The sequence below is a fragment of the Salvelinus alpinus genome, chromosome 13 (assembly GCF_045679555.1).
Source record: "Salvelinus alpinus chromosome 13, SLU_Salpinus.1, whole genome shotgun sequence".
NCBI lineage: Eukaryota > Metazoa > Chordata > Actinopteri > Salmoniformes > Salmonidae > Salvelinus > Salvelinus alpinus.
The window spans coordinates 23,898,744-24,171,494 of NC_092098.1; the positions used below are offsets into that span (position 1 = coordinate 23,898,744).

The window sequence follows — 272,751 nt, forward strand, 5'->3', positions numbered from 1 at the left end:
ACTACTTAGTACTCTTTAGCTATTTTGCAACTACTTAGCATGTACGATAACCCTTCCCCTAACCTAACTCCTAACCCTACCCTTAACCCTTAACCCTAAGCCTAGCTAACATTAGCCACCTAGCTAACATACATCAAATTGGAATTCTTAACATATCATACGTATTGCAAATTCATAACATATTGTAAGAATTGCAATTCTTAACATAACATACATATTGTAATTCGTAACATATCATACGAACTGTAATTCGTAACATATCATATGAATTGTAATTCGGAACATATCATCCGAAATGGATGATGGACATCTGCAAATGAATACATACCATACCAACGTAACATATCATACTAATTTGAATGTCCTAGATTTTCATTTACCATGTTACATCTACCCCTGAGTCCATGTTGGTGTGTGTGGGTGTGATGTGAATGGACAGTATATGGCTGTATGTTGACTCTTGACTTGGAGTGCAATAGTAAACACCATCCTTTCACAAGGCCTCCACTTGACCCTTTGAACACAAAGACAGTGCACTTTTACTAATGGTAACATGAAGGATTTTCCACAGCCTGGCATTAGAGCCATACGAAGTAAACTATACGTATTTCTGAGCACCTCCAAGACATATGATATGGAATGTACTACTGGTCTAATGGTGTAGACCAGGTATTCCAAACTGGGGTATACCAAATAAAAATGTGATTCACATTTCTTTTAAATAAATAAAATAATAATTTATTCAAAAAATAAATACAAATTCTTCACATTTTCAAACAGTACATTTATATTTTCCAACGGGGCTCAAAATTTGGGTGAGGTTTTTTAATCACCTGAGTAGCCTCTTTTCTCTGCCAAAAATAAAATTAAACCATCTAGTGTTCAGCGAAATAACAACACAATGTCAGATACAGGTAGCCTAGTCAAATAATTAACATCCAATCACATTAACCGTTACTCTCTAGCGGGAAAACTCTAAATGCGCAGACATTTAGAAACAAAACGTGACAATTTAAAAAATAAGCCCAGGGAGTTTTTTGAGCGAGAACAAAGACGACTTTCAAATAGTAAGATGTATTAAAGCAACAGATACCATTAATAAGAAGGGGCTAGAAGCGTTTTATATGGTGAGCTCCCGGGTGGCTAGGAGAGGCAAGCCCCATACTATTGTGGAGGACTTCATTATTCCTGCTGCTGTGGGTATGGCTGGGACAATGCTGTGGGAAAAGGCCCAAAAAACTATACAGACAATTCCTCCATCAAACAACACTGTTTCAAGACGCATCAGTGACATGGCAGGAGATGTTTTGAAACAATTACTGCTTCGCATACAAGCCAGTGAATTATATGCGTTACAGCTGGATGAGTCAACAGACGTGGTGGGCCTGGCACAGCTCCTGGTATATGTCATTTACGTTTATTAAGGAAGACATCCTCTTCTGCAAACCACTGGAAGCCAGGACAACACGAGAGGATATTTTTTAAAGTACTGGACGGCTTTGTGACATCAAATGGATTTGGTGGTCAAGATGTGTTGGTATCTGTACTGATGGCGCAAAAGCCATGACAGGGAGACATAGTGGAGTGGTAACGCGCGTGCAAGCAGTTGCCCCCGACACCACTTGGGTACACTGCAGCATTCACCGAGAGACTCTTGCTGCCAAGGGAATGCCTGACAGCTTGAAAGACGTTTTGGACACTACAGTGAAAATTGTTAACTTTGTTAAAGCAAGGCCCCTGAAGTCTCATGTATTGTCTGCATTATGCAATGATATGGGCAGTGAACATGTAACACTTTTATAACATACAGAAGTGCGCTGGTTATCAAGGGGTAAAGTATTGACAACTTTTTTTTAAATTGAGAGACGAGCACAAAGTTTTCTTTACCGACCATAATTTTCACTTGTCTGACCGCTTGCATGATGACGAGTTTCTCACACGACTGGCCTATCTAGGTGATGTTTTTTCTCACCTGAATGATCTGAATCTAGATTTACAGGGAATCTCTGCAACTATATTCAATGTGCGGTACAAAATTGAGGCTATGATTAAGAAGTTGGAGCTCTTTTCTGTCTGCATTAACAAGGACAACACACAGGTCTTTCCATATGATTTTTTTGTGTGCAAAGGAACTCAAGCTTTTCCGACAATGTTAAATGTGATATAGCAAGCACCTGAGCCAGCTGGGTGCGCAATTACGCAGATACTTTCCCGAAACGGACGACACAAACAACTGGATTCATTATCCCTTTCATGCCCTGCCTCCAGTCCACTTACCGATATCTGAACAAGAGAGCCTGATCGAAATTGCAACAAGCAGTTCTGTGAAAATGTAATTTAATCAGAAGCCACTGCCAGATTTCTGGATAGGGCTGCGCTCAGAGTTTCTTGCCTTGGCAAATCGCGTTGTTAATTAAGACACCCTTTGCAACCACATACCTATGTAAGAGTGGATTCTCGTCCCTCACTCGCATGAAAACTAAATACAGGCACAGACCGTGTGTGGAAAATGATTTAAGACTGATACTCTCTCCAATACAACCCAACATTGCAGAGTTATGTGCATCCTTTCAAGCACACCCATCAACATTATACCAGTTTAATATGCTGCCCGAATGTATTCGCTCCCATATCAGCTAAAAATAGAATGTCATCATTTTTGCTCCTGGATAAAATCCACATGGCTAGCAGCTCTTTTTACGGTTTCAAAATATCCTAAAATTGGGTAGTTATTATTTCTAAACAAATTACCTTTTGGTGGGGATTCTAATAAGGCTACAATGTTGTTTGTTTTATTGTTTGAACCGTTGTTGGGTTTATATTTGGGTATCAACACAAAATATGCTACTTTGATGCATAGCCTATAGATCAGATCAAGGAACAGCGTTTACATTTTCATCACTTTTGTTTTCATGGATTTATAGCAACACTGGTGATTATTTTTTAGAGCAGTTTAAATTGATAGAATAGACCTAAAGAGAAAGAAGAATAAAATACATTTTTTCTGGTTCCATTTCAACCAAGCGAATTTGGTGGTAAAATACAGCCTCATTGAGAAAGGGGGCGTTCCACAGCTAAGGCATGGCGAAGCAACAACCAATGTTTACATCGCGACGCAACAACCAACGGTTGTGTGCCATGTCATCAACTGTGTCATCGACTGACAAATAGCTATAACATATGATTAGGTTAGCTGATACTTAAATACCTATCCAGGCATTGTAAGAGCTGTCAGGCATCAGCAACGTCTAAGCATAGGAATGCGCTCAAAGGGCGATATTTGTTATCAATGCAAAATAGACTGTTCTTTGATGCATAGCCTAAAGATCAGATCAATGAACCAAGCGAGTTTGGTGGTAAAATACAGATTCATTGCCTACACACACACACAACACTACCCCCACGGCTGTGCAAGGAATTCTCCATCCCCTTACAGTATTTGAGTGGAACAAAACTGTGTTGTGATCAGCATAAGCAGGACTACATCAGAAGCCGCCCGTTTTTGTGAGAATTTATTTTATATCGATATACTGCGTTACGCTCCGAATCGTTGCATTGCGTAAGATCTGCAGAGCCTCTAAGACATATGATACTATACGTCCTCTAATTCGTATGATATTATACAACCTCTATTAATGTAACCTAACGTAACGTAATATATCGTACTAAATGGAGGGAACAGATTTACGTACAAATCCTACGAATTTGTCACGACTTCCGCCGAAGTCGGCTCCTCTCCTTGTTCGGGCGGCGTTCGGCGGTCGACGTCACCGGCTTTCTAGCCATCGCCGCTCCATTTTTCATTGATCCATTTGTTTCGTCTTGTTCCCTGCACACCTGGTTTTCATTCCCCAATCACACTGTATGTATTTATTCCTCTGTTCCCCCTCATGTCTTTGTGTGAAATTGTTTGTGTTACGTGTTAATTGTTGACGAGCCAGACTGGTTTGCTTATACCGTGTTGTTCACGAAGATGTTTATTGTTAAACATATATTATTGTGACTGTTTTGCGCATTTTGCACTTTTGCCTATGGGCTGGAGGTTTTGACGCAGTTGCGTCCGTCTGTTGGTTTCTCCTGCCTCAATAAAGTGTGCGCCTTTTCACAACTCTCTGCTCTCCTGCACCTGACTTCGCTACCAGTACGCACACACCTGACAGAATTTCACAACACCCATGGAGTCAGCAGGAGCATTTACCCCGGTCAGAGTAGTCGACGAGCGCGTCCGGGAACACTCGGCAATGCTGCAACATCTCAGTGCCACGATGGATCGCGTTGTCCAGACCATGGACCGCTGGGAGAGACAGGAAGTCTCTCCAGTGCCTCGACCAGCGCAACCGGGGTTACCTCTACCCGTCCCTCCTGGATCCAGTCCCAGTGGCATGCGTCTCTCCTTTCCCCGGGAGTATGATGGGACTGCAGCACGGTGCCAGGGGTTCCTATTACAGCTGGACCTATACCTGGCCCCGTTCACCCAGCTCCCTCGGGAAGGGAGAGCGTGTCCGCCCTCGTCTCATGCCTCTCGGGGAGAGCTCCACTTTGAGGAGTTCACCCGCCGCCTCCAGGCCGTCTTCGACCATCCACCCGAAGGTAGGGAACGGCTCTTCCACTTGAGGCAGGGGACAAGGAGCGTCCAGGAGTTTGCCCTGGAATTCCGGACCTTGGCCGCCGGAGCAGGATGGAACGACAGGGCCCTTATCAACCACCACCGAGGCAGCCTGCACGAGGACGTCCGACGGGAGTTGGCCTGCAGGGATGCCACCATCACTTTTGACCAACTGGTGGATCTGTCCATCCGGTTGGATAACGTGCTGGTCACCCGCGGACGTCCACAGAGGGCTCTGTCGGTTCCATCTTCCAGCACCCCCGCTCCGGTGCCCATGGAGCTGGGAGGGGCTGCGCGTAGGGAGGCTTGAGGAGGGGCCTTCACGTGCACCATCTGTGGCCACAGAGGGCACACTGCCGGTCAGTGCCGGGTTGGTCCCTCTGGGAGTTGAGGCAGCAGGCAGGGCACTCTGGCGTCACCCCAGGTGAGTCTGCACCACTCTCATCCAGAGTCGTCTGTTGTCCAACTGTTTGTACCTGTTTGTTTTCCTGAGTTTTCCCCGCATTTCCAGCATAAGGCGCTCGTCGATTCAGGTGCGGCTGGGAATTTTATCGACAGAGCGCTCGCCCTTAGTTTAGGGATCCCCATTATTCCTGTGGTTAGACCTTTCCCGGTACACGCTCTGGATAGTTGACCATTAGGGTCCGGGCTAATCAGGGAAGCCACCATCTCCCTGGCCATGGTGACACAGGGGTGTCACGAGGAGAGAATCAGTCTCTTCCTCATTGAGTCTCCTGCGTTTCCCGTGGTACTAAACCTTCCCTGGTTAGCTCGTCATGACCCCACCATTTCATGGCAACAGAGGGCTCTCACGGGGTGGTCGCGAGAGTGTTCAGGGAGGTGTGTAGGGGTTTCCGTTGGTGCTACTACGGTGTAAAGTCCAGACCAGGTCTCCACCATGCGCATTCCCCCAGAATATGCCGATTTGGCTCTCACCTTCTGTAAAAAGAAGGCAACTCAATTACCACCCCATCGACGGGGGGATTGTGCGATAAATCTCCTGGTAGACGCTGCACTTCCCAGAAGTTACGTGTATCCCCTGTCGCAAGCGGAGACAGCGGCTATGTGAGGGTGAGGGTTTACCTGACATTGATGGGGCCCCGGCGTACTCCGTCCATTCCATCCTGGATTCGAGGCGTCAAGCGAGGGGCTTTCAGTACCTCGTGGAGTGAGAGGGTACGACCCGGAGGAGAGGTGCTGGGTTCCGGTGGCGGATGTGTTGGACCCTGAACTGCTGCGGGAGTTCCACCGTCCCCGGCCGGATCGCCCTGCGCCTCACCTTCCGGGTCGTCCCCGAGGCCGGTGTCGGCGCGCTGCTGGAGCCAGTCATGTGGGTATCCATTTTAGAGAGGACCACTAGTGGCTAAAAGAAAATCAACTTGTTGCACATTCTGTCTGTTCTCTTTCTTTCTACACAAAGTACCGAGAGAAGCGGACAGAACATGTGAACAGAATGGCCAGGCAGTTTTGTTGCTCAGCCTTTCACCACCACAGCAGCTTTAGAACACCCATAGTCCCAAGACATTAAAAATCAACACAAACTAATTGTCGCTAAAGTTAACATTTCTATGTATTTTCCAGAGATTAATGTTTAGCCAGAGCAATGGTAGTGGAATTGGTACGACCCTGGTTCTGCGTGAATTGGCCTGTAATCGACAGGGGAAAGGAGAGTTTAATGGACAGCAGTGAAAATCTCTAGAGGTTGATGTCAGCCAAGACCATAATAATGACCATCACCTTTGTGTACCCTATGGTCTAGATACTTGCTGTGAACGAAGGAGACAAAGAATTTGACTGGAGTAGTAAAGGCTTTGAGATGTACTGACCCATACTGTAAATTCACTTTTGTGAGCCACTCCCCACCCTCCAGCCCTTTGTAAATAGGGCCCAGCAGTATGTGCTGATAAATGCTGCTTTTGTTGTTTTCTGAAATCAGGCAGCTGGCCGGTGCTCCAGGGCAGTTAGGACTAACTGGTAAAATGGGTGAGATGGGGGATCAGGGGAACTGGTGAAGGAAGGTTATGGAGGTTGGTTTAGTGGAGAAATATGTAGATATAATGGGTACTTTCCAGAGAAATAGAATTACAGGTTATGCTATTTCTATGGTGCTTTCCCCCCAAAATCAAGTCAGTCAACAATCATCATAGATACAATACAGATGCTCTCATAATATTGAAGATCAAGACTCTTGACATAGAGAGCAGTCATTATTGACAGTGTCTCAGCACTAAAAGAAGTAGTTACGAAGGAGTTGCGAAACATACCATGTGATTTAGATAAAAGGACACCATTCATGTTAATTGATGTCTTTAGATACTTGTTCCAATTGCATTAACCTCTAAATACCCTAACAGAAAAACATTTCTTTCATCCATTTTAGAATAAGTCTGTAACGTTACAAAATGTGAAAAAAAGGAAGGGGTCTGAATACTTTCCGAATGCTCTGTAAGATCATTATGATCACATGAAAGCATTTGTTTTTGGAACACTTCACGTGTTCACGTAAAATTCATGTGGTTTTTCAGTAAGGGTGTTTCTATAATGGAAAAAGATTTTCATTACACAAAACTAACTTAAGCTGACAACCATGTATTGCCTCGTTTTATGATACTGCTTTTTGACACTGTTACGATTAAACTTAAAAAGTGAACATAAATCTCATGCATTGAGAACATCCATGTCTTTTTAAAGGCGTGAGTCAATGGTGTTACCAAAACAGAGTGAAGAGGAAGAAAGAGAGCAAGACGAAAAGAGAGGGAGCGAGGACGAAAGAGGCACAGAGAGCTAAGTGCTTTGGGAAAGGTTAACAGCGAGCCGTGTAATCACAGTGGACCTGAACAGAGGGCCTACAGAGAAGTCTGCACCCTGAGGAGTCAATAAACCCAGTGGGAAAACGGCTAACTAATTGACATTACTGAGCAGGGTTGAGGACACACACACAGACACACACACACACACACACACGCACGCACGCACACACACATACACACACACACAGACACACAGACACACAGTTATATAGCCCCTGTCAGTTGTTGTGTGTCTTGTGACTCACCGTATTGTTATCCTGAAGGGCCACCGTAGTTTGGCTAAGCATTGGTGTTATGCTATCTCAGTAACGTGAGCATGTTAGAGTGATAGCTAATAAACCCGAGCCGTTTATTAAGAACAAAATCTCATTCTTCCAACACAACACTGGCATTTAAGCACCATGTGTGATATATTTAGCATGACGGTATTATAATGTGATATACAGATGGAAGGGGCCTTTAATGTTAAGACTGGCACAAGCCTACTGCTCTCAGGAATCTGACACATATCATTATTGGGCTGAAACACAGACTTTCAATTTTTCCCTCACTCGTTTTGATGTTCATACGTTGCTATGTTCATCAGGCTAATACCTTCATATTGCATGATAGGGATTTTACTGTCTGGAGTAGCTAATTGGATAGGTAAGGAACCATACTCTAACTGCCACTGCCTTGGTAGGAAACCTTTACACTGCTGAACAATAAGGGTGCTTTCCAGTTCTAACAACCTTTTGGAAGACTATATATGAAGCAAGCTATTGAACCCTTTTGGTTTTATATAGCACCATTTCTTCTGACAGTGTACAGTACATAGTGCCAGGTGACGTACTGCCAGGACTTAAAGTGGGTTACCCTCATGAGCTCACTATATGACCCAGTCAGTCGCAGTCCTCTTCGATCAGGTTATATCTGGCCACTTTCTCTGGTTCCCAAATTAATGGCTGAGGTATTGAATTGAGACGTCCCCCCTCCTAACTGCAAATCAAGCGCATCACGGTAATTTAATCAACCTGCCCTCCAAATCTTTCAACCTGTGCTCTGTTTTCATAATCTTTTGTAGAGTAATAAAAATAAAGGATTTTAAGTGATTAGGGGGATATTAAATATATAAACACACACACACACATTTATTTAAGTATATCTTCCCATCCAATGTATGGGTAAGTTTGAGTAGCCAGATTCCCCGCTACTTTAATTGCTTCCATATTTATTTCAGTGGATGAGGTAATGCCATCTATTTAGTGAAGATTGAGTAGAAATGGCAGTCTGTGAAGCCATTATGTGTGATTATGAGTGTTTGCAGTAGTGATTTCTACTGAGGATCTTGTGAATTGTCTGATTAGAGACATGCACTGGGAGTAGGTGGCAATTCCTATTTTATTCCACGCTAAAAATACAAATCTCTCAATATAGATTTTTATGATTTGGTAACCAAATATGAACATCAATCATCTGATAATCCACCATAGAAAATTGTAGTACACTGAACAAAAATATAAACGCAACATGTAAAGTGTTGGTCCCATGTTTCATGAGCTGAAATAAAGGTCCCAGTAATGTTCCATACGCACAAAAAGCTTCTTTCTATCAAGTTTTGTGCACACATTTGTTTACATGCCTGTTAGTGAGCATTTCTCCTTTGCCAAGATAATCCATCCACCTGACAGGTGTGGCATATCAAAAAGCTGATTAAACATTATGATCATTACACAGGTGCACCTTGTGCTGGGGGACAATAAAAGGCCACTAAAATGTGCATTTTTGTCACACAACACAATGCCACAGATGTCTCAAGTTTTGAGGGAGAATGCAATTGGCATGCTGACTGCAGGAATGTCCACCAGAGCTGTTGCCAGATAAATTAATGTTCATTTATCTACCATAAGCCGCCTTCAACGTCATTTTAGAGAATTTGGCAGTACGTCCAACCGGCCTTACAACCGCAGACCACATGTAACCACGTCAGCCCAGGACCTCCACATCCGGCTTCTTCACCTACAGGATTGTCTGAGGGAGGAGGGGGATACTGAGGAGTATTTCTATCTGTAATAAAGCCCTTTTGTGGGGGAAAACTTATTCTGATTGGCTGGGCCTCACTCCCCAGTGGGTGGGCCTATGCCCTCCCAGACCCACCCATCGCTGCACCCTTGCTCTGTCATGTGAAATCCATAGACTAGGGCCCAATGAATGATTTCCTTATATGAACTGTAACTCAGTAAAATCTTTGAAATTGTTGCATGTTGCGTTTATATTTTTATTTAGTATATGTCTAATGAAGGTGCTGAAATCATCAATTTTCTATGACTCTGAAGTCTGTGGTAGAATGAAGTGGCCCTTAGGCACAGATCTAGGATCCGTTTACTCAGCCTACATCCTAGTGGAAATTCACAGGCCACAGGTCCACTATAACATACCTGTGTCTGATGTGACTCTGATTTACTGGGCCATATTGAAAGTGTTTGGAAATTAAACCCAAATAAAGTGGTGAAGCTAGATGCACACCAAGCAGCTAGCAGACACACTCTCATTACTTTGCTCTCTGCCCTCAAAATGGCCCAAGATTAAAATCTTGTTAGGGTTCAACCAAACACTGGCTCCTTGTCTACTGAAGGCAGATCCTTTAAGCTGCCCTAAAAGAGAGGTGCCTATGATCGCACAGCAACCCCCTCTGTCTCATTCTTTCTGAGTCTGAACACTGCAATGGATCGGCCAATGTAACGAAAATGCATTTTTTCCTCTGGTGAGAATGCCCTTAAAGAAAAACAACGAGTTCACATTTGGAAAACACATCAACTTCACATAAGATCACGTGTTCACTTGAAAACATTTGTTTTTGGAAGACTTCACACTGGTTCACATGTGCAATTCATGTGTTTTTTCCTGTAAGGTTGGGTATGTATAATGTGCAACATGATATATAATGCATGAGTATATGTCTTTATTTCGGAGGATAACAGGCCTAGATGACGAATGCGGTGCTCCGTCTTAATTTGGCCCTGTATGTTATTCTAGAGAGGGTCTGTGTTTGCTGAGGCGGGGGGGGTTACTGTGTGGTGGTGGGGGTAGAACAGAGGATACTGAAGAGAGACGGGGGAGGGGATGTTACAGGCCAGGGGGCTTAAGAGGAGATGGTGAAATGAAATCAGGGGCTTCCTTCTGAGTGTGTCTCTTTGTTTCATCCCCAGTCCTTGGCTGATTAGACTTTACCAACCCTCTCTGTTCTATGCTCCTATAATACCCAGCTACTCAGTGCCCCCAGGGAGGCATGGAAGCCATTTTGGGCTCGACCTCTCATTACAATAAGCAAATATTTCCCTAATTTTGGATCGACCTCTCATTACGACAAGCAAATATTTCCCCCCAAACGGTCATGCCCACATCAGTGTCTAATCATCCTGAGGCGCAAGAGGTCTGGATTCTGCTTGCCTTCCCTGACCCCCCATCCAGCCTCTTGTCTTCCCCCCTGCCCTGAACGTTATCTGCCCTTCTCATGCCCCGATCATGGCCTGAATGTTTCCTGCCCCTTCTAAATAGTACGTCCTAATATTTACTTCCCTTTTCAAGGCCAGGCAGAGTAGGAGCTGGCCTGGTGAAGTCAGTCTGTTGGGGGGAGCAATTGATGTTCTCATTAATTCTGCTGATGGAAACAAACATCTGTCTTTTCAAAGCCTGTGTGACTTTGATGAGGGGAAGGGAGGGAGGGGAGGAGGAGAAGGGAGACGGGGGAAGCTGTGGATTAACAGCGGCAGGCTTATTGGCCAGGTTTTTGTTTATGTTATGAAGCATGGTGCGTGATTGAGAACCCTCTGCTCTGTGCTTACAAAGAGAGAGCTGTAACGCCAATGGTGGGAGACCAACCTCAATATTATATATATACAGTGGGGAGAACAAGTATTTGATACACTGCCGATTTTGCAGGTTTTCCTACTTACAAAGCATGTAGAGGTCTGTACTTTTTATCATAGGTACACTTCAACTGTGAGAGACGGAATCTAAAACAAAAATCCAGAAAATCACATTGTATGATTTTTAAGTAATTAATTTGCATTTTATTGCATGACATAAGTATTTGATCACCTACCAACCAGTAAGAATTCCGGCTCTCACAGACCTGTTAGTTTTTCTTTAAGAAGCCCTCCTGTTCTCCACTCATTACCTGTATTAACTGCACCTGTTTGAACTCGTTACCTGTATAAAAGACACCTGTCCACACACTCAATCAAACAGACTCCAACCTCTCCACAATGGCCAAGACCAGAGAGCTGTGTAAGGACATCAGGGATAAAATTGTAGACCTGAACAAGGCTGGGATGGGCTACAGGACAATAGGCAAGCAGCTTGGTGAGAAGGCAACAACTGTTGGCGCAATTATTAGAAAATGGAAGAAGTTCAAGATGACGGTCAATCACCCTCGGTCTGGGGCTCCATGCAAGATCTCACCTCGTGGGGCATCAATGATCATGGGGAAGGTGAGGGATCAGCCCAGAACTACACGGCAGGACCTGGTCAATGACCTGAAGAGAGCTGGGACCACAGTCTCAAAGAAAACCATTAGTACCACACTACGCCGTCATGGATTAAAATCCTGCAGCACACGCAAGGTCCCCCTGCTCAAGCCAGCGCATGTCCAGGCCCGTCTGAAGTTTGCCAATGACCATTTGGATGATCCAGAGGAGGAATGGGAGAAGGTCATGTGATCTGATGAGACAAAAATAGAGCTTTTTGGTCTAAACTCCACTCGCCGTGTTTGGAGGAAGAAGAAGGATGAGTACAACCCCAAGAACACCATCCCAACCGTGAAGCATGGAGGTGGAAACATCATTCTTTGGGGATGCTTTTCTGCAAAGGGGACAGAACGACTGCACCGTATTGAGGGGAGGATGGATGGGGCCATGGATCGCGAGATCTTGGCCAACAACCTCCTTCCCTCAGTAAGAGCATTGAAGATGGGTCGTGGCTGGGTCTTCCAGCATGACAACGACCCGAAACACACAGCCAGGGCAACTAAGGAGTGGCTCCGTAAGAAGCATCTCAAGGTCCTGGAGTGGCCTAGCCAGTCTCCAGACCTGAACCCAATAGAAAATCTTTGGAGGGAGCTGAAAGTCTGTATTGCCCAGCGACAGCCCCGAAACCTGAAGGATCTGGAGAAGGTCTGTATGGAGGAGTGGGCCAAAATTCCTGCTGCAGTGTGTGCAAACCTGGTCAAGAACTACAGGAAACGTATGATCTCTGTAATTGCAAACAAAGGTTTCTGTACCAAATATTAAGTTCTGCTTTTCTGATGTATCAAATACTTATGTCATGCAATAAAATGCAAATTAATTACTTAAAAATCATACAATGTGATTTTCTGTATTTTTGTTTTAGATTCCGTCTCTCACAGTTGAAGTGTACCTATGATAAAAATTACAGACCTCTACATGCTTTGTAAGTAGGAAAACCTGCAAAATCGGCAGTGTATCAAATACTTGTTCTCCCCACTGTATATTTATTTAGCCTTTATTTAACTAGGCATGTCAATTAAGAACACATTCTTATTTACAATGACGGTCTACCAAAAGGCAAAAGGGCTCCTGCGGGGACGGGGGCCTGGGATTAAAAAATAATAATAAATACAATATAAATACAGGACAAAACACACATCACAACAAGAGACACAACACAACACTACATAAAGAGAGACCTAAGACAACAACATAGCAAGGCAGCAACACATGACAACACAGCATGGTAGCAACACAAAATCACAACAACATGGTAGCAGCACAAAACATTGTACAAACATTATTGGGCACAGAAAACAGCACAAAGGGCAAGAAGGTAGAGACAACAATACATCATACAAAGCAGCCACAACTGTCAGTAAGTGTCCATGATTGAGTCTTTGAAGGAAGAGATTGAGATAAAACTGTCCAGTTGGAGTGTCTGTTGCAGCTCGTTCCAGTCGCTAGCTGCAGCGAACTGAAAAGAGGAGCAACCCAGGATGTGTGTGCTTTGGGGACCTTTAACAGAATGTGACTGGCAGAACGGGTGTTGTATGTGCAGGATGACGGCTGCAGTAGAGGGTTTTATAAATAAGCATCAACCAATGGTTCTTGCGACGGGTATACAGAGATGACCAGTTTACAGAGTATAGAGTGCAGTGATGTGTCCTATAAGGAGCATTGGTGGCAAATCTGATGGCCGAATGGTGAAGAACATCTAGCCGCTCGAGATCACCCTTACCTGCCAATCTATAAATTATGCCTCCGTAATCCAGCATGGGTAGGATGGTCATCTGAATCAGGGTTAGTTTGGCAGCTGGGGTGAAAGAGGAGTGATTACGATAGAGGAAACCAAGTCTTGATATAACTTTAGCCTGTAGCTTTGATATGTGCTGAGAGAAGGACAGTGCACCATCTAGCCATACTCCCAAGTACTTGTATGAGGTGACTACCTCAAGCTCTAAACCCTCAGAGGGAGTAAAAACACTTGTTGGAAGAGGGGCATTCTTCTTACCAAACCACATTACCTTTGTTTTGGAGATGTTCATAACAAGGTTAAGGGCAGAGAAAGCTTGTTGGACACTAAGAAAGCTTTGTTGTAGAGCATTTAACACAAAATCCGGGGAAGGGCCAGCTGAGTATAAGACTGTATCATCTGCATACAAATGGATGAGAGAGCTTCCTACTGCCTGAGCTATACTGTTGACGTAAATTGAGAAGAGCGTGGGGCTTAGGATTGAGCCTTGGGGTACTCCCTTGGTGACAGGCAGTGGCTGAGACAGCATATTTTATGACTTTATACACAGAACTCTTTGAGAGATGTAGTTAGCAAACCAGACCAAAGACCCCTTAGAGACACCAATATTCCTTAGCCGGCCCACAAGAATGAAATGGTCTACCGTATCAAAAGCTTTGACCAAGTCAATGAAAATAGCAGCACAATATTGCTTAGAATCAAGGGCAATGGTGACATCATTGAGGAACTTTAAAGTTGCAGTGACACATCCATAACCTGAGCGGAAACCAGATTGCATACCCGGTTGAATACTATAGACATCAAGAAAGCCAGTCAGTTGATTATTGACAAGTTTTTCCAACACTTTTGATAAACAGGGCAAAACAGAAATAGGCCTATAACAGTTAGGATGAGCTTGATCTCCCCTTTAAATAAAGAACGAACTATGGGTGCCTTCCAAGCAATGGGAACCTCTCCAGAACGGAGAGACAGGTTAAAAGGTTGGAGATAGGCTTGGCGATGATGGGGCAGCAACCTTAAAGAAGAAAGGGTCTAAACCATCTGACCCAGATTGTTTTTTGGGGTCAAGTTTAAGGAGCTTCTTTAGCACCTCGGACTCAGTGACTGCCTGCATGGAGAAACGTTGTAGCGGGGCAGGGGAAAAAGATGGAGAAGCACCAGGGATAGTTGCATTAGAAGGGGTGGGAGATGGGAGGCATGGCTGAGTCAAATAGGAATCCTGACTTAATGAAGTGGTGAATAAAGAGCTGAGAGATGTGCTTCTTGTCAGTAACAACCACATCATCAACATTAGGGGACATGGGCAGCTGTGAGGAGAAGGGTTTATTCTCCAGGTCTTTAACCGTTTTCCAGAACTTCTTGGGGTTAGACCCAAAGAGAGGGAACTGCTCCTTAAAGTAACTACGTTTGGCCTTCCGGATAGCCTGAGTGCACTTATTTCTCATTTGCCTGAACGATAGCCAGTCAGCCTGAGTATGCGCGTGCCGAGCCTTTCGCCAAATGCAATTCTTGAGGTGGAGTAACTCTGCAAGATCACGGTCGAACCAGGGGCTGAACCTGTTTTCATTCTAATTTTCTTTATGGGGCGTGTGTTTGTTAACAATACCATTGAAAATAACAAAAAACAAGGTCCAAGCGTCTTCGACAGAGGGGATCAAGCTGATTCTATACCATTTTACAGAGGCCAGTTCATGAAGGAAGGCTTGCTCATTAAAGTTTTTTAGCAATAGTCTATGACAAATCAGGACAGGTTGTTTCACTGAGTAGGCATTAGGAACACAGGCTGTAAAACAGTGATACTAAGGTCATTACAGAAAACACCAGACTGATACCTATCACAATTATTTGTGAGGATAACATCGAGGAGAGTAGCCTTTTCTGGGTGTTTTGAGTCATACCTTGTGGGATTGGTGATAACCTGAGAAAGATTTAGGGAGTCCCATTGCTTTAGGACCTGATCAGGTGGTTTAAGCATGTCCCCGTTTAGGTCACTTAGCAGGACAAATTCAGACTTAGTGTAAGGGGCCAGGAGAGAGCTTAAGGCAGGTAGAGTACAGGTCGGTACTGATGGAGGATGATAGAACCCTGCAACAGTCAACAAAGAGCTATTTGAAAGTTTAATGCTTATTAAAACCAGCAAATCAAATTGTTTGGGGACAGACTTGGTGGAGACAACCAAGCACTGAAGGTGATCCTTGGTAAAGATTGCCACTCCCCCACCTTTGGAAGATCGGTCTTGCCAAAAAAGTTTATAACCAGAAAGGTTAACATCAGTATTCAAAACACTCTTCCTTAACCACGTTTCAGTTATGACCAACACATCTGGATTGGAGCTGTGAACCCACACTTTCAATTGATCCGTTTTAGGAAATAAGCTTCTAGTGTTAACGTGCAAAAAACCCAGGCTTTTACGAGAGCAGAAATCAGTGAAGCAGATATCAGAGCACAAGTCAGAATTGGGGCTAGCAACAGTAGATGGGCCAGGGTGTACATGCACATTTCCAGATTTCATCAACAGTAATACAATCAAGGCATGGCATAGTACAGGGAGAGCTCTGCAGTGCTGATGTTTGACATCTGAATGTGCATTATATGGCAACAAGATCATATTGTACAGCAATTACATCACGTAACATGAATACAAAGCCGGAGAGAGGTGGTTAGAATAGGATGGGAGGCCAAAAGTACATGTAACCAATAGAGATTCAGAGTCCTGAGTGTGGGAACAAACATAGTCTGTCCCACGGTTGGGTAAAAAAAAGTCTGTAGTCAACAAAGTATGCAGGAGTCGAGGCAAATAGCGAAATAGCAAAACGCACAATAATTTTTTAAAATATATAACGACTTGGGGCTAGCCATTGTAAGTTCAGAGTCACTCGCCCCAACAGAGTGAAAGCTCGGGAGAGAGGGGTGAGTGTGGTGGAGGTACCTGTACCAGACAGGGGGAGACAGGCCAGGGCAGACAGTGAACAGATCGCCAGGTGGAATCCAAGCAGCAGTGCAGCAGGCAATGGGAGTAGGTGTCACACCCACTTGGGAGAAGCTTTTATTTCTGGAGGCAGATTTCTTGTAGAAAATGCCAGTGAATGGTCTTTGAACAGCAGGAGGGGGCTTCAGAGGACGCTTCAAAGACTCCTGACACTTGTTGGGCCCAAAGGCCTTTTACTTCACACCTTAGTGCTAATTGAATTTGTATCTGGTCTGTCCTTGCAATCCTGGAAGCCTTAACTCAGCATTCAGTCCCCATAAAGTAAAATATATCATTGTAATGTACTTTATTTTTTATTTATTTTTGATCTAAGATGATAACACATTAAACACTTATTTCCAAAGCGGTCCTCAGTGGTAAAGCTGCATGGAGGATCCAGGTATGGTCCTGACGGGGCAGGGTGAGGGAGTTGTGTTGTGTGTATTACCACGCTCTGAGCCGCTGCTCTTTTTTCCCTTGACTGCAGTTAAGTTAGACAGATGAAGATTTAAACAGATGATTAATCAATTTAGACCAAGGACTGCTTTTCGTTCCCTCTATTTTTCTTCGCATCCCTCCGTCTTTTCTTTCCCACATTCTCATCTTTCCTCTTCTGTGGTGGAACCAGATTTTTGCAAGCTGTTGTCTCCCATTGACAATGAGTTTTGATCCTGGTGCACAGCACATTCCAACATGAACTCCTTTCCCCTTTGGAATTTACAATGATACTCACAGAATCATTAGTGTCATGTTCGATATAAGATTCATGGCTTTGCTGCATGCAGAGAGACTCAAGAAATGAACTGCATTCCCACAGGCCAGAGAAGTGTCTTGACTTGTGTACGAAGATCTGAAACAACAGCTTTATGATATGATTAATGATTACTAGAATATTACTTTTGGCATTGTTACTGATAAATAAATAACTCAGTTTTAGTGTTTTTACTTCATCACTGCCAACCTCTAAAATTATATTCAAGCAAGGACTGGTATCAAGTGCATGGTTCTCCTCTTTGGAGGACAGCTTCCATGAACCTCTCTTGGGCACGTGAGACGGTAGCGTCCCACCACTTCAACAGCCAGTGAAACTGCTGGGCGCCAAATTCAAATACAGAAATACTCATTATAAAAATTCAGAAAACAAAACATATTTTACATAGGTTTAAAGATTAACTTCTTGTGAATCCAACCACGGTGTCAGATTTAAAAAATGCTTTACGGCGAAAGCATACATTACGATTATGAGAACATAGCCCACAAGACAAATCATTACAAACAGTAGCCAGCCAAATAGAACAGTTACACAATTTAGAAATAGAGATAAAATGAATCCCTTACCTTTGATGATATTCATATGGTTGCACTCAGCAGACATTCATTTACTCATATAATGTTCCTCTTGCTCGATAAAGTCTCTTTATACCCAAAAACCTCAGTTTTGTTCGCGCGTTTTCTTCAGTAATCCACAGGCTGAAACGCAGTCAAAACAGGAAGACAAAAAAATCTAAATTGTATCCGTAAAGTTCATAGAAACATGTCAAACGATGTTTATATTCATACCTCAGGTTGTTTTTAGCCTAAATAATCGATACTATTTCAACCGGACAATAACGTCGTCAATATAAAATGTAAACAAGAAACGCACTCTCTCGGTCTTGCGCAAGCTCCGTGAAACTTTAGGGTCCACTCAGACTGCTCTTACTTCCTCATTTTTCGGAATACAAGACTGAAATACATTCTAAAGACTGTTGACATCTAGTGGAAGGCATAGAAACTGCAAGTTGATTCCTAAGTCAAGGGATACTGTAATGGAATTGAATAGAAAACTACAAACCCCCCCAAAAAACTACTTCCTGAATGGATTTTTCTCAGGTTTTCACCTGCCAAATCAGTTCTGTTAACTTATGGCTGCAGGGGCAGTATTGAGTAGCTTGGATGAAAGGTGCACAGAGGTGCCCATATTAAACGGCCTGCTCCTTAGTCCCAGTTGTTAATATATGCATATTATTATTCATATTGGATAGAAAACACTCTGAAGTTTCTAAAACTGTTTGAATTATGTCTGTGAGTATAACAGAACTCATATGGCAGGCAAAAACCTGAGAAGTTCCACTTCCTGTTTGAATTGTTTCTGAGGTGTCAGATTTTCAACCATGCTCTCAATTGAAATGACAGCGAGATATAGATGAGTTTTCACTTCCTACGGCTTCCACTAGATGTCAATAGTCAACAGAACTTTGTCTGATGACTCTAATGTGAAGGGGGGCCGAAGGAGACAGGAATGAGTAATCACTTCCACGGGCTGATCTCGCATTCACCATGCGCCTTCACATGAGTAGGACGTCCGTTCCATCGCTCTTCTGAAGTCAATTTAATTTTCCGGTTGGAACGTTATTCAAGATGTATGTTAACAACATTCTAAAGATTGATTCAATACATCGTTTGACATGTTTCTACTGACTGTTACGGAACTTTTGGACATTTCGTCACGTTATAGTGGAGGCGCTTTCTGACTTTGGAATTGTTTACCGAAGGCGCAAACCAAAGTAGCTAATTGGACATAAATAACGGACATTATCGAACAAATCAAGCATTTATTGTGGACCTGGGATTCCTAGGACTGCATTCTGATGAAGTTCATCAAAGGTAAGGAAACATTTATGTATTTTCTGGTTTCTGTTGAGTCCAACATGGCGGCTAATTTGGCTATTGTTCTGAGCTCCGTCTCATATTATTCCATGATTAGTTTTTTCCGAAAAGTTTTTTTGAAATCTGACACAGCGGTTGCATTAAGGAGAGGTATATCTATAATTCCATGTGTATAACTTGTATTATCATCTACATTTATGATGAGTATTTCTGTTGAAACGATGTGGCTATGCACTATCACTGGATGTTTTTGGAACTAGTGAATCTAACGCGCCAATGTAAACTCAGATTTTTTGTTATAAATATGAACTTTATCAAACAAAACATACATGTATTGTGTAACATGAAGTCCTATGAGTGTCATCTGATGAAGATCATCAAAGGTTAGTGATTCATTTTATCTCTATTTCTGCTTTTTGTGACTGCTATCTTTCGCTGGAAAAATGGCTGTGCTTATTGTGGTTTGGTGGTGACCTAACATAATCGTTTGTAGTGCTTTCGCTGAAAATAATATTTGAAATTGGACACTGGTGGGATTAATAACAAGAATACCTTTAAAATGATATAAGACACATGTATGTTTGAGGAATTTTAATTATGAGATTTCTGTTTTTTGAATTTGGCGCCCTGCACTTTATCTGGCTGCTGTCATATCGATCCCGGTAGCGGGATGCAGCCATAAGAAGTTTTAAACTCACAGACACTATTTTAACAGTTTTGGAAACTTTAGAGTGTTTTCTATCCAAATCTACCAGTTATATGCATATCATATCTTCTGGGCCCAAGAAACAGGCCGTTTAATTTGGGCATGCATTTCATCCAAAATTCCGAATGCTGCCCCCTACCCTAGAGAAGTCAAAACGAACACTTAGGGAAAAAATGGTGTCAGTTAACTGAGGAACGGGTCAGCAACATCAAAGGGGCAATGGTTGAGTAACGCTAAACTAGCTCGACCATAAAGCGCTCGTAAAAATATCCTTGAGACTGGAACCAAGGTTCCATGGCCCTTTGACATGAGTTTGACAGAGCAGACCCATACCACTTCAGCCTGTGATGGAAGGCCTCAGAATGTAGTCACTAACATCTCTTCAGCCTGCCATTTGGGGATTACCACTACAGCTTCGGCTTCTGCCCCCAACCCCCCCAATCACCCTCCAACCTCCCAACCACTGATACCACGCCAACCCTCCCTCCCCCATACTCCCTCCAAACCGAGCATGCTACCTCAGCCTACAACAATCCGCGCTGCATCACATGCCTCCCAGCCCCTCTGATGGTGCTGTTCTGGGTAGAGGGATTCTGGGGCCCCGTGGCTGGTGCCAACATTCCAGCCTGTCGGGCGTTTTGTTGGAGGGATTTCCTGAAGGCTTTCATGCCAGCGTGGCACTTGTGATCCACAATCACTGCTGCTCTGCCTCTGCAATCACTACCCATGACAGGTGGAAAAGACCAGGGGAATTCCAGTAAGGGACCCCGCAAACAATAGCTGTTCTAACCTGGCTTTCAGATACCACTCCACTCATCCGCTACCGTCAACGATCGGTCACTGTGAGGTGCTGCCTGTTTCTGCAACTAGGTTTGGACGTCTTCTTGGAAAACTTTTGGTTAAATTATTTATGTTGGAAACATTTTGGCCCTATCAAGTAGTAAGGGATAGCGGATAAAGATCTCAGTGATTTAGCTACAATGGTATTGAATATGTTTTTATTTTTGATTGGTATAATTACACTGTTGGAGCTAGAAACACAACCATTTCTCAGCACCTGCAAATCTGTGTACGTGACCAGTAAACTTTGATTTGAACATTCTGAGGGACAAGAACAGACTTCATTGACTAGACAGGATGCTTAAGATCAGGACTCCCGTTGGCCCTGGCTCCACAGCCAGTTCACTCTAGTCTATATAACAAATTGAGATCACAGCTATCAAGCAATTACATTAAGCAACACTTGGAGATGTCTTTGTCCATCCTGTTAGGTACGTCGGGGCCAAAGCTTTGAGATAAGTATGATCGTCTGAAATAAGGGCCTCATTAGGAAATTAGTTCATGTTTAGAACAGTCTACATCAACTCCACAATGAAGTGTAGCTGTGTGTCCAGGCCTTTAACCTGGCTGGGAATCAGACTGGGTTATCTGAGAGGACAGGGAGACAGCTCTCGTAATGACCGGCTGCTGCTCAGGTCAGGCTGATCTATGAGGGAGATGTAGTGCTGCTTCTACAAGGGACCTGTTTAAGGGAAGGCAACATAGACTGACAGAGAGAATATCCAGGATAGGATTCTATCCAAATATTGAGGACAGATTCCTGAGAAAAGACTTCAATGCCCAATCTATTTCTTTAGCAAAGTAATGTGTGATCAGAAATAATGAAACTACAGCAGAAATAGTTTCCAGATATGTTATTATCAGCCAGACAAAGTTAAGAGCTCTCTGCCAGACATCTCAAATGGTTTGCTTGTGTTATTGACCTCTATGGCATTTTGGAGGAGGAGGGTGGAATGTGCTATGTACACTCACACACTTCTCTCTATCCCCTCTCTCTCTCTATTCTGTCACCTGGTCACCTTGCATTGGATGGGTGTCAGAGCACAGATGCCAGTTAAATGGCCTTAAGAAAGCCTGATTAGCAGCAAACAAAAAACGGTCTGGAGATGATTTGGACCCTGTTGATAGAACGAGGGGGAGAATCCTGGGCTGCATTCATGCATACATTTCCAAGCCTTTTCAATGGTACCGCCTTCCATATGAGACAGCTAATGGATTTGTAGTTGCTCTGTTGTTCGTGGAATATATCCACACTCGACTCTCAGCTCGTGCTGTGTCAATGTGCATTTTGTTTTACATTTTAAGAATCAGAGATTATTCAGATTTGGTAAATGTGTGACTACGGTTCATTTTGTTTAGTAATGCCAGAGAAATCAAGACCTTCAGCCTGGAGGCAAATAAAATCAAGCCAAACTAATAGGTAAAGAAAAATGTCCTCCCTGTTAATAGTACTGTTAGCGCCAATGGTTCAATTGCTCACAGAATGTTTTCTCTCCCCAACCTCCCAGAGGAGTGCAGGCAGGTTGTTGAGCGCACTGAGAGAGACTGATGGCACATGGCTACATCAATGTGGCCGCAGTGGAGAGGGTAAAAAGCTTCAAGTTCCTAGGTGCAAACATCACAGAGGACATGAAATCTTCTCACCACACCACACCAACACCGCGGTGAAGAAGGCCCACAAACTTCTACAGATGCACCATTGAGAACATTCTGTCAGGCTGCATCCCTGCCTGGTACGGCAACTGCACCGCCCATCGACCGCTTGGCTCTCCAGAGGGTGGTGCGGTCAGCCCAACGGATCACCGGCGGCACACTGCCTGCCCTTCAGGGCATTTGCAGCATCCAGTGTCGAAGGTAGGCCAAGAAGATCATTAAGGGCCTAAGTCACCCAAGCCACGGTCTGTTCACTCTGCTACCATCTAGCAGACAGAGGTGCATCAGAGCCGGGACCGAGAGAGTGAGAGGCCATCAGACTGTTGAACAGCCATCACTAGCCGGCTACCTGCCCGGTACTCTGCCCTGCACCTTGAGAATAAAGCCCCATGTATATAAAGACATTGAAGACTGAACACTTCATATATTGTTAATATACTGTTGTTTACTCACTGTATATGTGCAGTGGGGTCGGAAATGATTGACACCCTTGATAAAGATTTGCAAAAATTACTATATAAAATAAATAATTTAAATACTGAGCTATTTGTTTGATCAAATAAATTCTGAAATTATATTATTTGATGCTAATACAATTGCTCAGAGAAATAGATTTTTAACAAGTAATATATTTATTTCTCAAAAAAGTAGGGGTCAAAATTATTGACACCCCTGTTTCAATACCTAACCTTGCAAGGATAGCGGCACTGAGCATTTCCCTAAAATTAATTATGAGTTGGAGAACACATTGGGAGGGATGAAGGACCATTCCTCCATACAGAATGCTTCCAGGTCCTTAATATCCTTCATCTGCGCATATGGACTGCCCTCTTCAATTCAAACCATAGATTTTCAATGGGTTTCAAGTCTGGAAACTGAGATGGCCATTGCAAAATGTTGATTTTTGTGGCCAATTAAGAATTAATTCAGATTTTTTCTTGGGGTTATTGTCTTGCTGGAAGATCCACTTGTGGCCAAGTATCAGCCTCCTGGCAGAGGCAACCCGGTTTCTGGCTAAAATGTCCTAGGTACTGGGTAAAGTTCATTAAGCTGTTGACCTTAACAAGGGCCCCAGGACCAATGGAAGCAAAGTAGCCACATAACATCAATGATCCACCACTATATTTTACAGTAGGTATGGGATTCTTTTCTGCTTATGCATTTTAATTTTGACACCAAACCCACCACCGGTGTGTGTGTCCAAAGAAATCTATTTTCATGTAATCTGACCAAAGCACTGTTTCTAATCCAAGTGCCAATGCCGTTTTGCCGACGGTAGGCATTTACATTCGTTTGATGACATGAAAATAGAGCTCTTTGGCTACGCACACCAGTGGAAAGAAAGGGAAGAGCATTGGGCATTTGATCCTCTGCCATCAGAGAGAGAGAGAGGGAGAGAGAGAGTAGAAAGAGTGAGTGTGAGAGAGAGATAGGAGAGAGAGAAAGCTGCAAAGGGCACATGATGGTCCTTGTCCCACATGAAAGGATCTAGTTGTTCTATTATCGTCAGCTCTTTCTGAATATCACTTTTGAAGCCCTTTTGATTTTTATATGCCGTGTTCATTTGTTTGTTTTTTGGCTCAAGTTTGCTTGTGGCTGTTATTTCTCATCTCTCCTCCGACATGCATGACGTGCTTGAATGGAGTGTTTAGATTGGAATGTATGAAGAAGAAAATACAGGAATACATCGTAAGTCTCTTACGTTTTCTATTATTGGAGTGGCACTGATCCTTTTCATAACATTATCAGGTATGTATTACTGATGGTCAGCAAGCACTGGCAGACTCCATTTGTTTTGGTTCAAAGCTTGGTCTTATTGTGAGGCAAATCGCTTCTGCAAGAACCAATTACCAGACTTATGATTGTTGTTGCTAATAAAAAGAGCAATGACTCGGAAAACACCTTTTTAAAACTGTGACTTCACAGGACGAGCCTCATCACCAAACTGCCGCATTTCCTCAAACACATGCCTGAGCAATGTCTTTCCTCCGTCAGCACATATTGCTAAGGACCATCCATGCGCAGCTCCCCTCCACCTACCAAATGCCCCCACCTCCTGCCTGCCAAACACAGCCAAGAGGAAATGTCTGACAGACATCAAATCCACAGGCATTCCTAGTCTCTCAATGAAAATACCCTAGAGGGAAGACAACTGAGCCTGGGCATTCAAAAGGTACTGTAGGGAACAAGGAAGCAATCCATGTCTTTCTTTTCAAATATATATATATATTTTTTTAACCTAGAGCAGTTGTTTCCCTTCCTCTCCATGTGATGGCCTCTGCTAGATCTTTCTCGGTTGTTCCTTTGTGCTCTCACTAACGCTCTACTGACCTTGCACTTTCCTTTTTTCCCCCAGTGCTAGGTTGGTATTGGAGCTGGACTCGCTGCACTGCCTCCTGCCTTTATGCACATAGATCATTTCCTGTGGACCTCTCGGCCCTTTGTCTGACAGTACCTCTAATCCCCTTGGCTACATACTTCAGCTCACTGCAGCTCCAGTGCCGGCCCTATCACTCTGCCCCAGCCCCAACCCCCTTTGCCAGGTATCCACATTGCTCTCCAGCTGGAAATAACCACTGCCTACACCCGGACCCAGCCCCCGTCAACCCAACTGTTATGTGGAGTGGAACAGGGAAACGCAAGAGCAGACTCAGACGAGGGGACTGGGATGAAGTAATCAAGAAATGTATTGAAACACAGAGGGAAGATGGATTGCAGGCCAGGGGAAGCTTGGGCGGGTTGCAGGAAACCAGGTGCGGAGGCTGAGGCTGGAGCGAGAGGGGATGGGACAGGGTAAGCAGGTCCGGAGGGGAATCCAAGGGAGCAGTAGAGTGGGGAATCCAGGGCAGAGTAGCAGGATGAGGAGACATGGGGCTGGAGACAGGAACCAGAGTCAGAGCGGGCAGAACTGTAGCGGAGAGGAAAACCGTGTCAGGCAAGGAAAACAGGCACAAAGGATCCAAATAGTAACAAACGTCTAGAAACGTAGACTGACTGAGCAGAGATCACGATCTGGCAGTGTGGACGTGGCAGGACTGAGTATTTGTAGAGGGCTTGATTATGGAACAGGTTACAGCTGGTGGGGGAGCTGCTCTAACTCAGCACACCTGTCTCCGCCCACACAATCACATACACACAGAGAGAGGGCGAGGGAGAGAGCACTGGGGGAGTGGCGGCAGGTCAAGGAGACACAGGATGAGCAGTAGAGGGCATGGCAGGAGCAGATGTAACACCAACACTGGTTGAGCAGGAAAAATGTACCCATTAGGATGTGGTTCTGACATCTGTGTATGTGTATATATGTGTGGGTGAAAGAGAGAGAAAGAGAGAGAGTTACAGTAAAGAGAATCATGGTCTGCACATTCCATTGTATTCTCGTCCCTGTAGAGCCCTCTTTGCGTCTTCGGTCATGACATCACTTAGGTTCAACTGAAAAAGTGGATGGATCTGCTAAAGAACATGGAATCCTCCTGTTTTCTAGGTGAGCAAGACATGACATCTCCCAGAGGGATATAACTCCTCTCTCAGCCCATGAACACCACCCCTAAAAAATGTGATCTGATTCACAGTTAACTAGTATATGCAAACAGTATAACCCGGTACAGAAACACATGAACTCTGTATAGGCTAATCTACAGTGACATGTTAATGCTACAGCAGCTCCCTTCCCTCTCAGTGAGAGAGGGTTTCCCCAGCATGGGGCGCGGTACAATGCCTGATTTACTGCCACCCTAATGTGGAGCAGAGCTCAAAGAGAGACTCAAGGGGGGCCTGGGATGCACCCTAACCCCGTTCCCCTTCCCTCTTCTTCTCCTCACTCTCTCTCTTCATCTGAGAGAACACTGACACTGGTCAGCAGTGGCAGAGTTCCCCTACTGTAATGCATTAGGATGGTGTCAGGTGCCTAGAGCCAACACATGGCTATTCTAGATCAGCTTGTTTGTTTACTTTGGGTAGTTGATCAATGAAATACGGACGTTGGGCCTCTGAATGCTGACATACGGCAAGATCAAAGAAATGTGTTTGTGTGTGAAATACAACAATTCATTATTGAAGTACACACACAGGATCTTAATTTGAGCCAGTTTGCTACAGCAGGAAAATCATCCTGCAGCAACAGTAAATGTTAATTATTATGTGGATTATAATTAATCAAAATTTTTTGTAGGAGTTGATACATTTTACATTAGGGCAAATCAAGTCTGCCATTTTAAAGTGGAAATTGCTAACTTTAGAGGCCTTTTTAAACCTTGAATAAACTACAAGTTCGCATTTCCTGCTGTGCTCAGCAACAAAAGAGTGATCAAATTAAGATCCTACATCTGTATCCATGTTTTAATGTAAACCTTGTCCTTTTTTCTAATAGCATCCACGTAATGTACACAGAGAGATTCGATAGAGGCTTTGATATAGCCTATGCTGTAAACATTTAAACCGCCAATTAAAACCATACTTCATTTCACACACGATTTGTTTATGGTGGGTAATGCTGGAGCCACACACCAATCCATGCAATCTTCCCCGTCTCTTCATCCATCTGCTGTGACAGCTAAACACAGCGCCGCACAAAGATGGACCAAATATTTACTCTCCTTATTGTTCCTTGTGGTGGCCTCCTCCTCCTCTCCTCTGACTCTCTCTCAGCAGGAGGGAATCATAGGTTTATTTCAGGAATATTGAACAAACGCTATTTGGCAAGAGTGCTTGCTTGAGTCCTTTCCTTGTGTTTTTATTCACTTTACGTCAGAACACCTCATAACTGTACTTCCAGTTCAATGGTGTTTATGTTAAAACTGTGTATTGCTGTGGTTATCCAGTTCAAAATATTCCTACATTCATACATAGATACCACTATGTTTGAGATAGTTGGCATAATAGAAGAAAGCAGCTTAACCGAGAGGAGAAATGTTATAGCATAATTCATCTTCACAAAACTAATTATTCTCCAGTTTCCAAGTATCAAATATGTTTCCAAGTATTGCAGAAATGCTAATTGGAAGAGTTTTCACTTGTTTTCCGAAAAGAGACATAGAATTGATAGAAAAACCCAGACTGTTGGTAGGGATGTATAAAACATGTCATCTCCATGGCAACTGAAACATTTCAAGTTGGCCATTCAGTAAGGAGAATTCATAATTACATGACCTGCCATGACCACCTCTCCTCAAAGACCCTCATCCTGAAGAGACTGCTCTGAAAGCTGGGCACATCAGAGGACATTACTGCCACCAAATATTGCAGCGAACACAGAAAATACACAGACTATTCTGGCATTTTCAGATGTGTCAATTGCTCGAGAAACATTTACATGAACCCTATTCTAAAATGCCTGCACTCAATTCTGGACTTAACTCAAGTCAAATCTAGAAGAATTTGGTTTCTATTTTTTCTTTGCGATTGCATCAATGATTGTAAAGAGTGCAATGGGATCATTAAATGCCAGGAAGAATTATACTGGTGGGACCATTCTGAACAAAACAAACAGAGATCTCATCTACTTCTGAGCAAAACATAACACTTCAACTCCATAACACTTCTTCTTCTAAATAGTTTCCTTTCAAGTGTTTGTGCACTTCACTGGAATAAAGGACAAGGCCTCATTTCATAGGGAGTTCACAAAATCATTTTAATCGACTAAATATTTCCCAATAATATACTCTCCTCCGCAAAGACCTCAATAAATCAGATGTTTTTGTCTCGCCCATTTCCTCTTTTCTTTCCTAACAGCAATTGGAGGACAGCCAGCCACAGGGGGGATTGTTTCCCTGTGACCCAGAGTCATAGCCTTTAATGTTGGCCTGAGATGTAGCCTTAGCCTAGTGGTCAACTCCCCTCACAACAAAGAGGCTTTATTGGAGTCACCTCCCTGCAGGGAGTTTCTCCTTTTATATTGGGAGAGCTGAGATTAGCTGGTCTGGCCACTGTCCTTTTGTCCTGTTGTAGTTACAAGGTGAGGGCTGCTCTGCTAACCTAACCCTAACCCAACAGGCTCTGAGGGGTCAGTCCTACCCAGCAGGGAGGCACAGTGGTAGGCCAACACATTCCTCCTAGTTGGGTTCTATAGGCTGGAGTTGTGGCTGAGAGTAACCATCTCTGGTTACTGATCAAAGTCAGGTCTTGTCCCCAGTCATGCCTGTCCATGGCACACAGCATGAGAGAGGCAGCAGAGTCACACTGAGACGCTCAGAAAAACCCAGGTGTGAGTTTGTCAGCTGACTACAGATTTACTTGAAACAAACACAGCATATGTGTGTGTGTATTTGTGTATATGTCAGGGTTTGAGTGTTTGCGTCAGGGTTTGTGTGTGTGTCAGGGTTTGTGTGTGTGTATATGTATGTGTGTGTGTGTCTATGAGAGAGAGAGAGAGAGCGAGCAAGAGAGAGAGTGAGAGAAAGAGACTCTGCCAGAAAATGGAACAAGCAACAGATCAGAAACTCCGACATTTTGGTCAATGGCATTAAGAAAAGCCTTAATTTAAGCCCCATTCATACCTGGTTCTAACTTGCGTCCTTTGTCCTGATCTTGTACACATTTTGATTGTGTCCACATTTTTAGACAGGTGTAAACAATCAAAAGATACATTGTGATCTGATTGCAATCAGATTATCCTGCCCACATCTGGAGGTAGTCAGACACACATTGTGTTTGGATATCTTACAAGTGTAAATCAGAATTATTCCATTCTCTAAAATCATTGACAGGTGGCACCATTGACTGATTACATCAATATGTGTTTTACAATAAATAAATATTATTTTGAAAGAATTGCTGTGATATAACATACATAAGGGAGGTAACAATGAAGACACAGTGGATGGTTAACAGACACATTTTAATACCATGTGTCGACACATTTCTGAAAATGTGGGCACATTCAGAATGTGCCCACAAGATCAGGACAAAGGACTCATGTTAGCACCAAGTATAAATGGGGCTAGAATTTCAGTCTCTCTGGCAGCGCTTGACTGCACTGTTACATCATGCACGGTGAATTAGTGACTTATTATTACTTGCAAAGGGAGGTGACCCGGTGTCAGAGTCAGACAGACAGCCACATTCAGCCCTGAGATTTAGCTGTAGCCTCTGTGGTTAACTCTGATCACAGAGGGTCACATCAAGGCCATCCCACATACACAATACAATGAAACACTGAAGTACCCACATGTGGTATTCAGTAGTAAGAACAGGTGTTTTAACTATATCTCTTCTAGAATGAACAGCGGTCATGTGCTTGTGAAGGTGGTTACAAACACAACCATCTCAATAATTTTTTTGTGGGTCTTTGAACAGAGCCCCAGCCCAAGGCCAGAGACAGCCAGTCAGGATGGTTGCTGAAGGCCCATCCCCTCTGCAGCTCTGATCTGTGGGGAGGATGCCCAAACCACACCAGAGTTCTGTTTTATATCAGTCACTTTGAATTACCTCTCTCAACATCAACAGGCCAGGGGATGGGGGCTGTGTGTCCATCCACAGGGCCTGGGAAAACTCAGCAGACCCTTGGTGTCTGGGCACAGAGGCTAGGTTGACCTAATGATCCGATGGAGAGCCAGTGGGGCTGAATAGTTGCATTTCAATAGTTCTAGCCTCCTGTGGTAGCACACAGATACTGGCAAACCTATAATCAACATGAACAGCCAAAACACTATCAGATCATTTGTTATACTCAAATTTCCCATTGACTGTGCTAGCTAGGTTGGCTAAAACTGCACCAAGGGTAAATTCCCTGTAAACTCCCCTAGGTTGACCCTTCCCACCGCCCGCAACCACAGGGCTATTCAAAGGGTGGTGCGATCAGCCCAACACCTCATTGGGGGCATACTGCCTGCCTTCCAGGACATCTACAGATACCGGTGTCACAAAAAGGCCAAGAATATCATCAAGTACCTCAGCCACTCGAGCCACGGCCTGTTCATCCTCCTACCGGGCGGAGACAGTACAGGTGCATCTAAGCTGGGACAGAGACTGATAAACAGCGTCTATCTCCAGACCATCACACTGTTAAACAGTCATCACTAGCCGGCCTCCGCTCAGTACTCTACCATGCACCTTAGAGACTGCTGTCCAATGTACATAGAGTCATTAAATACTGGTCACTTTAATAATGGTTACCCATTTAATATGTTTAAACTGTATTCTAGTCATGGCTCATCCTATGTACAGTGCCTTAAGAAAGTATTCATGAACTAAGACTTATTCCTTATTTCGTTGTGTACAGCCTGAATTCAAAATGGACTAAATATATATATTTTTTCTCACAAACAAGACCCCATAATGTCAAGGTGAAAACAAGTTTTTAGAAATGTTTGCTAATTGATTGAAAATGAAATACAGAAAGTAGGTAACTATTCACACCACTGAGTCAATACTTTGTAGAAGCACCTTTGGCTGTGATTACAGCTTTGAGGCATCTTGGGTATGTCTGTATAAACTTTACACATCTGGATTTGGGGATTACTCAAACTCTGTTAAGTTACATGGGGAGTGGCAGGGAACAGCAATCTTCAAGTCTTTCCACAGATTTTCAATGCAATTCAAGTCTGGGCTTTGGCTGGGCCACACAGGGACATTTTAGTTCTGAAGTCATTCCAGCGTTGCTTTGGCTGTAAGCTTGGAATGTAAATCTTCGCCCCCAGTCCAAGGTCTTTTTCACTTTGAAGCATGTTCTCATCAAGGATTTGCCTGTATTTGGCTCCATTCATTTTTCCATCTATTAAATAAAATGTTATTTGTCACATGCGCCGAATACAACAGGTGTAGAACTTACAGTGAAAGGCTTACTTACCTTAACCAACAATGCAGTTTTAAGAAAAACCTAAAAAAGTAACAAATGAAAGTAACAAATAATTAAAAATCAGCAGTAAAATAACAATAGTGAGGCTATATACAGGGGGTACCGGTACAGAGTCAATGTGTGGGGGACCGGTATAGATCCTTACCTGTCTCCCAGTCCCTGACGCTGAAAAGCCTCCCCATAGCATGATGTTGCTATAGGCAGAAACTCAAACAGGAAGCACCCGTGGTAAGCACTATTCAACGTTGGTCTGACCAATCGGAATCCACACTTCAAGATTGTTTTGATCATGCGGACTTGGATATGTTCAGAGTAGCTTCAGAAAATAATATCTACACATATACCGATACGGCGAATGAGTTTATCAGGAAGTGCATAGGAGTTGATGTACCCACTGTGACTTAAAACCTACCCCAACCAGATAGATGGATAGATGGGAGCATTCGAGTGAAACTGAAAGTGTGAACCATTGCATTTAACCAGGGCAAAAAGACTGGGAATATGGAAGAATACAAACAGTGTAGTTATTCCCTCCGCAAAGCAATCAAGCAGGCTAACGTTGGATGCACCTGAGCTCAATATGGAGTGTCATAGCAAAGAGGTGTGAATACTTATGTAAATTAGATATTTATGTATTTCATTTTCAATACAAAACAGGTTTCCACCTTGTCATTATGGGGTATTGTGTGTAGATGGCTGAAACAATTAATATTTAATCTATTTTGAATTCATTCTGTAACAAAATGTGGAATAAGTCAAGCGGTGTGAACACTTTCTGAACGCACTGTAACTACTGCAGTACACACCTTTTTTTTCTTCACGTACTGTCTACACACACCATTCACATATATACACTGAGTGTACAAAACATTAGCAACACCTTCCTAATATTGCCCTCAGAATAGTCTTAATTCGTCGAGGCATGGACTCTACATGGTGTCGAAAGTGTTCCACAGGGATGCTGGCCCATGTTGACATCAATGCTTTGCACAGTTGTGTCAAGCTGGCTGGATGTCCTTTGGGTGGTGGACCATTCTAGATACACACAGGGAACTGTTGAGTGTGAAAAACCCAGCCGCATTGTAGTTCTTGACACACTCAAACTGGTGCGCCTGGCACCTACTACCATACTTAATTCAAAGGCACTTCAATCTTTTGTCTTGCCCATTCACTCTCTGAATGGCACACATACACAATCTATGTCTCAATTGTCTCAAGGCTTAAAAATGTTTCTTTATCCTGTGTCTTCCCATTCATCTACACTGATTGAAGTGGCGACAGGCGACATCAATAAGGGATCATAGCTTTTACCTGGATTCACCTGATCTGTCTATGTTATGGAAAGAACATATGTTCCTAATGTTTTGTACACTCAGTGTATATATTCATATTCCAGACTGGTCAGGAAGCTAATTTCCTGCAATTCTATCCATTTTGTCATGGGGTTTTGTACTCTGTATTAAAATACTGCATTCTTGATTTAGCTCAATCTATTATTTCTACTACTGTACATTGCATTATAGTTACACACCACATATTTATTTATTTACAGGATTCTTGACATTGCTGACTCTAAAATATCTACTGCTGTACATATCATTCTTAGTATAGCTTGTGTAAATTCATCCGAAGTATATACATTTAAATTGCCTTTGGATTATTGTTACATTTGGGCTCCCGAGTGGCGCAGCGGTCTAAGGCACTGCATCTCAGTGCAAGAGGCATCATTACAGTCCCTGGTTTGAATCCAGGCTGTATAACATCCGGCCGGGATTGGGAGTCCCATTGGGTGGTGCACAATTGGCCCAGCGTCATCCGGGTTTGGCCAAGGTAGGCCGTTTTTATTTAACTGACTTGCCTAGTTAAATAAAAACATTGCTATTTGAGTTGTTAACTGGATTCGTTCTGACATTCCTTGATAATTTTGTATTATTTGTGTACTTGTTTGACATTATACTGCATTGTTATGAGCTAGTAACATAAGCATTTCGCTGCACCCGCTATAACTGAACAGCGGCCTGTGTTCACGGAATTGTGCTCTGCTGCCTGGGGCCTGTTGTGTTGCTAAAGACACAGCTAATTGGTGTCATCAAACTAAATGTATGGGTCCTAATGGTCTGGTAGAAATTATGCCTTGTAAATCAGGCAGGGCGGGAGGAGAAGAATGTTATCCCTGCATGACATGGCAGGCGTTCAGAATATTCAAAAGGTTTTCGAGGGGAACGTTGGAAACCGCAACCTGAATGATATCATTCTGCTGTAAAACTGGATCGACATTTGTTTGAGTTGAGTGTGCATGTACGATTCACAAGAAGCCCTTTTTGGGGATATGTGTTTCTTTTCTGAACGCTGTAATGGAAAGAGTTTACTTCCTTGTGGCTAGACTCAGTGTGATTGTGTCGCTGTGTGGTTATAGCCAGATGGCTAAGTCAGTGTGTCTGTTTGAGGGGTGACTTCTCTGAGTCTATTGGTGGGTAAAAGGTGTGTGTTAAGTACATTACAGTATATACAGTGCATTCAGAAAGTATTCACACTCCTTGACATTTTCCACATTTTGTTTTACAGCCTGAATTTAAAATGGATTAAATTGAGATTGTGTCACTGATCTACACACAATACCCCATAATGTCAAAGTCGAAAGTATTCAATCATTTTGTTATGGCAAGCCTAAATCAGTTCAGGAGTACAAATTTGCTTAACAAGTCACATAATAAGTTGCGTGGGCTCACTCTCTGTGCAATAATAGTGTTTTACAGGATTTGACTAACCCATCTCTGTACCCCACACATACAATTATCTGTAAGGTCCGCAAGTCGAATAGTGAATATCAAGCACAGATTCAACCACAAAGACCAGGGATGTTTTCCTATGGTATGCAAAGAAGGGTACCTATTGGTAGATGGGTAAAAAAAAAAGCAAACATTGAATATCCCTTTGAGCAATGTGCAATTAGTAATTTTACACTTTGGATGGTGTATCGATACACCCCGTCACTACAAAGATACAAGAGCACTTCCTAAATCAGTTTCCGGATGGATGGATCAAAACATTGAAGTTACTCCACAATACTAACATAAATGACAGAGTGAAAAGAAGGAAGCCTTTACAGAATAAAAATAAAACACGCATCTTGTTTACAATAAGGCAGTAAAGTAATACTGCAAAAAATGCAGTGTTATGTTTGGGGCAAATCCAACACAACACATCCAACACAAAATATGAAGAGTATCAATCTTTATATTTTCAAGAATGGTGGTGGCTGCATCATGTTATTACATTTACATTTAAGTCATTTAGCAGACGCTCTTATCCAGAGCGACTTACAAATTGGAAAGTTCATACATATTCATCCTGGTCCCCCCGTGGGGAATGAAGCCACAACCCTGGCGTTGCAAGCGCCATGCTCTACCAACTGAGCCACACGGGACCACATGTTATGGGTATTCTTGTAATCGGGAAGGATTAAGGTGTTTTTTAGGATAAAAATAAATGGAATAGAGCTAAGCACAGGCAAAATCCTAGAGGAAAACCTGTTTCAGTCTGCTTTCCAACAGACACTGGGAGAAAAATGTACCTTTCAGAAGGACAATAACCTTAAACACAAGGCCAAATATACACTGGAGTTGCATACCAAGTCGACATTGACTCAGGCAGTTGAATACTTACAGTGCATTCGGAAAGTATTCAGACCCCTTCCCTTTTTCCACACTTTGTTACGTTACAGTCTTATTATAAAATGGATTAAATAAAAAAATGTAAATGGGAAAGTTTATTTCTGGAGCTCATCGTAAATTGTGTTTTGGGAGCTGCTTACCGTCTGCACTCGGGCTCTGTATGTGGGTGTGTCTATATATGTGGATCGTCCGTCCGCTGGATCCGCATGTGTTGATGGACACATCCAGCAGAATTTTATTCTGACATATGCTATGGGCTAGGGCATCTCGAAGAAATTCCCTACAGTTCTACACTGGACTAATGGCAGATTTTAGGAAAAGGATATGGACACCAGAGGTTTCAAGGTGGTAATTCAGCCATTCTGTGGCTCTGGGTGAGTTTTCTATACGGCCTATACGGATATTTATACGGATATCAATCTAGCTTACAGAGTAGCTAGCTAGCCAGCTAGCTTTGTAGCCATGGATTGTGCCTTCCTGTTTAGCTAGCTAAGTAGCTGGTGGATGTTTACGTTTTGAAACCAACTTTCACCTTCACAAATGCTGTTTACATTGATATCCATACTGACTGAAGCAGTTAAGTGAACTCATAGGCACCCTTAACTCTTTCAGTTAATTTAAGGAGGAAATTCATAATTAAATGTTTTGTGTGACTGACTTAAAGTTAAGGAAACTTTTTAAGGGAAAGATAAGGGGGAAATTAACTTAAGGGGTTTTATGCAACCGGCCCAGACACTCAAGTATGCAGCTGGTTAGATTGTTTTAACTACTCCTATAGAAATGGTAGTCTGTCAGGTACTCAGCAGGAAGGTCTGATTTCTCTATTATTAAAACAAGACCCAGATGGCAAATATAAAGACCCAGTCTCTCTAAAAAACTGGAGGCCCCTTACACTTCAATGTTGTGATGCAAAAATACTAGCAAAATGCATAGCACTCAGAATTAAAAGGGTTTTACCAGGTATTGTTCATCCTGACCAGACTGGTTTTTTACATGGACGATACATTAGAGATAATATATGACAACTCCTAGAAATAATAGAACATCATGAAACATATAAGAAGCCAGGAATGGTATTTATAGCGGATTTTGAAAAGGCATTTGATAAAGTAAGACTGGATTTTATTTATAAATGCCTGGATTATTTCAATTTCGGGTAATTCTCTTATAAAATGGGTAAAAATAATGTATAGCAACCCCAGGTGTAAAATAGTAAATAACGGCTACTTCTCAGAGAGTTTTGAATTGTCAAGAGGAGTTAAACAAGGCTGTCTGCTGTCACCATATCTATGCGTTATGGCCATCGAAATGCTAGCTATTAAAATCAGATCCAATAACAACATTAGAGGATTAGAAATCCAAGGCTTAAAAACAAAGGTTTCCAGGTATGCCGATGACTCAAGTTTTATGTTAAGTCCGCAAGCTAGATCCCTGCAATGTCTCATTAAAGATCTAGATAACTCTTCTGTACTCTCTGGACTTAAACCTAATTATGATAAGTGTACAATATTACGTATTGGATCCTTAAAAAATACAACTTTTACATTACCCTGCAGCTTACCTATAAAATGGACTGATGGTGAAGCAGACATACTCGGTATTCATATCACAAAAGATATAAATAAGCTCTCCACAATGAATTTCAATAGAAAAAGACAAGATCCTGCAACCACGGAGAGGTAAATAACTGTCTATTTATGGAAACATTTCCCTGATTAACTCCTTAGTCATGTCTCAGTTTACTCACTTACTTATGGCGTTGCCTACTCTTGATGATTCGTTTTTCAAATCATATGAGCAAAAAATATTTCGCTTTATCTGGGACGCTAAACCAGCCAAAATAAAATGAGCCTATCTATATAATGAATATGAATTGGGTGGGTTGAGATTATTAAATATAAAAGCACTAAACCTCTCTCTAAAAGCTTCACTCATTCAAAAGTTTAATTTGAACCCTAAATGGTTCTCAAGTAGATTAATAAGAAAAGCTCATTCATTGTTTAAAAATTGCCTTTTTGCCTTTGTGCAGATTGCCATGTCTAATTTTCGATTAAATGAAAATGATACTTTGTCTTTTTCAAACAAGCATTGCAGAGCTGGCTACAATTTCAATTTCATCCCCCTGAAAAGATAGAACAAATATTATGGCTGAACTCAAATGTGCTGGTTGATAAAATAACTGTATTTATGGAAAAGATGTTTGAAAAGGGTATTTTGTTCTTAAATGATATTGTAAATTGTAATGGTAGAGTTATGTCCTTCATGGAGTTATCAGAATTGTACAGGAAGGTCTGCTCAATCCAAGAGTACAACCAATTGATTACAGCATTGCCCCAAAATAGAGGAGGCAGGTGGCAGCAGGAGGAGGTAGGGAACTGGTCTGTCTGCCCAATATAAAGGATCAAAACTGGCAGAGGAATAAACATAGCATAAATAGGAAAGTATACCAGTTTCATTTGAGGACCAGGATGTTGACAACTGTGCCATACAGATTGCAAAATAGTTGGGAAGAGATTTTTGATGTACCGATTCCATGGTACCAGTTTCATTTGAGGACCAGGATGTTGACAACTGTGCCATACAGATTGCAAAATAGTTGGGAAGAGATTTTTGATGTACCGATTCCATGGTACAGGGTAGTTTATTCCTCTGCCAGTTTTGATTACCTCCTCCTGCTGAGTTGATATATAAAACAACGCAAGATTCAAGACTTCGTGCTTTTCAGCTAAAATTATTATATAGAATTCTTGCCACCAACAAAATGTTGAATATTTGGGGCATAAAATCATCGAAGCGCTGCAGATTTTGTTGTGAGGACACAGAATTAACAGACCATTTATTTTGGTATTGCCCTCAGGTAGCCTGTTTCTGGTTTCAGGTTCAGGAATGGCTGAAAATGCATAGCATTGATCTAAAATTGACCCTAGAAATAGTACTGTTATGAGATCTGGAGAGAACGGGTTAGTCAATTACTAATATACTAATACTCTTAGTAAAAGTATTTATCTTCAACACGCAATCTGTAGATTCTATTCGATTAGATAGATTGAAATTGTACGTTAAACATCATAGCATAGTTGAAAGATATGTGTTGCGAAGAAACACGAAGTGGGTGGCCAGCAGAGATATATGGGATGGGCTGAGGGAAGCTGGTATGTGGAATTGGAGACAAGTGGGAGTGGAGTTGCTGTGTGAGAGAGAGAATGATGCTCAAAAGATAAAGGTGAAAAAAAGTTTAAATAAAACATAATAAAAGTACATTTGAATGACACTAAGTGGCAGTGTTTTTACAACTAATACTGGTTTGCCTGAGGCTGATGCCGTGCAGGTGTTTGTACACATGCATATACACACACTCTCATTCAAATAAACACATACAAGAACACACACATACATGTAATAGTGCCAGATATGCACACAAACATATACAGTTGGCATTGCTGTTATGATTTCAGTTGTCCTTGATGTCCTTTGTTTTAGTTTTTTAATATATTTTTTTGCATTGTTTGCTGTTTTCTTCTATCTTTTTTTTCTCTTTAGTTCATTCTCTTGGTTGTTGGTACATTGGGGGGTTCTTGGGGGTGGGGAATGGAATTAGTTGTATTCTTTTTTTTTCTTCCGGGAGGGGTCTCGAATGGTTGAGGGACAGCTATTGGGGAACTGTGGGGGGATCTTGGAGGGTTCGGGTTTCACAAGATTGTGATCATGAAAAAGGAAACTATGACATATATTTTATATCTTTATCATGCACACGCACCCTCACACATAAGGATGGTTCTGTTGCGGAAAGACTGATACATGTTTGATAGTGTCTTGATGCTGTATTGTTTGTCCTTCATGTTCTAATACTTTAATGTTACCCCTTCCTTGTGTTTTTTTGTAATAAATCAATGAAAAAGGATGCAGCTGGTACCACTCAACCGAGGATCCGAGTCAGGGTTGTGTGTTGACATAAGGCCCAGTAAAATAAGCCTGGTTTAGTTATAATGTTGCTCAGACATTTCTCAAGAAATGTGTGTCCTACACTTCAGGGGTCAGTTGCAACAGTTGGGCATTAAAAAATTGGTCTTAAATGCTAGGTTAGGTGCAGCTACTGTACGTCTGCCTTTGGGATAAGAATTTACACCTGTTGCACTAACCAAAAATAAGTCGAAGTCCGGCGTAAGCAATGAGCGTTCATGAGATTTGATGCTTCATAATGATGGTTGCTAGGCAGCACCCATTACTAGGCTGTTACCATCCTCGTGGCAGTTCTAAACTTTGCGAGGCATGTCCCATCACTTCGCAAAGCCTACCACTATGCATGCACGTTTGTTTTACCACAACTGGACAATCAATAACTACTGTTGGACGGTATATCACTGAATTACCAAAATATTGGAATACATTAGGCTAATGCCATTGAAGGAATATATCATATTGTTGCTTACTGAAACTGCCAAAGTCATTCAACCGTTTTAATAACTTTAAAGCAATAGCCGTGTGTGGTCAAGTATAATTTCATGATGATAATCTTTAGTCTAGTTTGCTCGTCTAGCAGTGTTATCAGAACCTATATAACAGGTGGGTTCTTTTGCTCTTCACTCGTGTAGTAGCCTAGGCTATATACCGACTAAAACCCGTTGACTTGTCTGATACTCAATCAATGTGATTTCTTTTCACTGAATCTACATCCTTATATTTGGTTATTTGACTCTTGTCTGGGCAAATGAGTGGAGGTGGCAGCTCATCTATTCTTTTACTAATTAATGTCTGATCAGACACATTTAGTATGCTATAATGTAGCATAAATTAAGTGTATTATTTTTGCTATTCTCGAAAAGCCTGCGGAGGTTGTGAAATATGAAAAGGAGAAAATTGCTATTATTTTCTCTGCATGAAAGAAGATAGTCCCAATTTAACACCCTATGCTTGCTCCCTACTAGGCATAGCCCAGGCGTAGCTCATAGAAGGGCTTACACCCAGGTGGTGCAACAGGTATATTTTTTAGGTCCGGCATAGAGAAATTTAATGTTGAGCTAAATGTAAAAAAATAAATACAAATAATTTCAGAGTTTTTAAAAGGAACAGAAAGGAACGATATAAACCAGTACCCTTTGGGGTTCGAACCAGTTCAGATCTTTATTTTGCTGGTCGCAACAGTGGAACGGAACAAAAAAATATATAGAATAATGGTTCTGTTCATAACTAAACGATTGGAAAATCATTTTGGTTCCAACCCCTGGACTGTATGCCATTACAGGTCTTTGGTTTCAGGCCCTGAATGGTCAACATGCTGCAGGGGGCTGAGTGGCTCCCTGCCCTCCTCCAGAGCCCAGAGGTCTGGGCTCTCTCATGTGACCGCTCCTCCTTGAACCTTGAAGCACCTCACTTCACTAGCCCATATCTCTGGCATCAAGGCCCAGCCACACCACACAAGGAGCTCCGCCTGGTACAGTACTTGGACCCCAGAGATACTAACATGCAGGGAATGGATGCAGTTTGGAACACTGAACTGTTTGGAACTGACATCTACTTAAAAAATCCATCAAACCTTCAAAACATATGCAAAATATTGAAAACACACAAGCAATACTGCTCATTCAGTCCATAATTATGGGGTTTGTATGTTTACAGATGTACTGTACTTCTATCTGCAGACAGACTGCCAGGGGAGACAGGCTCCATACTCTCAGTCAGCCTCTCAGTGGCTGTGACCCTCAGCTAGCAGGGGACTGGCAGGGGCTCCTTTGAAGCCCCTGGGCCACAGCCGTGGGAAGTCGTGTGGGGGTGCTGCAGAAAAAAAGATATATTGGTCTGCTAATACAGGACTAGGAAAGGCCCAGTGCACTACTTTTGTGATTTAAAAAAAACTAAATGTATTTGAGTGTTTACCAGCATTTGTAACTTGAGTCTGATAATTATCTGTACAAAACAGTTAATCTGATAATACTTGTGGAATATATAAATACTTGGTTGAACTGTGTTTCTTGAAATACTTTGCAAATGCAACTTCTTTCTATGTGAAAACCAAAATGTTCTATTCATTCCTTTTTAGTAGACACTTATCTAGAGCAACTCTTTGCATACATTTTCATACTTTTTCATTCTGGTCCCCCATGGGAATCAAACCCACCACCCTAGCATTGCAAGCGCCATGCTCTACCAACTGAGCCACATCATCACATCACATCATCACAAATCACTTGATGTCTCAATGTACTCAATTACTGTATTGTGCATTGTTTTTCTTCATCTATGATGGAAAGTCTACAGGTACAAACCTAGATGACCAGCCATGTACAATACAGTAATGTACATTTACATTAAGTGGTTTGTAAGAATGGTAAATTAATACTGCACAAAAAGTGGTTGTTTCAATGTTATTTGATCAAGAAAAATATTTAATTTGATTTGGATGTTTTGTGTCTTTGCCCATAACGTTGCACCTTTTGATGTAAATATTTGAGGACAGGGTTAAGTTCTTTCTGGATTCCATTAGAATGACAATTTCAGAGAAAGGGACAGGGCAACAACTCTTCAATTCCAACTATTGAATCCTGCAAAATACAGTTTTAAATTTTACAACTACCTTTTTTGCCTGTGCTACAGATGTCTATATAGGTCCGCCAATACTAGTACAGGCCCAGTGCGCTGCTTTTTGTGCAAAAAGTAGCACCCTCAGCACCCTTACTTCCCATGGGTATGTTGTATTTTTATTATTTTTATTTTATTGCAGGAAAATTGATAGGCCAGGTGTCTGACTGCAGTGGCCTGTTGTTAGCCCTGTGACAGACATTCTTATCTGCCTAGCTTTAATCTGGCCTCTACTACTGTGGACCATGACATCTCCAGCCAACCAATCCTGTCCTGTCTGCCTCTTGTCTTCACCCTGCAGCCCTGATGCCTTGCCTTTTCTCAGTCCCCTTAGAAATATAATTACGACAACTGCAATTCCCGTTCATGTCAGATATCTGACAATGAAAGAATGATAGAGAACCATGGAGCATATTTACATTGGTTTCTATTAAAATAAGTGAATTGTCTGATCACATTAAAAGCTTGTCTGAAACTCCTCATAAAAAATCCTCAACTTTATCCCCTGTTCCCCAACACAATGTGAAACTGATCGACTGAAGCAATTGAGCCTCACATTTGCATAAGTGAGAACTGGCCTCTTAACTGTTTTTCACAAAAGCCTCTAAAGAAAACCTGTTTTGAAAAATGTGAAATGTTTGGTCTCACACTAAGCTTGGAAAATGATACTTCTGTGACTGGAAGTCCTTGAGAAATGTCTTTTGGATTTGTCTTTTCAGACCAAAACTGATAACGTGGCTCCAAGCTGTCTAATCTCTTTCTCTATGATTGTCAAAGTAAAGACTGTTTTATGAAACCCACTCATGTCACTTTTAAACTGTTGGTCATACATCAAAATCAATCACCAATAATGGAAAGTATATATTTGCGTAAAAATGCAATAAAATGTCCTGTTGAACCATTTCTGCCCTTAATGTCTGAGCATGTCATGTTTGTGGCTTGTCATTACTGTCCCCTAACAAGTAGGCATTCATCCCACCACTTGACCTCAAGGAGAAACTGCTTTGTTCTCACTCAACATCAACCCAGATCCTACCCTGCCATTGGGCCCCATGGGTTCCGCCAGCCAGATCCTGCCCTGCCATTGGCCCCCCCATGTTAAAGAATCTTTTAATAATTTAGGACGCACAAAAGTAAATCACCAAAGTAAGAATCCAAAGCCATGAAACCATGCCACTCAAGTTCTTTGGTGGAGCAGATATGGGCATTCGATTTCTATTGAGCTTTATAAGGCACATTACGTTTAATAATTAAAAAAAATGGGTATTTGATGTCGAAGTGTGGATCATGTAATCTCACACAACAAAGGACAGCTTTGATCGATAAAAGGGTAAAAGTCAAATGTTTATAGGCCGCAGTTCACTTGTGTTGGCCAACCATTTCACACGCACACAATAACCAGACCTCAATACTGGGCTCTTCTTACATGACCTGTTGGACATACTGCAGCCCATTGAGCCAATTGGGGAAGAAGTAACTATGATGGAATACATATATATATATATACACTGTATATATACTGAATATACAAAACATTCTCTCAAGGCTTAAAATTTATTATTTAACCTGTCTCCTCCCCTTCATCTACACTGATTGAATTAGATTTAACAAGTGACATCAATAAGGGATCATAGCTTTCACCTGGATTCACCTGGTCAGTCTATGTCATGGAAAGAGCAGGTCTTCCTAATGCTTTGTACACTCAGTGTATATATTGAAAGAAATATATGTACAGTAAGAGTACATCCTTTACAGAAAGTCAAACGATTATTTCTGTGTAAAATCCTTCTTGAAAATCTGTATAATCTTTTCTGGTCTCCTCCATATGGTGCAACGGGTCTGAGCAGCAATGTGGCTAATAGCAAGATCCTTATCATTCAGTCAACAGAACTGTCTCTCCATTACCTGTCTCAGTGACCAACAGCAGCACGAGCTCAGCTAATGGCCAGAAGAACCAGCTACTGTATTACCTGTCTACACAACATGTCATCCACTCCTGAGAGCCATTTATCTGACCAGCTTTACCACTGATGCAGAACACAATATGGCCAGTAGAAGCATGGCTCGGTGGCACATTCAAACATATTGCTCATAGGAACTGTGGTGAATAACAAAGCAACACATTATATTATATTCCTTGTTTTTAATCATAAAACACAAAAATGTTGTGTGCTGTGTTTCATATTTACAGTGTGGTCCAACTCTTTTCATCATGTAGTATTTTCCATGTGTGGAGTGCATTACCATTATTGACAAAGACATTTTCCAAGGGCAACATTTATTTGATATTGTGCAATACATTTTTTAACCGTGAACAAAATTTACAGTGAAGCCATTTTGTATTTGTTCATTAGCACTAGCACATTAGCCTTCCATCAACTAATCTAAGGGACTCATAAAGTAATGCCCATATTGCCATTTTAATTACGATGAATGGTTATTTAAAAGTCTTGACACGCAATGTCTAAAGTAAGTGTAAACATTCACATACATTTAACACCACATTAAGATCCTATCACATCTGGCTGGCACCTACTTATGAAACACAGTCTTCACTTATGTAATCTGTTCCACACAGGGTTACTGTAGCTTCGTCATTATTTTCCCAGGGAATGAGGTGTTTGTTCCTGTACTGATTGTTTTACAATGATAAGATGATAAACTTGAGGACTCTTGAGGGATTTTGCACCAGGCCCGGTTGTGCCAGCAAGGTGACACACAAGGATGGCATTGAACAGCTACCACCCTCTGCCTCCCACCTCTACACATCAGCATCACCCATCCACACACATTCCTGTTCTTTTAGTTGTGTGTATGAGTCAGTCAACCACATGGTCAGTCCAAATGGACGTCAGCTAAATGATTGTTCTATACGGCCTCTGCTTTGGACTAGGATGTGGAGGAGTTGTAGCAACAGGGTTGGCAGGCTGTGGACAAAAAATAAAGCTATACTGTCTCCACTGACCTCTGGCAAAAAACAGACAATTTTTTTCTGAGCGCAGTATAAATATTTTGACTAGGCAATTCACAAGCTTTCTCCTCGTATGGTTATATAAACTCTAATCGCCTTCAAGAAATACTTTGGGTTTATATATGAATGATGACTTGCTCAGGGTGAAACAGAAAGGATGGGGCTTGTTTTTCTTCTTCTTCTGTTGCCGATGCAGAATGTGGTGAGGTGAGCTCGAGCGGGATTGAAACGGAGGCTGATTAAGAAAATAAACTGACCTCATATTTTACATGAGGTGGCCAAGTACGGAGCTTGAAATGATGTCCTCAATAGAATAAACAAATACGTACCCTGGTTTATTTGCACCTACTGTACAGTCTATGAATTCACCGGTTTCAGAGAAGATCCCAATATACGGGTGTTAATGAGCATGCAGAACGTCAAGTCTAGGTCCAAAAGGCTCCTTAACAGCTTCTACCCCCAAGATATAAGACTGCTGAACAATTAATCAATTGGCCACCCGGACTATTTACATTGACCCCCTCGCACATACCCCCACCTACATGTACAAATTACCTCGACTAACCTGTACCCTTGCACATTGACTCGGTACCGGTACCCCCTGTATATAGCCTCGTTATTGTTATGTAATTTTATTGTGTTACTTTTAATTACATTTCTTTACTTTAGTTTATTTTGTAAATATCTTCTTAACTCTGTTTCTTGAACTGCATTGTTGGTTAAGGGCTTGTAAGTAAGCATTTCACGGTAAGGTCTACACCTGTTGTATTCGGCGCATGTGACAAATCAAATTTGATTTGGTAATGATAATGCTGATGTTGATTATGATTATGATGATGAGGACTGGGAGCGCTGAGAAAGTTTAATGAAAGTTAGTGGATCATTTTGACAAATATAACACAAAAACAATGTAAACATGTTCATAGTGATGTTCTTTGGCCCTTTGGTGCCTGAGGGTCTCTTGGCCTTTTGATTTACCACACACCTTCTCTGTGAGCCTGGTGGGTTGGTGGGAGAAACAAGAACAGGGAGGGGAGAAAATAAATCAGTACAACAGCCCTCTTACACAAGACGATCCTTCACGATTTATACCAAATATGTGGTTTGATATGCTTGTTTTAATTTATTCCCAGCACTGGAATAGGCCTAGCACTTTCTCGGTCAGCCCTTGATGAACAAAATTACATTTTGTGAACATCTTATTACTGTGCTGTTTGAGTAAGTTTTAAAATATCTTCATAGCGGTCACATAGATTTGCAGAGGTAGCTGACCCACGCTTGACAGTTGTGGAGGTCTGGAAATTGTTGTTGTTTATTTATATAAGCTATAAGCAGGTTCATGGTCATTACAACTGTAAAAAATAAATTACATTTACATTCAGAGTCTGATGCGTCATTTTCCGCTACCAAGCCTCTATACTCACAGTCACAGCGTATTCCCGTCAGGGGTCTAGTGGGTCTATCTGTCCCTTTTTCATGGTTATTTATGGGGCTGCTGAACTGCATGTAGAGTAATTAATAATGGTTTAATTCATCCCAGGCCAAGTGTACACAGACTTCACTAAATGAGAGGACAGCTCGACTCAGCCCAGAAAATCCCACATAAACCTAAACCTGCTTAATCCCCCTGGACACACACACAGCTGAGGTCTTCTACGGAACAGAGCCATTCACTGAATCAGTAATAAAACAAAAACACCTGGCTATAATTCTGACACATGAAACATTGTATCTATAGTGTCCTTTTCACATGGAAACAGGACGCCAAGACACCCATTCTATCTTAGTAGAACAGTGGATGGAACATACTGTGTCTATAAAACAAGCGTCATTTTTTACAATCATTTCCAGGGCCTGCAGGAGTCTTGGGGAGGAAAGCCTGATCGCTTCAATAGAGCATGAGCAGTGGGCATAAACGTTGGCTAAAAGTTGATCTGGAGGAAAACAATGGCTTGGGGAGGAAAGCCCTCTATTCTTTTCTTGCTCTCTCTCTCGCTCTCTCTCTCTCTCTTTTGCTCTGTCTCTCTCTGGCAGGCAGCTCTGCTCTATATCAACTCCTACAGAAGGTCAGCTCCAGCTTGGAGTGTGACCCCTTAATTTTCTTGTTGTTGTATGGCCTGCCTGCGAATGAACGGCATGTCAGGTGTTAGCTGATACCTCTTTCTGCTGAAGAGCAAAGGGAGATGGTCAAAAAATAATACGGAAAACGGTCCCATATTAAAAGCAGGGATGTATTAGGCTGGAAAACGTCTTGTTCTGAGTGGGGCTAAAGGTGAACGTTTTACAGACTGCAAAAAGTGTTGCTCTTTTTTTTCTTTCTAAAGTGTGCTGCTCAAGTGGCTCAGGTAACTAATAACACCACAGTTCATATATAACTCGGAGGGGTGGAGGCTGCTCTGAGCTGGGGGACAGGACCCATGGGTGACATATAGCTCTCCTCACAGTCACTCCCTACAGGCCACCTGGGAGACACATCACGGAGACAACACTTCCTCTCCTGGAGAGCCCAACAGCCCCATGACCAGACAAGCATGCCTTTCATTTCATCTGACCTACTTTGGTCTGTCTGGCAGAGGCATGGCAGGAATGGTTGCTTATTTTTGAGGATTCTGTGAATGGAATTATACAAGAAATACTATTGTGATTAACTACTGATTAAGAAATTAGTTCTATGAAAACTTTTGTCTGTTTCTTTTCTCCAATATATCAGAAGAAAACAGTCTGCCTCAGATGAGAGGAATCCTGGGAGAATGTTATTTTACTCAGTTCTTCTGCTGACGAAGATGGAACTTTGTGTTATTCTGCTTGGGTGGCTCTTTGGCCGAGGCTCAGCCTCACTCAGCAGATATGATTATTTGTTAGCTGTGTGTGATGATTTTTACCACTTTTTGTCTCCCATTTCCATCAAATTCAAAAATTCTATATTCTGATTCAAAACACCATGTTCAGCTGCCCACCACTTCTAGATCTTTACAACATGACTTGGTGGTAGAATGGAATGATAGAAGAGACTTTTCCAATCTGACCAATCAATTCAAACAATCCTCTTGAATATGACAGTCAATTCTGTAGATGAAGATATTGAGGAATCGTTTTGCTGAAACATTGAATTAAAGAAAAGAAGAAACATCACATTCCTGATATTTATCCAGAGTTTAAAATAACTGTATAAAGGTTAGGGATGATTTTCCACAAATAATAAAACATAGATAAGCAAACTACAAGCCAGTGTGAAGGTATTCGCGGTGGAGTTATTTTGTGTTTTGGTGGATGAAATCCATTTGCATGTTTGATATTCTACATAACGCACACTAGATACTATATGTTGTCTTTAATAAAGCAGCTAAGAAATAAAGCATTGATTGAGAAAAAAACTTCTCAGCACGTACAGCACCTCCCTTCATTTCAATGACAAATGATTGCTTTATCACTGACCATCGTTCCCTTCGCCACAGCCATACTATGAACTGTGCCAGTTGTCACTATGATAAGCTCACAGAACTGTTGAGAGCCATGCAGTTGAGCTCCAGGCTTTAATCTCCTCATGTAAACATGATCTGTGCGTGTATGTGTCCAGGGTTGACTCTATACCTAACTTAGTAAATACCCTTGGGCACGTAGTAGGGTTTATATGCAGGGCACACCCTGGCTCGTACGTGTGTGCGTGTGTGTGGAGCTGTCCAACAGAACACCCTCAGCACATAAAGCCTCCAGGTCAGAGAGGCTGGTTTATTTGTATTTACTACAGGGCTGGCAGGTGGGAGAAAGGTGTGGCAACATTTCCCACCAACAGACAGAATGACCATGGGTGTGCTCATTAGTTACTCTGCCCTACCACAGACTAGCCATGCACAATCACCCACACACACACACACACACACACACACACACACACACACACACACACACACACACACACACACACACACACACACACACACACACACACACACACACACACACACACACACACACACACACACACACACACACACACACACACACACACACACACACACACACACACACACACACACACACACACATGGGGCTTTACAAGTGTCATCCAGAGCTCTGATGAAATAAAGACACAAAGCCTTTTCCACTTCGCCCATAACACCAGAGGCCCGTCTCGTCTTTCCAGCAGCCCCACTGGCTAAGCCCCTCGATGGGTCTCGTAAAGCTGCCCTGCCCTGCGCTGTGGAGAGGGAATCCAAATAAAATAGAATCAAATCAAATCACATGCGCCCGAATTCAACAGGTGTAGACCTTATCGTGAAATGCTTACTTATAAGCCCTTAACCAACAATGCAGTTCAAGAAATAGAGTTAAGAAAATATTTACAAAAGAAACTAAAGTAAAAAATGTAATAAAAAGTAACACAATAAAATAACAATAACGAGGCTATATACATAGAGTACCGGTACTGAGTCAATGTGCGGGGGTACAGGTTAGTGGAGGTAATTTGTACATGTAGGTAGGGGTAAAGTGACTATGCATGGATAATAAACAGCGAGTAGCAGCAGTATAAAAACAAAGGGAGGAGTGGGGGGGTGTCAATGTATATAGTCTGTGTGGCCATTTGATTAATTGTTCAGCAGTCTTAAGAGTTGGGGGTAGAAGCTGTTAAGGAACCTTTTGGACTTAGACTTGGCGCTCCGGTACCGCTTGCTGTGCGGTAACAGAGAGAACAGTCTATGACTAGGGTGACAGGAGTCTTTGACAACTTTTTGTGACTTCCTCTGACACCGCCTAGTATATAGGTCCTGGATGGCAGGAAGTGATACGGCCCAGTGATGTACTACCCTCTGTAGCGCCTTACGGTCGGATGCCGAGCAGTTGCCATAAAAGGCAGTGATGCAACCGGTCAGGATGCTCTTGATGGTACAGCTGTACAACTTTTTGAGGATCTGGGGACCCATGCCAAATCTTTTCAGTCTCCTGAGGGGGAAAAGCCGTTGTCGTGCCTTCTTCACGACTGTCTTGGTGTGTTTGGACCATGATCGTTTGTTGGTGATATGGACACCAAGGAACTTGAAACTCTCGACCCGCTCCTCTACAGCCCCGTCGATGTGAATGGGGGCGTGTTCGGCCCTCGTTTTCCTGTAGTCCACGATCAGCTCCTTTGTCTTGCTCACGTTGAGGGAGAAGTTGTAGTCCTGGCACCACACTGCCAGGTCTCTGACCTCCTCCCTATAAGCTGTCTCATTGTTGTCGGTGATCAGGCCTACCACTGTTGTGTCATCAGCAAACTTAATGATGGTGTTGGAGTCGTGCTAGGCCACGCAGTTGTGGGTGAACAGGGAGTACAGGAGGGGACTAAGCACGCACCCCTGAGGGGCCTAGCATCCGCGTCATCTGACCACTTCCGTATTGAGCAAGTCACTGGTACTTCCTGCTTTAGTTTTTGCTTGTAAGCAGGAATCAGTAGGATATAATTCCGGTCAGATTTGCTGAATGGAGGGCGATGGAGAGCTTTGTATGTGTCTCTGTGTGTGGAGTAAAGGTGGTCTAGAGTTTTTTTCCCTCTGGTTGCACATGTGACATGCTGGTAGAAATTAGGATTTAAGTTTGCCTGCATTAAAGTCCCTTGCCACTAGGAGCGCCGCTTCTGGATAAGCATTTTCTTGATTGCTTATGGCCTTACACAGCTTGTTGAGTGCGGTCTTAGTGCCAGCATCAGTTTGTGGTGGTAAATAGACGGCTATGAAAAATAGTGCATTCGGAAAGTGTTCAGACCCCTTCACCTTTTCCACATTTTGTTGCATTACAGCCTTATTCTAAAATGGATGAAATACATGTTTTTCCTCATCAATCTACACACAATACCTCATAATGACAAAGCGAGAACAGGTTTTTAGAAATGTTTGCTCATTTATCAAACTTAAAAAACAGAAAAGTACTTATTTACATAAGTATTCAGACCCTTTGCTATGAGACTCAAAATTGAGCTCAGGTGCATCCTGTTTCCATTGATCATCCTTGAGATGTTTTTACAACTTGACTGGAGTCCACCTGTGATAAATTAAATTGATTGGACATGATTTGGAAAGGCACACACATGTCTATATAAGGTCCCACAGTTGACAGTACATGTCAGAGAAAAAACCAAGCCATGAGGCCAAAGGAATTGTCCGTAGAGCTCAGAGAAAGGATTATGTCAAGGCACAGATCTGGGGAAGGGTACCAAAACATTTCTGCAGCATTGAAGGTCCCCAAGAACACAGTGGCCTCCATCATTCTTCAAAGGAAGAAGTTTGGAACCACCAAAACTCTTCCTAGACCTGACCGCCCGGCCAAACTGAGCAATTGAGGGAGAAGGGCCTTGGTCAAAGAGGTGACAAAGAACCCGATGGTCACTCTGACAGAGCTCCAGAGTTCCTCTGTGAAGATGGGAGAACCTTCCAAAAGGACAATCATCTATGCAGCACTACACCAATCAGGCCTTTATGGTAGAGTGGCCAGATGGAAGCCACTCCTCAGTAAAAGCCTCATGACAGCCCGATTGGAGTTTGCCGAAAGGCACCTAAAGGTTTCTCAGACCATGACAAACAAGATTCCCTGGTCTGATGAAACCAAGATTGAACTCTTTGGCCTGAATGCCAAGCATCACATCTGGAGGAAACCTGGCACCATCCCTATGGTGAAGCATGGTGGTGGCAGCACCATGGTGTTTTTCAGCGGCAGGGACTGGGACACTAGTCAGGATCGAGGGAAAAATGAACAGAGCAAGGTACACAGAGGTCCTTGATGAAAACCTGCTCCAGAGTGCTCAGGACCTTAGACTGGGCTGAAGGTTCACCTTCCAACACGACAACGACCCTAATCACACAGCCAAGACAACGCAGGAGTGGCTTCGGGACAAGTGTCTGAATGTCCTTGAGTGTGCCAGCCAGAGCCCGGACTTGAACCTGATCTGACATCTCTGGAGAGACCTGAAAATAGCTGTGCAGCGACGCTACACCTCCAACTATACAGAGCTTGAGAGGATCTGCAGAGAAGAATGGGAGAAACTCCCCAAATTCAGGTGTGCCAAGCTTGTAGTGTCATACCCAAGAAGACTCAAGGCTATAATTGCTGCCAAAGGTTCTTCAACAAAGTACTGAATAACGGGTCTGAATACTTATGTAAATATGATATTTACGTTTTTTCTAAAAACCTGTTCTTGCTTTGTCATTATGGGGTATTGCGTGTAGATTGATGAGGGAAAAAACGAATGTAATCAATTTTAGAATAAGACTGTAACGTAACAAAATGTGGAAAAATGAAGGGGTCTGAATACTTTCCGAAAGCACTGTAGATGAAAACTCTCTTGGTAGATAGTGTGGTCTACAGCTTATCATGAATTACTGTACCTCAGGCGAGCAATACCTTGAGACTTCCTTAATATTAGACATCGCGCACCAGCTGTTATAAACACACACCACCACCCCTTGTCTTACCGGACGTAGTTGTTCTGTCCTGCCGATGCACGGAAAACTTGGTCAACTGTATATTATCCGTGTCATCGTTCAGCCACGACTCGGTGAAACATAATATATTACAGTTTTTAATGTCCCGTTGGTAGGATGGTTTCAAACAGAGCTCATCCAGTATATTCTCCAGTGATTGCACGTTGGCCAATAGAACGGATGGTAGAGGCAGGTTACCCACTCGTCAACTTATTCTAACAAGGCACCCCGATCTCCACCCCCTGTACCTCTGTCTTTTCTTTGTGAGAATGACAGGGATTGGGTTCTGGTCTCGGAGAAATAGTATATCCTTCTAATCGGACTCATCAAAGAAAAAATCTTTGTCCAGTTAGAGGTGTGCAATCGCTGTTCTGATGTCCAGAAGCTCTTTTCGGTCATAAGAGATGGTAGCAGCAACGTTATGTAGAAAGTAAGTTACAAACAATGTGAAAAAACAAACAAAATAGCCCAGTTGGAGCCCGTAAACGGCAGTCATCCCCTCCGGCATCATTCTCAAGCATTCTCATTACACGCTATTAGCTTCTAAAGCCCACCAAGTGTTGCACCCACAGTGGAAAAAGTCTGCTCCGTTTTCCCTTAGGAACAGACTGAAAACGTTAATCCCCCCTATGAGCTATGAGTTGGGGCCTGCCAGAGGATCAGGGGCTACATTGCTCAGCTCACTGAAGGCAGAAATAGCGGTGGCGGCCCCAACTCACAGCTCATAGCCCCCCTATGAGCTGTGAGTTGGGGCCGCCACCGCTATTTCTGCCTTCAGTGAGAAATGTGAGAAATGGTAGTCTACCTGAGAAATGGTAGTCTTCATGTCCACACAGAAGTGAAAAGAAAAGTGAGATATTCTAAGGACAAATATAACCTCCTGGGACTAAAGAACCATCCAGCAGCATAGCAGAGACGGAGGTACTAAATCAAAAGTGTCAGGGGTTCATTAATACGTTTTTGTTTTTCTCTTGGTGTCAACACTGTTATTTTATGAGCAAACAAAGTGTCTCACTTAACAGCTGTGACCCACCTGGGACATGGACATCGTGGAGGAAAGTATGTAAGGGGTAAATGCAGTAATAAGCCCATGGTCACCTTTCCAGGGCAAGTAGACCTGCATTGCAATGACAATGGGCTGGGGTGTGAAGCAGAGACAGGCAGGACATACACTCCTCATAAAAACCTGGCTCATCTTGGGCCCCCCGACTAGATCATGTCTAGATGGGATTCACATCTATACATACACACACGTGTGCGGCCTCTGACACACTATACAGGCACATGTGCTCATCAGACACACATACACATACGGTGACACACGTGCTGAATGTGGAAAAGTTCCAGTATGCTCAGAGAGAAGAGCTCAGAGTGATGTACTGTACTGTACCATGTGGGAGGGCTGTGGACTGCAGACAACTGATCCGCATCTTGTGTCTGATACTGTTTATGTCGGCTATTTATATTACATAAATTATTTCAGACTGGGATCAGTAAGCAAATAATTAATCTAATTCAGCACATGGAAAGCGGAACGGTAAGAAGTAGGGAGTTTAAAGCTATGCGTCTCTAAGAATAATAATAATAATACAAACTTTGTAGCTACCACAGTGTTGAAACCTCAGCTCGCCGCCATCACAGGAGGCAAAAATGAATTCCTGTTTCGAGATGCCAAAGGCTGTTAGAGTTAACTCCAGCGCTCCGGAGGTCTTCAATGAGAAGGGAACGGGGAGCCAAAATGACAGTTATTTTATGGAAGGAGCAGCTTGCACACAAATAGTGCACAAAAGAAAGGGAGAGTAGAGGAGAAGAATGTCTGAATGTTTTCATTTAAGACTGAGGAGGTGATTAAATCAGGGAAGATAAACATGTCCCTTGGAGACGGGCCTTAGAAACGCAATCAATACGTCTCTACTGCGATATAAAGAGGCATTCAGAAGGAGGAAGACAGGAGGAAAGGAGAGCTGCCTTTTCTCATTCCCATGACTGACCTGTCTGACTAAGAGTCAGGAGCCCAGGCTAACACCATTCACATCTGCCCTCATACTTTTGATAAACAGTCAAGCAGGCCGAGGAGTTTTAGTTACGTCTGTCTACCCTGCGACAGGTTTTAAATGCTGCTTCTCTTCCACTGAAGGGTTGTTGAGAACTGTGGTTGATGGGGATACAGTTAAAGTTACAGCAGCAGATGGAAAAACGCCACCAAAGTAGCACTTACCTAGCTCACGCCCCTAATGTAACACAGTTATTTTGTTCGACAGCTGTACAGTAACATATAAAAAGAAAACAAAGCCCACACTATTTTAGCCATGAACACATTCTGGGACATGGAGCATCTCTCTCTCTCAGTGGTGCCCGGCCTGTAGGTAAGACTTTAGCACTGTGCTAACCACACAGCCCGGCCCCTACCCTACTCCACTCCTTGTGGTCCATATTGTCACCTCGTAGCCCTGATGTCACTGTTGACATCCATACGAATACCCACATAATTTCCCCTTCAAAATGGATGATCGCATTACCATCCTGAGACAGAAAACAGACTGAAGTGAAACAACAATCTGGTCCTGTGTGTTAGGTCTGTATAGGCTCCTGCTCCAGCTCCAGGCCAGGTTGTTTTTTATGCCTGCTAGCCTGAGGGAGATCCCCAGTGAGCACAAGGCATTCTGGGGTTAATGGGAAATCCTCCTCATTTCGCTCATACAGGGTGATTTATTCTTCTGACTTAAGTTGTAGCACATGTGTCTCGCATGGACATAACAGCACATCGGATATGACTGCTGCCACTATGCCATATGATTCATTTGTTAGGGAATGAAGCGGAATTGGGGGGCCCATCCAGTGGTCTGCCAACCCTTGTACTGTACACAGATGGGTACAGCACTGAAGCTTAAAATTATCTCCTACATGTCACACTGATGCCAAGAGTACCAGTAAAAAAAATATTTCTAGCCAATAACTGTCTGACCAGTGTATGTAAAAACAGCATCTGCCTTTGTAAAATCTCACTAGAATTCTTCAGAACTTGAAGGTAGAAGGAAAAATCTGTGGGATGAATTAAGATCCATAGAAAGGGCAACAATCAGGATTTTACAACCTAACAGACTCCAAAATAGTGATTGTTTTTATTGAAATGTATTTCTGCCCTCCTTTTCTATTGTTCATCCCCATATCCAGTATCCACTTTGTGTCTATTCTTAGTTCTATTGTCTGTGGGATTATGGTGACATGTTTTCTTTTATCGCTGCTACAGCACCTTGAGTGTACGTCACCTCTACTGTATCCACTACTATCTAACACTGCAACACTATCTATCTCCTCAGCTTTATGCTGGATGTGTACAGTACTTACTGGCACAGTGTTCTGCTGTGACAATAAATGGTCATCCTGAAGTTGTCGGTCTCCTTAGAGAAAGAAAACACATCTTTTAATCGAGCCATTGTGGATGTTCAAACTTTCTTTCTTGTGTCAATATTTTCAAGAGTTTATATATTTGTCCTTGAACGTATCAGCACATATATTACCGTAGCAGGTCTTATCTGAAAAGTGTGAACCTTAAGCAACTTCCTGATAAGATGAAGGCTAGTTAGACAATAGAGAAAGTATTTCCACTCATGAAAAACATCTTGATCCACTTTTCCAGTGGTCTCCAGTGTCACTGATTGGAGGATAAAGATAAAGAGGTAAAGACGGTATATACAATGTGACATGTGGTTGTTGTGGCTACAGTGGAACAGCTAAATAATCAGTGTATTTGAAGTCAATCTGAACAGAAGTCATGTTACGTGTGTCTTCATGTTCATCAGGTTATGTTAAGTTAGACCTGGTAGGAACACAACTGAAACAGCTGTTGTGTTTCCTATAAGGAAGGAGGGACCGATTTTGACAGCTCACACACACATATGCATCCAATCAAACCCAGAGGTAGAGGGGTCAAATTTGAGGCTGCTAAAACCAACAAAACATCTGAGGGTGGAGATATAAATCTGACAAAGGCAATATTAGTCAGAGAAGGATAAATGAGACCTTTCAAAGAGGAGAATGTGAAGGCATCTCTCCACAGGCCGGTGCAGTACCAACCTGGGGGTTGAGCTCAGCTCTGGACCCCCGTCCCACCCCCAGGACTGCATCACTCCTTCAGCTGATCTAGCTCTCATTTAGACCAATCGTGTTAGGTCTGTGCTCTGTGGTGCTGCTCTCTGATCCTCACCCAGCAGCTTCTACTGTAATCCACATAGCAGAGCTCCCTCCCTCCCTCCCTCCCTCCCTCCCTCCCTCCCTCCCTCCCTCCATTCCACCACCACAACAAATAACTCACCTCAGCTGACAGGTAACTCAGAGTGAAACATGAGGTGCTATGTCTCATCTTTCTCAAGGTGGTGTGAATGAGAATCAAATTAATTTTGATTCGCGACAAATAAATAATTTTATGAAACTTTCTGTGAATGTCAAATGAGATTAAACATATTGATATTTACTATCATTTTTCTAATATTTCTTTGTAATAAGATAACGCTTAGGATTTCATGTATTAGTTACCCTGGTATGCAGTGTTGGGGAGTAACGGATTTCATGTAATTTCAAAAGACGGTAACTATAATCCATTACGTAACCAGCAAAAATATTGAAATCAGATTACAGATACTTTTGAAAACCTAGACGATTACTTCAAAGATTACTTTTAAATTCAGAAATTCAGAATGACATTCAAATCAGCATTGAAAAAAGGCACATATATAAGTTTCTTCCAACTGAGCAAGTCTAACCACAAGTCAGAGACCACTATGATGACACACCAACTGTGTTTGATGTATCGCGGGAAAAGAGCAGGAATAGGCTTTTGTAGGCTACAGTCCAAGCTATGCCTTCCAATGGTGCGACTGCTGTCGGCATCCAAAGATTATCCAACTTGAATAAATGCTTGGAGGTAAGGATGACAGCAGTGGTGTAGTCTACGGTGATACGGATATCACTTATTATTGATATCTACATAGCGCATTGATGGGAATCACACTGCTGCTCTCTCATTTAGCTATTTGTGCCTTACGGATTGTGGATGGCTGTTCACAAATCTAAATGTGTATTGGAACCCAATAATGGTTTAATTCAAGAAGTTTAAGCTGCCTATCAGTCATTGTTTTTGAAACCAGTGGACAGCCAGTGAAAAATGCGCTTTTGCAACAGCTGCATAGCATGGATCCCAGCCTGTGGAATCAACTGGGGCTTTTATTGCTCAATCTAATTCATACTGACAAAAAACTAAAAAATCACATGCTCAAACTCGCACACTTTTGATAGACTTAAAGGGGCAATCTGTAGTTGCTACATCCATTTTTGGACTTCGATACATATATATACACTGCTCAAAAAAATAAAGGGAACACTTAAACAACACAATGTAACTCCAAGTCAATCACACGTCTGTGAAATCAAACTGTCCACTTAGGAAGCAACACTGATTGACAATAAATTTCACATGCTGTTGTGCAAATGGAATAGACAAAAGGTGGAAATTATAGGCAATTAGCAAGACACCCCCAATAAAGGAGTGGTTCTGCAGGTGGTGACCACAGACCACTTCTCAGTTCCTATGCTTCCTGGCTGATGTTTTGGTCACTTTTGAATGCTGGCGGTGCTCAGGTAGTGCAGCTCATCCAGGATGGCACATCAATGCGAGCTGTGGCAAGAAGGTTTGCTGTGTCTGTCAGCGTAGTGTCCAGAGCATGGAGGCGCTACCAGGAGACAGGCCAGTACATCAGGAGACGTGGAGGAGGCCGTAGGAGGGCAACAACCCAGCAGCAGGACCGCTACCTCTGCCTTTGTGCAAGGAGGAGCAGGTGGAGCACTGCCAGAGCCCTGCAAAATGACCTACAGCAGGCCACAAATGTGCATGTGTCTGCTCAAACGGTCAGAAACAGACTCCATGAGGGTGGTATGAGGGCACGACGTCCACAGGTGGGGGTTGTGCTTACAGCCCAACACCGTGCAGGACGTTTGGCATTTGCCAGAGAACACCAAGATTGGCAAATTCGCCACTGGTGCCCTGTGCTCTTCACAGATGAAAGCAGGTTCACACAGAGCACATGTGACAGACGTGACAGAGTCTGGAGACACCGTGGAGAACGTTCTGCTGCCTGCAACATCCTCCAGCATGACCGGTTTGGCGGTGGGTCAGTCATGGTGTGGGGTGGCATTTCTTTGGGGGGCCGCACAGCCCTCCATGTGCTCGCCAGAGGTAGCCTGACTGCCATTAGGTACCGAGATGAGATCCTCAGACCCCTTGTGAGACCATATGCTGGTGCGGTTGGCTCTGGGTTCCTCCTAATGCAAGACAATGCTAGACCTCATGTGGCTGGAGTGTGTCAGCAGTTCCTGCAAGAGGAAGGCATTGATGCTATGGACTGGCCCGCCCGTTCCCTAGACCTGAATCCAATTGAGCACATCTGGGACATCATGTCTCGCTCCATCCACCAACGCCACGTTGCACCACAGACTGTCCAGGAGTTGGCGGATGCTTTAGTCCAGGTCTGGGAGGAGATCCCTCAGGAGACCATCCACCACCTCATCAGGAGCATGCCCAGGCGTTGTAGGGAGGTCATACAGGCACGTGGAGGCCACACACACTACTGAGCCTCATTTTGACTTGTTTTAAGGACATTACATCAAAGTTGGATCAGCCTGTAGTGTGGTTTTCCACTTTAATTTTGAGTGTGACTCCAAATCCAAACCTCCATGGGTTGATAAATTTGATCATTTTTGTGTGATCATTTTGATAATTTTTTGTGTGATTTTGTTGTCAGGTCATTCAACTATGTAAAGAAAAAAGTATTTAATAAGAATATTTCATTCATTCAGATCTAGAGCTGGCTACGTCCCTTCCGTCTTCAAGAGAGCGAGAGTTGCACCCCTTCTGAAAAAACCTACACTCGATCCCTCCGATGTCAACAACTACAGACCAGTATCCCTTCTTTCTTTTCTCTCCAAAACTCTTGAACGTGCCGTCCTTGGCCAGCTCTCCTGCTATCTCTCTCAGAATGACCTTCTTGATCCAAATCAGTCAGGTTTCAAGACTAGTCATTCAACTGAGACTGCTCTTCTCTGTGTCACGGAGGCGCTCCGCACTGCTAAAGCTAACTCTCTCTCCTCTGCTCTCATCCTTCTAGACCTATCGGCTGCCTTTGATACTGTGAACCATCAGATCCTCCTCTCCACCCTCTCCGAGCTGGGCATCTCCGGCGCGGCCCACGCTTGGATTGCGTCCTACCTGACAGGTCGCTCCTACCAGGTGGCGTGGCGAGAATCTGTCTCCGCACCACGTGCTCTCACCACTGGTGTCCCCCAGGGCTCTGTTCTAGGCCCTCTCCTATTCTCGCTATACACCAAGTCACTTGGCTCTGTCATATCCTCACATGGTCTCTCCTATCATTGCTATGCAGACGACACACAATTAATCTTCTCCTTTCCCCCCTCTGATAACCAGGTGGTGAATCGCATCTCTGCATGTCTGGCAGACATATCAGTGTGGATGACGGATCACCACCTCAAGCTGAACCTCGGCAAGACGGAGCTGCTCTTCCTCCCGGGGAAGGACTGCCCGTTCCATGATCTCGCCATCACGGTTGACAACTCCATTGTGTCCTCCTCCCAGAGTGCTAAGAACCTTGGCGTGATCCTGGACAACACCCTGTCGTTCTCAACTAACATCAAGGCGGTGACCCGTTCCTGTAGGTTCATGCTCTACAACATTCGCAGAGTACGACCCTGCCTCACGCAGGAAGCGGCGCAGGTCCTAATCCAGGCACTTGTCATCTCCCGTCTGGATTACTGCAACTCGCTGTTGGCTGGGCTCCCTGCCTGTGCCATTAAACCCCTACAACTCATCCAGAACGCCGCAGCCCGTCTGGTGTTCAACTTTCCCAAGTTCTCTCACGTCACCCCGCTCCTCCGCTCTCTCCACTGGCTTCCAGTTGAAGCTCGCATCCGCTACAAGACCATGGTGCTTGCCTACGGAGCTGTGAGGGGAACGGCACCTCCGTACCTTCAGGCTCTGATCAGGCCCTACACCCAAACAAGGGCACTGCGTTCATCCACCTCTGGCCTGCTCGCCTCCCTACCTCTGAGGAAGTACAGTTCCCGCTCAGCCCAGTCAAAACTGTTCGCTGCTCTGGCACCCCAATGGTGGAACAAACTCCCTCACGACGCCAGGTCAGCGGAGTCAATCACCACCTTCCGGAGACACCTGAAACCCCACCTCTTTAAGGAATACCTAGGATAGGATAAAGTAATCCTTCTAACCCCCCCCTTAAAAGAGTTAGATGCACTATTGTAAAGTGGTTGTTCCACTGGATATCATAAGGTGAATGCACCAATTTGTAAGTCGCTCTGGATAAGAGCGTCTGCTAAATGACTTAAATGTAAATGTAAATCTAGGATGTGTTATTTTAGTGTTCCCTTTATTTTTTTGAGCAGTGTATATATCCATTGATTCTTAAAGAATATAACTCATAAATGCCTCATGAGCTTTAGTTCAACTGTCACACTCCAAAATATAAGCTTGTTTTTCTCCAATGTTTGTAAACATTGTAAATGTAAACAAACACAGTATAGCCTTATAACATGGTTAAAACATACATTTTGATATCATGGATTGTCAGTCCTTGCATCCATAGCTCTGTCTATTAATCTGAGAGTGGTTACATTTCTGCCCATCCCTCAGCTGCATATTATCAAGATATCAAAGTTTCACCAACAAAAAGGTAAACAATAGGCCTTTAGCAAATGCAGCATATGGCATTAATTTGTCACATGTAAATAGCACTTTTCAGTAGCGCTGAAAGCGTTCCATTCATTGAGCGCAGCATTTATTTTTCAACTCGAATCAATGAGCCAAATCAGTCCTCCATGACAGCAAAATCATAAACAACAGAGTAGGGCTGGCTAATATGTCCTTAGTTTTGGGGGTTATGCTCAGGTAAAACAATTTGGATAATCTATACTTCCATGCATCCAAGAGCTATCCTTGAAGCTCAAGGGGAATACCATTTATTGGACTGGAATTCTGATAGACTTTGGTTTTTAATGTAAATATATCATTTAATCGTATTGTTATATGTAGTAGAAAGCGATGGCTTAGAAGAAGCCTACATAACCAACCCATAAAGTAAAATTTAACATCCATATGTGGCCGTCTATGTAAACTTTAACATTGATTTATCCTGCAATAGATGTCGTTCAATTGATGTCATACATTTTTGTCTTCTAATGCCTCTTAAGAGGAAAATAATCTAAAAGTACCTGAATGTAATCAGATTACGTTACTGAGTTTGGGTAATCCAAAAGTTACGTTACTGATTACAATTTTGGACAGGTAACTAGTAACTAACGGATTACATTTAGAAAGTAACCTACCCAACCCTGCTGGTATGTAAATAGTAGCTTGGTCTTGGCAGTCCTCAAAGAAGTATTATGTGCCACGTAACAGTACTGCATAAATAAACCAGCAGCACATCCAGAAGAAGTAGGCAGTCGTTGGCCGCCCTTACAAAGTCAGGGGCAATTTATGATCTCTACGTGACCCGCTGCAGTTAGTACAGGCCGATATTAAATCACACCACTCGTAATTGATTCATTTCAGACGGCTCCCTAATCGTGCCATAGACTGGGTCCTGGCAGACAGACCTTATACTAGGCCGTAACCCCAAGAGGCCTCTCACATACCCCTCAGTGATAAAGGTCCCCAGTGGGAGCAGAGCTGGGATTAAGGAGGCTTTATGCTTCATGTTTGTCAGACGTACAGCTCAGGCAGCTAATGACCGCTTCTTCATAAATCTCCCCCTGGCCTGCCTGGGACCTGGCTGGCTCAGAGTTCTGGATGGGAATTCCTCCTGTCTTGATCAGACACATCCTCTCTTCTCTAAGCTCCAAACCAACCTGCCTCCTGTCCTATTTATAATAACAAAAAATCCATTCTCAGACAGGTAGCGTCTGTGCTCTGACGTGGAGGGCAAAGCATTCTAAGGCACACATAGGCCAAGGGATAATTTGATTGGATGCATCAATCACTATTAGGAGGCCATCTGCACATTGACACATACAGCCAATGAAATGGGTACGCCCCCCTGGTACGATTTAAGACAACGTTGATCCCACTTATCATTGAACGAGACACTCCTGACATTGTGCAATAAAATACATTAAACCCAATAACGTCTGACTATGTCTGTAGCAAGCCATTTCAATTTAGCCCCCTGTTCCATATCGGTAGGAATTCCACAGTAGGGGAAGACTGGAAACACATGTGGTTACAGGAGCTTCAAGAGATGCTGCTGCCTGCTCTGATGCTCTGCTCTTAACGTGGGCCAGACCAGGGACCAACAGAGGCCTTGCTTTTATCACCCCTACCTGTCTGGGTTATCTTTAGGGCTTCTGGGGGACATGATGGAGAGGTGGGGAGCAGAGGGGAGCCAAAATCAGAGGTAGTAGGGAAGACAAGGAAAGAAAAGAGACTGCTGTAGAGTCTCCGAGGGAGACAGGCTGTCAATCACAGGTGGGAAAAGCTTTGACTTTTACACTCACACCTCACCTGGATGTCAGGCTTTGATGCCGACCCCTCCATGTGAGACCACCAATGTGGTCTGATTTGACATTTCACGCTGTCACTCAAGATTATATTACATGCTGTCTGTCTGTGGATGTACAGTAACAAGACACTTCACTGAGGCCTCAGTTGATAAACCTATATCCCACTAGCACTGATGGAGAGGCTTTGCAGGGACAGTGTTGGGTAAAGAAGTGGGGGCAGGTGTAAAGGCGTGCAGAACCATGGGTGAGAACAGAGGCTGTGGTGTCTGTTGTCTGGGGTTGCTGTAGTCCAGGGGTGGAGCCCTCTGCTCTGTAACTCAGTATCTGTGAAAGTGTGGGTTCTTAATCCTAGGGACGCATCTCCCTTTCAGCAGGGCTTTGCAGAATAGCAGCAGAGGTGAGCTGGAGCTGGGACTGATGCCCAGGGCTTGGGCTGATATCTAGTACAGTAAACCACTGAATATAATACACATCATGTAGTGTCTGCTTGTCTCCAAGAGTTAACCTGAGCTCTGAAGTCACCTCTGACTACTTAAACAACTCACAGAGTCAAATCTTTAAAGGTGTAGTTCACAACGTTTCCCATACGCTCCCTCCAGGGGATCATTAAAGGAGCAGACCATTAGGTTCCCTCACGCTCCTCTACATGTTCCTGTTTTGGAGGCACTGTCTGTATACCATAAACAGTTTCCTGACTGACTCTCTGTTGCCATATTTACATGTGCCGTTGTGATTTGTCAGTCAACAACAGGTCTGTTTAATTGTCTGCCCTCTGTTGACAGAATGTGTTGTTGGAAAACATGACCAATGTAAACAAGAGTTTTCCCTGTTAGTTAATTAACACTATCAACGTTTCCCTTTACTGTGGCAATTGTGATCGAAAACACAATATTAGCTACTTTAAATGCAATATACCAAAACAAAACAAACTATGCACAACGCATCAGAGTAGGATTCTATGGCATTGACATGCAAGACTCAGCCCTAACTCTACACAGACCTGTGCGGAATAACCAATCAGAGCTGCAGTAGGCCTATATGCAAATAGACCATATGGATCTGTGAATTTAAACTGGACAGTTTACGGCATGCGCTTGTTTTGAGATCAAAGCGAGAGCTGCATGTAGCCACGTGCACACATTTTGTTAATATCCTTTGCTAGTTAGTGAGTTATTAGCCCACTTATAGATCATTTGTAGTCAGCAATACGGGAGTGATTGCTTCCTACAAGAGCACAAAACATGTACATTCCTAGACTTTGAAAAGAGAGTCAGGTAAAGAGCTGTTTTTGTCTTAAAGGGGCAGTGTTGTATTTTGAGACTAATTAATGGTATCGAAATAATAATGCATTTTATTTTGTAAAGTGGTTTCTTGCATCAAACAACACAACAACATTTTTGTCACTTCCTTGTCTGAAGGACAAGTGGATGAACAGGTTAATGTCAAGCCCTGCATGTTTTTTAAAAGTCTCATGAAATGTAGGCCTACATTGAACACCACACATTGGCTGCTACTGTAGGCTGAATGATAGAACAGCTATTTCCATGTTAAAATGTTATGGAATGCATTTTCTCCATTTTGTTTTATGGTAGGCCACTCTGGTAGGCTTACACAGTGTTCACAGTAAATGCACGCTGGAAGTTGCACAGAATGTTTGTGCTCAGCAGACCTGAAATTTGCTCAGTATTGAAAAAAATTGGAGGGAACATAGGTCAACATATATAGTAATTTGTGTCAAAATAATTAATTTGCCTTATCATGAAATAGCAGGTCAAAGCCTTGTCTTCCTATGTGATCGCTTCCCCAAGATAGAAAGAGAACTCCTCTAACCAACACCAAAAGTGCGAGCAAAGTGTTTCCAGAGGATCTAGACAAACACACATTCCATAGTCCATATCCCTATCAAAGGCGGCTGTGAGGACATTCTATGGAATACAGTAACACTATCAGACATCTTTATCGAAAACAACAATGATATAATAGCATTCTATCCTACCGAGAAATAGCTTTCCTCAGATAATCCAATAAACAATATAGCATGGAATGTCAACCCTCACTTTCTGCATGAGGCGTTCATACTGTGTCCAATTGCAGTGTAAAACCAGTAATGACAGTGAAGTTAATAGCGTGATAGTTCTATTATATTATTAAAGGAAGGGTGAATAATATCCATTTCGAGGGTTTCTAATGGACCACTAGTGTGACAAAGACAGCATTAAACCCTGGAATGTTCTAGGAATCATTTACAACCTTGACATGTTATACTTCTGCTAAACAATCTTGTTGCATTCTTTATGGTGGATCAAAATCAAATCATTACAAAGGGAGCAAGGGGATACTCTGCTATGCAGTAAGAGCAGGTAAGTCTCTATACATTAGAAGGGAGGAAGCAGGAGGATGTGAGAATCTTGTCTGTGACTAACTGTTGTGGCCCATCTTTCACCAGTGAGAGATAGGCCTATCTTTTAATAAGGAGCCACACAGTGACAGACAATAGCAAGTATTTCTCAGTACTCTTCAAAAGGCCCCAAAATCCTTTCTCCCTTATTCTGTTTTATCACATCTGGGGTGTCTTTCAATCTCTCTCTCTCACTCTTTCTATATTTGTACCACAGAGGCTCTTAATGCTGGCTCATCCCCCTTATGGAATGCTGCTGGATTTCAGTTCTTGAATAACAAAAAAATGTTGGGGTTCGTCTCTCTGAAAAGTTGGTCAGAGAAGTGAGTGTGAACATAGCGTGTGGAATGAGTGGTGTCTGCCGAATGAGTGGCCGCAGAGCTGGCCAAGGAGCAAATCGCTGGAAGGGTCCAAAGTTACAGAGCCATGGCATGTTCCTCCCCCTGATGGAAACTAGGCCATATGGAACTCCAGATTGATATGGAATGCCTGGACCACAGAGCCTTCTCAACCTCCATAGCACCCAACTGAGGGTGTGTAGTGTGTGTAGTGTGTGTGTGTGTGTGTGTGTGTGTGTGTGTGTGTGTGTGTGTGTGTGTGTGTGTGTGTGTGTGTGTGTGTGTGTGTGTGTGTGTGTGTGTGTGTGTGTGTGTGTGTGTGTGTGTGTGTGTGTGTGTGTGTGTGTGTAGGAGTTTGGCAAATAATGAATATGTGTGAGGGAAAATTAAACAAGGCTTCAATACAGACTGCCATGAAAGTTGCAACTGAAGGGTAACACAATGTGGATTACACAGCTTTCCTCTGCTTGCTCAAATGCTTTGCAAAATACTCTATACATTAAACAAATCACATGTTTCTCTTTGCTGGATGCTTAGTGAGTCTAAAATGTACTGTTCTGCACCATTACTCAAAGCTGAATCAATAAAATACTACATCATATGTTTCCTTCTATGTCTCTATGTCTATGTCTAATGTACTAGCTTTTCAATGGCAGGAAAATCTATCTTTTTATTCATCCTATGATTTGATCCAAGATGTTTATGTATTCTGCAGAGAGTGCCAAAATTTCGCAGCAAGCAAGTGAATAGAAACAATCCACAGACAACATGACAACTAAGGAGGAATGGAGGGAAATGGGGAATAGGCAAAAGGACAAATGGCAGGCAGAGAACTGCTAATCCGGGCCTAGCTGAGACTGAAATTACTATAGTGGAAGAGGAGGACCAATGAATGAGCGGTGATGTGAGTTGACCCTGAGGAACCTCACAGAATTAAATAAAACACTATTTTATATCAGTGTATGTAAAATATTATGTTCTAGTAATACATTATATTGCATCTTTATGGTGAACCTTGGCTTCTACAGAGCACGTTTCCCCCCATCAGACCACAAGCCTGATCTGATTGGGTTCCTGACTACTATTAATGGAGCCCTATCAGATCCAACTGCACTCTAAGGCCCAGAGGATACTGGGCTGGCTGAACCCCATGTGGCAGTTGGATACTTGGGGATGGATTTGTGTGTGCATTAAGAATGCTGATGAAGATGTTAGCAATGACAATGTTTCCTCAGTTATTTACTTAAATCTCTTATTTTGGCTTAAGAAGCAGCATCTCTAATAATATAGTAAACTCTCAGATTTGGAAGTTGAATACAGGGAGCATGTCCCAGGATGACTTGGCCACTGAATTGTACTTTCATAGACGTTTGACAAGTCTGCAAGAAGACCAGAGAGGTTTGTAATACATTAAACTGACACATTGATGAATGGTTGCTGAAAATAATAATCCCAGATACATATCTAAAACCAACTGTTGGGTTTGGCCATCTAGGGCGGTCTGCCGCGGCATATACAGTGGGGAGAACAAGTATTTGATACACTGCCGATTTTGCAGGTTTTCCTACTTACAAAGCATGTAGAGGTCTGTAATTTTTATCATAGGTACACTTCAACTGTGAGAGACGGAATCTAAAACAAAAATCCAGAAAATCACATTGTATGATTTTTAAGTAATTAATTTGCATTTTATTGCATGACATAAGTATTTGATCACCTACCAACCAGTAAGAATTCCAGCTCTCACAGACCTGTTAGTTTTTCTTTAAGAAGCCCTCCTGTTCTCCACTCATTACCTGTATTAACTGCACCTGTTTGAACTCGTTACCTGTATAAAAGACACCTGTCCACACACTCAATCAAACAGACTCCAACCTCTCCACAATGGCCAAGACCAGAGAGCTGTGTAAGGACATCAGGGATAAAATTGTAGACCTGCACAAGGCTGGGATGGGCTACAGGACAATAGGCAAGCAGCTTGGTGAGAAGGCAACAACTGTTGGCGCAATTATTAGAAAATAGAAGAAAATAGAAGAAGTTCAAGATGATGGTCAATCACCCTCGGTCTGGGGCTCCATGCAAGATCTCACCTCGTGGGGCATCAATGATCATGAGGAAGGTGAGGGATCAGCCCAGAACTACACGGCAGGACCTGGTCAATGACCTGAAGAGAGCTGGGACCACAGTCTCAAAGAAAACCATTAGTAACACACTACGCCATCATGGATTAAAATCCTGCAGCGCACACAAGGTCCCCCTGCTCAAGCAGGCGCATGTCCAGGCCCGTCTGAAGTTTGCCAATGACCATCTGGATGATCCAGAGGAGGAATGGGAGAAGGTCATGTGGTCTGATGATTCAAAAATAGAGCTTTTTGGTCTAAACTCCACTCGCCGTGTTTGGAGGAAGAAGAAGGATGAGTACAACCCCAAGAACACCATCCCAACCGTGAAGCATGGAGGTGGAAACATCATTCTTTGGGGATGCTTTTCTGCAAAGGGGACAGGACGACTGCACCGTATTGAGGGGAGGATGGATGGGGCCATGTATCGCGAGATCTTGGCCAACAACCTCCTTCCCTCAGTAAGAGCATTGAAGATGGGTCGTGGCTGGGTCTTCCAGCATGACAACGACACAAAGCACACAGCCATGGCAACTAAGGAGTGGCTCCGTAAGAAGCATCTCAAGGTCCTGGAGTGGCCTAGCCAGTCTCCAGACCTGAACCCAATAGAAAATCTTTGGAGGGAGCTGAAACTCCGTATTGCCCAGCGACAGCCCCGAAACCTGAAGGATCTGGAGAAGATCTGTAGGGAGGAGTGGGCCAAAATCCCTGCTGCAGTGTGTGCAAACCTAGTCAAGAACTACAGGAAACGTATGATCTCTGTAATTGCAAACAAAGGTTTCTGTACCAAATATTAAGTTCTGCTTTTCTGATGTATCAAATACTTATGTCATGCAATAAAATGCAAATTAATTACTTAAAAATCATACAATGTGATTTTCTGGATTTTTGTTTTAGATTCCGTCTCTCATAGTTGAAGTGTACCTATGATAAAAATTACAGACCTCTACATGCTTTGTAAGTAGGAAAACCTGCAAAATCGGCAGTGTATCAAATACTTGTTCTCCCCACTGTAGATGTGCATAGCAACCGGGAGGATGGAGAAAAAAATACATTCACAGCATATTTATCAGCCAAGGGAAATATTGTATTATTTCTGAAAAGATATCTACATATACAGTGGCTTGCGAAAGTACTCACCCCCCTTGGCATTTTTCCTATTTTGTTGCCTTACAACCTGGAATTAAAATAGATTTTTGGGGGGGTTTGTATCATTTGACTTTCACAACATGCCTACCACTTTGAAAATGCTAAATATTTTTTACTGCGAAACAAACAAGAAACTGCTCCAGCTCCTTCAAGTTGGATGGGTTCCACTGGTGTACAGCAATCTTTAAATCATCCCACAGATTCTCAATTGGATTGAGTTCTGGGCTTTGACTAGGCCATTCCAAGACATTTAAATGTTTCCCCTTAAACCACTCGAGTGTTGCTTTAGCAGTATGCTTAGGGTCATTGTCCTGTTGGAAGGTGAACCTCCATCCCAGTCTCAAATATATGGAAGACTGAAACACGTTTCCCTCAAGAATTTCCCTATATTTAGCACCATCCATCATTCTTTCAATTCTGACCAGTTCCTAGTCCCTGCTGATGAAAAACATCCCCACAGCATGATGCTGCCACCACCATGCTTCACTGTGGGGATGGTGTTCTCGGGGTGATGTGAGGTGTTGGGTTTGCACCAGAGATAGCGTTTTCCTTGATGATCAAAAAGCTACATTTTAGTCTCATCTGACCAGAGAACCTTCCATATTTTTGGGGAGTCTTCCACATGCCTTTTGGCGAACACCAAACGTGTTTGCTTATATTTTTCTTAAAGCAATAGCTTTGTTCTGGCCACTCTTCCGTAAAACCCAGCTCTGTGGAGTGTATGGCTTAAAGTGGTCCTATGGACAGATACTCCAATCTCCGCTGTGGAGCTTTACAGCTCCTTCAGGGTTATCTTTGGTCTCTTTGTTGCCTCTCTGATTAATGTTTATTCCATGTGTAACTCTGTGTTGTTGTTTGTGTCGCACTGCTTTGCTTTATCTTGGCCAGGTCGCAGTTGTAAATGAGAACTTGTTCTCAACTAGCTTACCTGGTTAAATAAAGGTGAAATAAAATTTGTAAAAAATTAAATAAAAATGCCCTCCTTGCCTGGTCCGTGAGTTTTGGTGGGCTGCCCTCTCTTGGCAGGTTTGTTGTGGTGCCATATTCTTTCCATTTAAAAAAAAAAAAATGTAATGGTGCTCCGTGGGATGTTCAAAGTTTCAGATATTTTTTTATAACCCAACCCTGATCTGTACTTCTCCACAACTTTGTCCCTGACCTGTTTGGAGAGATCCTTGGTCTTCATGGTGTCGCTTGCTTGGTGGTGCCCCTTGCTTAGTGGTGTTGCAGACTCTGGGGCCTTTCAGAACATGTGTATATATACTGAGATCATGTGACAGATCATATGATACATAGATTGCACACAGGTGGACTTTATTTAACTAATTATGTGACTTCTGAAGGTAATTGGTTGCACCAGATCTTATTTAGGGGCTTCATAGCAAAGGGGGTGAATGCATTTGCACGCACCACTTTAAACATTTTTTTTTTTAAATACGTTTTTGAAACAAGTTCTTTTTTAAATTTCACTTCACCAATTTGGACTATTTTGTGTATGTCCATTACATGAAATCAAAATCAAAATCAATTTAAATTACAGGTTGTAATGCAACAAAATAGGAAAAACGCCAAGGGGGATGAATACTTTTGCAAGGCACTGTATTTTAGGATGTAGTGCATCCCTGGAAATAATCAGAATTAATGTAACAGTTTTGAAAACATAGCTTTCTCTTGGCACAACTTATCCTGAGTATGGGGTAAGTTGAGCATAGGGACAGGGTAAGTTCAACCACCTTGGGGTAAATGAGTAATGGTGTCCTGGGACTGTGGCGGGTGAAAGTCAAAGATTAATTCATGGCAAGGGGGTGTGGTTTACTGTAAATCTTACATTTATGCCTACATTCATATACAGTATAGATCTCTCTGTTCAATATCACTTACCCTTCCATTTCTTGACCAGTTGTCTGGGACAGGCATGTTGTTTTGATGTGCCAATTCGTAGGCAACTTCTCTGCATTTGACGCTTCTAAGCCCATAAAACTGGTCCACAAGGTTCTTGATATGTTAGCAAGCTCAGACTCCATGTCATCAAATAAGACCTTATTGTGCCTCTTTTACTCTATCACAGCCTATCCTTCGCACAAGTTCATGTTTGTTTTCTTTTTTTGTCAAGGTTCCTCTTCAGTGTCATTCAGTAAATGTTTTCATCCCTTGCTGCTGCTTGAATGGACTTCTTCCCTTCTCTGACTTCCTTGGCTGCTCTCTCAAGGACCTCAAGGGGGATTAGACCGCTGCTTGTTTCACATTTGTATACAAGGGGATGATGATGTCTGCTCTGTAACAATAAAAATGCACTATTTTGAGTTCATATGTTTGACACTGCAAAAATACTATGCATATTATGCATAAAACTGACTAAACGTAATCATTATTTGTATGGGGTATGGTGGCCAATAGCTCAACATACACCATGGCCATTGGCTCATGTGCAAAACAATCTTAACCCTTTGACGCGTACGATCACATATTTGTGATCCTTGTTGAGTTGTCCCTGCAGTGTACGATCACATATTTGTGATCCTTGTTGAGTGGTACCTGCAGTGTACGATCACAAACATGTGATTGGAACAGGAGCAACAGAACATATGATACAGAAAACGCGTCTAAACAGCATTGTTGTCTGAAAAGCATCTAAACAATGTTTTGTACTGATGGGAAATAAAGGTCTTCACAACTTTATTCCTCAATTTCACCTTTTATTTTAAAAGATAAATGTGAACTTCATCATCCAAACATAACACGGTACACATCCACAGCTAAACTCATTCCATAAACCAGTCTAAATAACAGGTTGCGCTGACAAAAAAAACAATAAGTTATTGACCTAACAGCTAGACTTGTTTACAATGTACCACATCTCTGGTAAGCACAAGAGAGGAATGTAATGTTGTTTAGAAAAGAGATGCGTGTCAGCTAAGCTAACAGAAGCTAAATTATTTTTGATGGCAGCAATGTTTATTTATGTTTGACCTGGCGAAAACTCTCTAATTCCAGAATGCCATTCACTATAAGACACAAATAAACAAAGTCAAAGATGGCTGCGCTCATTTCCTGAAAAATATATTCACTTTTCAGCATATAACAAATCGTCAATGTACATGTTACAGTGTATACAAGACCAGGAGCACATGACTTGACAAGTTGTTTACCGTTTTTGACAAATAACAAAGCAAATAAAATGTTTTCAACTTACAGATCATCACACCAAATACAAGCCTACTGCCTAGCCTAACCGTAGCGTGAAAGCTACTGTAAACAGGGATGAAACCATTTTATGGGGGTTTGTGGGGGGTTTTCAAGTCCATGGGGTGTAGAAATGGGTGAAGGTATCGTGGGGGGATGGGGGGGATTTATCAATAAATGGGGGGCAAACACAAGAGAAGTTTATACGATAAATAAAAATAAAACCCCTGGAAAGAGAGGTCTGAGCTGGCATCCCTGAAGTACTAAAGTTACAATCTGATGCCGCATTCAAAACAACTGGGAACTTGGAAATCTCCAACTTCCGACTTCAGTGCGTTCAAGACAACTGGGAACTGGAAAAAAACGAGCTCCGACTAGGAAAAATCATTTTGAACGGTCATACAACTCAGAATTCTTCTTTCTAGAGGTCTGACTTGCCGACCTGAAGATCATTGACGTCATGATTTTACCTAGTATCTTTCAGAGTTCACAGTTGTCTTGAAAGCACCATAAGTCAGTTAAGTGAACTATCCCTTGTTATAACGTCTTTGGTCTGACAGACACTTACGTGACAACCAGAATGCATTGTATGATGTCAACAAACATGGCGCCACACATAGCCGGCAAATAGCTTAACATTAGCTCATCATAATCAGTACAACATTCAAAAAAGTATTTCACACACATCATATGTGGCCATTACAATCTATGCAATAATCAGAATGCATGATTTGTTACCAGTACTTGAAAACATGTGAATAAATCCATACATACATACATACGGTGTGCTACTGCAGAAACGACAATAGAAAATAAGCCACTTACTTTGATAGGAATGCACACATGTCCAAAGTCCAATTTGTAAGGAAAACAACCAATGCGGGCGACAGCCAGAAAATGTGCTGGGGGAAAACGTTTGTGAAAGGCCTGTTCTGACTAGAGATCCGCAATGTCTTCATACTTGATCTGGGGAAACACGAGGGAAGTGCTTGGGATCTCGATGAAGAGAGAAGTTTGTCCGGCTCAGAGGAGCCTCAAACATAAATTGTCTGCAACAGTGAAATGGGCTACTTCTTATGTGAATTAACGAGGCGGAACACACCTCAATTCAAACTGTGGTTAGAAAATAATTAGAAATTACAAGTTGAAACATAGATAATTAGCAGGCAGCGTTCCTTGGTTTGAGGACAGAGCGGGTAACTGTCCTGTTGCGTAACAATCACATTTTGGAACAGTGAGAGTATTCTGACATCACGCAAATGAAAAAACTCACGCAGGTGCGACGGTTAGAGATATTTGGAACTCACACGTGAAAAGGTTAAAACTATCTACTTTGGTTTAGATACACGCATCACGAAACCTATAACATACGGAAATATTTAGTTCGTGAAAATCTGTCTTTTGGATCTAACTTGCTTACCACTTTTTACATGTAGTTTCTTCGTTCACAGACTCCATGACCTCTTCCTAAATATTTAGTCACATAGAAACAACTAACTCTTTGGCTCCACTTACCCCACTCTCTCCTACTGTACTTCAGAGGGCCTTATTTTCAGTTAGTGAGCTATTGCCTCTGATATGAAAGCATCACCACAGGTTGGAAGCCATTCTTCCCTTCAGTGAACATATTTTATACTCTGACTGACATACAGCCCACAGAACAGAGTAAATCTTCTAGCAGGGTCTTCATACCTGCTGATAGGGTTTATATAATGAGATGTTAGGCCAGGGCAGAACCTTTTCCTCCCTATAGCCCTCTAACTTCACCTCCTCTTTTAGTTCCTCATGTAGTAACTCCCTCTCTCCTTTCTTTCTCTCTCTCAGTCTCTCCCTCTCTCCTCTCTACTCACAGCTGCCTGGTTGCAGAGAGAAGAACAGCATCAGATGTATGTGAGTCCTGTGGTCAGGAAAGGCTTCAATACACCTCGGCATCATAACCAGATAATTAATAGTGAGAACTCCTTCTGGGTCTTCTCATATAAAAGGTATAATGGTCTTCTCTGGTAAAATAAATGATTGCTGTGTCATATAAAATATATGATTGGCTTCTTATATACATCCTTGCTGACGGTGTACATGGTACTCATTAAAAGATGAACTCTGATTAAGTCAGAACACAGACGGCCAAACGTCTTCAGACCTTTCGAGAGACAGTTTGGTCCAGGGGAGAAGCTGTCCAGAGAACGGTTCGAACTGCTCTGTCTAGGCAGTTGAGGAAGTCTGCAGTAAAGCAGAAAAGAGGGGATTTAGAATGTTGAAAGACACTTACAAATGACGTGTGGGTGGGTTATACACTGAGTGTACAAAACATTAGGAACACCTCTTTCCATGACAGACTGACCATGTGAATCCAGGTGAATTATTATTGATGTCACTTGTTAAATCCACTTAAATCAGTGTAGATGGGGAGGAGAAAGGTTAAAGAAGGATTAAGACATGGATTGGGTATGTGTGCCATTCAGAGGGTGAATGGGCAAGACAAAATATTTAAGTGCCTTTGAACAGGGTATGGTAGTAGGTGCCAGACGCACTGGTTTGAGTGTGTCAAGAACTGCAACGCTGCTGGGTTTTTCACGCTCAACAGTTTGTATCAATAATTGTCCACCATCCAATGGACATCCAGGCAACTTGACACAACTCTGAGAAGCATTGGAGTCAACATGGGCCAGCATCCCTGTGAAACACTTTCAACACAGTGTAGAGTCCATGCCCAGACGAATTGAGGCTGTTCCAACTCAAAATTAGGAAGGTGTTCCTAATGTTCTGTACACTCAGTGTACATGGCTGAAAGTGTCAACATAACTGCACTCTCCTCTTCCCATGCATATTTTAACATAATTGGTGCATTAGGTCTACTAATCCTCTCAATTAGGTTTTCTGCCTGCAAAATGTGTCTGGGTATACATGGCTGAAAGGGTCAACCACAGGAGGTTGGTGGCATCTTAATTGGGGAGAACAGGTTTGAGTTAATGACTGGAGCGGAATAAGTGGAATGGTATAAAATACATCAAACACATGGTTTCTAAGTGTTTGATGCCATTCCATTTGCGCCGTTCCGACCATTATTATGAGCCGTTCTCCCCTCAGCAGCCTCCTGTGCTGTCAACATTATAGCAACCCTCTCCTCGCCTCATGTATATTCGTTCAGAACTGATGCAATCCTAATCCCCTAAGAAAGGTCTGCAGGCTGCCATTGTTGTGAAGAGTATGGTGAGAGGATGGTCATCCATCTTATCAGTCACAAGATACACATCATGTATTAATGCATGGCAGTGCCTCAAAGGGAAAAGAAAGAATGAAAAAATTAGAGAAATGAGGACAGAAAGAAAAATATATCGAGGTAGTGTCCAAGAGAGGACCTCTTACATCTTACATCTTACAGAAAAACATGTAGCCATCTATAGCTGTACAACAAACTGATCATCCGGTAAAAAAATCTGATAATTCCTTTGGTGTAGTGAGAGGGCTTTCGGTGATATTGTTACCCATTGTTAGCCGAAAGGGACTGTTGCAAAAAATGTATTGTGTATTCCTCCTCCCCCCCCCCCCCCCCCATATGTCAGTGTCAATTACGTCACTCATAGCTTGTAAAGGTAATTATAGAATGCCACAAAGTGTTAATTTAACACACAGTGTTCATATGAGCTTGTTAGCTAGCAAGCACTGCGCTGACGTCAGCCTAAGCGATTGTGTCCTACGGTTTTAATCTCACAAAGGTCAACAAAGGAACCGACACGGTCACTGCAATGTTATTCTTTTGCCCAGTATATTCCACTGACATCTCTCCAATCCCAATATTGATATCTCTCCAATGAAATCAGTTCCACACAAATTCATTTCATGAGGCTCAACATGTGCCTGTGGAGAAAAGCGATTCAGCCTCATAAAAGTCAGGTTTGCGGAGAGGGAGGGAAAGATTTGGGTTTTTAAATGAAAACACTGGAGGGGTGATTCTTAGGAATAAAGCGTTACTGGTGGAGAGATTGTGGATGCCAGGCCGGGCAGGAAGATTCCAGGCAGACGGACCAGACTGGACTGGGGGGCTGAGATGGGTGAAACAACTGACTGGGCTGCAATGCGGCGTTGCATGGCCTGGCCTGGACATGCTCACACAGTCCACAGTCAAAGGGCCAGACCCCAGGAGAGGAGAAGAGAGGAGAGGCTGGGATGCCTTCTTTTAGCATATTTTTGCAAACAATATTATAAAATGTTCCTTCATTGATCTTATATGTTCTAGTACTCTTTAATTTACTTAATAACTTTTTTATTGTTGTTGCATTGTCGAGAGGTGAACCTGGAAGTCAGCATTTTGTTGCACTGTGTACTTCACATATACATGACAAATAATCAAACTTGAACTATTTCTCAGACATGGGGACCGGAGCAGAGCGTTTTCCCTCCATGCTTGTAACCTATTCCCCTTATCCTTGTATTATGACTATAATCTAGCTATAAATAATTATGGTCCCAGTATGAGGTATCTGCTCACTAATGACTTAAAAACTCCACTCGACATTCCTCTCTCCCTGTCAACTTAAATCTATACTGTTGAACACCTGCCAGATGTGATTTTTGACTCAAGCACTCATCTCATTCTCATCATCTCTGATTAGCCTTAAATGGACTGTTGATGGGGCGAGGCAAATAGCATTACTCATACAATCACTACACACAATGGTACAGTAGGCTACACTCTGCCTGCATTTCATTGAACTCCATGACATTGATGTAATGTTGATGGAATGGAGCAATCGGAATGGAGTTTTCTATAGATGCTCCCACAAACTGCCGTTGTTTTAAATGAGGCAAGGCGCTGTATGTGTGCTGGTAATGTACATGTAGGAAACACCATGAGGGGAAGGGGTATTCTCATATTAATCCATATATAGACACACACACAGCTATAAAGCGAGCTGTGCACTGATTTGGACAGTGTGTATTTTGCGAGGTGGCGTTGATGGTGAACAGCCCAGCAGACCTGACACAATGGCCATTATGAACTCTCAAGCTGTGCTCCACATTTCACACATACATAGACGGGTTTACAGATGGGAGGATAGAATGAGGCCAGCTCACTGTCCCTGCTCTATCAAGCTTTCTATTCGCCCATACAGTACACATTACATAGAGCCTTTGCAGTATGCATACCAACTTCCCCTTGCTATAACAGAGCATACACCTGTACATGACCATATTAAGTCACCCACAACTCCTTACCTGGGTTCCTAAGGCGACATCATCCCCCACTCTAGTGTCGCTGTGATTGGATGAGTTGACATTCCCAGCTCTGTGCCTGAGGCACCTGTACAGGATTAGGTCGAAGTAGACAGACACATTGTAACAGTGAGACAGAGAGTTTATAGAATTGCGGAAATAGGAAACAGCCTTATGAAGACCTGGACACAGAAAACACTGAGGGACATATATAAGTGCTTGCATTAGTGCAATAAACAATCAACCATAAAAGGTACAACAAAAAGTTACAAATAAAAGTAAGAAAACTGAGTTTAGGGTACAATGTAAAAAAGACAGATCCACATCGTACTTTTTGGAGAAATGTCTTCTGGTCTGATGAAACAAAAATAGAACTGTTTGGCCATAATGACCATCGTTATGTTTGGAGGAAAAAGGGGGGAGGCTTGCAAGCCAAAGAACACCATCCCAACCGTGAAGCACGGGGGTGGCAGCATCATGTTGTGGGGGTGCTTTGATGCAGGAGGGACTGGTGCACTTCACAAAATAGATGGCATCATGAGGGAGGAAAATTATGTGGATATATTGAAGCAACATCTCAAGACATCAGTCAGGAAGTTAAAGCTTGGTCGCAAAAGGGTCTTCCAAATGGACAATGACCCCAAGCATACTTCCAAAGTTGTGGCAAAATGGCTTAAGGACAAAAAGTCAAGGTATTGGAGTGGCCATCACAAAGACCTGACCTCAATCCTATAGAAAATATGGCTATGCTACCAAATACTAATTGCGTGTATGTAAACTTCTGACCCACCGGATAAAGCACTAAATAAACTTCAGTTAGTGCTAAATACGGCTGCTAGAATCCTGACTAGAACCAAGAAATTTGATCATATTACTCCAGTGCTAGCTTCCCTACACTGGCTTCCTGTTAAGGCAAGGGCTGATTTCAAGGTTTTACTGTTAACCTATAAAGCGTTACATGGGCTTGCTCCTACCTATCTTTCCGAGTTGGTCCTGCCGTACATACCAATACGTACGCTACGGTCACAAGACGCAGGCCTCCTAATTGTCCCTAGAATTTCTAAGCAAACAGCGGGAGGCAGGGCTTTCTCCTATAGATCTCCATTTTTATGGAACAGTCTGCCTACCCATGTGAGAGACGCAGACTCGGTCTCAACCTTTAAGTCTTTACTGAAGACTTATCTCTTCAGTAGGTCATATGATTGAGTGTAGTCTGGCCCAGGAGTGTGAAGGTGAACGGAAAGGCTCTGGAGCAACGAACCGCCCTTGCTGTCTCTGCCAGGCCGGTTCCCCTCTCTCCACTGGGATTCTCTGCCTCTAACCCTGTTACAGGGGCTGAGTCACTGGCTTGCTGGTGCTCTTTCATGCCGTCCCTAGGAGGGGTGCGTCACTTGAGTGGGTTGAGTTACTGACGTGATCTTCCTGTCTGGGTTGGCGCCCCCCCTTGGTTTGTGCTGTGGTGGAGACCTTTGTGGGTTATACTCGGCCTTGTCTCCGGATTGTAATGTTGGTGGTTGAGGATTTCCCTCTAGTGGTGCGGGGGCTGTGCTTTGGCAAAGTGGGTGGGGTTATATCCTTCCTGTTTGGCCCTGTCCGGGGGTTTCTTCGGATGGGGCCACAGTGTCTCCTGACCGCTCCTGTCTCAGCCTCCAGTATTTATGCTGCAGTAGTTTATGTGTCGGGGGGCTAGGGTCAGTTGGTTACCTGGAGTACTTCTCCTGTCTTATCCAGTGTCCTGTGTGAATTTAAGTATGCTCTCTCTAATTCTTTCGTTCTCTCTTTCTCTCTGAGAACCTGAGCCCTAGGACCATATGTCAGGACTACCGGGCATGATGACACCTTGCTGTCCCCAGTCCGCCTGGCCTTGCTGCTATTCCAGTTTCAACTGTTCTGCCTGCGGTTACGGAACCCCTACCTGTCCCAGACCTGCTGTTTTCAACTCTTAATGATCGGCTATGAAAAGCCAACTGAGATTTATTCCTGATTATTATTTGACCATGCTTGTCATTTATGAACATTTTGAAAATCTTGGCGCTCTCTAATTTTCTCCTTCTCTCTTTCTTTCTCTCGGAGGACCTGAGCCCTAGGACCATACGTCGGGACTACCGGCCGTGGTGACTCCTTGCTGTCCCCAGTCCGCCTGGCCTTGCTGCTATTCCAGTTTCAACTGTTCTGCCTGCGGTTATGGAACCGCCACCTGTCCCAGACCTGTTGTTTTTCAACTCTTGATGATCGGCTATGAAAAGCCAACTGAAAATTATTCATGATTATTATTTGACCATGCTTGTCACTTATGAACATTTTTGAACATCTTGGCATAGTTCTGTTATAATCTCCACCCGGCACAGCCAGAAGAGGACTGGCCACCCCTCATAGCCTGGTTCCTCTCTAGGTTTCTTCCTAGGTTTTGGCCTTTCTAGGGAGTTTTTCCTAGCCACCGTGCTTCTACACCTGCATTACTAGCTGTTTGGGGTTTTAGGCTGGGTGTCTGTACAGCACTTCGAGATATTAGCTGATGTACGAAGGGCTATATAAAATAAAATTGAATTGAATTGAATTGAATGAAAGAAATAAATAAAAGCTGAAATAAATCATTCTCTCTACTATTATTCTGACATTTCACATTCTTAAAATAAAGTGGTGGTCCTAACTGACATAAGACAGGGAATTTTTACTCTGATTAAATGTCAGGAATTGTGAAAAACTGAATTTAAATGTATTTGTCTAAGGTGTATGTAAACTTCCGACTTCATCTGCATCCCCTTTCCCTTATACAGAACAAAATATAAATGCAACATGTAAAGTGTTGGTCCCATGTTTCATAAGCTGAAATTAAGGTCCCCGACCATATGCACAAACAACTGACTTCTCTCAAATTTTGTGCACAAATATGTTTACATCCCTGTTAGTGAGCATTTCACCTTTGCCAAGATAATCCATCCAACTGACAGATACGGCATATCAAGAAGCTGATAAAACAGCATGATCATTACACAGGTGCACCTTGTTTTGGGGAAAATAAAAATGGCCACTCTAAAATGTGCAGTTTTGTCACACAACACAATGCCACATAAAGTTTTGAGGGAGCATGCAATTGGCATGCTGACTGCAGGACTGTCCAACAGAGCTGTTGCCAGAGAATTGAATGTTAATTTCTCTACCATAAGTTAACTCCAACCTCGTTTTAGAGAATTTGGCAATACATCCGACCGGCCTCACAACCGCAGACCATGTGTAACCACACCAAAAACCTCCACATACGGCTTCATCACCTGCAGGCCCACCCATGGCTGCGCCCCTGCCCAGTCATGTGAAATCCATAGATTGGGCACAATTAATTCATTTCAATTGACTGATTTCCTTCTATGAACTGAAATTCAGTAAAATCTTATATATTATTTTTGTAGTATAATTGTGCATAAACTTGTGCATACAGCATATATAAACTTGTGCATACATATATATATTATTGTAGTATAATTGTGCATAAACTTGTAAATACAGCGCAATCGGAAAGTATTCAGACCCCTTCCCTTGTTCCACATTTTGTTAAGTTACAGCTTTATTCAAAAAATAATACAAAATATTTATATATTTCTCATCAATCTACACATAATACCCCATAATGACAAAGCGAAAACAGGTTTTTAGAATTTTTGCAAAAGCATGATACCCAAAAAACAATACCTTATTTACAGAAATATTCCGTTGCTATGAGACTCGAAATTGAGCTCAGGTGTATCCTGTTTCCACTGATCATCTTTGAGATGTTTCTACAACTTGATTGAAGTCCACCTGTGGTAAATTCAATTGACTGGATATGATTTGGAAAGGCACACACCTGTCTATATAAGGTCCCACAATTGACAGTGCATGTCAGAGCAAAAACCAAGCCATGAGGTCAAAGGAATCGTCCGTAGAGCTCAGAGACAGGATTGTGTCGAGGTACAGATCTGGGGAAGTGTACCAAAATAGTTCTGCAGCATTGAAGGTCCCCAAGAACATAGTGGCCCCCATAATTCTTTAAAAAAAACAATTTTGTGATTACGATTTTGTCTTACGCTGCAACTCCCCAACGGGCTCGGGAGAGACGAAGATCGAGTCATGCGTCCTCCAAAACATGACCCGTCAAACCGCACTTCTTAACACCTGCTCGCTTAACCCAGAAGCCAGATGCACCAATGTGTCGGAGGAAACACTGTTCAACTGACGACCGAGTGTATGTAAACTTCTGACCCACTGGAATTGTGATACAGTGAATGATAAGTGAAATAATCTGTCTGTAAACAATTGTTGGAAAAATTACTTGTCATGCACAAAGTAGATATCCTAACCGACTTGCCAAAACTATAGTTTAACAAGAAATTTGTGGAGTGGTTGAAAAATGAGTTTTAATGACTCCAACCTAAGTGTATGTAAACTTGAACTGTATGTAAATGTAATATTTCAGTTTTTTTTTATAAATTTGCCAACATTTCTAAACCTGTTTTTGCTTTGTCATTATGGGGTATTATGTGTAGATTGATGTGAAAAAAAACTATTTAATCCATGTTGGAATAAGGCTGTAACGTGGAAAAAGTCAAGGGGTCTGACTACTTTCCAAATGCACTGTACAGTTGTGGCCAAAAGTTTTGAGAATGACACAAATATAAATTTTCACAAAGTTTGCTGCTTCAGTGTCTTTAGATATTTTGTCAGATGTTACTATGGAATACTGAAGTATAATTACAAGCATTTCATAAGTGTCAAAGGCATTTATTGACAATTACATGAAGTTGATACAAAGAGTCAATATTTGCAGTGTTCACCCTTCTTTTTCAAGACCTCTGCAATCTGCCCTGGCATGCTGTCAATTAACTTCTGGGCCACATCCTGACTGATGGCAGCCTATTCTTGCATAATCAATGCTTGGAGTCAGAATTTGGGGGTTTTGTTTGTCCACCCGCCTCTTGAAGATTGAGGACCATACCCGTCTGCACATTATGCCCTGAATCTATTCTACCACGCCCAGAAATCTGCTCCTTTTATTCTTCGTCCCCAACGCTCTAGGCAACCAGTTTTGATAGCCTTTAGCCGTAGGCTCATCCTACTCCTCTGTTCCTCGGGTGATGTGGAGGTAAACCCAGGCCCTGTGTGTCCCCAGGCACCCTCATTTGTTGACTTCTGTGATAGAAAAAACCTTGGTTTCATGCATGTCAACATCAGAAGCCTCCTCCCTAAGTTTGTTTTACTCACTGCTTTAGCACACTCCGCCAACCCTGATGTCCTTGCCGTGTCTGAATCCTGGCTTAGGAAGGCCACCAACAATTCTGAGATTTCCATACCCAGCTACAACATTTTCCGTCAAGATAGAACTGCCAAAGGGGGAGGAGTTGCAATCTACTGCAGAGATAGCCTGCAAAGTTCTGTCATACTTTCCAGGTCTATGCCCAAACAGTTTGAACTTCTAATTAAAAAAATTAACCTCTCCAGAAATAAGTCTCTCACTGTTGCCGCGTGCTATCGACCCCCCTCCGCTCCCAGCTGTGCCCTGGACACCATTTGTGAATTGATCGCCCCCCATCTAGCTTCAGAGTTCGTTCTTTTAGGTGACCTAAACTGGGATATGCTTAACACCCCGGCAGTCCTACAATCTAAGCTTGATGCCCTCAATCTCACACAAATCATCAAGGAACCCACCAGGTACAACCCTAAATCCGTAAACATGGGCACCCTCATAGACATTATCCTGACCAACTTGCCCTCCAAATACACCTCCGCTGTTTTCAATCAGGATCTCAGCGATCACTGCCTCATTGCCTGTATCCGCTATGGGTCCGCGGTCAAACGACCACCCCTCATCACTGTCAAACGCTCCCAAAAACACTTCTGCGAGCAGGCCTTTCTAATCGACCTGGCCCGGGTATCCTGGAAGGATATCGACCTCATCCCGTCAGTCAAGGATGCCTGGTCATTCTTTTAAAGTAATTTCCTCACCATCTTAGATAAGCATGCCCCGTTCAAAAAATGCAGAACTAATTACAGATATAGCCCTTGGTTCACTCCAGACCTGACTGCCCTTGACCAGCGCAAAAACATCCTGTGGCGGACTGCAATAGCATCAAATAGTCCCCACGATATGCAACTGTTCAGGGAAGTCAGGAACCAATACACGCAGTCAGTCAGGAAAGCAAAGGCTAGCTTTTTTAAGCAGAAATTCGCATCCTGTAGCTCTAACTCCAAAACGTTTTGGGACACTGTAAAGTCCATGGAGAACAAGAGCACCTCCTCCCAGCTGCCCACTGCACTGAGGCTCGGTCACCACTGATAAATCCATGATAATCAAAAATTTCAATAAGCATTTCTCAACGGCTGGCCATGCCTTCCTCCTGGCTACTCCAACCCCGGCCAACAGCTCCGCCTCCCCCGCAGCTACCCGCCCAAGCCTCCCCAGCTTTCTCCTTCACCCAAATCCAGACAGCAGATGTTCTGAAAGAGCTGCAAAACCTGGACCCGTACAAATCAGCTGGGCTAGACAATCTGGACCCTCTCTTTCTAAAACTATCCACCTCCATTGTTGCAACCCCTATTACCAGCCTGTTCAACCTCTCTTTCGTATCGTCCGAGATCCCTAAAGATTGGAAAGCTGCCGCGGTCATTCCCCTCTTCAAAGGGGGTGACACCCTAGACCCAAACTGTTACAGACCTATATCCATCCTGCCCTGCCTATCTAAAGTCTTCGAAAGCCAAGTTAATAAACAGATCACTGACCATTTCGAATCCCACCGTACCTTCTCCGCTGTGCAATCCGGCTTCCGAGCCGGTCACGGGTGAACCTCAGCCACGCTCAAGGTACTAAACGATATCATAACCGCCATCGATAAAAGACAGTACTGTGCAGCCGTCTTCATTGACCTGGCCAAGGCTTTCGACTCTGTCAATCACCGTATTCTTATCGGCAGACTCAATAGCCTTGGTTTTTCTAATGACTGCCTCGCCTGGTTCACCAACTACTTTGCAGACAGAGTTCAGTGTCTCAAATCGGAGGGCATGTTGTCCGGACCTCTGGCAGTCTCTATGGGGTACCACATGGTTCAATTCTCGGGCCGACTCTTTTCTCTGTATATATCAATGATGTCGCTCTTGCTGCGGGCGATTCCCTGATCCACCTCTATGCAGACGACACCATTCTGTAAACTTCTGGCCCTTCCTTGGACACTAACTAACCTCCAAACGAGCTTCAATGCCATACAACACTCCTTCCGTGGCCTCCAACTGCCCTTAAACGCTAGTAAAACCAAATGCATGCTTTTCAACCGTTCGCTGCCCGCACCCGCCCGCCCGACTAGCATCACCACCCTGGACGGTTCCGACCTAGAACATGTGGACAACTATAAATACCTAGGTGTCTGGCTAGACTGTAAACTCTCCTTCCAGACTCATATTAAAGATCTCCAATCCAAAATTAAATCTAGAATCGGCTTTCCGCAACAAAGCCTCCTTCACTCACGCTGCCAAACTTACCCAAGTAAAACTGACTATCCTACCGATCCTCGACTTCGGCGATGTCATCTACAAAATAGCTTCCAACACTGGATGCAGTCTATCACAGTGCCATCCGTTTTGTTACCAAATCACCTTATACCACCCACCACTGCGACCTGTATGCTCTCGTCGGCTGGCCCTCGCTGCATATTCGTCGCCAGACCCACTGGCTCCAGGTCATCTATAAGTATATGCTAGGTAAAGCTCCGCCTTATCTCAGTTCACTGGTCACGATAACAACACCCACCCGTAGCACACGTTCCAGCAGGTATATCTCCCTGATCATCCCCAAAGCCAACACCTCATTTGGCCGCATTTCCTTCCAGTTCTCTGCTGCCAGTGACTGGAACGAATTGCAAAAATCGCTGAAGTTGGAGACTTTTATTTCCCTCACCAACTTTAAACAACAACTATCTGAGCAGCTAACCGATCGCTGCAGCTGTACATAGTCCATCTGTAAATAGCCCACCCAATCTACCTACCTCATCCCCATACTGTTTTTATTTTATTTACTTTTCTGCTCTTTTGCACACCAGTATCTCTACTTGCACATCATCATCTGCTCATTTATCACTCCAGTGTTAATCTGCTAAATTGTAATTATTCGCTCCTATGGCCTATTTATTGCCTACCTCCTCATGCCTTTTGCACACAGTGTATATAGACTTTTTTTTCCTACTGTGTCATTGACTTGTTTATTGTGTTATTGGATTGTTTATTGTTTACTCCATGTGTAACTCTGTGTTGTTGTCTGTGTCACACTGCTTTGCTTTATCTTGGCCAGGTCGCAGTTGCAAATGAGAACTTGTTCTCAACTAGTCTACCTGGTTAAATAAAGGTGAAATTAAAAATTAAAAAATTGACTCAATTGGATTAAGGTCTGGGGAGTTTCCTGACCATGGACCCAATATATTGATGTTTTGTTCCCCGAGCCACTTAGTTATGACTTTTGCCTTATGGCAAGGTGCTTCATCATGCTGGAAAAGGCATTGTTCGTCACCAAACTGTTCCTGGATGGTTGGGAGAAGTTGCTCTCTGAGGATGTGTTAGTACCATTCTTTATTCATGGCTGTGTTCTTAGGCAAAATTGTGAGTGAGTCCACTCCCTTAGCTGAGAACCAACCCAACACATGAATGGTCTCAGGATGCTTTACTGTTGGCATGACACAGGACTGATGGTAGCGCTCACCTTGTCTTCTCCGGACAAGCTTTTTCCAGATGCCACAAACAATCGGAAAGGGGATTCATCAGAGAAAATGACTTTACCCCAGTCCTCAGCAGTCAAATCCCTGTACCTTTTGCAGAATATCAGTCTGTCCCTGATGTTTTTCCTGGAGAGAAGTGGCTTCTTTGCTGCCCTTCTTGACACCAGGCCATCCTCCAAAAGTCTTCGCCTCACTGTGCGTGCAGATGCACTCACACCTGCCTGCTGCCATTCCTGAGCAAGCTTTGTACTGGTGGTGCCCCGATCCCGCAGCTGAATCAACTTTAGGAGATGGTCCTGGCGCTTGCTGGACTTTCTTGGGCACCCTGAAGCCTTCTTCACAACAATTGTACCGCTCTCCTTGAAGATCTTGACGATCCGATAAATGGTTGATTTAAGTGCAATCTTACTGGCAGCAATATCCTTGCCTGTGAAGCCCTTTTTGTGCAAAGCAATGATGATGGCACGTGTTTCTTTACAGGTAACCATGATTGACAGAGGAAGAACAATGATTCTAAGCACCACCCTTCTTTTGAAGCTTCCAGTCTGTTATTCGAACTCAATCAGCATGACAGAGTGATCTCCAGCCTTGTCCTCGTCAACACTCACACCTGTGTTAACGAGAGAATCACTGACATGATGTCAGCTGGTCCTTTATTGGCAGGGCTGAAATGCATTGGAAATGTTTTTTGGGGATTCAGTTAATTTGCATGACAAAGAGGGATTTTGCAATTAATTGCAATTCATCTGATCACTTTTCATAACATTCTGGAGTATATGCAAATTGCCATCATACAAACTGAGGCAGCAGACTGTGAACATTTATATTTGTGTCATTCTCAAAACTTTTAGCCACGACTGTACATTCCAAACAGTTTAACATGTTCAACAGTTCACAGTGAGGACATCCGGATAGGATAGTGTATTTGTAGTAGCTGAATACTACTACAAATATCTATATGGTTCCTAGGATCTATGGAACAAGTGAATCCAGTGGTTTGTAACCCAATTTGAGCAAACCAATGCAGTTCTTTTGATATGTGTTATTAGGTTACCCAGGTTATTTGGGTTATTTCCTACAGTGGTAACGAAGGGCCTCAAACCGGCAGAATAGATTCATTGCAAAATGATGTCAGTCATGTAACTCTTTAAAAGATGACAAGAGGACATATTAGTTGCCAGAGCCATGCAGTCTGTCAGGGTGAAGTAGACTAAAAGTGCATGACACAACTGGCTGGATAACCTCAGAATCGGACAGGGACATGACTCTTTGTCGTCTCGTGTCTTAAAAGGAACAAAGAGGTTTAAGTAAGTTCCTAAAAGCTAAATATAGAATAAAGAGAAGGAAGGGGGGTAGAGGTACAGTATACTGTTTCAGTATGAAGTCATGTCTTGAATTGTTAACCAAATCATAGAGATATAGTAGATAGATATGAGAAAACAGTAAATAGATATGTAAAACAACAAGGCCTTTCCTTGTCTCCTCCTCTCTGGTCATTTAACTCAATTACAGATGAAAGGCTTTCTAAGGACAAGACCACTGAACCTGAACGCCCCCCCCTCCACACAACCATCTAATGGGGTGCAGGAATGTCAGTTGACTTCTTACTTTTCCTTTCCTTCTTAAAAATACTTTGATGGCTCCATTATGAATGTATGTCAGCTATGGATAGGACATACACTGATTTCCTTTATGCCGTGGGATGTTTGGTTGGAATGGTTGGAATTTAAGGTGCTCATTGGTCATTTCTTCACCTCACAGCTGCAACTAGCCAGCAGATCCACCTTATGCACTACAAGGTCGGACAGGTCGTTTGCTTAAATTAAGACACCGTGGAGGCGGCGCGAGATATGGCTTGGAAAACGTACCTCAATCCAGAGATAAGAAATGGCGTTGTACTCTGAATTGTCCAATTATCCCAGCTGTTACACCGAGAAGATTAAATGACTGCTAGTTTTTTTCAGAAAACTGTATGCGTCAGTGTATTTGAGTATGTGCCATCATACTAATGTTGCTACAGGGTCCAGTTATGTTTTTGGAGCTCCAACAAAGAAATCAACTATTGAAAGACAACAACAATGTTCTAGTATGTGGCTGTTTATTGCCTTAGTTACTGCACCCTTCACAACACTGACATGGATTACCAATGAATTACTGTACTTCAGACGAGCATCCATAGTTTTGGGAGAGTTGAACATATTCTAAGCCATTCCCCCCACTGGAATTGTATTTGGATTATACTTTGTTGTTCAACGCACGTTCTAGTGCCATTCATAAATTGATGCTGTGGCTTGTGCTACCTAGCACGAGGACGAAAAGGTCAGTTTTTCATTCAATCTTCTCGGTTTAACAGTTGGGATAATGGGACAATTCAGAGTCAACACCATTTCTCATCTCTGGATTGAGGTATGTTTTCCGAGCCATTGCTAGCACCGGCCCCGTGGTGTCTTAATTTAAACAAAGTGCCTGTCCGACCCTGTAGTGCAGCTGTAAACAAGTGTCAGGTGTCTGATCTGCTGGCTAAACTGCAACCAACCAACCACTATCTGTACATTAGCTATGATGATACAGTTACCTAATAAAGACAAATATAATCTACATGCCTTACAAGCTTTTACAAAATGCAACTTCATTGACTTCTTTATATACCATTCTGAAGACATCTGGCTGCAGACAACCATTGAACGACAGTTAATAAAGGTGTCCTATTTCTCTCCATGAAAGATAAAGAGGCTTGGATATCTGGCGATTTAAATAAAACAAACTGAAAAGCAGATTGAATAGTCTTTCATTTAGAACAAGTGAGGGTGTTTGCAGCTTGAATTCTAGCTAATGAGGTGTGCGTGTGTGATCCAGAAGGGGGACTGAGGGGGAGATAGAGGACAGGGCTGGGCTGGACTGGATTGCCTGACTGACTGCATCATTATCCTGCTGACAGAACTACATCTCACTCATTAATTTACACTCAAACATACATACACACCATCCCTGACTCAATAATGCACTCACACACACATGTGCATGCACACATGCATTGGTCTCTCATACAAAATAGATTTGATTTCAACAGCTGCGTTTAGACAGGCAGCCCAATTCTGTTTTTTTACTCACTAATTGGGCTTTTGACAAATCAGATCAGCCCTGAAAAATATCTGACGTGAAAAGATTTGATATGATCGGTCAAAAGACCAATTAGTGGGAAAAAAGATCAGATTTGGCTGCCTGTCTAAACACAGCCTAATCTCAGAAACCCAGAACTAAAATCTTGAGAATTGCATCAGATGCTCGATTAAGTTCTGGGGCAGAGCGGTAGCTCCACCCCTATCTCTTTGCAAGTTACAGGCAAGTCTATGGGCCAAATGTTCCTTCCCCTTCCGAAATTCAAAAGATGCGAACGCCTGAGAAATTGTGATTTGTCCAAAGGATCAGTGACAAGAAATCAGCGCACCAGAACAAAGTTACTTGTAACTTGTCCTATCTCAGTCTGTTGACAGATGCTACAGATGCAGTTATGTTACGTGCATCTGTCCACGAGAGATTACGAGCCTAACCTGGATAAATAAAGGTTAAATAAAAGGCATATCCACGCACACCTCCGAAACAAACACAGGTAGACCACAGTGTAAACGGGGCTACATACATCCATGCTATTGGACTGTAAGTCTTTAATAACAAAAAACTCTCCATACAAAAGTATATGTACAAGGTCACATGCCGTATAGCATTTAATGGAAATGACCTAAAATGGTTTAATCTCTAGTTTTAAATACAATGCATTTCAACAGTCATCCACCACAGTACTTGATCATAATACCCCCCCCCCAAAAAAAAATTGGGATGTTTTTAGGGGGCTTGTTGCGAGTCCATCTATGTTGTATACGGTGGGCAGTATGCAAATCAGTTGTCCATATCATCTTCTGTCTACAGGGAACTCTGCGGTCCTTTCCAGAGCAATACACAGGGGACACAGTTAGATCCAGATTATATGTACGTATTTGAAAGATTTGAACCCAGGGCTGATGACCATTAACACTTGACAATATCAATGAATGACTGACTGCCCATGAGAGGAAAAAAGAAACCATGATTTCCTTTAAAACAAACAAACAAACAAACAAACGCAGTGAGAGACATAAATAACACACATAGTTGCCAATGGACACCAATGCAAGAAAACAAAAAGTAGTTCAACAGGGAAAAGAAAAAGAAGCGGACAAAATAGATAAGCGGACTAAAATGTAAAAAGGTCATTGTGTGTCATTAATATGTAGGGCCTGAGTGCAACATTTCAACAGCATACAGTACACATCATTCATGTTTTGGTCTATTGAATAATATCTGGATTATTGGACTTCATATGAATACTTATATCAATGGTGCTTATTAAAATAGTAAAATAAGGAGAAAGCAGGTATGGAGGAGAAAGACAGAAAAATTGCACTGTATCCCTGCCATGTGCCATGAGCTCAAGCCTGCCTGCTTCGCTCCTCTCTTTTCTTTTCTCGTACTCAACCAGAACAGAACAGTGATGGCCCCTGGAGACAGAGACAGGGCAGCCCTGTCCAATGGCTGGTGGGGTTGATGGACCTGGAGGTGCAAGGTGTAACAGTTATGGAGTATCTGATTGGGCCAACGGTCTAAGCTGCCCTGGCCGACTGGTCGGTTTCCTAATAGGTGACAGAGGTCAGAGGTGGGATAGGTCTTTGCTGTAACTCATTTCCCCTGTCAGCCATGCTGAAGGCTTTGGCTCTGTTCTAATGAACCTTTCCTTCCTCATTCCCTTTAAGTCATTACTGATTTAGCAGGACTGGACAGGTACAAGTAGGGACTCCACTATAGCTTTCATGAACCCACTCATGTTAGATCACTGCTTACTTCAAGGAAGCATGCATTTTATGTGAGTAGTTACCACACACACACTCTCTATCTCACAACACTGCCATGCACCCTGAAAGAAGAAGGCCCGGAAAGCGTTTCAACCACAAACATTCGCTTTATTTCATTTAAAGGATTATAGAAATATTTTTTGAGAAGAAGTGCAAATTGGTCATCATTCCAGATAAATGTTGTTTTTCTATTGCTGCTTGTGGAGAGGGACAAACACACCAACAGACACACAGGACCCCCTCCCTGCACTATGTTCATGTCCCTGACTCATGTGCCATGTGACTCCTGTCCTCACCCCTAAGGTCCCACCTGTCCTCACTTCTCAGAGTTCTTGCGTGGCCTGCGGAAGCTGGACATGTTCTCGTTTAGTGCATAGATGCGGCGGGAGAACTCCTCGAAGCCGGCGGCATCCAGCTCGCCCAGAACCTGCTCGTCACACTCCACGGCCACGGCGTGCTCCACGGGGATGCAAGGGTAGTCCTCCAGCCTGGCCCCATCCACAAGGCCCATCGCTAAACCCAGGCCTGTGGCCTCTGTCCCCATAATCTCCTCTGCCTGCTCCACTGAGCAGCACATCTCTGGGTTTAATGCCATGGTCAACATTAGCCCTGTTGCGGGCCCCCCCAGCCCCTTGCCTGGCACTACTGAGCCGTTCATGGTATGGTCTGCATGCCGCTCGCTGGTGGGTGCCACCTCCTCCACTTGCTCACTGGTGGTGCTTCCAGCCGGAGTGGGGGAATCTGAGCCTCCTGTAGTAGTGCTGGAGGGCTGTTGCTCCTCCACAACCTCCTTTACCTCTCTTTCTACTTCTCCTTCTCCCTCCCCCAGAGCTGGTCCCTGAACCTCCAGAGTCTTGGCCAGGTCAATGCTAGAGTCCAGGGAGGAGGACAAGTGCTTGGGGGAGGGGTTGGGGTCGGGCGGTGCACTCTGGGGCTGGTCCATGGCCATGGTCGTGTCGTAGCTGGGAGGAGGGGAGGCCTTGTACTTCTGCTTGTCTGCCTCGGAACTGGCCCTTTTCCTCAGTGAGCCCGGATCTAGAGAGCTGGTGTGGGTGGGGAAGCCCACTTCGGACGCAGCCGAGACACTGAGCTGAGACTTGGCTCCTGTCGGGACCGGGATGGAGCTGGAGACATGGTGCCGGTCACTGTGGGAGAGGAGAGAGAGGGAGGTAGGGAGAGAAAGAAAGAGTTTATGGATATGCTCATAAGTCTTTCACATTCAACGAGTGGCCATGGAGAGAGGGAGGGAGGCCCCCCTCCCCTGCCCAGCCCCCAGGCCTCTCTGATCGGACATGGTTCTGCATTGATCTCATCTCTCCCCCTCCTGATCCAGAGCCCAGACAGCTGGCCCACTGCAAATCACTCCCCATTATTACATAAAAAACATTTGCTCAGCTCATGTGACAGCAGGGCCCTGCAGAGTGGAAGCTCACAGCATGCCTCCTAGAAAGTATTCAATACATTTTTGCGGAATAACAGATAACGGACGTGGCAGAGCAGATCTCATCTGTAGACTGCAACCCCCATTCGTCCCATGCTAACCCCAACAGTAAATTAACTTCAAAAAGGGGGCCATAGCTGGGCCAACGTCACCACCCTGTTTAGCCATTCAGGTATGAGGAGTCATTGGTGGCATATCTCACGGGGTCAAAGGTGAAATTGGGCCCCTGTGCTGTCAGAGGTCCACCTGTGGCTGGTTAGAGAACAGAGGAGCCTGGGTAAGTGATCCTGGCTAGTTAAATGGCTTAATGGGGTGGTGTCCCTGTATCAGATGCCTGGTTGTCTGTTAGATAGAGTCTAGTCTAGCATGTGACAGCAGGACACACACAGAGGACATAAAGGCCTTTGCCAGGGGATGTTTCAAACACGACTGACTGGTCATTGCCTAACTGTTTGATGGAATGCTTCAGGACTCAACACATGGTAGCTTGTAAAGAGGGTCCTGACTGTGGCCCCTGCCCCCTGTGGAGACAGTAGAGCACAGGTCATTGATGCAGGGTTCACACACAGGGTTTAAAAACCCACACGTGCACGGCTCACTCCTGATGAGGGAGTCATAGACACGAGACAAGACAGTGGTTTTCACCCAGTCCACAGACCGCTCTATAAAGGAGGACCCATAGAGTACACACACATGCACACAGTGGATGGCCAATGTCATACCTGATGATAATTACAGCTCATGGACAGCATTTAATAAGGCACTTACAGGAACACATAAGATGAGGTCAAACATTCATGCAAGGTAAAGCAAATAGATAAGGAGTAGATGCAAGTAATCTGGCATGAGTGCTCTTCTTTTGAGCCAAAACTGGGAATGTCCTGTGCTGTACTTACTCACCGTCTATCAGAAAACATCTAATGCAATTGCCTTCACATTGGCCATTAACGACGATATGTCCCATAAACCGAGTCAAATAGAAACAACATGCTGTTCAAAACTCTTGATCAGTTTTCTCCAAGACAAAGACAAATGGTTTGCCATTAGTGATTTGTATCTGTGAACTCTTAAACAAAATCATTCTGGTGTGTGTTGAGATGATTTGGAAGACGGGAATAATAACAGACCTCCCAGGCCTACCGAGTGGCGCAGCGGTCTAAGACCGGGAGACCCATGGGGCGGCGCATAATTGGCCCAGCATCGTCCAAGTTAGGGGAAGGTATGGCCGGACGGGATTTTCTTGTCTCATTGTGCTCTAGCGACTTCTTGTGGCGTGCCTGCAAGCTGACTGCGGTCGTCAGTTGGTGGTTCGGCATGAGAAAAGCAGCCAACAAGTGCTCAGCATATGTGGGAACTCCTTCAAGACTGTTGGAAAAGCATTCCAGTTGAAGCTGGTTGAGAGAATGCCAAGAGTGTGAAAAGCTGTCATCAAGGCAAAGGGTGGCTATTTTGAAGAATTTCAAATATAAAATATATTTAGATTTGTTTAACACTTTTTTGGTAACTACATGATTCCATATGTGTTATTTCATCTTCACTATTATTCTACAATGTAAAAAATTGTAAAATTAGGAAAAACCATTGAATGAGTAGGTGTTCTAAAACCTTTGACCGGTAGTGTATATATTAATATTTTTGTTATTTTTAAAAGACCTTCCATGAGAACTGAATTATCATTCCAGCGAGCGAAACCAAACCGTGGCCCAGGCTGGGCACCTACCAAACAGAGGACAGGTTGGACTATTTATTAAGCAGGAGTTTCAAACGTTCTTTCCGTAATTTATAACAAGCTAATGACTGCATTCAGTCCGTTATTCGCTGAATGACGTCCTCGGGGCAAGAGCTCAGACTGATCCCATCTCTGATTTGAATTAATATCAGGCCTTCTAGTTTCTCCCTGGCTCTTTCCCAGCGCCCCTACCACACAGAAATCCATGTCCGCTTTAGGAGAACCTAGGTTTGGACCCAGGAGATAGCTGGCCAACACAGATGCCTACATGTGTTTCGGCCTCGTCCCAGAAACACAGTAATATGATATACAACCAGACTGTGTAAAACATATGGCCACTTCTTCTTCTCTGGGAATGTTTAGATTTCACAATTTCCCTGGCCTGGATAAAAGATAATTTTTTGTTTGGAGCACGTTTGTTTGTTACATTAAGTTCCCCTCCAAATTGGTTCCTTTAAACATCTGTCAAATTAAGCACCTTAATCAAGAGTGTAGTAGAGAGGATGAGGGGTGGGGAGGAAAGGTGATCGAGGCTAGCCCAGACAAATTTCCTGCAATGCGCTGTCATAATATTTTTTTATGCAGCACATCTGACATTCCTTTTTATTCGGGCCAATTAGGCTGTCCCCATCCTTGCACCAGTCCCCAATCCCCATAGTGTATTGGAAGTATTGCTCTGCTCAGAAGATGGCAGAGCAGCAGTACACTCCCTAAAGACAGTTGAAAACCCTGGTATCCATAGAGCGGGAGGACGGTGAGGGATGGAGGGAATATTGGCAGACTTACAGGAGAACAACTCTCCCGTGGAAGGAAGCACTCTTTAGTCTTGTTTTCACACAATAGCCCACTGTCCCTATAAACAATTAAATTATTATTAATATTATGTTTGAACCAAGTTTAAATGGAAAAAAATCCAGTCTAGTGGTATTGTACAGTATGGTAGGTTCAGTGGTGGAGAAAGTCCTCATACATGAGTAAAAGTAAAGATACCTTAATAGAAAATGACTGAAGTAAAGTGAAAGTCACCGAGTAAAATACTACTTGAGTAAAAGTCTAAAAGTATCTAGTTTTAAATGTCCTTAAGTACTGTACAGTGGTGGAAAAGGTACTCAGTTGTCATACTTGAGTAAAAGTTAAAAGTTAAAGTAAATGCTATAAATCAAATTCCTTATGTTAAGTTAAACAGACAAGGGCACACTCCAACACTCAGACATAATTTACAAACACATTTGTGTTTAGTGCATCTGCCAGATCAGGCACTAGGGATGACAACATGTTCTATTGGTAGGTACGTGAATTGGACTATTGCTATCCTGCCTGAGCATTCGAAATGTACTTTTGGGTTTCAGAAGAAATGTATGGGAGTAAAAAGTACATTTTAGTTAAAGTAAAAGTAGTCAAAAATATAAATAGTCAAGTAAAGTACAGATACCCCAAACAACGACTTAAGTAGTACTTTAAAGTACTTTTACTTAAGTACACTACATGACCAAAAGTATGTGGATACATGCTCGTCGAACATCTCATTCCAAATTTATAGGCATTCATGCTATAATAGCCTCCACTCTTCTGGGAAGGCTTTCCACTAGATGTGGAATTGCGCATGGTGATCTTAGGCTTGTGTGCGGGTGCTCGGCCATGGAAACCCATTTCATGAAGCTCCCAATGAACAGTTCTTGTGCTGACGTTACTTCCAGAGGCAGTTTGGAACTCGGTAGTAAGTGTTGCAACCGAGGACAGACGATTTTTATGAGCTACGCGTTTCAGTACTTGGCGGTCTCGTTCTGTGAGCTTGTGTGGCCTACCACTTCGCAGCTCAACAGTTGTTGCTCCTTGATGTTTCCACTTCACAATAACAGAACGTCTAGTTGACCGGGGCAGCTCTATCATGGCAGAAATTTGATGAACTGACTTGTTGGAAAGGTGGCATCTTATGACGGTGCCACGTTGAAAGTCACTGAGCTCTTCAGTAAGGCCATTCTACTGCCAATGTTTGTCTATGGAGATTGCATGGCTGTGTGCTCAATTTTATACACCTGTCAGCAACGGGTATGGCTGAAATAGCCGAATCCACTAATTTGAAGGGGTGTCCACATACTTCTGTATATATAATGTACTTTACACCACTGGGTAGGTTGCCGTGTTGGTGTGGGTAGTAAAGCCATTAGCCAGGCATACTGTACTGTAGGCATCCTGCTCTCTTTCAGGGTGGACTTTGGAGGACCTGTGATTAACAGGCAAAGGGACATAGTACATCACTCTGGACATTTTTTAAATTATTTTTTTTACCACTTTTCCTCCCCAATTTTGTGGTATCCAATTGCTAGTTAAAGTCTTGTCTCATCGCTGCAACTCCCGTACGGACTCGGGAGAGGCGAAGGTCGAGAGCCGTTTGTCCTCCGAAACACAACCGAACCAAGCCGCACTGCTTCTTGACACAATGCCCACTTAACCCGGAAGCCAGCTGCACCAATGTGTCGGAGGAAACACCGTACACCTGGCGACCGTGTCAGCGTGCACTGTGCCCGGCCCGCCACAGGAGTCCCTAGTGAGCGATGGGACAGGGACATCCCTGCCGGCCAAACCCTCCCCTACCCCGGACGACGCCGGGCCAATTGTGCGCCGCCCCATGGGTCTCCCGGTTGTGACCGGTTGCGACAGAGCCTGGACTCAAACCCAGAACCTCTATTGGCACAGCTAGCACTGCGATGCAGTGCCTTAGACCACTGCGCCACTCGGGATGCCACACTCTGGACGTTTTAACTCATCATTAAGTTTTACTATTTCTCCAAGCACCGGTGGACTTCCTTGTCAATGATTTCATCACATAAAAGCTACCTGAGCCCTCTGCCTAAACCATTAGGCTCATACTTGGCGGGTTCAGCAGCAGATATGCCCACTTCTCCCCCAACATGTTTGTTTTAAAGCGGGTCTCTCTTCCTCTCTGCCGTGTCAGACTCAGCCCTGGATATTCCAGGTAGGCCAGGAATGTACTAAACCAATTTACTAAACCAAACATTTTCCGCTGTCTTATCCTCAGACAGGCCTCATTTCAACTTCAAGGCATAGCTCTTTTCATATCCAATTCCTGTTAAGGACCCGTGATCAGAGCCAAAACACACAATGTCAGATAAGATTCAGGCTTTGATGTCATTGAAACTGAAAATCCCACAGGAACTACTAAACCAAATGCTATAACAGAAATATTGTAATGCTCACTACGGGGGGTGGGGGGGAATTTAAGTGAACATCTCCTGCCTCCAAGTCTGGCCCTTTGATGATGGAGAACTTAACATTCGTCTCCACATCACCATAGCACAGCATGTACAACATATTGAACAAGTTGATAGTATAAACACCAACACTGTTGTCAATAGTGACTACATTGTAGTTTACTTTATTCTCAGCAGTTTTGTATGGAACAGAGATAAAGACATAGCCTAGCTATAGCAACCCATTCCAAACAGGTGAGAACTACGTATCCCACACTGTCTCACAGTACAACAGATAGTGCGACTTCTTGTCTACATTCTGTTCATTACAAGGTAATAGCTGTCGGGAGTCAATGCAATATCACAACTATTAATGATATCGGCTGGCCTTGTTAGTACAGTACTCTGCGTCTCAGTGACACAAAGGAGAGCAGGTCTGTTTTGTGCTGGACTGGGGTGTCTGATTCATAGAGAGGCCTGGTGGTGAGGAGCGTTCCTCCAGATGTGATCTCATCCATAGGGACCACTGTACAGCTAACACGCGCACACACAGACAAACACATGCACACCCTGCAACTCACAGCCAAGTCTGTGTAGGAATGCTCACACTCATTCAAGCACATTAGTTTTATTTGATTCATTATACTGCATGAGTTCCTCCCCAACATTAGGCGTCTGCTATTACTATCTCAACAATTACCATCCCTATCACTTTCCTGGAACAATAATATCCACATAAAGAAACACCTACTGTGCTGTATGTATGACATTTAACAGCTTCACCACAATGCATGTTCAGTTATTTACTGATACAAATCAGTACCAGTACTCCTGACCATGTTATTGGTGATTTTGTCTGGACCTGCTTGGTTGTTTCTCACACACGACCGACCGCCAGCCAGACGTAGTGAAACACTCGGACGGACGGACGGACTGACTGACTGACGTAGTGAAACACTCGGACGGACGGACTGACTGACTGACGTAGTGAGACACTCGGACGGACTGACTGACGTAGTGAGACACTCGGACGGACTGACTGACGTAGTGAAACACTCGGACGGACGGACTGACTGACTGACGTAGTGAAACACTCGGACGGACGGACTGACTGACTGACTGACGTAGTGAAACACTCGGACGGACGGACTGACTGACTGACTGACGTAGTGAAACACTCGGACGGACGGACTGACTGACTGACTGACGTAGTGAAACACTCGGACGGACGGACTGACTGACTGACGTAGTGAGACACTCGGACGGACTGACTGACGTAGTGAGACACTCGGACGAACTGACTGACGTAGTGAGACACTCGGACGGACTGACTGACTGACTGACGTAGTGAGACACTCGGACGGACTGACTGACTGACTGACGTAGTGAGACACTCGGACGGACTGACTGACTGACTGACGTAGTGAGACACTCGGACGGACTGACTGACGTAGTGAGACACTCTGTCTGTCTGTCTGTCTGTCTGTCTGTCTGTGTGTCTGTGTGTGTGTGTGTGTGTGTGTGTGTGTGTGTGTGTGTGTGTGTGTGTGTGTGTGTGTGTGTGTAAGAGAGAGAAACAACCAAGCAGGTCCAGACAAAATCACCAATAACATGGTCAGGAGTACTGGTACTGATTTGTATCAGTAAATAACTGAAGGCAGATGGGAGGGGTCCAGCTTTACATCTGTTATCACTGTTCTCTCACCAGGGGTTTTGGGGGGTTCTTCAAAACCTCTGGAGGGCGGTTTCATTTACAAAGCAAGTAGAACTGCCTTTGGTAATGTCTAATGTTTAACACGGTCTTTTCAGTCCCTCGATTTTAGTTTAGCATTCACCCTAAAGTAACTGGCTCCCTTAACCACATGCTTGGTTCTGTAACATTAGAGGGCTAGGTTCACAAGCCCTTCCATTTCTATACACCTGTGTCTACAGTGGCACTGAGATCGACAGAAGTCTCGACTCTGTTTGCAACTGTTTTAGTAGGAAGGGATCAGTGTAGAAGCATTAAAGAAGACACACAGTCTCCCGTAAAGTACAAACCCTAAACACACCCATATATTTCCCAATTAAGTCCCCTGGATAAATCCCATGTACCCATACATGAGAGGAGCTCTCCTAGTCAGCTTATTGTGCATGCTGAACTAGCAATATACAGAGGGGGAAACATCTCTACAGTTCATGGATGGAAACGGTTCCCTTGGACATGTCCTCGCCCCACCACCACCCCCGTATAGAGGGGAGGAGAGGGGAACGGATATCAAACTTCTCTCCCTCTCAGTCTACCGGTTAACTCCCTGCAGCTGCCGCACAGCATTTTTATGCATCCATATTTCATACGCTTGGCCCCTCCGCTGGAAATAGTATCCAAATTGAGGCTTTTTCAGGCTGGGAGAACTGGAAGTGATACGGTTGTGAGGAGGGTCAATAAAATAAGTCCCATGCAAAAGGAGAGTAGAATTTAATGCATGTCCTCCCTGTTTCAGTGTTTCACTACTGCAGTGTGGAGTCCCAGAGTCAGGCCACCTTCCGGTCCCCCAGTACCTACTGTCTGAGTCGGTTAGAGGGGAGAACTATCTGGGTCCTGTGACGAGGACCGAACTTATGGCCTGCTAAGACTAAAGGTTCTCACACAGACAGTCTGAGCTTAGTGTGAGCAGCCAGCCAACGCCCCCTGACGAATGTTCTAGCACTGTGTGTGTGTGTGTTCTGTGTGTGTGTGTGTGTGTTCTGTGTGTGTGTGTGTGTTCTGTGTGTGTGTTCTGTGTGTGTGTGTGTAAGGCAGGCTCTCAAGACGGAAACAAAACCATGTACACCATATATAAAAAGTAGGTGGATAACCCTTCAAATTAGTAGATGCGGCTTTTTCAGTCACACCCGTTGCTGACAGGTGCATAAAATCGAGTACACAGCCATGCATTCTCCATAGACAAACATTGGCAGTAGAATGGCCTTACTGAAGAGCTCAGTGACTTTCAAGGTGGCACTGTCACAGGATGCCACCTTTCCAACAAGTCAGTTCGTCAAATTTCTGCCATGATAGAGCTGCCCCGGTCAACTGGAAGGGCTGTTATTGTGAAGTGGAAACATCTAGGAACAACAACGGCTCAGCCGCGAAGTGGTTGGCCATACAACCTCACAGAACGGGACTGCCGAGCGCTGAAGAGTGTAAACACTTACTACCGAGTTCCAAACTGCCTCTGGAAGAAACGTCAGCACAAGAACTTGTTGTCGGGAGCTTCATGAAATGGGTTTCCATGGTCGAGCACCCGCACACAAGGCTAAGATCACCATGCGCAATGTCAAGCCCGCCACCATTGGACTCTGGAGCAGTGGAAACGCGTTCTCTGGAGAAATTAAGCACGCTTCACCATTTGGCAGTCCTACGGACTAATCTGGGTTTGGCGGATTCCAGGAGAATGCTACCTGCCTCAATGCATAGTGCCAATTGTAAAGTTTGGTGGAGGATGAATAATGTTCTGGGGCTGTTTCTGTGCTTCCAACTTTGTGGCAACAGTTTGGGGAAGGCCCACGCATAAAGCGAGGTCCATACAGAAATGGTTTGTCAAGATCGGTGTGGAAGAACTTGACCAGCCTGCAGAGCCCTGACCTCAACCCCATCGAACACCTTTGGATGAATTGGAACGCCGACTGCGAGCCAGGCCTAATCGCCCGACCTCACTAATGCTTGTGAGTAAATGGAAGCAAGGCCCCGCAGCAATGTTCCAACATCTAGTGGAAAGCCTTCCCAGAAGAGGGGAGGCTGTTACAGCAGCAAAGGGGACCCTACTCCATATTAACGGCCATGATTTTGGAATGAGATGTTCGACGAGCAGGTGTCCACATACTTTTGGTCCTGTAGTGTATGTGTGCGCATGGGTGCATGTTGCGTAAACGCCTACATTTGTTTAGGGTGAACAGTAAAATGATGTACATGATGTCAGAGCTCAGGGTCTGGGCTTCACAGCTCCGTACGGGTTTTGACTGACAGCCGGTCAGAGCTCAGGGTCTGGGCTTCACAGCTCTGTATGGGTTTTGACTGACAGCCGGTCAGAGCTCAGGGTCTGGGCTTCACAGCTCTGTATGGGTTTTGACTGATAGCCGGTCAGAGCTCAGGGTCTGTTCTTCACAGCTCCGTATGGGTTTTGACTGACAGCCGGTCAGAGCTCAGGGTCTGGGCTTCACAGCTCCGTACGGGTTTTGACTGACAGCCGGTCAGAGCTCAGGGTCTGGGCTTCACAGCTCTGTATGGGTTTTGACTGACAGCCGGTCAGAGCTCAGGGTTTGGGCTTCACAGCTCCGTATGGGTTTTGACTGACAGCCGGTCAGAGCTCAGGGTCTGGGCTTCACAGCTCTGTATGGGTTTTGACTGACAGCCGGTCAGAGCTCAGGGTCTGTGCTTCACAGCTCCGTATGGGTTTTGACTGAAAGCCGGTCAGAGCTCAGGGTCTGTGCTTCACAGCTCCGTATGGGTTTTGACTGAAAGCCGGTCAGAGCTCAGGGTCTGGGCTTCACAGCTCCGTATGGGTTTTGACTGACAGCCGGTCAGAGCTCAGGGTCTGGGCTTCACAGCTCCGTATGGGTTTTGACTGACAGCCGGTCAGAGCTCAGGGTCTGGGCTTCACAGCTCCGTATGGGTTTTTGACTGACAGCCGGTCAGAGCTCAGGGTCTGGGCTTCACAGCTCCGTATGGGTTTTGACTGACAGCCGGTCAGAGCTCAGGGTCTGGGCTTCACAGCTCTGTATGGGTTTTGACTGACAGCCGGTCAGAGCTCAGGGTCTGGGCTTCACAGCTCCGTATGGGTTTTTGACTGACAGCCGGTCAGAGCTCAGGGTCTGGGCTTCACAGCTCCGTATGGGTTTTGACTGACAGCCGGTCAGAGTTCAGGGTCTGGGCTTCACAGCTCTGTATGGGTTTTGACTGACAGCCGGTCAGAGCTCAGGGTCTGGGCTTCACAGCTCCGTATGGGTTTTGACTGACAGCCGGTCTTAACTTCAGCACCTCGCGTGGCAAGAAGATGACCTCATCCCTCCCTCTAATTGAGAAACTTTTGCAAATGTTTTGTTATCTGAGTGAGGGAAATGCTGTAAATTAAGAGGACTCAATGTATTTTGAAAGATAAGACCTTGAGGATTATAATAAATACAACTTTGATGTCATACAAAATGTGCACTTCACATCCCGAATCATAAAACTCATGTAATATACAGTGTCAACGTTTATGATCACTATGTTTGATGTACAGTTACTAGATGACATGGCGTTGTACCCCGGGTTGTTCTGAACACAAACAGCCTTTGTTTGTTTATTGTGAAGAAGATTCGCTGCTGCACAAGCACCTGAATGCAATCATGACTCCTTTCTATGCGCACCAAAATTATCTGTTTCCCTGAATTGCATTGTGAAAGCATAACACTGTAATATTGTATTTTATAATTAGCTAGTCATGTTGACAATAGAACAAGCTTTCAAATGATGCCCACCTGACCCAGATTACGATTTGTAACGGACCATTTTAATTGCGGAAACAACAACATCTCTTCAGCAGGTCCTATGATTGAGTGTAGTCTGACCCAGGGGTGTGAAGGTGAACGGAAAGGCACTGGAGCGACAAACCGCCTCTGCTGTCTCTGCCTGGCCGGTTCCCCTCTCTCCACTGGGATTCTCTGCCTCTAACTTTATTACGGGGGCTGAGTCACTGGCGCTCTTCCATGCCGTCCCTAAGAGGGGTGCGTTACTGACGTAAACTTTCTGTCCGGGTTGGCGCCCCCCTCGGGTTCGTGCCGTGGGGGAGATCTTCGTGGGCTATACTCCCCTGAGCCTTGTCTCAGGATAGTAAGTTGGTGGTTGAAGACATCCCTCTAGTGGTGTGGGGCCTGTGCTTTGACAAAGTGGGTGGGGTTATATCCTGCCTGGTTGGCCCTGTCCGGGGGTATCGTTGAACGGGGCCACAGTGGCTCCCGACCCCTCCTGTCTCAGCCTCCAGTAGTTATGATGCAATAGTTTGTGTCGGGGGGCTAGGGTCTCTCTCCCTCCCCTCCCTACCTCTCTACCGCCCTCCCTCCCTGACCACGGACCATGCCTCAGGACTACCTGGCCTGATGACTCCTTGATGTCCCCAGTCCACCTGGTTGTGCTGCTGCTCCAGTTTCAACTGTCCTGCCTGCGGCCATGGAACCATGACCTATTCACCGGACGTGCTGTTTCGACTCTCTCTCTCTACCGCACCTGCTGACTCTGAATGATCAGCTATGAAAAGCCAACTGACATTGACTCCTGAGGTGCTGACCTGTGCTGACCTCACAACCACTGTGATTATTATTATTTGACCCTGTTGGTCATCGATGAACGTTTGAACATCTTGGCCATGTTCTGTTATAATCTCCACCCGGCACAGCCAGAAGAGGACTGGCCACCCCTCATAGCCTTGTTCCTCTCTAGGATTGTTCATAGGTTCATGCCTTTCGAGGGAGTTTTTCCTAGCCACCGTGCTTCTACATCTGCGTTGCTTGCTGGTTGGGCTTTTAGGCTGAGTTTCTGTATACGCACTTTGTGACATCTGCTGATGTAAAAAGGGCTTTATAAATACATTGGATTGATTGAAAAGTAAGGGCTGTATTTTCGGCTGTTATTAAAGCATGTTAGTTTGCAATTTCAGGTACATCAAATCTGGGCAGAGAGACTGAAAAACAACATCTCAAGGCCATCAGACTGTTAAATAGCCATCACTGTCCGGCTTCCACCCGGTTACGCAACCCTGCACCTTAGAGGCTGCTGCCCTATATACAGTGGGGCAAAAAAGTATTTAGTCAGCCACCAATTGTGCAAGTTCTCCCACTTAAAAAGATGAGAGAGGCCTGTAATTTTCATCATAGGTACACTTCAACTATGACAGACAAAATGAGAAAAAAAATCCAGAAAATCACATTGTAGGATTTTTAATGAATTTATTTGCAAATTATGGTGGAAAATAAGTATTTGGTCACCTACAAACAAGCAAGATTTCTGGCTCTCACAGACCTGTAACTTCTTCTTTAAGAGGCTCCTCTGTCCTCAACTCGTTACCTGTATTAATGGCACCTGTTTGAACTTGTTAGTATAAAAGTTTGTTTTAGGTTTGTTAAAATAGAGCCTTTAGATTTACCATTGTGTTAGGTTTGTTAAAATAGAGCCCTTAGATTTACCATTGTTTTAGGTTTGTTAAAATAGAGCCCTTAGATTTACCATTGTTTTAGGTTTGTTAAAATAGAGCCATTAAATTTACCATTGTGTTAGGTTTGTTAAAATAGAGCCCTTAGATTTACCATTGTGTTAGGTTTGTTAAAATAGAGCCATTATATTTACCATTGTGTTTGTTTGTTAAAATAGAGCCTTTAGATTTACCATTGTGTTAGGTTTGTTAAAATAGAGCCCTTAGATTTACCATTGTTTTAGGTTTGTTAAAATAGAGCCCTTAGATTTACCATTGTGTTAGGTTTGTTAAAATAGAGCCCTTAGATTTACCATTGTGTTAGGTTTGTTAAAATAGAGCCATTAAATTTACCATTGTGTTAGGTTTGTTAAAATAGAGCCCTTAGATTTACCATTGTGTTAGGTTTGTTAAAATAGAGCCATTATATTTACCATTGTGTTTGTTTGTTAAAATAGAGCCCTTAGATTTACCATTGTTTTAGGTTTGTTAAAATAGAGCCATTATATTTACCATTGTGTTTGTTTGTTAAAACTTCTTGACGCACGGATCCCTTTAGCGGGATCATTTTCACCAACAACCGCTGAATTGCAGAGCGCCAAATACAAAAAAAATAGCTAAAAATATTTATAATCATGAAATCACAAGTGCAATATAGCAAAACACAGTTTAGCTTGTTGTTAATCCACCTGTCGTGACAGATTTTGAAAATATGCTTTACAGCGAAAGCAATCCAAGCATTTGTGTGAGTTTATCGATCACTAGAGAAAACATTAAGAACACCTAGCAGCCATGAAGATTGGTCACGAAAGCCAGAAAAGCAATACAATTAATCGCTTACCTTTGATGATCTTCGGATGTTTGCACTCACGAGACTCCCAGTTACACAACAAATGTTCCTTTTGTTCGATAAAGATTATTTTTATATAAAAAACTCAATTTGTTTGGCGCGTTATGTTCAGTATTCCACAGTCTTAGGCAGGTCATCAAGGCTTGACAAATAGTATCCGTAAAGTTCGTAGAAACATGTCAAACGTTTTTAATAATCAATCCTCAGGTTGTTTTTAACATCAATAATCGATAATATTTCAACCGGACTGTAAACTATTCAATACTGGAGAGAAAGAAAATGTCGCGCGCATCAACTAATGGAGGGACATCCGTGTATCCACTGACGCATTTTGATAAATCTCGCTCATTTTTCAAAATAAAAGCTTGAAACTATGTCTAAAGACTGTTCACACCCTGAGGAAGCCACGGGAAAAGGAATCTGGTTGATATCCCTTTAAATGGACGAAAGGCAGGCAATGGAATAGTGATTTTTCAAAATAAGAGTCACTTCCTGGTTGGATTTCCTCAGGTTTTCGCCTGCAAAATCAGTTCTGTTATACTCACAGACAATATTTTGACAGTTTTGGAAACTTTAGAGTGTTTTCTATCCTACTCTGTCAATTATATGCATATTCTAGCATCTGGACCTGAGAAATAGGCAGCTTACAATGGGAACGTTATTTTTCCAAACATAAAAATTCTGCCCCTTAGCTTCAAGAGGTTTTAAAATAGAGCCCTTAGATTTACCATTGCGTTAGGTTTGTTAAAATAGAGCCCCAATTGTGTGATGGCGAGGGTGCAGGGTTGTGTTCCAAACAAAACAACTACAAGTGTGCTTGCTCTAGTTCCTCAACGGCACAACTAGGAGAGCATAAAACAGCTCCTTATAGTTGAAGACACTTTGTAGAGGTGTGTGGCCACATGGAGACACCAGTTAGTCCTCTCACTCAAACCCTTGTAAGAAATGTTTGTCTTATGTTTCACCTACCCACATTTTCCCAGGAATATTCTTATCATGCTACTGAATGTATCCAGGGTATTGTCAGATTTCGTTATCAACAAATGTAGCAAAAAGTTCAGTAAATGTAAAATGCACATTAAATCAACAGTGTAATGTTTGGATTCAGTCTTGTGTCAGGTGAACTGTTGTGTCCTCACCTTTGGATTCATAACTTTCCCATAATCTTCAAACTGTTCCCTTTCAATTGCTACCATGGTTATGCATCTGCTTTTCATATTTCTTCTGTTACAAACAGTTCAATTTAGCCCTATCCATATAGGACAATTCCCATGAGTGTAAAGGGTTATTAAGGGCTTCCACTTCCCATTAAGAGGATATGGAGGATTCAATTGCTTTGCTTTAAAATGGCCTCTTTCCTTTCAAAACAAAAGGTTATTCAATTAAGGTTGTAAAACACATTTTCCCCTTTTGCTGACCCTGGGAGAGCAGAGCAGATCAAATAAGATCATTTCCCCTTTTATAGGGCTGTGTCTAGATGGTTGGAGTCATAGAATTAGAATTACTAGAACAGGTATTCCCATTCAAGTCAATGTTCTGTGATGGGTGGACTGGCGGCTGTAGTCTGGGAAAGTCTCTCCTATGGACTGATTCTCAGGTTCTATGGTGGGGTCATTCAATGCCTGCGGCCTGAGGCTCGGCAGATCTGAATGAATGTCTGACGTCCATCAGACCCCATGAAATAGCTGCACACAAACACAGTAAGTTCAAACGCATGTGGAGTTTAACTCTGAACTCCTTAGGCTGGTTTTGAAGAACCACTAAGAAACATACACTGTGTTCACCAATATTTTAAACTGAAACCATCTGAAGTGAAAAATATGTAAAGTAAGAAATAGTGAGAGCAAGAGTGCTATGTGGGGTGGCCTAATAAGACACTGGGAGAATGAGAGTGGACTTATACAAGTACTTACCATCGGACTAGAAGGCCGTGCTCCAGGAAGTTCTTGAGGTTGGGCAGGGTCTGACGGAGGTCTGGAGTGGACAGGCCATGCTGGTATCTCAGCTGGGAAGGAAAAACAAAGCATACATTAGCAGCGGACAGAGCATTCTTTACCATATCATATTGAACCGTACCATAACCAAGCATATCGCTTTTATTCATCCATTCCCATGTTTCTCTAGTTTTTGATGTCTCTGGACAAGGCAGAGAATTACAACCCTACAGGGAGACTAAAGCATATCTGAAGCATTCTAACTTCTCCCTTTGGACTATTCTTTACATAATGGTTATCATCATTCCATGCTAACAGACGTCTGTGCTAATGTGGAAAGGTGTGTGGAGAGGCAGATGAAACGTGGGCGGTGAGAAGGCAGAATGCCGAACATCTGGAAGAGATGGGGTAAAACTACAGAGAGCAACCTCTCCCTCTCTCCATTTCCCTCTCTCTGTCGCTCTATAGCTCTCTCCATGTAACCCAGATCCCCATTGGCTTGATGACGCTCCTTCTCGCCAGTCCTCTAACCTCCCTCTCTCCAGTCCTCTAACCTCCCTCTCTCCAGTCCTCTAACCTCCCTCTCTCCAGTCCTCTAACCTCCCTCTCTCCAGTCCTCTAACCTCCCTCTCTCCAGTCCTCTAACCTCCCTCTCTCCAGTCCTCTAACCTCCCTCTCTCCAGTCCTCTAACCTCCCTCTCTCCAGTCCTCTAACCTCCCTCTCGCCAGTCCTCTAACCTCCCTCTCGCCAGTCCTCTAACCTCCCTCTCGCCAGTCCTCTAACCTGACTCTCGCCAGTCCTCTAACCTCCCTCTCGCCAGTCCTCTAACCTCCCTCTCGCCAGTCCTCTAACCTCCCTCTCGCCAGTCCTCTAACCTCCCTCTCTCCAGTCCTCTAACCTCCCTCTCGCCAGTCCTCTAACCTCCCTCTCTCCAGTCCTCTAACCTCCCTCTCGCCAGTCCTCTAACCTCCCTCTCGCCAGTCCTCTAACCTCCCTCTCGCCAGTCCTCTAACCTCCCTCTCGCCAGTCCTCTAACCTCCCTCTCGCCAGTCCTCTAACCTCCCTCTCTCCAGTCCTCTAACCTCCCTCTCGCCAGTCCTCTAACCTCCCTCTCTCCAGTCCTCTAACCTCCCTCTCTCCAGTCCTCTAACCTCCCTCTCTCCAGTCCTCTAACCTCCCTCTCTCCAGTCCTCTAACCTCCCTCTCTCCAGTCCTCTAACCTCCCTCTCTCCAGTCCTCTAACCTCCCTCTCGCCAGTCCTCTAACCTCCCTCTCTCCAGTCCTCTAACCTCCCTCTCGCCAGTCCTCTAACCTCCCTCTCGCCAGTCCTCTAACCTCCCTCTCGCTAGTCCTCTAACCTCCCTCTCGCCAGTCCTCTAACCTCCCTCTCTCCAGTCCTCTAACCTCCCTCTCGCCAGTCCTCTAACCTCCCTCTCGCCAGTCCTCCATTCATCCGTCATAAAATCAACGTCAACTTACGACTGACAGGGACGTGAGCCAAAGTCAGAGTGGACAGGTTGTTCAATTTGCAGCTGTAATGACATCACTATATACAGTATATGACAGAAGACAGCATCACACCAAGGCAGTCAGGGAGGGAGAGCAGTCCAAGCCACCCCTGCTGTCCTCAGGTTAAAATAAACAATCTTGTATCTCTCCCCAACAGCAGAGCAGCAACATGCACCATGTCAGTCATATAACTCACTAGGCCCTGTGTCAGACACTCACCGGTCAGTCTACATCTGTTCTCTCTACATTATACTGCGACACCCATTCTCCTCTACACACCGCCATAACCTGGATCCATCCCGCTCTCCCTCCCTGGCTATCCCTCGCTCCACGCCTTACACTACAGTGATTGATGAAGCACATGTGATTCTAATTAGGCCAGACACAGTACCAGTGTATTGCTCCCAACAGTCCTACACTCACCCATTACATACCACTGCAAACCGATCATACACCATAGACTATATACACACCATAGACCATATATATATATATATATATATATATATATATATATATGAAAACGCTGGGGAGAAGTACAACGATAACAGAGGAATTACAGAGAAGTAAATGTTGGAGCCCCGGGGGCCAAAGGTCATATTTCCCAGTTTGTGTTTATAGTTAGAGGAAAATAATGGTTTTCTGGGATCAGCAGTCATGTCAACACATTCATTGAAGTCTGTTTTTTGTGGCCTGGGCTGTAATATTCTGTCAGGACTGTAATGCTGTATGGTGGTTCTAGTAAAGCTTGACTAATGGCATGAGGAGTGGCATAAGCATTAACACATGGGACCCTGCTGCCACTGCTAGAGCACACAGTACAGCAGGGTGTGTGTGAGAGAGTGCATGTGTGTGAGAGCGGATCTATGCGTGTGTGACAGAGTGTGTGTGTCAGCACGTATACAGTACATATGCACGAATGCTCATGCCCATGTGTATCTTTGGCTCGGTATACCCCTCTCTCCCCTCTGGGGGACCCATGGAACCAGAGTTATCTATGGTATCTGCACAGACCTCCCGATCTCTGTGGTAGGTTTTGTGTTTGACCAAAAGCAGCACAGATTGAGCCAGGCAGGGAGAGGCGTACAGTATGTAGCTCCAAACCCCTGTTGGTGATACTAGAACAACACTGGGATCCATTCATGGTTTTAGTAAAACTTTGGGTCTGACCAAATGACGGTGTAGCGCTGTCCACAAGGCAGACCAAAAGGAATCGGTTTTGAAATGGTCGGCCAAGTTCAATATTTCCTGTTTTAAAACCCAGAAAGAATATAGCTACGTTTGGCAGGGGGCCTTGAATGTTCTCTCTCCCCCCTAAGAGGAAAATAAAATAAAACAACTCAACAGCTAACACTGAAGATACTGATGAGATATAAGCATAGAGTAAATGTTATGTTTCGAGCGTAGGTAAACTTATTTTGATCAGCCATATTACTGAGTCAAGGACAACAAACTCATGGCCAAGCTACAAGGCTCAGCAAAACACCTTTTTAATCCTCACTCTTTGTTAGTGACTGAGTGGGACTCGGCTCAGAGGTACTCGTGATGTGAGCTTTCTGACATGCTATTGTGTGTGTGAGCATGAATGCATGTACGTGTGACCGCTATCATTTCCCCCCAGGCTGTGTTGAAACCCTGCCAAGTGTGCAGCACAGAAATGGGATAGGGGCAACGACAGAGTGAGGGGTGACATCACTGGATTGTTGCGCACACACTATTGTTGGGGTAATTGTTAGGGGGATAAAGAGAAGAGGATCCTGAGTGTGTGAATGCTCAGAGGACTGAGAGATGACTCTCCTGGAACCTGGACAAAAGTATGTGTCTTACTGCTGAAGCCTCCAGGAAAGATACAAGATAGGGAGCAGCCATTCCAGCAGTACTTCTCTCTACAAGTTCCATCATGCTCACACAGGTCTGTGCCAACTCTCTGCCAATGGGCACTACACACAACACTTGACCAACAAGTGTTGTGTTGGACCAACAAGTGTCTGGTTGGCACCAGCCCTGATATGGCCCGCCTCCATGTCATAGTGTCTACCTAAACCTTAGAAATGTAATCTGTGCCACGTCTTTAAGACCATGTGTGGTAGGCTAGTTGCAATGTGCTTTGTTGTCTCTGGAGTCTGGACTGAGGTGTGGAGGACTCCGGCTGTCTGTTGAGGAGGCGCGTGCTTGCCATGGACTGGTTTCCCTGCTGTTCATTTACATTAAGTTATTCCGCAGAGCACCGAATCATATGTGTGTGCCTGTGTGTGTGTGCGTGGACGCTTCTTGGCTCTGAACTTGGAGGGGGAAGGATTACATCCTGGCCCTTCACTGCTGTCTAAGCAAACAACTGCCCTTCCCCCCTCCTCCTTCTTTTCACCCTCTACTGAGGGACAAATAGAAAAACATTCAATGTTCTGGCCACATAAAGAGCGTTGGGAAAACATAACAGGGAAGCTGTGAGTGTGAAAGAGAGAAATGTGAGGCAGCTTTGTCTGACATGAAGCTGGATGTCGCTTTCAATTAAAAGCAACAACACAGGCTTGAACACAGAGAGAAGCAAACCGCTTAGAGGGAGGGAGGGAGGGAGGGTCTGGCTTGTTAAATACACCAGTTGTTTAGGAAACTGACAAGGAGAGAAATAAACTCTGATTTTGTTCTCCTATGATACTCAAATCACATGGTGTGTTTCATTTTGGATTAAATGAGAGGGTTGACTGATTAAAAGGTAAATAAATATTATCGTAAACATGAACATTTCCAGCTCAACAACTAATTAGCACATTTCTAAGTCATACAAATAGCTCATATGAGTACAACATACAGTACCAGTCAAAAGTTTGGACACACCTACTCATTCAAGAGTTTTTCTTTATTTTACTATTTTCTACATTGTAGAATAATAGTGAAGACATCAAACATATGAAACAACACATATGGAATCATGTAGTAACCAAAAAAGTGTTAAACAAATCAAAATATATTTGAGATTCTTCAAAGTAGCCACCCTTTGCCTTGATGACAGCTTTGCACACTCTTGGCATTCTCTCAACCAGCTTCATGAGGAATGCTTTTCCAACTGTTTTGAAAGAGTTTCCAAATATGCTGAGCACTTGTTGGCTGCTTTTCCTTCACTCTGCTGTTCAACTCATCCCAAACCATCTCAATTGGGTGGAGTTTGGATGATTGTGAAAGCAAGGTCATCTGATGCAGCACTCCATCACTCTCCTTATTGGTCAAATAGCCGTTACACAGCCTGGAGGTGTGTTGGTTCATTGTCCTGTTGAAAAACAAATGATAGCACCACTAAGCGCAAACCAGATGGGATGGCGAATCGCTGCAGAATGCTGTGGTAGCCATGCTGGTTAAGTGTGCCTTGAATTCTAAATAAATCACTGACAGTGCCACCAGTAAAGCACCTCCACACATCCTCCTCCATGCTTCACGGTGGGAACCACACATGCGGAGATCATCTGTTCACCTACTCTGCATCTCACAAAGGCACGGCGGTTGGAACCAAAAATCTCAAATTTGGACTTGCTCTTGGTTCTTGTCCCAAGCAAGTCTCTTCTTATTATTGGTGTCTTTTCGTAGTGGTTTCTTTGCAGCAATTCAACCACGAAGGCCTGATTCACACAGTCTCCTCTGAACAGTTGATGTTGAGATGTGTCTGTTATTTGAACTCTGTGAAGCATTTACTTGGGCTGCAATTTCTGAGGCTGGTAACTCAAACGAACTTATCCTCTGCAGCAGAGGAAACTCTGGGTCTTCCTTTCCTGTGGCGGTCCTCATGAGAACCAGTTTCATCATGGTTCTCGGCCTGTCCCCATCCTGTCATCATAGCGCTGACTGACCTTCATGTCTTAAAGTAATGATGGACTGTTGTTTCTCTTTGCTTATTTGAGCTGTTCTTGCCATAATATGTACTTGGTCTTTTACCAAATAGAGATATCTTTTGTATACCACCCTTACCTTGTCACAACACAACTGATTGGCTCAAACGCATTAAGAATGAAAGAAATTCCACAAATTAACAGGGCACACCTGTTAATTGAAATGCATTCGAGGTGACTACCTCATGAAGCTGGTTGAGAGAATGCCAAGAGTGTGCAAATCTGTCATCAAGGCAAAGGGTGGCTACTTTGAAGAATCTCAAATATATTTAGATTTGTTTAACACTTTTTTGGTTACTACATGATTCCATATGTGTTATTTCATAGTTTTGATGTCTTCACTATCATTCTACAATATATAAAATAGTAAAAATAAAGAAAAACCCTAGAATGAGTAGGTGTGTCCAAAATTCTGACTGTAGGTCAGCCTGTCATTTCACATTTTCGGCTGGCCGCACCCATAGGGGGAGGGTTATTTCACATGACGTGATGCTAGCTGGGGGCCTGACAAACAGATCCAGCACAGCTCCTCTCACAGACCTTTGAGTCTGTCCCCTCCCTGTCATTCAGACACCTGCATTTAGCCACTTCACAGACTCCTGTATAGAGCACTGGTAGAACACAGGAAGCTGTCTTAGTGTTTTGATACCGCCTGAGGGCTGGGCATGATGTGTTGCAGTGTGTTGCAGGATGTGTGAATGGAGCTCTAACCACGACTAGAGGAGTCAAAGACACCTCCCAGTCCCATCCACCACAGTAGGGCCTAAGAGCCAGAGGAATGTAGTGTCTGTGTACAGCTCAGCTACTTCAATCCAACCGGGCCCAACAAAATGCACTTCAGCTGAATAAAGCATCCCAACCCGCTGGTTTACATGCCACCCATCACTTTGTGAGGCGCTGTTTGTTTTCAACTCAGGCTCTGCCGCAGCGATGTAAACATCCCGGCTTATGCCATGTCTTATTGTTTACGTTGTTTTTGTCACAGCCAATCATCCTCAAATCTGAGAATGCCTTGGCGGGGGCCTCTTGCCAGTTCTGAGGTTAATTGCTGGCGACCTTCCTTACCAGAGCCGTCGGGCCGGGCCGGCCTTTATAATGGAGTGCTCCTATTCACCATGAGATCATTTGACACGCCGTTTGTCCGCACAGAAGTCACAACGGTTCAAGCGGTTATTAGAATCACCTGACAAGTGGTGTGCCTAGACGTCCACCAGGGATGGGGAGCAGACTCACTACAGGAAACCTGTAATGTGGTTCATCAGGAGGGTTATTTTCACGTCACAAGGTTATAGAGACTCAACCTTCTCATTCACAACGGAAATTGTTAAAAGGTTATAAAAACTATTCGAATAAATGCAACAGCTGGACAATGGATGAAGATACTCAACTTTTTATTTTATTTTTTATAATCCATCAGATATTGAAGGAATTATAGCACAAAATGTTTACCGGCACGGACAAATTATGAATGGAGTACAGGGATTTGTGTGTGAATTCAGGGATGTATTTATTGTCAAATTCATTTTTTTAATGTACTCATACATTTTCTTATTGTAGGCTGTATTTAAAAAAAGATTCTGTTAAAATAAAGAAAATGATATGTGCCTCATTTACATAAATACAGCAGGTGTATCTGCATACAGAATATTAATGAATTAACATAAATGGGTGGAACAGGGCTGCAACTACCAAACACTTTGTCTACCCTGCCTGCTCTGTCTACCCTGCCTGCTCTGTCTACCCTGCCTGCTCTGTCTACCCTGCCTGCTCTGTCTACCCTGCCTGCTCTGTCTACCCTGCCTGCTCTGTCTACCCTGCCTGCTCTGTCTACCCTGCCTGCTCTGTCCACCCTGCCTGCTCTGTCCACCCTGCCTGCTCTGTCCACCCTGCCTGCTCTGTCTACCCTGCCTGCTCTGTCTACCCTGCCTGCTCTGTCTACCCTGCCTGCTCTGTCTACCCTGCCTGCTCTGTCTACCCTGCCTGCTCTGTCTACCCTGCCTGCTCTGTCTACCCTGCCTGCTCTGTCTACCCTGCCTGCTCTGTCCACCCTGCCTGCTCTGTCCACCCTGCCTGCTCTGTCCACCCTGCCTGCTCTGTCTACCCTGCCTGCTCTGTCTACCCTGCCTGCTCTGTCCACCCTGCCTGCTCTGTCCACCCTACCTGCTCTGTCCACCCTACCTGCTCTGTCCACCCTGCCTGCTCTGTCCACCCTGCCTGCTCTGTCCACCCTGCCTGCTCTGTCCACCCTGCCTGCTCTGTCTACCCTGCCTGCTCTGTCTACCCTGCCTGCTCTGTCTACCCTGCCTGCTCTGTCCACCCTGCCTGCTCTGTCCACCCTGCCTGCTCTGTCCACCTTGCCTGCTCTGTCCACCCTACCTGCTCTGTCCACCCTACCTCCTCTGTCCACCCTACCTGCTCTGTCTACCCTACCTGCTCTTTCTACCCTACCTGCTCTGTCCACCCTACCTGCTCTGTCCACCCTACCTGCTCTGTCCACCCTGCATGCTCTGTCTACCCTACCTGCTCTGTCTAGACTGCCCCATGAACTACTGTTGTCATATTCTCTTGCATAATTCAACATGTGTGTCAATTGCAGGACACCTTCCGATGAAAAATCTACAGTTGAAGTCGGAAGTTTACATACACCTCAACCAAATACATTTAAACACCTAGTAAACATTCCCTGTCTTAGGTCAGTTAGGATCACCACTTTATTTTAAGAATGTGAAATGACAGAATAATAGTAGAGAATTATTTATTTCAGCTTTAATTTCTTTCATCACATTTCCAGTGGGTCAGAAGTTTACATACACTCAGTTAGTATTTGGTAGCATTACCTTTCAATTGTTTAACTTGAGTCAAACGTTTTGGGTAGCCTTCCACAAGCTTCCCACAATAAGTTGGGTGAATTTTGGCCCATTCCTCCTGACAGAGCTGGAGTAACTGAGTCAGGTTTGTAGGCCTCCTGTCTCGCACACGCTTTTTCAGTTCTGCCCACAAATCTTCTATGGGATTGAGGTCAGGGAATTGTGATGGCCACTCCAATACCTTGACTTTGTTGTCCTTAAGCCATTTTTCCACAACTTTGGAAGTATGCTTCCTGACTTATGTCTTGAGATGTTGCTTCAATATATCCACATAATTTTCCTGCCTCATGATGTCGTCTATTTTGTGAAGTGCACCAGTCCCTCCTGCAGCAAAGCACCCCCACAACATGATGCTGCCACCCCCGTGCTTCGCGGTTGGGATGGTGTTCTTCGGCATGCAAGCCTCCCCCTTTTTCCTCCAAACATAACAATGGTCATGATGGCCAAACAGTTCTATTTTTGTTTCATCAGACCAGAGGACATTTCTCCAAAAAGTACGATATTTGTCCCCATGTGCAGTTGCAAACCGTAGTCTGGCTTTTTTATGGCAGTTTTGGAGCAGTGGCTTCTTCCTTGCTGAGCGGCCTTTCAGGTTATGTCGATATAGGACTCATTTTTACTGTGGATATAGATACTTTTGTTCCTCCAGTACCTTCACAAGGTCCTTTGCTGTTGTTCTAGGATTGATTTGCAATTTTCGCACCAAGTACGTTCACCTCTAGGAGACAGAACGCGTCTCCTTCCTGAGCAGTATGACGGCTGAGTGGTCCCATGGTGTTTATACTTGCGTACTATTGTTTGTACAGATGAACGTGGTACCTTCAGGTGATTGGAAATTGCTCCCAAAGATGAACCAGACTTGTGGAGGTCTACACATTTCTTTCTTAGATATTGGCTGATTTCTTTTGATTTTCCTATGATGTCAAGCAAAGGGTCACTGAGTTTGAAATAGGCCTTGAAATACATCCACATGTACACCTCCAATTGACTCAAATGATGTCAATTAGCATATCAGAAGCTTCTAAAGCCATGACATCATTTTCTGGAATTTTCCGAGCTATTTAAAGGCACAGTCAACTTAGTGTATGTAAACTTCTGACCCACTGGAATTGTGATACAGTGAATTATAAGTGAAATAATCTTTCTGTAAACAATTATTGAAAAATTATTTGTGTCATGCACAAAGTAGATGTCCTAACCGACTTGCCAAAACTACAGTTTAACAAGCAATTTGTGGAGTGGTTGAAAAACGAGTTTTAATGACTCCAACCTAAGTGTATGTAAACTTCCGACTTCAACTGTACATGCTTGGCTCTAGATTAAATTGATCTAAAAATACTTTACATTGTTTGCAAAATCAGAGATAATATCAATAGAATCTGAGCGTTTATTTAGGGAATTTGCTTTCATTTCGGCGCCTCTAATTTGTAAACATTTCAATTGTATTAAATTATTTACTATTTTCAATTCCACAAAAAATGTACCCCCATCAAAATAAAGTTATCTTTCTTCTCTTTCTTGTGATGTAAGTGTTGAGATGGTGTGTTAAATAAAAGATTTAAGTGACAAGTGGATTTTGCTCCCCTCAAACAAGGGAAATAGATGGCTGAAAAAGACAGATCCTCAGGTGGGAGGGGCATGCGTGTTGCTACTCTCATTACCCTCTGGATGTCAGTTGACTGGATGTCAGTTGACTGGATGTCAGTTGACTGGATGTCAGTTGACTGGATGTCAGTTGACTGGATGTCAGTTGACTGGATGTCAGTTGACTCCACCATCGACAATTAGGCCTACTCATGAATTCCAATCAGAATAGTACTAAATACTAATCCTGATGGTAAAATCTGGGGTTCTGTCCCCTATGGTAAACATTAAAATAGTATTAGTGTTTCTCATAATACATGAGGGAGACTAGGCTTAGTTCTTTTCAACTCCCTAAGGACAGCAATCAGGGGCCCTCAGTTGGCTCGACTTTCACCCACTTTAGAGGGGCCCTAGCAGGTGTGGCCTCCCAGGCCAGTCCCAGGTCAATAACAGGGCCTCCAGTAGAGGTCAGGATAATATGTAGTGGTGGTCCATATAACTCCATACGGTCTCTAATGAGAGTCCCTGGCTGTTACGGGAACAGCACTATGGCTATGGGAGAAGGCTGTCATTAACAATACTTCAAGTGCTTTTTCTTTATAAAACTGTGGCATGTGTGTTAACCATTACTGAGTTTGGTTGGGTCACTCATATAAATCTGTATCATATAACAGTAGCTAGATAATGTAGTGAAAATGCAAAAACAACTTTCCTTTATCTGAGACCATAGTAACAAAAAGAAGAGCAACATCTTCCATCTGCCACACAAATTATGACAACAAACAAGCCTTGAATGAGTAAGCAATTCATCCTTTTGGACCAGTGCCTTCCTCTCTCTTTATGCTTCATAACTTCTCCTCCTCCACAACATCAGATCCACATGTTGCGTTGATAAGCGGGCCTGTGTCCACTGCTTTCACTAGCCTGTTTCCTCTAGATTCTAGCTGACGCAGCCATAGCATATCTTAATGACCCGTGGGCGCAGACCAGACTTCTTGGAACACAGCTACGAGAATGGACCTGCTTATGTAAAACTGAATAACCAGAAACGGTTAGCAGGTTAGCGTTTTTCGTCATGAATCTTGTTCTGGAAACAGCTTTGCAGAGTCGTCACTAGCTGGCACAGCCACAAAGTAATGAAATCAGATTTTAAACCTAATGGCTAACACTAACCTTAAATTAAGAACAAAAAGCACGTTTTTATGAACTTTTACAATATAGTACATTTTTACTTTACAGCTGGCCTATCTAAGGGGAAATCGCTCAGTTCTGCCTTCAGGACAAGACTCATGACAATAAATGTCAACCTGCAAAGAACTATGGGTTATTACAGCAGAAACTATACATACCTTAGGCATCCAACTCATACATAGAGCCGTCCAGCATATAGGGGGGTGCAACTCAATATTAGGAAAGTGTTCCTAATATGTTGTACACTAAAAGCTCTGTTAAATCCGACAAGAGGCCCTGTTGAAACTGCCATCACCATTATCATGGAACGTCCTGCACCAAAATGAAGACTGAAGTTTTACAGTACATAAACAACACACGTGTTTCTGTTTATGAGGTATCGCCCCACATTTACCAAGTTCATGAAGTTCATGAAACTAGCCAAACCGAAAGAAACACTGGCCATAGGCAGCTCCTGGACCAAGCAAAATCGAGTATTTATACTGTAGATTTTTTGCATTTCCCTTCTAAGCATGAATACCCAATAACACATTCAATTGACAGATTTCTCAGCGTGTAAAGAGCTTGTTTGTACTGTAGACAACCAAATGACTCCTTGGGCCACTGTCTGCTCAGTCTGTCGGCTCACGCTAACCAAACCACAGCCCCTTCTAGTGAACACATGCCATCGGTCAATAGCACTATGATGGAGATGGTAAGTTAATTATGTCTGAAAAGCCAACGGAGCTATAGCCAAGGCGATGCCCACCAATCATTCTCCACGGCCAGGGCAGCTGGCACAGCTGTTCTCCTCTTGACCGGCCCACCACCATGGGAGCAGCCGGGGACTACATATTACCTCATTATGCTGTTTTGTTCGGTGTTCTTGATACAGGTTCTCTCACACAGCAGCAGTCTTCTCCTAGTATGGTTAAACCAGACTGAAGAGTGTAGCATTCAGTCTGGTTTAACCAAGCTATGCTAGCCTTCTGCCCCATCCAGTCGGCCATTTTCTAAGGCCTTGTAAATAGCACTGCATGCGAACCAAACCACACACCTGTATGAAGCCAGGAGGCATGACAGGTCTTAACCCAGAATGTTTTTATGAGGCGCTCAAGCATAAACAGCCTCATCAATCACTGTGAGGCACCATGGGATATGAAGTCCAGGTTAATTCATCAGTGGAGCCTCGTAATATGTGCTTCACTACTACAGACTACAGAGCATGACTGCCTGCAATGCTCTCTCTTGACTGATACCATGCATCCCTGACCGTTACCACACCAGGGTTCAAAAGGTATTTGTTTCTTTCAAATAACATAGCTGTACTCAATGAGCAATGGAACCAATGGAATAGTATCAATAGTGCAAAGCCTACCAATCTGGCAGTCTATAAGGTTGAATCAAATGCTCAAAGTACTGTTTTACCATTTTAACCCCTTAGATTTGTGGAAATTGGCCAATATGGATATGGGCACATTGAAATGTTTCTAACAGAAGAACTATAAAAAGCAAATGCATAACCATGGAAGCAATCGAAAAAGAACCCTTGAGATTATGGTGAAATGATCAGATGAAAGGTGAGGACACAACAGTTCACCTGAGACAAGACTGAATACAAACATTACACTTTTTATTTATTTATTTCACCTTTATTTAACCAGGTAAGCTAGTTGAGAACAAGTTCTCATTTACAACTGCGACCTGGCCAAGATAAAGCAAAGCAGTGCGACAAAAAACAACAACAGAGTTACACAGAGAATAAACAAGCGTACAGTCAATAACACAATAAAAAAAAAAAAATCAGTGTGTGGAAATGGCGTGAGGAGGTAAGGAAATAAATAGGCCATAGTAGTGAAGTAATTACAATTTAGCAAATTAACACTGGAGTGATAGATGAGCAGATGGTGATGTGCAAGTAGAAATACTGGTGTGCAAAAGAGCAGAAAAGTAAATAAAAACAATATAGGGATGAGGTAGGTAGATTGGGTGAGCTATTTACAGATGGGCCATGTACAGCTGCAGCGATCGGTTAGCTGCTCAGATAGCTGATGTTTAAAGTTAGTGAGGGAAATATAAGTCTCCAGCTTCAGCGATTTTTGCAATTCGTTCCAGTCATTGGCAGCAGAGAACTGGAAGGAAAGGCGACCAAAGGAGGTGTTGGCTTTGGGGATGACCAGTGAGATATACCTGCTGGAGCACGTGCTACGGGTGGGTGTTGTTATTGTGACCAGTGAGCTGAGATAAGGCAGAGCTTTACCTAGCATAAACGTATAAATGACCTGGAGCTAGTGGGTCTGGCGACGAATATGTAGTGAGGGCCAGCCGACTAGAGCATACAGGTCGCAGTGGTGGGTGGTATAAGGGGCTTTAGTGACAAAATGGATGGCACTGTGATAGACTGCAACCAGTTCGCTGAGTAGAGTATTGGAAGCTATTTTGTAAATGACATCGCCGAAGTCGAGGATCGGTAGGACAGTCAGTTTTACGAGGGTATGTTTGGCGGCGTGAGTGAAGGAGGCTTTTTTTTGCGAAATAGGGAGCCAATTCTAGATTTAATTTTGTATTGGAGATGTTTGATATGAGTCTGGAAGGAGAGTTTACAGTCTAGCCAGACACCTAGGTATTTGTAGTTGTCCACATATTCTAAGTCAGAACCGTCCAGAGTAGTGATGCTAGTCGGGCGGGCGAGTGCGGGCAGCGAACGGTTGAGAAGCATGCATTTGGTTTTACTAGCATTTAAGAGCAGTTGGAGGCCACGGAAGGAGTGTTGTATGGCATTGAAGCTCGTTTGGAGGTTAGTTAACGCAGTGTCCAAAGAAGGGCCAGATGTATACAGAATGGTGTCGTCTGCGTAGAGGTGGATCAGGGAATCACCCGCACAAGAGCGACATCGTTGATATATACAGAGAAAAGAGTCGGCCCGAGAATTGAACCCTGTGGTACCCCCATAGAGACTGCCAGAGGTCCGGACAACAGGCCCTCAAATTTGACACACTGAACTCTGTCTGAGAAGTAGTTAAGTTAGTAGTTAGCCGATAAGAATATGGTGATTGACAGAGTCGAAAGCCTTGGCCAGGTCAATGAAGACGGCTGCACAGTACTGTCTTTTATTGATGGCGGTTATGATATCGTTTAGTACCTTGAGCGTGACTGAGGTGCACCCGTGACCAGCTCGAAAACCAGATTGCACAGCGGAGAAGGTATGGTGGTATTCGAAATGGTCAGTGATCTGTTTATTAACTTTGCTTTCGAAGACTTTAGAAAGGCAGGGCAGGATGGATATAGGTCCATAACAGTTTGGGTCTAGAGTGTCCCCCTCATTGAAGATGGGGATGACCGCGGCAGCTTTCCAATCTTTAGGGATCTTGGACGATACGAAAGAGAGGTTGAACAGACTGGTAAATCCGTGTTACAACAATGGTGGCGGATAATTTTAGAAAGAGAGGGTCCAGATTGTCTAGCCCAGCTGATTTGTACATGTCCAGATTTTGCAGCTCTTTCAGAACATCTGCTATCGGGATTTGGGTGAAGGAGAAGCTAGGGAGGCTTGGGCAAGTAGCTGCGGGGGGTGCGGAGCTGTTGGCCGGGGTTGGGGTAGCCAGGAGGAAAGCATGGCCAGCCGTAGAGAAATGCTTATTAAAATTCTCGATTATCATGGATTTATCGGTGGTGACAGTGTTACCTAGCCTCAGTGCAGTGGGCAGCTGGGACTCAACACTGCTGATTTTATGTGCATTTTACATTTACTGTACTTTTCACAGCATTTGTCAATAATGAAATCGGAAAATACTCTGGATACATTCAGTAAGATAATAGGAATATTGAATTACATTTTAGAGTAGAGCAGGTGCAAGACAAGAACAAATGAGGGTTGGAGAGGTGGCCAAACACCTCTCCAAACTGTACACAGTTCTTAAGTAATTTCAATGCACTTTTATGACTCAAGGAAATAGCCTTCAACTATAAGGTGCTTTTCTTTTAGCTCTCCTAGCTTCGCCAATGAGGAACTGAAACAAGCACAATTGTAGTTTTTTGTTTGGAACACAGCCCTGCGTCCTCACCATCACATAATTACTGTTGTTGTTTACGCAATCCAAAACCGTTCCATTATAAAGCGCAATCTGGGTCAAGTTAGTATAATTTGAAAGCTTATTCTATTGCCAACATGGCTAGCTAAGTACAAAAAAAAGATGATGTTACAGTGTTAGGCTTGAAAAGCCAATTAAGACAAACAGATGGTAATTTTGGTGTGCATAGAACAGAGTCATGAGTGCATTCAAGTGCGTGTTCCGCGGCAAATTGCCTTCACAATACGACAAACATAGGCTAATTCTGTTCAGGACAACCCAGGATATAATGCAAAAAAAAAATCACAATTTATGTGTCACATGCTTCTTAAACAACAAATGTAGACTAACAGTGAAATGCTTTCTTACGGGTCCTTTTCCAACAATACAGAGTTAAAGATTAAAATAGTGACAAGGAATAAATACACAGTGAATAAAAATAACGAGTAAAAAAATAACATGGCTATATACAGGGAGTACAAGTACCGAGTCAATGTGCAGGGGTAGGGCGTAATTGAGGTAGCAATGTACATACAGTTGAAGTCAGAAGTTTACATACACTTAGGTTGGAGTCATTAAAACTCGTTTTTCAACCACTCTACACATTTCTTGTTAACAAACTATACTTTTGGCAAGTTGGTTAGGACATCTACTTTGTGCATGACAAGTAATTCTTCCAACAATTGCTTACAGATTATTTCACTTATCATTCACTGTATCACAATTCCAGTGGGTCAGAAGTTTACATATAGTACACTAAGTTGACTGTGCCTTTAAACAGCTTGGAAAATAACAGAAAATTATGTCATGGCTTAGAAGCTTCTGATAGGCTAATTGACATCATTTGAGTCAATTGGAGGTGTACCTGTGGATGTATTTCAAGGCCCACCTTCAAACTCAGTGCCTCTTTGCTTGACATCATGGGAAAATCAAAATAAATTATCCAAGACCTTAGAAAAAAATTGTAGACCTCCACAAGTCTGGTTCATCCTTGGGAGCAATTTCCAAACGCCTGAAGGTATCAAGTTCATCTGTACAAACAATAGTACGCAAGTATAAACACCATGGGACCACGCAGCCGTCATACCGCTCAGGAAGGAGACGCGTTCTGTCTCCTAGAGATGAACGTACTTGGTGCGAAACGCGCAAATCAATCCCAGAACAACAGCAAAGGACCTTGTGAAGGTGCTGGAGGAAACGGGTACAAAGGTATCTTTATCCACAGTAAAACGAGTCCTATATCAATATAACCTGAAAGGCCGCTCAGCAAGGAAGAAGCCACTGCTCCAAAACTGCCATAAAAAAGTCAGACTATGGTTTACAACTGCACATGGGGACAAAGATTGTACTTTTTGGAGAAATGTCCACTGGTCTGATGAAACAAAAATAGAACTGTTTGGCCATCATGACCATCGTTATGTCTAGAGGGAAAAGGGGGATGCTTGCAAGCCGAAGAACACCATCCCAACCGTGAAGCACGGGGATGGCAGCATCATGTTGTGGTGGTGCTTTGCTGCAGGAGGACTGGTGAACTTCACAAAATAGATGGCATCATGAGGAGGGACAAATGGACCATGTCCCCAAGCATACTTCCAAAGTTGTGGCAAAATGGCTTCAGGACAACAAAGACAAGGTATTGGAGTGGCCATCATAAAGCCCTGACCTCAATCCTATAGAAAATGTGTGTGCGAGCAAGGAGGCCTACAAACCTGACTCAGTTACACCAGCTCTGTCAGGAGGAATGGGCCAAAATGCACTCAACTTATTGTGGGAAGCTTGTGGAAGGCTACCCAAAACGTTTGATCCAAGTTACACAATTTAAAGGCAATGCTACCAAATACTAATTGAGTGTATGTAAACTTCTGACCAACTGGGAATGTGATGAAAGAAATAAAAGCTGAAATAAATCATTCTCTCAACAATTTTCCTGACATTTTACCTTCTTAAAATAAAGTGGTGATCCTAACTGACCTAAGACAGGATTAAATGTCAGGAATTGTGAAAAACTGAGTTTAAATGTATTTGGCTAAGGTGTATGCAAACTTCCGACTTCAACTGTATAGGTAGAGGTAAAGTGACTAGGCAACAGGATAGATAATAGAGCGTATGTGGTGAGTGTGAAAGTGTGTGTTTGTGCGTGTGAATGTGTGTGTGGTGTCAGTATGCAAATGTGCGCATGTTATATGTGTGTGTGTGTATATATGTTTGTGCAAGAGACTTTGTTCACAAAAGGGTGAATGCAGGTAGTTCGAGTAGCCATTTGATTAGCTATTTAGCAGTCTTGTTTATCAGTCTTATGGCTTGGGGGTAAAAGCGGTTCAGGGTCCTGTTGGTTCCAGACTTGGTGCACTGGTATCGCCTGCGGGAGCAGAGAGAACTGTCTATGGCTTGTGTGGCCTGGAGTCATTTTTTTGTGGGCCTTCCTCTGACACCGCCTGGTATAGATGTCCTGGATGGCAGGAAGCTCAGCCCCAGAGATGTACTTGGCCGTACTCACCACCCTCTGTAGCGCTTGCAGTTGCAGTTGCTGAACCAAACGGTGATGCAGCCAGTCAAAATGCTCTCAATGGTTTGATTTCATTTTTTATTTTTTATTTTGATCTCTTTTAGTCCTCATTTGGACTAATCTTCCAAGAGTCCTTAAACATTAAATACAATTTATAATACGAACACATTTTCACATATAAACACACTATTACAGACATAATACACTAACATATTGACCTGATAAATACTCAGTCTAAAAAGATATTGATTCTTCATCTACTATAGTCCAACACAACATTTTTATATATTATATTTAAATGGTTTTAAAGTATTGTTTAAATTTATATATTGAGAGGTTTCTGGTTTGCTCAGTAAAAATGATTACATTTCTTTATTGCTCCAAATCGAAATGTTCTTTTGCCTAATTCTCTTTTCTGTCTGGATAACACATAGATGGTGGACAATCTATTCCTAGTATTTACTGAATGTCTGTCTCTTACCAACTGAATACCGTTGTGAATAGAGTTTGGCCGTTTTAAATGGTGTATATTATGAAATATTAATAAGCATGTTTTTTTCAATTATCTTGTTGATTGATGACCAACAAAGAGCATTGCGCATGACTACAACAGAAGAACCATATCTCCACCTTAAAACAATCCTTGCTGCTTCGTTCTATGCAATCTGCAGCCTCCTATTTTCACTTGCTGATGCAGCTGCAGAACTTTTCTACATGCTAAATCTTTTTAGCCTCTTGATGGGAAAGAGGCGCTGTCGTACACTCTTCACTACTGTGTGGTTGAATGTGTGGACCATGTTAATTAGTGATGTGGACACTGAGGAACTTGAAGCTCTCGACCCGCTCCACTACAACCTCATCGATGTGGATGAGCGTGCTCGCCCCACCGTTTCCTGTAGTCCACGATCAGCTCCTTTGTCATGCTGACGTTGAGGGAGAGGTTGTTGTCCTGACACCACACTGACATGTCTTTGACCTCATCCCTAGAGGCTGCCTCATCGTCGTCGTCAATCAGGCCTACCACTGTAGTGTTGTAAGCAAACATGATAGTGTTGGAGTCGTGCACGGCCACATAGTCGTGGGTGAACAGGGAGTAAAGGAGGGGACTAAGCACACAACCCTGAGGGGCCGCCGTATTGATGGGTAGTGTGGCGGATATGTTGTTGCCTACCCTCACTGCCTGGGGGTGGACCGTCAGCAAGTCCAGTTGCAGAGGGAGGTGTTCAGTCCCAGGGTCCTGAGCTTGGAGGGGATTATGGTGTTAAATGCTTGATTGATACTGTAAATTATATGAATTTTCAAATATGGAGATGTAAAGTGCACATTTGGACTCATGGGTGTGTGTGTGGTTTGCTTGTATGACAAAGCGGTATTTATTGTAATCCTCAATGTCTCATCTTTTAGAACAGATCGACTCCTCGATTTAGCGCATTTCCCTCACTCAGACAACAACAAATGTGTAGCCCAAGTAGCCCAATTAGTGGGAGGGCTGGGGGCATCTTCTTGGTGCACGTGGTGCTCAAGTTTATAATAGCTGTCAGTCAAAATCCATACAGCGCTGTGAAGTGGAGAAACTTAGCTCTGACATCATTTATAGCATGTTACTGTACAGCCACTGCGTTCCAATTTAAGCACTTAGCAATGACAAAATCTGCCATTTTCAACCCATATATGGGACGACAGGGGCTGTGAGTGGAAAGGGTTAAAACCAGGACTGGCTGTTATATAAATGCTCCTTTAAATCTGACAAGAGGCACTGTTGAAACTGACATTACCATTATCATGATACGTCCTGCACCAAAATGAAGACTGAAGTTTTACAGTACATAAACAACACAAGTGTTTCTGTTTATGAGATCTCTCCCCACATTTCCCAGAATTCCTGCAGTCTTCAGTAGCAGTTAGGGATGAGTCAAATTCCAGATTCCCTGTTTCCCAGGGTTTATACTCCACTAGGCCCATCCGCTGTATGGACACTTCTACACCTCTATTAGATTAGCTTGGTATACAGTGGGGAGAACAAGTATTTGATACACTGCCGATTTTGCAGGTTTTCCTACTTACAAAGCATGTAGAGGTCTGTCATTTTTATCATAGGTACACTTCAACTGTGAGAGACGGAATCTAAAACAAAAATCCAGAAAATCACATTGTATGATTTTTAAGTAATTAATTTGCATTTTATTGCATGACATAAGTATTTGATCACCTACCAACCAGTAAGAATTCCAGCTCTCACAGACCTGTTAGTTTTTCTTTAAGAAGCCCTCCTGTTCTCCACTCATTACCTGTATTAACTGCACCTGTTTGAACTCGTTACCTGTATAAAAGACACCTGTCCACACACTCAATCAAACAGACTCCAACCTCTCCACAATGGCCAAGACCAGAGAGCTGTGTAAGGACATCAGGGATAAATTGTAGACCTGTACAAGGCTGGGATGGGCTACAGGACAATAGCCAAGCAGCTTGGTGAGAAGGCAACAACTGTTGGCACAATTATTAGAAAATGGAAGAAGTTCAAGATGACGGTCAATCACCCTCGGTCTGGGGCTCCATGCAAGATCTCACCTCGTGGGGCATCAATGATCATGAGGAATGTGAGGGATCAGCCCAGAACTACACGGCAGGACCTGGTCAATGACCTGAAGAGAGCTGGGACCACAGTCTCAAAGAAAACCATTAGTAACACACTACGCCGTCATGGATTAAAATCCTGCAGCGCACGCAAGGTCCCCCTGCTCAAGCCAGCGCATGTCCAGGCCCGTCTGAAGTTTGCCAATGACCATCTGGATGATCCAGAGGAGGAATGGGAGAAGGTCATGTGGTCTGATGAGACAAAAATAGAGCTTTTTGCTCTAAACTCCACTCGCCGTGTTTGGAGGAATAGAAGGATGAGTACAACCCCAAGAACACCATCCCAACCGTGAAGCATGGAGGTGGAAACATCATTCTTTGGGGATGCTTTTCTGCAAAGGGGACAGGATGACTGCACCGTATTGAGGGGAGGATGGACGGGGCCATGTATCGCGAGATCTTGACCAACAACCTCCTTCCCTCAGTAAGAGCATTGAAGATGGGTCGTGGCTGGGTCTTCCAGCATGACAACGACCCGAAACACACAGCCAGGGCAACTAAGGAGTGGCTCCGTAAGAAGCATCTCAAGGTCCTGGAGTGGCCTAGCCAGTCTCCAGACCTGAACCCAATAGAAAATCTTTGGAGGGAGCCGAAAGTCCGTATTGCCCAGCGACAGCCCCGAAACCTGAAGGATCTGGAGAAGGTCTGTATGGAGGAGTGGGCCAAAATCCCTGCTGCAGTGTGTGCAAACCTGGTCAAGAACTACAGGAAACGTATGATCTCTGTAATTGCAAACTAAGGTTTCTGTACCAAATATTCAGTTCTGCTTTTCTGATGTATCAAATACTTATGTCATGCAATAAAATGCAAATTAATTACTTAAAAATCATACAATGTGATTTTCTGGATTTTTGTTTTAGATTCCTTCTCTCACAGTTGAAGTGTACCTATGATAAAAATTACAGACCTCTACATGCTTTGTAAGTTGGAAAACCTGCAAAATCGGCAGTGTATCAAATACTTGTTCTCCCCACTGTATATGCTAAAGATGATCTAGTCCCTCGTGGCAGACTGTTGCATAGGGTACGATTTGGTTCTGAGAGCCGAGATGAAAGATTATGAGCATTCAAATGTAATTATTGGTGTTGGCAGTGACCTTATCACAGTAAGAAATTCATGAAATTAGCCAAACCTAAAGAAACATTGGCCATAGGCAGCATATCTTGAAACAGCTCCTGGACCAAGCAAAATATGATATTTCCTGTACCTATTTTTCTTACAAACACAGTGCACTTAATATTCCATTAGGGTACATCTCACTACTTCCTTTCCCATCCTAAATGTACACCATCTGTCCTCCTCCTTCTCTGTCTCCTTTTCCTCCACTCTTCCTTCTCTCCCTGTGGTAATTCATCCCAGGTGTGATGTGTTCACTGCAGTGCCATCTCTCTAATCCAAACCAGGTGTGATGTGTTCACTGCAGTGCCATCTCTCTAATCCAAACCAGGTGTGATGTGTTCACTGCAGTGCCATCTCTCTAATCCAAACCAGGTGTGATGTGTTCACTGCAGTGCCATCTCTCTAATCCAAACCAGGTGTGATGTGTTCACTGCAGTGCCATCTCTCTAATCCAAACCAGTTGTGATGTGTTCACTGCAGTGCCATCTCTCTAATCCAAACCAGGTGTGATGTGTTCACTGCAGTGCCATCTCTCTAATCCAAACCAGGTGTGATGTGTTCACTGCAGTGCCATCTCTCTAATCCAAACCAGGTGTGATGTGTTCACTGCAGTGCCATCTCTCTAATCCAAACCAGGTGTGATGTGTTCACTGCAGTGCCATCTCTCTAATCCAAACCAGGTGTGATGTGTTCACTGCAGTACCATCTCTCTAATCCAAACCAGGTGTGATGTGTTCACTGCAGTACCATTGCTCTAATTCAAACCAGCCCAGCACGCCCCTTATTGTTACACATTATTGAGAATTATAGTGCCACCAAATCCAGTCAACAGAGTCACATAATTATGGGAAAGGCTGTGTAAAATGAATGGGAATCAATCAATTAGGAAACCACCGGTGACAAGAGCCAAGTTATTCCCCATTGACCCCAACCACTGAAGGGTAGACCTCATCTCTATCCACACACAGCCATACAGAGCCTCACAAACAACCTATAGGGGTTGTTTGTGTGTTTGAGATGACAAATAAGCAGACCATTGGCAATAACAAATGGTCATTATACAGTAAAAACATGTTGTGCTATAGTGACACCTATTGAAAGAGCCACCCTCTGTCTGTCCATGGGGTTGGGGTCTGTCTGGTCTGGTCCTAAAGAGGAGTGGTGAACTCTCATCCACTGTAACACTAGATCCATGTTACAGTAGAGCAGAGAAATCCAACACCCACACTGCCTCTTTTACTGTACACACGGGGGTCAAAGTGTCCTGTTAGTAATGCAGGAAAACTAGCAGGACCATAATTTATCCTGTGTTAATTCTATGGCAGTTAGTTCTCATGGTGACTCTGTCCGGATCTCCTTAAACAGTTTGACGAGGCTGACCTCAGTCACAGTACATTCCCCTTTCAAAGGATTCTGGTTCCATCCTTGAGGGCAGCTTCAAACCTTTGAAGGCTAAATGGTAGATGGAACCTAGCAGGGGTAGGGTTTGGAACACACTCACTATGGCTGGTGAATGGAGTGAAAGGGTGGGTAATTTTGGCTTGAGCCGGCACGAGTCTAAAGTCTCCTGCTTAGCATGGAAAGATGTATTAATGGAGGAAATTGTTCCTCAAGAAACAAAACAAACTTTGCCCCAGTTGTGGCGTACGCCTTTCATAAGGCACTGCCAAATATAACCATTTGAACATTAATTACATTTTAGCCAAAGTCTGGTCGGTCACATAAATTGTTTTATTTGGGAGAAAGTGTTGCGGTATTTTAATAGGAACCTTTATTTCATCTTTATTTTTTAAGCATGCATGTTTCCACAAGGCCTCTAAAAACAGTGCACTGTGTAGCTGGGGGAATATACAAATCGGTCTGTGGTCAGGTGCCCATCCTGGCCCTGCTGGCCAACCACAGCTCCTCTAACTCTTCCACTGACTCCATCTCTCTGAAAGGGTACATTTTCTCTTTTTATGGGAGGGCTTTACGACCAGGTTATTTTGTATTAGTCCTTACTACAGGTCATAGTGAAAGCCTGACTCGTTACACTGACCACATTTCTTCAAAGTCTCCCATGTTAACGATGAACCTGGGATTTTTTGCCGCTCTGTTTTGGTGGGTGAGAGCTAAGAGCTATTTTCCAAAAAGCCTAATTTATAGTGATTGGGGGGGGGGGGGGGGGTCAATACAGTGACATATCGGGATATTATTATTGACGATATATCTTATTGATTTGACATAGCTGGCTTTACCTGCACCAAAATGCCAGTATAGCTTGTTCTCCATCTTTTTAAAATAGGGAGGCAATTTGTTTTCAGCACTTTAATTTCCATGATTGTTTAAAACTTGTTTTCTCATGGCTCTCTTTTGTCCCTCTGCAGCAGACATATGGGGAAGGGAAAGGGGATACCTAGTCAGTTGCACGCAACCCAACCGAGGGTTGGTCGAGGTCTTAATCGGCCTTAATCGAGGTCCACGTCATCAGCACCCAGAGAGCAGTTGTTGGGGGTTAACTGACTTGCTCAAGGGCAGAACGGCAGATTTTTCCACTTTGCCGACTCTGGGATTTGGACACACCTACTCATTCAAAGGTTTTTCTTTATTCTTACTATTTTCTACATTGTAGGATAATAGTGAAGACATCAACGCAATGCAATAACACGCATGGAATCATGTCATAACCAAAAAAAGTATTAAACAAATCAAAATATATTTTGTATTTGAGATTCTTCAAAGTAGCCACCCTTTGCCTTGATGAAAGCTTTGCACGCTCTTGGCATTCTCTCAACCAGCTTCATGAGGTAGTCACCTCGAATGCATTTCAATTAACAGGTGTGCCTTGTTAAACGTTAATTTGTTGAATTTCTTTCCTTAATGCGATTGAGCCATTCAGTTGTTGTGATAAGGTAGGGGTGGTATACAGAAGATAGACCTATTTGGTAAAAGACCAAGTCCATATTATGTATAGAACAGCTCAAATAAGCACAGACAGTCCATCGTTACTTTAATTTCAATAACTTTGAAAGTTTCTTCAAGTGCAGTCGAAAAACCATCAAGCGCCATGATGAAACTGGCTCTCATGAAGACCGCCACAGGAAAGGAAGACCCAGAGTTACCTCTGCTGCAGAGGATAAATTCATTAGAGATACCAGCCTCAGAAATTGCAGCCCAAATAAATGCTTCACACAGTTCAAGTAACAGACACATCTCAACATCAACTGTTCAGAGGAGACTGCGTGAATTAGGCCTTCATGGTCGAATTGCTGCAAAGAAACCACTACTAAAGAACACCAATATGAAGAAGAGACTTGCTTGGGCCAAGAAACACGAGCAATGGACATTAGACCGGTGGAAATCTGTCCTTTGGTCTGATGAGTCCACATTTGAGATTTTTGGTTCCAGCCGCCTTGTCTTTGTGAGACGCAGAGTAGGTGAACGGATTATCTCCACATGTGTGGTTCCCACCATGAAGCATGGAGGAAGAGGTGTGATGGTGCTTTGTTGGTGAATTCCAAGGCACACTTAACCAGCATGGCTACCACAGCATTCTGCAGCGATACGCCATCCCATCTGGTTTGCGCTTAGTAGGATTATCATTTGTTTTTCAACAGGACCCAAAACTCACCTCCAGGCTATGTAAGGGCTATTTTACCAAGAAGGAGAGTGATGGAGTGCTGCATCAGATGACCTGGCCTCCACAAACACCCGACCTCAACCCAATTGAGATGATTTGGGATGAGTTGGACTGCAGAGTGAAGGAAAAGCAGCCAACAAGTGCTCAGCATATGTGGGAACTCCTTCAAGACTGTTTGAAAAGCATTCCTCCTGAAGTTGGTTGAGAGAATGCCAAGAGTGTGCAAAGCTGTCATAGAGGCAAAGGTTGGCTACTTTAAATAATCTCAAATATATTTTGATTTGTTTAACACTTTTTTGGTTACTACATAATTCCATATGTGTTATTTGATAGTTTTGATGTCTTCACTATTATTCTACAATGTAGAAAATAGTAAAAATAAAGAAAAACCCTGGAATGAGTAGGTGTGTCCACATTTTTTACTGGTTCTGTATACTGACATAATAAAAGGTTCTGTATACTGACATAATAAAATAGGATTAAAACACTAACTACAGAGGAGTGCTGCCATCAAATGTCTAAAACCACTATTTCACACTTTTACCCTAAATCCCTTTACCTACTCTTGCAGTCCTCCGTGGAGGAATTTGGATCATTGAGGGAAAAAGGTAATCGCTTCAGAAACAAGTGGTCTTTCTCTCACATATCTGACTACAAGTGTGTGTACGTCTAACTGCTACATAAGTGAGTGAGAAAGTGTGTGTGTTTGTATGTGTGCACACTCATGTGTCTATGTGTGCACATTTGCGTGTGTAAGAAAGGGAAGGAACCAAAAGGATAGGGTTGTGAACATAAAGTATTAGCAGACCTTCTAGCCATAACCCGTCTCTAAGCTAGGCCACTCCTGAGCTCCAGTATCATAAAGCCTCAGATTGTGGTCAGCTTCTCAAGGGCCAGCCAGGCAAGCAGTGAAACAGAATGTCCACATTATGCCTCACAATCAATAACACCAGAGGTTTTTATATCAGACATTCAAAAAAGAAGAGCAAGGTACAGTATAAATAGGGAAAGGGAATATCATTCCAATGTTTTCCTGGGAAAAATGGACACACTCAGCATTTATGCCTAATGCAATAGTAAAAATCAGAGAACTTAATATGGTGGCCAAGCACAGTAAATACCTCCATTGATGCTAAACACTGGGACACACACATGCAGTGGTAGATAGAGAAACAAGCAGGCAGGCATGCCAGCTCACTGTACCCAGTGGCAGGCCTTGGAGAAGCAGATCATCACAGAGAATGTTGAGTACTCGGGACGAGCTGGGAGTTAAGTGAAATGACGGGCTCCATCTCCAACGCTTTCAAGTAAAAACCAGATTTACCCACACCGTAACTTACAAATGAACACATGCCGCTTGACACAGAGACAATAGGAAGGATGGAGAGAGACAGTGGGGCGAAAGAGAGAGATTGAAAAAGAGAGTAGTGGGTTACTGGATTGAGGGTAATAGAGAGTAATGAACAAACCTCATCTCCAATAGCCATAAGACTGGTTGAGAAATAACAGTTTGAAGGGAAACAAATCCAAACCCCAATTATAATCAAGAAAAAAATTATTCAGCTTTCTTTTCCATTGGCTTTTGTTGAGTATCAAAATTAGACACAGCGGTTAGGTAAAGGGGTTGTTTTTGTTTTGTGGACTAAACATGGGTGAGGTGCGTCGAGCAGTGTGACAAAAAAAGATAGTAGTAGGCATTCTGCTGTTCTATCACAGTGCAATGATGCCCGAGGGAAAGAAACAGTGTTGTCTGCAGTAACTTCTTTGTTGTTGTAATATCCCAAATGGATGTGGCAGTATCACCATTGAGGATTCCAGCTTTAACTTCTTGACGCTAGGAGGCAGAATTTTTTTGTTTGGAAAAATAACGTTCCCAATGTAAACAGCCTATTTCTCAGGTCCAGATGCTAGAATATGCATATAATTGACAGATTAGGATAGAAAACACGCTAAAGTTTCCAAAACTGTCAAAATATTGTCTGTGAGTATAACAGAACTGATTTTGCAGGAGAAAACCTGAGGAAATCCAACCCGGAAGTGCCTCTTATTTTGAAAAATCCCTGCTCCATTGCCTGCCTTTCCTCCATTTAAAGGGATATCAACCAGATTCACCAGGTGTGAATAGTCTTTAGACATAGTTTCAAGCTTTTATTCTGAAAAATGAGCAAGATTTATCAAATCGCGTCAGTGGACTGCCAGATGTCCTTGATTAGTTCATGCGCGCGAAAGTGGTAGCTCGACATTTTATTTCTGTCTTGTATTGAATAGTTTACCCTCCGATTGAAATATTATTGATTATTTATGTTAAAAACAACCTGAGGATTGATTATAAAAAAAGTTTGACATGTTTCTACGAATTTTACGGATACTATTTGGAATTTTCGTCTGCCCTTCATGACATGCACGAGCCTGTGGATTACTGACCATAACGCGCCACCCAAATGGAGGTTTTTGGATATAAAAATAATCTTTATCGAACAAAAAGGAACATTTATTGTGTAACTGGGAGTCTCGTGAGTGCAAACATCCGAAGATCATCAAAAGGTAAGCGATTAATTTTATTCCTTTTCTGACTTTAGTGACCAAGATACTATGCTGCTAGGTGTTTGTAATGTTTTGTCTACTGATCGATAAACTCACACTAACACTTGGATTGCTTTCGCTGTAAAGCATATTTTCAAAATCTGACACGACAGGTGGATTAACAACAAGCTAAACAGATAGCTGATGTTTAAAGTTAGTGAGGGAAATATAAGTCTCCAGCTTCAGCGATTTCTGCAATTCGTTCCAGTCACTGGCAGCAGAGAACTGGAAGGAAAGGCGGCCAAAGGAGGTGTTGGCTTTGGGGATGACCAGTGAGATATACCTGCTGGAGCGCGTGCTACGGGTGGGTGTTGTTATCGTGACCAGTGAGCTGAGAAGGCGGAGCTTTACCTAGCATAGACTTATAGATGACCTGGAGCCAGTGCGTCTGGGACGAATATGTAGCAAGGGCCAGCCGACTAGAGCATACATGAAGACATGAAGCTCTCTCTCAACACTGTGACATGGCTAGGGGAAAGAGACAGGCAAACCAAATCCCAGGCAGACGTATGTGTGAACAAAGAATGATTTCTCACAATGGATTATTGATAAGAATCGGAGGGCTAAACTAATCTCAATAGCATTCCATCAAACAATTCCAAACGGATTTGTTCCGCTGCAACAAACTCACAAAATATAACATTTTATTCCAAGAATCCTGCAGCCAATTATTGTTGCCAAACTCACATATTTAGTTTCCCCCCCTTATTTGTTTTGTATCAGATAAAGGTGGAGTAATCCTCGACTAGACGAGCAAATCAAAATAAGCTGGTTATGATCCCTCTATATCAAAGCCTGTCCAGAATTCACCCTGTTCTGAACCTTTAGACTCCATTTGTAATAACTCATAACTAAGTTTGCCTAGCTATCTTACACCGATTGCATTCATTCTCTCTAATTTCTCTCCAGTCACTCACTGCCAACCCTCATTTGAAACAGCCAAAACCAGGCACAAAAAAAAACATATTTTAATATCAGACGGGTACTGGTATAATGTCTCCCCTCAAGATCACACCATTGATCCTGGGTATTAAATGCAGGCACAGGGAGATGAAAGACAACTTTGATATTGCTTTATGCAACACTGCTGTGTGTGTGTGTGCGTGTGGGGTGGGGTGGGGGGGGGCACATTATGTTATGAGAGAAGTCAGGGGGAAAATATTATAATACAAACTCCATCTCTTGCTCCTCTTGGAAAATGAGTGAAGAGGACAAATGTTGAATGTCTGGAGTCTGGGCCCTCCATGTAAGGTAACTGGCTGCCTCTCAAACGGTGCTAACCAATATCAGAGGTACCACAACTTCAAGAGGGAGAGAAAAAAGAAAAGAAAAAAATATCATATGTATTGTTTGGTCCAAAAATCAAAGGATAACCTAAACTTTAAATCAGCATGTTTTTTGGAGGCCAACCTCTCCAGTTTGTTCTGAGAGATGTGTGTGTTAGTGTTCCTAACGAGGAAATAGAGAATGGGGTTATGTACCTAATGAGCTGGTACAGGAACTGGGTTGAGACAGTCTCTCATGCTCCTAACTGTATGTGACTTTTTATTTCAAACTCTTTTAAGTAAGTGTGTACGCAGCTGATTATTCCATACAGAGTAAGTCATTAAGTACATGTAAATAAGTAATTGGGATAAACTTTAGTTCAAACAATATGGGATGGGACGCTATATCTTGTCCAGAGCACTGAGGTGGAGAGGAGACCCAACTCCCCTGTATGTCTGCAGGGATGGATAGATGAAGAGTCCGGGCTGGGATGTTGACAGGTGGCCCTTTCCTCTCCTCCTGCCACCCCTAGAGATGCAGCTCTTTCCACTCTCTACCCCTGAAAGGAAGGGTGTGCTCCAAACTACTTCACTGTGACTGTTGTATGTATGTGTGTCGGGCTAGGCAGCCAAACAACCTAAAAGGCACAAATACTGGTAACATAACAGGTACGATGTACAGTGCATTTGGAAAGGATTCAGACTCCTTCGCTTTTTTCACATTTTATGTTACAGCCTTATACTAAAAATTATTATAATACCAATCATCAATCTACACACAATACCCCATAATGACAAAGCAAAAACAGGTTTTTAGAAATGTTTGCAAGATACCAGAATTAAAAAAAGATATATATATATATATATATATATATATATATATATATATATATATATATATATATATATATATCACATTTACATACAGTTGAAGTCGGAAGTTTACATATACTTAGGTTGGAGTCATTAAAACTTGTTTTTCAACCACTCGTTAACAAACTATAGTTTTGGCAAGTCGGTTAGGACTCTACTTTGTGCATGACAAGTCATTTTCCCAACAATTGGTTACACTTATAATTCACGGTACCACATTTCCAGTAGGTCAGAGGTTTACATACACTAAGTTGACTATGCCTTTAAACAACTTGAAAAATTCCAGAAAATTATCTCATGGCTTTAGAAGCTTCTGATGACATCAAAATGACATCATTTGAGTCAATTAGAGGTGTACCTGTGGATTTATTTCAAGGCCCACCTTCAAACTCAGTGCCTCTTTGCTTGACAACATGGGAAAATCAAAAGAAATCATCCAAGACCTCAGGAAAAATAATTGTAGACCTCCACAAGTGATTACAGCCTTCTTGGGTATGACGCTACAAGCGTCTCCCATTCTCCCATTCTTCGCTGCAGATCCTCTCAAGCTCTGTCAGGTAGGATGGGGAGCGTCGCTGCACAGCTATTTACAGGTCTCCCCAGAGATGTTCGATTGGGTTCAAGTCCAGGGCCAATCAAAGACATTCAGAGACTTGTCCCGAAGTCAATCCTGTGTTGTCTTGGCTTTGTGCTTAGGGTCATTGTCCTGTTAGAAGGTGAACCTTCATCCCAGTCTGAGGACCTGAGCGCTCTGGAGAATGTTTTCATCAAGGGTCTCTGTACTTTATGCCGTTTATCTCTCCCTCAATCCTGACTAGTCATCCCCACAGCATGATGCTGCCACCACCATGCTTCACCGTAGGGATGGTGCCAGGTTTCCCCCAGACATGACGCCAAAGAGTTTAACCCTGGTTTCATCAGACCAGAGAATCACGTTTCTCATGGTCAGAGTTCTTTAGGTGCCTTTTGGCAAACTCCAAGCGGGCTGTCTTGTGCCTTTTACTGAGGGGCTTCCGTCAGTAAAAGGCCTGATTGGTGGAGTGCTGCAGAGATGGTTGTTCTTCTGGAAGGTTCTCCGATATCCACAGAGGAACTCTGGAGCTTTGTCAGAGTGACGATTGAGTTCTTGGCCACCTCCCTGACCAAGGCCCTTCTCCCCCAATTTCTCAGTTTAGCCCGGCCGACCAGCTCAAGGAAGAGTCTTGGTGGTTCCAAACTTGTTCCATTTAAGAATGAATGATGGAGGCCACTGTGTTCTTGGGGACCATTTTTTTTGTATCCTTCCCCAGGTCTGTGCCTAGACAAAATTCTGTCACGGAACTCTAAGGACAATTGCTTCAACCTCATGGCTTGTTTTTTTCTCTGACATGCACTGTCAACTGTGGGACCTTATATAGAAAAGTGTGTGCCTTTCCAAATTATGTCCAATCACAGGTGGACTCCAATCAAGTTGTAGAAACATCTCAAGGATGATCAATGGAAACAGGATGCACCTGAGCTCAATTTCAAGTCTCATAGCAAAGGGTCTGAATACTTATGTAAATAAGATGTTATTTAATTTTAATACATTAGCAAAAAATTCGAAAAACCTGTTTTAGTTTTGTCATTTTGGGGTATTGTGTGTAGATTGATGAGGGAAAAAATTATTTCATCCATTTTAGAATAAGGCTAATGTAACAAAATGTGGAAAAAGTCAAGGGGTCTGAATACTTTCCAAATGCACTGTACATGCGTGTGCATGACTTAAGTATGTATATGTTTGTAGTCAAACACTACCATACCTACTTCGCCACATGTCTGTTTAAGTATTGGCACTGGGTGGTACCTTCGGGTACCTTGCGGGCAGCTCGTGGGACAAGGGGGACAATTATTCTCCACCCAGACAAGCTGTAGCCAGCCCAACAATCGAACGAACGGGTGTCAGGTGTGTTTAACCCAAAGAGAGGCATTTCCATGGTGACCTGAAGCCCCACGCCCTGAGTGGCAGCCTACACCAATTAGTGTAGTTTTGTGGGAAGGAGGGTGACGAAGATGGAGGCAATTTCTCTCAAACCCCAATCAAATGCACAAAAAGAACCCTGACACCCCCTCGAAAGCAAGGCAGTGTTAATTTAACTAGCTCTTTCATGAGCCACTTAACTCCTCTTTCTCAAACAACTGTGAAACGATTATGTGGGCCCTGGGACAGTCAAGAGGCCCTCCAGCCCAGCTACAGCTCAGCTCATCACAGACACTTCATTAATAAGATTTGGGAATGGCTTTGGCTCGATGGGGAGGGATTACATGACAGTAAGGGCTGACACCATCCATAACCCTCACTCTCCCAGTCAGAGTAATACAGCCTGACATCAGGGGTGCTAGGAAGGGAGGGAGCCTCCCTAATGGGGTGAGATTTTATTTGATGGGAGGGGAGAGTGGAGAGATTCTGACATCCTCACAATATCTGTGTTTGTGGGATACATATTTAAGGGAGAGGGGGAGAGACAGATTCATTCTGCTGGGATTTCTTCACAATGAGTAGATTTTAAGGAGCAGATCTGTTAAGTCAGATGAAAAAGACTGCCGCTCTGAGGAAAGAGGAGTAAAAAAAAGACCTGAATGAAATCCAAAGGAGAGGAGGGGAAAAGGAAAGGAGGAGTGACTAGTAATGAAGAAAGAGAGAGATCGAGAGAGAGGCTTGACACGGCCCAGACAGAATGGTTGATATTTTTTAAACATCGACCAGATGGGGCCGGCATTGTTTTATTCCAAAAGCGGTTTAATTTCATTGAGGTGGAATAGACCTTGCAGATGATGAAAAGCCATTCAGCCAGAACACACATGAGAAAGGCACAGAGCATTTTGATGAATTTACTACAAAAACAAGTTTTCTGAACTTTCTGACATAAAATATACTTGGTCTCCGCCACTCGCCGATTCACACGACTTGAGGGAGAAAAGCGAACTTCGTGCTTGGCTGGCCCAAAACACCCACAAGTACAGAATTTCAATTTTTTTGTTTAAGACCTCACTCTCCCGTGAGGAAAAATTATGTTGGGCTGAAAAAACGACTGGTCAGTTTTACACATTATGACACAGCTCTGATAAGAGGACCAATCTAATACCAGCAGACGCAGGGAAACAGGAACTTAATAAAAACAAACCTGCCACTGACTATGTGAAGTCTTTACATCTTCTACTACTTATCATACAGTTGTATTATTATTTTCCCTGTGCCCCTCCCCCCCACCACACCGTCATTCCTCAGATATTATGAAAATGTATTTTGAAGTGGGACTGGCTGAGAGTTTTTTTGTTGAAATGATTGGTTTTGAAATGTCTAGAGACAGACCCAAACTGTAACCTAGCGGCTGGGTTACAGAGGACAACAGACCACACCTGGGTTCAAATAGTATTTAAAAAAGCTCAAAGACTTGAGCTGTGCTTGATTGAGCTTGCCTGGTGAAAGGGAACCAACTAGAGTAGTCCCAAAAGTGCAAACCCTGTGCATCTGGCACTCCAGGCAGGTAACATCAAACGCTCAAAACATTTGAAAGAATTCAAACACTATTTGAACCCAGGTCTGTCTGGAGCAAGACTCCAGCAAACAAACAGCCTCGGCTACAAATCTCAAGCAGCTGGAAACTTCAGCCACACTATTAAGTTAAATGACGGAGCATTGGAGCCAACACTTTCCTAACACCCATAACCCTTAGCTAGCACCATTGTTGTTGTGTTCTCCTCTCACCCTGCAAACTGTGGAGGAAACTTTAAAAGCAAACAGATGAAAACTTGATTTGACTACAGCTTTTCACTGAGGACGCAACATGACACAGGTCATAACAGTTTCATCGGATTATAACACATTTTCAAATGTGTTCAAGATTTAGGGTCCAATATTGGAAGACCAAATGTGAAGAGACTGCAATCCATCAATGCCTCTTGATGTAGGAATTACAATTGGCAAGAAAAGAAGAGCATGACTAGAAACCAAACTCTTTCCACTGATCCCTTTGTCCTCATCAATCTCTTTAACTTCTAGTTTGCAACAATTGTGCTGTCATCTCCCTTGCAAAGACAGCAAAAAACCCACACACAAGAAAGAGTATGTGAGTATGGGGAAACAGTACGCATGATTAGGCCTTTTTCCACACATATATTAAGTGTAGCGGGCTGCTCTGGCACCTCTTTGCGGTGATAGGCAAACCCTGAGCTACTGACCTCAAACCATGGAAATTCAATTAGAGGAATTTAAGTGTTTCACAAAGCTGTAGGTGGCTGTCCAGGGGAATGCCTGTAAAAAACTGGCAACCCATGCAGCCCAGGCGTAATCGCCGCTCCCCGCTCCACTCACAGGCCCTAAATTGGAAACCACAGGATGGTGACATATGTATGTACACTGGACAACAATACCAGAATTTCTATGATTTTACTGAGTTGCAGCACAAATAAGGAACTCAGTCAAATTAAATAAATTCATTAGGCCCTAATCTATGGATTTCACATGACTGGGAATACAGATATGCATCTGTTGGTCACAGATACTTTAAAAGAAAGTAGGGTTGTGGATCAGAAAACCAGTCAGTATCTGGTGTGACCATCATTTGCCTCATGCAGCGTGACACATCTCCTTCGCCTAGAGTTGATCTGGCTGTTGATTGTGGCCTGTGGAATGTTGTCCCACTCCTCTTCAATGGCTGAGCAAAGTTGCTGGATATTGGCAGGAACTAGAACATGCTGTTGTACATGTCAATCCAGAACATCCCAAACATGCTCAATAGGTGACATGTCTGTGAGTATGCAGGCCATGGAAGAACTAGGATATTTTTTACTCCCAGGAATCGTGTACAGATCCTTGCAACATGGGGATTTGCATTATCATGCTGAAACATGAGGTGATGGCGGTGGATGAATGGCACGACAATGGGCCTCAGGAACTTGTCACGGTATCTCTGTGCATTCAAGTTGCCATCGATAAAATATAAATTGTAAATGTTGTCAGTAGCTTATGCCTGCCCATACCATAACCCCACTGTAACCATGGGGCATTCTGTTCACAACATTGACATCAGCAAACTGCTCACCCACACGATGCTATACACACTGTCTGTCATCTGCCCAGTACAGTTGAAACCGGGATTCATCCGTGAAGAGCACACTTCTCCAGCGTGCCAGAGGGTGAAGGTGAGCATTTGTCCACTGAAGTCGGTTACGACGCCGAACTGCAGTCATGTCAAGACCCTGGTGAGCACAACGAGCACACTGGTGAGCTTCCCTGAGATGGTTTCTGACAGTTTGTGCAGAAATTCTTTGGTTGTGCAAACCCACAGTTTCATCAGCTGTCCGGGTGGCTGGTCTCAGAACATCCCGCAGATGAAGAAACCGGATGTGGAGGTCCTGGGCTAGCGTGGTTACACGTGGTCTGGGGTTGTGAGGCCGGTTGGACGTACTCTAAAATTACATTGGAGGTGGCTTATAGTAAAGAAATGAACATTCAATTATCTGGCAACAGCTCTGGTGGACATTCCTCAACATTGCTAGATTGGCCCTTTACTGTCCCCAGCACAAGGTGCACCTTTGGATGGATTATCTTGGCAAAAGGAGAAATGCTCACTAACATGGATGTAAATAAATTTGTGGACAACATTTAAGAGAAATAAGCTTTTTGTGCGTATGGATAATTTCTGGGATCTTTTATTTCAGCTCATGAAACATGGGACCAACACTTTACATGTTGAGTTTATATTTTTGTTCAGTATATATAACTACAGTGCCAGAGCTTTCTATAAATCAGATGCCTGGTCTGGACCTGGCTGTCATTCTAACAGAAGGGATTGACAGTGTTACTCTGCTTCAGCTGGACGGACATACCAAAAAGAACAAAGTAAAAGGTGGTATCGGCAACCTACGTTAGCTTTGGGTGCAAATGTTGGGCCGAGCTCCAAGATCCAGTGGTGCCACTATTCCCTCAAGTGTTAACTGCCTTCCCTGATATGGGTAGGCAGTTAACACTTAAGAGACGGTAACACTAGGCACGCTACCACTTCTGCAGTTAAGGGAAACGGGTGCTCTTGGTTCCGGTCGTAAAAGGTTCCACCATAGACCGACCCAATCTACCCATTAAGTGGCTCTGGAAAGGTACTGACCGTAGCTTACAGCAACATCTGTGATGGAAAATGGAACAAGAACACACAATGACAGGAGCAGCAGTAGCCACACTTCCTCCCTCCAGTAGCAGTGGGCAGCCAGCAGTTCAGGTCTCCCCTCTCCACCAGACTACCCACACATCTCCTGCTTCTCAGACTTGGCCAGAGAACAGTAAACTAAACTCTGGGAGGGAGGGAGGCCTTGGCTGTTCCTATTAGTCTCCCCCATAACCCTCCATGCCTGGACACATTCATCACTACACTCACTGAGGGAAGAACATTTTATTAATTTATTTAAACAAAAAAAGACTGAAGCTGTGTGATACGGAGAACCTGCTGATTTCTTCCAGCTCCAAGGGTGGCCGGTTCATATAGAGAAAACAGAACTATGTGATATACAGTGTGTTGCTGCTACTGTATAACGGAAGTTACGAATGTATCTATGGTTCTTCGAATACCTGGAAAACCGTCAGTATGGTTGAAAGTATGGATTATATCACTCGCGCTCATCGCAGGTCGAGTAATAATAACAACAAAGTCAAGCCGGTGACGTGACAGCATGGGAGGACATGCCCTCCCGGTTCATATAAAACCATACGTCAGACCACGCACTGTCTCTGAGATTCTTCTCGCCCAAAAGATTTAGAGCGACAGGAAAGTACTGATGGTCTTCCAGGTATTCGTAGAACCATAGTTACATTTGTACGTTCTTCAGTACGTTTGAAAGTTGGATGACTCATACAAACAAGGTCACAAGGAATAGCACTACTAACCTCTGATTAATGAACCAATGCCACTGAAAGAATGACAGACCCCATGGTGTGAGGCCATCTGGCCATGTGCGAGCAAAGGCGTCCATGCCCAGGGGGCTCTTGAACTCTGCCAGAGAGAACCAGAGGGAGCAGGGGGATGTTTGCTCTGGGGCGAACAAGTCTACGTGTGCTGTTCCAAACCACTGCCATATCATCTTCACTACTTGTGGGTGAAGTCCCCATTCCCCCGGGGGCGGTTTCTGTCACGACAAGAAATCTGCCACCTCGTTCACCTTGCCTGGGAGATAAATGGCTTGTAGGGAGGCCAGATGCGGTAGAGTCCATATAAAGAGTTGTTGGGCCACCTGTAGGGATCGTACAGACCTTGTTCCCCCTTGATGGTTGATGTGGAACACTATCGATGTATTGTCTGATATGAGGACAGGATTGTGTTTGAGAACCGGCAGAAAGTGATTCAGGGTTAGGTAAACTGTCTGAAGTTCTAGCACGTTGATGTGCTCTTTCCTCCAGCGGGGGCACCTCTCTCCCTGTACAGACCTGTGTTGCTACACTGCTCTCCAGCCTCTTAGTGAAGTGTCGATCGTCACTACTTCCCACCTTGCCGGAATTGATCCGAGAGGGACACCTGTAGTCAGGTAGGCTCTCTTGCTCCACAGTCGCAAAGTAGAGTAGCACACCCTTGTCACTTGTATTTTGGTGTTTCTGTCCCGCTTGGGGTCCAAGCGGAGGTCGTTGAACCACACTTGTAGTGGCCTTAAAGAAAGCAGGCCTAACGGTGTCACTGCGAAGGCCGCCGCGAGCATGTCCATCAGTTGTTGGAATGTTTGTACTTTCACCAATGCATTCAACTGGAATTGTTGCAGAATAACAAGAATGCTGTCTACGCGCTGAAGTATTATACATTTCCTCATAGTGCAGGGGAGTTCAGAGCCATGCCAATAAAGGTGAACTTTTGGCTTGGTGTGAAGTTGCTCTTTTTGTTGTTCATTGTAAGACCCAGTGCGGTGATGTGGGTCAGTGTCAGCGCTGTGCCCTCTGCCGCACACTCGCGAGAGGGGTTGCAGATGAGCCAGTCGTCGAGGTAAGGAAGGATCTTGAACCCCTGTAGGTGGAGGGAGCTCAGGGCTGCACTTATGTATCTTGTGAAGACGCGAGGAGCCAGGGAGAGACTCAAGGGTAATACCGCAAACTGGTATGCCTGGCCCTGGAAGCCGAACCGCAGAAAACGCCTGTGTTCCAGTAGCATAGGAATGTGAAAGTAAGCATATTTTAAGTCCAGCGAGGTGAACAACTCCCACATGTGAAAGGGGAGATCTTTGAACCATTTTAAATCCAGAACTGGACAGAAGCCTCCATCTTTCTTCGGAACCAGGAAATAGGTTGAATAGCCATCTTGCTGTTCTGACGCTTTTACTCGTGATCGCTCCCTTCTCCAAGAGAGATGTAATCTCCTGGTTGAGGGTGCAAGCTTTCAGGGGTTATTTAACTGAAGTCATTCTGATCCCTGAGAATGGTGGGGGCCGGTGTCGGAACTGCAGCCTGTACTCTGCTCCAATGTCCGATGACTCCAGACGGGCGCTGAGAAAGCTCCCAGAAAGCTCCCTGCTCTTCATGCCCGCGGCCGAGTGGGCCTTCGAACAAAGAAAACAGCGGAGCAAAGCTACACCGCTGTGGAACCCACAGCCCAGAAACCAGGCATCACAGAGTCGTGGCAGAGGGAGGCCTGACACGCGTGAACCTCGCTACTCACTCGGCCCTACACACGCACCTGGTCCTACCACCAGCCTAACACAGGTGCTCGCCAGCCCCAAACCGTGATGCAGCCACCCCCCCAACCCCGAAAAGGGCGTGGTCAGCACGAATGGTTGTTGTTTAGTAAGCCAAGCTGACTACACAGTGGCAGCTAGGTTGAGTTTGTAAACTAGCTCGCTAGCTAGCTTGTAGCATGCTAGTAATACAAGGGGAGGGGGAATATCAGGAGGAGGAAATCCGAATCTCACGTTTTATAGCTGTCTAGGCTAACAACCTTCCTAGAGGTGGTTATCTAGGGAAGTAACCCGTTTGAGTTTTAAATAGTTGAAGGACGACTAGTGCCTGGTGGCCTTGATAACTTCTCTCAGCACATATCAAAGCTGCAGGCTAAAGTTAAATCTAGACTTGGTTTCCTCTATCGTAATCGCTCCTCTTTCACCCCAGCTGCCAAACTAACCTTGATTCAGATGACCATCCTACACCTGCTAGATTACAGAGACATAATCTATAGATCGGCAGGTAAGGGTGCTCTCAAGCGGCTAGATGTTCTTTACCATTCGGCCATCAGATTTGCCACCAATGCTCCTTATAGGACACATCACTGCACTCTATACTCCTCTGTAAACTGGTCATCTCTGTATAGCCGCTGCAAGACCCACTGCTTGATGCTTATTTATAAAACCCTCTTAGGCCTCACTCCCCCCTATCTGAGATATCTACTGCACCCCTCCACATACAACACCAGTTCTGCCAGTCACATTCTGTTAAAGGTTCCCAAAACACACACATCCCTGGATTGCACGTCTTTTCAGTTCGCTGCAGCTAGCGACTGGAACCAACTGCAACAAACATTCAAACTGGGCAGTTTTATCTCAATCTCTTCATTTAAAGACTCAATCATGGACACTCTTACTGACAGTTGTGGTTGCTTTGCATGATGTATTGTTGTCTCTACATTCTTGCCCTTTGTGCTGTCTGTGCCCAATAATGTTTGTTCCATGTTTTGTGCTGCTACCACGTTGTGCTTCTGCCATTGCTACCATGCTGTGTTGTCATGTTGTGTTGCTACCATGCTGTGTTGTCATGTGTTGCTGCCATGCTATGTTGTCTTAGGTCTCTCTTTATGTAGTGTTGTCTCTCTTGTCGTGATGTGTGTTTTGTCCTATATTTTTATTTAATTTACTTTTAATCCCAGCCCCCGTCCCCGCAGGTGGCCTCTTGCCTTTTGGTAGGCCGTCATTGTAAATAAGATTGTGTTCTTAACTGACTTGCATAGTTAAATAAAGATTAAATAAAAATAACAAATAAATACGAGCACAGCAGTGGAGGATATCTTGACAAGGTTAGCACCGGAGTACGGAGGCCAACACACACTCTAGCAGGTGGGCTAAGTCAGCACAAGACAAGGAAGCCCGATATCCTCAGATAGAAAGGATAGGTATGGGAGAGCTTTCACACCCACAGGCTGTTGGTGACAGACTGACAGTACACACAGCTCACACAGAGTTTAGCTTACCCTACCGGGACCTGAGAAAATGCATGAAACTTGCGTAAATACGCTAAGGCAACTTTGCGAGAAGAAATAAGAGATCTGGAAACCCTTCCTATCAAGGGACCCTCAAACACAGAAAGTGTTTGAAAGAAAACAAATCCTATTTGAACCCAGGTGTGGGGAGTTCATAAATAATGTGAGAGGGTTGGACAGCTGTCAGAGTTCTCCCTCTCTGGTGCTGTTATTGCTAGACTGTTAACAATCTCTCAATCCAGCGGGCATCAATCCTCTCTCTCCCTTACCCGTTTACTTAACCCACTTACTCTGCCAAAAACAATTTCTTGCTTGAAATGTGACAAAAAAAGTTGACTAATGAAGTGCTTTTTACTGTCTGAGAAGTTAGAGAGATCCCCTTTAAAGTGGCAGCTTAATGCCATTACAATGTAAACCACATTGTAAGAGGCAGGGGTGTGGAGCGGGCTTCGAATTAGATGTAAAGGGCCTATTACCCAGCCAGTTATTCCTCCGCATGCGGCCATATGGGACTTTGCTTTGAGCATACCAGCTATTCTTCACCACCAGGCTAAAACAAAAACAGACACGTGTTTATGACCCTTCCTGCAGTCTCAAAGAGAATTTGACTTGCACCCTCCATCCTCACAGGGAGTAGGAGGGGGGGGGGGGATGTAAAGTGCAGTACATTAGAAGCTGCATCTCTGGGCGTGTCTGTCCCATCCATTACGCCACAGGTTTACCACATCAATCGCGGTGAAATTGAAAACCGATGTTGCCTTTGTGGAGGAAGAGTAGATCGGCGAGCGAGTGAGTGGCAGCAGTTTGGTTTGGGAAGCTGTTCAACTCCAGGTCCTGCTGTCCCTATTGATGAGGTGCGTGCATGTAATGTGGGTGGGGATGGGATCAGGGTCAGGTAAACAAACAGGGTACAGTGTGTTGCTGCCTTTGGGGTTTGGGAGGACACAGAAACCTGATTGTGACGTTTTGCGGAGGCAGGTGAGCAGAGCAAAAGAAAGAGGCTGGTTGTTTAAGAGTGGACCGTGCAGAGTGCAGACTGATGCGATATCTTGGATTCTTCGGAACCCTGGACAGACCAGGCTGTGGGGTTGAGTCCCGGACCACAAGCCTCTGCACTCCCCAGAAGAAGCAGTCCTCTCCATAGGAATGAATGGAATTCAACAGTATTTCAATTAAATGTTTCAAGGACAAAGTTACATGTATTTAAGTGCTTTTTTGTTGTTGTAGTATGGACAGTAACATTAAACTTCCTAAAAAGTATACTATAAGGAAAATGTTTTAATATATTTTTTAATTTAAATTGTTTATGTTTAGCTCACATAATATAATTTAAAAGTATGCATTAAGAGGTCTGCACTAGAATAAATGTGGCAAAAAACAAATGTAGAAATGAATAAATGCATTTCTATAGCTTCCAAAATATGTTTTTAAATGGGTGGGGAGTGCCTTCAAAACAGCACCCCCTGTGTATATAAATAATTGGATACAGACAATACATGACATACTGTTGTGTACAGGGAGTTATTCTGGAGCCTTGTAGGTTGAACGATGACTGACCAAGGGTAAACACACAACTGTTTAGGGAAATGCCAACATGCGTCCATGGAAAACCTAAAGTAACGTGTAACGTACAGTTCTATCCTCTTAATTTCAGTAATAAATCATTGCCAGCTTATTCAGGTCACAAAGCCCCATTGTAGGCATGGCTGAAATCCATACATAAAATAGAAAATAACCAACCAAGGAAATAAGGTAATAGCTGGAGATAATTTTGACGGGGGCGTTGTGAACATTCAGTCAGAGTTACACATGCTATGCAGCTCTGACTGGGTTCCAAAGAGAGGGAAAGCAGCCAATACGGAGGAGGGGTCTGGGTAGTGTTCTAACTCTGTAGCACGATGCCCTGAGTCGTGCTAATATGGTTTCTATCCACAGCGAACATCATCAAGTGAGACAGACACAGAAGGCTATCCTGCCAAGAAGTTCTCACACCACTCCTGTTGGGGTTTAAAAGGAGCTTTGTCAGAGCGGTGAGGAACGGAAGTTATGTAAAGGAGAGAAAGACTCAAATACTAAGCATGGAGGATAGAAAAGATGGAAAAGAGGGAGTAGGTGATGGTGGAACAAGGAGGGTGGAGAGAGAGTGAGAGGAAGGGAAAGAGACAGAGTTGTAACACTGATGCATACTATACACGGATGGCTAGGATACGTAAACAAATAAACCACCAAAAAAAGCTGACGGCTTCTCCACCACTCCACATCATTATTATCATCGTCATAATCATTGGTTAAGACCACTCTCCAATCGGACATCCTGCCAGCCAAGCTAGAACACCTTCTGCCTTCTTTTCCAACCGCTGGGCTCCACCAATAACAATTATCTTTATTATTGTCATTCATTGGTTAAGATCATTCTCCAATCAGGCTAGAACACCTGCCTTTTCCAACTGCTTGGCTCCAGCAATAAAAGCTAGCTACGTCCCAGCTCATGCTCCTGTTCCCAACGCAGCATGCTGGCAGCCCAGCCAGGCACCTCCACTAACCACTAAACACAGTGGCTCCCTCATTGTTTTATGGAGCCACCACTCTCTCTCAATGGCTGGTGCATTACTTTGATGTGCTCCAGACCACCAGTATGGCCAGAGGCACCGCCAAGGGTGCGTTGTGGGTAATGTGGTTGTGCTCAGCAAGAGACCTGGAGGCTGGAGTTTGGAGGTTGACAGAGCCATGCAAGTGGAAGGTTTTCCCCATGGACCTCGCTGCTGGGCATGGTGGTGTGCCCATGCCTTCTGCGTCCCCCTTCTTCCGTCAGCTAGCTCCAGGTTGGTCTCGTTTTAATTCCCATGCAACACAGAGCATCCTGCTCCCAGACCAGGCAAATACGATACCCCTGGCTTAGTGACTCAGAGCTAATTGTTGTGCCCCCCAACCCTCTCACCAACCTACCCCTACTCTCGTTCCCCCACCCTTCAATCTTCATATAGCGTCTTTTGGAGTCTAATCATGCCCACATGCCTGTTTCACAAAATAGCGTATGGATAACAGGGAGGAGAGAGTGAGATAGATAGAGCGAGCGAGAACACAGCAGCATGGCAGAGATCCAGCTTTCCCATTCTCACAAACTTGGCTAATTTGTCTGTGTGAAACCCAGGATGTGAGGGTTTAGTGATTCTGCCCCCTGCAAAGAGACTTTCAACACCTGTGGCCTCCTGCTCTGGAGGGAAGGAGCAGCCAGACGCCACTCACTTCATTACGTAGTTCACTCATTCAAAGGGGCTAGAATAGGACAGGCCCCTCTGTGAGAAGCAGAGCATTAGCAACGCTTAAATCATGTTACTGGGGTGCAAATAGGGAGCAGAGTGCAAAGATGCATGTTAACAAACTTGCAAATGTCTCCACTTCAAATCCTAGTATCCATTTGGGAGTCGTTTGTGTTGCAATGTCATTTGCAGACCGCACAAGGAAGGAAAAAGGAGGGCAAACAGGGTTCTGTCCAAGTAACAAGATGGCGCCGACAGACACGGTGGCCCTGTTTCAAGCTTCTAGTCAACTTTGCAATATTTAGTTTTTTTGTGTTATTATTTATATTTTCTTCTCAAAACGGTTCTTGTATTATTACCTACAGCCAGAAATAACTTTTGGATATTAGATCAGCGGTCACACCAGAAATTCTAGAAGAAATTCGACTTCCCTGACCTGGGTCCTTTGTTTGAACTTCCCGATGCAGCTCTATTAAACCCGGGGGCTGCCCCAAAATGCCAATGACATAAAAGAGGTAGATGGACTGGGGCCCTAGTCAGACTCAGGGGGCGTGCATACAATCCACCACTGTCGAGTATATTACTCACTAACGCTCAGTCCTTGGACAAAGTAGAGGAGCTCAAGGCGAGGATCTCCTTCCAGAGAGACATCAGGGACTGTAAAATACTCTGTTTTACGGAATCATGGCTCTCTCCGAATATATTGTCCCCGTCCATCCAGCCAGCGGGGTTCAAATCAAATCAAATTTATTTGGATACATTCACATGGTTAGCAGACGATAATGTGAGTGTAGCGAAATGCTTGTGCTTCTAGTTCCGACAGATTACTTGTTAGATATTACTGCACTAACAATTCGCCAACAACTACCTAATACACACAAATCTAAAGGGGTGAATAAGAATATGGACATATAAATATATGGATGAGCGATGGCCGAGCAGCATAGGCAAGGTGCAATAGATGGTATAAGGTACAGTATATACATATGAGATGAGTAGTCTGAGATATATTAACGTTATTAAAGTGGCATTGTTTAAAGTGACTAGTGATCCATTTATTAAAGTGGCCAGTGATTTGAGTCTATGTAGGCAGCAGCCTTTCTGAGTTAGTGATTGCTGTTCAGTCTGATGGCCTTGAGATAGAAGCTGTTTTTCAGTCTCTCGGTCCCAGCTTTGATGCACCTGTACTGACCTCACCTTCTGGATGGTAGCGGGGTGAACAGGCAGTGGCTCAGGTGGTTGTTGTCCTTGATATTTTTGGCCTTCATGTGACATCGGGTGCTGTAGGTGTCTTGGAGGGCAAGTAGTTTGCCCCTGGTGATGCGTTGTGCAGACCGCACCACCCTCTGGAGAGCCTTGTGGTCGAGGGCTGTGCAGTTCCCGTACCAGCCTGTGATACAGCCCGACAGGATGCTCTCGTTTGTGCATCTGTAGAAGTTTGTCAGGGGTTTCGGCGACAAGCCGAATTTCTTCAGCCTCCTGAGGTTGAAGACGCACCGTTGCGCCTTCACCACACTGTCTGTGCGGGTGGACCATTTAAATTTGTCCGTGATGTGTACGCTGAGGAACTTTCCACCTTCTCCACTACTGTCCCGTCGATGTGGATAGGGGGGTGCTCCCTCTGCTGTTTCCTGAAGCCCCCGATCATCTCCTTTGTTTTGTTGACGTTGAGTGAGAGGTCGTTTTCCTGACACCACACATCCGAGTGCCCTCACCTCCCTGTAGGCAGTCTCGTCGTTGGTAATCAAACCCACTACCGTTGTGTTGTCTGTAACCTTGATGATTGAGTTGGAGGCGTGCATGGCCACGCAGTCGTGGGTGAACAGGGAGTACAGGAGGGGGCTGAGCACACATTCTTGTGGGGCCCAGTGTTGAGGGTCAGCGAAGTGGAGATGTTGTTTCCTACCTTCACCACCTGGTGGGCGGCCCGTCAAAGTCCAGGACCTAATTGCACAGGGTGGGGTTGAGACCCAGGGCCTCCAGCTTGATGATAAGCTTGGAGGGTACTATGGTGTTGAATGCTGAGCTGTAGTCAATAAACAGCATTCTTACATAGGTTTTCCTCTTGTCCAGATGGGATAGGGTAGTTTGCAGTGTGATGGCGATTGCATCGACTGTGGACCTGTTGGGGCGGTATGCAAACTGAAGTGGGTCTAGGGTGGCAGGTAAGGTGGAGGTAATATGATCCTTGACTAGTCTCTCAAAGCACTTCATGATGACAAAAGTGAGTGCTACGGGACGGTAGTCAGTCATTTAGTTCAGTTATCTTTGCCTTCTTGGGTACAGGAACAATGTTGGCCATCTTGAAGCATGTGGGGACAGCAGACTGGGATAGGGAGCGATTGAATATGTCCATAAACACACCAGCCAGCTGGTCTGCACATGCTCTGAGGACGTGGCTATGGATGCCGTCTGAGCCAGCAGCCTTGCGGGGGTTAACTTCTTGAGAATACAGGGGGTGCTATTTTCCCATTAGCATTATTTGCTCTACAGATTAAACTGCCTCTTATTCAATTATTGCTCTTACTATATGCATATAAATAATACCATTGGAAAGAAAACAATCTCTGGTTTCTAAAACCGTTTCAATTTTGTCTCTGAGTGATACAGAAGTCATTTCACAGCACTTTCCATGACCAAGAACATAAAATCAAGATGTGTTATGCTGGCTTCAAAGCTCTGCCTATATATGGTCGTGCCCCCTATGACCAGAAACACACTTCATTCGCCTTCCTCTGGTTGTCAAGAGGACGTCAGAGGAGAAATTCTTTGTTTATCTGGGACTGACGTGAAATAGGAGCCATTTCTTTGGCGTGACCGACAACTTCCGGTTTACTGAATCGCTCGAATTGGAGCTGCGATTGTGTACTGTTTTGCTGGCGTTATGTATGAAAACTATCTCCGTGTCGAATTTTGTTTGATACATGTGACCATATCATCGTAATGTATGTTTTTTCAATATAGTTTAATCAGATTATTTGAATTTTTCCGGGAGTTTTGCGGTGTTCCGTTGTCGGATTGTATTTACGTTTGAGAGATCCGTGCCCCTCGACCAGTACCTATGCTAAATGAAGTGGGAAAGGAACATTTCTGAACGGAACCAACGACTCATCTTGACAAAGGACACTTTGAAAAACATTCTGATGAAAGATCAGCCATAGTAAGACCCAATTTACGATGTTATATCATATCTGTTGTGCATGTGAACTGGCCGTGGGCGCCTAGCCGAATCTGCCTGGTATAGCTATGCTAATTTAGCGCTACATTTTGTTTTCGTTATAAAACATTTCATAAATCTGAAATATTGTTTGGATTCACCAGATGTTGGGCTTTCAATATCTGTACGCTGTGTATTTTTCTGAAATGTTTTAAAATGAGTAATTAGTTATATGACGTTGGTCTCTGTAATTGTTCTGGCTTGGTCGGCACCTTTTCAGATTGCAGCTGCAATGTAGAACTGTGATTTATACCTGAAAAATGCACATTTAAACAAAAAAAACTATGCAATTCCATAAATATGTTATCAGACTGTCATCTTATGAAGTTGTTTCTTGGTTAGTGGCTATATATATTTTTATTTCGTCGAATTAGTGATAGCTACTGAAATGAAAAGGCTGTTGGGAGTAAAAATATCGTGTCCTTTGCTAACGTGGTTAGCTAATAGATTTACATATTGTGTCTTCCCTGTAAAACATTTAAAAAATCTGAAATGGTGGCTTTATTCACAAGACCTGTATCTTTCATCTGGTGTCTTAGACTTGTGATTTAATGATATTTAGATGCTACAAGTTACTTGTGACGCTATGCTAGCTATGCTACTCAGTGGGGTGGGGGGTGGGGGGTGCTACCGGATCAGGGTTGGTGACTCGTGAGAAGTTAACACATTTAAATGTCTTACTCACGTCGGCCACGGAGAAGGAGAGGGGGCAACAATGGTGGCACTCTATTATCCTCAAAGCGGGCAAAGACGGTGTTTAGTTTGTCTAGAAGAAGTGTGACGATGGTGTCCGTGACGTGGCTGGTTTCTTTTTGTAGTCTGTGGTTGCCTGTAGACTCTGCCACATGTCTTGTGTCTGAGCCATTGAATTGCGACTCCACTTTGTCCCTATACCGACATTTAGCTTGTTTGATTGCCTTGCGGAGGGAATAAATACACTTTTTATATTCAGCCATATTCCCATACCTCTTTCCATGGTTAAATGATGTGGTTTGCACTTTCAGTTTGCGCGAATGCAGCCATCCATCTACGTTTTCTGGTTAGGGTAGGTTTTAATAGTCACAGAGGGTACAACATGCCCAATGCACTTCCTTATAAACTCACTCACAGAGTCAGCGTATAGATAGATGTTCTCTGAGGCTGCACAGAACATTTCCCAGTCCGTGTGATCAAAACAATCTTGAAACGTGGATTCCGATAGGTCAGACCAGTGTTGAATGATTCTAGTCACGGGTATATCCTGTTTGAGTTTCTGCCTTTAAGACGGTAAAAGCAAGATGGAGTCGTGGTTGGATTTACAGAAGGGAGGGCCTTGTATGCATTGCAGAAGTTAGATAAGCAGTGATCGAGGGTATTACCCACACAAGTACTGCAATCAATATGCTGATAGAATTTAGGTAGCCTTGCTCTCAAATTTGCTTTGTTAAAATCCCCAGCTACAACAAATGCAGCCTCAGGATATATGGTTTCCAGTTTACATAGAGTCCAGTGAAGTTCCTTGAGGGCCGTTGTGGTGTCTGCTTGTGGGAGTATATACACATCTCTGACGATAACTGACGAGAACTCTCTTGGGAGATAATATGGCCGGCATTTGATTGTATGGAATTCTAGGTCGGGTGAGCAGAAGAACTTGAGTTCCTGTATGTTGTTATGATTACACCATGAGTTGTTAATCATGAAGCATACACCCCCACCCTTCTTCCCAGAGAGGTGTTTCTCTGTCGGCCTTGATGCATGAAGAAGCCCGCTGGCTGAACCGACTCCGACAACAGATCCCGAGAGAGCCATGTTTCTGTGAAACAGAGAATGTTACAATCTCTGTCTCTGTGGAAGGCAACACTTGCTCGAATTTCGTCTACCTTGTTGTCAAGAGACTGGACATTGGCGAGTAGTATACTCGGAAGTGGTGGGCGATGTGCACGCCTACGGAGCCTGACCAGGAGGTTGTTTTGGGTCGGCTTCTGGGATTAGATCCATTGTCCTGGCTGGTGGTCCGAACAAAGGATACGCTTCGGGAAAGTCGTAATGTTGGTAAGTTGACATCGCTCTTATATCCAATAGTTCTTCCCGGCTGTATGTAATAAGAATAAAGATTTTCCGGGGTAACAATGTAAGAAATAATACATTAAAAAAACGAAATACTGCATAGTTTCCTGAGGACTCGAAGCGAGGCGACCATCTCTGACGGCGCCATATTGTACACTATCTCCCTCGCATGGATAGGAAGAAAGAACTCTCCAGGAAACAGGAGGGTTGTTTCATGATTAACAACTCACGGTGTGATTGTGTTAACGTACAGGAATTCAAGTACTTTTGTATTCTGATCTGGAATACCTCATCATCAAATGGCATAGAGAATGTTCTTCGGTCATTGTCACTGCAGTGTATATTCCCCCCCAAGCCAACTCCACAACGTCTCTCAAAGATTTTCAGTATGTGCAAACTGTAAACCGCATATCCTGAGGCCGCATTTATTGTAGCTGGGGACTTTAATAAAAGAAAAACACTGCCAAAATTCTATCAACACATCTCCTGCGCTATGTGCAACACGAACCCTGGATCATTGCTACTCTAACTTCCAGGATGGCTTCATGGCTCTCCTCCGTCCTCCTTTCGGCAAACCGTATCACGCCTCCATTCTGCTCCTCCCCACCTATAGGCAGAGACTTAAACAGGAAGTTCCTGGGGTTAAGACTGTTCAACATTGGTCTGACCAATCGGATTGTTTTGATCACGTGGACTGTGAAATGTTCTGGATCGCCTCTGAGAAAAGTATCGATGTATACACACACTGACTAGGTGACTGGGTTAATCAGGAAGTGCATAGAGGATGTTGTTCCCACTGTGACGATTAGAATTTATACAAACAGAAACTCTGACGGCAGCATTTGCACAAAACTGAAAGCGCGAACCACCACATCTAAGGTGACAGGGAACATGGACGTGTACAGTCTAGCTATGACCTCCATAAGGCAATCAAACAGGCAGAATTACAGCACATGGACAAAGTGGAGTCGCAATTCAACGGCTGAGACACGAGACGTGCCAGGGATTCCAGACAATCACAGATTACAAAGGGAAAGGCTGCCACGTCGCGGACACAGACGCCTCGCTCCCGGATGAGCTAAACACTTGTGCCCGCTTCGAGGAAAACACTGAGCCGCCAACGCAGGCCCCCGAAAATCACAGGAACTGTGTGCTCTCGATCTCCGTGGCCGTCGTAAGTCATTTAAGTGTGTTAACCCCGACAAGGCTGCCGGCCTAGACGGCATCTCAAGTCACGTTCTTAGAGCATGTGCAGACCAGCTGGCTGGAGTGTTAATGGACATATTCAATGGTGAAGGCGCCCCAACAGCAGCTCTTCAACCTCAGGAGGCTGAATAAATTCACCTTGGCCCCTAAGACCCTCACAAACTTCTAACGATGCACCATTGAGAGCATTCTGTCGGGCTGCATCACCGCCTGGTATGGCATTTGCATTGTCCGCAACTGCAGGGCTCTCCAGAAGGTGGTGCGGTCAGCCTACTGCTTCATCGGGGGCACACTGCCTCCCTTCCAGGACATCTACAGCACCCGGTGTCACAGGAAGGCCAAGAAGATCATCCAGGACCTCAAGCACCCGAGCCACGGCCTGTTCAGCCCGCTATCATCTAGAATGCGGCGACAGTACAGGTGCATCAAAGCTGGGACCAATAAACTGAGAAACAGCTTCTATCCCCAGGCCAACAGATTGTTAAACAGTCACGCTAGCTGGCCTCTGCCCAATACCCTGCCCTGAACATTAGTCACTGTTACTAGCCACCACCCGGTACTGCACCTTAAAGAATGCTGCCCTATTTACATAGCACAACATTGAACACTGTCGTCTGGGTCATATCACTTTCCACGCCAGCCAACTTAATAAAAGATGGAAGTATATTGTCTCACATCCACCACTGGCCCAGTGTGTGTGTGTGTCGCTGTGTAACCAGAGTTGTGCTTTGTGACAGCAGCCAGATGCTACACACCGTGGCAGCCCAACCCCGGCCAGGCGCAACGTAAGGAGCACATTAAATCCCTAGAGAGAAAAAAGTTTTTAAAAAACAAAACACAATAATAACAACCGGCCTACGAAGCAAAGCAAAGCGCTGGCTCTATTGGTAAATGATATTAGTGAGTGGAAAAGCTAGTCTCAGTGTTTCTAATACGGTTGGGGGGGGGGGGTCATGAAAGCAGCCATTTCCTAATAAAGCCTTCAGAGTATTCAGAACCATACCGTGGTCTCTACTCTAACGTCACTGGGACGCAAACCAGGTCTCCCATATAAAGTGGTCTGAAACATTCAGGGTTGGGGGAAACCCATATCCACTTTAAAAAGGAAGAAATTACATGTAGCGTAACAGTGTTACGTCTGTTGCTTCATGCATTCCCCCAAACTACTAGAACACGTGTGATGGCAGCGGAACAGAGTGATCAGACACAGGAGTCATGCGGTGTACAGCAATTCCCTATAGGAAAACTGTCTTTGTGGTGGGTTCCGCTAGATCTACTATGATATGTTTACAACTTTCACTGCTCTGGAACAATGTTTCACTACCATTGTCAGCTGCAGGGAGCTGATCCATGCGGTGCACTTATGTTGATTTTGAGACTGCCCAGTAACTCATCCTAAACATCGCTCCAGTCACATATGGAGTTCATAAGATGCAGGTGGTGAGGGTAGGCAACAACACATACACCACACTGACCCTTAACACGGGGGCCCCTCAGGGGTGCGTGCTTAGTCCCCTCCTGTACTCCTTGTTCACCCACGACTACAACACTATCATTAAGTTTGCTGACGACACGACGGTGGTTGGCCTGATCACCAACGACGAGACAGCCTATAGGGAGGAGGTCAGTGACCTGGCAACAACCTCTCCCTCAACGTCAGCAAGACAAAGGAGCTGATCGTGGACTACAGGAAACGGAGGGCCGAGCATGCGGGGCTGTAGTGGAGAGGGCTTCAAGTTTCTCGTTTTCCACATCACTAATACCCTGACTACACCGCTCGCATCACAAAATAAAATGTAGGAATCTATGGTATCCAATTATTGCACCCACACTGCTCGCGCGAGCCAACGAACGTCTGTGTTGCCAAGGGCTAATATAGAAATCATTTCTATTTCTGACGCAGATCCCGCTGCAAGTCCTGCCTCTCCCATCTCCTCATTGGTTTATAGAAGCAGGTACCCACATGCCATCTCTTCATTGGTTATACCCACGTGGGTGATTGAAAGACGAACTGTTTTGCCGGTTGTCGTGGTAATACTATGAAAATGTAGATGCCAATCACCATATAAGTTCAAAGATGAAAAAGCCTGGAAGGAGGAGAGATGACTAGAAACGATTCGGTTGACCGTTTTATGTGTGGATTAATTGTCGGAGTAGAGGACCTTGTGCATTTCAGGTAAAATAACAACTCAATGTTTATATCCCAGGCCAAATTAGCTAGCAACAGCAAGCTAGCTAAATAGGACAAATTATCTAGCTAGTACAAGCTAACTAGCTAAATTGCCATACATGTTTAATCCTTTTCGACCTGTCCCCAAATTAATGTCATTGGTTCAGAGTTTGTTTTGATATTTTAACCTGCATGTCGTGATCGCGTTTGGTGTAGGGGGACAAAATTAATTTATGCACGATAGAGCACGATAGCGCACGCGAACACGGTTTGGGTTCCGTGTAAGGAATTATGGAATGATGTAATCATGGTCTATACAAGTCGTGAAGGCACAACAATGCCTCTTCCCCCTCTGACTATTTGTCATGGGCGCTGAGATACTCAAAAAAGTTATAAAGCTGCACCATTGAGAGCATATTGACTGGCTGCATCACCCCTTGGTATGGCAACTGCTTGGCATCCAACCGCAAGGCATAGAACAGAGGGTAGTGCATATGGCCCAGTACATCACTAGGGCGGAGCTCCCTGCCATCCAGGACCTCTATACCAGGTGGTGTCAGAGGAACACCCTAAAAATTGTCTGACTTAAGTCACACAAGTCATAGACTGTTCTCTCTGCTACCGCACGGCAAGTGGTAACAATGCAGCAAGTCTGGAACCAACAGGACCCTGAACAGCTTCTACCCCCAAGCCGTAAGACTAATAAATATTTAAATAGTTAACCAAAAACAGTAGCTACCAGGACAAGCTGCATTGACCCTTTTTGCATTAATTCTTGACTAATCACATACACTGCTGCTACTGTTCATCTATCATGTTGCCTAGTCACTTCATCCCTACCTATATGTACATATCTACCTCAATTACATCGTACCCTTGCACATCGACTTGTTACTGGTACACCGTGTAAATAGCCAAGTTACCATTACTTCATTGCACATTTATTTCTAGTGTTATAATTGAAAAATAATCTACTCGTTTCCCTCTCTACATTGTTGGGAAGGGCCTGTAAGTAAGCATTTCACTGTTAGTCTACACCTGTTGTTTACAAAGCATGTGACAAATTAGATTTTGAGATAATGGACTGAGAACACATGACCTCACCATTATCTGGCTCTCACCATTATCTGGCTCGCCAACCACATATACATACATGCACGCACATACGTACCATCGTACAGTACGTACTCATAAACGTACAGCACTGATATCCCTCCTTCGACATGACAGTTACTACAGACATTAATATCAATCAAATGATACAATCCTCAACCCTTTTTTTTCAGGCTAGTATTTTAACTCTAAACTTGGCAGAGAAGCAGAAGAGACGGAATATTTAGGGAAACTCACCACAGAAAAAGGTCACCGGGCTATAACTCTAAAAAACCCTGGAAATGTATGAACCTTTCATGTAGAATTTAAATCATCAAAATACATAAAACATACTGTGAAAAAACAGTTTCTAGATTTCAGTCTTGTTGCATAAAGCACATACTCTAGAATGTTTAAACATAAAATACTATTTACCCGGGATCCACACATACTATTTACCCGGGATCCACACATACTATTTACCCGGGATCCACACATACTATTTACCCGGGATCCACACATACTATTTACCCGGGATCCACACATACTATTTACCCGGGATCCACACATACTATTTACCCGGGATCCACACATACTATTTACCCGGGATCCACACATACTATTTACCCGGGATCCACACATACTATTTACCCGGGATCCACACATACTATTTACCCGGGATCCACACATACTATTTACCCGGGATCCACACATACTATTTACCCGGGATCCACACATACTATTTACCCGGGATCCACACATATTGTCCCAAATAAATGGTACTGCTGATGAAGGTCATAACCTGCACCCTTTATCTCTCTCCTTTGGGATTTTCAGTCTAGGCTTATTTTCATTTGCTGTTCCCCCCCATCTCTTTCTCTTTTGTTGTTGGACAAAGGCAGATGGCAGCAGTTTGGATAGCAGCTAGCTAGCAGGTTGCATCAAAGTCATTTGAACCCAGCCACCTGTTGGAGTTAATTGCCCTGCCTAATAAATACACTGGAGAGATTCGCTGGCTTGAGAAAGAGACAGCGACGGGGAATGGAATGCAAATGTATATATATTTGGTGCTAAATGATTGAGGGGGGACTCACACAGGTCAACACATTCAATTCACTTTCATCAGCCCAGACAGGGCAAGAGTTTGGCCCCTTTTCCAGAGAAGAGTGAGTGAGTGTCTGCATGCATCCCAGTTTTTCCATATTTGTATTGAGAGTTTCCAGGCCATTCAAAGGGATAGGAACACAGGAACAAGGCTCCAGTACAGATGGACATGATTGAGCCATCCAAAACATGTGTAACAACCTGTAGACCTCTGCAAACTCTAAGGCTGTTTCCCACACAATAACTTTTCAGTGCCATCAGACCACCTGACACGTTTGTCACATCTTACCTGGGAAATAGTTGGTGTGCCTGACAGATATGTGAGTGGTCCATGGTCTTACCTGGGCGATGTTCTTGTTGATCAGGTAGACTCCATATTCAAACTGAAAGCGTTCTCCTCGAGGGTACAGGGGGAATCTGTGAGAGCAGGGGAAGAGAGGAAGAGGTGATGAGTGTACAGTACTGGAGCAGGTGGTTCACATAGGTTAGATTGTATTCTTTGTTGGTTTAACTTTGTGAGATTCACCAACTAGACTTCTGAGCACTGTGAAGTGAATTCCTTCCCTGTTGACACTGCCATGTATTACTACAGTCCGTACCTGGCAGGGTACAGTTTGGATAGAACACTTCAGCAGAAGCCGAGTGAATCTAGATAAGCCTGTTCTGAGTCTATGATCACATTCACATATGGACCGCTCTCCCACCGCACTCACCCCCTCTCTCACCCCACTCCGCTCTCCTCCCACCCCAACCCCCATCTTGTTAAACTAAAATATCAAACAAGCTCCGAACTGTACAGGCTGCATACTGTAGGCCCATCAAACAGCCTGCCCACCTGCTTCTACACTACAGGGAACAAAGACAGACCGACAGATGGAGAGGCTCAGTGGGATTCCATTGAGCATTCAGGTGCCAGTCAGATGTCTAGGTAGCAGGGCAGGCAGACACACAGTGCTGAAAACCCCTGGATTGTTTATGTGGAGATATTGGAGGGATGGCCCCAGGCCAAGCCTGCTGACACCCTTAGTGACAACAACGCTCTCCTCTCATCCCATTATGGCTAAAGTCAGCCTCATCCCCCATGAAGAACGGTTCCTGTCATTATATGTTTATGTATGCTAACCAACTGAGAAGATGTACTGAGAGATACGCCCAGGGCACAGTCTTACTCTGCTTGCTCACACACACACACACACACACACACACGCTTACGTTAACCCTGTACAACAGCTGACTTCTCCTCTGCTGTCAGGCTCAGCAGTCAGTCTAGGCAGGTGGTGTGAGCGAACATCCGGCCCTCTTCCCTCCCCTCCATATCTCATTCCTGTCAGGGGCCATGGCTGTGCCCCGTGGGGCATGTTATACTGTTAATCCTTTGTTAGAGGAGACATGCCCTCTCCCCTCTAACTCTGACCCTCAGATGCCGGAGAATCAGGGCCGAGGAGCGCAGGGCGAGAGTCGGGAAGCCCTCCTTATCATACCACTGGTACATCACTGTTACAGGGCAAGGTGCATGAGGCACTGACTGTAGCCCTGCAAGTGAGGGAGCTGGCTACTGATCTAACAGAGCTGCCGTAGCTAGCCTATCTCTAATGCTTTAACACTTTAGTACACACTGAAGTGTAGTCCTTATCGTCTGCCCAACCATACACACAATAACTTAAGTTTCTTGTGAGGTGCATTACATAGAAACTGTTCACCAAATAAAGTAGACACATATTAGACACTGTTCATTTGACAGATGGAGGTAAACACTGTTGTAGCCACACAGCCGGAGACACTTGTTCTACTCCTACATACTCTGACTAGTCAAACCCCAGCGGAAGCTACGTGCCAGTGGTAATATCTCATGACCAGGAAATAACTAACAGAGGGAGAAAAAACATCACACACACTCTCATAGCAGGCATTCCAACAATCACTTTCTCCTGAAAACATATGATTAGTTTGCTGATGAGAGAGAGAGAGGCTGACATGTGCACACACACAGAAAAGCAAAGGCACACATGAACACACACACACACACACACAGTTTGCCATCACGGGGAGGTGATTAATGAGTGCTGTCCAGTGGGTCTGAAATCACACTGAAGGGACTCCGGTTCACCAAACACCAGGAATTCCTCCAATACGTCCAGTAAAGTCAAATATATTATAACACACCAGCAGGGGGGAGGGGAAGAGGAAGTCAGAGGTGTCAAAGAGTGGGGGGATATAGGGAAGTAGAGAGAGCAGTTAGAGAGGAGACAGAGAGCAGTTAGAGAGGAGACAGAGAGCAGTTAGAGAGGAGACAGAGAGCAGTTAGAGAGGAGACAGAGAGCAGTTAGAGAAGAGACACAGAGCAGTTAGAGAGGAGACAGAGAGCAGTTAGAGAGGAGACAGAGAGCAGTTAGAGAGGAGACAGAGAGCAGTTAGAGAGGAGACAGAGAGCAGTTAGAGAGGAGACAGAGAGCAGTTAGAGAAGAGACAGAGAGCAGTTAGAGAGGAGACAGAGAGCAGTTAGAAGACACAGAGTTGGAGAATAGAGAGAGAAAGAAGAGCCAAGGGATGGAGAGAGAAGGAGAGGGAAGGGAAGAAAGAGAGAAAAGAGGGGAGTTGGAGTGGAAAGCAGTGACTTTTATCACTGGGCCAGTCTTGTCTTGGCGTCTGTGATAAAACTATCTGTTACACAAGCGGGATGAAGTGGATCACAATCAGCCTTGGAGCAGCTCTCCAGCCCTTCATCCATCCACAGGCCAGAACACACACACACCTCCCCTTTCTTGGTTCAATTATAATTCCTCTCTCGTCAGACAAACACACACAGATAGACATGCACACACACATGCATGCATACACAAAATGTATGCGCATGCACGCACCCACCCACCACAGGTTTCCTTTCCTTCATTAAAACAGATCTATTACTACCATGTCCTGACCCTCTAACACACCACTCCTCTGGCAGCTCTGTTGAACGCCATCTCTTTGCACACGGCAAACTAAATATGACACTGACAGGCACCATGACCAATACTGTCTTTGACATCTACCTAAAAAAATACAAAAATATATATATGTTTTGCTTAATGAGATAAACCTGGACTGTCAAGGAGCCTAAAACAGAAACAGCCAGTGGAGAACAGTAAAAGTAAAACCCCTCTCCTTCCCGCTCTATCTCACACGCCAGTAGAGCCTGAGATGTCGGCGTGCAGATGGACGGGTAGAGGAGATCTGTAATTAATAAGGAGAGAGGCGTGGGGAACTCTGTACGTCATAAAAGCAGCTTCTAACGGAAAGCTCCTTCTCTTTATGGGGTTAGAGTATTTACACAGCCCTCCGGCTAATCAACCCAGCCAGGCCTCTACTGCAGGCAGGTCCAGGCCCCCTCACAGACAACCATAAAATGTGATAGCAGGAGAGCCCGTGCCTCTTCTGTTCTTTTATGTGTGTGTGTACAGTATCTCTTCCTCCCTCTTTCACTTCCCTTCAGTCTCTCGGTCTCGCTTCCTCCCTCACCTTGATGTACAGTAGGTTGCTTATTAGAAGAGTCTATGTAATTGTTCTCTCTACACAGGAAGGACCAGCTGAAGGCCACCAGTGTCTACGGAGTATGGTCAATTGCACCACAGTGCTTGGTCTTTTATGAGTGACAGTTAAGTGGCAACATTCACATTTTACTGTAGGCTGGCTTTTTGTGAGGGGGATCCAGGAAAATGGAGGACAAGCAGTCCAAAGACCAGGTTTTGTGTTGGACTTGGTAAGCTACACTGGCTGGCTGGGGATTTCGTTAGTATGGCTATGAAGTCGATGATTGGACCAAGATGAGAGTTTAGAGTCATTTTAAACCTTGACCCCTGACCTAACATGGTCATCTTCAGAATAGACTGACCTTTTAAGAGACCAAACAGACTTTTACAGAACAGCAGGTTAATGAGTGCACCTTGCACATACAGTGTGCGTAATAGGGCACTTGTTTCTTTCCCCCCTAGGGGCATTACATTGTACAAGCCTAAGTGCTGTAGGGTTGTAAAGGGTGATATTATAGCTGTGCTGCAGGTGGGTGGTCGGATAATTCAGACTTAATCTGGACCTGAACAACGTTGAACTATTCCCAGTGACTCAGTGGCCTGCTGTAATGTACACACAGCCTGTGATCGTTCCGCCACAGCACATCTGTCCCACCAAGAGCCTGTTTACATATAACTAATTAATATGCCAAATGTACAAAACAACAGCTCTGGTTCACATAGTGGAGTTGGGAGTTAGCCACCCGTAACCATTACTTACACTTAGCTATCCGTGGCTGGCAAAAAGTCCCCAGAAGTTCCCTAGAATGTCTTTAATGTGCGATTTCAAACACACCAGAACCATAAATCATGTGAGGTCTGCTTTTTAAAAAACACCTGCCACCATGCAACTTTCATGGATAATGGCACCGGTTACTATATAAATCACAGGGAGTTGTAATTTCCAATATTGGATAAATTATTACATTGAGCATCTGTGAATGCTATTTTAATGACTGCCACACTGCTCCGCTTACAACTGGGGTAACTCTAACCGCAACGGCATCTTGGAGCGAAAGCACTGCTGTAAAAGTGTCTCCTGAGTGATGTGCCATCCGGTTGCCCGCTCAGTCACTGTCGTTTCGTCTGTTTTCATCATCAGACAGAGACGCTTTTAGACGATGCAGCAGCCTGTCGGTGGTGTTTTTTCTTCTTCCACTCTCCCTCTGCTTTCATCTCTCTCTCATTGTTTTAATTAGATCCAGAGAGCTGGACCCAGAGGACAGGCCAGCTCTCTATGGGGCTAGCTAGCTGCTCCCTCTCCCTCCCTCCCAAGGAGCGCCTCTTTATTTATCATGGGGAATCTAAACTTCCTCCCGTGTGCAGCCTTTTAAAACGGTCCATTAAGTGCACGCTGACCTGAAGTGAAACGGACAGAGAACAGGTATTTAGAATGTGTGTTCCCAATCTTGTGGCAGGCCATACGGCTGACTGCTACCACAAGGTCTTCATGCGAGAGAGGAGAGAAAGAGAGAGATGGAGAGAGAGAGAGACCATGCCGCTATTGACATTAAGATAACACTAGTCAGGTCAACGGTTACCCAACCATGAAAAAGCTGTGTAAAATATCATATGCAGATGAACTGAGCCAGCTGAACCATTCCATTCAGTGAACGATCATAGCTATAACTTCAAAATACGTTTAAGGCAGATAATGTTGGTTAATCGCTCAGCACTTCGGTTATTTTCCGTTTTTTAAAGAACTAATTGATGTCGGTTACATTATTTGACTTCCATTTTGTTCCGTTTTTTTTCTGTGAGCTCAATGCACACATCGCACAGTTTCTCTAGAGATAAATCCGATCCAGCCTAAACAGTGTAGTTTAGTGTAGCGATGTAGTAGGGAGTTGTAGTTTCCAACAGGCCAATATTCTTCATAGTTCAGCACATAAAACGTGGTAATTAACTACAATGACCATAATCCATTGCACATCTACTTGTCCGATCTGTGTTTCTTTTACACCTGCTACAGAAGAGACATGCAGAATACGCGGTCTTGAGGTGATATAGAGAGCAGCTGTTGCTTCCCGAGCTATCTCTACCTGAAAATACATGATCTAAGTGATTGATAGTTGTTATTCAGCAGTCATAAAAGTATGCATTATTTACTACTAAAATAGTGATTGTCAGACAGCAGCTCTATAGAGACGAGATGATAACTTGGAATTAAATAATTGACATAACACACAACAACTGAAAAATGTTATTAAAGTAATGTGAATAATTTATGGTCAATAATAAATTATGAGCAGTAAATGGACAGTCACTACCATCATGGGACTTTTATTAATAGTTTTACTCTGTGTTACAGCATTCAACCCACAAAATGCAAAGTGCATTTAATGTTTTTTCATTTTTTTACTAGCGAAATCCGTGATTGTTATTTTTAATCAAACTGAAACCGAACCGACCACAAAAAGCATTAATCACTCAGCACTAAAAGGCAGATGCTTATTATTAACGTCTTATTTATTTAATTTATTATTAACGTCTTATTTATTTAATTTATTATTAACGTCAGACCGACAGATTCCACGAGACTGCTAAATAGTCGATTAATGGTACCCAAACTATCTGCACTGACTCTGTCGTGCACTGACTCACTACACTGTCACTCCCACACAAAACCCTCACACATACAAAACCCTCTCACACACTAAATATACATATACACACACACACTTTTCTGCTGCTACTCTGTTCTTCATTTTACTCTATTATCATCTTTCCGGATGCCTAGTCACTTTACCCTGCCTTCACGTAGTATCTACCTCTAATACCTCGTACCTCTACACATTGATCTTTACTGGTACTCCCTGGATATACAGTTGAAGTCGGAAGTTTACATATACCTTAGCCAAATACATTTAAACTCAAGTTTATCACAAATCCTGAAATTGAATCCTTGTAAAAATTCCCTGTCTTAGGTCAGTTAGGATCACGACTTTATTTTAAGAATGTGAAATGTCAGAATAATAGCAGAGAGAATGATTTATTTCAGTTTTTCTTTCTTTCATCACATTCCCAGTGGGTCAGAAGTTAACATACACTCAACTAGTATTTCGTAGCACTGCCATTAAATTGTTTAACGTGGGTCAAACGTTTCAGGTAGCCTTCCACAAGCTACCCACAATAAGTTGAGTGAATTTTGGCCCATTCCTCCTGACAGAACTGGTGTAACTGAGTCAGGTTTGTAGGCCTCCTTGCTCGTACACACTTTACCAGTTCTGCCCACAAATGTTCTATAGGATTGAGGTCAGGGCTTGGTGATGGACACTCCAAAACCTTGACTTTGTTGTCCTTAAGCCATTTTGCCACAACATTGTAAGTATGCTTGGGGTCATTGTTCATTTGCAAGACCCATTTGCGACCAAGGTTTTACTTCCTGACTGACGTCTTGAGATGTTGCTTCAATATATCCACATAATTTTCGTTCCTCATGATGCCATCTATTTTGTGAAGTGCACCAGTCCCTCCTGCAGCAAAGCACCCCCACAACATGATGATGCCACCCCTGTGCTTCACGGTTCGGATGGTGTTCTTTGGCTTGCAAGCATCCCCCTTTTTCCTCCAAACATAACGATGGTCATTATGGCCAAACGGTTCTATTTTTTTAATCATCAGACAAGAGGACATTTCTTTGTCCCCATGTGCAGTTGTAAACCGTAGTCTGGCTTTTTTATGGCGGTTTTGGAGCAGTGGCTTCTTCCTTGCTGAGCGGCCTTTCAGGTTATGTCGATATAGGACTCGTTTACTGTGGATATAGATACTTTTGTACCTGTTTCCTCCAGCATCTTCACAAGGTCCTTTGCTGTTGTTCTGGGATTGATTTGCACTTTTTGCACCAAAGTAGGTTAATCTCTAGGAGACAGAACGCTTCTCCTTCCTGAGCGGTATGATGGCTGAGTGGTCCCGTGGTTTTTATACTTGCGTACTATTGTTTGTACAGATTAAAGTGGTACCTTCAGACATTTGGAAATTGCTCCCAAGGATGAACCAGACTTGTGGAGGTCTACAATTTTTTTCTGAGGTCTTGGCTGATATCTTTTGATTTTCCCATGATGTCAAGCAAAGAGGCACTGAGTTTGAAGGTAGGCCTTGAAATACATCCACAGGTACACCTCCAATTGACTCAAATTATGTCAATTAGCTTATCAGAAGCTTCTAAAGCCATTATGACGTTTTCTGGAATTTTCCAAGCTGTTTAAAGGCACAGTCAACTTAGTGTATGTAAACTTCTGACCCACTGGAATTGTGATACTGTGAGTTATAAGTGAAATAATCTGTCTGAAAACAATTGTTGGAAAAATGACTTGTGTCATGCACAAAGTAGATGTCCTAACCGACTTGCCAAAACTATAGTTTGTTAACAAGAAATTTGGAGAGTGAAATGTGTTTTAATGACTCCAACATAAGCGTATATAAACTCCCGACTTCAACTGTAGCTCCACTCGTGTATTTTATTCTATTCCTCGTGTTAGTAACTATTTAATTTACTTTTTATTTTTTTTATTTTTTACTTTGCATCGTTGGGAAAGGTTCATAAGCATGTATTTCACTGTAAAGTCAACACCAGTTGTATTCAGCGCATGTGATAAATGCAATTTCTCAAAGCACAGGGAATGGATGGATCCTAAGTAATAGAGTTGAGAAATTGACAAAGTGATGGCAGAGTAGAGGAGAGATCTGGTGGATGCCTGAGGCATCAGGGCATTGGACCACTGACGATGGGGAAGCAGCCTGGAGCTGCCTGGGGAGCAGCCTGGTCTCACTGGCCCACTCTCAACCCATCTTCTCTGGATTACAGGGAGGTTTTACAGGGTAGCAGGGCCAGTCAACCACTTATACAACTGACCCATCTGGCACACCAGAGAATCCTTCCTTTTCCCCCAGGACATTCAACTGACTTGACCATTACAGTATTTCCCATTGTCCTCAAATGTTACTGTACGATAAAAAGATAAGTGAAAGTATGTGCCTGACTAGTCTGTGTCCTGTCATTGAGCAACTATTCTACTATTCTAGTCATCTCCATTTACCACCTTTCCTCTAAATACACCCTCCAGCCCCTATTCATTCACTCCACACTGACTGAGACTTCTCAACCCAGGTGTAGAGGGAGCATTAGTTCAGCTGTACATCGTTTTGCCTGCTCTTACTGTGGCTAAATGGCAACCTACATAAAAGCCAAGGCGGTCATTATCTGAGACGGCAGGTCTGGAGTGGAATATAACAGTAATGCCCTCGCTCTACAGGTCAAACATTTCTATATGGCTGGCACAGTCAAGAGAACCTAAATGGTTGTTAGGCTCCAATTAACAAGCACAAAAAAAGCCAAAAAGCCATTACGCGAGGGATAGGAAAGTTTTGTCTTACTCGACTATATGATGAACTGTAGGTGGTGTTAAAAAAAAAGGTAAGTTGGCTCCTTGGGAATATGAACATGAGGAATTTTCACATTTCACATTTTTAACTAGACTGGCAGGGTACGATGTAAGAGATGTTTGGCCTCCACAGAATCAGTCACAGTCGAACAACAGCTCCACAGTGGGGACACTCAGCTCCATCTAACAGCGACCATGCTTTGCCAAGACGCCACTGGCATCTGGAACACACCACTCAGAGAAAGTAGTACACAGACAGAAGAACGCCCCACACCACCCCACAAGTGCCAACTGGTGACCAGAGAAGCATAGTGAGTGGTGGATGAATTGAACACCTTTGGGATGAATTGGAACGCTGACTGCAAGCCAGGCCTAATCGCCCAACATCAGTGCCCGACTTGTGGCTGAATGGAAGCAAGTCCCCACAGCAATGTTCCAACATCTAGTGGAAAGCCTTCCCAGAAGAGTGGAGGCTGTTATAGCAGCAAAGGGGGGACCAACTCCATATTAATGGCCCATGATTTTGGAATGAGATGTTCCAAGAAGCAGGTGTACACATACTTTTGGTCATGTAATATAATGGTGTATACAGTATGGAGAGTACTTGACTAGAAAAGGTTTGTACAGCAGAAGTTTTATACAATGAACCATTACTAGAATACAGTATATACATGTGTTAAATGACTATGTACATAGGGCCTCCGTCTCTAAAGTGCAGGGTAGAGTACCGGGTGGTAGCCGGCTACTAACCGTGACTAAGGTCCAGGGCAGGGTAATGGTGACTGTTTAACAGTCTGATGGCCTGGGGATAGAAGCTGTTTCTCAGTCTCTTGGTCCAAGCATTGATGCACCTGTACGGTCTCCGCCTGGTAACGGGGCGAACAGGACGTGGCTTGGGTGGCTGAGATCCTTAATGATCTTCTTGGCCTTCCTGTGACACCGGGTGCTGTAGATATCCTGGAGAACAGGCTGTGTGACCCCGATAATGCGTTGGACTGAAGGCACCGCCCTCTGGAGAGCCCTGCAGTACCAGGCGGTGAAACAGCCCGACAGGATGCTCTCAATGGTGCATCTGTAGAAGTTCATAAGGGTCTTAAAGTAGTTTCTTCAGCCTCCTGAAGCCTTCATACATCACATCTATATGAAGAGAACATTTGAATTCATCAGTGATGTGCACGCCGAGGAACTTGAAGCTTTTGACCCTGTCGATGTGGACATGTGGTCTCCTGTAGTCCACGATCAGCTCCTTTGTTTTGTTGACGTTGAGGGAAAGGTTAGTATCCTCGCACCACTCCGCCAGGCCTCTCATCTCCTCCCTGTATGCTGTCTCATCATTGTTGGTAATCAGGGCTACCACTGTTGTGTCATCAGCAAACTTGAATGACCGAGTTGGAGAGGTGCGTTGCCATGCAGTCATGGATGAACAGGAAACACAGGAGGGGGCTGAGCACGCACCCTTGTGGAGCCCCTTTGTTGAGAATCAGAGCGGCGGATGGGTTGTTGCCTACCTTCACCACTTGGGGTCAGGAAGTCCAGGACCCAGTTGCAGAGCAAGAGGTTCAGATTCAGGGCCTGAGCTTCATGATTTTTAAAATGTATTTCACCTTTATTTAACCAGGTAGGCCAGTTGAGAACAAGTTCTCATTTACAACTGCAACCTGGCCAAGATAAAGCAAAGCAGTGCGACAAAAAACAACACATAGTTACGCATAGGATAAACAAAGGTACAGTAAATAACACATTAGAAAAATCTATACACAGTGTGAGCAAATGGAGTAAGGAGGTAAGGCAATAAATATGCCATAGTAGCGAAATAATTACAATTTAGCAAATTAACTCTGAAGTGATAGATGTGCAGATGATGATGTGCAAGTAACAATACTGGTGTGCAAAAGAGCAAAAAAGTTAATAAAAACAATATGGGGATGAGGTAGGTAGTGGGCTATTTACACATGGGCTATGTACAGCTGCAGCGATCGGTAAGCTGCTCAGATAGCTGATGCTTAAAGTTAGTGAGGGAGATAAGTCTCAAACTTCAGCGATTTTTGCAATTCGTTCTAGTCATTGGCAGCAGAGAACTGGAAGGAAAGGCGGCCAAAGTGGGTGTTAGCTTTGGGGATGACCAGTGAGATATACCTGCTGGAACGAGTGCTACGGGTGGGTGCTGCTTTGGTGACCAGTGAGCTGAGATCAGGCGGAGCTTTACCTAGCAAAGACTTATAGATGACCTGGAGCCAGTGGGTCTGGCGACGAATATGTAGCGAGGGCCAGCCGACGAGAGCATACAGGTCGCAGTGGTGGGTGGTATATGGGGCTTTGGTTACAAAACGGATGGCACTTTGATAGACTGCATCCAGTTTGCCGAGTAGAGTGTTGGAGGCTATTTTGTAAATGACATCACCAAAGTTGAGGATCGGTAGGATAGTCAGTTTTACGAGGGTATGTTTGGCAGCGTCAGCGAAGGTGGCTTTGTTGCGAAATAGGAAGCCAATTCTAGATTTAATTATGGATTGGAGATGCTAAATATATGGGTCTGGAAGGAGAGTTTGCAGTCTAGCCAGACACCTAGGTATTTGTAGTTGTCCACATATTCTAAGTCAGAACCGTCCAGAGTAGTGATGTTAGTCGGGCGGGCGGGTAGCAATCGGTTGAAAAGCATGCATTTAGTTTTACTAGAGTTTAAGAGCAGTTGGAGGCCACGGAAGGAGCATTGTATGGCATTGAAGCTTGTCTGGAGGTTAGTTAACACAGTGTCCAAAGAAGGGACAGATGTATACAGAATGGTGTCGTCTGCGTAGAGGTGGATCAAGGAATCACTCGCAGCAAGAGCGACATCATTGATATATACAGAGAAAAGAGTCGGCCCGAGAATTGAACCATGTGGTACCCCCATAGAGACTACCAGAGGTCCGGAAAACAGGCCCTCAAATTTGACACACTGAACTCTGTCTGAGAAGTAGTTGGTGAACCAGGCGAGGTAGTCATTTGAGAAATCAAGGCTGTTGAGTCTGCCGATAAGAATACGGTGATTGACAGAGTCGAAAGCCTTGGCCAGGTCGATGAAGACGGCTGCACAGTACTGTCTTTTATCGATGGCGGTTATGTTATTGTTTAGTACCTTGAGCGTGGCTGAGGCGTACCCATGACCAGCTCGGAAACCGGATTGCACAGCGGAGAAGGTACGGTGGGATTCGAAATGGTCATTGATCTGTTTGTTAACTTGGCTTTTCGAAGACTTTAGAAAGGCAGGGCAGGATGGATATAGTTCTGTAACAGTTTGTGTCTAGCGTGTCTCCCCTTTGAAGAGGCTTTCCAATCTTTAGGAATCTCGGACGATACGAAAGAGAGGTTGAACAGACTAGTAATAGGGGTTGCAACAATGGCGGCGGATAGTTTTAGAAAGACAGGGTCCAGATTGTCTAGCCCAGCTGATTTGCACGGGTCCAGGTTTAGCAGCTCTTTCAGAACATTTGCTATCTGGATTTGGGTGAAGGAGAACCTGGGGAGGCTTGGGCAAGTAGCTGTGAGGGTGTGCGGAGCTGTTGGCCAGGGTTGGGGTAGCCAGGAGGAAAGCATGGCCAACCGTAGAGAAATGCTTATTAAAATTCTCGATTATCATGGATTTATCGGTGGTGACAGTATTTCCTAGCCTCAGTGCAGTGGGCAGCTGGGAGGAGGTGCTCTTATTCTCCATCAACTTTACAGTGTGTTAAGACATTTTTGGAGTTAGAGCGAGAGGATGCAAATTTCTGTTTGAAAAAGCTAACCTTTGCTTTCCTAACTGACTGTGTGTATTGGTTCCTGACTTCTCTGAAAAGTTGCATATCCCGGGGACTATTCGATGCTAGTGCAGTACGCCACAGGATGTTTTTGTGCTGGTCGAGGGCAGTCAGGTCTGGAGTGAACCAAGGGCTATATCTGTTCTCAGTTCTACATTTTTTGAAAGGAGCATGCTTATTTAAGATGGTGAGGAAATTACTTTTAAAAGAACAACCAGGCATCCTCAACTGACGAGATGGGGTCAATATCCTTCCAGGATACCCGGGTCAAGTCGATTAGAAAGGCCTGCTTGCAGAAGTGTTTTAGGGAGCGTTTGACAGTGATGAGGGGTGGTCGTTTGACCGCGGACCCATAACGGATGCAGGCAATGAGGCAGTGATCGCTGAGATCCTGATTGAAAACAGCAGAGGTGTATTTGGAGGGGAAGTTGGTGAGGATAATGTCTATGAGGGTGCCCATGTTTACGGATTTAGGGTTGTACCTGGTGTGTTCCTTGATGATTTGTGTGAGATTGAGGGCATCTAGCTTAGATTGTAGGACGGCCGGGGTGTTAAGCATGTCCCAGTTTAGGTCACCGAACAGAACGAACTCTGAAGATAAATGGGGGGCAATCAATTCACATATGGTGTCCAGGGCACAGCTGGGAGCTGAGGGGGTATATAACAGGCGGCAAAAGTGAGATACTTATTTCTGGAGAAATTCATTAAAAAAATTAGAGCAAGAACTGTTTGGGCATAGACCTGGAAAGTATGACAGAACTTTGCAGGCTATCTCTGCAGTAGATTGCAACACCTCCCCCTTTGGCAGTTCTATCTTGACGGAAAATGTTGTAGTTGGGGATGGAAATCTCAGAATTTTTGGTGGCCTTCCTAAGCCAGGATTCAGACACGGCAAGGACATCAGCGTTGGCGGAGTGTGCTAAAGCAGTGAGTAAAACAAACTCAGGGAGGAGGCTTCTGATGTTAACATGCATGAAACCAAGGCTTTTACGGTTACAGAAGCCAACAAATGAGAGTGCCTGGGGACACACAGGGCCTGGGTTAACCTCTACATCACCCGAGGAACAGAGGAGGAGTAGGATGAGGTTATGGCTAAAGACTATCAAAACTGGTTGTCTAGTGCATTGGGGACAGAGAATAAAAGGAGCAGATTTCTGGGTGTGGTAGAATAGATTCAGGGCATAATGTATAGACAAGGTTACGGTGGGGTGCAGGTACAGTGGAGGTAAACCTAGGCATTGAGTGACGATAAGATGTTGCATCTCTGGAGGTACTAGTTATGCTATGTGAGGCCACCCCATGTGTGGGAGGTGGGATAAAGGAGGTATCTGAGGCATGTTGAGTGGGGCTAGGGGCTCCACAGTAAAATAAAACAATGATAACTACCCTAAACAACAGTATACAAGGCTTATTGACAGAGAGAGACATAAAGTGATCGCAGGTGTTGATTGGGAGAGCTAGCTAAGACAACGGGTAAGACAGCAACAGCTAATCAGCTAAGATAACAACAACAGGTAAAATGGCGATGAATGGGCAGAGAGGGTCAGTTTAAATTTTTAAATTTTACCTTTATTTATACAGGTTTTTTCCTCATTGAGATAACATCTCTTTTCCAAGAGAGACCAGTTAACTACACACAGGGCCTGAGTTCGATGCTGGGCCCGACAGAAAAACAAAACAAACCAAATGGAGTACCTTGATTAATGAACAGGTACAGGTGATCATATGGTCCAGTGAACAGCAATAGATGAAACAGGGAAGTCGTTACACGCTAGCAAGCGGGAGACACGGCATTCATAGAGTTAGCAGGCCGGGGCAAGCAGAAGCGTCTTCAACTACGTCCGACAAAGGACGGTTGAGGGCACATCGGATGGAATTACGTCGGCAGTTGTGATAGATCTGCGGGGCTCCGTGTCGACAAAGGGTCCAGGCCAAACTGGCAAAAGAGGTAATGTAGCTGGAGTAATATCGCTTGCTAGCCGGGAGATGCGCCTGGCTCAAGGCTAACTGGTGCTAGCTTCGGGACAAGGGCGTTAGCCATTATGGCCCCTCGGTAGCAGCTAGCTAGCTGAGATGATCCGATGCAAAGGTCCAGAGCTTAAGGCAGGAATTCGGCGATGTAGTGGCTTCTAGTTGTGTTAGTGAAGAGTCCGGGAGGCATCAGCTTTGTAGCTGAGTGATCATAGGGTCCGCTGAGCAGGCCTGGTTCAAAGGCTAGCTTCGGGGCTGGGCCACTCGGTAGCAGCTAGCTGCGAGGATCTGGAATAACGGTCCAGTAATGGAGTAATCTGGAGTAAGGGTGGAGAAAAGCAGTCCTGATATGCTCAGGGTTGATATCGCGCTGTGCAGACTGGCGTTGTACAGGCTGCCGGGTATTATCCGGGGGTAAAAGCGGCTGGTGTCTGAGCTAGAGGTAAAATCCGCTAGCAGTGGCTAACAGTGACTAGATAGCTAGTCGTTAATTAGCTGGTTAGCATCTGATGGCTAGCTTCTGATGGAGGTTCTAACTATAAGGTCTAAAAATAGCGGATCCGTATACCATTAGGTGAGACAGGTTGCCGGAAGGTATATTTAATTTAAAAATGGAAAAAGAGATTGAAATATATTCAAAAAATTACTAAATTTACATGGGACAACGACAAACACGTCTGCACTGCTAACCCATCTTGGATTGATGTATAATGATGTATAATGATGAGCTTGGAGGGGAACTATGGTGTTGAAGGCTGAGCTGTAGTCGAAGAAAAGCATTCTCGTATAGGTATTCATCTTGTCCAGGTGGGATAGGGCAGTGTGCAGTGCAATGGCGTTGCGTCGTCCGTGGATCTGTTGGGGCGATATGTGAATTGTAGTGGTTATAAGGTGGTTGTTGGGTAAGGTGGAGGTGATATGGTCCTTAACTAGCCTCTCAAAGCACTTTATGAGGACAGAAGTGAGTGCTACGGGGCGATAGTAATTTAGTACCTTCACTTTCTTCGGTACAGGAACAATGGTGGACATCTTGAAGCAAGTGGAGACAACAGACTGGGATATGGAGAGATTGAATATGTCTGCAAACACACCAGCCAGTTGGTCTGCACATGCTCTGAGGATGCGGCTTGGGATGCAGTCTGGGACGGCAGCCTTGCAAGGGTTAACATGTTTTACTCACGTCTCCCCCCGGAGAATGAGAGCACAGCAAACTTGGTGAGCAACGGGGGTCCGCGTCGGCGGCTCGGTTGTTTTCTTCAAAGTGGGCAAAGAAGGTGTTTAGCATGTCCGGGAGGGAGGAGTCAGTTTCCTTGAGGTGGCTGGCACTGGAAGAGTAGCTGGTTGGAGTGACGGGTGGTGGAGACCCCCTGTGAGCCCCTCCAGCTGCCATGATGAATCTCAGGGGAGGAGAAGAAGAAATGGGCCGATGCTGGCTGTAGTTGTCTCTGATAACGCCTCACACTCTCACCCTGCGCATGTTTTCGTTTAAGGGTTTGAATATATGACATATGGATGTGTGTGTGGAGGAATGCATGTATTTATTTACATGCCTTCCCCTGTGTCTGACTAAAACAATGATGAGCAGCATCCATACGTGTATGTGAGGAAGTATGAGAGAAAAACAGAGATAAACACACTGGGACCATCTCATCCTTACATGGTTATTCAGTTCAAGCCCAGAACAGTCAAAAGAGTTAGATGAGGCATTGGTCAGGGGTTACTGGGGGACTTAATGGGGTCCAAGGTGTCTACGGACCTGTTAGTTACTATGAGTTAATGAAGGGGTTTGGTATGGCCATTCTCTCTCTCTTAATTGGGCAAAAAGCATTAGCTTTTCAAAGAACAGTCTGCCTGCTACCCTTTCAACCACCTAAACAGCACAGCGCAGAGCAGAAAACACACTGCCATTCTCTTCCTGTCCCACTCTGGCCATTAGCCACCACTGACACGGGACTCACAGCTGCTCCTTTTACAGTAGGCCTGTGTTGGTGTAGACAAGAGGGGGGCAATAAGCCCCTATACCTAAACAGCCTCGTAAGGGGAACACGACACACCATATAATATTGTATTTCTACCGAATGCTGGTGATCTCCATCTGCTACAAGCAAAGAATAACAGTTTAATTTGAGCAAGCTGTGCAGAACCGGAGATGACAGGCTACGACTGTATGTAGCGTGGCAATATGCAATACAGACTTTGTGTTGCTTTTTAATGTCTTGGCGGTTGGCACTTTACTTACATTTATAATGAATCTATCTAGCACCAAAGGGATGAAATGTGCCCACATGTATACTATACCCAACAGTACAGTGTCTGATAATACCTATTTTCAAAGCATGTTGTTATTTTCATATTTATTTTTTTATCCGATGTGTTATTCATTTTGATGCCCATTATTTTATTTTCCTGGTCGAGGGGGGTCTTGCCTGGCTGTGCACAGAATGTAGAGGAATGTACAGTTGCATACCTGACAGCATATGTGTGCATTCCCAAACATGCAATTATCACAAGGCAACAGGAGTTTTGTTGGAAGCTTGATGCATAGTTACCGGATCCAAACAGATACAAATAATAATTTCAATACAGTGTCCTTACTGTAATTGTGGTGCCCGGTACAATTTAAACAAGATTAAAACAAGCAGGCTGGTACAGCCCAGAGGCAAGGCCCCAAGACTGTTATCCTTTCTTTGTGTCCATGGCAACAATATTATCCAACATATCCGTACATCTTAAATACCCCTCTCCATTCAGGTAAATTTGTCTAAATACAGTGTGGGTAGAACAGTGCCTAGCTTAGCCCCCTACGGTACAAAGATAAAGGCACAGGCCAAGGTGAGCAAAACAGGAATCTTCAACAATGTGCTTCATCATTATGAAAAATAGTACTGTCTACTGTCTGGGTTTTTATATGAAATGACAAAGGAACGTTCAAAACAGTGGTTGCGGCATGGTAAAGAGGATTGTAAAAAAATACCTGTGAGTGAACCATTTACATTTACATTTAAGTCATTTAGCAGACGCTCTTATCCAGAGCGACTTACAAATTGGTGCATTCACCTAATGAACCAGACACCGTTTGACATGCTGCATAACATACGGCTTAGCTGTCCAAAGCAGTCAAAAGTTTACTACTTGCACGGAATGATTACATCAAGCTTGTGACTCTAGAAACTTGTTGGATGCATTTGTAGTTTGTTTTGGTTGTGTTTTGGGTTATGTTTTGCCCAATAGTAACTGAATGGTGACTGGAGTAATTATATTTCTAAGTGAGTAGACAAGATGTTTATGAACACTTCAAAATTAATCATGATAATGCCATGATTAAGAAAAATCACAAATGAATCATAAATAATATTGAGTGAGAAGGTTAGAGACTTCAACAATAGGCTAACCTCTCACCATTACCAATAACAGGGGAGGTTAGCATGTAGTAAATTAGGTACTAAACTTTTGACTACAGTATAAGTGAATTTGTCCAAATGGGGGGACTAGATACATAAAGTGCTATTATTTCTAAATGGTAAAACAGATATGTATGAAAATACCCTAAAAAAAGAGCTGGCATTCTGTACTGTTGCCTAATATGAAACATTTTATCTCAAATATAAATATTTTCTTTCACTCTCCAAATACATATGGAGAGGAGAGTACATGCTGTCCTTATTTAGCACCTACAGTACATAAGTCCCTTGTTATGACCAGGATCACAATGAGCTCTCCAGTCGTTTAGAGTTTATCTCTACTCAACCGCAAAATTGTTGGGTACTAGGAATCCTTGGCATCCATCAACTGGCTACAGTAGGATTAGCTACTGTCCACATTTGGCCCCTTTCTGCCGTTGGCACTTTCTTATGACCAGGATCAATACCCTCCATACTCCTAGTTTGTCACTTTTGTCAACTATATAATAAAAAAAAATGTGTAACAGCATATGTGTGGATTGTTAATGAATGGAAAATGCACTTTGAATACTCAATAATTCAAATGTTCAACATAAACAACAAAATATTGAAGGCTGTTGTAGGTTGCTTACTCTCTCTCCTTCTCGCTGAGCTTGTCTGTGATGGTGTCCTTGATGGAGGAGCGGGAACCCTTGTGGATGACAGGATACCTGAGAGGGATCTGCAAGAAGCAGCTGATCATCAGCACCAGGTGGGCCGTGTAACCCAGGGCAACCGCCACGCTCCCATCATCCTTCGCTGTAGGAAAAAAACATAACCGAGGTCATTCAATTTCTGTTAGAAAGGTTTACTGTGAAATGGTAGCAGAGGGTTTGAATGAAAAACTGTTTAATTGGATCTGATTTGAAACACCATGCCTGTTAAATCACTTCAACGGCTGTGTTTTAATGGTTTATTACTACAACACACTATAATGCTAAGACTAGAAACTGAAGCTGGTCAAAATGGCAACAACCATCTCAGTGTTTCATCTTTTCACTTCAAAGCAAGAGGTCAGGAATGCTGTGACTGCAATACTAATAATGCATTTGATATACGTTTCATATAAATTAATCATATTGAAATGAAAGATCAAATCATGAAGGGCTCTAATAATTTCAGTTTCTATCCTCAGAATGCAAACAAAAAATAAAGGCATCACAAAATGGAAAACACTTTGGTAAGTAATCACACGAATAAAAAGCAGTCATTTATGTGGGCAAAGTGTTTTGAAAATGACACAAAGTGTGTTTTTGGTGACGCAACACACATGAAAACTTCAACTGCTGTAGAATACTGTACCTAATTTACTTCAAAATACCTCATATGCTTCAGAAATGTACATGAAAAGCAAGTGTCACATAAAACTAGCCCCTCGTTGGTCAATTATATTTTAAGGGAAAATGTGATGTTTCATCAACATTTCTGACTAGAAAACAGGCCCGCTGCCTGGAGCTGCTTTCTTTGACACCACATTAAGTTGTTTCAAGTTCACAACAGCAGAGCAGCAGGACATCGCTCCAGGCGAAAAGCTGATGCTTTCCAAATTCCCAAATCATAGTGCTTTTGTCTTAAATGTTTGGAATAACAGACTGCTGCCTTCGTGAATCTCAGACTAGTAGGGCTTAAATATGGTGTGTTGGTGCATATCTTCAAGACCCTGTATTGTATCATTATTGAGTCTGCAGCACCTCTGACACCAGCGCCGAGGCCATGGAGCTGACTATCTTTTAGACTGCCAATATTTTCACATATTTCCCCATAAAACTAGTTCTATCCAACATGAATGTCAGATAAAGGAAACATAAGTTTAACTGACATGTACTGGGGCAACTGAAGAACCCCAGCTAGCCTCAGATGACAGGGAAGACTTAGTCACCTCAGAGAGAGAGAAAGCACTGGGGGGGCACTTGTTTCCACCCTATGACCACCTTCTCCTTAGCAGCATCTCTCATCTCCCCTCTCATATCTCCTCCAGCCTCTCCCCTGTCTCCTCTAACCTTCACCTTATCCAGCCTCTCCCATCTTCACTCTCCCATTTCCTGTACCCTGTCTCTTCCAGCATCACCCTTCTACCCTCAGTCTCCACATGCAGGGCTGGTTGGATTAGGCTGTGCAGCCCTGACCCCGGTGGGTCACTAATCTACCACAGCCGTCCCCTGTATGTCAACCAACAACCACACAGTTCTGGACATGGTCGGCTTAACACTGGGCAGGCCCTCCTCCCAGGGAGGGCCACACAGAAATCAGAGGGTCAAAGGTCAGGCCTCCATGATGAGGTAGGGTCAGGGAGGTGGGGTGCTGTATAGCTGTTATGGTTAAGGTGGTTAGACAGGATGTGTGGCCAGGCAGTCCCTCTTTCTGACCTCCTGTAGGCCTCTGTCCATCTCACTCTCTGTTCTACAACACAGCCACACCACATGCTCCACATCAACATGAGAGGAAAGGGAGGACAAGACAGGTTGGAGGGGGGTTAGGAGTGTGTTAGGACATCTCTTGTAGCCCTCAGTCTCCTAGTACACTCACACCACATGCTACGTGGTTTACTCACTAGATTTCCACCACCCCCGAAGCGCGAAGCAGCCGCACACCTCCACAGGGGATGGGAAGCCACTCAACGCTGCAGACACAAACAACGAGCCGCCACGTCAGGACGGGGATGGAGGGGGTGCATGCTCACACCGGGTTTTGCGGTTGGAGTGGGGGTAGATCGCCTCGTATGAACCATCCTGATCTCGATGGATCACGATGGTTCGGGCGAGGCTAGGGAGGAGGCTGCTGCATCCAAGGACGAGCATGGATAGCAAATCTGACTTTCCACAACACACAGGTGTGACATGGAGGAAATGTAAGCCACTCTTGAATCATCATCATCATCCAGACCTCTGTCGTGTAAAGACGCGCACACACACAATCCTCATCTGCTGTCCACAGTAAATGAGGCAGACTTCCAACATATTTTGCAGATAATACTATGCTGTATAAATAAGAAATGAAGATATGAACTAACAGTCCAGCAGAGGGGTATGTAAAGAGAGAAACTGACTGAAACAGGAAGAATTCCATTTCTGAGTCTCATCCCTACACACTACCTCCCAGTTACCCATGGGTCTCACCACTCACTCCTTCGCCTTTTATCAATTAGATTTGCTACTGCTTCCTCTCTCCTTCATCCTCTCGCCTCCTTTTGAAACAGATAAAAGTTAATCAAGAAGAGTGAAAGTGGCTGGAAATGTGCTTGTTTGAAATGAGACGGTCCTTCTCCACTCGTGTCATTAGGCAAATGACATTTACAGGGGTAGATCCCAAAATAATTGTGTAAAGTGATCAAAAAAAGATTGAGTAAGTTGTGCAAGACATTTTATAACTAAGACAATAATTAGTATATTGTTTTTAAACGTGTGCATGTTTTTCTCCTCTGATACAAAGGCAGATTTCAAAACACTACGGCGGTAGGATAAACTTGTCCTTCTGCGCCAAAGGGAGGCGTTCGAGGAGGGGAGCTTCTTCCGTTTGCCTACTAACGAACTGACACCCTTCAAGAATTTATCGGTTTCCGGGTATCAGAGGAGAGAGGATGGAGGACAGACTTTTTCCCCAGATGAGAAAACCCCATTCACTCTCTGGTCCTTATAGAGTACCTTGGCAGCAACAATCACAGACTCCAGAGGTCAAATAGACAGGAAGCAATTTCAACATTCTTGGATGATGGGTAGCACTTTGTTGGCCATGGACCAGCTTCCATTGACTAAAGGTTGATTCCAAAGAGTATGTTGAAACCTTTCCTGTGTTAGTACCTGGACTTTCTATCAGGGTATTTAATCTAGCCCAGTGGTCACCAACCGGTCGATCGCGATCTCCAAGCCATTCCTTGTTGATCGCCAAATATTTCTGTAAAAAACCCAACGATAAAGCCTTGCTTTCCTATTTATTTTTTATTTGTCTCTCGCTGTTGACACAGGTACACCCGATCTAGCTGCCCTGCACGCCGGATAGGCGAAGTGATCCCATTTTGAACCATTTCATATGTCTGAAGGCCAAGATACTCTCCCAGCAGGCCCAAGAGCAAATCAAGTAGGGCTGGGCGATATTGGCAAAATATCATATCACACTATTTTACAAGGTATTTTACTGTATTTTATGTTATTGAATAATAAAAGTTGTACATTTGCTTTATGAGTAGTGCATGACACTAGGGTGGCAACAAATATATTGTAAATGATTTCAATGGGTCTTTCTACATTCTGATTGTTTTATACTGTTTAATTAAAATAAAACCAAAAATCATTTTGAGCATTTTCTGCATTTCCTGTACTCATTTGAGATCATTTCCACTCTGCCACGTAGGCCTGCCCGATACAGACCCAAAAAAATCTAGGCCTTATTTTTGAACACATTTTTGAACAATTGTGATTTGTAATAAATATAATTTATTATAACACAAGCATATTTGCTATTACATTGTTATAACTAACTTCTTTCCAAACAGGGTTTCTCACAAACTCATAAGCAGATACTGAGACCCACACACACCCAGAGACAGATGGCTGACACAGGCCTTTCATAAAGACTGATAAGAAAAGGGTGCCTGGTACTGCATATCACGAGATACTGAAACACACACATACCCAAGGACAGAGGGCTGACGCAAACCTTTCATAAACACTGATAAGACAGGAACATCTACGCACACACAAAATCTCCTCTTCAGTCTGAACATTTTACAGAGACACACAGAAATGTCAAAATAGGAACATCTACGCACACACCTAATCTCCTGTTTTAGCTGAACATTTCTGAAGACAAAGAAATCTACTCAGAGCCAATGAGACAGTGATACTAGCCTGAAGGGGACCTCGCCCAACTCATCAGGACCAACCAGAGGACAAGAACTTCCAGACTCAACCTACTTTCTATTTTTGTATAAAATGTCTATGCACTCTGTTATCTGGGCTTCTTTCGGATAGTTCCATTTGAGCTTGATGAAAGGGTCCGTGCACGCTATTTCAGATATCTTTACCTCTGAATAAATTGCTTTTAATTAAACCTTATCCACCCTGTCCAGAGTCTCTACTTCGTCTCAGTTCTCCAGTAAACTTGTGATATCAACAAATTTGACTTGCGATTTAGAGCAAAAAACTTGAGTGAACTGTTGGAATCATGGAAATAGAATGATTATTCTAATTCTATAGTTAGAATATAATAGTGGGCACTTAAAATAGTGTTGTTTGAAATGACAACAAATAAAATGACAGGGAGGAGTTATTGTGACAGAGTAAGAGCAAGTGTTGATAAGTGTTTCCTATGAGACACAATAATCTTTGACTGCATTAAATGTTTTCTCTTAGCTACTTTATGTAGATAATATATTCATACTTCACCTATTCTTCTCTGATTTAGAAGATACTGTTGCACAAACAACATGCTGATTTAGGTCTACACCAGCACTAGTATTATCAGGCTGTATAGCTAGTTATGTTTGTTCTAACTCAGTACATTAGCTAGCTATCTAGCTAGCAATTAGCATTAGCGTCTAACACAATTTAGGCCCAACTTCCTAAGAAAAGACAAACATGCAGTTTTCAGATGTAAGAAACACAAACTAATAGTGTAATTATAGAACACTAGTGGATTTATAGCAAAGTGAAAACAGCATAATTGTCATCAACATTGTTGCATGTGCTGCGTTGACGGTGCAGACTGAACGCAAGTGTCTTATGGTCGAGGAAGAACAAATGCGCTCCTTGAGTGACAGGGGGCGGGGCTAGGTATGTGTGGAAAATGGCATGGAGAAAGAGAGGACTCAAGTAGCAGACTAAACTATAAAAATAGATATTACACCGCGTGTATCACATTTAACAAACCAAACATTAAAATACCGTTATAGAAGGTAAAGTAAAAACCCAAAACAGGTCCGTGCATCAATAACGGTATATAGTAAAATACGGTACAAAGCACAGCCATAAAATCAAGTGCAGCTATAGGCCTACCGATGGCCAATCAGATGGCTCAGATTACCATGTCTGCAGGCGTGAAAGAAAGCCTCATTGAGCGCACAGCAAAGTTGTTACTGTGAGATTTGAAAACTGTTAAAACCTTGACTAGAGAGAGACTATCAATGAATACAGCAAAGAGCTGCTGTTTTTAAGAGCGTGTTCATGTTTACATTTTTACTCAGGACTGTCAACTTTTTTTATTCAACACTTGTGCGTTCTCCCTACTTCCACTTGTGCTACAACCAGCACTGCAGCTGAAATAAATTAGTAGGAAAATGTATCGATAGACTTGCTTTGATATTATTAGCGGCTTGGCTCTTTTTAATATTTCACTTTCTCTGGTCATAGGAGTAACAACGAACTTGTGCATGAGGCAGAAATAATGCGGTGCTACTAGAGTTTCGCCAACAGCTGGAAGACGATGTCCCTTTTTTGTTCAGTGTCAGTGGCAGAAATGGAGAACGGAGGGACGTTGAGAGGCAAACTCTCTGAGTCTGCTGCTCTCTCCCTCTGCTGAGACTGGCCATCAGATGCAAGCACCACTAGCCCAGTAAAAAAAAAAGATGAAATTATTAAAATGTATCCTCACTCAGCTGTGCCTCACAAGTAATACAAAAACTGATCTATTACCAGTGTGATCATACAGCCTACCTTAAAAAAATGGTCTGAGAAGAACAACAATGCTTTGGCAGGGCAATTAAAGCAAATGCAATATGCAGTGATAATGTATTGAGCCTCTAGTCTACAGAACAAACCCCATTGCTACAGTACTGTTTTTAATAGGTTAATGTTGCATATGCTTAAATGTTTTAAATCATGTTCCCCAAAAATCTGAGCGTTAGATCTCGGCTTGCATTTTGACTCAGAAAGTGATCTTGACCACTGATCTAGCCCATACAAACACAGCTGCCTCAGCCACTAAAGTCACACAGTTTCCTCCACCAGCTGCTACTTCTGAAACACTTGTCATTGAACCTTAGAGCAGATATTGTACTGTTGTAGTGAACTATAGGGAATAGAGTGCCATTTGGGTCACAAAACATAGTGTCCCTACTACAGGGTCAGAAGTTTGAACCTTCAATAAAAGGAAACAAATGAGCCCTGTGTTATGCATGTCTCTGTCACTCCAAACCCCTCCATTTCCTGGTGAAATAGATAGGTTACCTTGGAAATCCTCCGAGTTGGGCAGCTTCACTCCACAGATGACATAATCGGACTGATTAGCCTGTAGGAAAATTAAACAAGAGTTTTATGAGGATGAGAATCCAAGAACCAAAAATACCATATTCAGAGCAAGAGAGAAAATGTAGCGTGAGGGGAAGGGAAAAGCTCAGAGAGCAAAGAGGGCACTCTCCTTAGAAATTGTAATGACCACTGATTATTTAAGCCATTCAGCTCTGTCACAGCTCTGCGTGCGTTACTCAGGAGGACTCACGGCTGTGGTGACCACGTCGATGGGGTAGATGTAGGACAGCTCAGAGAGGAGCTGACGACAGCGGAAGGTGAGCTGAGCATTGGACTTGAGGAACAGCTCCCTGGGGAGACAGACACAGACACAGCCACTTCATGACGCACTGCCCTGACCGACACAAAAAAAGACAATAACAGAGGAGGAGAGAACAGAGGGAGGACAAGAGACTGGGTCAAATAGACAGGGGCAAAGAGAGGCAGGAGGATAGACAGGAGGAAAGGAAAATGGGTGAAATAGATGAGGAGGTGAGGAAGAGGAGAAAGACAGAGGGAAGGTACGGTACATTAATATATATACATATAATAGGTGAGGGAAAAAGAACCAAAGTGGGGATGGGGAGAGATGTGAGGCGAGACCTGACATCTCAGCTGTAGAGAAAGGGAATAAGGGGTGTATGTAGGGGGATAGGGAGGTGGGGTGAGGGATGGATAGAGGGTAGCTATGGTGATCGTTAGTAATGAGGGGTGGCGGTGCGTTGATGGGAGCCTGAGGTTGAAGAGGAGAATAGCAGGGTTGTGTTTGACTTGGCCCAGGCCTGGATGAGAGAGACCTAATGGCTCCGCTCTGAATCATTTCCACAGTAATTGTAAGAGCAACTCAATTATCATAACTGCCAAACTACCCCCTTCCCCAACTCCACATTACCAGATTTGACAGGGAGGGTAACTCACAAACCTGACTTGCCTAGGTGAGAAAGATGAAAGATCTGGAATCATGTTTGTTTTCTCATGTCCACCACTTGACAGCTACTGGAGTCTGACTTCAGAGCAGTCTGAGAAGTCAGAAGTGTGTGAGTGAGATATAGAGTACTGTGCGCGCACATTCTCTAAGTGTGAGTCTGTACAGTACTGTATGTCCCAGCACTGGGGGAGTACAGTTTTGTGGGTAATGGGCCATCATTTCAGACACATGAAAAGGTGTAGGGGAGAAAATGATCATTGGATGTGAAATGGCCACATCCAGAGGCCTGCCTGCCTGCCTGCCTCCCTCCCTCAGTGCGTCCCTGCCTGCCTGCCTGCCTCCCTCCGTGCGTCCCTGCCTGCCTGCCTGCCTCCCTCCCTCCCTCCCTCCGTGCGTCCCTGCCTGCCTGCCTGCCTCCCTCCGTGCGTCCCTGCCTGCCTGCCTGCCTCCCTCCGTGCGTCCCTGCCTGCCTGCCTGCCTCCCTCCGTGCGTCCCTGCCTGCCTGCCTGCCTCCGTGCGTCCCTGCCTGCCTGCCTGCCTCCGTGCGTCCCTGCCTGCAAGCCTCCTTGCGTCCCTGCCTGCAAGCCTCCGTGCGTCCCTGCCTGCAAGCCTCCGTGCGTCCCTGCCTGCCGACTCAGAAGATCCAGATCCTTCCTAGAAACCTCCCATCGCAGTACAACAGACGTTGTCTTAACTGTTCTGGTTAAGTCCATATGCAAGACCCTCCAATCCCCCATTTAAACCCAAACCACCACAGACAGACACACTTCCAGGAACCTGCTTATTACATGAACTGAGCAACTCTCTCTAACAAACACTTTTTTCCACCTACTGAACTTTACACATTCAAAGTCAATTTCCTTGTTTACATGATGCATTGGTAGGTATATTTTCATGCTGCCCAGCCAGCTAGTGTTTATACTGTAGCATTGTGCTTTTACTCCTGTTCTGGTACCATCACTGCCAGGTAGCCAGACAACCAAACTGTGTATATACAGGGTCGACACAGTGTGCACCCCTGCAGGCAAAGGCATCAGACATCAGACTGGTCTTTGACGCAATCTGCTTACTCTCGCTCAGGCTAAAAACACAAATAGGCAGTGCTGAGCCAACATCCCCTCTTTGTAAGCAGGCTGTAATCTCCCCACAGCATTTAAAACCATTGACAGCATATTAGAACATGCCATTCTGTGGGGCTTGGGTAATTTCTAGCAGATGGCACAGTGAACGAACTGGAGCGTGTGTGTGTAAAAAGATATACTTTAATTACAGGTTGACACTTACCTTTTGGCAGTGCATTCTTTCTGCTGCTCTGTTAACGACTCCCTCTCCATCTCCAGACTCCTGTGTTTGGTGGAGAATGCTTCCTCTAGGGAGTGAGAAGGGAGGATGATAGAGATAGAAAGATAAGAGAGAGAGAGAGAGAGGAATAAGAGAAGAGAGAAAGAGGGAAAGAAAGGGAGCGATGAATTTGAGAGAGATAGAGAGTGATAGCGAAAGGGATGAAAGCAACAGGGAGATAGAGAGACAGAGAAAAATGAGGTGGTAAATTACCAGGTGTGTTCTGTTCTGGTAAATTTGCACTAGTGTCTAGATGTGATTATTCAAATAAAAACTTTGTCACATCCGCCAAATACAACAGAATACCAAATACCTTACCATGAAATGCTTACTTACCAGCCCTTAACTAACAATGTAGTTAAGAAAAAGAGTTAAGAAAATGTTTCCCAAATAAACAAAAGGGGGTACCGGTACCGAGTCAGGGGGGGTACAGGTTAGTCAAGGTAATTGAGCTAATATGTACATGTAGGTAGAGTTATTAAATTGACTATGCATATATAATAAACAGAGAGTAGCAGCCGCATAACAAGGGGAGGGTCAACGCAAATAGTCTGGGTAGCCATTTGATTAGCTGCTGAGCAGTCTTATGGCTTGGGGGTGGACGCTCATAAGAAGCCTTTTGGACCTAGACTTGGCACTCCGGTAGCTTTTGCCGTGCGGTAGCAGAGAGAACAGTCTATGACTAGGGTGATTGGAGTCTTTGGCAATTTTTAGGGCATTCCTCTGACACCGCCGAATATAGAGGTCATGGATGGCAAGAAGCTTGACCCTAGTGATGTACTGGGACATATGCACCACCCTCTGTAGAGCCTTGCGGTCGGAGGCGGAGCAGTTGCCATAACTGCAACCGGTCAGGATGCTCTTGATGGTGGAGCTGTAGAACTTAAGGATCTGAGGACCATTGCCAAATCTTTTCAGTCTCCTGAGAGGGAATAGGCTTTGTCATGCCCTCTTCACAACTGTCTTGGCGTGATAGTTTGTTGGTGATGTGGACACCCTGGAACTTGAAGCTCTCAACCTGCTCCACTACAACCCCGTCTATGAGAATGGGGGTGTCCTCCTTTTCCTGTAGTCCACGATCATCTCCTTGATATGTTGTTGCCTACCCTTACTACCGGGAGGCGGCCCGTCAGGAAGTATAGGATCCAGTTGCAGAGGGAGGTGATTAGTCCCAAGGTCCATAGCTTAATGATGAGCTTTGAGGGCACTATGGTGGTGAACGCTGAGTTGTAGTCAATGAATAGCATTTTCATGTAGGTGTTCCTTTTGTCCAGGTGGGAAAGGGCAGTGTGGAGTGCAATAGAGATTGCATCATCTGTGGATCTGTTGGGGCATTACGCAAATTGGAGTTGGATCTAGGGTTTCTGGGATGATGGTGTTGATGTGAGCCATAACCATCCTTTCAAAGCAATTTATGGCTACAGACATGAGTGCTACGGGTCGGTAGTCATTCAGGCAGGTTACCACTGTGTTCTTGGGACTATAGTGGTCTGCTTGAAACATTTAGGTATTACAGACTCTGTCAAGGAGAGGTTGAAAATGTCAGTGAAGACACTTGCCAGTTGGTCAGCGCATGCTTGGAGTACACATCCTGGTAATCCGTCTGGCCCTGCAGCCTTGTGAATGTTGACCTGTTTAAAGGTCTTGCTCACATCGGCTATGGAAAGCATGATCACACAGTCATCCGGAATAGCTGGTGCTCTCATGCATGCTTCAGTGTTGCTTGCCTCGAAGCGCACATAGAAATCATTTAGGTCATCTGGTCGGCTCGTTTCACTGGACAGCTCGCGGCTGGGCTTCCCTTTGTAGTCCGTAATAGTTTGCAAGCCCTGCCACATCCGGCTAGTGTCAGAGCTGGTGTAGTAGAATTCAATCTTAATCCTGTATTGACGCTTTGCCTGTTTGATGGTTCATCTGAGGGCATAGCGGGATTTCTTATAAGCGCCCGGATTTGTTTCCCGCTCCTTGAAAGCGGCAGCTCTAGCCTTTAGCTTGATGCAGATGTTGCCTGTAATCCATGGCTTCTGGTTGGGATATGTACGTACGGTCACAGTGGGGACGTCGTTGTCGATGTACTTATTGATGAAGCCGATTACTGAGGTGGTATACTCCTCAATGCAATTTGATCCCGGAACATATTCCAGTCTGTGCCAGCAAAACAGTCCTGTAGCGTAGCATCCTCGTCATCTGACCAATTCCATATTGAGCGAGTCACTGGTACTTCCTGCTTTAGTAGAAAAGAGGTAAAACAGATTTAAGTTTAACTGCATTAAAGTCCCCAGCCACTAGGAGCGCCGCTTCTGGATGAGCATTTTCTTGTTTGCTTATGGCCTTAGAGTTACTTGGTGGTAAATAGACGGCTATGAATAATATAGATGAGAACTCTCTTGGTAGATAGAGTACCTTATGTAGACCACACTACCTCAGGCAAGCAACACCGAGACTTCTTTAATATTAGACATCACGCACCAGCTGCTATTGACGAATAGACACACACACCCACCCCTCGGCTTACCAGACGTAGCTTCTCTGTTCTGCCGGTGCATGGAAAATCGTGCCAGCTCTATATTATCCACGCCTTCATTCAGTCACGACTCGGTGAAACATAAGATATTACAGTTTTTAATGACCCGTTGGTAGGATAATCTTGATAGTAGGTCACTGATTTATTTTTCCAATGATTGCACAATGGCCAATAGAATGGATTGTAGTGAAGGTTTATTCGCTCGCCTACGAATTTTCAGACGGCAGCCCGACCTCCGCCCCCCAATTCTCCGTCTTTTCTTCACGCAAATGACGAAGATTTGGGCCTGTTCCCGGGAAAGCTGTATATCCTTCTCGTCGGACTCGTTAAAGGAAAAAGCTTCTTCCAGTTCGAGGTGAGTAATCGCAGTTCTGATGTCCAGAAGTTATTTTCAGTCATAAGAGATGGTAGCAGCAACATTATGTACAAAATAAGTAAAAAAATAAGTTACACACAATGTAAAAAAACTAACAAAGCACAGTCAGCCATCCTCTCTGGCGCCAGCCATCCTGCACCAAAATTTCCTTCGACCTCATGGCTTGGTTTTTCCTCTGACATGCACTGTCAACTGTGGACCCTTATATAGATAGGTGTGTGCCTTTCCAAATCATGTCCAATCAATTGAATTTACCACAGGTGGACTCCAATCAAGTTCTAGAAACATGATCAAAGGAAACAGGATGCACCTGAGCTCAATTTCGAGTCTCATCGCAAAGGGTCAGAATACCTTATTTACATACGTACAGTGGGGCAAAAAAAGTATTTAGTAAGCCACCAATTGTGCAAGTTCTCCCACTTAAGATGAGAGAGGCCTGTAATTTTCATCATAGGTACACTTCAGCTATGACAGACAAAATGAGAAAAAAAATCAAGAAAATCACATTGTAGGATTTTTAATGAATTTATTTGCAAATTATGGTGGAAAATAAGTATTTGGTCAATAACAAAAGTTTATCTCAATACTTTGTTATATACCCTTTGTTGGCAATGACAGAGGTCAAACGTTTTCTGTAAGTCTTCACAAGGTTTTCACACACTGTTGCTGGTATTTTGGCCCATTCCTCCATGCAGATCTCCTCTAGAGCAGTGATGTTTTGGGGCTGTTGCTGGGCAACACGGACTTTCAACTCCCTCCAAAGATTTTCTATGGGGTTGAGATCTGGAGACTGGCTAGGCCACTCCAGGACCTTGAAATGTTTCTTACGAAGCCACTCCTTCGTTGCCCGGGCGGTGTGTTTGAGATCATTGTCATGCTGAAAGACCCAGCCACGTTTCATCTTCAATGCCCTTGCTGATGGAAGGAGGTTTTCACTCAAAATCCCACGATACATGGCCCCATTCATTCTGTCCTTTACACGGATCAGTCGTCCTGGTCCCTTTGCAGAAAAACAGCCCCAAAGCATGATGTTTCCACCCCCATGCTTCACAGTAGGTATGGTGTTCTTTGGATGCAACTCAGCATTCTTTGCCCTCCAAACACGACGAGTTGAGTTTTTACCAAAAAGTTCTATTTTGGTTTCATCTGACCATATGACATTCTCCCAATCTTCTTCTGGATCATCCAAATGCTCTCTAGCAAACTTCAGACGGGCCTGGACATGTACTGGCTTAAGCAGGGGGACAAGTCTGGCACTGCAGGATTTGAGTCCCTGGCGGCGTAGTGTGTTACTGATGGTAGGCTTTGTTACTTTGGTCCCAGCTCTCTGCAGGTCATTCACTAGGTCCCCCCGTGTGGTTCTGGGATTTTTGCTCACCGTTCTTGTGATCATTTTGACCCCACGGGGTGAGATCTTGCGTGGAGCCCCAGATCGAGGGAGATTATCAGTGGTCTTGTATGTCTTCCATTTCCTAATAATTGCTCCCACAGTTGATTTCTTCAAACCAAGCTGCTTACCTATTGCAGATTCAGTCTTCCCAGCCTGGTGCAGGTCTACAATTTTGTTTCTGGTGTCCTTTGACAGCTCTTTGGTCTTGGCCATAGTGGAGTTTGGAGAGTGACTGTTTGAGGTTGTGGACAGGTGTCTTTTATACTGATAACAAGTTCAAACAGGTGCCATTAATACAGGTAACGAGTGGAGGACAGAGGAGCCTCTTAAAGAAGAAGTTACAGGTCTGTGAGAGCCAGAAATCTTGTTTGTAGGTGAACAAATACTTATTTTCCACCATAATTTGCTAATAAATTCATAAAAAATCCTACAATGTGATTTTCTGGATTTTTTGAAGTTGTTGAAGTGTACCTATGATGAAAATTACAGGCCTCTCTCATCTTTTTAAGTGGGAGAACTTGCACAATTGGTGGCTGACTAAATACTTTTTTGCCCCACTGTATCTGTTTTTTATTATTAATACATTTGCAAAAATGTATTAAAACCTGTTTTCGCTTGGTCATTATGGGGTATAGTGTGTAGATTTCTGAGGATGTATTTTTATTTCATCCATTTTAGAATAAGGCTGTAATGTAACAAAATGTGGAAAAAGTCAAGGGGTCTGAATACTTTCCGAAGGCACTGTATGTACGGTCACTGTGGGGACGTGACTGAGGTGGTATACTCCTTAATGCCATCAGATGAATCCCGGAACATATTTCAGTCTGTGCTAGCGAAACAGTCCAGTAGCTTAACATCTGCGTCATGTGACCACTTCCATATTGAGCAAGTCACTGGTACTTCCTGCTTTAGTTTTTGCTTGTAAGCAAGAATCAGGATAGAATTATTGTCAGATTTGCCAAATGGAGGGCGATGGAGAGCTTTGTACGTGTCTCTGTGTGTGGAGTAAAGGTGGTCTAGAGTTTTTTCCTCTGGTTGCACATGAAACACATACTGGTAGAAATTGTTGGTCTGATGCCTTCTCCATTAAACACTGGTAACTTCACACTGCTACTTTGATCAGGAAAAAAAAACATGTCCTCCCCACACACAGCACATAAAACAGCTACACATGAATAATGATGGTAGGATTTGTTTTACTTTTGTAAATAAACATTTAGTCAAATAAAGAGAAGCAGAATACATACCCCAACTCCCTCCCAACCATCCCAACCCATGTACACCACTGTTGACAGGCTGGACACAGCACAGGTAGAGTGGCTCCAATACACACAACATCAAACCCAGCTGGTTCAAATGACCCGCTCTTCCACTTCATGTTACATGTCAAAGCTGTTATGCCCAGACAGCGGGGTGGCAGGTAGGATATAGGGGGGGGGGGGGTACATGGAGGATGAGCGAAGGGGAGGTTCGGGGGCCAGGGCCAAATCTTCATCAGATTAAGAATGATGAGAAGAATTACTGTCTGGAATGGAACAGAATAGCCAACCCTTTTGGTTTAAGCAAAGACTTGAAACCAGCTTTCTAAAGTCCCCCTTCACCTGCATAGGCCCTTAGCTTGCCCTGGCTTTTATGTAACCGCCACTACTACCCCTCCACCCCTCCATTCCAGTCTCCTAAGCATCAAGCCTCTGCTGCCAAACTAAAACAAATGGAGACTGTGTAAAACCGTGTGTGTGGAGGGCTACCCTGTGGTGCTGTTCGGCAACGTCACACAGCTTTAGAGATGTTGATCTTTCACCACTCTCCAATGTTGTTGTGTTCGCCCTTCAGAGACAAAATAATAATATCCGCCTTCACTACCTCTGTCACGGGTGGAAAAACACCCACACACCCTACTATAAAGAGCTACCTCTTTCCATCTCAGTAAAGAGTAGAAAGGGAGAGAGAAGGGTGAGAGAGTAAGAGAGTTGGAGGGAGAGAGAGCAAAGGAAATGTGGAGGAAGAAGGAGATAAAATCATGAAGCAAGGACAGAGTGTGTTACTGTGTAACGATGGAGGACGTGACTGTTGTGGCCCGTGTTGGTACAAGACAGGATGTCTGCCCTTCAATAAGCCCTCCTTTCCTTTTCCACAGCCCTGCTACACTCTCCATCCTGCTCTCCTCTCCTTTGTCCTGATGAAAGGCCTGGAGAACATCTTGAGGTTGCTCACGCTCTCCGTGCAGGAGAATAAAGAGAGAGAGAGAGTGAGAGGATTAGAAGGCTGGAACACAGATCGTTTTCAACACAAAGCGATCCAACAGACCGGCCTTGTCGTCATCAAACCCCTTCAAGTCTCTCACACACACAATGTTAAGTGTAGAGAGAGAAAAAGGCTGAAAGAGATTGAAAGAGAGGGCGAGAGAAATAACAAGAGAAAGAGATGTCTCTCAAGTTGCTCCTACTGGCTCTTATAGGCCCCCTCCAGTCCAGTAATACCACTCTATCACTCATTAGTAAGAATGTCAGTCACAGTCGCCCTCTCTCGCCCTCAATAATTCAACATGGCCGCTGTGCAGCTGAGGGAGCTGGTGACTGTGGGTATAATGTTGATAGGTTTAGTGTGGGGACCAGAGAGCTGAGCTAAGTCCAGTGTGTGATAGATACCCCCACATCTCACCACTTTATAAATCCTGACTCTTAACTCTGGGTAACTAAGTCCCCCACTAACGTTTATTGGCCTACAGTCGCCTCTGTGCCGCGGCAGAGAGTGAAAATAACTACTGTTAATAACCGCGATAAATACTTTTTACCGCCCTAATTTATAACAGCTGCTAAAGGTGGTAGAGGGGAAAATTAGGTGAGAGGAAATTGTGACCCCTCTGAGCCCGTTCATTCTAAAGGACGAAAGAAAGATGTTGGAAAGCAGAGAAGTAGGAGTAAAAAAAAAAAAAAAAAAATGGGACAGCATGATTAAGCAGAGGACTGTGGGGGTTAAGGTTAAAATAATGCTCCGTTTTCTCTGGGCATTGTCTCCGCAAAGAATTACAGCTCTGCTCAGGCCTCTTACACACAGGGATGCATGCAGTCCACCATCATAGCAAATCAGCAGCCATTGGACAGCCTGTTAACCTGTCATCAAGATGATAACTTACCCTGGTGCTCTCCTGTATCTTCACACAGTCATAGTGGCCAAGCACAGCGCACTCACACAGTGTCTACCAGCTTCATAGCATTTATCACATACCTGTGGCAATATTACACAAGACTCATGAAACCCCCAACCCATCACTACCCTCACACACGCCACCCCAGTACTGTATATTTGTGTTTTACCCCCATTTGTTGACATTAAAGGGGATCGTCAGAAAACAGTCATTTCACAGAAAGGACTGAGGATTGGAAGCAGACAGTGCAGATTCCAACACTGTTTCAGAAAAGCTCAATATGATGTAGCCTAGTGGGTAGCATGGGGGGGACAGAGACTGGAGCTAATGACAAGGCTCTCTGGTCCTAGTAGTTTACTGAGGTGAGTCAAATGATGGTGTTACCATGGAAACCATACATACCTAACCTGCTCTTATCTACTACCAGGTACTTTTCCTTGTTAGTTTAAATAAGCACCTGTCCTCTCTTCACAAAGGACATTCTCAATTTGTGGCCAGGATTTCCCTCCAGCAGTGGCCTGAGTGGTGACAGAGGATTAAGGGCCATTCATCAGGACAGGACACAAAGAGAACCTTTCCCTGACCCCTCCTTGTAGTGTCTGTGTGTGTGTGCGTTCGTGTGTGCATGTTGGTTGGCTTACTGTGTGTGAGCCTGGATGTTAAGAACACAGTGTGTGCAGGGATGGTGTGCTGCAGTGCAGACGGCCAGCCAATCATTAACAGAAGTCATCTTAGGGAGAATTAAGCTAGCCCCTTGGCCAAACACAGAGCGTGGATCCCTCAGAGCCTTAGTCCCCCCAAGTCCTCTCAGAACCCACCCTACCCTGATGTTAAACAAATACAAAAACAGACTGTTCAGAGAAAACAGAAGAGGTAGAAGGAGGGACCTGGAGAGAGGGGGTCAGAGAGGGAGTCAGAGAGTGAGACGGAGAGAGTGAGACATTTGCACGTGTACAGTATATGTATGTATGTGTGTCTGATTGAGTGAGTGCATGAACCGGTCTGTGCGTGTCCATCATGGTATGGTGGTGTGGATATGAACTCTGCTAGGTTTTTTATTTCCCTGTGGACATACCAGATATGCAGCAGTAAACTGGCCTATAAAACAAACCCACCCATCCCAGACATGATACAACCTGCAGTTATTCAACCCATATAATTGTCTGAATGACACCATAAAAGGCAAACGATTTACTTTACCGGCCCTGGTAGGACAACTTGGCTGGCCGGCAAAGACATTTCTCTGTCTAAAAGTGTCACACGGCCAGGGAAAACAGTCACCGTGAAGGAGTGACTCAGAGCCTCCAGACGTTCAACAGTGAAAGAGGTTTCCTGTGTGTGAGGTGCTGTAGTGTACTATACTGTAAATGTATGGAGTGGAATATGCAGTAAAATACAGTAGAGCACACCAAGAACAGCTGTTGGCTGACCCAAAGTGTACCTGTCTGTGGGTTGCGTTCCAAATGGCCACATATTTCCTTTGTATTGAACTACTTTTGGCCAAAAGTAGTGTGCGTCTGTTTAGGACGCACCCTGTGTAAAGCACGTATTAGGAATACAATCCCATGTGAACCCCCAGTCCCACACTGTACGCAATTTGAAATTGTGGCCTTGTGGAAATGCCTGTCTATTGTGTCTTAAGGTGTAACTCCAAATTCCATTTACCTTTCTTCTGAAGCAGTGCTCTCTCCTTCTGCCGCAGGTCTGTCTCCCGGCCCAGCGCTTTCCTCTGTCTCTCCAGCTCACTGCGTAGCGTCCCCAGACGCAGCTGCATACACTCCCGCTCCTTCTTCTGCAAACAGAGGGGGGGATGGAGAGAGAGACATTTTTTGAAAAGAAATAGAAAAGAGACGAAAGATCAAGGGAGAGAAAAAGGAAGGATAAACAGAAAGAGACAGAATACATAGTGATTCACCACAGCAAGTGCTTTTAATTGTCCCAGCCCACCACCATACCCCCATTAGGTCCCTTAGAACAAACCATGTAATCTAGGGCCAATCACGCAACGAACTCATTCAATACGCCTCTACTAACCCAAAAGACACTGTTAATCCTGGATGAGCGAAGACAAGTGGGGCCCACAGAGAATGACAGAGGACTCTAGTGGCCAAAAGGCCATATTTGCATGGGCAGCGCCATTGAGGGCTTCCACCATTTTCATTTAGTCAACTGAGTGGGACTTGCAACTTCATTGGCTGATCCCTCCTGGTGACAGGATGGATCAGTCAATCGTGAAGAAGAAAATGGACTACTTCAAAATGGAGATTGCTTCAATGGTGCTGCCTACGCCGTCACAGACGCCATAATGGCACAGATACAAAGATGAGTCCTCTATCCATCTATGGTGGGGCCTCAAACAAATTCTTTCAAAACAACCCCTAAAACAGCCTTCAGGAGAGAAATCGAAGATCCTCATGAGAAATTCCACGGTAACGGAATTACGCTTACACTACGATTTTTTATTAAAAAATGTATGCCAAACAAAAACCATTGATTTCAAACCATACAACTCTATGCACAATGACTACTTTGAACTATTTTCACAGTAAATAAATAGATTTTGTTAACATTTATTGGAAAAACTGTGCAGATACAGTTTGGTAATAGAATTACGGTAAAATCTCCCTCATGCAGAGGGCAAAAGTGAGATAAGGTCACTGCCAAGCGAGAGAAACAACACCGCACTAACTGGTATGAAGGACCAGGATGTTATGCAGCAAAATGGTATCTGATAGAAGTTGTGGACAAGAGCAGGATGCACTTGCGTTTGTGGAGGTAGGAATCCGTGCCGATGGGTTAGGCTGGGTGTGCTTTGTGAAGGGTTCATTCTGGAACGGACATTGTGGCTGAACCCTCACTAAGACCTGGAGCAAAGCTGACTGCAGTCAGGAGAGGAGAGGCTGGGCCCTTAGCTGCCACATCCTGACTAGAACTTCCTCACTTCTGCCCTTTTCTCTTACATTGAAGGCTGTATGTTAAGAAAGGCTTGGGCTTTATCAGAGTCAAAGTCTAAGAGGAGAGGAAGATAAGAGAGCACCAACGTCACCTATTCACTCATGTCAGCTGCAGACTAGCCTGATGGGAGCTTCATTTCTAGTAAGGTTATCACAATACCAGTATCGCGATACTACAATAGCAGATTGTCCATGGCAACAACAAAAAAATAAAAAAATTGGACTAAACTCTATGGTCTTATAAAATCCTACTTCATGTAAAATGATGGGTGCTATAGCTTGCCAAATAAAGAAATGTGACTCTAGGTGACAACATAATGCGGTTTGTTTCAAAAAAAATAACTAAATCCGCTTCAGATTTTGTTTCCTTGCCACGATACATCCAAGTATAGAGATACTGGTATCGTGACAAACCGAATTTCTGGCGTTTTCTCTTACACTGCAGAGTGTGTTTGTAAAGACAGGCTTTGTCTTTAGCAAGACTGGAGTCAGAAAGTCAGAAGAGGAAGAGGGAGCATCCTCTTAGCACTCCTTTCATTTGACAGCTTCAGACTATCCAACATCTTTATCTTCCTAACTTCACCTTCTTGGTGGGGAGGGGAGCATTGAGTTACAGTTAGGCATCGTATGACAGTCCTAACCCTTCCAAGGCCATTCCAGGTAGAAGATAACCCCTTCTCTGCCGTGGTCGGTAGACAGCTGGCTGTAGATTGATCATGTCTGAGGGAGGAACTGCAGGGCACAGGGGTGACGGAGGGAGCAGGGCCAGTGAAACACAAGACTCTGATTACATCTGAGTGGACAGACAGACTGAATCCTGCTGTGAATGAATGGGCAGGCCTATAGCCCCATGAGGGTAATAAACACAGCCTGAAGTCCCAGTCTATCACCATATCAAACACTGCAGACTGTCAGAGCAGTAAGAGTGAAGCTGAGCTTTGTGTTTGTGCGTGTTTCCAGATGGCTTCCAAATGGTCTCGATTGGAGGGGAGGAAGGGGCATATGAGAAATGATCATGAGACACAAACTATTGTGGAGGTGACGTGATAAATGTGGTACCATCTCAGAAGTTGTACAGTACACCATAAGTATCCTAGCAGGCTTTTGGTGTGGGGAGGTGGTTGTTCAGGGTCACACACACAGTGCTGGCATCAACACCAGATGACTCTCCCTCCCTAGCTAACACTGAGTGTCGGGTGACATCTAGCTCACCACATGCTCCATGGCCTGGGTAGACCTGGATAGAGCTCTCAGTATGCAGGTCATTAGTCAACATGTCCAGCCACCACAGGGTGTCTCCCTATCAGCCCCTAACATCTCACTATCTGGGGTTCATTTAAGACCATGTTGGGAGGACCCCTCCAGCCCTGGATGTGCTACCCCAAATGAAGAACAGCGCTTGCTCTTTCACTGGGCACATAGGTGGGGAAGATAAGAGGAGAGAGAAAGGGATGGATGGATAGATAGCTTTATTTAACTAGGCAAGTCAGTTAAAAACAAATTCTTATTTACGAAAAGTCCTCCTGTGGGGACGGGGGCCGGGATAAAAAATACATTTAAAAAAGGACAACACAACATAAGGAGACCGAACACAACCACATAGCATGGCAGCAATATGGTAGCAACACAAAACATGGTACAAACATTATTGGCCACAGACAACAGCACAAAGGGCAAGAAGGTAGAGACAACAATACATTACACAAAGCAGCCACAACTGTCAGTAAGAGTGTCCATGATTGAGTCTTTGAATGAAGAGATTGAGATAACTGTCCAGTTTGAGTGTATGTTGCATCTCGTTACAGACACTAGCTGCAGCGAACTGAAAAGACAAGAGACCCAGGGATGTGTGTGCTTTGGGGACCTTTCACAGAATGTGACTGGCAGAACGGGTGTTGTATGTGGAGGATGAGGGCTGCAGTAGGTATATCAGATAGGGGGGAGTGAGGCCTAACAGGGTTTAATAAATAAACAACAAGCAGTGGGTCTTGCGACGGGTATACAGCGAATAGCGCTCATCCTTCATCTCAAACCCCATTCAATTCCTCTGATCGGTATCATAATCCACCACCAAGGAGGAGGTTAATGAAGGCCAGAGAGAGAGTTAGCTGCCTGAGCAGCTCTCTCCTTTCCCAGTCTGGCTGCTTGATATGATGGTCCCAATCAGTCCTGCATTCTTCCATCCTCCGACCCCCCAAGAATTTTAACCTTATTTAGAGAGCGCCTTTATTTTGCCAGTTGTCTAGAGCAGCATGTGGTATCAACACACACACAGACACAGAGATGGCGATCGCAGCCAGGATCAGAGTAAACGCTGATAGGCCACTTATCGAGGTCTTATGAGGCTTTTGTAGAAAAAGAGAGGGTGTCAGTCACTCAGACAGGCCAGATAAAACCTCCATCTCCCTGAGTGTCACAGCCCATATGTAGTGCAGGAATGCTGCAGCTCGCGTGTTAACCAACACCACCTTTGGCACGAACCACCGCCCTCCTGTGGTCCAGAGTTGACGGGTAGGGTGTGGCCAATGTGTGCGTGTTGTATGTAGTCTGTGTGCATGCGAATACGTGACTGTGTGTGTGTGTGTGTGTGTGTGTGTGTGTGTGTGTGTGCATGCGCGTGTGTGTTTGCGTGAGTGTGTGTGTGCGTTTGCGTGTGCAAATGCGCACCTACCTGTGTGTGTGTGCATGCATGGTGTGTGTGCGCGTGCTTTCATTCGTGTATGCATGTCCTACAGCCTGTTTGAAGGGCCCCCGGACATCAAAGACTCTGTTGGTCAGCTGAGTCAACAGCGACAGAGGAATAACCTGGCCGTAACCCTGGAGATCAATGGCAGAGTGTGGGTGAGAGGGTGAAAGGGCCACGGTGGGCCGTGGTGGTGGCCTCACCTCTGCACTCTTTGATCTCACACAGACAAGAGGTGGCGTGGGCAGACTGAGGGAGAGAGGGATACTAACAGAGAGAATTCACACACGGAGAGGGAGACCCAGAGTAAGACACACACAATGCTCCCCTCTTTTGAAACCACTAACTCAATAAAATGATATTAAAAGGAGCGGTCTAAGCTACAGTACACAGAGAGAGCAGCGGGGGCTGAGCTGATCTGAAGGAGGTATAACATGATTTATTAGCTGAGGTGAACTCTGAAAAGCCTTGGAATGTTTCATTGAGGTGAAGTATCAGCCACAAGCCCGTTTCAATAGGAGAATTGTGCTCTGTGTGTGTGTGGGCCTTCATCATCTGACTGCCTGAGGGTGCTGGTAAGTAGTCAGACTAATTCAGCGGTAAAGAACACAACATTTCGATATCAAAAGGCTGAGAGACAGATAGAGGGTGACAGCTGTCTGAGGTGTTGAGGTGAACAACAAGAAGAGACTGTTGGAGCAGTCTCCTCGGACTGCCGCCACACTCATGTCCTACAGATATGGTGTCCTTGTTTTGGCAGTCGCTGACTGTCACTCAATGAGCCCTGTCAGATAAGAATTTTTAGATTGGTAAGTTAGTCCAGCCAGTTACTTGAAGTAATACTGACTGGGCACGCAGGGCATGTGCCCAGGGGCCCTGACCTCCAGGTGCCCCCCATTGATTTTGTTAGTCACTCTCACTCAGATATCATATTAACATGGCATAAGTCATGGACAAATATGTGAAATTACAGGAAATAAGCTTAAAAAAAGGCAATTTTTTTCTCTGTGCCCATGGCAAAATGAGTAGAATTGCATGAAGAGTGTTGTTGCAATTTTACATGTTCTCTTCGCCCAATAGCAAAATTGCAGGAAATGTACTTTCAAACGTAACATTTTCTCTCCATTGCCAAGACGTGAAGTGGCCTAGCCTAACGATTCACACACAATTATTCCGCTGCTCTGTCGTTCGCAACATACTTCAGTCTGAGACTGCCATCGTTGAAGTCGTTTGTGGGGCATGAGGGCCGTTGTACAAAACAAAGTCTTTAGCGAATGGATTGTCTCTAACCAAAACCAAGGGTGTACTGGGACTGGTCCAACACATCGGTTTCTGGAACAATCAGACGGCCCTGAATGTGTTCGCATTCGGTGAAGGGTCGGGGAGGTACTCAGATCCAGACTCATAGTGGAGAGGAAACTAGCCTCTGTGGGTGTGACGTAACATTTGGCGGTAGCAAGGAGTCTGGGTAGCCAGGCAAGGGGAGGCCCAATAACCAAATCTCTTTTAGGGCCCCCAAAAGGCTGGGGCCGACCCTGGCTACTGGTTGGATGCATTTACTTAAGAGAGTTATGTAGTTTAACTGCACAAATAGATTGATTGCAAAAATCAGTTGACTGCATGTATGGATGTGGGTACGCAGACACATGAGCCACTACGGCCCCCCATGAAGAGTTCAGATTTCTGGTGGCCCCCACCCAACTCAAAAGTTGCCTATCCCTGCTTTAAAAGAAAGCTGTGGAGAAGGGTGGCAGGGGGGTTAAATCCTATCTGCACAAATCTGCTTTTAACGTAATAGTGTAGCATATACCTTGAGCACCAAAACATGGAGGTGTCAAGAGCCCCAGGGCTTTTATAACAGGAGCTTGTGAAGTGTGCACTTACAATAAACACAACATTCAAAACCTAGGATTACCGCTCCATTTTCACAGCAGTGTGGCTGCAAATTCCAAAAATGTTAAATATGCTTTCTTTCTATTAGTTTTGACTCAAGGATAAAGACAAATCATGGGTGTCTTGTTAAAAAGCCCCCCTGCAACAGATTATTATTGCTGGATGTTCCCAGGTGGTCGTTTTGGCTGAATACAGGAGTAGCTGCTGCTGCTCATCTGGTTCAGCACAATTATCTTAAATACAATTTAAATAAGTATATTTCAGTTCTCATAGCGAGAGGTCTCATCTAACCAACCGACTATTGCAGTTAGCACATAAACACGTGATACTGGCACGATATAGATAATGGGTTTGCAAGAGAATGAGTTGCAGATGAGAAGAGATCAGTGGGGGATCGGTATTGTGCTGGCTGACTCACACGCTTGGTGCAGGCTGTTGTCGTCCTCAGTTTCTCCTCAATCTCCTTGCCGATCTTCTGCACGGTCACCTGGGTCTGCTTGATGGCTCTCTGGGCCGTGTGGAGCCTGGAAAGTACAGGGAGGAACATCAAGATAGGAGCTTAGGCTCTTCACCTCAGGAACTCAATAGACATGTACTGTATAATAGAGGATGCTTGTATGTGATGCTGACAGATTTATATCTGCAGTAGGCTAAATAAATAAACACACAAGAACAGAGGGCGGACACTCCGGACAGTGTGATGTCAGCCATCTTGTTAGCGTGTTTATTTGCTGTGCTATTTGTTAATGTTAGTTAGGTTTGTTTGGAGGGCAGAGGGAGGAGGTATGAGTTATGATGCCCCACATGGGGTTCTTTACTCTGTGGCGACGGTTTGTTTCCCCTCATTGTTTCACTTCCTGATTTACCGGGGTTTAATCTACATTGTTGTGCCGTGTAGTCTCCAAATGTATCAAAGTTAATGAAGGTTCCAAAGGAACAAAGGACAAAGCGGTTATTGAGAACATTGAAAGAACAAAGTTCATTAAAATGACTCTTCAGATGTATTCCTATTGACTCGGGGGACGTATCAAGTTCTTAAATAGCCATTAACCACAAATAACCCACCAGTATTTTAGTCACTATTATTTTGTAATATATCTAACCACGATTTAAGGATCAAATGTTGCCCTATGGACCTGAAAGTATTAAAGTCAGACAACTGAGAGAAACCGCAACGGACCATTTAATAAAGACACTCACCACAAACATGGAAGACTTTCCCAAAACCTTTGGGTACTAATGCCATTCATTCATTCATTGTCCTCTCTGGAGAGATAGGGAGGGAACAATAACAACAATACCAAAAGACAAGCCAGAACTTTATTGCAGCTATCAATCACGGACTTGATCAAATCTCCAAGTATGGTTTCAACAGCTCCAGGCCTCATGGGGAGTGAGGGAGACCAAGCTGCTCCCCACAACACAGCAGCCCCAGCGACATGGTCTAAGAGGAACAGACAACCATCACACCAGGCTGAGATCTGAGGGTCCTTCTCACACACACAAGAGGAAGGCAGCCATTAGCAATAATATTGTCAGAGACTCGAGATCATCCTCGTTGTCTAATTTACAGACACGCTCAATGGGAGATACGTGTTAGATGTGGGAGTGTGGCCGGCAGTTCCCGATTCAGTCCCTCTCATCTACAGTATGAATGGCTCTACCGTCTGGTCTGGGGTCTGGTCTCCTGATGGAGATGTGGTTTTCATTTCTCGTTAGTAAAATTCTCCTTCACCATGTTCCCTCAATGGGACCACTTCAACCCCCTGCCCCCATTCCCTCCATGCCCCAACCCATTTTTCCAGCCACATCATTCCACCTCTGTCAGGAGTGGGCTGTTCCATACTCCTCATATCTCCATCCCCCCAATCTCTGCTAGTCTATCCCTAGGAGTAACCTTAGTACACGCTGCCTGACCTGGCCTGTGCTGGCAGCACTTCTTTACCCAGATAATGTTAAGGCAGATTCCTGCCCCAAACCACTACTTGTAGTCTTCTGTCAATCAAGGCGCCAAAACCCATGCCAAAACATACAGTGCATTTTCACAGCTTGTAGCCTCAGATTGCAGAGTTCTCCTGGCTTTTGGCTGAATCAGTGGACTTGGTGGAAGCCACAAAGAGTCTTAAGGGGCCAGGACTGTGAATAATCCCATAGTGGTGCCAAAATGCTCCGTGATCTTTCATACTCCACTTCTGGGGTCTTTTAAATTGTCATTAGGGAACAGGTAAACTGAGGGTTGGTGGTAATCCCCTTCCTCTAGTATGTATAACTTACATGGGAATATTCAGCCACATCTTCCGTCTAAAATGTTTCTTAGAATTCCTCAATCATCCTCTCATTCATTAACACCTCACTTCGGAGCACGAATCTGAGGAGAAGACCTTGTTTTCCCGGTTTACCACAATTTCAAAAAATTGTGACTACAGACTTCTTTCTTCAGTACGTGACTGTAACCACATGGGTCCAAACATGGCTCTCTCTCAGTAAAGGTTACATTAAGTAGGGTGGCGTGGAGCTACAGCCCTTTCAGATACACATCCCTCTTTTTACTCATGTTTCCCATATCTGTTGCTTTCTTTAGTCAATTTTCTCAAATTAGGTAATTGGCTAAATCAGTGAGGCTAAAAACTCCATTCCTCCATCCATACTGAACAAGGCAGCTAGTTGTCTGCCAATAAGTCACCTAGGCAACATACATCATTGGACTTTTGGGGGTGGAGGGGGGTTACACAGGTGCAGCTCATACCCACTGCTTGTGCTTGAATGTGTTCCACGTGAGAGCAGCAGCTCTGGGTATTAATCCATGGACTACATATGGATGAGTGAAAACGCAACTTCGGCTCTCCTCTTATGATGCAACAACCACTTGTGGTTGGAGTTTGTAGTGGTTGCAGTGGGGAAAGTGGCTATGGTTGCAGAGTGAGAATGGGGCCTGTGGTCATGGAAGTGGGAAATTTGAGTAACTTTATGGGACAGTCTATAAAATACTTAGGTATGCAGTTCCTCAGAGCCTTCCTGGAACTGCCTCCTTTAGTGGGTTTAGTGCCTGACCCTCCATAGGCTCAGTTTAAAACTAATCCAGCTCGCAGAGATATTTCCACAAATCTATGGTGCCTCCAGATACTTCCATGTTTTTTTATTATTATTAAAACGCTATTCCTCAGACACCTCAGGATATTACTGTGTGTGGTAGGAGGATGGAGCCCAGACCAACATTCATCACTCCTGTATCTTCAGTAAGTGGGGTCAGACATAACTCCTAATGATGTCACACTTTAAGAAAGGAGGAAAGAAGGGGAAACTCTACTACAACCATTCACTTTCCTTTCATTTTTTTGTCTTTTTTCATTTCAACCTGCTTGGGAAGATAGCGATAGCCGTTGGTGATTGTCCTTGGGAACGTCAGGGCAAACACGTTTTGACAGCTTTATCGGTCTGAGGTGATTGTGATGGAAGAATCTTATATAGGCACTTCCCCTAGGTGAGTGCTGTTATCTCCCCAGCCCTTAACGCATGTCTGCACCCATATCAGCTCAACCAGTCTGGGGATAGGAGGGCCTGCCCATCACATCACGCCCTATATGGGCCCCTGGATCACAAGGTGTGAGGTGGTGGACCAGTCCCAGGCCCCTATGCCCTCACTGGGGCAGTGCAACCACCAGGCTGGCACCCACCCACCCCTCCAGAAAGCACACTGAAACATAACAACTTTACCTTTCCTACAACATGAGGACGACGAGTGAAAATGACAACTAGGGATTACGATTCAAATAAGTACGCACTTTAGATCCTTAAGGACATTCAGTCCTTGATTTAAGATAGAAAGGCATCTGAAAAGAATAACATCTTAAACCCTAAATCCGTTTGTGGATGAATGCCTGTAAAAGCATGTGGATTCCAATGAGACTATTCTTGAACATTCATATGGAACATTTTCCCTAAACAGAAAGCTGCTTGGAAGCCATCTTTAGAGAATTCTTGTTTGCAATGCTGCCTCTCGCAGATGAAGGGAGGAGAGAAGGAAGCTTTGATGGATTTCAGACAAAATCAATGAGCATTGTAATAAACACAAATGGCATTGACTTTCTGACCTTAAACACATCCACTATGTAGTAACTCCTTCCAGAGCAGCCTCCACAAAGCACTGGCTCTGATGGCCCGTACTGTTCATGGATTCATTTACCCAACTGATGATCTCAAAATAAATATTTACCATGGTTTATACGTAGCGCAACAGGCCAGCAATCGCAATCAGTGCCGAGCAACAGCAGAGGCAGATGTATCATCTGGCTTACAGAGATAAAAAAGTTCAGGGAAAAAAACGGGTGTTTCAAAAAGAGAGAAAGAAAGAGAGAACGAGGAAGAGAGCGAGCGAGCGGAAGAGAGCGAGCGTGAGAGCGAGAGCATCCCCGTCCCCCTGGAGAGTAGGGGCACATCGAAACAAAACACATTTCATTGCCTTATATAGCGTTGGCGGTTGGGCGTGCTTGTCTCATTCACAAAGCGGTTGGTGAGATAGCTTAAAGCCCGGGTCCATTCCATTCTTCCACAATGGTATGCAGTGGTTTTCCATTTTTGTTCGTTTGCATGCATTTTTCATCGCCCCCTCATATCGTTCCAGCCGTGTACTTTTTGTTTTGAGAGACCACATGAATTTTTTTGTGAAACTTTTTTGGGTTGGAGAGAGAAAGCGAGTAAGTGAGGTGCAGTCTGGTGCAGTTGGCATCTAAGAAAACATACGAGGGAGGTAGGGGAGGAGGTTGACAAAACACTTATTTTACTGTGTGATAAGATGGGTTTCATTTATGAAACCCACTTATATCAGGTGACAAGAGATTGGGGTCTACAGATACTGTATAGGTCAGATACACAGACCGACACAAACACCTCACAGCCAGGCCTGGGACATACAGTTGGCAGAAAGAGAGACAACATGATCAGACATATTTTTACTGAATGAATTGATAGTTCTAAGTAACAGTTTAAAACTACTCTACTGAACTTCAAATTGTGACTGTGATGTCACAGATGAAACCAATAGAATACATTCACACCATGAGTAATCTATACCCTTGAAATATATATAAAATAAATATATTGTATGTTTTACAGATAACACAATGATGTCACAGGTACCCAACAAGAACCACACAACAGCAAAGAGGAAGAGAAAAAGAGGCTAAGGTGAGAAAACCAAATAAACATCTTCAGTTCGCAGCATACCTGAACCTCACCGGCGGGGCGGACAACGTCGCTATTCATATTTACCCTGTCGCTAACTAAAATCAAATTTTATTTGTCACATACACATGGTTAGCAGATGTTAATGCGAGTGTAGCGAAATGCTTGTGCTTCTAGTTCCGACAATGCAGTAATAACCAACAAGTAATCTAACCTAACAATTCCACAACTACTACCTTATACACACAAGTGTAAAGGGATAAATAATATGTACATAAAGATATGAATGAGTGATGGTACAGAATGGCATAGGCAAGATGCAGTAGATGGTATAGTGTACAGTCTATACATATACATATACATATGAGATGAGTAATGTATGGTATATAAACATTATATTAAGTGGCATTGTTTAAGTGGCTAGTGATACATTTTTACATACATTTCCATAAATTCCCATTACTAAAGTGGCTGGAGTTGGGTCAGTATGTTGGCAGCGGCCACTAAATGTTAGTGGTGGCTGTTTAACAGTCTGATGGCCTTGAGATAGAAGCTGTTTTTCAGTCTCTCGGTCCCCGCTTTGATGCACCTGTACTAACCTCGCCTTCTGGATGATAGCGGGGTGAACAGGCAGTGGCTCGGTGGTTGTTGTCCTTGATGATCTTTATGGCCTTCCTGTGACATCGGGTGGTGTAGGTGTCCTGGAGGGCAGGTAGTTTGCCCCCGGTGATGCGTTGTGCAGACCTCACTACCCTCTGGAGAGCCTTACGGTTGTGGGCGGAGCAGTTGCCGTACCAGGCGGTGATACAGCCCGACAGGATGCTCTCGATTGTGCATCTGTAGAAGTTTGTGAGTGCTTTTGGTGACAAGCCGAATTTCTTCAGCCTCCTGAGGTTGAAGAGGCGCTGCTGCGCCTTCTTCACAACGCTGTCTGTGTGGGTGGACCAATTCAGTTTGTCCGTGATGTGTACACCGAGGAACTTAAAACTTTCCACCTTCTCCACTACTGTCCCGTCGATGTGGATAGGGGGGTGCTCCCTCTGCTGTTTCCTGAAGTCCACAATCATCTCCTTTGTTTTGTTGACGTTGAGTGTGAAGTTATTTTCCTGACACCACACTCCGAGGGCCCTCACCTCCTCCCTGTAGGCCGTCTCGTCGTTGTTGGTAATCAAGCCTACCACTGTAGTGTCGTCCGCAAACTTGATGATTGAGTTGGAGGCGTGCATGGCCACGCAGTCGTGGGTGAACAGGGAGTACAGGAGAGGGCTCAGAACGCACCCTTGTGGGGCCCCAGTGTTGAGGATCAGCGGGGTGGAGATGTTGTTACCTACCCTCACCACCTGGGGGCGGCCCGTCAGGAAGTCCAGGACCCAGTTGCACAGGGCGGGGTCGAGACCCAGGGTCTCGAGCTTGATGACGAGTTTGGAGGGTACTATGGTGTTAAATGCTGAGCTCATATTTACCCTGTCGCTATCTCATATTTACCCTGTCGCTAACTCATATTTAAATATTGTCACCTCTGTACATAGAGGAGTTAAGATTGTGGGGGGGTGACAGAAAATATTTTGGTGCACCTTCATGTGCATTTTCTCTCTGCGGATGGTTAGAAGGGGTTCTTCCAGTATTCTGTAAGTAAAAAAATCTTTGTTTACAATACATGGCAACTTTAGAGAGAAAGCCATGGTGGGAAACCCTGTGAGCCACCCTAATACCTATTTCAGAAAAAAACATGTTACCTGTAATAAATATGGCCCGCTTTCAAACAGTCCCTTATTTACCACGAGAATACCCCCTTTAATAATTTTTTAAAAATACATCCCAGCACGTAGGCAGCACCGGTGAGGAGTGGGAGTGCACTGATCTGGCCACATTTGTATTCGTAATCCTATCCGTAATTGACAGATGCTAGTTGGATGGGATGATACTCATAAATCAGCAAAATTGAAGTGCTTTAAAATGCTTAGGCCTACATTGGTCTCAAGGCAGGTTTTATTGTACCGCATCTTCTACCCCCCCTCCCTAACCCTTCAGATATAAACAAAAGACTGTATAAAGAAGACGTTATGGTAAAGCACATGGGGTTTTGTCTTGGTATGAAAGGGATATAAGAAAGGACATTCTAGTCTTCTAGGGTCAGAGGGGCCAGGCCCTCTGCAAAAGATTACTGACGAGAGGTTCCCATCTCCTCCCCTCAAACTGTCCCTTTAGGTCACTAAAGCTGCAAGAGGTAATGAACCAAACAATGAACAACTAAAATCCTAACCACACGAAGACTCGCCTTTTACCACCACGGTCTGTTACATCAGTTACGATTAAAGTTACCGCCCTACTTTCTCTCCGTAATGGGGAAAACACAACACGAGTGGCCAATCTGGCGATGCTACTCTAATGCACAACATGCCACGAGTAATCGAGGGAAGAATGCAGCCCTAGATCAACGGTTTGAGATTAGGGCTGACAGCGAGCAATGTTAGGAAACTGCTGGGTTGGGACAGAACGAAAGAGACGGAGCAGGAAAAGGCTCTGTGTCAGGACTCAGGAGTCAACATGGGCACCAAACAGGCCGAACCAGGGAGGGACTCTTATTAAGACAAATAAGAAACCCTTCATTTACTGTTCCAAAATGTTTTGCTATGGTGTGCATTAAATGAATACAACCCAGGAGTCCATGGGCCTAGTTGCTAGAAAGAAACAGAGTGCAGGCTACTGGCTTGGCATGTGAAAAACGTACATTTGTTTAAAGATCTGTTAAAGGTTTTGTTAAATTTCAGCCAGTAGTTTTGAAAGTAGAGCTCACGAGCCAAAACGGGTCCCCGAAAATTGTGCTCAATTGTTTTCGAGCTCCGGAGCGAATGCCCAAAGAGTGAATTTATTTTAATGTATAATTTTTTTTTTTAATTAAACAAACTTTGGGGGCGTTCATGTGGTGTGCATGTTGGACTCACCCAGCAATACTGTGCTGACCTGATCCCTCCTCAACCTTGCAACCTCATTAAACATCATTCCATAGCGCGTGGTCTCATCAGAATAGTATTTCAAATGAGCAAGCAAATGTGATAACGTAATTTTATACAACGGAAAATGTATACTTATGTTTCCATCAAATGTCCTACTCCTTGAAAGTGTGTTGATTATATCATATGCCAACGTGATAAATGATGATCGCTGGCAATCAACAGCTGCAGTGTTCCCAGCATTGGATTACCTAATTTCATGGAATACGTGTCAAAGTCTATAAAGACAAAAAGTGAATGCATGGAATTATTTGATTTGGATGGATGGTTGATACAAAGGTAGGCCTATATTTTCCTCTATAAAAAGTGGATGAAAGTTTGCAGTATACATTTCTCAAGCACATCAAAGTTGTGTCGTTTCACGATTTGCAAATGGGATAGATGGACGCGTGCCTTGTGAAAAACCTTAAAGCCTATTGCACAATATATTCCAAAACTCAAACAAAATACACCAGTGGTACCATTTAGGAGATACAGGTTGTGACCATAGTGTTTCTGATCAGGTTGACAATGATCTTCTAATATATTTGTGTGGGTACAATGCCATCTTTTGAGCACAACATTTTGTGGTTTGCAGAGAAACGCATTAATGAAAAGAAACTACTACAGAGGTCTAACAGATCTAACGTTTTCTAACTTCTGATGCATGGATTTGATCGATGTATTCTATGTATTTTCACTGTTATCATGAAAATAATATCTAATGGTTAGCCATGCAGTCACTTGAAACATTGATTCAGAGCGCACGTTCACTACATGACAGGAATGAGCGCGTAGATTGCATGAACTAAATGATGGCAGGTTAGAATGTAAGGATTCTGTGGCTTTTTCCACTGAGAGAGGACTGTAGATTGTTTATTATGCATGTATGAGCCACACAAATGGCACATTGAAACAGTAGGTAAAAAATGTATTTATTTTTCTATCTTCTGGAACATCTCTTTGAAGGGATATTTCGGGATTTTGGAAATGAGGCCTTTTATCAGAGTCAGATGAACTGGTAGATAACATTGGTATGTTTCTGTGTCCAATATGAAGGAAGTTAAAAGTAGTTTTGCGAGCCAAGGCTAACTAGCATTAGCGCAACGACATGCTAGCAGATACCCATAGACTTCCAGTCATTGCGCTAACACTAGTTAGCAATTGGAGCTAGTTAGCAACTTCCTTAAAACTGCACACAGACATAAACATGGTATCCACAAGTTCATCTGACTCTGGGGAAGTAGATAAAGGGTCTCGTTGCCAAAATATCCCTTTAAGTATACTCCTGAGGTGTGAAAGAAAAAAAGCATAGCCACGTCCATATTCTGCAAAGAGATTTGGGGCTTAGTAGCCAGTTTGTTTTCTGTGGTCTGACTGATGGTGTTGGGACCCTGGGGGTCAGCTCTCTGGGCTTGGAGACGGAGCGGGCCATCTGTTTAAACGGGTCCCTTTAATCCGGCCCAGAACAATATCCTGAGGCTGAGAGCTGAAGGTTGGAGAGGGGCACCCAACCGGCAGGCAACCCACAGGACTGCTCTAAGGCCAGACGTTAACTAGAGGAAAGGCTTATCGCCTACGCTAGACACTGCGTCAGGGCAGACGCCCTTTAGACTTCACAATAGAACACTGCCTCTGTTTTCACACACTGAAAACACACATACAGTGCCCCTTCAGATAATATTCATTCCCCTTGACTTAAAGCCTGAATTCAAAATGGATTAAATTATTTTTCCCCCCCTCACCTATCAACACACAATACCCCATAATGACAAAGTGAAAACATGTTCGGAGAATTGTTTTGCAAATTTATTGAAAATGAAATCTCTCATTTACGTAAGTATTCACACCCCTAAGTCAATACTTTGTAGAATCACCTTTGGTGGAAGTGATTACAAAGGTGTCTTTCTGGGTAAGTCTCCGCACCTTGGATTGTGCAACATTTGTCCATTATTCATAAAAAAAATGATTCAAGCTGTCAGATTGGTTGTTGATCATTGCTAGACAACTATGTTCAGTCATGCCATAGATTTTCAAGTAGATTTAAGTCAAAACTAAAACTCGGCCACTAAGGAACATTCACTGCCTTCTTGGTAAACAACTCGTGTAGATTTGGCCTTGTGTTTTAGGTTATTGTCCTGCTGAAAGGTGAATTCATCTCCCAGTGTCTGGTGGAAAGCAGACTGAACCAAGTTTTCCACTATGATTTTGCCTGTGCTTAGCTCCATTCCATACATTTTTTTTATCCTGGGAAAAACTTCCCAGTCCTTAACGATTACAAGCATACCCATAACATGATGCAGCCACCACTATGATTGAAAATATGGAGAGTGTTATTCAGCAATGTGTCGTAATAAATTTGCCCCAAACATAACACTTTGGATTCAGGACAAAAAGTGAATTTCTTTGCAGTATTACTTTAGTGCCTTGTTGCAACAAGATGCATGTTTTGGAATATTTGTATTCTGTTCAGGCTTCCTTCTTTTCACTCAATTAGGTTAGTATTATGGAGTACTGTAACTAAAACGGTAATCCATCCTCTGTTTTCTCCTATCACAGCCATTAAACTGTTTTAAAGTCACCATTGGCCACACAATGAAATCCCTGTGCGGTTTCCTTCCTTTATGGACGCCTGACCTTTTCTAGTGACTGTGTGTGTTTATACACCATCCAAAGTGTAATTAATAACTTGCTAAAATGGATATTCAATGTCTGTTAAAAAAAAATATATATATATATATCCATCTACCAATAAGTGGTCTTTGTGGTTGAATGTGTGTTTGAAATTCACTGCTCGACGAGGGACCTTACAGATAATTGTATTTGTGGGGTACAGAGATGAAGTAGTCATTCAAAATTCATGTTCAACAATATTAAAGCACACAGAGTTAGTGCATGCATCTTATTATATGACTTCTTAAGCACATTTTTACTTCTGAACTTACTTAGGCTTGCCATAACAAAGAGGTTGAATACTTATTGACTCAAGACATTTCAGCTTTTCATTTTTGTATTAATTTGTAAACATTGAAATATAGTATAATTCTACTTTGACATTGTGAAGTATTGTGTGTAGGCATTTAATAAATTAAATACATTTAAAATTCAGGTTGCAACACAACAAAATGTGGAAAAAGTCAACGGGTGTGAATACTTTGAAGGCACTGTATAGGGAGGCCAGTAAGATAAATAATCTGAGAATACAGGGAAAGAACAACATGTGGTATTGATAGAGTGGAAAAATATTCCTCTGACATAAATCTGTGTTAAGAGCGTTGAATTCTGTGGCTCATCTGTTCAATGAAAGATATGTAGGGCCTAAATTTCCACCCAGGGCACTTGTGCCTAATGTTGAAAAACACATTACCAGGACAAAAAAGGAAAAATAGGTGTCAAACCATGATAAACTGAAGGCAACCTGATAGTCTGTTGACAGACAGCGCTCCAAACAGACTGCTGGATACATATAGCCCCTCTCATCTCCCCGTTTCGCTTCCACAGTCTGTCAACATCCCAACGCTACTCAGTCATCTGAACACCATCCAAACCTACTTCTGAACCAATCAGATCACCCTATACCCCAAGGCCCGTGTACTCTACACCAAGAGGGAGAGTAAGTAGAAGTTACCCCTAATATAACCACAGAGTAAGAGCGAGGGGAGAGTGAAGGAGGGAAGGGAAGCTGGCAGAGTGAAGATGTAGGAGCCAAATGGCTCATGAGAAAGTTTCAGAGATTGATTGTTAACTAAATAGTACCACAGATGGGAGTGATAGATTTTTTTTTTTGCCATGCAGGTGAGAGAAAATGTTGCCGTTTTAAAGCACATTTCCTGCGATTCTACATACTCTGCCATGGAGTTGAGAGAACATGTTGCAGTTTTATAGATAATTACCTGCAATCCTATGCATTTTGCCATGGCTAATAATGTGTTATTTTACACAAACATAATAGTAAAATCTATACTGCTAAATGTATTATTTGGGGAATTTTCAATTCTCACTGACTGTCTTAGCTAGCTTTTATTTGGGTGATTGTTAGTTCTCAAAGATACATTTTCTAATAATATGTCATTATCTTTTCTACATACTTTATCCGTTTGTTGTTATTTAAGTTTACACTGAAAATGTTTTTCCATTCTGAATAAATAAATATAACTTTAAAAAAAAATGTAAACACTGTTTGGAGATAGGTGTCCCGAAGAAACACTTAGGCAACCCGCCCAAGGATTTCAATGGCAGAACAATCCCTGCCCTGTATCAGTGGTTCCAGGAGCATCTTGGCCGTTCTACCTGGTTCTTCCCTCCTTATGCCCCACAGGTCCTTGTCAATATTTTGGCTGTTCCTCCTGGTTCCCTTCTCAGTCTGCCTGCCCATCCAAACTTGTCGTGTTCCCACACAAAAACACGACGTGGAATAGGAGGCTTAGGGGTGTCGTCAAACCAGGGTCTCGTCGACAGTGAATCGCTCGCTGGCAAATTTACATCATCAATCAAGTGTTCTTGGAGAGGAGAATCACAGCAATTCCTGTGATATCCAGGCAGTGAGCAGCACTCACACTGAGGCAAAAAGGAGGAGGCTACAAAATAAATAGGAGGCTAAAAAAAAATGTTTAAGCTACAAAATATTATGACCCCATCAAAGAAAGATAAGACTCTCAAGCCTCATTAGAAGTGTAGACAAGATCAGGCACTAAATCCGACTGGGGGAAAAATAACAATGTTCTTTTTTACACAAAAGATCATACAAATTATTGCCTGATGATCTTCTGAACTTCCCAATACCTTTCTGATGCATTTCAGCCACTTCAAACCATACTTCCCTTGGCTTGAAGTACTGTCAGGCTCATTTGGAACAGGCTGTCATAGCCCCAATTAAGAAAGGAACCAATGACCATGGATTACATCATATTTCTTACATGGTGGGGTCACGAAAACATTTTGATATCAAAATGGGGTCGCAGGACAAACAATGTTTGGGAACCCCTGACCTTGGTCATGTTGGAGTCAATGAGCCCCATCACATCAGCCTCTATAAGCCCGGCCCCAGGCCTGCAGAGGATCCTCAGCCTCTGGGAGTCAATGGAGCTGCTTTAAATTCCTCAGAACCGCACCGGGATAAAGAGATGGAGAGAGCAGGAGGAGGGAGTTTTAGTTATGTAGGACTCGACAGCACTGAGCAGAGCCCATAGGAAATAGATCACTCACGCACCTTGGAGGACATTTTCTCTTCCAAAGTAAGGCGAAGACACAGAACAGTCATCGGCCAGAGGAAGACCTTAGGCCTGGAAGGAATCTTAACCCCAAAACTGTACAGCTCACCTCAAGCTGGGGTGAGGAGTGATGCATAATACTAGGAATGTTTATATTTTATTATTGAATCTTCTGATTCAACAGAAAGAGAAAAGACTTGAGGAAGATGGGTCCTCTACTTATGATGAATGTTGCCTAACTATACAAAATTGTTATTAACAGTTCAAAACATTGTGCCCCCTGTACATCGCAGTCCAAAAGGGTGATAAAATAGCCAACTTCTAATTAACTGTGGTGTTCCCCAAGGCAAGCTCTGCGCAAACCCTGTAGATAGTGTTAACATTACGCCACATTCAAATATAGAACAACAGAGCTGTGGTTTGTCAACATGGAGCAAACCGTACTTGGAGACATGCCTCCCTGCTGAATCGCCAATGGTTTTAGAAAATTATCATTTGCTGCCCTCTTGTGGAATAAAGAGCTATGAAAGACCATTAATCACTAATATGTAAGGGTGTCCACCCAAAAACGTACAGCATCTTTGGTCTATTGGTGAAAAATAATATATAATTGTGTAGATAATCATCTAATAAAACCTATGGTCCAAACCTAATGTCTCTATCATAATCTGTTCAAAAGCTAATGGAGTTTCTATCCTGGTAAAATGGCCAAAATAAGGGTGAATAATTAAATGGAGGTCAGAGGGGAAAAAAGTGGTCAATAGTCAGAAAAATAATATTGCGTCAGCTAGGCTGGCTGCTGTGCAAGAACTGTGGCTAACTGACAGGCTCACCGTTGAACTCATCATCATTGTTCTCGAATCAGGATGACATTGAACAGGTGGTATATAGGTGGTAGGATACATAGCGATTTTGAGACGACATGTAGTATTTTCATATTTTAGTATACGCTTTTCTTATTAACGCGAAATTCCTGTTACTTTTCGATTTCTCACAAAAACGGGTATTTCTGAAATTTCAACTGAGCGTGACAAGCATTTTCGGTGCTTATTATCGGGTACAAATCCGAATTTTGTGATATAATGTTAATGATTTGTTAGAGAAAGACCCCACTGTACGATTCAGAACATGAATAATAATTTGTCTTGGTAAAATGTATTTTATAACATAAGGAAGTGAAATTTCATCACCAAAGCGCGTGTTCACGCATCCTGATAATTCGAATGGAATTCTCCATCTGTTACATTGTTAGACATTGCCAACGATAACACAGTGCCTTTATTTGACTAACTTGATTAAAGCCTTCCATATGCATTTCCTGTTGTGTCCAAGAAAACACACTACAGACTGGATTTTTGGCAGCTCTCAGTGACTTGGGAGAAAAAAACTGCCTCCATGATTACAAAGGCATTTGAGGCAGTTTCCTGGCGCCATCTTATGGACAACGTGGGGAATGTATACAGTGACAGAAAGTATGTGACGTACACAGTAGTAGAGAATGTTCCCCACAAGTATATTTAGCATTTCCAATCTTCTCTGGCAGCTAAAAGAAGGCGTTCCTGGTAATGAGAAGGGCAGTCAAAGAAAGTACTAGCCAAGAGGCTAACGGGACATATTGTCACTTGGGAGATACTAACTGTCCAGTGTCTTATGTGTGGGAATGTTTGGCGGGTGCAGTCCGTCTCACCTCAGCAGAGAGAAGACACTGTAGGAGTTCCTCACTGAACTCTGGTCCACCTGGAGTAAACTGTTCTTCTTCCTCTCAGAGTGGTCCTGAAATATGCACATTACAACAACAAACCAAACACAGAAAATGAATTATACAACAGAATGTCTATAGTCTATGTTAGGGACAGAATTCCTGGAACAAAGTCAGCAGTACCTTATGATCAAAGTCAGCTGCATAGTAGCCATCATTCAATCCAAATATGATCTCATTTGGATTCCTGGAGCGGATCTGTGAAGGAACAAAGCAGTGGTATTTAGTCTGTATTAAAACAAGAGAGGCTGTTATTGTCTATATGACTGCAGACTGTACTGTATTCTGATCAGAGGAAAGCATGGTATGCTAGTCAGCATACATCCCAAAGCAGCCTACATTATATGAGCGTATGTTGTTTCCACTGACCTGTTGCCCTGTGTATCTAAGCCCGTCCAGGTTGACCTTCCACTCTATGAGAAGTGTGAACTGTTCCTCTCGGCCGCCCCAGATCTTCACCACGAAGCAGGACACAGACGTGTCCAGGAGGTCTGGCAGCATGCCAAAATCCAGGCTCCGCCATGTTGGATTCTGTAAAAAACAGGACAAGAGAATTGATGAGACAGCTGAATGAATGATCCCACTGGGTTGCAAAGTTTTGATAAGTTCAACTAATATTGCGTCTTAAAACAACCAAGTGTTTAATTTGTTCCCGATTTTGAGACAGGTTGAGAGGCACATTTGAAAGATTCAAATGACAAATCATGTGTGTCAGTAGGGTGTGTGAAAGTGACTCGAGCACACAAAATGGTGCTGAACCAGGATGTTAATTTAACTGTAATGTAACTGTTGTCCCACTTATAAAAGTCTGACCAAATATTTACAAATCCAACTTCAATATCCCGAGGCAATTTGTCGTCACAAAGGCTTGGCTTGTCCAACAATCGGTAACTAGGTTTCAGACTGATTTCTGAGCTACTCAAACCCAGCGGGCAAAACTGGTTGCAATGTCATTATCATTATGACGTCACATGCCACATTTTGCCTGCTGGGTAGACAAGGTCCCTGGACTCCCTGAGGTTTGTCTGTCTATCCTGTGTCATAAACTACTGTACAAAGAAGCCCATTCCCACCATTCAAAGAGCCTACCCATCTGCCTTCCTGCAGAACGATATATAACTGATCATCTTAAACTGTTTGTAAAATGGAGGATTGACAAAGCCAGAAGTGGAGAGGAAAACAAGAGAAATAAAGGGGAAAAATGGCCTAGATATGGGGGGGTAGTGTGCCGTGCGCAATGTTCCTCTACATAATAACAGGAAGAGCAGGCGGAAAGGAGCAGCCTCCTTTGACAGACGAGAGACCACAAAGGGGAAACAGACCAGAACACTAGAAAGCAAAGGTCACAAAGAGGAATGCTGATGTTTTTAAACACAAAAACAGATTTCTGATCTCTGCCAGACATGATCATGAGCTTCATCTGCAGTGCATTATAGACTAGAGAGTAAAGGAAAGGTAGGCTTGGAAAATAGCTTAGGCCAGCTCATGACTCTGCATTTAGCCTGTTAGTAATGGTCTGCTATACTTGGCTGCATTCATCATAGACTGAATAGACTCCATGCAGAGATGGGAGCGAATAGCAGCTGTTGTTGCACATAGATTTGGTTATACACCCGAACAGTCGGTGAGGACAATCGTTTCCCCGCTAATGAGGAAACCAAAAATATGGAAACTACCAACTGAAGTTGCATTAATAGCGCTATAGTTGAGAAAATCATCAGCAGTATCTGATTTTACTGAATGACATCTTTCAGAACACAATGACAGCCCTGCTATGAACACGTTTACAGAGAGAAAGAGTACAATGGAAGCTTGTGGTCATATTTCATTCCTGTTGATGTAAGCCTATTTGTTTCACCTTCTCTCATACAGTGTGTTGCTACAAGGCTGCTTCCCACCTTCCTGTTGTTTGTTTATATGACTGGGGGACAACACAAAGAAAGAGAATAGTGCATGCTAGGAACAGTGACATTGACTGTTTTCTGTTGTCTTGGTCTTGTTGTACACACGCATCCTATCACAGCTGTCAATGAGAGACCGAACAGTAAACCCCTGTGCTGTGACCTCTGTGAAGCTGAGGAGACAGGAAGAGAGCTCCACAATCCTGGTGTGGCTGATTTTTGCAACATCAACATGTCCAACCAAACAAGTATTATGGACACTTGTCTATGACTGCTCAAAGCGGGTCAATCAAAACCTCCCTTTCTGTCAGGTTACTTTAAGTAACATCAGCAGTTGATGTTTTGACGGAGAGAAAGTGAAAGGTTGGCTACTTGACTTGATTCTGTTAGACGCAAACACCAAGGCAGCTGGCCTGAGTCCATGTGTTGACTGTCAGGCACTACTCCTCCACAATTTGGAAATGGAGGAAGTATGCCCTCTTTCCACACAGCAGCACTGGAGAAAGTGCCCACTGTATACACTTTCGCATGCACCACACATGTGAGCGCGCATAAGCTAGGACAGGGGTAGGCCCAGCGCTTAAAATCGAGCCGGACACCGTCGGAACAGAACCCGGCACCTCTCCGTTTTGAACTGTTTCATTCAGGAACCTACTTTGCCGGATCCGGTACATCTACATAAAAAATAAATAGTCATTGGAACAACAAATAAAACATCATAAATCACCCAGAAAAACAGTTACATTCTTCCATAAAAAAAGTCCACAATCAACACTCTAAACTGCACGAACGGCACCAGAACATTAAGATGAAATGTATTTTGAATTTTGTTCTAGCAATACGGTGCATTAAAACTAAATTCCTGCATAGCTATAAAATCTAACTGTAGTTTTGACACAGCCAGATCAACAGTCGGGGCAATAGCATCATCCGCATATAGATGAAGTTTACCATTTTTAACAATTGAACAATGATTATTATATAAATTGTGAAGAATACAGGTCCCAAAAATCGACCCGTGGTACACCTTTATGTACTTCAAGAAATTGGACTTAACCCCATCAATCATGATGGCCTGAGTTCTGTCACTAAGATACCATGAACAGGCGTCAGAGCTCAGGCCTTTCGAGGACAACATTCAATAAAATAGCATGATCAATCGTGTCAAAAGCTTTTGACAGGTCCACAAACAAAACAGAACATTTCATTTTAGTGTCTAAAGCATTGACAAGAACATTGTTAACTAAAGTGGTTGCTGTAATAGTGCTATGCCCAGACCTAAACCCTGACTGGTTTACATTCAAAATATATTTCCCAGATTTAAAAAAAATTGCTAATTTTTACATTTACCAAAGATTGAAGAACCTTTGCTAGACAAGGAAGCTTTGAAATGGCCGCGAAAATTATTACTCTATTTTATCAACGTCTAAATAGGCCTATTGAGTGAACATTGTTTCACAAAGTAAAACAATTTTACAAAGTAAAACAAGAGAGACAGTCTTTGGCACAAGAGTATTGGCCATCGCTGGCTAGTGAGCGGCGCATCATTGGGTGAGTCAGTGAAAGTGGAAAGCTTTTCTAGGACTATAATTTACTGATCGTTTTTTATTGATCTCAGATTCTCAGTTTGGCAATGTCAAAGTAGCCTGTCATTTCAATCATTTGTGTGTTATTAAAAAAGATTATGCTGAAGCCTCCAGTCATATAAAATGACATAGAATTGCATGAAATGTGTTTATAAAAAGGTCAAATTCTTCCCAGACCCAAGTACAAAAAAAATGCAACTTCTGTAAGCGCCTCTACTCTAATACTCTATACCACTACATAAATGCGATGATAGGCATGCCCTGCTTAATTATAAAGGTGACTTCTATTTTTTGTCCATTCCGGTACCTCAGAGCACCCCAGGTCACTTCCCTCTCGCAGTCCCTTTTTGTTATGGCACCTCCCAATTTACAAGCACTGGGTAGGCCTAGGACTTGTTTCAATTCATGGGTCTTCGGAATACAACTAGGCCTATAACCGGTAGTGTGCCTCCACAGATGTGAGCAGACAAAGCATACGACATAATTGATTATGACATTCCATAGCTGGTGCTACGGTCATTTTTTGTGAGGCCAGGAGGCTCTGGCCAACACGTGTTTTTCTTTTTTCAAACAACGACACTCACCAATGAATCTCGGATGACCTCACTCTTGTAAAAGTCTGCAAGGGAAGGAGAAAAGCCAGTTAAGATTTATTTTAAAGCTTTCTCAAGCAGACAATGAATAAACACACAAAAGCTCAAACAGCACTTGTGAGGATGCAACTCCTTTCAGGACTACAATGATGGGAGGAGTCCTATTAAAGGGTTTGCACAGCAAACGTTTCTAGGATTACCTGACAACAGTAAGCCGTGAGGTTTAGCCTTGATCTGGGTCATTGTTGATCATTGACTTATAATGAAATAATTTGTCCTTAAAACAAAGTGAAAGACCACATTTACTGTAGCATCAGCGTCCCCTAACAAGCCAAACCCTTGTGCATTTAACCACACAGCGTAATGGGACTCTGACCTTTCTCCCACTTATGAGAGTAATGCAGTCCACCTTAATGCTGAACATTTAGACCTAAAGGGGGCTCTGGCACTAAGGGCCGAAATCTAACGTGAGATGTCCGCATAGTAACATGGCTTTTGGTTAAATCATGCAATCATGTCAATGGAAGAGTTGCTCAAAAACTTTAGTTATGTGCACAGAACTAGTTTGGATTCAGGCCCAAAGACAAGTTAAGTCAATTTGTACTGTGGACTGGGCTCAGTATGAAAGGGGTATTAGTGCAGTAGCCTAGTACATTGTCTTACAGAGACAGCAGAGAGAGTACTGTATAGTAGTACTGACCTCTGGATATCCGGTCCTCTAAGCAGAGATGAAGGGAAAAATATGTGTCCAGTAGTGGAGAGCCATTCTTGTTGACAATGTTGCGGGCTGCAATGCTTCTGAGATGACGTAACCGCCTCTGTCAGGGAGAGAGGCAGACGGTAAGATAGTCAGGAAAAAGAGATGAGAAATAGAAGAGGCATAGAGGCAGAGCTGGAGAGTCAGGGATAGCGAGCAGGAGAGAGAACATGTTAAATGGTCTGCCCAAAACAAGGGGGACTGTCAGGCAGTTTGAAAGCCTAATGGGTCAGTTTCAATGCCTTTACAATTGTATTAACACCTTCAAGAGTCTCATCTGGTTACACAATCCAAAATTGATGCTTATCAATTTACGAAACTGTTACCAAAGAACTAGCCTAATTCACACAGGATAAACATAGAGTAGCAACCAGAATACCAAATGTCATATAGCAAAGTATTTACTGTTCATCAGGGGTCCCCAATAACATTCAGCCGTGGGCCTATTTTTCCTGGAGCGGATGGTCGGTAGTTATAAATAATTTGTACTCGACAAATTGACCACAAGAATCCCAAAGAGATATAGTATTTGACCAAAACAGAATAATTTCAAACCTTGATTACATTGGGATACGATCGCATATACTGTATCCCTCTATCTATGCATGGGAATACTTGGGAACAGACTTCCTAAATTAGAATCAATTTTAGCTGATTTCGTCCTGATTTTACAGTCTTTTATGCCTCATGAAGCTGGTTGAGAGAATGCCAAGAGCGTGCAAAGCTGTCATCAAGGCAAAGGGTGGCTACTTCGAAGAATCTCAAATATATTTAGATTTTAACACTTTGTTGGTTACTATATGATTCCATGTGTTATTTCATAGTTTTGATGTCTTTACTATTATACTACAAAGTAGAAAATAGTAAAAATAAAGAAAACCCCTGGAATGTGTAGGTGTGTCCAAACTTTTGACTGGTACTGTATGTATGTATGTATGTATGTATGTATGTATGTATGTATGTATGTATGTATGTATGTATGTATGTATGTATGTATGTATGTATATTACACTACCGTTCAAAAGTTTGGGGTCACTTAGAAGTGTCCTTGTTTTTGGAAGAAAAGCAAATTTTTTGTCCATTAAAATAACAGCAAATTGATCAGAAATACAATATCTACATAGGTGTCAGAGGCCCATTATCAGCAACCATCACTCCTGTGTTCCAATGGCACGTCATATTAGCTAATCCAAGTTTATCATGTTAAAAGGCTAACTGATCATTAGAAAACACTTTTGCAAATATGTTAGCACAGCTGAAACCTGTTGTTCTGATTAAAGAAGCAATAAAACTGGCCTTCTTTCGACTAGTTGAGTATCTAGAGCATCAGTATTTGTGGGTTTGATTACAGGCTCAAAATGGCAAGAAACAAAGAACTTTCTTCTGAAACTCATCAGTCAATTCTTGTTCTGAGAAATTAAGACTATCCCATGTGAGAAATTGCCAAGAAACTGAAGGTCTTGTACAACGCTGTGTACTACTCCGTTCACAGAACAGTGCAAAGTGGCTCTAACCAGAATAGAAAGAGGAGTGGGAGGCCCCGGTGCACAATTGAGCAAGAGGACAAGTACATTAGTGTCTAGTGTGAGAAAGACGCATCACAAGTCCTCAACTGGCAGCTTCATTAAATAGTACCCACAAAACACCAGTCTCAACGTCAACAGTGAAGAGGCAAAGAAAAAGACATATCTCCGACTGGCCAATAAAATAAAAGATTAAGATGGGCAAAAGAACACAGGCACTGGACAGAGGAACTCTTTCAAAAACAAGGACATTTTTAAGTGATCAAACTTTTTTTTGCTCTGAAAACTTGGGGGGGGCGAATTTGTCCTGGCTATTGGGGAACCCTGCTGTAAATCCTCAAGTTAAAAAATAAACTGTAATTTTAGAATATCTTAAAGTATCTGGTTAAACAGTCACACGTAGGCTATCAACATTTGCCCCCAAAAAATACATTTTATGGAATGATTCACGTCCGGGAATAACTGACCACAGATGCAGACAAGAGTTCCATTTGAAACCAGAGTTCATGTTTTGACTTCACTGTGTGTTTCCATTACAAAAGCCTTGCATACACAAGAGAGTCACAGTTTCATCAACTAAAGCTCAAGCCAGCGTACCATTGATGCACAAAAACTCTTTGTACAGATCACCATGGTTGGATATCAGTAAAAAAATCCATCCTTCAAAAACTGAGCATAAAATAAAAGGAACCCGCTTGAAGAGAAAGGTTCAGTTATTTCCAATCAAAAAAAGATAGGCTAACTGAAGAACACTTTTTTTCCACAGATGACAATCTATAAAAAAAAGAATAATGGCTCCAAAGAAAAAACTCATAATTGAGTGGTTAAGTCAAGAGAACGACCATGGGACATGACAGATACTCATGAAAAGAGGGGCCCCTCCGGGCAGCAGCATCAGAGAAGCAGCAGGACTTTATGTCAATGGCCGGCCTTCACCTGATCTGCATTCTTCAATCTCCAGCAACCCACACTGAGCTTCCACCACCACAGGCATTAGGGATAAATCTAAGTCATGGGATTCCCTAAAAGATTAAGGCCCCTGAAACAAAAACACAGCTTGTTCAGCAAAGGCTTTTTCCCCCCACAAAAATGTCGGAAGACGTTTCTCCGAATGAGCTAATTTGTAGCTATGAGAGCAAAGAGGGCCTCCAGCAGAACATATAATCTACCTACTAGGCCAACTGGTGATCTTTAGCGCTGAGACAATGCCAGTACCAGAATATTTTTCCCATGGCAAAAATGAAAACACCAAGCAGACCAAACTCGTTGGTCCTTAAAAAACGTGTTGTACGTAAAATATTGTGTGCTTTAGATTTGGACATAAATACATGTGACTCTGGATGACAATGTAAGTTTGTTTCCACCATTCGGGCTGTTTTCCTAAAGAAGTTAGATCTTCTTTGTGTTTTGTTTCCTTGCCACGATACTAACGAGTATTGCGATAGTGCTATTGTCCCGGCCATAGTCATCGTGCTGTGAAGGTAAATGGTTGAGTCCATCCAGGTGTATATCTTTTTTTGTACCTTTCGTTAACTAGGCAAGTCTGTTTAGAACAAATTCTTATTTACAATGATGCCTACACCAGCCAAACCCAGACAACACTGGGCCAATTGTGCACCGCCCTATGGGACTCCCAATCACGGCCGGTTGTGATACAACCTGGATTCGAACCAGGGTGTCTGTAGTTCTGGTACTTCCGGCGCCGACAGAGATGGCCGCCTCGCTTCGCGTTCCTAGGAAACTATGCAGTATTTTCCTTTTTTACGTGTTATTTCTTACATTGGTACCCCAGGTAATCTTAGGTTTTATTACATACAGTCGGGAGGAACTACTGGATATAAGAGCAACGTCAACTCACCATCATTACGACCAGGAATACGACTTTCCCGAAGCGGATCCTCTGTTTTGCCCACCACCCAGGACAATGGATTGGATACCAGCCGGCGAACCAAAACAACGTCGCCGTAAAAGGGGCCGACGAAGCGGTCTTCTGGTCAGGCTCCGGAGACGGGCACATCGCGCACCGCTCCAGAGCATACTACTCGTCAATGTCCAGTCTCTTGACAACAAGGTTGATGAAATCCGAGCAAGGGTACCATTCCAGAGAGACATAAGAGACTGTAACGTTCTTTGCTTCACGGAAACAGGGCTCACTCGAGACACGCTATCGGAGTCGGTACAGCCAGCTGGTTTCTTCACGCATCGCGCCGACAGAAACAAGCATCTTTCTGGTAAGAAGAGGGGCGGGGGGGGTATGCCTTATGATTAACGAGACGTGGTGTGATCATAACATACAGGAACTCAAGTCCTTCTGTTCACCCGATTTACAATTCCTCACAATCGAATGTCGACCGCATTATCTACCAAGAGAATTCTCTTCGATTATAATCACAGCCGCATATATTCCCTTCCAAGCAGACACGTCGACGGCCCTGAACAAACTTTATTTGACTCTATGTAAACTGGAAACCACATATCCTGAGGCTGCATTCATTGTAGCTGGGGACTTTAACAAGGCTAATCTGAAAACAAGACTCCCTAAATTATATCAGCATATTGATTGTGCTACCAGGGCTGGTAAAACCCTGGATCATTGCTATTCTAACTTCCGCGATGCATATAAGGCCATCCCCCGCCCTCCTTTTGGAAAAGCTGACCAAGACTCCATTTTCTTGCTCCCAGCCTATAGACAGAAACTAAAACAGGAAGCTCCCGCGCTCAGGTCTGTTCAACGCTGGTCCGACGAATCTGATTCCACGCTTCGAGATTGCTTCGATCAAGTGGATTGGGATATGTTCCGCACTGCGTCAAACAACAACATTGACGAATACGCTGATTCGGTGAGCGAGTTTATTAGCAAGTGCATCGGCGATGTAGTACCCACAGGAACTATTAAAACATTCCCAAACCAGAAACCGTGGATTGATGGCAGCATTCGCGCGAAACTGAAAGCGCGAACCACTGCTTTTAACCAGGGCAAAGTGACCGGAAACATGACCGAATACAAAACAGTGTAGCTATTCCCTCCGCAAGGCAATCAAACACGCTAAGTGCCAGTATAGAGACAAAGTAGAGTCGCAATTCAACAGCTCAGACACAAGAGGTATGTTGCGGGGTCTACAGTCAATCACGGATTACAAAAAGAAAACCAGCCCCGTCGCGGACCAGGATGTCTTGCTCCCAGACAGACTAAATAACTTTTTCGCTCGCTTTGAGGACAATACAGTGCCACTGACAGGATCCGCTACCAAAACCTGCAGACTCTCCTTCACTGCAGCCGACGTGAGTAAAACATTTAAACGTGTTAACCCTCGCAAGGCTGCAGGTCCAGACGGCATCCCCGGCCGCATCCTCAGTGCATGCGCAGACCAGCTGGCTGGTGTGTTTACGGACATATTCAATCAATCCTTATCCCAGTCTGCTGTTCCCACATGCTTCAAGAGGGCCACCATTGTTCCTGTTCCCAAGAAAGCTAAGGTAACTGAGCTAAACGACTACCGCCCCGTAGCACTCACTTCCGTCATCATGAAGTGCTTTGAGAGACTAGTCAAGGACCATATCACCTCCACCCTACCTGACACCCTAGACCCACTGCAATTTGCTTACCGCCCCAATAGGTCCACAGATGACGCAATCGCAACCACACTACACACTGCCCTAACCCATCAGGACAAGAGGAATACCTATGTGAGAATGCTGTTCATCAACAACAGCTCAGCATTTAACACCATAGTACCCTCCAAACTCGTCATCAAGCTCGAGGACCCTGGGTCACGACCCCGCCCTCTTCAACTGGGTACTGGACTTCCTGACGGGCCGCCCCCAGGTGGTGAGAGTAGGTAACAACATCTCCACCCCGCTGATCCTCAACACTGGGTCCCCACAAAGGTGCGTTCTGAGCCCTCTCCTGTACTCCCTGTTCCCCCACGACTGCGTGGCCATGCACGCCTCCAACTCAATCATCAAGTTTGCAGACGACACTACAGTGGTAGGCTTGATTACCAACAACGACGAGACGGCCTACAGGGAGGAGGTGAGGGCCCTCGGAGTGTGGTGTCAGGAAAATAACCTCACACTCAATGTCAACAAAACAAAGGAGATGATCGTGGACTTCAGGAAACAGCAGAGGGAGCACCCCCCTATCCACATTGACGGGACAGTAGTGGAGAGGGTAGTAAGTTTTAAGTTCCTCGGTGTACACATCACGGACAAACTGAATTGGTCCACACAGACAGTGTGGTGAAGAAGGCGCAGCAGCGCCTCTTCAACCTCAGGAGGCTGAAGAAATTCGGCTTGTCACCAAAAGCACTCACAAACTTTTACAGATACACAATCGAGAGCATCCTGTCGGGCTGTATCACCGCCTGGTACGGCAACTGCTCCGTCCCCAACCGTAAGGCTCTCCAGAGGGTAGTGAGGTCTGCACAACGCATCACCGGGGGCAAACTACCTGCCCTCCAGGGCACCTACACCACCCGATGTCACAGGAAGGCCATAAAGATCATCAAGGACAACAACCACCCAAGCCACTGACTGTTCACCCCGCTATCATCCAGAAGGCGAGGTCAGTACAGGTGCATCAAAGCAGGGACCGAGAGACTGAAAAACAGCTTCTATCTCAAGGCCATCAGACTGTTAAACAGCCACCACTAACATTGAGTGGCTGCTGCCAACATACTGACTCAAGTCCAGCTCACTTTAATAATGGAAAAATGTATCACTAGCCACTTTAAAACAATGCCACTTAATATAATCTTCACATACCCTACATTACTCATCTCATATGTATATACTGTACTCTATACCATCTACTGCACCTTGCCTATGCCGTTCTGTACCATCACTCATTCATATATTTTTACGTACATAATCTTCATCCCTTTACACTTGTGTGTATAAGGTAGTTGTTGTGAAATTGTTAGGTTAGATTACTCGTTGGTTATTACTGCATTGTCGGAACTAGAAGCACAAGCATTTCGCTACACTCGCATTAACATCTACTAACCATGTGTATGTGACAAATAAAATTTGATTTGATAGTGACACCTTTAGCACTGAGATGCAGTTCCTTAGACCGCTGTGCCACTCGGGAGCCAACATGTAACAGTATTACTTCTGTCCCTCTCCTTGCCCCAACCTGGGATCGAACCAGGGACCCTCTGAACACATTGACAAGTCACCCACGAAGCATCGTTACAATACGGGCTGTTTGACAGAGAACTGTAAATGTTCACATATTTTGGTGTTACAGTCTCAGTGGCCTTTACTTTCAATGGTCCCATTTCATAGCAGTCAAAACAGACAATGTTTTTTCTACAGGGATCATAAGTTCTTACTCTAAGGGACATAACACGCAGGTCACGATCTAGCTCTGAACCTTTGCACAATGAGCACATAATAAAGTAGTAGGCCTCGGTGTATCCTACTGTACTCCAAATGAAATAAACACATGTTAGAATAGGGGCAGTTCCATGGTAACAGAGTGACACAGACTCAGATGTTTCACTTTAAAATGCATGTCAAACAAAAACCAATTATTGCAAAGTTAAACAAACCATATACGCACATTGACAACTTAATTTCCACAGAAGATTCTACAAAAACATATTTAGTTGATGAAGAGTGAAGATGCAAAGTTTGGTAACAGAATGACGGTTTGTGCTGTTTGCGCAGTTATTCTGTTACCAAACTTTGCATGTGCAATGTTTTTACACTCCTCAAATTGTCCAGTGTTGGTGACCGAGTCGCCACTTGAGCCACTTCTTCTTGTACTGCGCCGTTATTTGCGGCCCGCCTGTTAGCTTGCACGATTCTTGACATTCTCCTTCGACTTATCATCAACGAGCCATTTTTGCTCACAAAACTACCGCTGACTGGATGTTTTTTGTTTGTCACACCATTCCTGGTAAACCCCAGACAGTGTCGTGTGTGAAAAGCCCAGGAGAACGGCTGTTTCTGAGATACTAGAACCGGCGTGCCTGGTACCGATGATCATACCACGTTCAAAGTCGCTTATGTCACTCGTTTTGCCCATCCTAACGTTCAATCGAACAGTAACTGAATGCCTCGATGCCTGCTTTATGCCACATGACTCACGGTCTGTAAGAGCTAACCATTTTCATGAACGGGGTGGTGTACCTAATAAACTGGCCACTGAAGACCACTTTTTGGTCATATCAAGTGCAAGGGCTTGCAGGTAAAGGTGCAGTTTGAGAGCTGTAGACGTATAGCTATGTCTGATGTGGTTCAGTCCTATTAGGGGTTAAGCTGGTTGCTGAGGACTTATTAATAATAACTTGTGCAAAGACCTTGGGCATCAGACTGAAGGGTCTGTCCTGTAACTAGTTCATAAGTCAGGTGACCAAATTACTGTAGTGGTGCCTCGGTATCAGGCCAGGTCTTACTAAACTGGCTAATTATCATCGTCTCTGTAGCTTGCAAATTAGATAACTAACAATTTTATCTTACGGTTGCACATGTATATTGTTATTAAATACAACTTTGTATGTAACGGACTAAGGCTTAGAAGCTAGAGCTGTCTGGATACTCAAGAGAGCTGTAAAAGTCAGCTGAGCTAACGTTAGCTTGCTAGTTAGCTTAGCTCACTCTGCAGGCCTGTTGTATTCATCTTGCAGCTGACACACAGCAACGTAACAATACAGGACAATACGCATATAATCTACATAAACACAGAGTTACGGGTGTTTGTCCTTACCTGCTGAGATGTGAGCTCAACGTGCAATGCTCGAGAAGATGAGGCTCCAGAGTTGACAGCGTGATCCCGACCGGTGATGGAGTTCATTCTCCTATCGGCACCAGGGCGTTCGCTCCTTCATTCAACAAAACATCTCATCCCTGCCACCGATCAAACCCAGATCCTGTACATCTAGATTTACCTTCTACGGCAGAAATGTATGCATCGGTGTAGCTAACGTTCGTAAGAAAACAGCACTCTTGAAGCTGTCAGTTAGCAAGCTATGTAGCTAGCTAGCTACGTGACATAAACAAAGTAGGACCTGCTCGTGTAGCTTTCGGTCTGTTAGAGGGCAGCACCAGCAGATCACTGATTGGTCCACGGCTGTGTCTGTCAAATTAAGGAGTTACTCGTCGTTCGAATATACTCGTCAAATATAATGTCTATCACAAAGAAAGGGGCGGAGAGACAAACCTCTAGAGCTGCAATATGAGGAAGTGGGTGTTTATGTATGGTGACCAATGATGTATACTTCGCTGATGGTGACAACAAATATTTTTATAACTAAACCAAGATAGACCACAGTCTGTCATTTCCAACAGGAACAAATGAGTCAGTGGGCAGACGTCTAGCGAGATCCTATTGGCGCGTTCTAGCATCATCTACATATTTCCGTTAGGGGACGCCTACTCTGAAGTGTGCGTTTGCAATAACTCAATTCGCCTCTGCACTCCTAAAAATTGCGATTTTTAAAAACTTTTGCAAAGGGTAAAGTCTATAAAACGTAGTCCACTCTGTTCATAACAGTTGTTAGTTTTGGGAACAGAAAATTGTATTGAAATGTTTCATCGATGAGAAAATGTGCAGAATGTAGGCCAAATTCCATCTTCTCCCACTGCCGTTCTTTTATGGTAGTGAGTGGAAATGCCAAGCGGATGCTTCACATTTATGCATCTGGTGAAATATCTGTCTCATTGTTCTATCTGTGGTGACAACGCACTCAACCAGAGATACTCTATATAATGACGAGATGGTCTTATCTAACAATCAAATCACATTTTATTAGTCACGTACGCCAAATACAACAGGTGTAGGTAGACCTTACAGTGAAACGCTTACTTACGAGCCCCTAACCGACAGTGCAGTTTCAATAAATACAGATAAGAATAAGACAATGTGAATAGTCTGGGTAGCCATTTAACTAGATGTTCAGGAGTCGTATTGCTTGTGGGTAAAAGCTGTTTAGAAGCCTCTACAATGGTAGTAGTTGGCCGTGTTCAAGAGCATAAAATCAATGCATCATGATTTGTAGATCAGTCAGTCGGCAGTCGCCTGCAATGTCGAACAAGCTGGTTGTCACAAAGGTGGAAAGGCAAGCAGGGACAGGCGAGATCAGGTGGCAACATTCTAGCCAATGAGAGGGCAGATAAGCATGTAAAGAACAGAAATAACTTGATATTGAATTGTTTTTCTCAAAGTTGCCGAGATGCCACATGCGTCCACTTATATCAGTACATTCGTAACAAACTAAACATTACTTAACTTATATTCAATCAAATAAGCCTCACTTAGCAATCACATTTTTTGCTGACCAAATCCAACACTCTCACACCATACAAAAAAGTGGAGTGGAGCCTCTATTTACGCTCAGATTCGAAGATGCTTATTAACATCAAAGTAGATACAAGACTACAAATCTCGGCAACCTCCTGCACGTCATCTCTAGCTGGCACCTTTGCTAACAGGTACATTTAAAGTAATGTTGCCAATTTATTAATTACTATGTTTAGCTAGCATTAGATAGTTAATCCGGAGATTCTTACCTTTGCCTCGATTTGGCAGTCTTGTCCAGATCAACATGGCATTTGTAGTTCTTTATGATAGCCACATTAACAGTTAATTAGCATTTATTTTGTTGTGGGTAAATACTGGTGAATACATTGATAAAAGTCACCTTGTCCGAGAGATATATACATTGTTATCAGTCACGCAAGGGTAAGCCTACACAAAACACAGCCTTTAAGTGTTTCTAAAATCTCCTCTGGGAAAAATATATGGTAAAATTTTTTTGGGAACAATTGGAATACTCTATTGTATGGACCTTCAGCAGTCACAAAATAAAGCACCAATCAACCTAGCCTTCAAACTTGCACAAGGTGGCAGCATCACATGACTAGAAACAGTATCAATTCAACAGTTAATAACCTTTTATGATTAGATTTTCTTGCCTCCTGTGTCCTCTCTCCTCAGTTGAGGAGAAGTTGGCGAGGAGAGTGAACATGGATGGAAATGCACTTGCTTGAAATGAGATGGTACTTCTCCACTCGTGCGCCATTAGGCAAATTACGTTTACAGGGGTGGATCCCAAATTAAATGTGTAAAGTGATCAAAACAAATTAAGTCAGTTTTGCAAGACATTTTATACATAAAACGATAACATATTGTTTTTAAACTAGTAATATTTTTCTCAGACAAAAAAAATATATTCCAAAAAGGTGTGGTAGGCTTCCTGGGGTTTCTTTGGAGAAGTTGCACAGGAGAAATGTTTGGAGAATGGGAGTGATTGGAGAAGATGGCAGAAAAGGAAATAAGCAAGAAAGTGGAGCATATTATGAATAAACATGGAGTGGGGGCCTTCTGAAAGATCTGGTGAAGGAGAAGATAATGGACAAGGAAAAAAAGGAGAACAGTGGAAATGTTTATGAGGGAATATGAAATGAGGGATTTCACAGAACATTTGGAAGAACTTGAGGAAATAGGGAGCGGGCGCTCCGCATCTCACGATTAGGGAAAATAAATGTGGCTTGCTTTGCTCTCCGGAGCAGGGCACCATTGAAAGGAGTGAACGGGGGTGGCATTAAATGTTGAGGAAGATCAGTTGATTGATCAGATTCCCAGTGTCTGTGATGTTTGCCGTTTGCTGCGACGCAGATCCGGTGGGGAAACAGAAAAGACATTGTCTGTCCTGCTGAGTTTTGATGTAGAGTCTTTGCTAGATAAGGTATAGGTGGGAAGTGTAAGTTAACCCCTGAGAGCGTTTGTTCCTAAAATACTAAAGTGTTTCAGGTATCAAGTTTCTTGGCATGTTGCAGCAGTATGTAGGAGGGAGAGTCCTAGATGTGTGAAGTGTGTAGGAGGGCATGAGACGGAGGAATGTGTAGTTTCAGTGGAGAAACTTGTGTGGGTGCCCTTTCTCTCACCGTATCCGGTAAGAGAAAGGCAGGTTGAGGTTGTGCTGAAGCAGTGAAGAGAGTGGGAGAGGAAGATGGGTCTAGGTTGAGGGATCCTGAGAGGATTCCTGTGAGTAGGCAGAGACTAATAGAGAGTGATGGGAAGAATATGTGCTTCAGTAAGGTAGGTTTCTTGGCATTCATAGCTATGGTTGTCAATTGTACTGCAGAAATGGATTGAAAGTCATAGAAAATAGAGGTTGGGGTGGCAGCGGCAGAGAAATACTGTTGGTCTGGATTAGGATTAGATGGGGTAAATAGTGGAATGAGGTGGTGTGTTAATTTTTTGTTTTTTTAGAGAGGGCTAATAGTTGGCAGAGTAATTTTTCCTTTTCCCCAATTGTATAGTACTGTATCACAAAGAATTTCATGTAGGTAGGCCATGAATAGCTTCACACTCCAGTACAGTAGGTAACGGTGTATGCACCTTAAATTGAATGCGATCCGCCAACACAATCCAGAAGAAGGGGGAGTGTGGTAGATTTCAAAACTTTTCTGTGGTAGTATACACGAGTATCCTCAATGAAAGGTGGCTATCGAGGAGGGGAGGACACTTCCGTTTGCCTAATAACGAATTGACACACTCCTTGACCACTCAACCACTTATCGGTTTCCGGGTCACGGAGGAGTGGATAGAGGACAGTCTTTTGTCCAAACAAGAAAACCCCCAAGTCTTTGAACAGAATGGCATCTCTTTCGCAATACATTTTGCAAAGGCCTACTATTTCATTTTCAAGTACTTAGAGGTAGAAAACTAAATGACACATGACAAATGACAGTTGTCATTAATTAAATCACTCATTGTTTGTGCATCTATTTACATTTTTGATCTCACAAAATATTCAAAGATGTTTTCATGAACATACAAGAAATGGACCTACTCAACTCTTATGTTGTGATGTAGAGTGACAGTAGGGGATTATCAGCCAGTAAATCAAGTATCATTGGATGACATTGGATGATCTTAATCTGGAATTAGGGGTCTTTGTAGTAACCGAAGTCTGTAAAAAAAGGCATAGAATGTGTTTTAAGAGAACATTTTGAATGTATAGTTCCCCCAACCCTAGGACATTTGGTGTGCTTGTGATTATGTCTACAAATGCCTTATTTTATCGCTTGAGCAAAATTACATTCTGGCATTGTGATGTTGCGGTGGGACTGAAAAATAGTTAACAGACATGTACAAGTTTTATTCTGGAAACATAAAAAAGTTTCATTTAAATAGACTGTGATGAAGCCATTCATTCACAAAAGAAAAATGCATTGGCTGCTATTTATTGCTTTATTTATTGCACATGAATTAGGAGAGCGGGATGTTCACTGCTCTTTGCAAAAAGTCACAGATGAAGCTAGAAGAAATTACATTTTGAATGACACACTATTTATCACCAATCTCAATTATTTTGCCATGAGGTGAAATCTTGTAGTCTTTTTATCTTGCATAATATACAACATACATACATACATACATTTCTGCACCTAGGATCATTGGCTGGATAATGGACTTGATATGCCCAATATGAAAAAATGATTAATCTCAAACACTTCTTGGTAATTACTAGGGGAGTTCGTGACTTTTATACTCTAATTCAAATCTGTGATAGCAACCCCTTTGCCATTTTACTCAATTGAGTGGAAGCCCCCTAAGAAGTTTGAGTTGTAGTTTTTTTAAATAAGGCATATGCTTTGCAATCTCTTAATTTCATTCATCAGTAATCTGCACTCTGTGTGGAGGAAGAAATGCTCTTCACCCTGACATTGTTCTTACATCACCATCACTACAGTACATGGGGCCTCAATGCACTAGGTAACACTCTGCAACCCAGTCAACACACTCATGTGGAGAAATGTACAACAAAACTAAAACACAGGTCAAGGTTAAATGACAAAAGCACCATAGTGATTCTCTTAGAAATTGGCAAATTTGACATAGGACTCTTTCAAAGGCATGTTTTAGAGAAATACCTCAGAGGATTGTCACAAATACAAAAAGTGCATCAATATATTAATTTTCATTAAATGTTCTTATTTACAAAATACAATTAATACTTAGTGCCATCACACAATCAGATTGCATTACCAATATGCACAATCTAAATCCATTCAATAGAATTCCTTCACTTTCAAGTTTCAATGAAGTGTGCATGTGTGGGGAGGGGACACCCATCGGCTCTTTGGCTCAATAAACCACACTATCAACATCTCACTAAGGCAACACCATTACAATTGCATTGTTTGTTCATTTAGCAACAAAAAAAATGTTAGGTCTCAAAACATCATCCTATATTTACCTTTTATGGCACTTAACACATTCTTTGTACAGGCCTATTCTAAGTGAAAATTACATGGATGCATGGAGGAAACAAAGATGGTGCTTGTGTGTGTCTTGTGTAACCTTCTAGTGCCACCTAGTGGGAGTTCCACTGCACATTAAAGCAAGGGAGCATACCTTAACTATACTCCCTCATCTTTTCTGTCATGGAACACATCTATAGATGTGTCATACACTCAATAAAATATTAAATAAATGGAAGTTAGTCAACTTTGCCATTGACAGTGACTAGGTCAGAGAGAATAGTAAGGTGACCTAAGACCTGCCATTTTCATCCTGAGTGGAGGACCGACGTGAGTGTTGCTGAGAGCGCGGTGGGTTTATATACACACAGCTTAATGTATATCGATTGAATTCCAGAGACAATCAATCAGAGCCAGGCACGTGAATGAGGGGCAGGGCTGAACAGACAGCTGCCACAGCTGACCCTTTCTCAATGGATGTGCAGGATGTCACTCTCCTTCAGGCCGAAGCGGGTCTTATACTTGTCAAAGAGGCTCGTGAGGGAATTGATGTACATGGCATGGTACAGATCCACCATATCCCGAGGAGGCTGCTCAATCTTTGGCACTGTGATCGGTTCACCCACTAAGAGAAATAAACATGTAAAAATCTATATCCCCAAAATCAACTTTAAAAAGCATTTAACATATTGGAAATACGTAGTTTGATGAGCTGTAGTGTTAAACATTAATACGGCCTTGATGCAGGGAAGAGTAAATATTGACTGGGTGGATGGTTCTGTTAACACAGAGGAACTAGAGTAGCTCAACTGCTTGAAATTATAATTACAGACCATCCTAAGACTGAATCCCTAACAGAAACTAAGTCAACAAGCACTAAATACCTGTAAGAGATGGGATTGAAAAGGGAGGGTAAACAACTGGAAACCTAAGTTTACCAGTAAACTACCAGAATTTTGGTATCTTTCAAGGATTTTATGTTAATCTATTACAAGACATCTAGAGGCTCTTTTGGGTACTTCCGATTATCACAGGCTTCTGTAATCATCTCTGGCCTTCCATGTGGACTAATTACATGTCAAATATATGAAATAATGAAGTAAGATGATAGAAAAATAGAATGACAAAGCTGTAAAACATTATCCTAAATATAAACCATCAACTAAGAGAACACCATTGTTTTTCATATGAAGATAATATCATGAAATATCCTATATATCTCTTTTACACACTTTTTTACTATGTCAACATGCATTTGTTAATGTTTCGGTGTCAAACTGGTGTCAGTTGTGAATATAGTCAATAGTTGGAAGAGTTTTTGAATTAATTGAAAATAATGTTGATTAAATGCTTTTTTCATGAATGCGGCTATTGAACCATATGGTCTATCTACTAGAAACTCATGGACAATATGGAGACAGATGTAATATATTAATACTATAATATGAATACATTTTTCAAAAGTTATTCAAGTATAAATTACCAAAATTACGATAGATTCCGGTAAATGTGTTAAATTACCGGTGGCTTTGCAACCCTAGTGAGACAGTCAGTAGGGTCTTGGAGAGGGTTTTACTTACCGATGGTGGTGATGGGTTTGTTGTAAGGCACCATTCCCCAGGAGTCAGAGGAGAAGAAGCCACAGCCATGGAACAGACAGGGAGCAAAACCAATAATCTTCTGCAGTCGCTTTTGAGCCAGCCGCCACCAGGTTCTCTCCTCGAAGATCACCTGTTTGTACACATCGTTCTCCCCAAAGGAGTAGACTGGTACCAGGTCAGACCTGACAGAGAGAGGGGGTTTACAATAGTCTCCTGAAGTTACTCATAGGGCATAACAGATATCAGATCACTGAATGATGGGCTACTAAACCATGTGGTTTATGCCAGCTCACCTACACCAGTTTACCCAGACTTTGTTTTCCGTAGCTCAGTTGGTAAAGCATGGCGCTTGCAACACCAGGATAGTGGGTTCGATTCATGACTAAGTTGCTTGGGATAAAGCGTCTGATAAATGGCATACAATACACTGAACAAAAATATAAATGCAACATTTTAAAAGATTTTACTGAATTCAGTTCATATAAGGAAATCAGTCAATGGAAATAAATTCATTAGACCCTAATCTATGGATTTCACATGACTGGGAATAAAGATATGCATCTGTTGGTCACAGATACCTAAAAATCCCAAAAAAGTCAGTATCTGGTGTGACCTCACCATTTATTTGCCTCATGCAGTGTGGCACATCTCCCTTGCATAGAGGAGGGTGAATGGCACGACAATGGGCCTCAAGATCTCGTCACGGTATCTCTGTGCATTCATATTACCATAGATAAAATGCAATTGGATTCATTGTCCATAGCTTATGCCTGCCCATACCATAACCCTAACGCCATGGTGCACTCGGTTCACAACGTTGACATCAACAATCTGCTCGCCCACACGATGCCATACACGTGGTCTGCGGTTGTGGGGCAGTTGAATGTACTGCCATATTCTCTAAAATTATGTTATTGGTGGTTTATGGGGGGGAAATGAACATTCAATTCTCTGGCAACAGCTCTGTTGGACATTCCTGCAGTCAGTATGCCAATTGCACACGCCCTCAAAACTTGAGACATCTGTGGTATCGTGTTGTCTGATAAAACGTAACTTTAAAAAATAATTTAACTAGGCAAGTCAGTTAAGAACATATTATTATTTTACAATGACGGCCTACCCCGGCCAAACTCTCCTCTAACCCGGACGACGCTGGGTCAATTGTGCCCGCCCTATGGGAGTGGATTTTTATTGTCCCCAGCACAAGGTGCACCTGTGTATTGATCATGCTGTTTAATCAGCTTATTGATATGCCACACTTGTCAGGTGGGTGGATTATCTTGGCAGAGGATAAATGCTCACTAACAGGGATGTAAACAAATTTGTCCAACAAATTTGTGAGAAATAAGTTCATTGTGTGTATGGAACATTTCTGGGATCTTTTATTTCAGCTCATGAAACATGGGACCAAAATTTTACATGCGTTTATATATTTTTGTTCAGTGTATATTATATGTTCTGAGTCACAAGCTGATGGAGCCTGTCCTTTGGCCTTGACCCAGTGTCTGTGTACAGTACTGCATGTCAGGAGGAGCTCTGAGCACTTGAGGACCAATTACCACACATGAAAGTATGTTTTATGTGCCAATCAAACCTATTGTTGAGCCAACTCTCTCTATTCCATCAAATTGGTCATAACGACACCAGTGTCTGTGCTGGCCCAGTAAGGTCTCACATCAAAACATGTAGTCTGATCAGTTGATGCGTGTAACTGAGAGGTGTGTATGTGTGGCCGGGAAGTTTGTGCTCTAAACTCACCCTTGCTGGAGGGCCAACCTCACAAAGCCCTTGCGGTTATTCAGGGTGACAGAATTCTTTCCTGGAGCACTGTTCAAAGATTCAGCTGCTCCCCCGACAACAATGACCACTGCATTGCCAGTTCCATTCTGAGAGAGGAGGTAGTCAATGGAGTTACGGTTCACTGGGCAGATACCTGACACATGGAAGAGGATGGGGTTAGGCTCAGTTATCACACATGGGGCCCAAAGACCAAACAAGTCAGTGTGTTTGCAGTGGAGAACACATTTGAAGAGAAATCAATACTGTTTGAGCACAAAAACATTCTTAGTGGATGTTGAGCAAAAGAAACCTTTGAAATGAAGATAAATAAGCTAACAGCGCAGGTTGACTGAAGCAGCTCTTTACAATAGTGACATCAGCAAATACAGTTTGGCAGGCACAGGGGCTGTTTAGTCTACATTGGGCAATAGGACAAAGCTCAGAGTTCTACCAGATTAGAGTCGGTAGATACAGGGCTGGTATCAGCAGTTTACTGAGTACAGAGGGACAAAACTCAAAGAAACAATCTCACCTCCAGACATGAGATAGTCTCTAAAGACTGGCATCCGGAAGTTTCCAGCCAGGGTGGCCAGGGAAGGCTTGATGCCCGGGAACTTCTTAGAGAAGCCGGTGGCCTCTGTTCCGAAGTTACAGAAGGCTCCAAAAGAGAAGATCCCATGGGGGTGGTAGCCAAAGATGTAGTTTCGGCTTGGCAGCAGGTTGTGTGTCTTGATGAGCTGGTTAACAGGATGACAAAGAGACATGGTGGTTACTAACACACTAAGCTAAATATAACTACAGTATAACTACTAACATAACTAATTGCTGTTAAGCAATTTAACAGGTCAGAGAATCTGCACAAAATTAAGCCAATTCAGTTGTGCAGTTATGATAACATTAAGTTATTTTTATTACTTGTCTCAAGAAGTTAAAGGCCATTTACCTGTGCATTGTACTATATGGCTTAGCATATTTCCCTGAAATTGGGACAGCTTATCAGTTTAGCCCTGATATGACATATTTGCGCTCAAGTAATAAAATAATTACAGGCAACAAACAGTGTTCTGTGTCTGGGATGTTAATCTGCACGTTTCCCCTATTGTGAACAGCAGTCCCATTACAGAGCTTCAATATTCTTAAAAGTTGTTTCGAGTATGAGAAGGAGAGCGTAGGCTCCATAACGGTGGGAGACGAATTGTGTCTTCAGTGAAGCGGGTGCCCCAATGCCACGCTTATGGAAGAAATTGAAAGGGCACAGAGGATATACACACAGATCCAAAGAGATGTGTACACAGGACTCTAATCAAACAAGGCCCATTGCATAACCACATTATCAGATTATCTAACACCATCTGTAAGGTTTCCACAGTGATAGCATGGTAGATGTAAAGAGATTACCATTTGGTGATATGAAAACAGGTGGCGTTTACAACATGCGTACAGTAAGTAGAAGAAATGGAAGAAAGGAGACCTTGCTGACCCTCAAGATGTAATAGTCACTGTCCCTGAATGTACTGCTACACTCACGCTGCTCCCAGCCAGGCATGTCTACCAACTGTTCAACTCCATTGCTGCACAAGCTAGACAAGGTAAGCAACCCTTCATCTGAAACAGGATGCTGCCAGGTGAATTACGTAATGCGTATAGATCTCTGTGAATACCTGGCATACAGCACATCCTTGGGTCAGAAAACCACAACCTTAACTCCACAACCAGCAATAAACAATCTTTGGTACCAACTCAAGGAATTACTGTACTGTAAATCAAATCAAAGTTTATGGTTGAGTTATTGCAGGTGCAACAAAATGCTTGTGTTTCTAGAGTGTGCAAAGCTGTCAAGGCAAAGGGTGGCTACTTTGAAGAATCTAAAATATATTTTTATTTGTTTAAAACGTGTTTGGTTACTACATGATTCCATGTGTTCCTTCATAGTTTTGATGTCTTCATTATTATTCTACAATGTAGAAAATAGTAAAATAAAGAAAAACCCTTGAATGAGTAGGTGTCCAAACTTTTGACTGGTACATGAGCCATGACTAGAATACAGTATATACACATGAAGAGAGTATACATTAGTGACAAGTATTCAATGACTATATACATAGGGCAGCAGTCTCTAAAGTGCAAAGTAGAGTACCGGGTGGTAGCCGGCTCGAACAGTGATTAAGGTTCAGGGCAGGGTACTGGGCGTAGGCCGACTAGTGGTGACTGTTTAACAGTCTAATGGCCTACAGATAGAAGCTGTTGCTCAGTCTCTTGGTCTCAGCTTTGATGCAACTGTACTGTCTTCTCCCTGTAGATGGTGGGGGGTGAACAGGCTGTGGGGGCCCGTCGATGTGGATAGGGGCGTGCTCATAATGGCGTGCTCTCTCTGCTGTCTCCTGTAGTCCACAATCAGCTCCTCAGCTTTGTTGATGTTGAGGAAGAAGTTATTTTCCTGGCACCACTCCGACAGGGCTCTCACCTCCTCCCTGTAGGCTGTCTCATCATTGTTGGTAATCAGGCCTACCACTGTTGTGTCATCAGCAAACTTGATGATTGAGTTGGAGACGTGTGGCCACGCAGTCATGGGTGAACAGGGATTACAGGAGGGGGCTGAACACACGTTCCCAAGCAAGAAGTTGTTACGTTTCCAAGCAAGAAAAACGTCACTCAAACGAAACAGGGAACTAACAAAGAGTCACTGACAACAACCAAAACAGGTGGGGTTTTAGGAGGGGTTCTAAAAAGGCACTCATGGGGGTGTCCACTGAAAGTTGCATAGCAACAACAACTGGGACCTAAGACACCCATCATGATCATCCACTAAATGCACCCACTAAGAGGCAAAAAAAAAAAAAAACATACCAAACTGGAAGACAGGAAGTAAACCATAAAGGTGGAGCAAAATGAAAACAGGGAAATCAGACAAAATAATGTTTTTCTAGAAATCAAATCGGGAGCACCAACTAAAGGCGTTGACCCTGCACATCACTAAAGACAACTGGAGCCAGTCACTCTTAAAAAAATAGCACCTGGCCCAGCACAGCTGAAACACCTTCCTACTAACAAGATGGACAAGCCAGCATAGGTGTAACACATTCTGACTAATGAGGTAACACCAATCGGTGCGGAATTGGAATGGAGTCAAACTTGGTTTCCATATGTTTGATTCCATTCCAGCCATTACAATGAGCCCGTCCTCCTATAGCTCCTCCCACCAGCCGCCACTGATTTAATTAGTTTTTCCTAATTAGTTTTTCCCAAAAGAGACGATATGGAATATGTTAAATACCAATAATTATTGTCACCATTGGGGGGTATCATGATTCTCATGAAATCAGTTTTAATAATGGCAATAGCAAATTGAGTTAGAAAACCATGGTGCTTCTGCAACAATCATCATTCTGCCTAGTTTATGGCACAGTGTCTTATTTTAAATACATTTTCCGTCAGAATTTTATACATTTTCACCCCAATTCTTATTACCGAAATGAATCCGGATTTCTCAGGTCATTGTATAAACATTTTATAGAAAAACCTAACTCATTTGAATAAAACAAAATGTTGATGTAGTTATACTAGTTGAAGTTTCCATTAAACTATAATATTTAATACCTAAAAACACAATGTCTGTGGACATTTCTCATTACGTAACACTATTTCGAGTTTAATTATTTAAATGTTTTATTCACCCATGATACATAATCTAGAGGAGTAGTCCTTAGATGAGCACAAGTTCATTTAATGTATTCACTTATATGCCTTCAGAATGAGGATCTTATTCTCAAACATCCCCTTTAAGACACTTGACCTTCTCATTACCGAAATGACTAAAAAGGTAAAATTGGGAAAAACTAATTAAATCAGTGGCGGCTGGTGGGAGGAGCTATAGGAGGACGGGCTCATTGTAATGGCTGGAATGGAATCAAACATATGGAAACCAAGTTTGACTCCATTCCAATTACTCCATTCCAGCCATTACAATGAGCCCGTCCTCCTATAGCTCCTCCCACCAGCCTTGACTGCATTACATGTAAGACGTTACAATATTACTTTGCGTGGAAAGTAACGCGTTTATTACTTTTCATTACTTTCATAAAAAAATCTCAACTGTCGGAGGGAGCGAGTCGCGCACTCTCTACCAAAGATAGGCTACTAATATGTAATCTAACTAATTCAATAATTAATTCAATATTTCAACCGGATCGGAAAGACCTTGGTCACAAGCTCATCTTTTATTTCCTAATGTAAGGCTGATGTATTCATTGATGTATTTATGTCTGAATTTTGGAGCAGGCCTACATTTGCGCAAAAGACTATTCGAGAGTCCACCGGGGCCGTGCCCCTCCACGACACAAGACAACATTTATGTGAAATGTAGGGATGTACAAGAACTGTTGTTTGAATCCCTTAACGAGACAAGAAAATATCGACCTACATTTCTGTAATGTCAACCATCGAAATCAATATTTCCATTTCTCCTCCTTTGGCTTGAGAGCACATGTCCAAATTGATCATCCACAACACAGCAGCCATATGTGCCAGGGCACTGATCATGCAATTGAATGCTGTCTCTATACAATGCGTTATGATAATGTATACTCTATATGAATAGGCATACAAATTAGGATTCGACAAAGCTTTTTGATGCAAATATAACTTTTCTATTGTCTGAAATGATAGCATTATCACATTGGACAGGTTAGTACTGCTCGCTCGCTGGAGGAAGGCAGCCTGTAAAACAATAAAACTGTTGGTAATTTCGTCATACACATTTCTAATGTTTAAAATAAAAATTTAATATTAGGATATTATACCTATCCAAATCACACCATGTGGCGGAGAGTGATACAGCGCCCATCCCTGTTGTGGATGTTTGTGTATTTTAAGTATTGTAAAAAAATAATAAAAGTTCTTTAAAAAATGTTAAATCACAATTTGGATGGGGAGCATAAATCGCATTTCTATAGCTGCATGCATGGATAATTTGGATCGGGGAAATTATTTTCTGAGGGTCTGATAGCTGTCAGAAGTTCCCTGAGAAAGTTAGACGAATTAAAAATATGAATAGAAAATCCCTTTAACCTATACAGTACGTGTCATCCTATGAAATGTACATTATGTTGCACAGCCTAATATAAGCTCAACCTCTGTACAGATGTCCTTTCTTTTCATTCAAAATATTTATCTCCAGCCGCTAGTGCTGATGGCACAGAAATGAATATCTAGAGGGCACACTTTCCACTAGATGGTGAAGCCCTCTATGGGCTTTACTATCACAGAAGCGATCAATGGCAAAGATCAGAGGTGTTCTCCGTAAACGTAAACGTGCTACCCCCAACACTGGTCCAAATACACTAATATTACCTGTAATTACCTTGGAGAAATAACTTTTTCAAAAAATGTCACTTTATGCTTAAGTCCACTTTTGAAAATACATGCACGTAATTACAGTACTTTTGCTAAAATAAGGGGTAATTTAGTCAATTGCATTAAGATCAAGGATTTGTATTATGCAAATCATCTGGGAATAACAATTGACACAGTTTGATGATGTGTTAGGTTACTAAATCTCAGTACAGTTTTTCAATTGCAAAACTCATTACAGAAAAATGCATTATCTTCCAAACCTGGTTATCATTACCGTAATGCACTAATATTTAGGAAATATTAGGAAAAATACAATTTAGACTTGAATAATTTTGACTTAATCTGATCGTGTGCCTTTTGTTCTTAATACAAATATGTGTACATAAAAACATGTATATCCAAGTAATTATGACAAAAAAATAGATTCTGAAAAGGTTTTTTTATAATAAAATTGTAAATATATTTGTTTTCCGTGTTGTTTAACTCAAGCCTTTTCATCAGGTGAGCAATGTCAAAACATATTAGCAATGTATTTGTTTAGTACTTTTTTGGATTTCGAAAGCTGTTGTGGTAATGAGAATTTGTGTGTTGGTAGTTTTGGAAATTGTGGGAAAATGCATAATATCTCATCAATAAACATAACAATAATTATGAAATAGATAAATACAGATTCTAATCCAAGAGGAATTCTGGTGATTTTTTTAAATTTTGTACCCCTTTTTTTTGTCAAGTGCCAGTTTCGTGAGAATCCCATTTTATTTCCACTTGAACAAACTAATAGTCAAATCACCTGCATTTCTCATTGCTTAACCTTAACTTCTTCCACTGTGATTTCTGTCAAGGCTGATGTCCTATAAAGCAGCGTATGCCCATCCTCTCTCTCCTCAGTGTGTGTCTCCCAACAATCTCCAAGTGCGGAGGAGCGAAATAATACAAATGAAAAACAAACTAATCAAAGAGCTTTCTCCTATCATGTGGGGCAAAGTCTATCCTTCCAACCAAAGTAAACTCCTTTAAAGCATTATCACAAGGGACAAGGAACAGCATGGAACCTCCAGCTGATACTGGATACAGTCACAGATAACACCATCTTCATGCCTGTGCTAATAGGATACTGTTACTGGGATACACCATAATCAATAACAATATTGATGATCTTTAACTTTGTATCTGACCAGAAAAAGCTAATTGTATCATCTGTACAGGCAGTGCTGCTGAATACAACAAATACAGTGGGGCAAAAAAGTATTTAGTCAGCCACCAATTGTGCAAGTTCTCCCACTTAAAAAGATGAAAGAGGCCTGTAATTTCATCATAGGTACACTTCAACTATGACAGACAAAATGAGAAAAAAAAATCCAGAAAATCACATTGTAGGATTTTTAATGAATTTATTTGCAAATTATGGTGGAAAATAAGTATTTGGTCAATAACAAAAGTTGCTGGGCAACACAGACTTTCAACTCCCTCCAAAGATTTTCTATGGGGTTGAGATCTGGAGACTGGCTAGGCCACTCCAGGACCTTGAAATGCTTCTTACGAAGCCACTCCTTCGTTGCCCGGGCGGTGTGTTTGGGATCATTGTCATGCTGAAAGACCAAGCCACATTTCATCTTCAATGCCCTTGCTGATGGAAGGAGGTTTTCACTCAAAATCTCACGATACATGGCCCCATTCATTCTGTCCTTTACACGGATCAGTCGTCCTGGTCCCTTTGCAGAAAAACAGCCCCAAAGCATGATGTTTCCACCCCCATGCTTCACAGTAGGTATGGTGTTCTTTGGATGCAACTCAGCATTCTTTGTCCTCCAAACACGACGAGTTGAGTTTACCAAAAAGTTCTATTTTGGTTTCATCTGACCATATGACATTCTCCCAATCTTCTTCTGGATCATCCAAATGCTCTCTAGCAAACTTCAGACGGGCCTGGACATGTACTGGCTTAAGCAGGGGGACACGTCTGGCACTGCAGGATTTGAGTCCCTGGCGGCGTAGTGTGTTACTGATGGTAGGCTTTGTTACTTTGGTCCCAGCTCTCTGCAGGTCATTCACTAGGTCCCCCCGTGTGGTTCTGGGATTTTTGCTCACCGTTCTTGTGATCATTTTGACCTCACGGGGTGAGATCTTGCGTGGAGCCCTAGATCGAGGGAGATTATCAGTGGTCTTGTATGTCTTCCATTTCCTAATAATTGCTCCCACAGTTGATTTCTTCAAACCAAGATGCTTACCTATTGCAGATTCAGTCTTCCCAGCCTGGTGCAGGTCTACAATTTTGTTTCTGGTGTCCTTTGACAGCTCTTTGGTCTTGGCCATAGTGGAGTTTGGAGTGTGACTGTTTGAGGTTGTGGACAGGTGTCTTTTATACTGATAACAAGTTCAAACAGGTGCCATTAATACAGGTAACGAGTGGAGGACAGAGGAGCCTCTTAAAGAAGTTACAGGTCTGTGAGAGCCAGAAATCTTGCTTGTTTGTAGGTGACCAAATACTTATTTTCCACCATAATTTGCAAATAAATTCATTAAAAATCCTACAATGTGATTTTCTGGATTTTTGTTTCTCATTTTGTCTGTCATAGCTGAAGTGTACCTATGATGAACATTACAGGCCTCTCTCATCTTTTTAAGTGGGAGAACTTGCACAATTGGTGGCTGACTAAATACTTTTTTGCCCCACTGTACATGTATTCTATCACACATTTCCAGGTTGATAGCAATCTTAATTTTCTGGCTTCACACCCCAACACACATTGCACGCACACACGCAGACGCAGAGAGACCCTTTAAATGTTAAGCCTATTCCTTTCCACTCACCCTGATGGGGAAGTAGTCTCTGAAATAAGTCCACATGGTCCAGTTCCTCACCCAAGACGACCTCCTGCCACCTGATAAGGCAGAGGTAAAGATCTCCAGTCAGACTATAACCCACATCCTGAATAATGTAACACACATACTGAATCATTTACATCAGCAGTACCTGGGTGACAATTACCCAATTTCCCAGCACAGCTCCCTATGGTCACAGACACAAAACACTGCGTCTGAAATGACACCCATTTCCCATTTAGGGCACTACATTTAATTACAATAGGGCAGCGATAGCCTTGAGGTTAAGCCAGTAACCAAAATGTTGCAAGTTCAAATCCCAGGGCTGCGGTACTTGCCTTGTTTGGGGGTGTTCCAGTCAAAGATGAGCCAGGCAGTGTACATGGCAGCGATCACCCAGAGGTCTGTGCAGAACATGTAGATTAAGAGCACAGTGCCAGCGGCACCTACGGGGTAGGAAATGATAGGGGAGAGAGCAGAGGAACAGGCATTCAGCACCTGTACTGTACCACACTTCATTAAAGGTCCAATGCAACTGTTTTTATCTCAATATCAAATCATTTCTGAGTAACATTTAAGTACCTTACTAGCTAGTTTTCCATCCAATTGGCAAAAGATAGTCGTGAATATTCTAAAATCTGCAAAAAGAAAATATGCGCATTTTCCTACCACCGGTGTTCCAAACTGACTTGTTGCAGATACAATTCAGTGGGTGATGACGTAGTGCACACAAAATTTACTTTTTCATGTACCAAATACAAATGTGATATTCAATGTGTTTCCATCGCATTTTCTACTCTATGGATAAGTTAGGTAGTTAATTAGGCCTAGAAAGGTCTTGGTACATGTTCTCTAGCCAACAGCTCACAGATAAAGTGCGGGAAGGCTCTGCGGGTAGGTTAGTCTACATGATGAGATTATTATGGATAAGTGCGAGAATATTTGTATTTGTCAAATGTCAGTCAAGCATCGACCATCATGTCACCAGAATAAGAATATTTATTGGAAAGGAGCATCAAGCTCATACCATGCACTTTCACCACCCTGTGAAGTTCATCATAACTTATTTCATCTGTAGCCGGATATGGCTAGAAGGGATGCAGCTTTTGTCAAATTAACATCAGATTTTATTTTTGTAGCAGGTTAGGATAACTTACGCACCTGGTTAGGATAATTAACGTAGCAGGTTAGAAGAATTTGGTTAAGGTTAGGAAAAGGGCTACGATTGGCTAAAATGCACAAAACAAATCTAGTTTCAACGTTAATTTGACAAAAGCTGGAATACTTCTAGCTTTGACCTCTGTAGCCTAATAAACTAAATGGTTTCCCGAGTCATGGTGGGAGGACCCCACACCATGTCATCATGTGACTCCAAGATTACTTCGATATGATGGTTATTCCAAATAAAATAAAATTTGATTTGTCACATGCGCTGAATACAACAGTTGTAGACCTTACAGTGAAATGCTTACTTACAAGCCCTTAACCAACAATGCACTTTTAAGAAAAATAAGTATTAAGTCAAAAATAGAAAAGTAAATAATTAAAGAGCAGCAGTAAAATAACATTAGCGAGGCTATATACAGGGGGTACTGGTACATTTTCAATGTGGAGGGGCACCGGTTAGTCGAGGTAATTGAGTTAATGTGTACATGTAGGTAGAGTTATTACGATGCATAGATAATAAACAGAGTAGCAACAGTGTAAAAAGGGGAGGGGGGGGGGGGGGTAATGCAAATAGTCTGGGTAGCCATTTGATTAGATGTTCAGGAGTCTTATGGCTTTGGGGGTAGAAGCTGTTAATAAGAAGCATTTTGGACCTAGACTTGGCGCTCTGGTACCGCTTGCCGTGCGGTAGCACAGAGAACAGTCTATGACTAGAGTGGCTGGAGTCTTTGACCATTTTTAGGGCCTTCCTCTGACACCACCTGGTATAGAGGTCCTGGATGGCAGGAAGCTTGGCCCCAGTGATGTACTGGGCCGTACGCACTACCTTCTGTAGTGTCTTGCGGTCGGAAGCCGAGCAGTTGCCATACCAGGCAGTGATGCAACCAGTCAGGATGCTCTTGATGGTCCAGCTGTAGAACCTTTTGAGAATCTGAGGACCCATGCCAAATCTTTTCAGTCTCCTGAGGGGGAATAGGCTTGGTCGTGCCCTCTTCACGACTGTCTTAGTGTGTTTGGACCATGATAGTTTGTTGGTGATGTGGACACCAAGGAACTTGAAGCTCTCAACCTGTTCCACTGCAGCCCCGTCGATGAGAATGGGGGCGTGCTCGTTCCTCCTTTTCCTGTAGTCCACAATCATCTTGGGGCGGCAGGTAGCCTAGTGGTTAGAACGTTGGGCAAGTAACCAAAAGGTTGCTGGATCGAATCCCTGGGTTGACAAGGTAAAAATCTGTCGTTCTGCCTCTTCCCTGGTCGGCCGTCATTGTAAATAAAAATGTGTCCTTAACTGACTTGCCTAGTTGAACAAATAAAAAAAAACTCCTTTGTCTTGATCACGTTGAGGGAAAGGTTGTTATCCAGGGCACCACACAGGCAGGTCTCTGAACTCCTCCCTATAGGCTGTCTCATCGTTGTCGGTGATCAGGCATACCACTTTATTATATCAATATTTGCGCATAAAGGTGTTTCCATCATCATTTCTTGCAGAATTCATTTTACTGACACAAAAAGATCCCACCTTGTCTAGCATATTTTGTTTTGTCAACATTTGGAAAGTTTACTGACAAAGTTGCGGTTTCCACGAGGCCCGACATTACATTTAAGTGCCTTCAGAAAGTATTCATACCCCTTAACTTTTTCCACATTTTGTTGTGTTACAGCCTGAATTTGAAATGGATTACATTTAGATTTTTTGTCAGTGGCTTACACACAATACCCCATATTGTCAAAGTGGAATTATGTTTTTAGAAATTAATTACAAATGAAATGCTGAAATGTCTTCAGTCATGGCAGTTATGACAAGCCTAAATAAATTCAGAAGTAAAAATATGCTTAACAAGTCACATAATAAGTTGCATGGTCACACTCTGTGTGCAATTATAGTGTTTACAATTATTTTTTTAGGACTACCTCATCTCTTTACCCCACACATACAATTATCTGTAAGGTCCCTCAGTCGAGCAATGAATTTCAAACACAGATTCAAAAACAAAGACCAGTTTTCCAATGTCTCGCAAAGAAGGGAGGTAGATTGGTAGAAATAAAAAAGCAGACATTGAATATCCCTTTGAGCAAGTTATTAATTACACTTTAGATGGTGTATCAATACACAGTCACTACAAAGATACAGGCGTCCTTCCTAACTCAGTTGCCGGAGAGGAAGGAAACCGCTCAGGGATTTCACCATGAGGCCAATGGTGACTTTAAAACAGTGACAGACTTTAATGGCTGTGATAGGAGAAAACTGAGGATGGATTAACAATATTTTAGTTACTCCACAATACTAACCTAATTGACAGAGTGGAAAGAAGGAAGCCTGTATAGAATAAAAATATTCCAAAACATGCATCCTGTTTGCAACAAGGTAATACTGCAAAAAATGTGGCAAAGCAATTACCTTTTTGTCCTGAACACAAAGTGTTATTTGGGGCAAATCCATTGCAACACATTACTGAGTACCACTCTCCATATTTTCAATCATAGTGGTGGCTGCATCATGTTATGGATATGCTTGTAATCGTTAAGGACTGGGGAGTTTTTCAAGACAAAACATAAATGAAATGGAGCTAAGCACAGGCAAAATCCTAGAGTAAAACCTGGTTCAGTCTGCTTTCCACCAGACACTGGAAGATGAATTCACCTTTCAGCAGTACAATAACCTAAAACACAAGGCCAAATCTACACGAGTTGCTTACCAAGAAGACATTGAAGGTTCCTGAGAGACCGAGTTAGTTTTAACTTAAATCTACTTGAAAATCCATGGCAAGAATCTTATTTGACAGAGCTTGAAGAATTTTGAAAAAAATAATAGACAAATGTTGCACAATCAAGGTGTGAAAAGCTCTTAAGTCGTGTTCACATTGGCAGTTTGAAGTGACTCAAATCCTATTTATTTGCATAATTTATATTTATTTGTTATTATTCCTGTATTCTGAACAGCCAAAAAGCACATGGAATCGGATATTTCAAGCTACATTTCAAACCACCTTCGTAGGTGGTTTGAAGTCAGATACAAATCTGATTCTTGACCATGTGACTTGTCTGAACGCTCAAATCTGATTTATTTGCCCTCAAGTGGTTTTTAGACTGTTATTTGGCATATCTTGTTGCTTGCTAATTACCGTTGACAGTTTGACAAGAACATGTGGTAGCTAACTAGCTTGTTAATTGTTTACAAACAAATTAGTGAACGTGCTAGAAAGCTAGACAGCTACCTAGCTAGGACTCGTTTTGAAAGTTGGATTTTATCCTTTGAGGCTTTAAAAGTGTTCTTACCCTATGATTTTGAACAATCAAAGCAACTGGGAAACATCCATGGCAGGCTTGCTACATAACTTCTGAGTGATAGGAAGCATGAGCACAACCACCAATCTGTAACGCTCGTCTTCTTCCTAGTAGTAGGAAGGATCGGAGGACCAATGCGCAGCATGGTAAGTGTCCATATTTTAATAAAGAAAATAGAACACTGAAACAAAAACAACAAAGTGAACGAGCGAAAACGTAACAGTCCCGTATAGTAAACACAGGAACACAGGAACAATCACCCACAACCCACGAAGACAAAACAGGCTACCTAAATATGGCTCCCAATCAGAGACAACGACTAACACCTGCCTCTGATTGAGAACCATATCAGGCCAACCACATAGAAACAGACAAACTAGACATACAACATAGAATGCCCACTCATATCACACCCTGACCAAACAAAACATAGAAACATACAACGCTAACTATGGTCAGGGCGTGACACTATCAGCCTGCACCCCTGCAAACACACCCGTCATTACTATGACAACTAGCATAGCTGTGTCAGCAAATGACTGCTGTCTGAACACACACAAATACATCTGATTTGGTCACATGTAACTTGCTGTTTGGACAGTTGGTAGTCCAAAACGGATTTGAAAAACAAAACTGATTTGAGCATTAAGGCCTGCAGTGTGAACAAGGCTTTAGAGACTCTCAGCTGTAATCGCTGCCAAAGGTGCTTCTACAAAGTATTGACACAGGGGTATGAATACTTACTGTATGTAAATTAGATATTTCTGTATTACATTTTCAATGAATTTGCCAAAATTTCAAAAACATGTTTTCACTTTATCCTTATGGGGTATTGTGTGTAGATGGGTGAGCATTTTTATATTTAATACATTTTGAATTCAGGCTGTAACACAACAAACTGTGGAATAAATCAAAGGGCATGCCTACATTATGAAGGCACTGTATATGGCCCACCAGTGAAAAAGCTATTCTCAAATAACATTTCTAGTAGTAAAAAAGCGTGAGGAGGACACAGCTTACGGGCTTGATCTCCTTGTAAGGTCACAGGTCACTATATCCTTCAGCCACTACTAGTTAGAGCCACACAGAGAGACAATCGCACACTCACCCATGGCGAGGAAGCTGATGACCCACTGCAGAACTGAGATGACCTGAAGGTGTTTCTCCATCTTGGATCGGAGTGCAGGCCAAGGAGCGGAGGGTAGGTCCTGCAGGGCGGAGAGGATGCTGCAGCCGGTGCCTAAAGGAGATTGACAGGGTCATAAATGAGTCATACTGTACAGTACATAAGAACCACATCAATGGATTAAGTCACAGACAGTCACGAGGGAGTCAGCAAGAAGACTAAAGAGATAAAATAATGAAACTGTCATCAACCTTTTCCCAGGCTTTCAGTCTGTCAACCACAGAAACACACATGAACAAGGGAAATTAGATTATAGACGTGAGACACTGAACAAAGGCTCATGCCTTACAAAGCTCTGTGTTGAAACAGACCACAAGCAATAAACACCACATGTCACGTCAAATTCCCCCCGCCACTGCAGTCGCTATAGAGATAGAGCAGAGACACAGTCCAGACAGCTACATGTAGAAGTGACCGTGACAGACCAGTCCACAGCATAAGAGAGAGCCACTGAGGGGACTGTGCTAAATCTACCCAAGCTCATGGTGCCTGATCAACAGATCCTCCCCATGCTACAGGACAACACAGCCACATAATCCCATTTGGAAGACTAAATAACACTGTCATGCTGTAAAACAAACATTGGCCATTCTGCACTCTGGCCCACACTCTCACATTAAGTCAATGATGCTTTCAGTCAGGGCTACTGGGTAGGATCAGCCTCAGAGGGTCAGGGACATGATGTGAACTAGTAGTACTACACAGTGAATAAATCACTGACCTCACATCTGCCCACTATCGGGCAGCAGAAGGGCACAACGTTGTGGAACGTTGCAAATAGAAATAGATTATGTTGAACATTCTTGCCTCTCTGGCATGTAGAATAAGGGATCTTGTCAGGTCTATTCATGATATTTCTATCTTCAACGTTCATGTTTTCCTACTGAACTGGCCCTGGTGTACTATTTTCACTTCTCTGCCTTCACAGATCAGACCCGTAAACACACAAAAATATACAAGCAACATGTATGAAAACCATTGTGCCCAGATACACTCTTCATCACACACTCACGCATACAGTACACACACTTATCTGTTGACTATCTGTGTATTTCAGAACAAATGGCTCACATGACAATGAAGTGTGGTAATTTCTAGACAAGAGCCTATCGTTACTTAATCCCTTAATCCCAAAAGGTTTCCCTACACACAGTGTATCAACAGAAAGCACATAGATGCAGCCTACATGACCATTTGATCACACAGAGTTGTCTAACAAACAAGGGGGTCAGTCACTATTTACAAAATGGAAGTTATGAAATACGAAATATGAAAACTATTGCTAACACGAAACTATAGCATCCACAACAAAGTTCTGATTATGTTTGGGCTGCCATAGTCCTCCGTCATTTCAGAACGTATTGCAAGCTGCTTCTACAAAACGGATTAAACGTCAACACAATAGGATTTGGAGTATCATGAAGGGGATGCATTTCTAAAAGACGCTCGGGGGATATGATGTTTGAAGTCTGCATGCAAACAGTGCATTTTCCATTAGGGCGCAACTCTTACCTTTTAGGACACCGGGGTAGGCAGCAAGTATTGTCTTCATAACTGTGGCTCCGGGAATTAACAGATTACAATACTTGGAAATATTTACTACAATAAAGTTGATCAACTCTACAGTTCCTCTATCATGACTGCATTAAATTGAATAACTGAGCGGCATTTAACCCGTATGGGAGGAGCCCGTTCAAAGTCAGTACGTGAGAGAGGGTGGGAGGTGTATTGGGTCCAAACCGATGCGCTCCTGTAGAAGAACCGAAGAGGATGCAAATTGCGCTAAATTATTTTTCTCACGTCAGCCTGCGGGGGTCTGAAAGCACTCTCAACCACTTATTTATCAAGTACTGCAGTGACGTGATGTCGGCGTCGATCAACGGTCGTGTTTTGACCATTTCTATCTTATCTGACAGCCTGCACTGCTATGCAATTCTTATGGATTTCTAACTTTTAACGCCATGAAGCTGAACAGGTCAAAGTCAAACATGCGTAACAGGTCACTATGGTATAGCCCAGGCATAGTTGTTTACTACAGCAGGGCTTTGGAAGGTTGGCCACGTGAGACTAGTTGCTTACCTGTAAAGGTAGAATAATTGACATGAGCAGAGGTGTCAAACAATTGGCCTGGGGAAACAAGAGGCCTGATGGCAACTGTTTCCAATCACTTGAAAATATTTGTTAGGCAAGTTATGATTCATACATATAGGCCTAATCTGCATAGCCGTGGGAAGTTGGAGTACTGCAGCAAACCCCTGAAAAATCAAAATCAAATATATATATATATATTTTTTAAAGTCACAAAAGTAGTGCACTGGGTCTTTACTAGAATTAGCTGACTGATATAGATGTCTGTAGCATGGGCAAAAACATTTTTTCAGCATCTCTACTATAGCAAAAAAGGTAGTTGTATAATTAAGAACAGTATCTTGCAGCATACAATAGTTTTAATAGTAAGAGTTGTTGCCCTGTCCCTTTCTGTGTCAAGCAATTATTTTTATATTCCACAAGTAATATCAGATTAACTGCTATTTTGACAAATGCTGGTAAACACTCAAATATATTTCGTTAAAAACATTTCACAAAAGTTGTGCACTCGGCCTTTACTGGGTCCTGTATTTGTGGAGCAATAGAGGTCTTCAGCACGGGCACCCCCCAAAAAAATCCCCCATCGGCAAAAGAATCACAGCACCTCACCCCCAAAATACTTCCCGTGGCTATGCTAAGCAGCAATCGTATTGTGTGTCCTCCAGTAGGCCTAAAGAACAGAGAAGATGACATGAGATGATACATGTTGGTAAAAGACAACCTTTCACTGTTCCTACTGTATTGAAAAGGTAATGTCAACATATTCAGAAAAAAATCTGGGATTCCATCAAGCTGTTGCTCAATTTGATTTAGCCCTTCCCTTATGTTCGAAAATGCTAGACATGTTATGGGTACATTTTTGTGAATCATAATTTGTAAAAACGAATCTTTAGCTTAACTTCAGATAAGTGTTGCTCAGCCTCTGAGCCTCAAAGGGAAATAATACATATAAGTCTGTGTTCAGCATGGTGGCACCATTTGGGTGCAGGAAGCGGCTTGATTTTAAGGGAGAATCTCAATTGGATTTGGTCGCCTCCTCTTCTCTGTCCTCTCCTCGCTAGTTTAAAAAGGTGAAAGGTAATCGAGCGTAGGCAAGGAAACGTGGAAACAAATGGCTTGTACGAAATTAGACTCTCCTTCTCGACTCTCATGTCATCAGGCAAATTACGTTTACAGGGGTGAAATCCCCAAATAAATGTGTAAAGTGATAAAAACTATTTTATTTTATAGATAAAAAGATAATAGCATGTCGTTTATAAATGTGTGCATGCTTTTCTCCATAGAAAAAACATCAGCTGATTCAAAGAGGGTGTGGTGGATTTTAAAACACTTCTGTGCTAGCCACCGAAAGGATACTCTCGAGCAATGTTCAGGCAAGCAGCTCCCAGGACTGCCACGCAGAATAAATATCAGCCCGCACAGAGAAGCACGAGATTGAACTAAACTCAACTTTCTAGTTTTCCCCCTTAGTGAACACTAACAAAGTTTCCCTCTACTGTGGGAATTGTGATCGAATCAACACAATATTAGACACTTTCAATGCAACATACCGAAACAAAACAAACTATGCAAGAAATGTTCTTCTATGCAGAGCGCATTGGAGTAGGATTCTATTCCATTGACAGGCATGACTCAGGCCCGTACTCGACACAGACCGGTGCGCCATAACCAATCATAGCTGCGGTATCCCTATATGCAAATAGACCATTGCCATATATGGATTTGTGCCATTCACTTTGAACTGAACGGTGTTTACAGCATGAGTGGTCGCAAAGTAGATGCACTTGTTTTGAGATCAAAGTAAGAGCTGCTTGTAGCCACGTTTACACATTTGTTCATATTCTTGGTTAGTAATTTAGTTATTAGCCCAGTTATAGCTAATTTCTAGTCAGCAATAGGGCAGTGGTTGTTTCCTACAAAAGCACAAAAAGTGTGCATTTCTAGCCATCTTTGAAAAGCAAGTCAGAGAAAAAGCTTTTTTTTCTGTCTTAAAGGAGCAGTGTTGTATTTTGAGACATGCTTGAATAAGCCAAGTAGCCAATAGGCAGAGGGTTGCATAATTTGTCTGATTCTCCGTAATAATGATATGGGAATAATAATGCTTTTAATTTTGTAAAGTGGTTTCTTGCATGAAGCAACACAACATTTTCAGTCACCTCCTTGTCTGAAAGACGAATGTCAATCCCTACATGTTTTTTTCAAACGTCTCATGAAATGTAGGCCTACATTGAACATCACACATTGGGTGCTACTGTAGGCTGAATAATAGAACAGCTATTTCCATTTTAAAATGTTATGGGATGCATTTTCTCCATTGTTTTTTATGGTAGGCCACTCTGATAGGCCTACATTATGATGAAATAGCCACAGTAGCCTACTTGGCCACAGTTATAATTGTAACTTAAAGCAAATACAGCCTCTGTGTTCAGAGTAAACTCGCACCAGCAGTTATAAAGAATTTTCACAACATTCAACTGTGCACTCAGCATACCTGAGATTTGCAAGTGCTGAAAATTATTAGAGGGAACATTGCTCGCAAGTATTCTCGGCAAGGGGCTACTGAGTAGTGGAGGACACTTCTCTTTTCGCCTACTAAAGAGTTGACACTCCCCTTTGACCAAGTGACCACTTATTGGTTTTCCGGGTCATGGAGGAGACGTGGATGGAGGAGTCGAGGAGAGGACAGACCTTGAGAATCTCCATAGGACACACCATTCAAGAGGTCATAAGAGGTCAAGGTCAAGTGGCGGGTCATACTGACTTCAGATCAGTGTTTCTCAGCTTCTGAGCATAGTTATACACCGAACAAACATATAAACGCAACATGTAAAGTGTTGGTCCCATGTTTTATAAGCTGAAATAAAAGAACCCACACATTTTCCATACACACAAAAAGCATATTTCTCCCAAATTATGTGCACAAATTTGTTTGCATCTCTGTTAGGGAGCATTTCTCCTTTGCAAGATAATTCATCCACCTGACAGGTGTGGCATATCAAGAAGCTGATTAAACAGCATGATCATTCCACAGGTGCACCTTGTGCTGGGCACAATAAAGGGCCACTCTAAAATGTGTAGTTTTGCCACACAATGCAACAGTCAGAAACCGTTTCAGGGAAGCTCATCTGTGTGCTCGTCATCCTCACCAGGGTCTTGATCTGACTGCAGTTCGGCATCGTAACCGACTTCAGTGGGAAAATGCTCACCTTTGATGGTCACTGGCATGCTGGAGATGTGTGCTCTTCACGGATGAATCCCGGTTTCAATTGTACCGGGCAGATGGTAGACAGAGTGTATGGCGTCGTGTGGACAAGCGGTTTGCTGATGTCAACGCGTGCCCCATGGTGGAGGTAGGGATTATGGTATGGGCAGGCATAAGCTACGGACAACGAACACAATTGCATTTTTCAATGGCAATTTAAATGCACAGAGATACCGTGACAAGATCCTGAGGCTCACTGTCGTGCCATTCATCCACCACCATGACCTCATGTTTCAGCATGATAATGCACAGCTCCATGTCCCACAGATCTGTACACAATTCCTGGAAGCTGAAAATGTCCCAGTTCTTCAATGGCCTGCATACTCACCAGACATGTCACCCATTGAGCACGTTTAGGATGCTCTGAATCGACATGTACAACAGCATGTTCCAATTCCTGTCAATATCCAGCAGCTTTGCACAGCCATTGAAGAGTGGGACAACATTCCACAGGCCACAATCAACAGTCTGATCAACTCTATGCGAGGAAATGTGTCGCGCTGCATGAGGCAAATGATGGTCACACCAGATACTGACTGGTTTTCTGTTCTACATCCCTAACTTTTTTTTAAAGGTATCTGTGACCAACAGATGCATATCTGTATTCCCAGTCATGTGAAATCCATAGATTAGAGTCTAATTTATTCATTTCAATTGACTGATTTCCTTACATGAACTGTAACTCAGTAAAATCTTTCAAATTATTGCATGTTGCGTTTATATTATTGTTCGGTGTACAGCCCTGTAATCGGCATGGTTGCATCATTCTTGTGCAGAAAGCAGCTTGGTTCTATGACACAGTTCAAGAGTTATCAAGGTCAAGGTCAAATTGTGGGTCAAATTGCCCCAGAACATCATGGATGTCACTTTTTTTGTTCCGGGTTGTGTTAATTTATTTTCTGTTTTTTACATGTTTGAAACCTGTACCAATGAATGTAGATAAAGGTTCATGGTGATTTTTTTTGTTGTTAAATAGTATTTTATTGATTTCAAACAAAATTGTGTGTCAAATTGAACCACAACATAAAAGCCTTGGCATAGAGAATGTCCCCCCTGGCTTTTCGGTTGGTCAGTGTGCATATGGGCAACTGTTGACAGTATTGTGCAAGTGCCCTGCCTGTGGCATTTCTGGCCCAGATTCCAGCAGCAATGTCCTTCAACCACTACCCTGATGCCCAGCCTGGCAAACACACATAACACATAAAAAGAACACATAGAACAGGAACCACTCAATAACCTTTTGACGCAGCCCACAGTCAACACATACTAAGCCATCTAAGACGCTTCCTCTACATTACCCACATGATAAAAAATACTACAGTTTACTATAGAATACTACAGTACTTTTTATAAAATTCTGTAGTAAACTGTAGTAAATACTACATTAATGTCTGCAAAAACACTACAATCCTGAAAAACACTACACTTATTTATTACAATATTTAATTTGTGGCACCCATAAGTGAGAAACCTACATGCCAAGTATAGACCGTATTGTATTGAATAGAAAAGAGCAGAAGCAGTCCTACTGACCTGTAGATTATGGAACAATTGCTCTTTTAGTATTTCTCCAGTAGGTTTCCTCAAGGAGAAAGCCTCCACTTCTATGTCAAAGATAATAAAACAAAAACACTACAGTAAATACTACAGTATATTACAGTCCGCAAAAACACTTCAATAAATACTACAGGAGACTACAGACTTTACTGCAATCCACAAAACACTAAATTAATTACTATAGTATATACAACAGTTTTATTTTACTACAGTATTTATAGTATAGTTAACTGTAAATACTACAGTATACTACAGTAAATACTACAGTATTCACTGTGGGGGTTTTGTAGACTTAGTGAATACTACAGTAAAGTCCGCAAAAACACTACAGTGAATACTATAGTATTTATACCATGGTATTTCATGTGGGTAGGCCTACAGTATGTGAAATCTAAAATGCTGTTCTCAGATATTGCAAGTAAATGTAACGTTATCATGCCCATGATTCATGGAGGTCCAAAGAGCTGATCACACTATGACAACAGAGATATGGTGATGGCCACAGTCTAGACACACAGAAATCAAATAGGATCAGAATAAAAAACTTGCATCTGGCTAATATCTACTGTACTGTAATTGACCCTTGAGTTTCTATTAAAAGAGTAACATTTTTATTTTACCATCAACTCATTACAGTCTGAGTGGCCGTCCAGTTTATTTGAAAGTGTTATAAGCTTTTATGACACCCTCACCCTCCCCTCATATCTATTTATTTATATAATGGATTCTTGACATAGCTCACTCTAATATACTGTATCTACTGCTGTGCATATCATTCTTAGTATATCTTGTGTAAATTATTCCAGTGCACATACGTATAGATTGCATTTTCATTACTCTTACAGTGCTATTTGGTTAGTTAAATGGATACGTCCCGACGCTCTTGATTCCTTGTTTTTTAAATTACTTGTTTTACATTTTTTGTTTGACATTTTACTGCATTTTTAGGAGCTAGTAAGATAAGCATTTCACTGCACACGCTAAAGCATCTGCTATACTGTGTACGCAACCAATAAACTTTGATTTGATTTGATAGTTACTTTATAGCATCTGATATAAGTACTAAGATCTGTTATGATGCACTTGTAGGGTTACAGTGCATCATGTTCCATTATATAAATACTAACAATGATATTGATCCAATTTACAGTGTCACAATCTTACCTACAGTATATTGCCTTATTATCATATAGGCCTACTCCTCCCTTATGTTCTTATTTGTTCGTTTCTGTTGCCCTGTGAGTGAAATTGTGACGCCACCATGATTGCTGTAAACTTCTAACCATGTGGCCCAATAGAGCTGGTACAATAAACCGATAAACGATACCGACCGAACCGACCATTTATTGAGAATAACTATAAGTAGCCTTTACTCGAAGAATGTGAAGTTTTAAATTAAACTGGACAATGGAAGCCACAACATTCAAAGTAGTAGTAGTCATTTTAAGGGTAATATAAAAAAGTAACTGGTGCACATTAATGTTTTAAACTTATCCTTACATTTATCGTTATTGTCATAATCCAGTACATTTATTGTCATATGGATTCTTTTCCATAGCACCCAGCTATGTCTGAATTTTTACATCGAGTAGTTTGGATACTGGCTACTGATTGACTAAAACAACATTAGGCCTTGTGTATGTGAGACCGTATACAATGACGTTTAGCCTTTTCACCTTTAAATCGTTGTGCCTTTTCACCTCGATAAAATGGCTACATCAACAATAGTTTGACATGCCAATGTACAAAATAAGCATTTAGATTAACTTGAGAGAAACCAAACAAAAAGAACATCTTGAAACAAACAAAGTGGGCACTTACCTGCTTCACTGACTGTTGTGCAAAAAAAGGGATACATTGTGAGTTTGGGAATACAACAAAAATGGAGCTGAACGTCATTCTACGGGACTAGTATGGTTCAGTGAGAAACATGAATGGCGAAGAATATGGGATTAGCAGCTATGCTGGACAGTTTGGCATGGAGTATACAGAAGGACACCGAATTCACAACAAGCAACAATGTGTCTGTCAGCGTAATTAAAAAGTTGAGGGAAGAGGGGCGCGATATAGCTTCCCAACAGTGAACGGCTACATATGGTATGTAACTGTTAGCTAGCTAAATCATTCTAATGTACCCTGACAATATAACCAACAGTTATGTACAGTCGTGGCCAAAAGTTTTGAGAATGACACAAATATACATTTTCACAAAGTCTACTGCCTCAGTTTGTATGATGGCAATTTGCATATACTCCAGAACGTTATGAAGAGTGATCAGATGAATTGCAATTAATTGCAAAGTCCCTCTTTGCCATGCAAATGAACTGAATCCCCCAAAAACATTTCCACTGCATTTCAGCCCTGCCAATAAAGGACCAGCTGACATCACGTCAGTGATTCTCTCGTTAACACAGGTGTGAGTGTTAACAAGGCTGGAGATCACTCTGTCATGCTGATTGAGTTTGAATAACAGACTGGAAGCTTCAAAAGGAGGGTGGTGCTTAGAATCATTGTTCTTCCTCTGTCAACCATGGTTACCTGCAAGGAAACACGTGCCGTCGTCATTGCTTTGCACAAAAAGGGCTTCACAGGCAAGGATATTGCTGCCAGTAAGATTGCACCTAAATCAACCATTTATCGAATCATCAAGAACTTCAAGGAGAGCGGTTCAATTGTTGTGAAGAAGGCTTCAAGGCGCCCAAGAAAGTCCAGCAAGCGCCAGGACCATCTCCTAAAGTTGATTAAGCTGCAGGATCGGGGCACCACCAGTACATAGCTTGCTCAGGAATGGCAGCAGGCAGGTGTGAGTGCATCTGCACGCACAGTGAGGCAAAGACTTTTGGAGGATGGCCTGGTGTCAAGAAGGGCAGCAAAGAAGCCACTTCTCTCCAGGAAAAACATCAGGGACTGACTGATATTCTGCAAACGGTACAGGGATTGGAATGCTGAGGACTGGGGTAAAGTCATTTTCTCTGATGAATCCCCTTTCCGATTGTTTGGGGCATCCGGAAAAAAGCTTGTCCGGAGAAGACAAGGTGAGCGCTATCATCAGTCCTGTGTCATGCCAACAGAAAAGCATCCTGAGACCATTCATGTGTGGGGTTGGTTCTCAGCCAAGGGAGTGGGCTCACTCACAATTTTGCCTAAGAACACAGCCATGAATAAAGAATGGTACCAACACATCCTCCGAGAGCAACTTCTCCCAACCATCCAGGAACAGTTTGGTGTCGAACAATGCCTTTTCAAGCATGATGGAGCACCTTGCCATAAGGCAAAAGTAATAACTAAGTGGCTTGGGGAACAAAACATTGATATGTTGGGTCCACGGCCAGGAAACTCCCCAGACCTTAATCCCATTGAGAACTTGTGGTCAATCCTCAAGAGGCGGGTGGACAAACAAAAACCCACAAATTCTGACAATCTCCAAGCATTGATTATGCAAGAATGGGCTGCCATCAGTCAGGATGTGGCCCAGACGTTAATTGACAGCATGCCAGGGCAGATTGCAGAGGTCTTGAAAAAGAAGGGTCAACACTGCAAATATTGACTCTTTGCATCAACTTCATGTAATTGTTAATAAAAGCCTTTGACACTTATGAAATGCTTGTCATTATACTACAGGCCACGACTGTAGACCTAACTATTAGCTAATGTTATTTTGTCTTGTGTTTCAGGTACACAAAAGAGCGAACAGGAGTGAACACCCTCGCAAAAATGCTGCCTAAAATCTTCAAAATAGCTGTCCCATCACAGATTTACACATAACACTGTCTTCGAACCACCATGATCCAAAAACTGTCTGATGACACAGACACGAGAAATAGAGGCATGAAAAATATTGTCTGTCAGAAGACACAGATTCGAAACCCCTCTTCAAAGTTTCTGGAGGCCAAATCAAGAAGCAGTGGAGCACTATTCTCTCTGACATCACAGCAGCAGCTCCCCCAGTTAAAAGAATGGCATCCTTTACCAGCAGCGTGGAGCAAACAAACGACAACATAGGCAAACCAATAACAACAGATAATATGGGAATTTTTTTCATTCGTGCACAATAAATGGCAAAATTCAGATAAACATTAACAAATAATTGGCATGTGTTAGTCAATCTAGATGTCAAATAAAATAAAATAAAATTCTATTGGTCACATACACGTGTTAAGCAGATATTATTGTGGGTTTAGCGAAATGCTTGTATTTCTAGCTCCGACAGTGCAGTAATATCTAACAAGTAATATCTAAAAATTTCACATACAGTTGAAGTCGGAAGTTTACATACACCTCAGCCAAATACATTTAAACTCTGTTTTTCACAATTCCTGACATTTAATCCTCGTAAAAATTCCCTGTCTTACGTCAGTTACGATCACCACTTTATTTTAGGAATGTGAAATGTCAGAATAATAGTAGCGAGAATGATTTATTTCAGCTTTTATTTCTTTCATCACATTCCCAGTGGGTCAGAAGTTACACTCAATTAGTATTTGGTAGCATTGCCTTTAAATTGTGTAACTTGGATCAAACGTTTTGGGTAGCCTTCCACAAGCTTCCCACAATAAGTTGGGTTAATTTTGGCCCATTCCTCCTGACAGAGCTGGTGTAACTGAGTCAGGTTTGTAGTCCACCTTGCTCGCACACACCTTTTCAATTCTGCCCACAAATTTTCTATAGGATTGACGTCAGGGCTTTGTGATGGCCAATCCAATATATTAACTTTGTTGTCCTTAAGACATTTTGCCAAAACTTTGGAAGTAAGCTTGGGGTCATTGTCCATTTGGAAGACCCATTTGCGACCAAGCTTTAACTTCCTGACTGATGTCTTGAGATGATGCTTCAATATATCCACATAATTTTTCTCCCTCATGATGCCATCTATTTTGTGAAGTGCACCAGTCCTCAGAATTTTTTTTTTTAGACCTCCACAAGTCTGGTTCATCCTTGGGAGAAATTTCCAAATGCCTGAAGGAACCACGTTTATCTGTACAAACAATAGTACACAAGTATAAACACCATGGGACCATGCAGCCATCATACGGCTCAGGAAGGAGACGCATTCTGTCTCCTAGAGATGAACGTACTTTGGTGCGAAAAGTACAAATCAATCCCAGAACAACAGCAAAGGACCTTGTGAAGATGCTGGAGGAAACAGGCACAAAAGTATCTATATCCACAGTAAAACGAGTCCTATATCGACATAACCTGAAAGGCTGCTCAGCAAGGAAGAAGCCACTGCTCCAAAACCACCATAAAAAAGCCAGACTACAGTTTGCAACTGCACATGGGGACAAAGATCGTACTTTTTGGAGAAGTCCTCTGGTCTGATGAAACAAAAATAGAACTGTTTGGCCATAATGACCATCGTTATGGTTGGAGGAAAAAGGGGGAGGCTTGCAGGCCAAAGAACACCATCCCAACCGTGAAGCACATGGGTGGCAGCATCATGTTGTGGGGGTGCTTTGCTGCAGGAGGGACTGGTGCACTTCACAAAATAGATGGCATCATGAGGGAGAAAAATTATGTGGATATATTGAAGCAACATCTCAAGACATCAGTCAGGAAGTTAAAGCTTGGTCGCAAATGGGTCTTCCAAATGAACAATGACCCCAAGCATATTTCCAAAGTTGTGGCAAAATGGCTTAAGGACAACAAAGTCCAGGTATTGGAGTGGCCATCACAAAGCCCTGACCTCAAGCCTATATAAAATGTGTGGGCAGAACTGAAAAATCTTGTGCGAGCAAGGAGGCCTACAAACCTGACTCAGTTACACCAACTCTGTCAGGAGGAATGGGCCAAAATTCACCCAATTTATTGTGGGAAGCTTGTGGAAGGCTACACGAAACGTTTGACCCAAATTTTAAAAAAATTATGCAATGCTACCAAATACTAATTGAGTGTATGTAAACTTCTGACCCACTGGGAATGTGATGAAAGAAATAAAAGCTGAAATAAATAATTCTCTACTATTATTCAGACATTTCACATTCTTAAAATAAAGTGGTGATAGTAACTGACATAAGACAGGGAATTTTTACGAGGATTAAATGTCAGGAATTGTGAAAAACTGAGTTTAAATGTATTTGGCTGAGGTGTATGTAAACCTCCGACTTCAACTGTATATGGACCTACAGCTATTCTATTTCTGACTGTTTAGGCATTAAGGCTTGTGTATCTGTCATATCTTCTTTTAGTTTTCATTTTCGTTCTTTTTTCTTCATTACCCAGCCTTATTCGTCAAGTCTGCTAACTTAATTGTAAAGGTCTCAATTAGTTACTTAAATGTTTTTTTCATGTCTTTTTTTTATAATACCATAAGACCAAAAATATGCTGCTTAAGAGATTTCAAATATAAGGCTGCCACTTAGCGTTATGCTACAACCCTGTAATTAAAGTGCAGGGCAGAAGGAACTGGGGAAAGAGGGATGGGGGCAGTGAAGGGCGTACAGGGAAGGAGGAACGATTTATAGGGAGGGTCTTCCGGGTAGAGAGCGACCAATGGTTGGGATTCCCTGTGGGCCCTGCTTTTTGTTTTACATCCATGGGCTTATCAAAAATAAAAATAAATAAAAAATATATTTTTGAAAATAATGGCAACACTAGCTATTTTCTCATGTAATTTGAAAGGCCTTAATATTCATATCAAGCGTTCCAGCTATCTTGATATTCTAGCAAGAAACCAAACAAAACCAAAGGTGTAACCATAATGATACATAAGAAACTCAAAATCACCATCCTTGGTAAAGGCAAAGATCAAGAAGGCAGAATCACTTTCCTCAAATGTATCCATAATGGAAAGAAAATTGCCTTTATTAATGTGTATGCTCCAAATTCATATGATCCTATGTTTTTTTATTTATTCCTTGAACAGCCTATTGTTAGAATTAACTGAATTCCAACTGGTTATTGGGACAGACATGAATGCCATTCTGGACATGCGGAACAAATCTAATAAGACCAACTACAATCCGCAGGCAACCAAGGCTCTCCAACATTTACTGTCTGATTATAACCTTGTTTCCTCGTGAGCTCATAACCCTAAAGCAAAAGAGTACACCTTCTATTTAAACAGGTACAAAACATTCTACCAAATCAATTTTGTATTATTATCTACTACTTTATTTTCTTTAATCAAGAAAATAGAAATTTGACCCTATCTGATCATCATACTTATTACTGCCAGATACAAATGTCAGAATCTGCTAAAAGAGCCACAAGATGGCGCTTTAATGTGTCCTTACTACAAAATCCTACTTTCTGTCAACAATTTGAAACTTCGTTGAATTAATTCGTAATGATGGACAAAAATTCAGTCGATGATCCTTGGATTTTATGGGACGCCATTAAAGGTTTTATTAAAAACAATGCAACTGCATTTGCATCTGGGCTGAATAAATCACAATTTAAGACGATTTCAGAATTGGAAAAGTTGTTAACGATGTTAGAACGTTCTCAACAAATACTTTTTCAGACCAGGTAGCGACTACTCTCTTCATGGTCAAGACAGAACTAAATCTATTGATAAGACAGAGAGCAGAATTTGCCATCCATCGAGTTAGACTCAACCATTACTTCCATGGTAATCAACCCAGTCATCTACTGGCTAACAAGCTTCGCAGTAATGATCAATTAACGGATATTGCAACTATTGAATCTGATCAGGTGAATTACTATCAGAACCAAAATGAATCAACTAAAAGATTATCCCATTTCTATAAAGAATTGTACCTCTGATTGTGAATCCACACCAATTGATTGGTGTGATTGTGAATCGATCCTTTTTAAAAGATATAAGAACTCCTCTCAACTGAGGAATCCAGCTTGCTGGGAGCCCACATTTCTCTCTGTGAACTCAAAAGGGCATTGAATAACATGAATAAAGGCAAATCACCTGATTGTTACGGTATTCCTCCTGAGGTCTATTTAAAGTTTTGGAACCAACTAGGTCCACTGTTACTTGAAATTATTAACACAGCCATTCAGTATCGTTCAGAACCCAAAGGTTAATTTGGAAGAGATACAAATACAGCAATAACTGAGCCTTTATTTTTAAAAAGACACCACCCAGTGCTCTCACTATCGCCCTCTATCTTTGATAAACAAAGATATTAAACCATTGTCATCCCATCTCGAAATGTACTTATGCAAATTGGTACCTCTGGACGAAAGCATGTTTGTTATAAAACTAATATCCTCAGATAATTAATTTTTATAATTAACCTTTATTTAACTAGGCAAGTCAGTTAAGAACAAATTCTTATTTACAATGACGGCATAGGAACAGCCTTGTTCAGGGGCAGAACAGATTTTTACCTTGTTTACCTTGTCAGCTCGGGGATTCGATCTAGCAACCTTCGGTTACTGGCCCAACGCTCTAGCTACTAGGCTACCTGCTGCCCCATCCGCCATCTATTACATATTTTACATGCTTCATCAGAAACCAAAGCTCCTTGGGCAGTTCTATTTCTCAATGCAGAAAAAGCTTTTGATAGACTAGAATGGTCATGTCTTTAGTCAGGTTTGGAACATATCGGACGGCTCCAATTTTATTATGTGATTAAAATACTCAGCCATAGTAATAACAGGCAATACCTGCTATTTTCCGTTCAGAATAACTAGAAGTAGCAGGCAAGGTGATCCCATCTCACCTCTGCTATTTATATTGTCTATGGAACCCCTGGCCCAGGCAATTTGACAATCAAAAGAAATTACACCAATATCTCTCAATTATACGGATCACGTCATATCATTAAACGCTGACAATATCTTACTTTATCTAGACAACATATCTCAATCCCTCCCAAAAGCTTTGAAAATCATAGAGCTGAATTTGCCTATCTCAAGTTATAAAATAAATCTAACCAAATCAGTCCTACTGCCTCTCAAGACCCCAATGGAGGACTCCATCTCTACTTATGGAGTCCCATTTTTCCCATTTTAAATTTTTGTTAATAGATATAAAGTTTGGACACACCTCCTCATTCAAGGGTTTTTCTTTATTTTGACTATTTTCTACATTGTAGAATAATAATGAAGACATCGAAACTATGAAATAACACATATGGAATCATATAGTAACCAACAAAGTGTTAAACAAATCTAAATATGTTTTATATTTGAGATTCTTCAAAGTAGCCCCCTTTTGCCTTGATGACAGCTTTGCACACTCTTGGCATTCTTTCAACCAGCTTCATGAGGTAGTCACCTGTAATGCATTTCAATTAACAGGTGTGCCTAGTTAAAAGTTAATTTGTGGAATTTCTTTCCTTCTAAGCCATTCAGTTGTGTTGTGACAAGGTAGGGGTGGTAGTAAAAAATAAAGAAAAACCCTTGAATGAGTAGGTGTGTCCAAACTTTTGAACAGTACTGTACCATAAACTATATACAGTACACCTATTTTAATATTATTTACTCTCTTTTTTTTCCAGGCCCACGGGGAAGAGGTGGTATGGGTAGGATTTTGGTCCTTGTATTTCTGGTCCCTGGAAGGGGTGGCCTAAAGATCTAAAACTAGATACAAAGACTATAGAATTTATAATGGACCTATATATTTTCAAATAACCGCCCTTTGTCTGGCCCGCAAATTGATTTTGACAAACAAATTATTTTTCTTGGTTCTCTAGATTGACTTGATAAGTGTCCTTAATGGGATCAAAGTATCTACCACATGGAGTACACAGTCTCTCTCACACACACCACAATTTGAGACTTGAGGAGACAAGAACAATCGTGCAGGCAATAAAACGATTGATGAAGGCATTGATGTTTTTAAAAATATTTTGTAATCTGATTTCATGTTGACCTAACCCTGTATAACCCCATTGGACATGTCAAATAATGCAATCGGGGGCTAGCGACCTGGTTGTAACCCTAGTTGTTAAACCCAATGCCTATCCCACAAAACAAAGTCATTGTGAATTGTGGATTAGATTACGGATTGAATGACTTGGAGTACTCTACAGACCACTCTACAGACCACTTGGTAAAGACTCAAAATAGTGTTATCACAGGGCAGGAAACTTTTCCAAACACTGTCATCTTGCCAGTCTGCAAATCCCACACCTGCCAGGGGAGCCAAATCAACTTTCCATGCATGCCATTGTCACACACCTCTCATATTCCCACACCACTTCCTATATTGTGAACTTGAAGTTCAGTGATTAAAGATCAGTATTAGCATTACATAATCTCTCATCAAAATAAATAGGATTTTGTTTGATATTTCTCTCACAAATACTACTTTACCGTCTTCCTTTCTCTATCACTCACTCTGTCTCTATCTTGTTTTCACTCTCTTGTTCTTTCCATCCTTCCTTCACTTTCTTGTCACTTTTCTTTCCTGTGTCCTTTTCATTCTAGTTTATTAAAGTCCAGTGTTTTTCAACCCCTGAGATTTTTTAAATATATTTTTGTATACATTTGTTAAGACATTTTTTTATTTGTATTTATTTTTTATTCCAAAAATAATAACACTTGGGAGTATGAATGGTATTATAGGCAATTTTACATAACTTTTTACGATGAAAGTTATTTACAATGATAATAATAGGCCTTTGATCTTTTACATTCACAAATTTTGCGACTCCGAATTTTGCGACTTTGAAAGTGATTTGGTGGTCTCCGGAACAGAAAAGTTTGGGAACTGCTGTTCTAGTCTTTTCTCTAGCTCTCCCTTAGCCCAAAAATGTACTGTTAAGGAGTGTAGGCGAGCCTGCCGTTACTCCTTAATGTCCAAGGAGCTTATACACTATTTATACAAAAGTATGTGGACACCCCTTCAGATTAGTGGATTCGACTTTTACAGCAACACCCCCATTGCTGACAGGTGTATAAAATCAAGCTCACAACCATGCAATCTTCATAAACAAACCGTAGAATAGCCTTACTGAAGAGCTCAGTGACTTTCAGCGTGGCACCGTCATAGGATGCCACTTTTCCAACAAGTCAGTGTGTCAAATTTCTGCCTTGCTAGAGCTGCCCCAGTCAACTGTAAGTGCTGTTATTGTGAAGTGGAAACATCTAGGAGCAACAACGGCTCAGTCGCAAAGTGGTTGGCCACACAAGCTCACAGAGCGGGACCACCGAGTGCTGAAGCAAGTAGCATGTAAAAATTGTCTGTCCTCGGTTGCAACACTCACTACCGAGTTCCAAACTGCCTCTGGAAGCAATGTCAGAACAATAACTGTTCGTCAGGAGCTTCATGAAAGAGGTTCCCATGGCCGAGCAGCCACACACAAGCCTAAGATCACCATGTGTAATGTCAAGTGTCGGCTGGAGTGGAGAACGCTACCTACCCAAATGCATAGTGCCAACTGTAATGCCTACCCAGAAGAGTGGAGGCTGTTATTGCAGCAAAGGTGGGACCAACTCCATATTAATGCCCATGATTTTGGAATGAGACATTTGACAACAGGTGTCCACATACCTTTGGTCATGAAGTGTTTAGAGGGAGACTGGCTGTGGCAGCCAAAACAGCCAAATACATCTAAACGTGAATCGATTCTTAATTGCGATACGGTTCT

At 43.3% G+C, this 272,751-nt stretch overlaps 2 protein-coding genes and 1 non-coding gene across 6 annotated transcripts; 1 reads left to right on the top strand and 2 right to left on the bottom strand.

The window, feature by feature from the left end:
• Nucleotides 1–89,272: 89,272 nt before the first annotated feature.
• Nucleotides 89,273–232,079, bottom strand: LOC139537441 (UV radiation resistance-associated gene protein-like). Its single transcript, XM_071338726.1, has 15 exons — nucleotides 231,635–232,079; nucleotides 223,340–223,457; nucleotides 222,631–222,665; nucleotides 218,929–219,090; nucleotides 218,683–218,757; nucleotides 218,488–218,573; nucleotides 203,835–203,940; nucleotides 197,552–197,678; nucleotides 188,392–188,476; nucleotides 186,391–186,490; nucleotides 186,120–186,180; nucleotides 179,553–179,718; nucleotides 161,179–161,254; nucleotides 106,866–106,957; nucleotides 89,273–91,678 (listed from the first exon to the last, which is right to left on the bottom strand). The coding sequence occupies exons 1-15, from the start codon at nucleotides 231,719–231,721 to the stop codon at nucleotides 90,850–90,852; spliced, it is 2,205 nt and encodes a 734-aa protein (XP_071194827.1). The 5' UTR covers nucleotides 231,722–232,079; the 3' UTR covers nucleotides 89,273–90,849.
• A 4,032-nt stretch (nucleotides 232,080–236,111) lies between these two features.
• Nucleotides 236,112–256,288, bottom strand: LOC139537430 (diacylglycerol O-acyltransferase 2-like). Of its 4 annotated transcripts, none has more exons than XM_071338694.1 (9): nucleotides 255,844–256,128; nucleotides 254,254–254,385; nucleotides 249,032–249,139; nucleotides 248,845–248,880; nucleotides 248,682–248,752; nucleotides 241,051–241,255; nucleotides 240,498–240,672; nucleotides 238,719–238,921; nucleotides 236,112–237,763 (listed from the first exon to the last, which is right to left on the bottom strand). In XM_071338694.1, the coding sequence occupies exons 1-9, from the start codon at nucleotides 255,881–255,883 to the stop codon at nucleotides 237,609–237,611; spliced, it is 1,125 nt and encodes a 374-aa protein (XP_071194795.1). In that variant the 5' UTR covers nucleotides 255,884–256,128; the 3' UTR covers nucleotides 236,112–237,608. The 4 variants fall into 4 exon arrangements, with proteins under 4 accessions (XP_071194795.1, XP_071194799.1, XP_071194797.1 ...); XM_071338698.1 differs by lacking the exon at nucleotides 255,844–256,128 and adding an exon at nucleotides 254,643–254,851; XM_071338696.1 differs by lacking the exon at nucleotides 255,844–256,128 and adding an exon at nucleotides 254,523–254,851.
• A 4,939-nt stretch (nucleotides 256,289–261,227) lies between these two features.
• Nucleotides 261,228–261,281, top strand: LOC139538086 (U7 small nuclear RNA). The gene has a single exon (XR_011667660.1). It is a non-coding gene; the product is annotated as a U7 small nuclear RNA (small nuclear RNA).
• The last annotated feature ends 11,470 nt before the right edge of the window (nucleotides 261,282–272,751 follow it).

What these genes read in the sequence shown, in the direction of transcription:
- LOC139537441 (XM_071338726.1), bottom strand. Translation starts at nt 231,721, where the DNA reads ATGAACTCCATCACCGGTCGGGATCACGCTGTCAACTCTGGAGCCTCA. An exon ending in TTAGATACACAGGGCAACAG is followed by an intron (nt 218,758 to 218,928) that starts GTCAGTGGAAAC and finishes GTTCCTTCACAG; the next exon opens with ATCCGCTCCAGGAATCCAAA. An exon ending in AAAGAATGCACTGCCAAAAG is followed by an intron (nt 186,491 to 188,391) that starts GTAAGTGTCAAC and finishes CTGTCTCCCCAG; the next exon opens with GGAGCTGTTCCTCAAGTCCA.
- LOC139537430 (XM_071338694.1), bottom strand. Translation starts at nt 255,883, where the DNA reads ATGAAGACAATACTTGCTGCCTACCCCGGTGTCCTAAAAG. An exon ending in CTGGAACACCCCCAAACAAG is followed by an intron (nt 248,881 to 249,031) that starts GCAAGTACCGCA and finishes CTGTGACCATAG; the next exon opens with GGAGCTGTGCTGGGAAATTG. An exon ending in GAGACTACTTCCCCATCAGG is followed by an intron (nt 241,256 to 248,681) that starts GTGAGTGGAAAG and finishes CCTGTTAACCAG; the next exon opens with CTCATCAAGACACACAACCT.